The sequence below is a fragment of the Polypterus senegalus genome, chromosome 3 (genome assembly GCF_016835505.1).
Source record: "Polypterus senegalus isolate Bchr_013 chromosome 3, ASM1683550v1, whole genome shotgun sequence".
Lineage (NCBI taxonomy): Eukaryota > Metazoa > Chordata > Cladistia > Polypteriformes > Polypteridae > Polypterus > Polypterus senegalus.
In genome coordinates, this window is record NC_053156.1 from 268,907,297 (window position 1) to 269,195,654 (window position 288,358).

Below are 288,358 nucleotides of genomic sequence, written 5' to 3' on the forward strand. Positions count from 1 at the left end.
TGGCACCACGGCTTCCCACAGGGCATGTTGGGAAATGGAGTTTGGTGAAGCCCTGTTTGGTTCTTTGGGGGGCTGCCAGGGGGAGCTGCAGAGCCCTATAATGGAATTCTACCACACCTGGGAGTGATTCCAGGTAAGAGTGACAAGCTACCTGAAACACTCCTGGGACCGGAATAAGAGGAGCCGCCTCACTCCAATGGAGGAAGAAGACAAAGCCTGAGGAGGAGTGGAGGCGAGAAGGGACAGGATGTCGGTGTTTTGTGTACTGTAAATGAAGCCGGGTGTTGTGTTGAACCCGTGTCCTGCCTGTGTCGGTCCGGGTTAGGGTGGCGTTTTTTTATTGCTGTTGTGGTGGGTACGGGGTAGATGCAGTTCTTGAAGATCAGACCCTTGATGGACTTAATTGTAATTCATACTTTTATCAAGCTTAAGCATCACTTTTTATTTATTTATTTTTTTAAGTCTACCTTATGGGTGTAAAAGGATTAATTCTGGTTAATATTTTAATTAATGATGCCCCACAAACATACATTTACAAGGTAAATATTTTGCTACCAAGCACACATTTTTGCAGGCGTCACAAACTGTAAAAGCTGTATATTGCGCTTGGGCGACACCTAGTGGTGATGGGTTTTACAATTACGAGTTCTGCACGACACATTTTATAACTGCAGCGGGGTTTTTGAAATCAGTTTATTATAAGCCTTTTACTAATAGATAGATAGATAGATAGATAGATAGATACTTTATTAATCCCAAGGGGAAATTCACATACTCCAGCAGCAGTATACTGATACAAAGAAACAATATTAAATTAAATCTTTCCTATACCTGAGACCACTCAGATACTTTTCATTACCTGCTTTGATTAGTTTAACATCTCATGTCTTAAGTTATACAAGTACAGTAATTGTCTAGTTCTTGCTTGACATGCTTGTTTCTCCTTACTAGCTCTCTGTTTTTCAGTCATTTATAATTCTCAATACAATATCTGACTCTGTATAGTTAAGAAATACAGGAAAAGGAACAGTGCCAAGTCACACTAAGTTACTGCAGCCATTCACCCCTAAATTGTTCTCAGTTCAATCGCCAGCTTGCAAAACAATGCAAGTTTCCTCCATCCTCCATGATCTATTATTTAAAGTTTAAAAACCCAGTCTAGGAGGGCACACTTTTGAAGTCAGGCCAAATGACCGTGTAGTCTGTGCTTGTGTCTGGGATCACAGTTCAGGCAAATGTTTCATTGTTTTTTTTAATTCATGTTGCCTGCAACTTGAAATATTTTTCTAAGGCAATTCATCAGTAAGCCTAGTAGTCGAGGTCCCACTGCTTAGTTTTTCACCACAGGGTACCCTGGCACCACATTCCAGTCATCAGAAACCCCTCCTGTCCCAAGGCAGCCAGAAGAGGTTTGTTTACTCAGCGTATCAAGAGAGCATTTTAAAAAATAATTTTTTTTCCCCCAGCAGAAAAAGTCTTTCATACACCTTGCACTCTCAGAGTCTACATGTGTGCCTTCTACACTGTAAGAACAAATGGACGCGTAATCTTTCCAGAGCACTTCCTTTGTAAACAGATGTGTTATTTATGGTATTCCTGCTCTATTTTGCATATTTTTTTCCTTACTTGTCTTTAGTCTTTTCAAGATTCATTTTTATTCATCACATACACCAGGGGTGTCCAGCTCCAGTCCTGGTGGGCCGCAGTGGCTGCAGGTTGCCATTCTAACCCTAATCAGCGACCAGTTTTCACTGCTAATTAACTCTTTTTCCCTTCATTTTAGTAGCCCTGTTTGTAAGGATTCAGGCCTCTGGATTGATTCTTTTCTTCATCAAATGGCAGCCAAACAGAAATGAGACGTGAAACTAGCCAACAGATGACCAGCTAAACTCCAGCCATTTTCACTCCAACCAGTTTCTTAATGAGAAGCCAATTCTTGCTGTTAATTAAAGCCGTTTTTGAATATCATGACCTGTTGCTGCACTCATTCGGCCACATCATCCGTCAGGACGTTTTGGTGACCTGAGCAGACCAACATGACTGAGACCTTCACCTTTCTTTATTTTCAGTTAGCTGGTCACGTGGCAGCTTGTTTTGTGTCACTTTATTGTTTGGCTGCTCGTTAAGGAAAAAGAAACAACTAAAGGGTCTGAGTCACGTCAATAAAAACGAAGGCAAATCAAGTTAATCAGCAGCAAAAACGGCTCACTAATTAAGAATAAGGTTAGAATGAAGACCTGCAGCCACTGCGGCCCACCAGGACCAGAGCTGGACACCTGTGACATACACTAATATACATGGACAACGTGCAGCTGAAGTTATTGGGGCTGATCTGGCAAGTGTGTGTCAGAGGACAATGCTAAAGAAACTGGCATTACATGGAGAACTTAACTTCAATAAATCAGGAAGGAAACCCACAGAAACCGCTCCAGAAATTCCTTTCTTACTTGCCCATAACACTTTTTAATAAGGAATATTGGAGAAAATGATTGAAGTTTGATACGTATCTTGTACCCGTTTTTGTTTAAATATGAACTGCCTTACCGTAACCTGTCTTGTCTCTCATTGTTTTATTTCTTTGTCCGTTATTAAATGCAACTGAGAAGGCAAATTTCATATTTTTTTGTGTAAAAGTGACTAAATAAAGCAAACCTGTACCTTGTGAAACGCAAGTCTGATTAGCTGCATTAGAGAAATAACATAAGTAATAGATAATGTAGATACAGATGTAAACATAGAGAATATGATAGGGGTATTATGTCAATAAGTGAATAAAATAAATGACTTAGATAAATACGGGCTGAGCAGCACTGGCTTGCCCTAAATAAGTCATCTTATGGCCCGAGGGTAGAAGCTCATGTTAAGGCCATAAGACTACAGAATTGTCTTCCCGGATATCAGTCGGCTTGAACAGGCAGTTCACGGGGTGTGAAGGGTCTTTCATAATTTGGATTGCTCCCGTTCCACATCTCCCATTATAAATGTCCTGTATGGGGGCTCGGGGGGCAGAGAACACCTGGCGAGAAGCTTTGCTGTTTCAGTCACTCTCTGCAGTCTTGTGCTGAGCAGCTGCCATACCAGATATGATGCTCTCGGTTAGTATGCTTTTTATAGCGCCTTTATAGGAAGTATCACTGGGGATACCCTAAATGTCCTCAGCTGCCTCAAATGATGTCTGGCCTTTGTGACCAGTGTGTGTGTGTGTGTGTGTAAGGTCCTGCTCAAGTGCTCCGAGATATTAACTCCAAGGTATTTACCCTCGCCACTGGGATCCCCTTGATGGTCAGCGGGGTGTAGGACCACTGCTGCTTCCTGCTGAAGTCCACAGCCAGCTCCTTGGCTTTACTGACATTTAGCTGTAGGCTACTAGCTTGACACCATGAAGCCAGGCTTTCTCCTTTCTTCATGTCCGCTGCCTCATCAATAATTATCTGTTTTATGCAGAGAATGATATAGGTTTTATTCTTTTGGAAGAACAACAGAGGATACTACAAATGCTTTGGGGAAAGAAATATAAAAAACTTTAATAAATACAATATATGATAAATAAATAACACCAACTCACCTTGAGCCACAAAGTCATCTCAGAAAGGCCCCAACCTCGTCTACACATTTAAGGTAGCTTTCAGGAAGGCGGTCTGGTGGAGATCAGTGTAAGTGACTGACATTATCTTAAGCTACGGAGTCACAGTGATGTGCCAGAGGTAAGGATGTCACCATGGAGGGACTTGCTGAGAGAAATGTACTGTACATACTGCACTTGTCATTCTCTGATGATTATATCAGTCACAGCAAAAGTGGCAAGTTAAGAACGGTAACATGAAGCTGAGAAAAATAAATGAATCAAATAGGAAGGATGTGGCTTAATAGATTAGAAATGGGAGAAAAAAAAATTGTAAAAGCAAAGATAAGAATTCTGGGAGTGATGTTACCATCCATTTTAGGCCTGCCAAACTGAATTAATTTTTGTGTGGCCAAGTCCAACATGGCAGCATTCAGTGCCTGGCAGGGCCCAACCCTGCAAATGAGGTTCAGACCTAAGGATGTGCACTCTGACGTGTTTTGATGTTAGAATATCTGAAGGGTTAACAAAGGGGCATTTACAGTAGTTAAGTGCGGCCGAAAAAAATCATTTTGATTGTGGCTGATACTCGAGACAGCCACACTCGCCCATTCAAAATAACCATCCCAGAAAAGGTTTGTTTTTTTCCTGTCTATTGTGCTTTGGTTTCAGAATGCTCCTGTCTAATATTAGTGTCCACTGCAGTGGTAGAACTTACACTTTAATAAATTTAGAAATAACTGCTGCCTTTTATTTCAATTTTCTGTCTTGAAAGAGCAGAAAGATTTTCCTACTACAGTACATTAAGTTACAGTGTGGATCTGTAAATCAAATGCTTCTCTTAATCTTGTGCTGAAATTTAAGCTCTGGAAAGAAGAAAGAAGGGCTCATTTGTTTGAGTTGCTGGTTTTTGAATGATACAATCAAACTGGGCAGCCAGTTCATCCTATTGCTCTTCTACCTTCTTGTTTGTCTCAGGGGAGGACGTCATCCTCTGGCATAGCAAAGCTCATTTATTTTGTAAAGCCCATACTCTCTCTACATTTCTGTCTTCTTGCATTAATTCGGATTTTGTTTTTCTTTTTTAAACTGCATTAGAATTAGTGAATGGAGTTATCAAAGTTTAACAGGATGCTTCAATCTCTCAGCATTTAACCCTGAACTGGCTGAACTGTTGTGTGAATTTCTGATTTTGCACACAACAACAGTGTTACTTTCTGGCAGTAATTTTATGTTAGAGAACTGACTTTTCTTTTTTAAAACTCTATTTTTTTCCATGATTTCCCACATTACTATATGTACATGGAAGGACTGAGTGATTTCTGTATTTGAAAACTGGCCTTTGAGTTGTGTATTCCACTACATATTTAGGCTACACTCTTAAACACGCGTCCATTCAGACCCCTGAAGCCAATGTAAAGCTGTTACAGTCCCAAACAGCCGTTGTGCAGTTAAAACGTTAAAATAGTTTAACATCAGTTCACTAAAAACTTGGCTTTAAAGATAATTTTGCAAGAATTTGGAGTGTGGAACATTTAACAGGAGATGAACAAACATTTTAAAGGATATCGGAGTTAAAGATTTTAGAAGAGTAGGCAGAGGTGTTAAAGGAAGAGTTAAACATGAAGAAATGCTGTACGAAATAACTCGGGGGGGAAAACGGAAAGAGCTCTATAGCAAGCAATGTTTATTAAAAAAAAGTTTAACTACAAGAACTGCACATATATTTAGAAGACTATTGCTATTGCTAATGCTGTACAATAACTGTTGCCAAAAAAAAAAAAAAAATCTTGCCCCTGCAATATACACCATTGTATATACAAAGAACATGAACACAGGTTTATATATAGATGTCTGAATGAATAGCTATAAATATATTTGACTTTTTCCACCGGTTATACTAATTATAAAAAAAAAAAAAATCCACACTCAACCAGTTCACAAGCACACTTTCTTTTTTCAAGTGCATTATGGGAGCCCACCTCAAACACCATCTGGAGAGTCAAAAAGGCTTAAACTGAGAAGGAAGCCATAAAAAGTCACAGTGAAGTGTTTGCTTATTTCACATTTTAAAAACGGTCATCTCTAGTAAAGTCGGATTGCAGGGAATATCATAAACTAACTAAGTGAAAGCTAGACGAGGGACATGACCCAAGAAGAGTGTCTGGACACTAGTTGTTAATGAGAATATCAGAAAGAGATGGACAGTTCTTACCTTTGGTTGTGAAGGTGCAGACTGTGTGCTGAAGACAGGGACAGGACAGGACAGAAACTTTCTACTACCACAACTAGAAACAAAAATTATTGTTATAAACATTTTCCTGTTTTGGATAGTCGGATAGATTGTAATGGCAACACTCACTAACTTAATTATGTCAGGGATAACCAGAAGGACCTCAGTGTTGAGTTCCGGGTTTAAGGAGGTTGACACAGGAGGTCTCCAGGCACCTTCCAGTTACAGAGTTTACTATGCAAACTACCAGCACAGCATTGCAACTGGTAAAGCCAAGTGTTGTTTCTCAATAGGGGCACCAGCTGGCATCTCAGTTGGATGCTTCTTAAAAGCAGGAAGTGGTGTTTACTCAAAATCTGAAATCAACTGCAAATATTCTTGGCACTGCTTCAATCCACAGGAGCATCAGTTTGCAGACAGAGCTGCACGCACAAGCTTGGACTCAACTGCATCAGCCTCACTCACGCTAATGGAGTCTATGCTGCTGAAAACCCCCTTTTAGTGCAGAATAGCACAGGAGTATCTGGGGAGTGAAGAAAGAAACATTTTGCTGATCTACAAAACTCAATGGGAGTACTTAAAAAAAAAAATAAAAATAAAGAAGGTAAAAATGCTCCAATACAAAAGGGACTGAGCAAAAAGTGCACGCCAGGCTATGTGAGCAACCAATGCTTCAAGTCCTCTTATTTAAAAAGAAAAAAAAAATAGAAAAAAGAAAGATGTGTGTGTGTGAGGGTGTATACACACACACTTATATATACATACATATTCACGAGAGACTGATTAGTAAGAGTGCAGGTCAAAGGTCACACCTCTAAGTCTTAACCAATCAGGTGCTCGTGCTGCCAGTTTGTCACAAATGCATTTCACTCTCTCTTCCCTGCTTTGGTAACTCCTTATATTGTGCAGCGACCAGTGTGAATAATGGGGAGTGTTTGAAATGGATAAATTCTACGGTGGTGAGTGCCACATGCCTTTTTCCTCCCAGTCCCTCACGCACAAAAAAAGAAAATTAAAAAATCAAAAAAAAAATAACCACCAAATTTGGCTTTCAGCAGTACCCTGTGTATATGCGAGTTTGTTTCTCTGTCTGTTTAATCCATTAAACGCACTGCACATTCACTCTAAGAGCTGCCTACCTGCCTCACATGCACCCTGAAAGACGCACAGGCTGAACGCTGGCGCCCTGGCCACAGGGCACCTGCTCCTATGAACAGAGGCTGCCTTTCTATCACAGTAATATACGCTCACTTTTTTTCCAGTTATCAGCAGTAAAATTAGCAGTAATTGGGGAAAATATACAATTTATTATTATTACAGACTCTTCTTACGTAAAAATATAAAAAGTCATGTCGCCTTCAAGACACTCGGAATGAGACAACAGTGGCCCCCAGTTCCACAGCCTTTTTTTTTTTTTTCCAGTAAAATCAGTTCAGCAAAATTAAACAGAGGCTCTCATCCAAGTAACACATGTCCAGTGCAGTTCACTCGGAGATTTCCTCACAGAAGCACCCTGAAAGCTTTCTTGGAAGAACCTGGGTGCTCACTCATCATAAATGCTGTAGACATGGGGAAGTGGCTAGAATTTGGCACACGAAGGTGTGAGTGTGCACACTCACCTATTTTCACCCACCATACTACTCTTCATGTTTTAGGAAGAAAAAAAAAAAAAATCCACATACACACACACAACACCATCAAACAGTGATAGCCCCCCACCCACCCCCCGAGACCCTCACCACCAGAGAGATGGTAAATTTCCTGAGAGCAGGCAGCATTGCCTGATCCTGTCACATTTGTGTCAACTAGGCCGTAAGGTTACAGCTCTTCTCAGGTGACCTGTTTCTTCTGGGTCAGTTTTCCACAGTCAGTCGCTTTATGGATGCCAGTCTTTTTTTGCCCCCTCAATACAGTTTAGGTTCAAATGTGATCCATTTTGGTCCAGGCCTAGTGGAAAGATCTGACTGAGTAGATGGAGCGATGCTGTACGGAGAGTTTTGTGCAGCATATTGTGACAGTGAAGGACAACAATCAGAAAAAAAAACATGAATTATATTTGCTGTTTCCCCCACAAAAGATATTGCAGAATGACTATTGCTGTTGAACAAAAAAAATAAAAGGTAAATTCCCCTTCTGTCAACACATCTGCTCAGTAAGCTACAGTCGGTCACTCTGTCGTTAAATTTAATCCTCCAGTCGAGTTGTGCAGGCTTCAAAAGCTGCTAACAGGCCTGGGAAGTACTTTCTCCCCCTCCACTTCATGGGTACTTCAACATTTCCACATGCTGCCACCTCATACAGGGCACGATTTGTCAGAGGGTGGCGGAGGAGGTGGTGGGGTAGGAGGCATAGATGAGGTAGGAGAGCCCACAGCTGGGCTGCCCGAGTTAGTCTTGGGGAAGATCACAGGCTTGGGTCGTGTGGCAGGGGGCCTAACCTCTCGGCTAGGTGCCACAGCCTTAGCAGCAGTCTTGATAGGGCGGAACGTGCTAGGCATGTCACTGGCAGAGCTGGAGCTGCGCTGCAGCGGGTGCAAAGATTCCGTCTCCTTGATGAGGCAGGAGTGCAAAGGGCTGGAGGGTTCGGAGGTGGGTGCCAGTGCAGCGGCTGAGACCTTCATGGGCTCAAGTGTGTCCAGCACTACATCTGGGGCGTGCTTCACAGTGCTCTGCCTCTCCAGCTCCCGTAACTCATTCAGTGCAGAGTTCATGGTGGCCTCAATGTCCTGGAGAGGGAAGAAGAAGAAGCAGATGAGAGAGAAGAGTAAAAACTACGGTCAGAAATCAAAGACATTTGTGGATTCTGCTCTTAAGGAAATCAAGTTTGTGCAAATATTAAAGAGTAAGGATTATTTTCCACTTGTTGCTAAAAGATCATATGCAGTGGAAAAGAAACAGTGGCATGACATCTTATGTGATGAGGTGATAGGCTGTATGATAAGTGGTGGCTGGCTCAATTTATATCAATGATACATTTTTCATCTCTTAGAAAAATAAAAAAAATGCCAGAAGTCTAAAATCTGGAAAGCCTAGGAAGAATTTGGTCCAGCTGACAGTATATTTAACAAATAGAATATTCTGACAAACCATGCTGTATTTACTTGCAAAGAATTGCAAAGTGTAACTGTTTTGGACGTTAAAGAAAGCGAGTGAAATCAGAAAGAAAATACGCCTCAGTCTTTTGCATATCTCATGTGTTTCAACAGACAGAACACCAATGCACCCGTATAGTTTCACAGACGGCCGCTAATAATCCTGAAGTACTCGAGTTGTGGATATGAAAATATAATAATGGTAGTAGGATCTACAATTCAAATGCTTGTTTGCCTATAAGCTTTTTCCGAAAGTGACTTATTTAACAATATTTTAGTAAAAGTAATGGGTGGCGCACGAAAAACCGAACCGTCTCCGACCGGCTGGCTCGAGCTGTTATACAGGCAGGTGCCTGTACACACTTCTTGCGAGTCACTTTCTCGAATTCACAACATCTTGTCAGGGATGCCAGGGGCAATGACCCGGCCGGGACGCCTTGAGGGACCGGAAGAGGGTCAATGCCCACATTAGATCACATGGGGGCTGCCTTCCTGGTTGCTTTGGGGACCACCTTGGGGACCCTGGACCTCAGCACTTCCGCCACACTAGGAAGTGCTGGGGAGAAGAAAAGGGACACCCGGAGAGCTTCTGGGAGAACAGTCGGCATTTCCGCCACACTGGGGCGTGTCCAGGGAAGAATGCCGAGACACACCTTGAGCTCATCCGGGATAATATAAAAGGGGCCGTCTCCCGTCAGTCGAGGCTGGAGTCGGGTGGAGGCAGGAAAAGGCAAGAGAAGAGAGAGTGGAGGCGGCCCGAAGAAAGACATTGTGTGTCTAGGACTGTGTTGGGGTTCGTGTGTGCACTTTGACTTGTAAATATTTGTGTAAATAAACGTGTGGTGGTGGAAAACAACATGTCTGTCTGTCTGTGAGGAACGAACTGTCAGCAAAGGTTTGTGGCCACCAAGATCACTGGACATATCCACTTACACTTTTCCCTTCAGATTGCCCCACAGGTTAAAGTCACATGTTAATAATCCAAAGACATTAGAGGAACTGAAGGACAATATTCGGAGTGAAATTGGAATCATTGAATCGGCTGAGCTGTGTCACGTCTATGACAATATGGTGCAGCGGGCAGAAAAGTGTATTGATGCCCAAGGAAATTATTTCCAGCACCTCCTCTAACCAGTAAGTACAGATTTTTGTATTGCATATCTTTCGTTTCATGTACGAAAATCGACGTTGGAGTCTGAGATGGTTCGGTTTTTCATGCGCCACCCTGTACAAGTGTATGGGATGCTGTGAGGTCTTCACATGTGGATTATGCAATGCGAGTAATGGGAGATTTTTTTCATGGACATTTTGTTATTGTTTGCTGTTGTCCAACGCTGGTCACCATAAACCTCTTTTCTATCCAAAACTTTCTCTTTTTAGAATGAAAACACAATAAATTACATGGGGAAAGTAACATAAAAAGCCTATTTTTTGGGTGGAATATTTTACACTGTCTAAATACATCTATTATATGGAATTTGTATTTTATTCCCTCACTTTCTCCTAGTAGTTTCCTCCAACATTTAATAACATGCATATTAGGTTAAATGGTGTCTCTGAATTGGTTTGGTGTGAAAGAACAAAATGTCCTGTAATGGAATGAAATCTCATTTGGAATTGATTCACGTCCTGCATTCAGTGCTACCAGGAAAGGCTCTGCTGACACTATAATGGAAAACAACAGTTCGGTAATGGATGAAAGGATGCATTTTACATTTGTATATGTGTTCCTATACAAAGACAAAGAGAGAGCTCCTTAAGGCCCAGTTATTTTGGACAGGACATAACAGTTTGTAATGAAATAAGATGGTAGCATCCAATGAATTCTGTTCACTAAGGGGTATGATTAACTGAAAGAAAAGCAGTGGTTTATAATGAAGATAGGGGACTATAAATATTATAGTCAAAAAAATGTATTTTCTGTATGTCATGTATGCATCATGATGTATAGCAGTGAATGATACAAGAACCACACCAAATTTTAATTTATACGGAGGCTCCAAGCACCATATTCTAGACTCTGATAATAAAAACTTCAAGTGCCCCGTCCCAGAATGAGCCTGCTGCTGCAGTAAGCTCTGCATTCCCACAACCCTATGTAAGAAAAAAGAGCAAATTACACAATGGCTCATTTCAGAGTTCATACTCTGTTTGTAAAACACATGGACCGAAAGTCCCTACATTCAAAGTAATGGATGATTGATATTCAGTGTTTAGTTTTTATTCCTCTGTCCAGTGAGGTTTTTAATTATTTTGTGAATCATTTATCGCTAACTGGATAATAAGTAGGTTCAGAAATTAATAGATGGATAAGATATAAAAGGCTGACAATGAACAGACAGAAAGAATGAACCAATAAAAATAGGTTTCTAGATAATTAAAACAAACACTGGGATCAGGCTATTAAAAATGCGATATAAGTACGGATTCAGATCATCAGAAAAAAAAGGTAGACAACAATAACAGAAATAATTGGTGCAAATATGCATCCATTAATTTTGTAAGTTGCTTATCCAGTTCAAGGTTATAGGGAGTTGGTAGAGCATTGGGTGCAAAACTGGATGGGGTGCCAGTTCTTTGCATGGCACACTCGCTTAAAAAAAAAATCAGCTGAATCTTTTGTTAATTTCACTGGGATATAGGAAGAACATCATAATACCTAGGGCTCAAATATGCCAACTTTAACAAACATCACAATCATTTTCATAGACAGAGTTGTAGTTCACACGTATTACTCCAGACAGGGTTTAATTTAGTAAAGCAAAAGAATCTACAAGCAATTGTAGTAATGTCATACCTTCCAAAAATGCAAAACAGGCATGAAGGCAAAAAGATATACAGTGGAACCTCGGGTCACGAATATCTCAGAACACGTACAAACCGGGTTACACCCAAAACGTTCACCAAACTTTGTTTTTGATTGTTGTTTTGCTGATTTTAATAAAAGCACTTGGCACTTTCTGCACCATCCCCTTCCTCCATTGCAGTGCCTCACTGTCGTGCTCATCGGTAACATTACTGACGGTGACGGGTTTAAGGGCTCCCGGAAGCGAGATGGGAGCATGCTGCAAATTCGCATCGTCGCAGACTTTACCTCAAAACTGTAATCTCCTCTCCATGCAGTTCCTCCTCACTTCCTTCATGCCAGAACTCGACTCATGCAAGGTTAGATTTCTTGGTTGTTTATGGTTAGTTTTTGTATAAAGTACAGATTTTTCAAATGTTCATTTTTTTCCCTGTGCTTAAAACTCATTAAAAAAAGTTTTTACAGAGAGCGGTTTGTAAGGCTATAACGTGAACTCTTGCAATGTTAGTTTTCTCTGTTCAAGGTTTTCTCAGTGTTATTCAATGTTTTTACATTTAGTTTACTATTACGCTGTGCATTCTATCATTCTATGATGTAATTAACTATTTTTATGCTTAAAAATCTTTAAAAAAATATATATATATATATATATATATATATATATATATATATATATATTTACATACACCTCGTACGGTCTGGAACAGATTAATTGTATTTACATACACTCCGATGGGGAAATTACTTTGGGTCACGACCAAATCGGGTTGCAACCAGAGTTTTGGAACGAATTATGGTCGTGACCCGAGGTTCCACTGTATAAAAAAGCTAGATAGTTTTACTGGAGAAAAGCTTTGCAGATCAGCAAGTGGGAATTCCCTGCCAGGTCACTAGGATTTTATGGAAGCTGATTATTTATATTTGCTGGTACAGGAACTGTACGTCCTCACTGAAGCAGGAAAGAAAATTGCTTGCCACTCACACTCAGCAGGAAATGCGGGTAGAAGTGCATGCAGCAAAGACATTTCACCCCCTCATCTAGTGCACAGCAGAAGCCAGGAAGCAGCCTGGTATATTTAAAAAATTGTGAAATGCACACCTTTGAACTGTGCTCTACCTGCACAATGACTTCAGGATCCAGGGGTCTGTGATTACTGAAGCTCTTGGAACGCCCTGCAGTGGCTGATTTTCTGAACTGTGGGCTTTCTACTTTAGTTTTCAGAGAAGAGTGCCTGGTAATGGAATTGAGTCCTCCATGAGCACTCACTGGCCGCTTCTCCGACGACTCTTTTGGAAGGCTACATATCGGCATTGAGGTGGCCCTGGGACTAGCTGAGGCCCCTGGCAGACCATCACTCTCGCTGGTTCGAAATGTCCTACGAATGCTTCCTGATTCAGATTTCTTCCTTTGCCTGCAACAAAAAGATACCGATGAAGTAACTTGGACAAATGAACAACGGAAGACTGCAGTCTTTGCCAATGACCAAGGTAGATGTGGACTCATTCCTTCCCCACTTTGTGTTACAATACCCAGCAGCACTTCAACCTGTAAGTGTAGACTTTCTCCTTACTTGTTCAGATTGGCCAAGTAAATGTCCGCCACATGCCCCCCTGTTGGAGAGCTGATACTTCCCCTTGTGGAAACCTTCTCCTCAGGAGGTGTTGCATCAGAGGCAGCATCCATCTCAGCTTTTGGGCTTCCTCTCTCGGTGCTGCTCTCTTCCCTAATGATAAAGAAGATAAAAAATTACAGTAATCACTAATTCGGAGAGTGAATGGGTGCTTTGAACAAAACCACAAATACATTTTTGGGTGACTGAATATTGCAGCTGGAAAAAGACTTCTCTCCAAGCTTCGTAACAAGGCAAACACTGCCGTTTTTAGTCGTCTTAGAACCCCAGATACTCCAGGTATATATTTCCTCTCACAAGGCAGGAAGAAACCTTTCATTTTCTTTTTCAATAAGCATAACCTCTCTTCTGGGTTTTACTATAATAATGATTTTTATTTCTAATATGTGAAACTGCTTTGTATAGACAAAGGTTTCTTTCATGAAGTAAGTATTACAAATTCACAAAGCACACTGGTTATTCTCCACTTTATTTAGAATTCTCTACCATTCCTCAATACACATTATCCAAGATGTCTATAAATGGTTATAAATTTCAAAATGATCGAGGCATATCATGCCCCTTCAATAGAATTAGGGCTGTTCGATATAACGATATATATCGGATGAAAATATGAAAATGTCTATCGCTGCACATTACGCTATCGTTTGTTTCGTGGTGTCGCAAAATAAACTGTTTACGGCAATATTTTTTTCATTGTTTTGATGGCCACCACGTGGATGCAGACACACTAGCATGGCTGATGAAGACGAGGCAACACCAGGTAGCTCCACACAGAAGGACCTTGTTCCTAAACGAGGGGCTACCTCTGTAGTATGGAGATGGTTTGGATTTGAAGAGTCTGACACGGACCAGAAAACGGTACTGTGCAAATTATGCTGCAAACCGATCGCTACCACAGACTCCAACACGACAAACCTCTTCTACCACCTCCGCAAAAAGCACGTGAGCGAGCATGCAGAGAGTTTACAACTGAGAGGCAGGCCACGTAGGATATTACAGTTGTAAAGGTACTAATTAAACGAGCATGTTAAAAGCTTGGAAGATTAATTGCTACCAAAACAATTTGCTTAAGGCATAATTTTCCCTGCAGCGTTTGCTGTCAGCGTTAGTCTTGTTAAAATTACGTTTACGCCACAACTGCATTAACACGGCAAATCTCCGTTAACGAGTTACCGCAGATCGCCCCGTGCTTGGGGCTGGACGGCATCAACACGTTAGCGCCGTCCAGTCCCACGCACGGGCGATCTGCTGTAACTCGTTAACGGAGATTTGCCACACTACGATGTGCAAATTAACATTTTACTAGAATGTAGCCTAAAAAATATTATATTTAATATTATATATTTAATATATTTTTGTCGTAAGCCTTATTGCTGCTACAGTTTGAAGTACAATGTTTACATTTGGTTTTGACAGTTAATGTTAGACTTGTATTTATTTTGTTTAAAGGGTTTATTGGCCTTATATAGTTTAGTTGTTAGTGCTTTGATCCTTTTATATTTAATATATGTTGTGAGAGTTATTGCTGCTACAGTTCACATTTTGTTTATGTCAGGCATTTTATATAGCAGTATTTTATATTGGGCCTTTAGTAATTTGTTTTTGAAAAGTGTTTTATATTTGATACATTAACATTTTATGTTTACATTCTAAGTCAAACATTTGCTCAAATGTTCTAAATAAAAGAACAGAAATAATTACAAGTTGAGTACTTCTCATTTTTGATTTTTTTAATTTAAATGAAAAAAAAAGGAGTGGTGATTATATAAACTATTCACTGAATACAAAGAAAATGTACTATATCGTGATATCAGGATATGAAATGAAATATCGGGATATAAGATTTTGGTCATATCGCACAGCCCTAAATAGAATAGAGTCAGTTTCTTTAGGATGTGTAGTATTCCAAAACAAGAAGAGCACTGGTAAAATACGCTTCCTACCGGGACCGGGACAAGTAAGTTTTAAAACTTGCTCATTTTGCTGTCTCTTAAAACCCCTGAATAACACAAATTCTAAAAATAATATGTAGCTTAGGAAACTTGCACAGCCTCAGTTTGACAGAGGGGGCTGCCTGTACCTCATCTACACAGTAAATGTTGTGCAAAATGCATTCCGTTAGTAGATTCATGGGATAGAAACCTGACTTCTACTTATTTAGATGTTATCACACATGAGATTACAAAAAGCCAGCACGTGGTTTACAGCCTAACAGTTACACCTCTGATTCTTTAGAAGAGCAGCACTTGCTCATGGCCTTATCAAGCGAGTCCAAAATACTTACGTGTCTTGCACCACAATGTACTGGTGTGGCACCAAGCCATCTACACCATTGTGACGTCCTTCCCACCAATCATCAGATGCCCGATGGTACAGTAGCAATGAAGCTCCTTTCTTGAAGGAAAGCTCGCGGCCAGTGCGACCAGAATAGTCAAACTTTGCGATGGCTTCGATGGGATCCGACTCTGAAATGAGCAAGGACCCTGGATTAGCTGGAGAAAGAGGCAGATAGTTTAGTTTTTGTACCCCCCTCCCCGAGAAGAAAAATACACACACATGCTGTAGGGCCTGTTCCAGTTCTTTGAAAGAAGTGTGAAAAACATGTAAAACAAGATGTAAGAGAAAGTAGGGGAGCCCAAATGAGAATAAATAAAAACCACCAAGGCTGAGTGTCTCAAAGTCACTGGACAGACAACACGCAAGAAACACTAAGGGAAACTGTCAAAAACGTGACTTTAAATTTTTACTTTTTGTTCATACAGTATGTTACAGATTGTTTTTCAAAGTAACCATACTGTTATTAAAAATAATTATACACAAGTATGAGACTATTACATGATTTTATAGTAGGAGCACTCTGTGAGCTTTCAGTATTCAGCATTTATGCTTTTCAAATCACACTGCCAGTAAGATGTAATTGTATGCAAGACCATCATCACTGACACTACTGAAAACATTTACCTAAACATGGTAACCAAATTATTTTACAGCTGACATGGCACATACCATCTTCACTGTTGTGAGGCTCAATAACGACATCCTGCGAAGAATCTTCTACAAGCGAGGGTTCACCATGTGGGCTGTCACTGTATAGCAGGAGGGAAAAACAAAATCATAAAAACGCATTCAGAAACTACATTTTACTCCTCAAAATGTTCTTTAATGTCCTCAAAATTATGTCAATTACCACGATGTGCCACCTAATACAAAGGACATTCAAAAAGTTTCCATTATTTTTTTTTTTTAACTCTGTTTATTAGGAATTTCAAAAACAAATTATGTCCCCTTTCTACAAAGTCACCTTCGTTTGGGATGCAATTTTCCCAGCGTTGTACCAACGTTTTAATGCCCAATTACCACTCCTCCTGCTTTCACCATTTCTGACGAAAATATAAAAGTGTGGGAACATTTTGAACGTCCCTCGTAACAGTGGCTCTGAGCACTAAATTAGAGGTGTTAACATCTTTGTTACATTTTAGTTTTTAAAAATCGAAATTTTGTAGTTCAGCATGCCCTGGATCTCACTCTAGCTCCTCTCCCTGTGAATCATGCCTGGTCCACCACTCATTTAAGTCACATAAGTGACATCCTAACTACAAAACCAAACTACCTCAGCTGGTCTCATGTAAATCACAACCACATAATCCTAAGAAACATCAATTCACTAAAAAGGTGCACGCAGAAGTCAAAAAGGTGTTTTAATGGGTAATAGTTCAAAGAGAAGACCGGCAAATGAAAGACTCAGACAATGAATAATTAAAATCACACACACACAGTTAACTGTGCAAAGTGAAATAGTCTTTAGACAATTAAAGCAGCCTTGAATTAAGTTATCATTTAAAGTGCGACGTAATACCAAATCACAAGCAGCAGTTCTTTTCCTGGAATTGTTCAAGCCATTCAAATTCCTAGACACACTCTTAGTGGTGCACAATGAGATCTGAAATATGTTTCTGGCTCCAATGTGTTCCTATTTTTCCTCCGCACTTAGGTATTCATTTCAGTTCAGTTTACTCCTACAGTATATAGTGCTGTTACGCTGAAGATGGGCTCAGATGGCTACCGCAGATTTACAATTTTAAAACTGTAGCAGGAGCTATAAAACCAAAGGGGCTTCAGGTCAGGAGATGAACTTTAGCACATGCAGCATATTTCTGATTTAGGTAGTGATATCCGTTTCAGTTATTTTATATTTAATGGTTTATTTTATTTTCTGACTGTATTTTTTTTTTGTTATTTGCTGTCTGTTTGTGGTGTTGTAAACCCTTACATTTTTTTGTACTTTCTGCTGGTTTTAAATTTGTAAATGTATGCAAGAACTCTGAAGCTGTTTGTACCAATGAAATCTGTATAAGAATAAATAAAACTCATTCAGAGAGCCAGTGAGCAGAAGAAACAGGAACAAATAGGAGCCATAAAATGTAGTTCATAATCCATGAACAGTAGCTGGGGCCGCCGTTAGCAAGGAGACATTAGGCATAGCATCTACCCATCTAACATCCCTTGAATTACTTCATGTAGCAAAAAGAGAAAAAAAATACAAATGTCACTCATCAGAAAGGAAAAATTTAATTTAATGTAGAGCATGTAATGAAGTCTCCAGAGTAATATAATAAAATAAAAACTGAAAAGATCTCATGCCGTACTGCCATCGACCACCACCAGATGATGATGCTGAGTCAAAAAAGAGAAGATACAGAAACAGCAGAAACGTCTGACAAACAGAAAGTGTAAATAAAACAGAGCTCTGGAAGAATGGGGTAGAAGATGAATTCTCAGAAATTAAATATCTCTTCCCTATTTGTAGCTGATGTTGATGCCATTCATTCCCAAATAAATTTATTTCTCTAGTTAAACAACATCAATCTGCCGGCTTCACTATAAACAGAAGCCAATGGGGTCAAGTGATTAAGCCCATTGGGCTCTAAACCACAATAAAGTTGCTTCAGTCACCACCATTGAATCATGGTGTGATCCTGAGCAAGTCACTTAATCCGCCTGAGTGCCAGCTCTAAAGAGTGCACTACATGTAAAAGCCATCACACTACACAGTTATGTACTTCTCATGAGACAGCATCCACCAAAGAAAAACATCTTCTGAATGTATCTGCTGATAATTAGCATAGAGCAGGAGATGGCAAAAGTGGAATCGCTGTTGCAGTTGACACTGTTGTGTCATTGTGCCGAGTCCTGTAGGACAAAGTGAGCATTGCCTATTCTTCTAGTGACACACAAAGCCTGTTAAGACAGTAGATTTAACATGGATGCAGAAATCCAGCTTCACCCCCAACCTGCATTCCTGAAAAACGGCCTAATTGCAGCTTGTAACATTCTTGGTCAGCCCTGTACTTTTCTGATACCAAAAATGTAAATCAGAATTGAAATTATATTTCTTCATACTGCTTGAGTCATGTTGGCGGCAAATGGACTCCCAAGTTCGAGCAAAGAGCTCTAATTCAAGGAATGGTAACTCTGATGGAGAAACTTGTATCCCTATGACCAGGTACTCATCGGTAACTGGAAGAAAATGTAATCATCAGAGGTTACAACCTTCCTTTAAAACAACTGTAGTTGCATTCGTCCCTTTTTTCTCTGATAGCTCTCTCTGGAACCTAAAAGCTGATGAGCCGCTCTCTCTTTGAGGAGATGAAAGCTGACAATCTCTTCTCTTAGTGGACTTGAAATCCGAGATTAGCTCTGTGCCAATGACTGAGCCCAGTCTGAGAAGACGAGTGGCAGTCGTTACTTCAATCAGGGAATTTCAGCATCTAAACTCTTGCGACAGAAACATTCTTATAGACGTGGCATCATAAAACCGTTTATCTGTACCAAAACAGTCTGTCTCGTCTGTCTGCCATCCTGTCTTCATTGTTGAAATGTATTCAGTTTTATTTCCAGTATTATATTGTTTCTTAAAATGAATGTGCTTCAGTTACCTTGATACAAATCTAATGGTTGGAGACCACCTACTATTGAGAAAGCAAACGATAATAAAGGAGGAGCCTTACCAAATTATTTAATTAATTACCGGCCCATTATCCAAGAACAACATGGACAGGATTTTTCTTCTTTTTTCTATTATCACTAGAATTGGCTGTCAAATTATGAAGGGCCATATACAGATACCAAGAAAACTGCCATTAGAGTTCGCATAATAAAACGTGGCCTGCAATATCCTATTGTTCAAGTCACACATTTATGAAGGGAAAGTCAGGTGCTGAGCACATCAGATTTTTCCACTCATTTATAATGCCACCCAGCATACAGGTAATGAATCACAGCACAGCTTCACCACTGTGACACACTGGTTGCAGAGATACAGCAGAGACTATAATTAATTATTTCTCCAACTCAAAATCTTATCAATAACATGCCTTGAATTGTTCAAAGGCTTGGACATATTACTAGCTCAAAAATTGGTTGCATGTTGTGTGCAGATTATTTACTACTCCAGGCTGGACTATAACAAATCAACTGGAGAACCTGAGATCCATTTCATGTTGGTGACATAACCTAAGAGAATGTGAATACTCTTCTTACAAATTTCTGACTAGTAAATTATGAAGGGTCGGAGAATATAAAACGTACCTCTATACACCGAGCATATATGTTATGGGGTAAAAAAAGCAGGCTTTCAGAATCCTGCACATCAAAGAGGCACACTTTTCAAATGAAATGGATATTAAACTGCACAGTGACTGTGTTACGATTTGCAGTCATATGCCCAAAGGACAGATTTTACACTAAAGAGTCTGAAGGGAACATGAAGGAACTCTTATTTCAAGCTTCCTTAGCACCTGCTCTGAACATTAAACCACTGATTTACATTCAGTTCCCACCACTGACTTTCTGTGTGGTCCGAAAGAAGTCACTTCACCTGCAGTCATCCAATTATGGAACAACTATGCTGATCCAATTTGTAGGTTGGCGCGAACAAACGTGTCCGCTAAATAAATGTATTGACATATTCACTTTGCCCAAATCAGGTATTGTTCCTGGTTTCCCTTTTCCCCTCTGAACCATTCAGATATCTTACTGTGCTCATTTGTTCAGAATTGGCTGCTTAAATGCCACTCTGATCCCAGCACAATGCAACTTATGGCACTGTAGGCAGAATACCAAATTAAAACAGATAGGGATAAAATAAATTTCCTCCAGATTCAATTTGGATTGCTGTGCTATATACCCAAGGCCCCCATAACCTATGTTTCATTATGGAGCCTATTTTGAATGGATTAGACCTTTTCATCGTTTGGGAAATGATATTGCTTTCAAGCAGACAGTGCAATCTGATAAATGGATGCATTGTTTCCTTCTGAAACTCTATATACATTTTTTTATATTGTCAGCAAAATAATCTCAAAGGGCTGATTTAATAAACGGGTTTGTACCTAATGCTACAGACCTCAGATATGACAGACATGACTGCAGAAGTTGATGGATGGATTTAATAAAAAGGTGATTTTCGAGGGAAAGAAGTCGCGGTTTGTACTTGTATATACATTGCAAAAATGTGGTCATATTGGGGAGATGGCTGGGTACCCTTGATAGATTTTCATCAAAAGGGGGCTTAGCTTTCGGCATTTAGTGGCGTGCACAGCTTTACATAGGGAAATAAAGCAAGTCACTTGAAACACTTTTAAAATAAAACTGAGGGTACTATTCTTTCAAAAATTAGTCCCCTTACATGTAAGAAGTTCTTCTAGTAAATAAATAATCTTTCTGGGAATCCCTAGTTTAAGACCTGTTATGCTCAAATAATCTCCAACATAAAATACTAGTAATAGCTACAGAAATCTACAACATTCATCCATTCTTGGAGCCCACTTAATCTAGTGGTATTTTTGCTGGTAATATTGGTGGCCATAAAAAAGTCAACTCTAGGTCATCACAGGGAAGATCAACATGTAGGCCGTTATATGACAGTAATGAAACTCACTGCACTTCTATTATAAAATACCGTTAAATAAAAAGAATGACCACTCAAAACAAAATATTTTGTCTACTTATCGCTAGATTTCGCTCCTTTCATGAGATGTTCTGAGGAATCTCACTTCCTGCTCAAATTAAATAACTTGCATATAATAATAACATTTGCCATCATGACCAGTGTTCAACATAAAATGCACTATATTAAATAAAGACACAAGATAAGATTTATTGCTCAGCATGTTATTCTCAGTATTCCGATACTACCTGACTGGATCAGAGTTGCAGAAAACACTGGAAACAGAAGGACGCTATCGGTTTTACTGTGCAGTCCTGTGATCCTTACAATCACTCTCCATTGTAAGTTTTGGCTCATTATCATTTTTCAGTTTATTAAAGTTAATGGAACTACTGTACACTCTTACTGGTGAAAATCAAAATGAAATGTGAAGCAGACAATGTTCACATGTTCACTTCAAGACTTTGAATTAGAACATAAAGAGACCGTGGGAGGCAGGAACATGCGTGTACAGCATTTGTGCACCTACAACTAGTGTTGAATTTTTGAAAAACACACAATAAAATAAAATGGCACGTTATGGGGGGAGTAAATTAAACTAAATCTTGCTCTTATTACAAAACGATTTCTATCAGTGATTTGATGAAGTGCACCACTACAGAAGATTTACCCATTCAGTAGAATGTCTATCTGTCATAGGGTTCATCCTTCAAAACTTGAATCGATTCAGGTACAGTAGCTACTCCTTAAGAGGGCACATTCATGCATACACTCATTCATACCAGGCAACTGGTTGGCAAATCAACCTAAGATGCACTTCTTTGGGACACAGGAGGACAACCAGAGTACTCGTCCCACCTGTGCATCACTGATATCCATCACAGGGACTCTGAAATAAGCACCTGCCTCATTTCAGTGATACTTATTTTCACTTTGTTCATGTTTACTCTACTGAAACTCATTACATGAGTAGGGGATGGACTTAAGGGTCTCGCTGCTGTTTGGTCAAATGTCTTATGCACTTTTGTTCTAAAACTGACTGCACTGATCTGGATTAAATGGGTCTGAAAACAAAGGAGTGTAGGACAGCTTTATATGGTATAAGCCATGTAGAAACATGTTTTTGAACATCAGAGCTAACAGAAAGGCATACAAATTTGCATATTAATAGCTCAATTTTCCGGAGTTTTCAGTAGCTGTAAAGAAACTAAATGGCATTGAATCAGCTAAAGGATATAATTTCGACATTTGGCTCAAATTAGGAATGTTATACACTTCATACTGCTTGCAAATACTTCAGAAACACTTCTAAAATAAATTAATCAATTTACTACATTGGTATTAAGATATCAATGAAGAAAGATAAAAGTGAACTGTGGTGATGTTTTGTAAGATGTTGACTAGATGTGACAACACCAAGACTCACCAAAGAGAGCAATGAATTTACCTAAAATGTTCCAGCATTGGATTACTAATTATCATTAAAATCTTTTCATTCATATTAAGACTGCTGGTCTACAGTCCAGAACTAATGGCAGCGCAAGCTGTACACTGAGAGCAGAGTACAGTTCTAGAGAAGCCACTGTACGTGATTCAATGAGCTAACGTGTGCACATCTGCAGTACCATGCAGGCCTTTTTGTCTCTACATCAAAAGGAGACTGTATCTGAAGAAAATAAAAATCAACAAAAGAGCTACCAGACTTACTAATCCGTGAGTTAGGAGTCTGAGAACATTAAACACAGCCCGAGTGTTTTACTTTATTTATCTATATACTTTATACTTCATTCATCTAATCTTCCATTCTCCAATAAAAGGCTCTTCTCAACTTTTAACAAAGACCAATTTGCCCAAAAATCATCAGGTTTTCTTTCTTTTTTTTTATTTTTTTATTTAAAATCTTGCACCTAGTAATTTCCCATAGTATGTTACCACTGTACATGAAAGGACAGACTGTAGCATTGGCATGTGACTGCACACCTTCAGAGTTAAAGTAAGCAAACCTTAATGTTAGATAAAGATATTGTTAAATATAAGAAATGACTGAGAATTATTACTTTAGAGCAGAATGCAGGGCGTGCTGAAAGGTACTCTTTATATTTTTTTATACACCGAACGGTCATGCAATTGACAGACACTTTTATATGTATTTTTATTATTTTTTTAAGCAATAAATCTTATAAAACTAATATTTAATATAATGTACAATTACATTTTCTTCGGATTAAATAATAACATGCTTGTTTACCTGAATCAACAAGTAAGCAAATGAATATGTTTTAAAGATGTATTATTTTGGTTAGCAGGGAAGCTCAGCCATTTGTTGATTTGCCCAAAAGACCCAACACAAAAACTAACAGCAATCAGGTACCCTTACCAGTATTCCTCTGTGCTTCCTCCATGGTCATATATTGGTCCTTCCAACTCCTTTTGACCTGGGAAAATGGTCTCATGGTGAATGATTATTGTTTTAATTAATTCGTTGACGTGTGCCTGGCAGGTAACCTGGTCATGGCCTTCTGGGACTGACATCAGTGTAGGACCAAAGCAGATTGCCAAGTTGTAGGGGTCCATCATGTTTTCTTCACTGTACTGGGACAGGCTGTCAGGAAAGAATAGAACAAGTAAAACAAAGGATTAAATTATTATTATTTTTTTTTTTTTTTAAGTGAAACACTTTATAAAGCCTGCTTTATTTACAGTTAGCCTTCTGAAACTCTGGTAAGTGATGATCTGTAGTTTGTGTATTACAATTTTAGTATCAATGTATTTCATGAGCAATCAAAAACTTACTGGTTGAGAAAGGCAAACAGGTATCTCATGATGACCAAAGTGTATTTGGGTAAGGAGAGAAGGACCTTGCGGATGCTTGTTGCACGATCCTGGAGATTCTCCATTGCTGCAGACCACACAAAAAGACATGTCAGATAGATAGATAGATAGATATGAATGAACCTATATGATAGATAGATAGATAGATAGATAGATAGATAGATAGATCCCACACTATGTCGCGCTTCGACTTTCGCGGCTTCACTCTATCACGGATTTTACATGTAAGGACATCTAAATATATATCACAGATTTTTCGCTGGTTCACGGATTTCTGCGGACAATGGGTCTTTTAATTTAATGGTACATGCTTCCTCAGTTGGTTTGCCCAGTTGATTTCATACAAGGGACGCTATTGCTGGATGGCTGAGAAACTACCCAATCAGAGCATGTATTATGTATTAAATAAAACTCCTCAATGATATATGATATGCTTCCCGTGCGGTGCTTCGCATACTTAAAAGCTCTAACAGCACGTATTGATTTTTGATTGTTTGCTTTTCTCTGCCTCTCTCACTCTCTCTGACATTCTCTGCTCCTGATGGAGGGGGTGTGAGCAGAGGGGCTGTTTGCACAGAGGCTGTTTTCCTAGAGGATACGGACGCTCCTCTAAAAAAATGCTGAAAGACTACCTTCACATTGCTCCCTTCCTTCCAGCCGCTTTATCGCGGTGCTTCGCATACTTAAAAGCCCAACAGCACGTATTGATTTTTGATGGTTTGCTTTTCTCTCTCTCTGTCTCTCACTTTCTCTCTGACATTCTCTGCTCTTGATGCGCACTCCTTTGAAGAGGAAGATATGTTTGCATTCTTTTAATTGTGAGACGGAACTGTCATCTATCTTGTCATGAAGCACAGTTTAAACCTTTGACTAAAGGGTGTTATTTCATGTCTAGAGGGCTCTAATAATGTAAAAAAAACGTATTTAGAAGGTCGTAAACAGGTTTTCTAAGCTCTAACTGCGAAAATATTCGATTTATAAATAAAGAAACCTACTTCGCTGAAATTCATTTATCAAGAATCCTACTTCGCGGTAGAGTCTGGAACGGATTAAACGCAATAAAAGAGGGTTTACGGTAGGTAGATAGATCGATAGATAGATAAGAAAATCCTCCTTAATGTTATCACAAATAGCATGTCAAAGGGCACAACATACTTAAGATCTTGAGGCAAACTAACACAGGAACTACTGAACTTACACACACATGAGATGAGATCATGGAAGATTTCTTTTGGAAACAGTGTATTTTCTAGGCCTCTGAAGTACAGCTTAAGTACACTGGCAATGGAGTCCATGTCATGATCATTCTGATCACCAGCCAAAGGGTCTTCACCTGCAGTAGTCAAAACAGCTTGTTAATTTATTCTGTCTTCATAGCTAATAAAAAACATTTTGTGTAAATCTAGCTGTAACATTGCCAACCTCTCTCAAAAGCATTCTTGATGTCATTGACTTCCACCTGGGATCCAGACACCCTGAAGATACCCTCGTGCTGCAAGCCTAAAATTAAAATAGCAATAATTAACTAATAAATGATGAGAACTTGTTGCCAACATCTTGTTAAACACTCCACAGTCCACTAGCTTCAATTCTTCATCTCTGCACAAATGACAAGAACGGAGCTTTTCCATCTGCCCACACTAACTGAGCAAACCCAAAATGAGTGAATATGGTCGACTGTGATTAATGCTTGCATACTTAAAGGGGAAGAACCTGGGCAGCTCATTTGTTCTACAGTGCTTCCATGTTGCCAAAGGCCAGTCATCCCAGAAATCAGGCTAACTCCCCCTTCTTGCCAAAAGAGTTAAGACAACAATGGATTCTTTGTTAACCACTAAGATGACATATCATAAATCACATGACATTGTTAAAGAAAAAATTATCTATCTATAGGTAATGAAAACATAAAGTGACAGCCTACCATGCCGACTGATGAAACGAATGCAACTTTCCACCATCAATGGAATGACTTGGCTTGAATCCTGCAAAGAAAAGGCAAACTGATGGCTGTTGGTTTTTACTTTCATTTTCAGTGAGGGTGGCAGCTCTATCTGTCCTGCTGAACATCTGAGACATCATTTTTGTCTGAGCAGTGTGCGCATTTCGAGTCACTTTCAATACATTGATAGTGATATCAACCAAAGTAACACAGTTCTGGAGCAGATCCATTTATCTATTCATTGGCTGGACCTACTTGCTTCAATGTTAGGCCTAGAGCTAGCCAGACCATTGAATGCAATGGAGAAACCAACTCTGGATGGGATGCCAATACACACACAAGGCAGACTCACGCAACAATAAATGCCACACAGACTCAAGGGAAATGTTTAAACTCCACACAAATAAATCAGTACTTGAACACAGTCTCCTGGAATTGTAAGTCCACTAACTACTATGTTATCATATGTATTAAAAAATGTGTTTATATATAATATACTTTACATACGCACACACCTCTTCAACTGGCAATGCATTCATAATAAATGGAAAGCACGTATTGAAGGGACCAGCATTAGTGGCATTGAGAGGGTTAAAGTTGAAATATAGCAAACGAGGGCAGTGCAGCTTTTCTCCTCAGCACATCCTGCAGATCTGCTTTCAAGGTCCCAAGACAGGCCTGGAATTTGCACAAACTCATTGTACAAAAAGTACAGTAATTGTTGCAACTACAATGTATTATATCTTAATATACTGTATCTATAATACAATAAAGTTAGAACATTTAAAACCTAATTTTCGCTTAACTTGAAGTAGTCAACCAATTAAATAGCATGGGCCCGAATCTGTCAAGACAGGATTCAAACAGACATTTTAATAATCAATTGCAGTATCATATATACAACAAAAGCAACAGTTCCACAAACAAATGTACACAATGTCACCTAACTGACATTCCAATCACCACAGACAGCCTCCACACCAGCTTGTTGTCACTAAATCAACAGTCCATCCCATTACTATACTCATGAACCAGTCCATGAAACTCTTTTCCACTCACATGTTACCAGTCCACATACCCCATTATAACGAAGTACAATTAGTGGTCTATACACATGTACGTCGTACTACTACTACTACCACTACTGTCCAGATATTTGCCACTTCATATAACCCATTATTACAGGCAAACTTGTCAGGCAGTCCATATCATTGTTCATACAATAATCATATCTGTCACACTCTGTCACCAAGTATTAAGTTTCAAGATTTTGCTCACATAAGGTTTCAGACACGCAGAATCCAATTAATCAGGCAATCCCACAATGTTCACACTCAATCCTGCTGTCTCACAGTCTCAGTTATTCTGCATCACCAGTCAACACAATTTTCACTGCCACACGCTCCATCTCGCACACCTCAGCCCCAATTACACACCCCACCAATTAGCCAATCTCAGACTCTTACTGCATACATTCACTGCTGCCAGTCTGTCGGTGCCAGCAACACGCACCCACACACCCCGTCAACAATTAATGTTATGCAAAATCTGCAACTGAATGCAAAAATAATCACACCCAAAAGGTTTTCTGTCTAATCATAAAAACACTTGTTTCTAAAACACGAAAAGTCTTTTGTTTGTGGTGCTTATGCTGTAGGCTTGCTGCTCTCAGAGGGTTAAACGGGTTGTTCAGCTGATACGAGACAGCAGACATATCTGTTACTTAGCCATGGAGAAGCTGTCTAATAACCCAGAGACTGGTGCATCTGTTGCAAACTGAAATGGAAGCTTTAATACGAATTTATTTTTATTTTGAAAACTCAAAACCACAGACTATTCAAAGCACAGAGTTTGAAATTTGCTTAAAGTAATTATCTTTGCTGCAAGACTTTGCTCTGTGTCCTTGCCAAAGGATACAAATTCATTTTTTTGTCTGCTAAATCCTTTATAAAATACCAAATGCCTTCAGTCCTACCAGGGTTCACTTTAGCATTCCTGGGAGTCCCATACTGATGCAATAACCTCTAGTCAATAATGAGCAGAAGGCTTGGCTCAGGAGGTCTAGTTAACGTGCTGCAGACCCTTTTTGAATAAAAAGGGCTTTTTTTGTAAAATGTATGATTACTACAGCTCTGCTAAGGGGAACTTGGAGTAGCACACTGTATGACAATACAAAACATCTTTTTATACAGACATCAAATAATATAGAAGTTAAATGCAAACACATCAGTGGTCTTGGCACAACTTCATTTTTCTTGTCATTTTAAAAACAACAAAAATAAAAGGAGACCAGAAATGTTGTGTAAGGTTGCCCAATAATTACTCTAAAACTGAATGCTAAACATGACTGGTCTGGAAATGTAGAAACATTAAAGATTCTAAAAGCTACTACCAAGTATGCATACTGTAGTGTGAAAGCCATGTGCCTAGGTTGGTGTCAGCATGTCACACTGCAGCCAGCTTTGAGGCTCTTCATCCCAGTCCACCAGCACAGATCGTCTACATCAGATTCAGCAGTAAGAGAGTTTCCCTGCCATGTTCTATATATGCATTCCACTAATGTGGTGGTCTTGAATCTGCAATTTCAGTGCACGCATACAGTTTAACTTTAAACTTGAGGCAAATGCACACAGCAGTGTTTTTTGGAGTCTGTGACATAATGCTACAATGGCTCCCAAATATACAAGCAGACTCTTCTTTTCACACCCAAAGTGCTGAGAGAAATGCCTGTGCCAGAAACATGAATACTGTAAAGATATTGGCGCTGTTTCTGATTTCAGCTCAGATGAAATCTTGAAACCATGCTTAGTCTGGACAGCACACATTTTTGCTTATTAAGCAAAGAAAAATGATAAAATCAGTAAAGGGGACATACTGGTATAAATCAGTAAAAATTACCTGCTTGCGCACGGTCGAATCTCTTCTTCCACTGCTGCTATATTGTGATAGGGAGGAGAAAGAAAAAGGAAAATGACATTTTAAACAGTCTGTTACAGCACATATTCAAACAAAAAACAGATCAGTTAATTTAAGATAATATGCAATGCAGCAAACTCTAAATTCTGCTAGAGAGTCTCACTCTGGCTTTGTGCTGCCTTACAGATTTTCATATTACATTTTAAGATGGAAAAAAAAATAATAATAAAATCAGTGGCTCACCAGTTAGACCCTAGAGCTGTTCGGTAAGCTTCTATAATTTTACTTCAGTCAATCTCTCAAACAGAGCCACTGTTTATAAGCCACCTTTCCTTGTACTGGTTCCTTGCTCACCTTCTGGTTTTGTGGCTGATAGCGGAGATTACCTACTTTAGCTGTGCACCCTACTTTAACCAAATTCACATTTTGTACTTTCTACCACTCAGCAATGGCTCAGAATTTTACAAACTGAATGCACTTCCTAAAGGCAGCATATTTTGTAGTCTAAAACACAATGCAATACACTGCAAGAATGAAGAGGATGTACAATACTGATGGGGCAGCACGGTGGCGCAGTGGTAGCACTGCTGCCATGCAGTATGGAGACCTGGGTTTGCTTCCTGGATCTTCCCTGTGTGGAGTTTGTATTTTCTCCCCGTGTCTGCGTGGGTTTCCTCCCACAGTCCAAAGACATGCAGGTTAGGTGCATTAGCGATCCGAAATTGTCCCTAGTGTGTGCTTGGGGGGTGTGTGTGTGTTTGTGTGTGTGTGCCCTGCCCGAGGTTTGTTTCCTGCCTTGCTCCCTGTGTTGGTTGGGATTGGCTCCAGCAGACCCCTGTGAACCTGTAGTTAGGATATAGTGGGTTGGATAATGGATGGATACTGTTAAGATCTATGATGCAACAATATACAATCTTCAACAAGAAATATTGCAGTATTCACAAAAATGTGTGTATAATTTTTATAATTAGCCCCAGAAAGGACCTAAATATAAATAAATAAATGGAAAAAAAAAATGGCTAAGGCTAAATGGCAACAGAGACAAGAAAAATATAATTCAGGCTTATACTAGTTTCATCCCAACTCATCCATTATTCATCCTAAGAGTGGGCACTCAACAATGTGCCATACAGCATACAAAAATATTGATAATTCTGGCAGATGACATCCATCACAAGCATCCCTCTGTCCAAAATAACCTTGTCTCCATCATGAACTGGTTGCAGTGAGCTCCCATCTATCTTAACAGCACAGAAAGCAACACTAGGTACAGTGTCAGTCCACTGATTTGTGCACTTACAGTTGCAACAATTTAATTTTATTTTTGTGCATTTGATATTTGATCATGTATTTACCTTTTGTGATAATGTATTGAATTTCTATTAATGACATAATCAAAATGTAATTTTGAGCTTTTGGTGTGAATCCACATAACTGCGTTTTTAAGAAGAAAAGAATTCTAGTTGTAAGCAATGATTATAGTGACAGCCTTGCCTTGAGTAAGGTATGGAAGGCATAAGGTTTTAAAACCGTGCCTGGGCACATTCCTATGTAGTAAATATGTAAGAAAACAGCACTTAATTTAAGTGCTGTGCCGTATGCTTAAAGCATACAGAAGAAGAAGCTAAGAATCTTTAAGTATATAAGAATTTAAGAATCTTTAAGTAGAGAAGAAGAAGTAAAGAACTTTTAAGTACAGAAATAACTAAATGTAAGCAATGGTTTTGATCTTATACCACATCTTTTAGGCACTAAGAGTACAGGTTTATTATAAAATTGCATATACAGTACAATATATATAATGCAATTTATACAGGATATTAAGATTTGGCACTTTGTTACATATGAGTGGCCTTTTTCTGTTTATAGTAATTCAAATTCATGATCTAATTTTATTAATATAATTTTCTTAACTTCATATTTTTAAAAAAAAAGTCTTGCACAAAAGTGCACAGAAATATAGTCTGCTTCATTTATCTATGTCTATACTCTAAAACTACACTTTCACTCCATACTCGGATGTTTTTGCATTAATTTAACTTTTGACTTTAATGGGTTAAATTTGTGTGTGTGCTACTGTACGTGTGCAACAGTTTTCCATTTCGATGCCACACCTACCTGGAAATGGAGCAGTCAGTTCTTTGGCCTAAAGGCAAAGATAAAAATGCAAAAAAAGTTAGGCAGGGCTCCAAGGGGAGGAAACGAAAACAGCTGCACTGCAGGCTTTGTCTGAATCCCGCCCTTGACGACCCCACCCACCCCCCACCAAAAACAATCCTCTTTCAGGCTAAACCCCTGGTTGCCTGGTATCCTTCCTGCTTGCTTGCCAGACAAGAGCATGGGCGGCCCAAAAGTGTATGCTACAAAACAATAGGATTCTGCTATCCATGATCAGCATTCCCGTCTCAAAGTAGTGGGGCAGCGGATGTCCCAACATGAGAGATTGCTATAGTTAAAGATTATTATTTTAAAACTAAACAATAAGTCTGAGGAGAAAAAGCACAATACCAACTCAAGTACTGACACAAATGCCACTTTTATGGAAAGCTGCAGTTACTGTGCCTGCTCAAGCGTATGTGACCTGCATGCTTATTCTACCTAATGAGTAGAAGACAGGAAACAGCAATTGAATACAGGAACCCAGGACATACACAACAGGCATTTACTCAATGGGTTGTGTGTCCATAGACAATTCCAATAAGTAAAAGCAAGCCCTACATCAAGGCCAAAAAAAAAAATCAGAAAAGTGACCAACAGGAACAGAGATTTAAATGGTTATCGGACTAGACAGCAGAGTAGTTTGGCTGACACTGCCCAAGGGTACTCTCTAGTAACACTGTAACTGCAGCACCATCTAGCAGTCAACCATGAAGATCATTTCTGGGTCAGAAGTCCAATAGTGCTAATACAGGGTGACACCTTGGTAAAGACACTCCAGAAGTGACCAGTCTTTGCCCTATTTCACCACACTGTCCACAGCAATATCAGTCCTGGGATACAGCAAACCTTATTCTCTACTCTCTTCATTGAGATATATCATAGGATTGCCAAGGAGGACTGTGAAATTTCCAAAGAGTTGGGGCATAACTTAAATCAGTGAAAGAATAAAAATCTTAAAACGGTTTTGCTGAATTAGGCATTTCAAGTGAGACATGGAGAGGTTTAGGAATAGACTGAAAGTATGAGGACTGTAATGGCATCACACACAAAGCTAGGCCTGTTCCAAAAAAAAAAAAAAAAAAATAGAAAAGAAAATTCTTACTTTCCCCAAGGGTCTTCTGGATCAGGTCATGCTTGGCCTGAAGCTTGGTGATTAGGTTTCTGCCTTCGAGATACTCCTTCAGCTTCTGTACAATTAGAAGAGGGAGTAAAAAGAGTTATAAAAATGAGGCTGCTTAAAAATAAGGTTAATGTACCAATCAGCTTTTACTTCACCTTCAAATACACAGCACACAATCACTGTTACACAGTCTGTTTAAGTGATAATAATGCAATGTCAAAGTAATTTTAAAAATATAAACTGACAAATTTTACATTACACCACACATTTTACAGCAACTGGCACTATTATGTGAGAAGTATACCGCAACTTACCTAGAGAAAAACAGAAAAGTAAAGTGACTTAATAAAAAAGAGCGAGGTGGCAAGGTGGCAGTGTAATATGAATCGGAGATCCTCTCACTTCCACAACAACAACAATGTACTGGCTACTAGACAATTTAAAAACTTCACACACATAAATTAGAAGATGGAGATGAAAAGGTGTTAGATTCAAAGGGGTTTTGTGTGAAAGTGAACTGAAAAACACAACCACATTTTCACACTTCAAATACAGAAAATTAACACTTCAGAGAAACTGCTCACCACTGCACAAAACCTGTATTCTGATCTACTGGCAACAAGGTACCAAGGTGTCATAGAAGATCTGTGAAGCATTCATTAAGCGTTACGAGGACTGAATATGGATGGGGTAAGCATGTGTAGACATATTAACTAGTGATTTTATGATTTCTTCCATTAGTCAAAAATTATAAGCCAGAGCATGAAATGGCACAGCCAGGTTCTTGTTTCATATAAACTGGAATACAGTAAGTGTTTACAGCTGTCACAACTAAAATACATTAAATATTGAAATGATAACTTCACAGTTGATCATTGGTATTATTTAGGGGATGTTTTTATCCAAACTGACCTACAGAAATTTGCAGTTTTGAGATCCATGGAGATTATAAACACTGGAATCAAGGCAGGGACCAGCCCTGCACAGAGGGGTAGCTCAGTAAAGCTCTCGCTAAAACACTCGCTCATGAGAGATCAATTCTAAAATAGAGCACAACAAGGTTAGGACTGTAGACATGACAGTCAAGATGAAAAAAACCCTCAGCTCAATAATGGCTAAACGATTCAGTGGAGTTTTACAGCCTGAACGGAAGCAGATGAGTTATGGCACAGCACATTAGTGCAGTAGAAGGGTAGAAAGATAAGCAGACCCAAACAAGAGTGTATTTATCTGAAGTGTTTACAGGATTTATAGAAACTACACACAAGGTCTTAATATGAGAGTAAGCAAACTAACCTCAAAACTTTGTGACAACCTTACAACACACTAGCCATTTTCGTACAAGAAATTCTTAGATTCAATGAGGTTATCAGAAATAAACTTGATGCATTAGGATTTAAAGTTAAGACGGAAGTAAAAAACTTAGGGGTAACTGTTGACTGTAATCTGAATTTTAAATCGCATATTAATCAGACCACTAGGACAGCATTTTTTCACTTAAGAAACATAGCAAAAGTTAGACCTCTTATATCATTGAAAGATGCTGAGAAATTAGTTCACGCGTTTGTTTTCAGTCGACTAGATTACTGTAACGCACTCCTCTCAGGACTACCCAAAAAAGACATAAATCACTTGCAACTAGTGCAGAATGCAGCTGCTAGAATCCTAACTAGGAAAAGAAAATCCGAGCACATTTCTCCAGTTTTAATGTCACTACACTGGTTGCCTGTGTCATTCAGGATTGACTTTAAAATACTGCTTATGGTTTATAAGGCCTTGAATAATCTCGCTCCATCTTATATATCGGAATGTCTGACACCTTATATTCCAAATCGTAACCTCAGATCTTCAAATGAGTGTCTCCTTATAATTCCAAAAGCTAAACTTAAAAGAAGTGGTGAGGCGGTCTTCTGCTGCTATGCACCTAAAATCTGGAATAGCCTGCCAATAGGAATTCGCCAGGCTAATACAGTAGAGCACTTTAAAACACTGCTGAAAACACATTACTTTAACATGGCTTTCTCATAACTTCACTTTAACTTAATCCTGATACTCTGTATGTTCAATTCATCATAATAACTATTCACAGTGGCTCTAAAATCCATACTGACCCCAACTCTCTTCTGTTTCTTTTCCGGTTTCTTTGTGGTGGCGGCCTGCGCCACCACCACCTACTCAAAGCATCATGATGCACCAACATTGATGGACTGAAAGCCAGAAGTCTACGTGACCATCATCATCAGGTCCTTCCATGAAAACCCTAAATACAAAGAGGACTGTTTGACTTATGTTAAGTAGATTGCCCAGAGGGGACCGGACGGTCTCGTGGTCTGGAATCCCTGCAGATTTTTTTTTTCTCCAGCTTTTGGAGTTTTTTTTTGTTTTTTTCTGTCCACCCTGGCCATCGGACCTTACTTATTCTATGTTAATTAATGTTGACTTATTTTTATTTTTTATTGTGTCTTCTATTTTTCTATTCTTCATTTTGTAAAGCACTTTCAGCTACATTTTTTCTTGTATGAAAATGTGCTATATAAATAAATGTTGTTGTTAGAATATACAGGTAGTGGAAAGTCACAATTTTTCAGCAATATGCCAATACATACCCGTTCAAAGTGAACAAGTAATACTGGTACTGACTTGGTCACTTCACAACAAATGCCACATGTATAACCACACCATTTTAAAGCAAAGATTTCAATACAAAACTACACTCTTAAATTAAAGCATTAAAAGCAACAGAACCACCAGTGTTAAAGGCAGTAATATCTGTTATAGCAAACGTTTAAAATAACTGAACAAATACCACAAAGGCTCCATTAATTTGAATCATACAGAAGGTTTGTTCAATGGTAACAAGAAAGGCAAGAAAAAAAGTGAAATATTAAAAATGATATGAAGAACAACTTTGAAATACAAGCCCACTAAAGTAAAAACAGTGGGAGAAAACAGTTGGGTAATGAGACCAGTCCCCAATCAGATGCACCATTTGTTTCTTCATTGCACAAGAGCGTTCAAAGTCAGCAGTGTTTCAAGACTATGGCTCAGCTGTTTGTGTACATTCTATAGAGATTTGACAGTGTAGTTCAATGGGCTATGCAACAACTCAAGTGGCTGAAAGTACATTTGTGTAAAAAGCATATTCTTCATTAAATGCCTTAATTCTTTCTATTATGATCCAACCCTTCATTGAAAACTCGCACTTGACTTATCTGTGTCAGCAAAAAATGAGGATGCTGCTGTCTTAGCCTAAAGTTCAGATAAGATACAAGTAGTAGAAGGGTGTTTTACCAGGTTAGCTTCACTTCTCATTGCATTCATAATGGCTAAGTGACACCTTTTATTGGCTAATTGAGCAGATTACAATATGCAAGCTTTTGAGGTAGCACAGGCCCCTTCTTCAGGCTAGCTGCCTCGAAAGCTTGCATAGTGTAATCTGCTCAATTAGTCAATAAAAGGTGTCACTTAGCTTCACTTCTCATTGCAGATCAGCTGTAAAGACTTCTACAAACTGAATCAAACCGAACAGGAGACCAAGCTAGCTTGAGTTACGCTATCATGATTAAATGCTTCTTAATTTAAAGGTGTCATGGCATTAATTTAGAGGCGAGATCTAATGCAACAGGTAGTACAAAAGACATGAATGAAAAACACAAAGTTGCGAGTAAATGAGCAACAGAAACCTTGGGAGAATGGAAACCTACAGCCTTGGATATTAAACTCATTCAACTTCCTGTATGTGTTGCTTTGGTGGTCAGAGTCATAAGGCCTGTACCTTGCTCTTTTTTTCTTGTTTATATTTATATCAGAAGTGGGCAGGAAGAGGAGTATAGGAACCTAATCAAGAACTTTGTTAAATGGTGTGATTAACACTTACACCTGAACACCAGCAAAACCAAGGAGCTGGTGGTGGATTTTGGGAGGCCCAGGCCCCTCATGGACCCCGTGATCATCAGAGGTGACTGTGTGCAGAGGGTACAGACCTATAAATACCTGGGAGTGCAGCTAGATGATAAACTGGACTGGACTGCCAATACTGATGCTCTGCGCAAGAGAGGACAGAGTCGACTATACTTCCTTAGAAGGCTGGCATCTTTCAACATCTGCAATAAGATGCCGCAGATGTTCTATCAGACGTTTGTGTCAAGCGCCCTCTTCTATGCGGTGGTGTGCTGGGGATGCAGCATAAAGAAGAGAGACGCCTCACACCTGGACAAACTGGAAAGGAAGGCAGGCTTTATTGTAGGCACGGAGCTGGGCAGTTTGACATCCGTGGCAGAGCGATGGGCGCTGAGCAGGCTTCAGTCCATCATGGAGAATCCACTGAACAGTGTCATCTCCAGACAGAGGAGCAGCTTTAGCGACAGACTGCTGTCACCATCCTGCTCCACTGACAGACTAAGGAGATCGTTCCTCCCTCACACTATGTGACTCTTCAATTCCACCCTTTAAACGTTAACATTATTCAAAGTTATTGTCTGTTAAAGCTGCATTTTTATTACTCTTTAATTTAATATTGTTTTTTATCAGTATACTGCTGCTGGATTATGTGAATTTCCCCTTGGGGATTAAAAAAGTATCTATTTATCTATCTACTGTATATAAAAAGTAATAATAAGGCAATAGAAGAAATGCAGCTACAACAAAACCAAATATTTTAATTTATTGTTATTGTATGCATTTTGTAATAATTGAACCAGCAAAACTGAAAGCACTGGTCAAGTTTCTTAGAAAGACTAGCCAGATTGGCCTAATGGCTAAAGCACTGGGCTGGAAACACAACCTTGCCTGTTCAGTGTCTGCCTCTGACTCACGGTGTGTCCTAGTAAGAGTCCCTGCACCAAGACTCCATGAAAGACATTCACATACATAAACAACTGGACTGCTGGAAACATTACCTTGGACAAAAATATTACCTAAAAAAATTAATGCAAATATATGGACACCTTTGCGTTTCTCAATTTCTGTGGAGGCCACATCTGTGTTTGTGAACAGATATTAACCTGAACACTTACAATAACTCCATTTTTTTAGTATAGAGCACACTTGCCAGACATGGCCATAAAGTAAAAATATCAGGAAGGACGTCCTGAACACAATGCTCAAACCTGAACAGAAGGTAGTAGATGCTGGAAAGGTTAGCTCACCCAATGACACTTTGTAGTACTACTATGTGAATAAGTAAATAACTATACAAATCATAATTATTCCCTCCTCTGAAGAAGCTTCATAATTGTGACTTTGCACAACTGAAACACCTGTTTGAACCACCATGACAATATAAAAACACCACTAACTATATGTACCATCACAAGGCAATATGAAACTAAAATTGACAGATAAAATGAACAGTAACACTAATGTAGCAAGAAAGAGCAATGTAATGGTCACAACTAGAAGGATCTTGTAAAAAGCCAGAGTTCAAAACAGAGAAAAATGCACCATGGGAAACTAGAGATGCTACAGTACAGTATAGCATGATCCAGTCAATGTCGTGGCATTGTAACATGTACAGTGAGGTGAGGGTCTGCAGCTGTCTGAAGGAGGCTACATAACAAATTACCAACAAATGACACATTATGAACATAACTGCAATTGCCCAGTTCTGTCATTGGAGTATTTCTCCAGTCCTCCATTATCACATGGAGAAGATGCAACATCCCAGCACATTAATAGCTTTGAGTGTGTCATGTAAAAGGAAATTAATATTTAAAAGGTACTGAAAATGTCAAAGAAAGCATAAATGTTTTTTTGCTCTGTACTACATAAAAATGTATGAATAAGTAGAAGAGGAACAGTACCACAGAAATGCTGCTCAGGGCATCCTAGCATCGTATCCGTCTTTCATGAAGTGTCAGGAAACTAGAGAGTGGCAAACAATAAAATGCTCAGCTATGACAAAGAGCAAGGTGGAAAGCGATCTTCATCTTGACGTTAACTGGCATTAATGCTGAGCTGTCTAGTCTAATCTGTGTGTGGGTGGCAGCGGTGAAGGGCAGGTGCAGTTTTGGGTGGTAGTGAGACAAAGATCCTAAAATGAATGGAACAAAATACACAGAATCCATGGAATAATGACTATTAAAGTTGTTGTGCATTTAATTTTGTATTTTTATGAAAGAACATCATGTTATTCAGTGGTCCCATACAAAAGTAACTAACAAAAAACACTGATGAAGGACCCTCACAAAAACTGGAGCTCATTCTGCTGTATTAAGAGGGTTGTTGACAAAATTTAGGCTTATAAATTCTTATTCAAATGCAGATTTATTAGCATAAGAATGGATTTTGCATTTGCAAAGCATTAATATAATAAGCATACTGTGAAAGAAGAACTCTAAGCAGCTGGAATAATGCTGAATAGATCTGAAAATCAGGCGTAGTGCATCTATTACAAGTAAAAAAATATTGAATAAAAAAAAAAAATAGAAATAATAGAAAGGGTCATACATAAAAGAACACAAACCAAATACTGATGCCCTGTTGTACAATGGAAGGATCTTCTCAAGTAGATAACCTCTCTGTCGAGGGGACTTACCTGCCAACTTGTCCACCTTCTATATAACTCTAGACTTATCATGCTTCAGGCTTGATGTGGCTGTTAAGGTCAGAGTTGGCCCTCACTTGCTACTGACCCCACTGTGCCTCCAGCCCTAAACCCAGAGATGATTTCAAAAGCACTAGGCCTTGTCTTGCTTTCTTTCTCTTCTTTTCTTTTCTATTCCTTTCTCTCTCCCACCCTTCCTCCTGCCCCCAGGCCAGGACATTTCTGCTGATGAGGTATCTGCTGGCATTCAGAGGTCAGTCTTCCTCCATGGCCTTTCACACTCACCAAGTAAAGAGTTTAATGCACCCCCTGTGTAGTAACCTAGAGGAATCTCCACAGGTTCCTCCCAGGTTTTTATTTCTCTCTTTCATTCTGAACTTTTCTCTTATCTAGTCAAGGGAACAAGGAGCCAATGCTTATGATGGCAGCAACTAGTGCAAGGCAGTTACCCACGCAGGACAGGGTGTTAGTGAATTGCAAGGCACAATAAACCTAATGCGGCAGTCTTTATGATTTAGGTTGCAAGATACTTACCATACAGATTAATACCATACAGAGGGAATGTCACCTAGAAAGTTGGGTGAATTTATACAAAAATCCATAGTAATGTTTAAAATAAATATACATAAACCCAGAAATGATAACAATCATCATTTCAGGGGAAAGCTGTTCAGCAAATAACCGAGATTCAGCAGTACATTTCAACAAGTCTATTAATAATTCATTATTCTGTAAGGATGCCTTCTATCTATCCACTTTCAGTACAACATTACTGGTAACCACAATCTCCCTTGGCAGAATCCTAGACATAATACCAGTTTAGTGAAGGGCACACTCATTCACCCCACCATTTAAATGGGTAATTTAACCCAGCATTTTAGGGAAGTGGAAATAATCTGGAGTGTCTGCACGAAAAATTCCATTCTGACTATGACTTAGTGTTTTCTTCTCCAGGGTTCCCCATGCGACCAATGACACCTCCACTAATCAAACTCACATTAACTGTGCAGTCCAATGCACGGTTTTGTAATCCAGCTAATCCTGACAGAAGAGGGTACAAAAAAACGAACCTCTCTTTAACAGGACGCCAGTCCACTGCACGGCATTTGCATACACATCCACACAAACTCCAGGCCAAATCAGAGTGAACAATTCATCTATAATGCACATCAATAAAACATGATGGAGAGCAGAGTAACTGAAAAAAACAAATGCATTCAGAGTGCCATCTAAAAACAATCTGTGGCACAAAATTACCCAGAGGCTTTTATCCTGTGGGTTCTAATGCCCCTGTGCAGTGACAGGGACACTGAGCTGCCAAAACTGGCACCATCCTTCAGATGAGACATTAATACAAGGTCCTGACTCTCCTTGGTCATCAAAGATTCCTACACATTCTTTCAAAAGGTGTAGGGTGTTTCCCGATGTCTTGGCTAAATTGCCCAACACAGGCTGGTCATTCTGGTCCCCTAATTATCCCCGTCCCTTATGAGACCTATGTTTCTGACCCCTTCACCACCTAATAGGTAATGTGTGGCGAGCGTACTGGCATAAAAATGACTGCTGTCATATCATCTACATGGATAGTGCCCATTGGTAGTGATTGACGGGGGTACCCACTGTCTAAGTAAAGCACTTTGAGTAGGTTAGGTTAGTGGTATATAAAAGTGATTATTTCTTAATCATTATTACAATTTATATAAATGTAGACTTAGGAATTTGCACCATACACAGTCAACTTGCTAAAGGGCACAGAGCAAATCAAAGGAAACACTGCATCAGATTACCTATAACACATGCAAGATGTTTTTACCTGCAAGTTCCCCGACTCTGTGAATCCCTCCTACACCCCCTGCCCCATCCTCCCTTAAAGTGTGCTTATTCTTGAATGCTTTGGTGCCTCTTGGGAACTGGCACTATGAGGTAGAAAGCAGCTAGGGGGTTGTGGGGACTATTCCCCCATATCCTGCCTGGCTCTTATTACACATTCACTGAGGCACATGCTATGCTCTCAATGCTCTCGGCACTGGAATAAATTACAAACAAGTGTGGAAGAGATGTACCGAGGTGACAGTTAACCCATTCAAGAGTAGCTACAAGCTCCTTTCATTGATAACTTCAGAGGTTATGAAGTGTGACTAATTTTCATGCCAATGGAGAAGGGCACAAAGCATTTCTAGCTCTAAGGTAGCAAGTAATAAAAGGAACACTGCTTTACTTAAACTGTATCGAACAAATAGGCAAAGGTGTACAGTAACCATTCTGGTTTTTCCTTGAAATACTTTTCATGAATAAAATGACCTAACAAAAATTTCAGGGGAAAAAAAACATTAAAAAGTACCCATACATCACCAAGTGGCTAGAACTTCCATAGCAGTACATTATGAATAATGTGTGTGCATTTAACCACTGCAAACTGAATCTCATTCTCATTCTCATCCCATTCAATTCACCTCAGAGTGTTAGGGGCAAAGAGTCTGTTGCAGCAGCACTGGGTGCAATGCAAAAAAAATAACACAGGATAAGGTGCCAGTTTATCACATGCTCCTTTCATTCTCACCACCATACTCGCGCGGGGCCAATCTACAATCACCCATTAACATAAAATATGTCTTTGCGAACGTGAGAGGAAAACTGGATTACATGAAGATAAAACTAAAGAAGCCCCAGTGAGAATATGAAGACACCATAAGGAGAACAACTAGCATGTGGTGTTTGAACTCAGAACACTGGCTTCATGAAGCATCAACACTTACCAGTCTGCAAATTGTATCCTCCCATTTAGCTGAAATCTAGGCAACATCAGGACCAATTGAGGAAACTATCTTGGACACAATACCACTGCTGCGGAGGTCACATACATTCTTAGACTGGGCCAACTTAAGAGTCACAAGTCAATCTAGTGAAACAGTTGTACTCTGGGTGTGGGTGGAGGAAAACCTTGCACAGGGGAAATGCAGACTATACAATACCTGTTGTACACAGTAATTGGCACAGGTTGCAAAGAACAACCCTGGTCTACAGTCACTTTTCACCACTCACCCACTAAATTTGATTATATAACCAGATTATACTTTCAGTGAAAGGGTATTTTTCAAAGGGCACATATTAGTAAACAGAGCAGGATTAGTGTTACATACTGTGAAGTAGAACTGCTCGGTCTCCTGCTGGTTGGCTCGTCTCTTTGCAATGCTGGGTTTGCTCATAAAGGTCTCGGATACAGTTGACTTCACTGACTCCATGGAATTACTATACTGGAAGCAATCAGAAACATCAAAGTCTTCAATCGTCACAATGTCCTGGATAGTCTGTAAGGTCGCCTCCATGGTCTTCTTCACCTGAAAGTGCAGAGAGAGCAGTCAAACATCCTATCCAATTGAAGCTGGAGTTTATTGTATAAAAAGCAAGGCAATAATGAGACACTGCAAATGAAGAAAGATAAATATTGGTTATTGAATCTCTCTCTCTCTCTCCATGATTGAGAGCAGTGTTCACAATGAATTAACTGTTAAAGGAGCAAGAAATGTGACGTCTCATCTGGAACACATTTTGGCTACTGAGCCTTCATCATTTACAGTTCTCACCTACTTTGTCACTTCACAATTCCATGTAAGCACAGTCCTACGTCTGATTATATTCTTCTCCACCCACTTTTATTTTGGTGAGAATTAGAGCTACATGTGCATGTGGGGAGCTGAAGCCTTCACTGGTAGCAATAAACACAATATAAGAACTAGCCATGGATGAATGCCACTTTATCACATGTCAAAACCAGCTAAATTCAGATTGTCAGCGCATCTACAAGGCACATTAGTGAGGTCTGGAAGGAAAGGTCCCTAACAGACATGTGGGAGAACATGCAAAACCAATTCAGAAAGAGACTGGGATGGAAACTGAATGTACAACTGTGTGACTGCTCTAATTAAAACTGAAATGTGTTTGCATCATTATCATTATAATGATTATAAATGAAGTGGATTTCTTTTTTATTCCGTCAGGGAAATGAAGATAAATATTCTTAAAATTAGGGGGAGTTTGAAATGGCACATTGCAGGGTTCTACTCCTCTGCAGATCATTCTGGCATCCCAGAGTATTTAACCTACAAGATTAACTCATGTTGTTTCCCATCAGAGCTAAAGCACTACATAATATTACTACAATATTTCATAGTCTTGTGTAAGTAAATGTATTATTTCCATATTATGTTGCACATTTTTTAATAAAGTCTACTGCACCTGCTTATGCTTTTCTCTTGTGCATTGTCTATATAATCTATTAGGGTTTCATAAGCAAAATGCACAAATCTTTTTGGCTCAGCACCATAGGCAGTTAACCAAGTTTCTTGTATAAATATGATTCTAATTGTTATGTGCTCACTCTAGTTCATTAAAGATGGGGGTGTGAAGGGAGTGTGCAGCACAAGTGCAGTTGGCCCATAATGACAGCAACAGTGGTACACAGATGACTGACTGTTGGCACTGTGTCTCGAGAGTGCGGAAGAAGTAACGGTAAACACGCTGTCCTCCATACAGCGAAAGCTGGGATTGGGAACTGCAACCCCCACTGCGCACACAAAACGTTGCGATGTTGCTGAAAATACTGCAGAAGGCATTCACAGCAGGCACTGCTACACACCTGTCAGCAAGGCTGATGGCAGTGGCATACAGCTGAATTTCTGTTGGCAGTGTTTTCACAGTGCAGGAGGAGTGAGAAATGGGGTGGAGTGGTGTGGCTAGCCCCACACAATGCAGTTCAAATTTGCTAGGCTGCGTTTATTAAAGCTAGTGAAGTTTTTTGCAGGTGAAGGGGGTTGGAAAGGAGCAGTGGGGATTAGTATATTAAATTTATAACCCTCCATATGACACTAAGTGTTTACAGTATTTATTGTCAAATAAAGGTGGGATGTAGGATAACACTAGATTTCAGGTATTTTATTACCTTAATAGTCCTGTCCAAACCTGCTTCTAGGCAACTCCAGTCATAGGAAAATATAATAATGCTTTCACTACTATGCAGATGATACTCTTCTTCCATCTGCTTAATTAACTGTGTAGGTAAAAGATTGGATCGGCAATTACCTGTAGCAGTAGCAAGCCTAAACATTTGTTTTACTGAATCAGCACCTGATTTAAGCATTATCTCTGACAACATTTGATCTTTTACCAGATACAATACTATCTACAACCTGCTTTTTCAAACTAAACAACACAAGAAAATAAAGACAGTTAGGCTTGAAGAGAAGAAGTTGATTCACAAATTTGTTTCTAGCAGAATTTACTGCTACAACGTGTTATGCGCAGGCTATTAAAATCATATTTGTAGCTTTCAGTGAAATCATAATGCTGCTATAAGAATCGTTACTACATTTTCTTCTTAATTCTTTATACTGGCTTTTGGTTAGGTTTAGGGCCGATTTGATACTCCTCTCCTTACATATAAAACTTTAAATAGATCAATCTACTGTAAACATATCAAAGTGTACACTACTATCTCATGGTGCTTGTCTTTAAAAGATTCCAGAGATTAATATAACATTAGTGGGAGGCCACAGTTTTAGCAACAGGACCACACAATTGTGCATCTGCCTGCTTGTGTTAAGTATGTCCCATTGGCCTCAGCATTTAAATCCCGGGTGAAATCACACTACTTTAATCTGGCATACTGTACACGGATTAGAGTTGCTCATTAACAAACAGAATTGTGATATGAACACCTAATCATTTGCACTGATTTTTATCCTGATGAACCCCCCTGGAGTGTTTAAGATGCATATTATGCTTGGCTGTCCAAGTAAAGCAAAAGTTAGTTGTGAATTCAAACCTCCTTGTCCTTTAGTCTGAGAAAACAAAATGATTTTCCATAAATGTAAAAAAGGCAATTTCTTTAATGGAGTATACCTCTTCATTTTCAATCTTGAGTGTAGACAGCCGGGATTGTAACTGCTGGCACCTCTGTAGAAGCTCCCCCTGAACTGGTGGCTGGGCACATATGTGAGCCACCTGTGATGAAAACCAACAGGAGACACAATTAAGCAGGTTTCATAACCTAGTAGATAGAAGGTTAGACAATGGCAAATACATTTTGCAAAGTCAGTCCCCTCCCTTGGCTTGCCATGTAACCCTGAGCAAATCACATTACCTCAGATTATAGAGGAACATTGAAATGAATTTCAATATGGGAGGGTATCCCCTCAAAAATAAGATGCTTATCTGCAGCAGACCAACAAAATTGTGCAACAGCTCCATCTTGGTGGAAGTACATCTGTTGAAATCTTAACCCAATGGTAGGCCAACATACACTCACCTAAAGGTTTATTAGGAACACCATACTAATACGGTGTTTGACCCCCTTTCGCCTTCAGAACTGCCTTAATTCTACGTGGCATTGATTCAACAAGGTGCTGAAAGCATTCTTTGGAAATGTTGGCCCATATTGATAGGATAGCATCTTGCAGTTGATGGAGATTTGTGGGATGCACATCCAGGGCACGAAGCTCCCGTTCCACCACATCCCAAAGATGCTCTATTGGGTTGAGATCTGGTGACTGTGGGGGCCATTTTAGTACAATGAACTCATTGTCATGTTCAAGAAACCAATTTGAAATGATTCGAGCTTTGTGACATGGTGCATTATCCTGCTGGAAGTAGCCATCAGAGGATGGGTACATGGTGGTCATGAAGGGATGGACATGGTCAGAAACAATGCTCAGGTAGCCCGTGGCATTTAAACGATGCCCAATTGGCACTAAGGGGCCTGAAGTGTGCCAAGAAAACATCCCCCACACCATTACACCACCACCACCAGCCTGCACAGTGGTAACAAGTCATGATAGATCCATGTTCTCATTCTGTTTACGCCAAATTCTGACTCAACAGAAATCGAGACTCATCAGACCAGGCAACATTTTTCCAGTCTTCAACTGTCCAATTTTGGTGAGCTTGTGCAAATTGTAGCCTCTTTTTCCTATTTGTAGTGGAGATGAGTGGTACCCGGTGGGGTCTTCTGCTGTTGTAGCCCATCCGCCTCAAGGTTGTGCGTGTTGTGACTTCACAAATGCTTTGCTGTATACCTCGGTTGTAACGAGTGCTTATTTCAGTCAAAGTTGCTCTTCTATCAGCTTGAATCAGTCGGCCCATTCTCCTCTGACCTCTAGAACCCATAGAAATGGTTGTGCGTGAAAATCCCAGTAACTGAGCAGATTGTGAAATACTCAGACCAGCCCGTCTGGCACCAACAACCATGCCACGCTCAAAATTGCTTAAATCACCTTTCTTTCCCATTCTGACATTCAGTTTGGAGTTCAGGAGATTTGTCTTGACCAGGACCACACCCCTAAATGCATTGAAGCAACTGCCATGTGATTGGTTGATTAGATAATTGCATTAATGAGAAATTGAACAGGTGTTCCTAATAATCCTTTAGGTGAGTGTACAATCTAGAGACAGGCTAGCCACCATGGCAACTTTGCATTCTTAAAACTTGGAGTTAGGAGAACATTTTTGCTTTCATACCTTGGTATTTGTAAGTTTAAATAAAAATCTTTCAATAATTGTGCATCTAATGAAAAAGCAAATGCCATAAAAGATTTCCAGTTTCTTCATCCTGCTTGGCAAAATGAGACTCCCGTCACCTTTTTAGATATCTCTGCTTATCAAATCTGGCCTGGAGGTTCACCATAAATGAAGCTGACTTTGACTGTAGAAAGTCATTCAGTGCTACTTGTGGAATGAACACTGTCACAAGGCAATACAATAAATACAATACCGTTTCACAAAATGATTTTTAGCGGCATATGGTACAATGCCAAGTAGGCAGCCTGATAGCCCCTGTGTAATTGTTGTTAGACTGATAATGAAGAGTTTATGGATATTCTCCATGTGGTCAAGTAGGTTTACTTGACTTTCATCTAAAGACACACTCATAGGTTTACTGGGAATGTTAAGCAGATTTTCTGGAAAGAAGCAACAACTTGTTCAAAAACTGTTTGGAGAGGCTCTTTTTCCCAAAATCTAATGAACTGGGCTAAGAAATGGATAACTGGATTGATATAATGTTGCTTCTAAAGAATACAATGAAGACAACTTCCAGGCCACGGAGTATAACTACTGTATATGGCTACTATTCATAATTTAAAACAAGGTAAAATGCATCACGTCTTTCGTGTTACCATATGCCAGGATCGTCAGCGGAGTGCTAATAATGTGATACAACCATATGAAGCCAAATCTCCTTACTAACCCAACAAGGAGGAGTTTACTGAAAAAGTAAAGACACAACCCCCACGTGTCTGATGAACAGTTAGTTATTTTATTAAAGTAAATAACGGGCCTCCTAATAGATTCCAGCTGTGCTTGTGAGCCTTTCAAAGAATCATTAGGAGATAACATTTCAGGAAATGGCCAACAATATCCAGCAGTCAGTCCAAGCAGTAGGGATCAGGGGGTAGGGGGGCCAGAATCATGTCAGTCAATAAATTTGCATTATTTTAACTTGAAGCTAAGAGCTCTTTTCACCAGGTAGCAAGAGCTTCATTGTACAGTTGTACCATGCTGCAAAAAAGTGACACAACCCTCAAGTGAGAGGAGGAGGAAAAAAAAAAAAAGGAAAAATAAAAACATACACACAAAATTCTTGGAATCCAGACAATTCGTGAGATCCCTGAAAAAACAGACTGTAATAACCTGCCAGATGAGAGCGTTAGACACGCTCAGTGCTGTAGGCATCTGTTAATTGTAGGTATCACGTCAAGTCTAGCAGGCAGGAAGTGGCACTCTGTTTATTCTCATTTCAAAAGAGTCCGCCTTTCAATTATCAGTGGTATTTAAGAGTAATGATTATAAAAAGACAGTTTCAAACTTAATATTGTGAGCAAAGAAAGAGGAACACATTAAGAGATGTAAGAAAACGTGAAATGAAGTACAAAAGGTGAAGTCTACAGGAGTGTAGTGGGGAAATGATCAGCCTAGGAGCTTGCACATGTTAAACAAAATTTGACTGGTAACCTTCAAACAACTAATAAGGCTGCAGCAGCCAACTTGTCATTTAAAAATAAAATAAAAAGGGACTAATAAAATCATAAGCCACAAGTTACAGAATTTCTATCTGGTGTGACATCTATCAGAGCAGTGCCACCAAGCTAAATGCATACTGACAGGGTTTCCAGCCCATTGCAGGGCTATACATGCATAAATTAGATTTTTAGATGGTTTTGTTTCATATTTGAACTGGCACTCTATAACCCATCTTTCTTTAGATGATGTGTGTGTGCTTTTTAAACATTACTAAATAAATCCCAACTTGACTAAGAAAGTGTTTGAAGCAAAACACAAGAAAGCCATAACTGGGGGAAAAATAACTTCAAAAACATAAAATTGAGAAAGTGACAAATGGAATTAACAGAGTAGGCTGCTGTTTAATGAAAGGAGACTGTAAGAGTCAATCTGTTGTCTTTATAGCCATATTTGAGTTAATGGACAGAACACAAACAGAGATATGTCTGGCTGTGATCAAAACAAGAAAAATATTCCACAAAAGACTTAAGGAGTTTTTGATCATAAAATGTCCGATGTGCTCCTTGAAATAATTTCCAGTCTATCTCCCAGCTTTGACTGTATACTACTTTACAAGCAATTGTGAATAAATTAAACCACATAAAAACTTTGTGAATGATCCTCATCAATAACTTCGAATAATAGCCTATGTACAGATTTTATATTGTTTTAAGTAACCAACATCACCAATCATACATGTGCCACTAGGGCAGCAGAAGCAGAGAGGAACATGAAGCAGTCCAAACTTTTTGTGCTGATGCAGAAATACTATATACATAACAAAACTTCATATTTTCCATAGTTTTTTAGGCAAACAATGGCATGGGAGGGGTTCCCAGCAGTTTACTCGTTTAGTGTGCCATTTCTTCTGTAAGAGGACTTCCACAAGAACATACCACTTGGAAAGACAGGCTGACTACATCACTTAGTCTTATCAGAGAGGTACCATTGGCGTCTATTGGTTTTAATCAACCTAGAATGAAATTATTAAAAATAACACAAAACAAAAAACAGCATACTATGCTCTCAGGCCCAACAGTAACCAGGATTCCTTTCACAGGTGTCTTAATAAGGAATGCATTTCTATACAAATTAGTAGATTCACTTTCTTGTCCTTCTATTAACAAACTGTTAAAAGCTTATTAAATTATTATTATTATTAAATATTCAAATCCCAAAGTAGAACCCACAAAATACTATAAAGTAGTTATCATTCATGGCTTAGAAAAAAAAGATATTTTATCGCAATTTTTAATTAAATAAAAAAACATATTTTAAAACATTTTAGACAAACATCACCATATAATTTGGTGACCTAGTAATTTTTACTTAAGTTTATGGTTGAACTGAACAAAAAGAATGATTCAGATACGTCATTATTGACAAAGTGAGTAGAAAACATCTTGGCTATTATCAAGGTGGTTCACCAATGCCTTAAGTAGAGTTTGCACTAAGTGACTGCATAACAATCAGGAATGACTCCTACTCAGCCCAGGGATGCAGGGCACTACAGAGGATTATGTAGCTGGTATAAAAATAGTTCTTGCACACAGCTCTGACCTGTTCAGGACATATTTAAAACATGGTAAATAGTATTATTAGAGGCCTTGGGTATCCTGCACAGTCACGTTTCTACCTCCTTCCGTCTAGGAAATGACACAGGATCATTAGTATTCGCACAACTATAGTCGGGGTCAGTTTTTATTCAAAGTTTACAAGGCTACACCCACTCATGCTGACATGACTGTTTCTTGTGTGTAGTACAGGTATGTTAAATTCAATATATGATGCTCTATTCACTTGTTGGTACTATACTGCTCTCACTAGTCTGGGATGGACATGTAAATAAGAATTTCATTATACTACATACACATGATAATAAATCAGCACTTGTATTGGTTCCCTCACATTTATCTTAAGAAACACAGTGTGTGAGGAGATATATTAAGGCCAATTTATACTTTATACAAATGCTGATCTGCAGTCATACTTTCAAAAAGAAAGGTGTAATTTTGATATTCTTAAACAATGACAGAACTTAACTTGATACAAACTTCAGAATGTGTGGACTTTTCAACATTAGACTACTCGTGTACTGCAAATGGCATACTATATATAAATATAAAATGTTATATAGACAGACAGAAGTGTGCAGACTATATAGTAACTGCAGAATCAAAAACGTGGCATCAAAATATAACCGTCTACTTTTAAAAACTTTTAAGCATACACACTTCACGTCCACTGAAAGCATGGCAAAACCTTTAAATATCAGCAAACTCAGAGCAGTTACCTGGTGGAGTATCTGTGTGGAGGTAGGATTATATTTTAATACCAGGTAGCTCAAACCTAGTTGCCAATATAAAATTTTTGTTTTAGATGTCAGTTCTCTTTCAGAAGATTCTTAGTAGCATAGATCACCAACATGTACAGTAGATAAAATTCAAAAGGTGGCAGAATGCTCACATGTTGCATTAAGAAATATAATGCATTCTCAGAACCTACTCATTCCTATACAAATACACACGTTGGTTTCTCCGTTTACAAACACTGTACCTATTTAGTTGTTATTATAATGCCCAGGTTGCAGGTTAAAAAAAAGCTATAACACCTGAATATGTTCAAGGAGGCTTTTTAAACAGTGTAAATATACTGTACCTCATAAACATTCATACAGTACTCAGTGAATTGCAAATTGAAAGACAGGGGAGACAAGCAAATATAATCACTTGCTACTTTTAAGTTTTGTCTTCTACAAATGAAATCCAGGTTTTGCAGCTTTGAAATTACACACAAAAGACAAAAGCATTACATTAACAAAATAGAAAAAAATCCAAATTGTATTAAACTATTTTGATATGGCATTATCAGCGTTCCACCATTATGCAGTCTTAGAAATTATGAAGGTTATCCGTTTCACTTGAAGTGGGATTGGTTGCCTACGGCCAGTCATCTAATGCATCATCTACAGTTTGATAGCCAAAACACACTGATGCTTACCGTGTCTCCCATGTGGGACTGAAAGTCAAATCTGGCAGGTGGACAGAATACGGTGTTATAGGTCACCATCAGGCACTGCTTGTCACTGTTGGCATTGAGGTTCTCTGCAGCATTCTCAATCATTTCCAAACCCTCATGCTTGGATTGTGCCAAGTTGAACTCAGCAGATAGATAGGTACGGAGGGCACGGTTCAGGCTTGCATGGTAGCCAAGATCACAGCACTGAAAGAAACGTATAGTTTAATGAATGCTGAGCAAAATACATCATCACTGACTTGTGTTTGAGGTGAAGAATGAAGGCTGCTTGGAATCAGTGTCGTCAGATGCTGGAAAAGTATGAGGGGCAGAAAGATAAAAGAAAGTATTTTAGGAATAGCAAAGATGTACAGTAGGGCTATCAGATTGAATTGCTGTATTTGATTACATATTTAATATAGCAAAACAGGGAAAATTACTTGAATCCAAATACTGAGATGTGATTGTAAAACCGTGGCTGTTTAATTAAACTGCACTAATCTCTACCTCTATAAAGCTAAACCTTTGTTTGTTCATTCTTTATTCACAACTTTGTTTTTTCCTCCACAGACTTGATATTTATCACACAGGTACTTCTCAACATACTGTACTGTACATCAGGTTTCTGACATATAACTTCTAAAGGGTTCCCCTGTACTTATAGGCAGGGTGGACTCATACAACAGTATGATTTGTCAACAGAGAAACCGCACCACATGTATTTTATTGGTGGAGTGATGGTTAGAAAACTTGTCCAACCATCTATTGGATTTAAGTTTTTCTTTGACCAAACATTTCTTTCTTTACTTTTTATCATGGTCCAAAACAGCTCCAAGGTGGGAGCATACCCCTAAGTTATTTGTTGCAATTTGAGGTTCCTTGCACCAGAAAGAAAAATCAATATTATTGCATACAAAGAAGCTCAATAATACTAACAATAGCTATGCACTAAATGCTGCAAGTTTACGTATAATAATAATTGGTAAATATATTCATCACAAGTACTTTTTAACTTTTCTTCTTTCTCAGCTCAATTACTTTTTATTCGGCATTACAATAAAAACACTAAACAATGAAATGGTATTTTACTCACAATCCCACCACATCATTTTGTATTTTCAAATAGATAGCTTGCTTGTCATTAATGAAATGTACAGCCTTCTGCTTTTTGAAAATACACATTTCAAGAATCATTTTAGGGACAGATTTTTTTTTCTACCTTGCTGCTCTCTTCTTAGACTTTCAAATACCATTCCTGCAGCCTAACAGTATTTTTATGCTCTTATTCCTGCTCCCATTTGCTCTCCAGCCAGAGGTGTCTGGCATATAGCTATTTTATTTTAACATTTGTAATATCTTTTCATGTCAAGGAAAAATGTAATGCTGGTTTGCTTTCTCACTTAATACAATTGAAAATAATAATACAGTTTATTTTCAACTGCTATATTTCTCATTCTAAAGAGTCTTTATGCAGGGTTAGCAACCTTCAAGCAATTTTTCTTATGGAGGCTTAACATTATAACAAATTTAACATTAAAAAAAAAACTTGTGAGTAGGCACATAGCGGCATAGGAGGCTGCCAACGTTCAAAGCAATTCTGTAGATGATTTTCTGAAAGACTGTTGAGGATGTCTGTCATATTTGCTTTCACATCTTCTACCAACAAAAAAATGGGTTCCTTTAAGCACCACCTTGCGCAATCCAGATATGTGTGCATCTTCACTGTAAGCCTTAGTCAATAACTGAAAAGTATATGTTTGTTCAGTTTCACAAGAAACCAGATGCAAACTTGCTCTTCACTCTTGTGCAGCTAAACTTAAAAGAAGTGGTGAGGCGGCCTTCTGCTGTTATGCACCTAAAATCTGGAATAGCCTGCCAATAGGAATTCGCCAGGCAAATACAGTAGAGCACTTTAAAACACCACTGAAAACACATTACTTTAACATGGCCTTTTTATAACTTCACTTTAACTTAATACTGATACTCTGTATGTTCAATTCTTCATAATAATTATTCACAGTGGCTCTAAAATCCGTAGTGACCCCTACTCTCTCTTCTGTTTCTTTTTCCGGTTTCTTTGTGGTGGCGGCCTGCGCCATCACCACCTACTCAAAGCATCATGATGCCCCAACATTGATGGACTGAAAGCCAGAAGTCTACGTGACCATCATCATCAGGTCCTTCCATGAGAACCCTAAATACAAAGAGGACTGTTTGATTTATGTTAGGTAGATTGCCCAGAGGGGACTGGGCGGTCTCTTGGTCTGGAACCCCTACAGATTTTAGTTTTTTCTCCAGCCTTTGGAGTTTGTTTTTTGTTTTTTCTGTCCACCCTGGCCATCGGACCTTACTCTTATTCTGTGTTAATTAATGTTGACTTATGTTTATCTTTTATTGTGTCTTCTATTTCTCTATTCATTTTGTAAAGCACTTTGAGCTACATTTTTTTTTGTATGAATATGTGCTATATAAATAAATGTTGATTAATTGATTGATTGATTCTGTTTCAGACATTTTCCGAACGAGGGTAAGAAAACATCACACGTCCACTGTCGTACTGAGTGAAGCGACTACATTGAGTCTTTTCTCATTGTGACAAGGTAGAACATGTTCTATATCCCACTCTTGGTTCTCAAGCTATAGGGTTAGTCTCGTTTTTATGTCGGACCTTGTAATATTGCCCTAAAGAGTGAGGCACAACTTAAAAAAAAAAACAGCTCACCTGAATTACATTTGCATAAACTGTAAAGGGGTAAGCAATTTTTAAACACTCGTTTTGCTTTAGTTTATGTGAATTACAGACTCAGTACTCTCACCAGCAGCCCTATAAAGTGTCCTGCAGACCTTGCCTACCATCCAATATTCTTCCGTCTAGCCATGGCGCTGACATTAGCCAACATTTCTGTTGTAGGCTGACATGCATTTTATATGTTTCAGCTTATAGTAAAGGCACCTGCTACATACAGTAAATAATGATGAACACAACATTCAGTTGTTTCATTTGTAAAGTGCCCTAAGAACCATTTATAAATGATCAACAACTTTATATGTTCTGGCCTCTGGGAAGTATACCAACTAGCAGAAGACCTAGTCAATGGCTGATTTAATATGTGTGAGCAATCACAAGTGATTTATCTTGGGTTTCTTAAGAGCATTAGAGGTAGGAGTTGGCAGAGTGTAGCATGTCCAGTTCAATTTTCTCTTCAGTTATGTCACTTTGTTTGGAAAGAAAATTCTGCTTTTGTAAAAGGCTAGATTTTAAAGTGTCATATTCATGTGAAAGCTGTGGCTTCCACGTGTGTCTTTTCAAGTATAGCAGACAAGTCCTAACCAATTCATGATTTATGGGTGCAAAAGTAAAGGTAAACATAATAATAATAACAATAAATATTTCAGAAACAAGTTAATGACATTCTTATTATAATATAGCACGTATGGCAACACAGACATATCACCCAGAATTTTTAATCTACATTACATAGTCAAATGCATACATATTTTTAATATGGATACAAAGACTAATTTGACAGCCCCAGCATACGGAATGATAGGCTCCAATCCTTCTGATCCTTATTAAACTACACTGATGCCTCTTAAAATAAAATAAAAAAACACACACTTTATTTTAAAAACACCTAAAACACACTTTTCCTGACATGTTGAAGTTCAATAGGCAGAAACTCAACTATGCTGTGATCTTTCCTAGTGCCTGGAACAGAAGTAATAAAAACAGTCAGAAAAAAAAAAAAGCAAGGATTTATTTTTTCCTTACGTCAATAAGATCAGAGAGGTCATGGATGTAGTATTTGAAGACACAGCAATTTGTGGCCTCTAGGGCTAGAAGGTATTCATTCCTGGCCTTGATTGCTTTTAGCTTGTTTTCAGTGTATTTGGCTTGACGCTGTTAGGGAAGAAATGAATATCAATAAGCCAACAGGTCATAATCACCATAATCACTTCAGTTCTTTAAAGAAAATTTTAAAAAATTTGTTAGTGACTCAAGGTGTGTGACCTTTTCTTTCATTTTTTCAATCTTCTTGACAGAGCTGCGTCGAATGTGCTTCTCCTCAATCTTGATGTTGGTGAGGGCATCAGGGGACCGAGGCGTCTGTTTCTCCTCCTGTCGTACGGAGCGACTGATCTGTTTCTCTTCCTGCTTCTCAGCTTCCTTCAGCTTGGACTCTGCATTAATACTGTCCATATTATATATATGGTAGGTCTTCATGACCTGCAAAGAAGAAAGTACTCAGCTTATTTACTCAGATCCTTAAGGCAGATATCTATCTATAGCATCTAGGCAGCTAACATTTTCTTAGTGAAATTAATTTTTAGTGTCCGTCATATCTGTGGGCGGCACAGTGGCGCTGTGGTAGTGCTGCTGCCTCGCATTTAGGAGACCCGGGTTCACTTCCCAGGTCCTCCCTGCATGGAGTTTGCATGTTCTCCCCGTGTCTACATGGGTTTTCTCCCAAAGACATGATATTTACACTGTTTAACATGCAGGTTAGGTGGATTGGCGATTCTAAATTGTCCCTAGTGTGTGCTTGGTGTGTGGGTGTAGGTGTGTGTGTGTATCCTGCTGTAGGTTGGCGCCCTGCCCAGGATTGGTTCCTGCCTTGCGCCCTGTATTTGCTGGGATTGGCTCCAGAAGACCCCCGTGACCCTGTGTTCGGATTCAACGGGTTGGAAAATGGATGGATGGATGGATGTCATATCTGTTACAAGTTCTTCAGAGGTCATTCCAGTAAGCAAGAATATATTTAGTTTATAATCATATAATTATAATGTAATAATATTATATATAAATATCATTGTAACCATAGAGAACATTCAAGGTGGCCTTGTACCAAGAACTATTGACATGCAACAAATCTAAGAAATGTTCAGATAATTTAGTGACAACACTTGATCATTAGCTTTACACCTTACTAAATTTTTTAAAAGAAATGTCTCCAATCAAATCCAAATATTCCCCTTAAACAGACACATTAAAAAAATCAATTCCAATCCATTGTCTCTAAATCCTTCCTGATACCTTCTCGGAGGAAACCTGACGGGCCAAATACTGGTTACGGATGGGAAAAGAAAAAAAAAAAAAAACATTCATTCAGATGATACACAGAAATTGACATCATTAGCCCAATGATCCTGCCAGAGATTACTTTCCATTAAGAATAATTATGAAATATAAAGTAAATATATTATTAATCATCCAAGGTGTTTTTAAGGGGATTCATGGAAGTTGACACCATTACACAAAAAACATCAGACATTGGCTGTTCATTACAGATCCTGGTGTATAATGAAACCCTGACCAAAGAGCCCAATTTTAGCTTTCACTGGGGATGCCAGTTAACCAAGGCAATGTCATGTAGTGGTTAAGGCTGTGGACTTCAAACTCTGAGGTTGTGGGTTCAAATCCCGCTACTGACACTGTGTAACCTTGAGCAAGTCACTTGATCTGCCTGTGCTCCAACTGGAGAACCAAAAGAAATGTAACCAGTCGCCTGGGATAAATGTATTAGCCAAATAGGTAAATGTAAATTCAAATCATGTGTCTCATTGAAAGTGGACTGTCCATTGATGAATTTCATGGTATTGGACATTTTTGGCCATTAAGTCACCTAAACCAAACAGACTAGCAAGTGTTAATATGTCTAAATGGCCAATACAAGCATCATTACCAACCTAAGGACCTGGGTACAGTCTTCCAGTAATGTATATAGGCCTGACTGTACCTTCATGTCCTATGTTAAAACATTTTATAGTGAGCCATTCAAAGCTGACTAATGCAGTTCTTCTAGTAAGCTACATTGGTTAACTTTTCTGTCATATCCTATATGAAAATATTTTCCAGTGAGCCATTCAAAGCGGTCTTTTTTTAATAAAATCATTAATTCATACATAATATAGATAACCAACTACCATTACAATTCACAAAGCAAGTCATTATCGCTACTGTAACCAATTAAAATGACTATTTATTAAGGGTCTTTATGAAATAACATAGGTTTGATGAACACAAGGGAGACTGTTTAGATCATCAAGCTCATTTGGTTAGGCACGTTGTTACGATATCACACCTAGTTACTTGTTTCAAAGCTATTAAGGTTTCCTCTTCAACTACTGTACGTGCCTCAGTAATGTCTTCCAGATTACTATGACTATGTGTGAAAAAAATGGCTTCCTGGATGCAATCATAAATGCACCTTCCCGTAATTTCTATCTGTTTCAAGTATGTGATTTATTATTTAATTCTGCTCAATCAACTCAATCAGTACCTCTAAATATTTTGAAGTCCTTAGTAATGCCTGGCTGCAGCCTTCTGTGCTTAAGACTAAAGAGTTTTAATTTACTGACATGTCCTTTATTCCTAAAACGCAATTAGTTGCTCTCCTCTGTTTGTTTGTTTTTTTTGTATGTGGACAGAACTGCACACATTATTCCAGATGTGATCTCCTTATTGCATTATATAGACAGAGCAAAGCATAATTTGATTTAAACCGTTCTTACAAAGCCTAATATTTAATTTACATTTGAAATTTTTGCACATTGCCTAGATAATAAGAATGTTTTCTTAAGCCGACTTAATTAGTGATTTTCAGTTTTAGGCTTCACTTATATAATCTTGATGTGCTGGAGGCAGTTGCGCCACACTCGCATGGCCACTGACAAACAATGTGTACTCACCAAGAAGTTAAATTCACAAAATGCAGTCCAGAGGAAAGAAGAAACGTGTGTTTTCGACCATGCAATCAGAAAAGGAGCTTGTATGTCTGATGTCTCGGGTTTAACATTCAATAAAATGATAGCAAAAAGGGTAGATATTTATGGCTGAATTTGCCATACCTATAAAGTCATCATACAGACACCAGCACTTTCAGACAGCATTTCATTGGCTGTAAGAATGCAGCATGCTTGCAAAACTTTGGAAATGTGGAACAGCTTTAAAATGTACACAGTCATATAATTTGTCATTACCTGAAATTCCTAGTCATGTAATCTGACATTCTTCAGGTGACGTGATCCAGGAACTGCAGTCATTCATTCTGACATCCACTTCTAGTAGAAGTCAAGCAACGATCATTTGGATTTGATGTAAACCCATAAATCATTTTCAGAGATTGCTTTTCCTCAATCATCATCACCCAGCCTGTATCATTAACATTCCATTTTTCGATGTGCAGCACTTAGCTTCTTTATGAACATAAAGCCACCAAAAGCTGCCCCAACATTTAAAGTGTTCAGAAATCTGCATATGAATAAATATGCTTTGACCAAAAACTGGCTTTCTAATAACAGGCTCCATACAATTGGATCATTATAAGCTCCCAATCTACCTAAAGATTGCTTCCCGGGGAGAAACAAAGAAATATGTATATATATTAATTGCTCAAATCTAACAAACACAAACTGATAAAAAGCCATTTTTTCCAAAGTGTGCTTTTGCATGGCTATACTTAATGTGCCCAGGACAGGCTTGGGTTTCCTTCGCCCCTGTACCGATTAAACCTTTACGCCATATAGCAAGCCAACCACACAAAACTGAATGGTAATTAAAGCTTTACAAAAACAGAAATCATTTCTTTGGCCTCCATGTCATCTAAAATTAACTGCCTACTTAGGACCCTTTCGCCAAGGACCCAGGTTAAAAAAATAAACAGGTTGAAAATAGACACCACTGCCCCAAGGAGCCGCCCAAACCTCACTTAGAAGATTCATGAAAAAGGTCACCATGTCCCAAAAAAATCCACAAAAAACTGATTGTTCATTGTGAATTTTCCTATATGTTGACCAGAATTAAGTGAAAACCTTCACAAATTTGGATTAGAGTTTAAATTCAGTTTCCTGGGTTCTTCCTCGGCCATGTCTGCTTTTTGATGTTCTGATTCAAACAATGAGGTTGCACAAAAGTACAGGTTTTTTTTATTCCAGTGGTCTTTCCAGAATTTTTGTGGTAAGAGTATATCAAAAGTCACATCTATTTTAATACTCTCTGCAGAATTTGCTTTCACTCTTTTAAAAAAAAAAAACTGGAAATAAGGCGCAGTTGTTTACAAAGGCTACGGAAAATGAGCAAGCAGACGGTGCTCTTGTGAACATCCCACTCAAGCAGTTATTAACAAAAGAAAAAAAAAACACAGCAAAACTCCTCTCTGCAGCAGGAGGGCGCTACATAATTGGTTCCCAAAATAACTCCTAGATGACTAATTAAAATGTCTTGTTGCATTTGGGCAGACATCCACTTAATTAGATATGCACTAGGTCTTGCAGGAGCAAGCTGATCGGCTGCCGCATCTGCTGTGGTGAAGTGATCCCAGAGACAAGATAATAACATGGTTGGGCTCACTTTCAAAAACTGCTGAATAAAGCAGAACCACCAAATGTGCCACGTCTGTCTGCAAAATCTCCCTCACAGCGCCATACTGAAGAATGGGACAGACAGAGAAGGGAGGGAGAAGCTGCCATGTCTTCTGCTTCTAAGAGGCATACTGACAAGAGTGAAGTAACAGCGTTGCCTTCCAACTTCACCTTCTACTAGACTGTTTAAGCAAGCAGCAAAGCAGAGACAGTTGATTTAACAAGTATAAGAAAGTAAAAACCAAGAAGTAAAGATCCTAACTTTAGAATTAATGAACATTATACAGCAGACATATCTGTATAAGAAACTGATCTCTGATCCACCTCTAAAAAAAAAACCATGTGCTTCTTAAAGAAAGAAAACTCATCATGGTAACGTATTCACACTAGAGCGACCTTTTTTGTTGCAAGATACTATTTTTTCCCAAAGCAGTGCTCACAACTAAAGGCACTATATAAATCTGAAAACTGAGCACTGAAATGTTCAATACAAACAGAATGCTTTAAGCATGTATTCAGGAAACATACACTTTAATCTTTTTGCTTCCTTATAAAGTTTTACTGCTCTGTAAAGCACTCTGTGTCACTGTGAAAGCCTTTAATCAGTGCCAATGACAAAACGAAACAGTTCATGATACTGTATATAAACTCAATATTAGCATTCTCATTTTATTATAAAACTACCCACAATTCTACTTACCAAGCATAGATTTTAAAATACATAAAAAAAAAAAAAAAATTCAGTTGAGTATAAATATTAGTGGTTGGTTGGTCAATCTGACCTTCAGCTGGACATGTTTCTTGCCCTTTGCAGGATGGAGAGCTAATTCATGATTCCTTTTATCGTTAAATCTATCAGCCTTGGGGAAATGAACCAAGTTTAAGAAAGAAAGATTTGCTATTAATCAGCAGCTCTGCACATGCAGACAAGTGAATGAAACATTCATCAAAGTGTTCAAAAGGGGGATGTAGGATAATGGGGGTGGGGGCCTTAATTAGGGCATTTCAAACAATATTTACAAATCTTGGCTGCTATAGTAGCACACTGATCAGCACCATTGTCTCACAAATACTGCACTTTAGGTTTGAACCATACGTCTAAACACTGTCTGTGTGGTCTGAGGGCCGGCTGGCATCCTTACCGGGCCAGGAGGCCCATGAAGTAGAAGGACGAGGAAAGGTATGCTCCTCTAGGGCACTGCCTCCCCTGAACTGCTAGGTGTTAGCCTCCCCGGGTTGCAGCAGTGCCCTGGATTCCCAGCGTGCATCATGGGACTTGGAGGTTACCGACTCTGCCCTGTTGGGTTCTGTGGGTGCCAACAGAACTGAGGAACACTACTTTGTCAGGCACCCGCTTCACCCGTATGTGCTCCCAGGACAGTCTTTTGGGACAATGGAAGTAATCCTGGGTGCTGCATAAAAGAAGCCAGCTGCCCCAGCTCCAGGAGATAGAGTCAAGAGGAAGAAGGATGAAGCCTGCTGGGAGGAACAGTGGAGGCAGTGAGAGGGAGAAGAAGAGGCAAAGAATGGCTTGTGCTTTCTGTACATGTGCTGATGAAGAAGAGTTTTCTATGAATAAAACCCCTCTTGTTTTACAGAGAGTTGTGTCCAGAGCGTGTCTGTGTCAGGTTTGGGGAGCAGGAATGCTCCTTGGTGGCTACGGTGGATTATTTTCCCAGTGCTATAATTTTCTTTCTACATTCTCAAAGATAAAATATGTATTTGAGGTAAGCTGGCAATTGTAAATTGGCTCAGTGTGGCTGTATTTATGATTGGGACCTATGATGGACTGCAATGCTGCCTAATCATAGTTTCTTCTTTATATCCAAGGCTGCTGAGACTGACTCCAGCCTCCCCATGACTCTAAACCAGGGATGTTGAACTCTGGGCCTGGGGGGTCACAGTAGCTGCAGGTTTTCAGTCTAACCCTTTTCATAGTCAGTGACCAGGTTTCACTGCTAATTAACTCCTGTTACCTTCATTTGAATAGCCCTGTTTTTAAGGATTCAGTCCTTTGAATTTATTTCTTTCTTCATTAAATGACAGCCAAACAGAAATGAGATGTGAAACAAGCCAACAGATGAACAGCTAAACTGGGATTTCAAACTCCAAACAATTTTACTCCAACCAATCTCTTAATGAGAAACTGATTCTTGCTGTTAATTAAACCCGTTATTTAATTCCATCGCTTGTTGCTGCTCTCATTCTGACACAGTAGACATTTCCAAAACAGTTGATTTTTCTGTTTTTTCCTAAGAACGCCATCAAAATGGTTTTGGTGACCTGAGAGATCAACCTAACCGAGAACACCACCTTTCTTTATTTTCAGATATTGTGTGATGGGTACAGTTGAGCTGGTCATGTGGAGGTTTGTTTTGTGTCTCATTATTGTTTGGCTCCTAATTAACAAAAAAAGAGACAACTAAGAGGCCAGAGTCAGGTTAATTAAAACGAAGGCAAAAGAAGTTAATTAGCAGCAAAAACTGGTCACTAATGAAGAAGACAGTTAGAATGAAAACCTGCAGCCACTGCAGGACTGGAGTTCGACAACCATGCTCTAAACTAAATTAAGCAGGAATGGTGAATCAATTACAAATCAATTATTTAAAAATGCTCAGCAGTTTGACTGGAATGTTTTAAATATGGGTGATACAGCTAAACAGAGCTTGAAGATGAACAACTCAGTCCTATAAATAGCAAGTCAACTGTATGTTGGCACTCTTGGTGTGGAATCGGCACATTCTCCACATGTTTCTCTAGGACGTCTGTAAAGTTAATTTGTGTACTCTAGTTTCTCCCTGTATGAGTGAGTGTTGATATGTGTGAGGAAATTTGCCTACAAGGGACTGATGCCTTTTCCAAAGTTAGCTATTTTAAACTGCCTTCCAATATGACTGCTTGTTTGTTTGAGTATTTATAATTGTTAATATATCTGCTGCTCTGCTCAGAATTGTATTCTGCTTTAATATTTAGTATTAAGCTCATGTACTCTCTTTTACATTATTTTAAAGTTATTTCAGTAATGGACAGATGGAGTTACTAACCTGTATCTGTAAATTACCTCTACTTCATTACCACTAAAGAAAAGTGCTATAAAAAAATAAAAGCTTTTAGCTTGCTTTCAGTTATGGAAATGTTGCTGTACAAAATACAGGGGTTTTCTATCCCGCTTACAAAGCCTTGGGAGTATTACAGTAAGTGGTTCAGGTTTCACCTCCTAACAAAACAGAGGAAACTGAGAAGGTGCAATGGAGGCCTGCCAATTAAAAACATGAAGTATTATTTCATTTAGACAAAGTCCCCTGACTTGTACCGTTGCTGTCACATTAAATACTTTGCCCTATAATGTCATTAGGCTTGTGAATCATCCATCATGTAATCATTGTTAAAAGACACTATACAAATTAAAGAGTAACTAAGAAATAAAAATCAAGCTATTCACCCCCCATTGTATTCCTCCAAAAGAGGCATATGCTTTGACTTACCGTGTAGAGTTCATTGAGCACTTTCATCAAGTCCTCCTGGAGCTGCAGGCCAACCTCCTTGCTCTACAAAGACAAGAGAAGAAAAATATGTTAACATGGCTAAACTCCTTTTCCAATTACAATCATCTTTCTTCAAACTGATTCCAGGCCTCTAGTCCCAAAATGTCAAACAATAGTCTAGCTGGTCTACCCCTGCTTTTGCAGGAACCAGAAGTTGTTTGACTGTACCTCTAACACTCTAAGGCTGGATGAAATTTGAGTCCAGACCAGACTTAACCAACAATGAAACAGCTTAGCTAAAACTGAACAATATCAGTAAACAGGCACCTTACCATCTTTATACTCAACAGTAATAATGAAAAAGGCACACAGCTACCATCAAATCAAACACACAGGTGACAGCTGAAGTGCAGGCTTCAAGTGACAGGAATAAGACACACATAACGATATGGACTGACAATAATGTAACAGGGAGGACAGATGAGATGAGTCAAGAGACAGAACTGACTCACAAAGGCCTTGAAAGCTTGCATATTGTAATATGTTTAGCTAGCCAATAAAAGGTGTCATTTTGCTTTACTTCTCACTACATTCACAATGGCTAACACGGTGCAACATCCTAGTACCACTAGTACTCGAACATGTAACAGCACTTAGTGTGAAGGTGGCTAGCAAATCTGACTAAAATTAACTAACTTAGCACGTGTAAGTAAACTGAGGTATACAACATGAGGATCATTTTTTGAAATCCCAGTTCCTGTAATAAAACTACATAAACTTGCCACATAAAAAAGTAAAGATGTGTACACATTGTGTGCTTTACTTCATTATACTTGTAAGGAACTTTAAATGAGAGGGCCTAAATCACAGCAGTTCAATCTACAGAGGACTACATGTCATTCACTGTCAAAATCAGAAGTTCACTCCTGTTGTATATGATCTCCTTGTTTAAGATGACGTATTGTTCTTCTGTGTATGGTAATTCAGAATGGGGTTGTGATGTGAAACTTGGCACGGCAATGTATTGATCTTCTAACACATTGATCCACTCATTCAGCATTTACTTTCTAGTATTTTTGCTGCATTTTAATGTCTAACCTGCTGGTCTGTACAGAACAGCCTTTGGACGGTATGCCAATGGGGTTCATTTTTGTCTATTTATTGGAGGTCAAAACCCCAAGTTTTAAAAATATGACTTGTCCAACAAATGACCTTTCCTATTTATGGGTGTGTTTTTTGCAGTAAATAACTGAAGGCTGATGGGAATAAAAAAGCAGTATTACAAAGAAAGGAGAAAAAAGACTTTAGGATGCAAGCAGAGTTAAACTTTGAAAATGGCTATTAATTTAATGATGACAAAGAATAACTGTCTAAGGGTTTCATTCGGATTCAGTAATTGAGTGCCTACAGAGTCAAATATTGATACATAGACAGAAACCATTAAAAATAGTTTAATTATATTCAGGTGTACTTGAACATTTGGCCCTGCTGTCATACTTTACATATAAATTACAGCATAAGACAGAATACTGTTCTCTGATAAAGAAAACAAAAAACTTGTACCCAACTATAACCAACGTGCATGGAGAACAGCAATTACAGTTTAAGTAAAAAGAGGCGACTCCAGCCCGGTGTTGGACCTTTTCTTTTTATATTCATTTTAAATTTAATGAAATGGAGAACAAACTGCCATAAAGGTAACTCAGTTCTCTCCACACCATATAACCCTGAGCCATTGTACAGATATTACAGGTTAACCAGCCCAGTACTGTACTTGAAGACAGCTTCATTATTGTGGTCTGAGACTGGAAATTTCTAATAGGCAAGGACAGGAGATATGTGCCTTTATACTTTTAGAGTGCAGATAACTTTGCTGTACATCGTTTACCAATCCACTCCAATTGCATGGATAAATGATAGTCTCAATATTTTTGTGTGTGTATTTTAACCATCAGGACACTGAATTTAAATCTAGACAAACTGGTTTAGATAACTTGCACTGTGAAATTGCCCACTACTGCTCATCATCTCACCAAACTGACACCATACTGTGGTATCTCTGCAGACAAGAGGTCGGTTTATGACCGTGCAACTGAATGAGCACTACAGAGACCAATAACACACAGCTGTTTTGTCACTGCACCAACTGCAATCGTGTTGCCTTATACATTAGGCAATTATGTATTCCTCCCCTAAAGCATTCATCTTTACTTTTTTATTTTCATTTTGTTATCAAGCTATGCATGAATATTGCCAGCTTAAGTAGAAAATTAATTCACTCAGCAACAAGGCAGAAGGGAGATGTACTAGACTACATGACGCAGGTAATAGCTTCATAATGGAAAAATCAGCACATCTAAAAATAGTGTAATACAAACTACAGCGTTATTTAGAAAACAGAATCTGAAGTCTGAGCTCAAAATATGATACATATGCCTGAAATTATGGGTTTAATAAAAGAAGCATGCAAACCTCTGATTAAGAAGATGTGTATTCACTTCTTAGACTATAAAATGTAAGTTGCCACCTTTAGCCTTTTATTGTGCGCTATAGGCCTGCTTTCTTTGCACACGTTTATCTGTAAATGCTGACTCAATTCATTGACATGGCCGTGGTGTAGATGAATGTGCTTGGTGGCCCAGTGGATCAGTGATTAGTGTAGGTGCCTGTCAACTCTAGAGTTCCAGATTCAAATCAGAAAACATATTCTGGCTGTAGCTGCATGGGTATTCCTTCTATGTACTCTATTTTTAATGCCAAACTACTATGTGCTAGGCTAATTGATAATACTAAATTCAGGTTGAGGAGCGTGCTAATGAATATTACTTGTGATGGACTGATATCTTATCCATGGTTGGTTCCATCTTTGCACCCAGAAATATCAGGATAGATGGTTGACTCCTTGCAAACCTGAACTGGATAAACGTGTTAGAAAAGACAGGTATGCAGCATGTAAAAATAAAAAAAATAAGACAGGCTTGTAAACATCTTATTTTTTTCAGACCATATAACTTTAAAAAGTGCTATAAAGATTGATTTGCAAGACTTCTGTAAAATACCATATTTCCCTCCTTGGGACAAATAAAGTGCTATCCATCTATTATATAGTGCTGTTTACATCTATCCATTTATCCAGCTATTTCAGTCTTTCCATACAAATTAAATAACCCACAATATATGACACTATATTAAAGTGAATTTATATGTAGGTAAGTGACAACTTTAATGCAGGCCAATTGTAATACTAAAGCAATAAGAACACAGTAAACTGACTTCAAAAGGGATCAAGGCAAGGTGAACTCGTTTATTATTAAGAAGTACAGATGCTAAGGTGGGCGTTCACTAACTTATTTTTGATAAGTCTCAGCTACTAGAAGCAAATATAGTTATTACTAACTCTTTGAAAGTGAAGCCTTGCAACAATCTTTTCTGCAGAAGTGAAGCAACTTTTGCACCTTGTGTAATATGACATTACCATTCTCAACTACACACACTGCTTTATATGTCATATACTCAACTTAATGCCCATCAGAAAAATATATGACCTTTCACCAACCCAGCCAGTACTTCCTCACTATACATGGTTACTACTTAGGTTGGAGCCCTAAAGTGAGAAATGCTTAAGAGGCATCTCTTTACATAAAGTACCAATCTATGAAATTCAGCTACTGATTTTCTGTGGCCATCACAAAAATCAAAACTCAAGGACAACAAACATCTTAAAGTATATTTGCATCTGGAAAAAAAGTTAGTATTTTGTTGTAGTCTATGCAGGGTGTCATTAGTGATACACTACTGGAGTTAACGGAAGCTATTAAGACATGGGCTCTGAGTAGGAGTGACAGCAGTGGGGTCAAAACAAGAAACAAACATGCAAACATGGTAGGCTCTCCTGCATTATACAATATGTACCACAGGAATCACTACCAAACATGGAAGACTCTATACTGTAGTTAAACAAGATGCAGTTCTCAGCACGAAACTCTTCTATAAATACAAAGATGAGAGAGAAGGGTCACCTCAACATAAAGAACACATCTGACATTTCTGGGACTGACAAACATCCTACAGCCTGAGGGAAAAAAAAAAGAAATCAGATGGTTCCCATCAAGCTAGTAAATGAGGTCCCCTGATTAAGAAGGAAAGGAAGTGGTGGGGGCGGCACGGTGGCACAGCAGGTAGCGCTGCTGCCTCGCAGTTAGAAGACGTGGGTTCACTTCCTGGGTCCTCCCTGCGTGGAGTATGCATGTTCTTCCCGTGTCCGAGTGGGTTTCCTCCGGGTCCTCCGGTTTCCGTCCAAAGACATGCAGGTTAGGTGCATTGGCAAGCCTAAATTGTCCCTAGTGTGAGTGTGTGTGTGTGTGCGCGTGTGCATGCCCTGCAGTGGGCTGGCGCCCTGCCCAGTGTTTGTTCCTGTCTTGCACGCGGTGTAGGCTGGGATTGAGTCCAGCAGACCCCTGTGTGTTAGGATATAACGGGCTGGATAATGGATGGATGAGGAAGTGGTGGACAGAGAGGCTGAAATGCATTACCTTTACTACTGGTGCTGGGAGTTGAGAAATGTTAAACTTGGAGGGCACATTTTAAGACGAGAGTGTCAAACTGTGACTGTACCATCATGCAGGATGTAAGGAGTGTTTATGCAGGGTTGTTCCATGCTGGATACTGTGTTACGGTGCTTTGCAGGTAAAACACTAAAGCCAATATAGGGAGGACTGAACATAAAAACCTCTTTGTTTTAAGCTTGACTACAAATTGTATGTCTGACTGCTAAATACCCAGTCAGAAATAAAGGGGGAGATGGGACTTTTTGGGGTAAGTACTTGTATTTGTTAATATTACTGTGGACAAAAAAAATATATCTCATAATTCTGTTCACTTTTGGAGTAAAAAGCTGATGCCGCCCTACCGTGCGCAAAATGCTTCCATCACAACCAAACAGCTCCTCAGAAGCAAGGTTATTATAGTTTTGCCTTTTTATAATTTTAATTTCTATATTTTTTTTCTGACTTTACTTAGAAATTCAGTTTAGTTTAGTTTTCCTTCGTTTATTTTCAGTTTTGATTTAGTTTTTATTTCACACAGACATTTCTATTTTATTTTTATATCAATTATTTTCAGTTTTAGTAATTATTATTGCATGGAGCTACTATGCAGTTTAGTTTAGTGTCACAATCAGACAGAACCGTACATTTAACGGATTTGGATACGAGTTTAATGTCAGTGGAAGCTTACTACACCTACATGGTTTACTATCTGGTTTTGTTTTTGTCTGATAAAAACAAGCATAATCAAAACTAGATACTGAATATGAACAATTTTATAGAATTTTACATTTTTTAAATATTTTCTATATAATTTGTGCTAAACAAATGTGCAGTGACAGTTGGCACTTTTTATTGATTGGTCCGTAACAATGTGCTGTATCTTGTATGATAACCTAGTCAGTCTCTCGATCATTTTATTTTCAAAAAGGATTTCTCCTTTGTCGATGTGGCAGGTGAATTATTGTCAACAATAAGCAAGCTCCTGAGAAATAAACTGAAACTTTAATCACTCGTGATTTTACAGTCCATACAGTAAAGGTTTTGTTGATAAGCACATTCCAACTTCAGGCATTTGAATTACATCTTGATATACAACAAGCGCAATGAAAGGTGGCACAGTGAATCTCGCTTTCTACTCCACACGTGGTACATGCCCGTATTCAGCCTGCTCTGTCACCGCAAATGCTGTGTAAACACCTGCCCTTCTTCACCAGCCGCCGTTCACTGGATGAATATATGCGGGTGGCTCATGGCAGATTACTTTTTGTTTTAGAGTTAAAAGTTACAAGAGTTAAAAGTCTAACGGCAAGAATATTCATTCAAAAACGAAAACTAAAAATATTTTTAGTAAATTATTATTTTATTTCAGTTAGTCTTTCCAGCTACTTTAATAGTTTCGTTTAGTTTTTCATTTCAATTTTGTTAATTATTTTATTTCAGTTTATGAAAATGTTTTTTTTAATATTTGTTTAAGTTTTGATCTTAGTTTTCATTTACTATAATAACCTTTCTCAGATGTACTCTGCCTGAGAAGCCTGATGTGGTCTACTGATGTTGTTGGCAGGAATTTTAGAAGATACTATGACAGCTTTGTAAGAGTTTGGGTGACTGGAGCTCAGAATTATGATGCTGGTCTGCAACAAAGTAATTCACTGAGGCTCACAAACATGACAATTATATCTGACTTCAATAAGGAAATCCAAAAAACACTGAACAGTTCAAGCTGCACAAGTTACTGCTTGTTAATCTGTTGTTCTACCAACAGTCCTGAAAAAAAAAACAGTAGTCAATCTGTGCTGTCACCAGCTGAGATGAATAGGACTCCCTTTGTGAGGACACCAAATTGGATAGAACAAATTAAACAAGAGTGGATGACCCATCAAGAAGAAAGATATCAAGAAGGGGCCAGTGCCTGCAGCTTTTCTACCTCAGAGCATCCCAACCTTAACAAGAGCCAGAAGTGTTTGCACTCAGATAAAGCCACTGATACCACTGACTGACCCTGAGTAAGTCTCTGTGTTCCTGACTCAAGAAAGGTTTGGAGTGTCTATGTGGCTAGTTATAAATAATTGTATGTATACAGACTTGCAACTGTTATTATTATAAAATTGTAACAGCTCAGCTTTATTGTGAGTACTGCAGCTACCCAGAGACATAAAAGAGCTCAGAGAAGGTGTTCCTATAGTTTCTCCTTTGTGTCGGCCAACATCAGGTCAGCAGATGAGCCTCATCCAGCAGAATCACAAAATACCAGTGTCTCTCAGAAAAACCAACGCTCATAACATCAGGACACCATCTGGAAGGAAGACCATTAATCCTAATAGCACACTGCATTTTAGAGGCAATCCTATCCCTCAGCACCCCCCACTCCCAACCCAAATAAAAGCACAATCCCTTTCAGCTTTGTATCCTCCTCAGAGTGCTCGGATTCTGATGCACTTTTCTTAACTTGTGAGTTCTTTCCCCCAAACCTCCATATTTAAATAGATTACAGTATATCACAACTATCGCCCATATCTACCATTCTAAAGTTGTAACTAGGAGCCTACTCCAGTGATCAACCAGTATCTTGCACCTTAACGGGCAAGCATATTAGTACACTGGTAAGTCAGATGTAGTCAGATTCCATTTTTGTATTTATTTTCTAAAATTTTTTATGCTTGCCCTATGATCCTGTTTGTTTTATAAACGCATTATGGCAGTAATTCCCGCAAAAGGTGCTATACATTGATATATACAATAAAAACATAAGCCATTACCCTGGTACCTTTAAGTCTCCTGCAACATTCTTCTTAGAAATCTAATCCAGTTGATTTTTTGCTCTAATCTGCTGCTAGATACTCTCTGTTGACTTTCACTGTCTGGCCATATTGCCTCTTAAATTTTGATCCCTCTGCCTTTCACTAAAGGGATCCTAACTCTACCACTTCTTCTTTGTATTTGGCATTTCTGTTCTAGTGAGGCTGACTCCTTCACCTTCTTGCAGTTCCCATGTTGTCTTTCAACAAAACTGAAGCATGTCTATCACATTAGCTTCATTTTGCTCTTATATCATGTAATCCCCACTCTTCCTTTGGAGCCTGATTTACTGTTTACCCAATTTATTAATTACTGTGTATCATTTAGCTTTAGATTCTGAGCATGCTGCCTCAGTATCCTGTAGATTTGCCTATGGTGTTTTAAGCTGTTATCAGTTGGTATTTTACAGCTTTTCCCTTGTGAGACAAAACTTTTGCCTCTCTGTATCCTGTAGTTTTCTGTATTCATACGTTACTTGATTATCCTACAGTTTTCTTCATACAACTCTGATCCTTGCAACCTCATAGATCTAATATGCTCTGGGTGGAGGCAGCATGCTCTACCTATGGGCTTGCTCCCATATCTTAAACAGGTATGAAGTAGGTATGGGTGATCCTAAACTAGCCTATGTTGTATGTGTGTTTGAAAGACTGGCACCCTGACAAGGGCTGGTTTCTATCTTGTACCTGATGATGACGGGATATGCTCTGGCTCACTGCAACCCCAAACTGGATACAGCAGGTCCGAGAATTTTATGTTAGGGTCAGGCTACTGGGTAATGGGTAGATGATACCATGGGAAAACTTATTTTTCTTATGATCATTCAGTTTCATCATCAGGTTCCTCATTCTGTCACTTTTCCATACCTTTAGGCTCTCTCTGATTATATAGCTTCTTAATATCTTAAACTTACACATTTTGTTTCTTTTACATTCAAAGAGAATTTGCTGGAAAAAAAGAAATCTGACAATTAATCTTCCAGTGTTCCTTTAAAAGGAAAACGTCCGGACTTGCTAACCAAACTGACCCGGTCAAGTCTTCAGTGTCCCACCCCTGATAACTGTGGACATCTGAAGGAACCAGATGTTTCCTGCCAAAAGGTCCATCCAACAATAACTGTGTCTGAAGCAAGCAGACTGATCAGAGAGTACCCATTAACAAACAACCCTGTTCAGCGACTTGGATAAAGTTTATTTGGTCGGTCCATCTGTGCTGGTCCACTCTACCATTCAGAATGATTAAGTAAAAATTACTTCTAATTAAGGCCAGACTGGGTGACAATTGTTCACTGCATCTTATCGTACTTCAGCTGATTAGAGATAAACAGCTTTAACATGCAAACAAAAAAAAACATTCCAAATTAAAAAAAAAAATAAAAAAAACTGATTTATTGCACCCAATGTTGCTGATATAGCATCACAGAGGACTAGAGGCTAAATTACACAATGCAATTCCGTTACATTTTTTTTAATCTAAGAAATATGTCACAAGTGGCAATTACTACATAGCAGCCAGCAAACAAAGCACACCCATCCTGGGGGTACCTGTATGCTGTTTGCCTTTTCAATAAAAATGAATGCTAACTTTACAATACTGCTGTTTTCCACTGTACAGAACAAAAATATCTGATACCAGCAGCAACATCATTGTTTGCATTTTATCTAAAATGGCCATAACATTTACACCTGGTCCTTTGCAGAATTACATGATGGGGTGACAGGTTAAAAAGAAAGACACCAATTTGGGCTCAGGCAACATTTGCTATTAGACCAAGAGCCAGTCACAAATGTACCACATTCCTCATTAAATTCTACTGTACCATATATATATATATATATATATATATATATATATATATATATATATATATATATATATATATATATATATATATATATATATATATATATATATATATATATATATATATATATATATCACATCTGGATCAGTTTATTACAAAATGCCCTTCACTTCAGGCCATGAACTCAGACAGGCGGAGCATGCAACTGTAAAATGCTAAACTGGATCAAAGCCCAATTGCGTTCCAATCCCTGGCTTATGGGTTGGGAGTGTGTATGGTGGGGGTGGAGTACAGCAAAGCCCACTTACAGCAGTGGGATGAGAGATGAAAGGTTGAAAACAGTAAGAAATAATGACAGAGGTAGGTGCAGTTTAATTAAGCAGGCCATTCAATCTAGCAAGTGTATAGTGTTTGGTTATTACTGTACGTGTCAAGGCCGAACAAAGAACCTGGCCAAAAAGGAACCTAGCACAAGGTATAGTGCAGAGATTCACAGGAGAAAGGTGCAAGCCAAACCAACAGAAGAATGCAATAGTATACATCACCCACTTTACCAAAACAAGGCCAATACTTATTATAGCTTGGTAACAGGGAGGACAATCCTAAATTACAGAAATGATTCCAACCTAGAATCAGAAGGTAGAGAATGAAGGGCCCAGATCACTTACCTTTTTAAATAGTCGTCCAGAATCTTCGCTGACCTGAACAAAGCGTGGGATGATATTGTTGAGGTAGAGGTCACTAAGTGTAGCATGGTCCCTGCTTTCTCTCTTTACTTGGCTCAGCAGGAGATTCCAGCAGTTCACCGGCGACAGGACATTCTGATCCTTCCTAAGGCCAAAAAACAAAGGGTGGAATTAACTTTCCAAGTACTTACAAGGAATGACATCTAACGGTGACAGTAGCTTTTGTTTCGTAATGATGACTGCTTTAATGATAATGCCCATTACAACATACTATGTAATTAACTTGCTGGCTAAAGAGCAAAACCTGGAAACAACAAGATGGTGGGCTATTTAACTTAATGACCTCTTCAGAACTTCAGATTCTTCTACTGGTTTATTTGCATACTTTTAAAAATCTAAATATTCAGTAAAACTAACTGTTCATTTCTACATTTTGCCACAGTAGTACAAAAGGAATGCCATAACTGACTGTCTTCCTACACTGATGGTTTAAGAATGGCATCTCTGCCAGGTATCCCATTGAGTACAACACCTATAGATATGCCAGTACGGCCTAACTTCTTGAATGTTGTAGTGGTCCTCAGGACCTTCCTGCACCAATCAGAAATGTCACCTATGACCCTCTTTGATATGATTAATAGGAGTCACAGTGTCATACAAGTATCATTACGTTTTTAGTTGACAGTATAATGCAATTTTCCTACACCATGAACTGTTAACTATAGCTGCAGATAGAAAATATACTTGTTATAGTTAGCACCAATTACACTGTATGACTTGATGCTTTGATCGAGATATTAAGCAAACAAAGAGAAGCTCTGGGTTATTCATTTCAGCAAATCAAAACTTAGTTTTAAAGGCAAGTACAGTGTGGACGTTGGTCAAAAAGGTTGGTGAAATGACTTGACAGGATTACATTTTCCATAGTTGCTGTACTTAAGATCCAAAAGAAAGAGGTTCTCCTTTTTTACAATTGAACTGGTGCAAATTTCTGTTTCCCTACATGACAGAATCCTTGAGTAGAGCTCAATTACCAAGCAGGGCTGGGTGGCATAAGGGCAGATCTTTAACATTATCTGAAGAAACACTACAATCACTGTTCTAGTCATGAAGCTCGTGTGAATCGTGTAAGCTAGAGTAGTAACATGACATGTGTATGTCAACTGTTCTTCATGGGTAGGCTCACTAATATTATGACTGCTACTACTCCAAGTATCTCTGACATAACATGATTCTAAATATGGGGTGCACCACATTTTTTGCCACAGAATATACTCAGCCAGAAATGACATATTCAGTTTTGATCAAATAAATAAACTGATACTTATTACTTTTTTTGGTAGAACAGGCGATATGATTTCCATTGCTCTCCTGATATGGTTATGCACGATGCCTTCAAACCGAGCCAATAGCAAATGAGTGCCAATGTTACACTGTATTCCACTGTAGGTATGGACACCATCTTTAGAGGGTTCTAGTTCTTTTTTTTACAAAAGCAAATTCCAATAGACAAAGGAAAAGTGATTAGGAAGGGAAAATTCTGGATCAAAATGAACTGGGATGCAAAACAATGCTATTTAAACAAGTTCAGTTTAACAAACAGTGCAGAGCCATACAACTTGACACCCAAGGAATGGACAAAGCAACCCAACAAGCAAAATCTTCTCTTACCCTTTTGTTACTATGATATTTATTTATTCATTTTTAACAACATTTCTTCTTTGAAACGAATCAATAACAATTAAGTTTCATTGAAGAGCATAAATCAAAAGTGAAAACAATTTAATTTACACCATATCCAACGGCACAGCAAATAAATGTGAAAAAAATAATTGAAAAAAGACATTCAATATATGGCCCAGTTTTTTCTGAAATTTGTCTTCGGCCAGAATTATCATTCTGGAGGATCAGTAGTATGAATGATGTTCCTCAAAGCCTCCCTCATCAAACAGCATTATGCTCCACTAAAAGGCCCTAATGTCTGGATTTTCTTCTGCAGAGCAAGTAATTCAATTAATTACAATATTAAAAGGATAACCCTATCTATACACATAAGGTAGACATAACCCAGAGAGAAAAGCAACACCTTACATAATACAACACAAAGGAATCTTCTGTGTGAATTCAAATAACATTACAAAGGGCACTGAAATTCATAAATAGCTTCACATCTGACAAGGTGAAATTGGAAATGGACTCTCATCCTTAGAAAGAGCATTAGCAGATGTGGCCACTCTACAGGTTTTAAGAAGACTCCTTTGTGAAAGACAATTTCAAATTCAAATTGTGTTCAGGCAGATACTGTGGGCTCACTAGACATTGAGAGCATTTAGATAATCAGTGACAACCTTTAAGAGTGGGGGGCTTCTGAGGCTTGCTTTCTCAGCAGGTGGCCAAACTAACAGAAGCAAACTTGTCATCATCCACCCAGGCCGTCTTCAGCAAAGGTGCATTAGTACACCGAATCCACTGTAGATAACTGTCTCCCTCAATCCCAACCCCCATATCCCCTACTTCTGTCATAATCAAGTTGCATAAAGGCGGGTTGGCTTTGTTATGCTTTCAGTCCTGTCTCTCTCACCACAGGTTATCATGAGGCTATCCCCATGCCCCCCTTGGTTCTAGGGGCATGCCTGGCTAAGATCTGAAATGCCTGACAGTGCGCTCACCAGGGGAAGTAAAAAACTAAATGAAGCAAGGCTGCAAACAGACAGAATCCATGTAGCGCAGCATGTTTCACTCCAGATTTGAGGCCCAGGCCAGGACATTGATAACAGATGGGGAATGCACAGCACAGTAGAGCAGGTACATCCAGGAGAAGCAGAGGGGCACAGTAGCTACTGCCATTTATGCATATACCTTGACATTTTGGTAGCAGCTGGACCTCAACACATTGCACACTGTCCAGATTCTGTAATGGTAGTGGTTATAAAGGTGTTCAGCACCAAAGTGTTGTTATTATAACACCCCCTTTATATAAGCCACACAGTTCTCCAAGCTGTATTCTTAAGGCCACGTCACATTAGACAACTTTTCCAGTGATTTTCAGTTTTAGTCTTTATTTACATAATCTTAGCGAGTCAGAGGCAGTCAGCAGCTTGGTACTATGAAGAGGAGAGGCGTAATGTGACATGCCTAGCAACTCACTCTGACTAGTCCATGAATTGCTCCAACTAAATTTGATTTTGTCTTTAGTCGTAGGGTCAAGCTGTGTGAGCATGAAACCTGACAGCCAGTGAATTCTCATCTGGAAGTACAAGTAAAAGATCCCTGTTTTTATTCCTACTGATATAAGGGCCGTTTAAACATATTTCATCAACATCATCTGAGGTAAATAAAGATCCAAGTTTTATGCTCAGTGGACATCAGAGCATTTGAAATTTATAAGAGCAGTCTTACTTTTGCTGCAAATAGATATTCCAGGCTACTTCCTTAGTCAGATCACTGCTGCTGTTTGCAGTCAGCATCCTTACACAGCATAGTTGTGGCATCAGGGCTGTTTGAGATTTTTGATTCTATCACTCGTGACATTTCAGGAATGCAGATCTTTAATGTCATTAAAGCTACCAGAGTTCCTAGACATTATGCTCCATGACGCCACAGATGCAGTAACTCCATGTGGAATTCTTAGTGACATCAGGTCTGCAGTACTCCAGACAGCACTCATACAGATTATAAGTAATGAGATTTCAGGCTGTAATTTCAGTGACATCAGAACTGTCTGGTGTAAAGGCTATATCTTTAGTAAAAAAAAAAATATATATATATATATATATTTTCTGGGACTCCTTATGAACACTATTGGTAGGAAGAAACAAGGAGTAATTAATAAGAGCTTGAATCCAAAAAGGCTATTGTACATTGCTGAGTATGAATCCAATCCAAGTTAAAATGGATATCAGAACACCACAAAATCAAGTATTGTTACATTTCAATGCTAGCGAACAAGTGCCTGGCAATAGAAGTCTGTCGGACTTGACATATCCCAAAGATGATCCAAGGTCTGGTCAAAGCTTTGATGTCAACAAGAGAATATAATGTTGCCATCATGGAACAAACTGAAATGGAAAGCCAAAGAATGACAAGACATGAAAGAGAGTAGCCTGATCAGTATTAGTTAAGGGTGTTGGATCCATTCATCACACATTTTTAAGTATAAGCAAGACCTGCGCATGAATGTTACCAAAAATGCTGACTCCTAAAATGAAGCATTCCTGCAGGCAATGTTCCGAGTTAATGAATTCAGACTGGGATAAATTTAACATAACTGTGGATTAAACTTAGATATTGTCACACACGAGCGTTTAGGGAGCACAAGCAGCGCGAAATCGCACGTGAGGGGACGATGGCAGTGTACTAACCACTCTCTCTTTGTTCCGACAGGAAAGACAAGAAAACGCAGCTTTGAGTTCACCCGAAAACCCTTCCAGGTTCCTTCCTTCCCTCTGGTCCACCACATCCCGTCTACCTCAGCGGTTTCTTTCCCAGCATTCCCTTTCCGTCCCCACAGCATAAAATGTCTGCCTATCATCATTCATGTACATGGTCTGTTGTTGTATTTCATGACTGACCAGAAACCAAAGCAAAACCGGTTCTTGCAGTATACAGGGATGGATTCCCCATTACTTAAAGATTATGCTTTGTGCTTTTTTTTAACAATATATATTAAGTGTGCTCCAAGGTCCACAAAAACTCAACAAGGGAAGCATGGTGATTCTATAGTATCAAAGAAAATCCAGGTCAAGCTAGTGCTGACAAGATAGGGTATAGTCCATATTAATTATATGCCTGAAAAATCCTACATAACTGGTCTCTAACTTCACTGATTTGCTTTACAACTGCAGCAGTCAAGTGACAATGAAAGCCGACAACCATCCTGTATTTTTAGTATACCAATAAAATGGTTTTCTTAAAATCCATTCCAGAATGAGAACTTCATCTGGTATACTGGATCAACCGGTATATTGCCCACTCCTACCGCAGCTGATGAGATTTCAGGCTGTTTCTTTAGGGAAAGTAGATGGAGCCAATATTCCGAACTAAATAAGGTAAAAAGTGATCTCATAGATGTGATGGATCCAAGCTAAAACATTTTAATACAGCAAGAACAGCAGCTCTTGGTCAATAAGGGAAGTGAAGGCAAACTCCTTAGTACAGCTTTAAAAACAGTGCTTTGATTCAAGTGATTTTTCTTTTCGGCAAAATCATTTTGTTTAAAACAAAAAAAAGAAAATGGACCCGTCTTTACAACTAAGCTTCTCAGTAAAAATTTATAGCAATGTACGTTGGTCTATAGGGGCTTCTGACACACAGAGAGACATGGGGGGATTACATGAAGCAGAAGCACGCCACAAAGCGTACACGTGTGAAGACGATTCTTGGAATCTGCAATTGGCCTACAGAGGTCTCTAGCACAGCTGCTGCTAAAGCAGATAGCCAGCTGTCCTTTGACAATGAACTTTCACAGCGGCAATATACACCTGAAAAGAAGTCAGTTCAAGCATTTTGATCCCATAAACTCTTTTGCTATGGAGTCAGTAACAAGCTATGAAGAGGCTGCACTCTGCTTATGAAGAAAGTTGTACCATGTCATTATTATAACTTATTGAGCAGATGACATTATTCATAATAACCTGCAACTATGATTCACTTTAAATGCTAAGGATTTACTTCACCTTGTTGTTCTTGGATATCAGCTATGCACAAAATTAGAAAAGAAATGGCATACAAAAATTAAAAATGCATTCACCCACAGCCATAGTAAAATGACCAGGCCAGAAAAATCTGCAAAACTGTGGGATGTTCCTGTCCAACAACTACATTCTGGTAAAACCCTTCAAAAGGCAAACTATCTAGCAGACAGGCCATCAAATCCATGGTCCCACCATATGGAGGTCGGTGGCACAACTGCTCCAGTCTTACTTTCTTTTTCTTGATCAGACAATTTTGCGCAATTGTGTATAAGCGGATAGTCAGCTGGCTTCCAACACATCAACTATTTATATCTCTAAAAAAGCAGAAGTAAAATGTCATTAAGAGAGTAGCACATCAGACCAAGTCGAACATGAAGCCTAGAGAAAAGAAGCTGGCGTCATCTGGTTTGTCAGTAAGCCAGCAATGACTTCAGACCACTAGTTCTCCACAGAGGCAAGATGTTTCACCAGGGAGCTGCAACTGTCTGGCCGGCCATCTCACTTATTATTTAAGCGTTCCTGAGTGAAACAAACAGATTTTAAAAGGTCCAAGAAATATAAGCTGCTTATGACACACATTAATTCTGAAACAAATGCACTTGTCTCTGAGCAGTTTCTTGAACCCATGTGGAAATAACCCAACATCATGATGGCCAGATGAGGGTTCAGGGTTGGCATTGAATTGGATTTTAAGGGTGTGGGTAGATGACCAAGTCATTAATAGCATCGGTAGCAAGACTGGCCCAACCTTGAGAGAGACACCAGTTCATTGTTGGACATCCATCTCTAGCACATGGCCAAGTAAGCAAACCTGTACATCTATTGAGCCTTGGTGTAGCCAGAGCGCTTGGAGGAAACCCACATAGAAAAAAGTGAAGGTGGCTGGGTCATGAAGCTTTTAAAATTGAAGCAAAACAAGTGCAAGCAAAACAAGTGTATTGGGAACCTGTTTTAATTAATGAAATGTGAAGCTTAAATATTCAATCCAATGCACTGGCAGTACAAAGATAATTACAATTATAAACACTGCTTAAACAAATCACAGAATGAGCTGATTGATCTCCAAGGCCGCTAAAATGTATTGTGAGAATTTCTAGATACAGTATTAAATTAGATTCAAGTACACTGTCATTGAATGCAGTACAACTACCTTGACTAAGAAAACCAGTTTTGCATCTAACCAGAAGTGAAAACAGAAGTCAATTGCAAGTAATCAGAGAAGCAGAAATAAATATAGCAGTTAGGGATTGTACAGACAACTATTAGTCAAAAGCATATACAGAATAAAAAGTGATAGTTAAAATGCAGTATGTGCAGTGTATACAGTACATACAGCATGAATAGAATACAGTAAAGTTTAAAAAAATAAGCTTAAATAAGAACATTAACATACATGCAATTGTACAGGTAGAAGTAAAACTGAGCCGCAGTAGTGCTGAAGAATTAATAATCCAAAACTATAGAGCAAACATGAGACCTGAAGTGGTTAGGGTCCAAGGGTGTACGTGTATGATTTTAAGGTAAGGGGGAATGGTGGAGGTGGCCTAGCACTATGGTTTTGAGTTTAGCAGGGTGACGGCTACAAGATAAAGTCTGTTCCTGAGCCTGCTGGTGCTACCACATATGCTCCTGTACCACCTCCCAGAATGTAAAAGTGTAAACAGTCCATGGCCGGGGTGAGAGGAGTCCCTGACAATGCTATATGCTCTCTGTGTGTGCCAACTGCATTGGTGGTCCTCAACAGGAGGTAAAAAATACTCTTGGTGGTGCAGTGGTAGAAGTTCACTAGAACCTGTCAAGAAAGTTGAACTTTCCTCAGTCTCTTTAGAAGGTAAAGGTGCTCCTGTATGTTCTTGACCAGAGCCGAGGTTTTGAAGGACCATAAAAGATACTTGGAACTATCATGGTCCCTCAATACCCAAGAACGTAAAGCTGGAGACATGCTTAAGCTAAGATCAGGGTGTACCCACAGCCTTTGGACTTCCAGTAGTCCACAATGGGCTCATTCAAGACCAAGGTATTGCTGGAACATAATAAGATTATTTGATGTCGCACCTTTTTTCTGTAGGATGGCTCATCACTGTTACTGATAAGGCCTACTATCATGGTGTCATCAGAGAACTTAATGATTGTATCTGATCCATGTAGGAGTACACAGGCATAAGTAAAGAGGGAGTAGAGTAGGGGGCTCAGCTTTGTAGGAAACTGGAGTTCAGGAAGTAGTGAGGTTGTCTAACCTAAAAGACTGTGGTCCTTTTGGCAAGAAACCCAGAATCTAGTAACAGAGGAAAGTGCTAAAGCCAAGCTCACCTAGCTTCGTTCCCATCTTAAAGGGAACGATAATACTAAGTGCTAAACTAAAATCAATGAACAGTATCCTCACATTGGTGCTCATTGTTGCCCAGGTGAGTCAGGGCTGTGGGAAGCGCAGTAGAGATAGCATCTTTGGCTGACATGTTTGGACGATATGCATACTGAAGGGAATCCAGTGTGTAAGTTGAGTGTGAGGTGAGTGAAACTGGACAGAAGTCTTTAAAATGCACTCCAGTGGATTGTTTAGGCACTGACACATTAGTGGTCATCTTGAGGTCTGTTAGAACAACAGCCTGGGCCAGGGACAGGTTGTCAGTGAAGACACCTGACAGCTGCTCTGCACATGCTTGGAGCACTCGGCCAGGGACAACACCAGGGCCAAAAGCCTTATTATGCACATTCAACTTGCTCAGTGCAGCACACACATTGGTGGGGGAGAGTGTTAGAGGATGTTTATTGGTTGGTTTGGGGGCTCCATTTTAATTGGTATTTCCGTATTGTCCTCATCAAAATGAGAACATATGTTTCTCAGCTTGTCATTAATAGACACATAGCTGCTAGGGAGGCCTTTGTTATTGGTTTTATAGTCCATAATAGTCTGGATTCCCTGCTGCATGCGACAAGGGTGTAAGTTGTTATGAAAGTGCACCTCAGTTCACGATTTGTGGTTTTGTTTAGTTTTCCTCATGCACCCTCCTTATGTTAGCTCTGGATGATTGGTAGACCTTTGCACTGCCAGATCAAAAAGCGGCATCACATCTCTTTAATAGAAGGCAGACCCCACTATTCAACTATGGTGACTAGCGTAGACTGTTGTATGTTTCAGAGTCATTACTCTGTTGACAGAAGGTATGATGTAGTCCAGAATTGAAGAGTGGTGGGTTTAGGATCAATATTTGGTTAGGCCAAAAATCTACAGCACTGAATTAACACTGGCTGCAAATACATTCAGAATATTGGGTTGTTTTGATTTAGTTTAGTTATTAGTTATTTTACACAAAAAAATATTTAAAACAACTTCACTTTTATCGTAACTATGTACCATAATCCAACAACTAAATAAAGCATTCTAATATTGGTTGAAATTAAAAACATACAATAAATGTTGTTAGCACTCCTAATATTCCACAAAATATGAGAGGAAAAAATGCACTCCTTTAATATTTAATTGCAAGAGGTGAACCATAATGTGCAATATAAAAACTCCATCTTTGATTTCTGTCTCTCACCACAAGAGACAAAAAAAACCCTCGGCAAAGTAGTACACTGGGGCTCCAGTTTTGATAGCAAAACGGAAACCTACATAGGGATCATAAACATCATGGGCCCTGTGCTGCTAAGGCCCCCCGCCAGTGCCCATACACTTAGAGCATGCATGCTTATGTACACATCCACATTCACTCATATTGGGTCAAACTGAACTCGTCAATTAACTTAACAAGCATATCTTTAAGATGAAACCTGGAGTATGCAGCAGGAAAAAAACAAAACAATCAAACATGGGGAGAATAAGCAAAATCCACACATACAGCAAACACAGCATTCTGTGCATAGCACACTGGATTTTTTTGCACAGACTTATTGCACAGGAGACCCCTAAAAATATCCTACTTACTTATTTTTATTCAGGGGTTCAAAAGTAATTGGACAATTGACTCAAAGGCTATTTCTGGGGCTGGTGTGGGCAAGTCCGTCGTTATGTCATTATCAATTAAGCAGATAAAAGGCCTGGAGTTGATTTGAGGTGTGGTGCTTGCATGTGGAAGATTTTGCTGTGAACAGACATCATGCGGTCAAAGGAGCTCTCCATGCAGGTGAGAGAAGCCATCCTTAAGCTGCGAAAACAGCAAAAAACCATCCAAGAAATTGCTACAATATTACGAGTGGCAAAATCTACAGTTTGGTACATCCTGAGAAAGAAAGCAAGCACTGGTGAACTCAGCAACGCAAAAAAACCTGGACGTCCACGGAAGACAACAGTGGTGGATGATCGCAGAATCATTTCCATGGTGAAGAGAAACCCCTTCACAACAGCCAACCAAGTGATCAACACTCTCCAGGGGGTTGGCGTATCAATATCCAAGTCTACCATAAAGAGAAGACTGCATGAAAGTAAATACAGAGGGTGCACTGCAAGTGCAAGCCACTCATAAGCCTCAAGAATAGAAAGGCTAGATTGGACTTTGCTAAAGAACATCTAAAAAAGCCAGCACAGTTCTGGAAAAACATTCTTTGGACAGATGAAACCAAGATCAACCTCTACCAGAATGATGGCAAGAAAAAAGTATGGAGAAGGTGTGGAACAGCTCATTATCCAAAGCATAGCACATCATCTGTAAAACACGGTGGAGGCAGGCAGTGTGATGGCTTGGGCGTGCATGGCTGCCAGTGGCACTGGGACACTAGTGTTTATTGATGATGTGACACAGGACAGAAGCAGCTGAATGAATTCTGAGGTGTTCAGAGACATACTGTCTGCTCAAATCCAGCTAAATGCAGTCAAATTGATTGGGCGGCGTTTCATGATACAGATGGACAATGACCCAAAACATACAGCCAAAGCAACCCAGGAGTTTATTAAAGCAAAGAAGTGGAAAATTCTTGAATGGCCAAGTCAGTCACCTGATCTTAACCCAACTGAGCATGCATTTCACTTGTTGAAGACTAAACTTCGGACAGAAAGGCCCACAAACAAACAGCAAATGAAAGTCGCTGCAGTAAAGGCCTGGCAGAGCATTAAAAAGGAGGAAACCCAGCATCTGGTGATGTCCATGAGTTCAGGACTTCAGGCTGTCATTGCCAGCAAAGGGTTTTCAACCAAGTATTAGAAATGAACATTTTATTTCCAGTTATTTCATTTGTTCAATTACTTTTGAGCCCCTGAAATGAAGGGATTGTGTTAAAAATGCTTTAGGTGACGCACATTTTTATACAATCGTTTTGTTCAACCCACTGAATTAAAGCTGAAAGTCTGCACTTCAACTGCATCTGAGTTGTTTCATTTAAAATTCATTGTGGTAATGTACAGAACCAAAACTAAAAAAAAAATGTCTCTGTCCAAATATTTATGAACCTAACTGTATGTGTAGGCAAAACACTGCAGACGACCAGAGTGCCGTGGTGGAGCTGCCTCTGAAGAATTTGACAGTCCTTTTTAAGGTTGCTTATCATCAGTCTGGTGTAAAGTGCTGATTCTTTTCCTCCATCTTCTGCCATCCTGGGGTTACTACAATATGTAGTTTTTACTAGTATATTACTATGCCTTCTGAAGTAGTTCTACTACTTGCAATCACACAAGAGTGCTGTACTGACATTCATTCAGTCGGTACTGTACACAAACTAGTATCTTTACATTTTCATAATTTTGGTACTGACTTTGGTGTGATGTATCAGTTTTTGTGATGTCCCTCATTTGAACCCATGTGCGTTCACAATCTGTGTGAAGTTTGGGTTTTCTTTAGTTGCTCCCTTATCCCTAAATTGCCCATATTAGGTTGACTGGCACTTTGCAATAAACTGCTGCCTCATCCATCCTGGTTTGGTTCCTACTTTATCTCTGATACTGAGTGGAATTGTTCTTGATGAACAGATCAAGTACAAAAAAAAAAGATGGATGAGTAATACTCTAAAGTACAGATGCATTCATATCCAAACTGTGAATAACGTATATGATAGTGTCATATTCTCATTTTCAAAGAGATGCAACACCTCCAGACAACACTAAACAGATGCCAGCTATGGAATGGCAGTCATTTTCTCACAGGACATACTCACACTCTTAATACCATACACTGGACTAATTTACACTTGCCAAACCAAATAATCTTAAGTCTTTAGACTATCAGAGGACACCAGAGTTCACAGACCTAACACAGATTTAACACGCAAGATCCACAAAAATGAGAGTTAAGTTGTGAACTGAAACAAGGTTCAAACACTGTGAAGCAAAAACACAAGCTGTGTTGCCACTGTGGTTTGAATATATTTTCATGCTTTTGTTTTAAATATACTGTAAATATGTGATATCTACCTGCATTACCTGTTAATGGTTCCTTGGGTTTATCAAATACAGGAAACAGCTGTTGGTCAGAAGCAAAGGACTCCTAAGTGACAGGGTAGGTAGGATAGAGTAGGTATCCTGTCGTATTAAGACTTCTGCAATGGATACACATGTACGACATGACACTTGCCAAAGCTACACTGCAGACTGAGAAGATAACACATCTGGGCACCTGCCCAAATCTACTAAGAAATGTACAAATGGGCAGAAACCCCAAAGACAGGGATACATCACAATGGGGTATAGGGTCTGAACATGTGCAAACAAGCTGATGCAAAACTACACCATCCAACCTCTACTAAAAGACAAAAGTAAGGGGAAAAAAATAAATAAATGACACAACACCTTTGACAAAGGGATGTGAACCAAAATACCAAATACCATCTGACATGTTCGCTCACTCACTTAAACTGATGGTCTTTTGTGCTGCGGGTCTTTGCCAGGAACCTTTCAGCAAGCTTCTCCAAATTCCGTGAATAATCCATTTCAATCTCAGCTTTTTTGCGGAAGAAGTCCTGTAGGTCTTGGAGGAGCTGGACACGGAGCTCACATTGCTGGTCAAGACATTTGAGCTGCTCCAGCAGTTGGGCACGAATTTCTGTAAGAGGAAAGGAGAAAACATGAGTAAAATGAGGTGGAAGAGTAAGGGATGAGGAAAAACAAACAAAACATATAAAGGAAGTGCAAAGTTGAATGAAACCCACTAAAACACGGGAAACAGCTGTCCGGATAAAGCTGCAATCAATGGCAAAGCACTGAAAAAGAAATGCAGTTATTAATTAAAAGGCTAAACCAAATATCCATGTTCTTTAGCTTCTCTCCTTGTGATATAATTAGCAGCATGTCGGACACCAGAAGCAATCACCCAGTTACCCTTGTCTACATAAAGCTCTCGGTTTCACATTCACACCTTTAGACCAACCCGATGAAAGTCTAAAGAAGCAGACGCTACCTTTAGTTTTCTTGTTATATACCAATTTGATGGCCATAGCTTGTATGCCTCTTTGCTGTCTGCTATAAAAATACTATAACATAGACGCCGGCCTGCTCAGTCAGTGCTGGCCAAAGAACCACTCCCTCTGTCAGCGTTCTGAGCTTTAATTTCTTTTCATTTCCAGTTAGTGTAAAAATACCAGTCTCGGTTTCACACTGACATCACTCACATCATCACTTCCTCATGGCAGCCTGCTCAGTCTGGACGATAAAAATTCCCAAACTTTCCCCTACTACCCTCCCTCCAGCCTATCCCTTGGTTTTCCCTTAGTGAGCAACTTTTGCGCCAGCAGCTAGCTTCTCTGTGATGTGGAGGCTGATGAGGAGGCCAGAAGTTAATTTTATTTCTCATCTTTGAGAACAACCCTGAAATTGTAGAGCAAGTGGCTTCCTCTGGCACAATTTTGCTTTGGGTATTTAACAAATAATATATTGTTCCAAACCCACCGAAAACTCACCAAGACAGTCTTTTTCTGCTTATTGCATTCTTCTCAGCAAAATGAAAAGACGTGCAACAAATTCAGGTTGCCCTGTATATTCAGAAGCATCTAAACAGGCACTTAGGTGCTACAAATGTCTGTTGCAAGACAAAGCCAGAAAGAGTGGCAATTACAAATATTGATGAATGGATTCAGACAAACAGCAAGCAAGCAGCAGTGAGTTTATTTGTAATAATGGGCCAAAAGCAGTAATGATTGAATGATGTGCCACCCATCCTGCCTTGCATCAAGCTTCATGTACACTACTCAGGAACAACTCTAAGTGTGTGCAGTTCTTCATAGAAATATCAGGTTCAGAAAGTGGATAGCTAAAATCTGATGCACACATATATGAACATCCCCATTCTTGGTTAAGACGCTAGACTTTAAAACAACAAGGTCAATGGTTCAGTCCCCAGCCCAAGCTTACAGTGTGAATCTAAAAAAGCCTCTTGAAGATCGTGAGCTCCACTTAAAAGAAAAAAAAAATCCATTCATGCATTCCTTGTCTTGACCATCTTATCCTTCTCTGGATTGTGAAAGATCAGAGTCTAGCCTGGCATCAACAGGTATTTAATAATACTAGAGAGCTCTGTATACTGTATGTAAAGTGCTTTGGTGTGATGTTAACCACTGAAAGACAAGATTTCCTTTAAAATTCATTTTTGTTAGCACAGCAGATTTATACTTTTGATTAATCGCTCCCTGGTCTTTTCCATTATAAAATAATCACAATTGTTTAATGTCTCATCGTGTTTTCTTGGCATATACACACACACACACACACCACAGAAAATTATCCACCTATCCTTCTCTCCTCTAACTAGGTATATAGCTCAGGGATGCAGGGAGCTGGTTCCTACCTCATAACATTGGGCACCAAGTGGTAAATAGTCCTGGATGGGGTACCAACCCATCATCTCACTTCACACATACCCAACCACAGTCAGTCACACAAAGCCACTGTAAAGCTGACAACTAACACACACACACACACTCAAAGAAAATGTAATATTCTCCAATCTGTTTATCTATTTCAGTGTCACAGGAAGCCATAGCCTATACTGAAATCACTGGGCACAAGGCAGAAAACCAAAAGGATTCTAGCTGCGGACGACTGCAGCACTACGATCCAGAAGCTCAGATGAACAGCAAATCGTTGTTAACTGCACATTTATGTCACATAGTTTACATGACCAAGTCATACTACTACCTTTGTAATGCAGAGGACACAAAACGTCATTGCCTTGCAATAGAACTAAAACGGAGTGGAGCTCTGGAGGTCGCCAGCTAGACTCTGTTGGTTTCCTGTTTCCTTGACCCTTCTCCAGGAAACAGCCCTGGATAAGGCAACAGTTCATCACACTTGTCCAATCTGGAATCGCCAAATAACCTTTCACACAGTTCTTTATGGGTGTTGGAGAAAAACCCATGCTCACATGGAAAGAATGTACAGACCGCAAATGGGCAACAACTGGGCTTGAGATTCAAACATAGCATGCTGGGTTCGTAAGGCAGCAATGTTACCTACTGCACTACTGTGGTGCCTTCAACCATATTATATCATGCATTTACTGTACATATTCACACACTCACTTAAATCCTTGAGGGAGAGATAAAGAGCCTCGAGACTAGAGTGTACAGTATATGGCAGGTCCAGTCCCTGACCACCACATGTAGCAGTCTTCCAAATTGCCTAAATTAAACAAATCATCAACATTGATCGGCCTGTCCCTCGCCTTCTAACTGTGCCTTTTTGTACTTCCTTTACCAGTTAGCCTACACTCCAGTGTATGTCAAAAAGTTTACAGTACACTCCACCGCTAATGACAGGAGATGACTGCCTGTTGTTAACTTTCAGTGTAATCATAGACTAATGATTGTGCATTTGTGTACACGGGCAGTTCAGCACAATCTAGTACCTATATTGCAAGACACAATGGAACTGCAAGTGGACTGCCTGACCAGTTGTTTTTAAAACTGTATGTCATTTATGGGATTTCCAAGTGGCTTTTAAAATACTGTATTGATGGTACCATGCCCCTTTTCGACAGCATTGCTCTTGATCTGGGGCTTTTACCTACATACTGAAGAGTCTCAGCTTTTTGGTGCCTCTTGACTCACTAAACAGGCTTCTGGAAGAATCTTTCTTTATGAAGGGCCATGTCCTATATACTTTGGACCAACTGTACCCACAACACATTTTCACCAGCTAGGAAACTAGTTGCAGTAAAGGCTTTTGTATGGGGTATACAATCTATTCTCTTAAAAGAGATGTGGGTTTGTGCCAAATGTAGCCCAGTTCTACTTAACTGTCATGGTAGCACAATGTGTAGCATTGCTGCCTCTCAGATCCATTGTCCTGGGTTCACCTCCTATGTCTGATTATTGCCTATGTTAAATACACGTGGTAATCTATTTCTGTGTGGGGATCTCACTCCAGGTATTTAACTTTTACCCCTAAATCCTGTTAGATGAAATGACACCTCTGCATTGGCATCATGTGAATATGAGTGGGAGTGGGCCAAACAAGGTACTGGCACCCTATTCAGGGATGGTTCTTCCCTTGCACCCTGTGCTGTCGGAATATGCCATAGCAGCCCACAAAACCCTGAATTTGAATGAGCAACTTTGAGGATGTCATGTTAGTCTCCATTTCATGTACTCAAACTCAGATATATTTACCCATAGGCACATTTTTACACACAAACATCTGTGTGGAGTGGCACTTAAACTGCAAATTAAGAAAATACATGTAAATTCTAAAAATGGAAAATTACTATTACCATTAGGCTGGTAAGGCCTTTAATTTCTTACCCAACGAATTCTGAAGCTCCTAAATTTATTTCAGTTTCTCAGAAGACTGATGTTTGTGCATGGCCCAGCACTCAAAGAAATTCTTGCTTAGATGAAAAACAGATGGTTTCAGTTTACATTAGTCCTGTTGCTTTTTTTGTTTTGTTACTGTTCAGGTATGTCAGGGTGTGGCTTTTCAGTGTGTGTGTGTGTGTGTGTGTGTGTGTGTGTGTGTGTGTGTGTGTGTGTGTGTGTATCCTGGTATGACAAATATTCAATTACCCTTTCCATTCCTCTGCCAGATGCTTTTCATGTGGATTAAACACCAGCGTAAAAAGATGGGACAGCTCGCCAATAAAACAGGTAGAAGCATTGCTCCCGAGGGCCGCACCAAACAGACCACTTTGATAAATTCAATATTCATTTCATCATTTTAATTAATACCCCACTGAGTGCACTTCACTTAGCTTTTATAATCACATAGTGGAAAACAGCTGAAATAATAATAAGGCTTAAAAAATAAATAAATAAATGGAGGAAAGGATTATACACTGGGCCTCTGGCTTCAGTAAAGGTTTTGTCAGTGGGATTGTCGAAATATCAGTAAATATAGAATTGCATATAGGAAACTAAAAGAATGACCAGACACAAAACAAAGTATCTGTCTCTCAGTGTTTTCCGATATTATTAGAGCAATGGATGCAAAGGAAATTCTAAAGAGATCACATAAAACTGAAAATGTGAATCAAGGATACCAAATACAGAGGCATAAGAACAAATGGATGCCTATGTCTTGTTTACCTAAGGCTGGCAGATAGATTCGGGTCAGCAGTCACATTCCATGCACACTCAAGAAAATTTGCCACTTTATGTTCTACCAGAACATGCAGATGACTTTATTCAGTCACAAACATCTATTGTAGCTCCATGCAAGACAGGGTAGTGATACCTTACATTTTAAGGACACCACTGGAGGAGGAGTCTCCATTCTGTCATCTCCTTAAAATACTCTACCACCAGGATATGTTATCTCATTGTTTACAGGAACACTGCATCACCAAGCGGTTCCTTTACCCGGGTCAGTCGTAAACTGCATGTGACCAGTCACACTAGGAACATCACCCTGTCATCAGGATGTTTATATTTGAACCTCCCCTCCAACACCCCACCCCACCCACCAAATGAACTAAATGGAGTATAGTCTTTCAGCAACAATGAAAGGCTAGAAATTTCATTTCCCGGCTCTACCACACAGACTTATCATCTTACTTGATCTTCAGATTTTGCTGCCTCGTATGGAGGGGCAGACACAGGAGTAGCCCTGGCCCTCTGTCGTATTCCTGTCGTCTGGAGACCTCATTAGGGTTAATGCTCCCCTGCTGAGACAGACCCGCTTTTACTTGAAAGCCTGTTACAGGCCAAGTTTTTTTTTTTTTCTTGTTCAATCAAATTGTCCTTCTCCCTCTGCCGATAAAGCAAAGTCTCTGTCTCGCTTTCTAATTAATTTTAAATTAGAGGGTTAGAAGAAATCTTCATCTTGTAATCTCACTGTCATGAACTAGAAGATCTCCCCGTAAAAAAGCAAAGAAAGACAGCTAGTAGCTAGTAGTGTCCAGCAGATGGCTAACTTCCGGGCAGCTTGCCTATGAAAGGAGTGGCAAATCCAAACTGGAATGCATCCGGAAGGCCTCACACCACATATGCGAACAGTGAAATAATCAGGGAGACGTTCAAGAGAAAGCAGTAAGAGGATCCATCTTGCTATCATGTTACTGCACCAGGGCATTAGAAGAACACATTTCCTTTTTCACAGGTTGCTATGATCAATTCACTGTGCTATCTTGTATTTACTCTTCCAAGTAACTACATATGCAGAATCTCCTACTTTAAATCCAGGCTCATCTGTTCATCAAGTTCAAATTTATCAAGTCGCAATCACTGCCAGGAAGGAATTCCAGCGCCTAACAGGCTGTGAGTTTCCAAGCACAGGCAAGCCATGTCTCCAGGGGCAGCTGCACATTTCCTCCACACAGACAGCTGTCCGACCAGGGGACTGACCGCCTGCACACTTAGGGTTTCCTCCAATGAACAACACAGGCGGATGCAAACAGCAATGATCATTACAAGAGAGTGTGAAAGACTGGTCAAGTGTAGAAGCTTAAGCTCCATTCTGTCCTGCTGGCAGAGAGGCAGTGGAAGTGGCACCAGCATCAGGCTCCATCCACCCACTAAATACACTAAAGAGTGAATCTTTTCTTTAGCACGCCTGTCAGAAACAGAAGCAGCTGCAAATGAACATATCTGCCTTGGGAGCCGTTGACACGCAGCCACTTTATTGGAAATTGGCTACTTTACAGTCAACAACCAGGCAAAATTAGTCAAGAGGTGCACTCCCAGACAAAAGGACTATAAACAGAGTATTCTGATTTTAAAAAATTCTTTATTACAGTTCCCAAATCTACAATGCAAGGTAGGAGTGAATGCAGGGCTGGTAACCTTCTCAGTATTTGTTGGGTGTGAGGTCGGAAATAAAAGATTATCATTTATACATGACCAATCAAGCTAAGCTCAACAGCCTTTTAGGGTTTGGAGCAACTGGAATGCCCTCAGAAAAATAAAAAAAGACATATAATGTACACAGGCATTAAAAAAATGGCAGGTACATACTCCAGCTTCAAACCACTGCACCACCTGACTTTAAAGAAGTTTAAAATTACATTCTGACTGATGACAGATTAATTGGGTTAAATACAAAAAAGGCTGTTTCAATACCTGTATCTTTTAGACACCTGCCATCCCCAATCATTCTTAATATGCCAATTTGTTAAACAACACTATCATGGGGCACTTGCCCATTTCACCTTTAAAGAGGTTTATTATTGGTCTGGTACAAGGCCTCCTACTTAGCCTTGGCATAGAAATCACAATCAGCACTCCCAATCCTGAGGCCATTGTTCTCATTTAATTGGGCTATGAGGTGAGCAGCTGTCAAGAGTGGAGGAGTTCAAGTACTTTTAAATCTTGTTCATAAGCGAGGGTGGAGGTGATTATGAAGCTGACCAGTGAATTTAAGCACTGCACCAGTTGTATGAACATTACACTAGGCCATGGTTGGGCATTCAGGTGCCAAGTCCTCAGACACTTCAAGCATTTCATATACCAGTCAATCTACATGCTCATCCTCAGCTATGGCCACAAGGTCTAGGGTAGTGATTGAAAGGAGGAAATCGTAAAAACATGAGGCCAAAATGAGATTCCTGTGAAGGACTGCTGGACTTATTGCCTATGACAGAATGAGGACCTCTTCAATAAAGGAGAACCACCTCAATAGGCCCATGTGAATCTAGGAAATCCTTTGAAGCCACTGGAAGAATTATCTGGATAGATGAACTTAATGTGGACCAAAATTGATTTTTGGTATGCACAAAAAAGAGTTTTGATTCTAATCTTTCAGTGTTGTGACTACTGTACAGTGTGTTGTACCTCTTTATTCAAAGAACAATAACTAACCCCACCCCTTAGCTCCAAGTTTTACAAAAATGTTGTAAGATGTTTCATTATAAGAAAATGCTGAACAAATTTATATTTACTTATTTGGATGATTCCTTTCTCCAAGGCAACTTACAACATTTTTCTTGTGGTTTTTCTAAATGGACCACAGGCTTGCTGAGGGTTACACAGTGTCAGTAGTGGGATGTGAACCCACAATCTTAGGGTATGAACTCCAAAGCTTTAACAACTACACCACACCGCCTACGAATAAAACCTGAAATGACTAAATTTGAGCCAGCTGCAAATTTAAATGTGATATATATTAATATAAAATGAAGAAGAGCTTCTTGCCAACATACCACTTTAAAAATTGCACTTAAAGGTTAAAGTATCAAAGGTGGAATGGCAGAAAGTGCAGAATTAGCTAAACTGTTACAGAGGGACTTGGACAGCATATAGGCTTGAGCAGATGTGGCAGATGAAAGTTAATGTAAATAAATGTAAAGCATTTGATGAAGGAAGAAAAAATGTTAGATTTGAATTTACAATGGGAGGTGTGAAACATGAAAGAACACTTTATAAAAGGACTGTGGAGTCATAGTGGACTCGTTAATATCTACATCAAAATAGTGTACAGAAACGATCAAGTAAGCTAGTAGGATGTTAGGTTATATATCACAATAGGTGGAGAACATGAGATCTCACGTTGAGTACTATGTTCAGTTATTGTCTCCATATTAGAAAAAAAAGAAATAATTCAGCTATAAGAAAGTCCAGAGGAAAGAGTCTAGGCTGATTCAAGGACTTGGATATGAGCTATGAGGTGAGATAAGGAGTCGAACCTTTGCTTAAACAAGAAGAGACTAAGATGGGCAACGATTAACAGGTTTAAAATTATGAAAGGAATTAGTACAGTGTGTCTCCTCCCAGCTGTTACTTTAAAATAAATTCTGGAAAAAAACAGGGACACTGTTGGAAACGTCTTAAGGACAGATTTCAAATAAAAGTTAGAACATTTTTCTTCATGCAAGGAACCAATGACAAATTGAATAAATTACCAAGTACTATGATAGGAGAGCAGAACTTTAAGGACATCTCAGTTTGATCTTATTTTGGACAATCTAGGTTTATAGGACTGATGAGCTTTTTGGGCTGAATGGCCTGTTCTCATCACAGTTTAATAATATATATATATATATATATATATATATATATATATATATATATATATATATATATATATATATATATATATATATATATATATATAAATAAATATACATACACACACTAGCAGAATACCCACGCTTGACAGCAGAGAAGTAGTGTATTAAAGAAGTTATGAAAAAGAAAAGAAAAAAATTTAAAAATAACGTAACATAATTGTTAATGTAATTGGTTTGTCATTGATAGGAGTGTTGTTCTCATATATATATATATATATATCTCTATCTATATATATATATATATCTCTATCTATCTATCTATATCTATATCTCTATCTATCTATCTATATCTATATATATATATCTCTATCTATATATATATATCTATATATATATATCTCTATCTATCTATCTATCTATATCTATATACAGTGGAGGAAATAATTATTTGACCCCTCACTGATTTTGTAAGTTTGTCCAATGACAAAGAAATGAAAAGTCTCAGAACAGTATCATTTCAATGGTAGGTTTATTTCAACAGTGGCAGATTGTACATCAAAAGGAAAATCGAAAAAATAACTTTAAATAAAAGATAGAAATCGATTTGCATTTCATTGAGGGAAATAAGTTTTTGAACCCTCTAACAAAAAAAGACTTAATACTTAGTGGAAAAACCCTTGTTTGCAAGCACAGAGGTCAAACGTTTCTTGTAATTGATGACCAAGTTTGCGCACATTTTAGGAGGAATGTTGGTCCACTCCTCTTTGCAGATCATCTCTAAATCCCTAAGGTTTCGAGGCTGTCTCTGTGCTACTCTGAGCTTGAGCTCCCTCCATCGGTTTTCTATTGGATTAAGGTCCGGAGACTGACTAGGCCACTCCATGACCTTAATGTGCTTCTTCTTGAGCCACTCCTTTGTTGCCTTTGCTGTATGTTTTGGGTCATTGTCGTGCTGGAACACCCATCCACGACCCATTTTCAGTTTCCTGGCAGAGGGAAGGAGATTGTCGCTCAGGATTTCACGATACATGGCTCCGTCCATTTTCCCGTTAATGCGATTAAGTTGTCCTGTGCCCTTAGCAGAAAAACACCCCCAAAGGCCAGCACACCAGCAGAAGGAAACCTCCTAAGAAAGACAGTCGCTTAACTGCTAATGCACAAACGATGCAAGAACGTCGGCAACCCGAATCCTTACAGCAGAGAGATGCCCAGAGTAGTTCTGACGAATCCAATACTTTCTAGGATCCTGTGCAGCTTACAGTGTTAGTATATAGCAGGCGACTGCCAGCAATCTTTAACTTTAAACAGCACCACGCCCCTGTTGCTTTTCAAATTAAAGAGAGTTGGCCGGTTTCGAGCATCAACTGGATGATAATATACATACAAGACCACAAGACAAGGACTTTAGTGAGTCTTCATTGTTTGTTCATTTATTTTTAAAGTTGTAGGTTTTTGAAATTATATTTTTCTCAAACAATAAAAAAAAAAACACTTTTTTTTTCCTCCCGGGCAACGCTGGGTATTTCAGCTAGTGTTCTAATATTCTACAACAGACTTTGACCTTCTGTTATCCCAAAGATCCATCATAGACCATGTGGCATATTCTGATCCACCAGCACTGCAGTGATCCCTAGGTATGCCCACCCTGGCTTTAAAATGTAAACATTTTTTTGATTTGTCATTAACTGTGACAGTTATACTTTTACCTAACACAACTTATAATCAAAATGGCACTTGCAAGTTAAGTGACTCACTGTGGGCTAAAGAGTCAGCAAACATGGAAACTGAACTGGAGGTCTTATTTTTTTTCATTCAAACTACTTGGCAATTAAGCCACACTGTCTCTTCATGATTCTTCTGAAAAAGACTGTTCATGCCTTCCTTTCTTCTGTCACTGAAATGTGCTATCCAATAAACATAATTTGATAAAAAAAAAGCATGTGCAATATGTGTTTGTTGTGCATTATGAAGTGCTCAATTAACAGGTTTTGACAGAGCAAATTGTTCATGGTGTTATATTAAAGAACAGATCAATAAAAGTTACACTACATTACGTTTTCAAAAAGCCACACAAAACACAAAAGCCCAGAAATAGACAAGGACTGTAATTCACGCATTTTGTGGAAAGCACTGCATTAAGTAAGCATAAACTGAAATGAAACTGAATTTGGATTCTCCTCTGTGTGCTTTCAGAATTAAAAGCATTTTAATTTTATCTTGCATTCGCTCCTTCCTCAAACTGAAATCTAAAATCCACAATACACAAACCTCACGGATAATTCTGAGCGGCAATGGGATGGAAGCCTTGCCAGTTCACGGCATTGAATTTGGCACCCCAATCCCTTCTATTCTATTCGACTAAATACAAGTGCCTGTAAGTTGTGTTTTTCTGAAGGAAGTCTGGCCGTCTTTGTAGAACCATCTGTGTGAATAGGAAGTAAGACGCACATCAGGAGAGGCTGGCATGTGTGTTGGAGGGGGGAGGTATTAAAGCAGGGGGAAAAGTACAAAAAAACAACACAGCTGGCAATTCCAGACCAGGAAATCCACAAAAACTAAAACGGGGAGGGTGTTAATAATCAAGACAGCTGGCCAGCCGCTAACACTGCCTGTCTCTTTCTCAACAGCAATGGAGGCAGATAAAATCCTGCTGAGCAGTGTCCTGATTCCACTGCAGATGATAATCTGTTAAAACGGTCAGCAGTACTGGACAACTGTCTGTAGGGCTTGATGATAAGGGGGTGGGGATGGACCTGGGTTAACTGTACATTGTATATATATATAAAAAATAAAAAAAAAAATAAAAAAAAGGCAGATGGGAACACTTTTGTTCCAACAAGGGTTTCAGGAGGTAAGAAAAGGAGGGGAAAAACTGACAAACATTCCATCCCTTAAAAGAGAAATTGAATGAACTGAGCTGCTGAGTAACTAGCTTTTACAAGAAAAAGACAAAAATCAGGAATGAAACAATAAAGAAACAAACGTAATTAACCAGTTAAATACTGTAGTGTCATGGTAGCAGCTCCAAGTTATAGGGGCTTCAATCAGTTTTGGACTAAACAAGCAGTCTCCCTGCCAATAGGAGAAATGGCACTTCTAACTGTAATTCTTCATTGGCTGATACCCATGAATGCATTTATGACAGAAATACCTATTTAAATTGGGAAATGTACACCGCTGTCCAGATCCACTCCTGGAAATGATCAAATACAAGTGTGTCAGCTGAAACGTGCATGATGTGGATTCTTCGAGCATCATACTGACCAAAATCAGCAACAATGGGAATTTGTTCTCCACATCACCTTTGATGACCCTTTGATACTTGTCTAAATATGCCTTTCTAACTAGTTTGTTTGTTTAATCTTGTTCTGTATATTTTTTATGTAATTCCTTTCCTATAAGAGAAGGTCTACAGGGCAAATAAATACAAAATGTTACACAACAGTATAATAAATTTTATAGATTTTCATTAACACAAATTAACAAACGGAAACTACTCTAAAACAAGTTATTGCCAGCACAGCATAGTGGTAATAGTGGCATTAAGGTGAGGGTGTTCGGTGCCTGCCAGGCTTGTGTAATGAGCATAAGGCCACACTGCTACATTTTAATTTAAAAATGGCATTATTAAACACAAATGATCTCCTCCTTTTAGAAAAATATCTACAACCAGACTCAAACAACCGAAAACGCATATAGTGTAGACGTTTACCTTCACTGGGCACACAAGCATTGATGGACAAATCTTTGAAGGGATGGTAATGCTGCTAGTCACATAACTTATCACAAAACTGTAAAGAATAGTAAATCATTTGCCTTTTGGGCATGTATTCAGCATTCAAACGGTACAAAATGCAATTTAAATGCATACAGGTAAGGAAAGTAACTCTTCTATGTCCAATATATTGGAATATGCTTTTCTGCTGTGAAAGGTGACCAATCAGGGAGTGAAATATCGTAACAAGCAAATTCTAACCAAGGAAGGCCTGCATAGAATGCACTAGCAAATCACAGCATGATTTTAGTCCGTGTTTTATGTTTTCTCCCAACTACACTCCAATGCTGAGCCAGTACTTTTAGAGTTATATGGTTCTAAAGAGTTTTCTCAAATGTCTCTTTTTTCTGTGGTTAAAAATGCCAGAATAGTGTGGATGAAAAGCAAAAATAGAGGCTAATGTCTGCGTTATTAAAGGAAAACATAAGTAGTATAGCCTAAAGCTGATGTCACATGACTTCTAGTCATGGAGTTTGTCAGATTTGACGACTGCAGTTGCTAATCTCATCAGTGGTCCATGTCAATTTATGTGAGTGAAAATCTGTAGGCATGTCATATTTTCAACTGAGTGATGACCACCCAGTATAGTCGTGCTCACAACTTTTTGTGATTGCCAATAATGTGGTGCCTGGTGGAGCAGGCGCTGCATGAAGGGTTAACAGGTCTTTTTGTCTTTTTTCCGTTCTGTTGTAATACATAAAATATGAGACATCAGGTTCCAATCACACATGTTCCTTATTTCTCTTTGATACATAATACGCATTGTACTTCAAATTGTGTATTTATTGGTTTTCAGACAGAGCTTCCTCTTCGACTGAAGACTAAAATCAAAAAAGCTCGATTTTATTGGAGCAAGTTGTCGGCTGTTGGTATGTCAGATAAGCTAATTGGCTTCACAGGAACGTGCAACCAACTGCCTTCAATATCCATTTTTTATCACCTCAGATCTTGGAATGAAAGTTGCTGCAGAACGTGTTGCAATCTGTCTAGAACAGTCGACAGATTTACTTACAACTACACTAGGAGCTAGAGCATAGGCAATGTTTTATTAATTATTACTAACCATACTGAAATGATCATATCCATTGTATTGACTTGTTTATAATTAATAACTGCTCATTGAGTAATAAGAACTCCTCTTATAACAGAATATACTGTATGTTGATGGTAAAGCAAAACAAAACAAAAAACCCTTGTCTCTACTTTAATGAATAATCATGCATTTCTTGCATCCTGCTTAGACTTTCAAATTTTTAAGTTATTTAAAATTCAAAATGCACTTCTTGTAAGCTAGTGTTATTTTTGGCATTTTTTCAGCATTCAATAAAAAGGTTAAATGAGTAAATCTCACACAGAGGCAATTCTGATTGTCTTTTCAGCAAGAATGTCTACTTCTGAGATGTTTTTCAATTTCCACAAATTCTCGATAAGCAAAACTAAACAGATAAGCTAATGAGTGAAAATACTTCATAGTTGCTTTGAATTTATAAAATAACATTTGCAGGGGTCTTTACATTTGGATCATAACACACGACAGACAGGAAGTGATACTTCCAGCAGAGGGGCACCCCAACAGAAGCTCTGGAGCAATGCCCATTAAGACGTGACATTTCAAAGAGGAGTAAAATGCTTGAAATACGGCAACCACCGCAGGTTAAAAACACGAAGGAGCATTTCCATTATGATTCAAAACAGTAATTTTCTGAATCCTGGAGGGTCTGGGACTGATGAAGATGGAGAAGAAACAATTTCTGGGAAGTGGAGGTACGCTTCATAGGGCTAATAAGAGGCAAATTAACTGGTGTATGATGGCTTAAAGTGCAGGCCCATTCAAGTGATTTCCAGGGTGCTATATTTAGTACATTTAATCAAATCAAGTGCCATTTTTCTCTTTTCTAACAAAATAAAAGAAGAGATATTAAAACATTACATTCTTTTCAAAATTCCATAGTGTCTAACGGCCAAGTGTTGATGCTCAGGAAAGTGAAGAAATAACTAAATTGGATGGCCTGTAGTTCCTGGAACAAAACCACAAGGTGACATGTGCACACACATCTTTAGACCTGCATGAAAATAAGCACAAATTGCTTCAAAATCTGGAAAAATGTATTAAACACATAATGGATAAGGCATCTCCCTTGACAGTGCCATGTGAAGGAGCATCACTTAATTGCTACATTTCTTTTTTTCAAGACATTTTCATCCTCATACTAAAATATGTGAGAGGTACACTTTAAATGAACCCACTGCAGTGACTTCACTGTGCCCCCCACACAACTGGGACCATAGTTTTGTGAAGGTTTCAGCCAATAGACCACTAGGATTAGGACCAGTGGTTTACTCCAAGTACTATACAGTATATTACTCCTCCTTCCATTTAGCAGGGAGCCTTTTGTGAATTTGGGCTTTACTTCTTGTTCTTTCTATTAAGAACATTAAAGTAATAAAAAGAGTAATATGAGGGAGATGGCCTTTGTGGATTTCAAAATAAGCCAACACCGTCAGAGAGCCGATATTTGAAGGATGTCTAGCTGGATGTTATTTAAATAGATGCTCATGGAAAACTTTGGACTGGCTGTCAGAAACTGTGATATAATCTCAAGTGATAGGGCCAGCATCGCTGCGTCATACATGTGACTCAAAATCTTTAATTTGGGTTATAACAGAGTAAAACCAGTGCGGATAGTGAGTGTTATCTACTGTAAATGTGTAGGCAGTGTAGTGTAGTGGTTTAGGCTTTGGACTTCAAAGCCTGAGGTTGTGGGTTCAAATCCTATTACTGACACTGACCATAAGCAAGTGACTTGACCTGCCTGTGGTCCATCTGGAAAACCAGAAAGAAATGTAACCAATTCTATCATAAATGTTGTAAGCCGCCTTGGATAAATGCATCAGCAAAATAAGTAAATGTAAATATGTAAATGTCTATTTAGATACACTTAGGAAAACAGGCAACAAGTAACCACATATTTATCTCAATAATCACCTAATGCTTAATTCTGTTTTTTTTTGGGAAAGAAACATCAGCAGAACATAATTGAGATTAAAAAAAAAAAACGCCATCTGACCATGGCCTTGTCTCCACCAGCCCACCCACTGATGGAGACCCTCTCCAATCTCTCCGACAAGGGACAAGCTTTCACAGTTGACCCAAAATGAACCTAACCCAACAGCATGGCAGGCGTGATGTACAGGATCAGACACTAGACGCCCGAGAGCATATCACAAAGGCAAGGGGACTTATCAGAAGGTGGAGATTACTCAGCACAACAGAGGTCACAAGAGACCCTGCTAAGCTAAGCAAGCTGATGAATTGCACAGGACACAAAACCGCATGCACAGCCCCTCAATTTGTAGCGGCTGCTGCTTTCACATTTCTAAGATGCCCTCAGCGCTTCTGAAAGCCGCCAGCTGCTTCTAAGTCCATTTCATTCCTGTCACAAAAATACAAACCTGTCACCTCTCATTACTGATGGAGCCTGGCTTGAGGGCATGTCAGGCCCCACCCCCCACCCCCTCATTCAGAGGTGAGAAATAGGAGAAATTCCCAGGTTGTAAAGACACCACAAGTCAGGATAGCTTTGCATTTAAAGTAGACACATACTGTATGTAGAGCCTCAGAGACAGAAAGGGTGGGATGTTCTACAAAGCATGCTGGTCAATGCTATAGATCCAGTTAAAAAGACCCCAATTAAAAAAATCCTGACAGTTAAGGTTCCCTATAAATGCCACAGGAACAAATACTTTTCTCTTAGTCTAAATAGGAGGAAGCAGTGCTTAGTTAAAAAAAAAAAAAATTAACAAAAACATTTTATGAAATCAGTATTGTCATGAAAGAGCCTACATCAGAAGAATACCGTAGATCAGAATAATCACTAAGAGAAAGTCTGATGTGTGTTGAAGTGCAACTTGTAGTGGGTAAGACTGATGACACAGATGGCTTTAAACGTGCCAAAGTAGTGACTTCAGTCTGAGTGTTTGACAAGTGGAAAGCCGGCTAATGTCTTTCATTTATGTGTCACTAGGAGTGGTGCCTGTGCCAACCCACTTTTCTCACTAACCCGCCCTGGGTTGTAGCTTAGCTTTAATCCCCCCACCCCTATCCCTAAATGATAAGTAGTCAATAATGCATATCAAATTTTAATACACATCTCTATTATTTAAAAATACCTATTAATTGTAAATGTAGACAGCAAAATCACCAGTGTTGATTTCATCACTATGAGAGTTAATTTAACTCATGATATTTGGAAAGAATAATTTACTAGTTGGGGTTAGACTTTTTGTAGGAGGGAAACATGGGCAGGGTAAGATATACATTAATGACGTCTCAACAAAAAACCTTTTTAGGTTTTATTAGTGAAAGGAAAAGTAACAAACTGCAAAACATGCCAGAGTCTAATGTTGGCAAAGACAATTTCAGCGATGCCCCAATGTCCGATGCAAAACCAGCCACTAGCTAAGCTAACTTAAGCAATGGGTTTACTAACAATGCTACTACCAAGTATGCCAGAAAATTTTGAAGGATCATCCTATGTCATGAATTTGCTTGAAACCCAAAATCCACCAATTCAATTCCAACACAAGCTTACAACTTCTGTTAGAACCAGTAAGGCGCACAGTTTTGCATTTTATTAACACAACAGATACAGTACAGTACATGTCTGTAATACAGTATATTAAATGATATGATTTGGGCATTTTGGTACTGACCTATTTAAGGACAGATTACTCATAGACTCAGAGTGAAAACACGTACATCAACTATGCATTCACAAATTACAAGGAATGGATAAACGGTAATCAGTCAGTAGGCTGTTATACAATGCTACTGGTCAAAATTATAAATGATGATGGAAAACACACAGACCTCCTGTTCTCCCAAGATCAAGGTTCGGGCCCCAGTAGTTTTACGAACACCAGCAGGCTGTCTCATCATATATCCCTTACCAGCAGTCCTATCACATTACTGGTTTCAGTAATTTGCTTCACGCCCTGAAGTCGTGTCATCTTCTTGATTGGTTTGTTTAAGCAGTTTGCCCTAAAAAGACGGCGAATCCATGAAGCCCATGAAGGCCAGGGCTGTCATTTTTCCTTATGCCTATTGCATAATCAGCTTCTGCTATTTGCCTCATGTTCAGCAGATACTGCTGCTTCTCTTTTTCTTTCTTCTCTATCAGTTTCCTTATGCATTTAGGTGTAGGAAAGACATAAACCCAGATAACTTTACAGAGGTTTTTGCTTCACCAGCACGTATCACGTCATAAGCTTTCGTTTAAGACCAAGACCAAGATTGTAGCCCAATTTTCTGCACAAAATGAAATGAAAATGAAAATTATAAAATGAAAACGCAATTACTCTTTTGGAATTTCATTTTCAAACTCTACACGCAAGAATGCTGCAAAAATTAAAAATAAAATCAAATAACATTTGCAATTTTTTTTTCAGCCTGAACAGCAATGAAGCTGCAAAAAATGAAATGTAAACCATAAATAAGCACTGGCACCCCCGCTGCTCGATGAATTTCATTTCAAATTCATTTTCCACTTTGCATTTTCATTTTCAAGTTCTCAACATGCAAATATGGTGGATCAATGGGTGAGACTTTGCACCTTGGTTTCCCACAATTCTTTGTACTTCACAGCTCTGTAGCCAGTTCGATTGATAGAATACTTCTCACTTCGACTGTGTTTAAGTCATGTGATTATGATCATTTCACCTCCTTTCTGAGAGCTACACAATGAAACCATCTCACAAAATCTGAATACCACACATAATTGTAGTTCTGAAGTAATTAATGAACTATTTAATTACAATATTTAACATGACAAAAATTAGCCTTTATTTCTTTAATTACTCATAATTTACATTTATTTACACTGAAGTGAAAATAGAATGCTTTGTATTTTTGTCGAATTGAGGTATTTTATTGATCGAAGTGTACAAAATTTTATCATGTCTTTGGACAAGCTACAGTATTGTGCTTTTAAACTCTGCAAGAAAGAGTTGTTGTCCATTACTTTTAAGCTTACTACATTCTTGCTAATAATCACATGGATTGCATGTACATTGATTATTAAAGTCGGATTGGGTAAAGTGTTGGCTGGGATTGGCTCCAGCAGACCCCCGTGACCCTGTAGTTAGGATATAGCGGGTTGGATAATGGATGGATGGATGGATGGATGAGTAAAGTGGTGCTAAATTAACAGCAATAATACAAAAAAATAAATACATTTATTTATATAATTAAAAAAAAATGAAAAACCACTAAAAATAACCTACAAAAATGTGTACCGTAATGGATAGCAATAATCCATTAACACACCTTGCCTCAAAGCTGACACTTAAAAAGGCATACAAAAGCCCAACTACTAATCACATTTTGCAACATACAGGGATGGATGGATAGATAGATGGATAGATGGATAGGATACTTTATTAATCCCAAGGGGGTTAGGCAGCCAACAACCCAAAGAATTTCCACTGTTTGTAATGAAAAGCAAGAAGATGGCAAAAGTAAGTTAAGGAACACAAAGACTTAAAAAAACACTGGCTGATTATGCTATTTGGCTGTCCATAATAGGATTAATAGCTCATAACTAGACGGCTCTATCTAGTTTATTGTGATAAACGCAGTCTGTTTTCAACAGTGTAATGGTGTGGGGGGTGCTTCTGTGATACAATCTGAACCCTTTGATAAAAATACACCAATTTTTTTGAATGGCAAAGGACATCCAAACATTACCAATAATCAAATACACTTCCTTGATAGCAGTAATGTATTCATCACCAGATCGGCTTTTGAGCAGGATAATGATCTTTTTCAGAATACAGTAAAAGCAACCTAAAACAGTAGCTCCAGATCTGAAGCTACCTGAGCATTTGTTGGATGAGATATAAAAATCTGTCCGGGGTTGGGATTCTCCACCAGCAGTTATGAGACACATCATCTGACATGAGTTGACATCCCTGTGCTACCTCTTTGATGCTTTGCTGAGCCCATATAGGCTATGCAGAAGATTAGTGCAGTAGAAACTGACTAGTAGAGAGCAGTAACTAAAAAGTGGCCACTCAGTAAGCAAGTTTAGCATTAGTTAGCGCTGTACAGACAGATACACTGGGATATATTACATAATTAAAAATGACATAGAAGTGAAGTGTTTGCACCTTGCAGAATTCAGCCATCATTTAATATTTAAATTTCAGGTAGTATGAAAGACACTACTAAAAATTTTCATTACTGACAGTGGATATCATGAAAGCAACTACATAAATTTAGGATTGTGTCCCTCATACTGCTCAGCTTGACAGAATTACTGCCAGATTATCAGTCTCTAATTGGTATCAAATGCAGGAGGTTATTAAAAAAAAAAAAAAGGAATCGGTGCTGAAAAAGGCAGCAGTAACAGTTGAGAGGCTGATCCTGCCGGAGGCCCTAGTGCTACTGCTTAATGAGATTCCAGAGCTGGGAAGAATCCATTAGTTCCACAGATTCCACAGCTAATCCCAGAAGCGGAGAAACATTCTTGAAGGAGAAGGAAAGAAAATAAATTCACAACATGCAACAGGGCTAACTGCAGGGGGTGTCAGACACATTGGGACCAGACTCAACATCAGAATCCTTGAGGTTGAATTTCTTTTATTTTTTTATTTTTATTTTATCCCTGTTCCAAAAAGGCATACAAGGGAAACAGAAAGAAATGAGACAAGACACAGAGATAAGCATATAAAGAGTGACAGACAAATACACACAGCTAGACAAAAACACAGTCAGATTTTCTGGAATATTTTATACCAGTTAAACGGCACACTGTACGATAACATGCAGTGAATACACTTGACTTGAGCATTCCTAGTTTTCATACTCCTTCTCTGTACGTTTAGCATTCGTTTGCTCAGAAGTTGATGTGCTTCTTTTCTCCACCCAAGCAGTCCGCTTCTTCTCTTCTTTCGTTGTCATCTTTTCACGTTAAAACTGATTATGTCAGTGTTTGTGTTGCAATTATTTAGTATGTTTTCCTTAATTTTTCACTTGAACTGGTACTTAAGTCTTTAATCTGCATTAAGAATGATTTAAGACATGAAGAGGTAGGAGAAGTGACGGCGAAGGTGGTAGGGATGAGAACGGCGCCTGTACGCATGTGCTGAACGGCCGCCCTGCTGGCCGCTGTCGAGAGTTGATTCTACAATAAAATAAAAATAAAAAGAGGAATAACCTTGGAGGTCAATCATCACCCCGAAAGCGGATAGCAGATGTCACGTAGTATATGGCTCCAAAATTTCAGGTAAATAGTTCAAACGTTTTGCGGGCTACAGGTGATTTCTAATCCTGGACAGACAAACGGACAGCCATGGTAGTGTATTATAAAAGAAGATATATTAGTGTGATGACAAAGTAGTTCCCTTTTCTCATTTCCTTCATTAACTGCACATTTTTGACACTGAATATTTTTAGGTCATAAACCAAAATGTAATACCAGATAACAGTGAACAAATAAACACAGGCTTTAACCTACCGTACTTAATTCATCAATGTTATCCAACACTGCTGTACAATGTGTAAAACAGTAACTGCTCCCTATTTAAATCAATCCAACTAAAGGGACAACTGGAATAAGCTATTTACAACTGAATTATTACAGGCGGCCTGGTTCAATATAAACTCAGCTTTACTTTGACTTTTACCAGCAGAAGGACTCGACAAGTTCATAAGGCCACAGTCAAAGGAAATCCCAGAAAGACCAGACATCAGGAAAAAAAGGTTGTTATCTATCAGTGTGAAAATGGTTACAAAGTCATTTCAGAGACTCTCGAGCTCCAATGAACCATAAAGAGAGCTGCAGTCTCCAAAAGGAAAATGCCTGCAACAGTAGAGAAACTGTTAAAAGGGCACAGCATAAAACCATTCAGAAGTCACAAAAAAAAAAAAAAAAAAAAAAAAAAGGACAACTGCAGGCTTCTCTTGCTTGCACAATCATTAAGAAAACATGGGTGCCATTACAAGACAGTGCAGAAGAAGGCATTGCCAAGTAAGCACATAAATATTTTGCTCACTTGCGAGGATGGATCTGGATGATAACCCAGCCATTTTGTGAGAATGTTTCTATAGACGGATGAGACACATGTGGTGAGAAGGTGTGAGGATGCTTTGTGTCCTCAGGACCTGCATGACTTGCTTTATGGTTTTCTGCTCAGAAAACTTTTAGGAAATGTCTGGTCATTAATATGTGAACTGAATCTGAAGCACAGCCATGCCATGCTGCAACACAATGATCCAAAATGCTAAAGGAAGACATTAGGTTACCAAAAAATGAAAAACAATGATAATTTTCAGAGCTGTACCAAGCAGTGGGTTAACAACTTTTACCTCTTCTGTAGCATTGGATGTTGATGAAGTTTTGAAAGTTGGAAAAATGGAGGCGTTCAAAAACTTTTGGCTGATAATGTATACATCTTTCTATCCATATAAAAAATAAATGCACTGGGGGGCAGCATGCTAAATGATTTTTTTGTTTCCTCTGGTTATTAGAAGCCCATCTCCTTAAATTCTGTGTTGAGCTCGGCTGAGCCCATTTGCCAGCTCCTACAGTGTACTTTGGCTATATGATGTTCAGAAGAATGGATGGAATAAGGTAGTTATTAAAGACTCAAGTATTTATGAAAGGATTTTGCACAAAGAAACACCAGCACTCACCAACTGAATTAACCAGGAAACTGTCTACTTTGATCTGAAGAAGCACAGCAGATGAAAAGTCCCGTCTGCTCGGCGCCTACACAACAAACATTTGCCAGGAGGACTGGACAGTCAGATGGTTTGCAAATAATGACAGGCACAAGAGCAAAGCCCTGCCCCAAAAAATCAATCATAAGAAAGGGGAGCTGCTCAAAGGCTGATTTACGGCTTTTCTTCTAAAAGGCCTCTTTCAAACTTTAAAACTGACAAGTTACACTACTGTACTTATAACTTACTGAGCACACTTTGCTTTTCCCTGTTCTTTGTCCTGTTGGATAATGACAAGATAAGCCCATCCTTAATAACTTCCGGGAGTTCCCTAGTTAAAAGATATTTGCATACCAGTTAAGAGATTATTTAAATAAATTAAATTGGGAAGAGCCAAATAATCTTGTGAAAGTGCAAATACAACATCACAGACAGAAAGAAACAAAGATCTGCAATAGTTGTACTAAATATTAAACTGACCAGTTAATGAGACTTGCACGTCAATTGGATTCATTTTAAAAATGTAAAACACTGATTAACTTTATTAAACATGTAGCTCAATTTCACAGAACTGTTTTAGGAGAGCATGAGAGTACTTCCCCACCACCCCCTTCTCTATTTAATATGTCAGTTGAACCCGACCGTCAGGTTTGTTCAAGTGTAAGGAAGACGGATGCACTGATGCATAATGTTCAATTACTACAATACAGAAGCACATGAATGTTAGATTAAACAAAGACTCTAAACTGAATGCATGTGCACATCAGGATGTCTTGTAATAGCCTGGAGTCTGTAGGAATTTTGATGATTAGTAATCAGCAAGACGGCCACCCAGGAGGATGCCATATTAAAGTGGGATAAATCCAATAATTTGGCAAGGCTTCTACTTTATTTGCCCTCTGTTGTAGGAGGTGGGTCTCCAGCCATTAGACCTATAACAAGTTAACGCATATATATCAAGTTATCATTTTATATATATATATATATATATATATATATATATATATATATATATATATATATATATATATATAAAATATATAAAATATATATATATAAAATATATAAAATATATATATATATATATATATTTTATATATATATATTTTATATATATATATATATATATTTTATATATATATATATATATATATATTTTATATATATATATATATATATATTTATATATATATATATATATATTTTATATATATATATATAACACACTAATCCTGAATCGCAGTATGAATTGTTATCATGGAATGAGTGTTTTACATGTGAAAAAGGGAAGTAAAACGCCTAATTAAATCAGTCAACCAAAGGCATGGTACAGCCTTCTTAAAAAGAGTATGAGTAGGACAGAATGGAATGCAGGAGATAACGAGCTCCTGTAGGAGTTGGATATAATTTTAAAGTGACTAAAATGACAAACATATAGCATAAATAGGGATCGGGGTTGGCGGGGTGAGCTCAGCCAGAACAAAAGATGGCCAAACCCATGATTCTCCTGAAGCAGAATGGAAGACCCATTGTTTTATTACTTGGGGCAACTACTATCAGTCTGGACGAGATTTTCGACCAGCAAATTCTGAGCACCTGTAAAAGCCAGCATGTTCTAAGGCGGAGTACAGTACTACCAATCCAAGTTACAACAGATTTATAGGCCAATGAGAGAAATGAAGAGAAGTGTTCTCTTCCTAATAGTCCTCCTCACTTTGCTGTGAGCCATTTGCAGCTGGCATGCTCCCTGGCACTGAGAGATTATGAGAGGCACATGCAGCTGAAGGCAGATTAGTTGATTCACTGGCAGGACAAAGTAAAACAGCTGCAGAGTCACACAAATGACAGAAAATAAACAACACTCCCAGCAAAAGCGTAGAGATACCTGCCATCAACATGTTTCCCAATTTAATCCCTACAGTTGTCATAGCAACAAGTCTGAAGGCAAGGAAAGCCAAGTTGTTTCTCGGCGTAATTGCTCCAATTATTAAAATGAAGAAAGATTAGCAATGGGGAAGGCTCTAGGTGACTTAAGAGGGTGCAGACAATGTTGATGGCTGATCAAGGAAGATGCATCATAGTCCAAAAAAATGCAAAATGTAAATCCATTACTGGCAACATTTCTGACTAACTCTCCCAACTATGCAAGCAATTCACAGAGAGCAGAGCAACAGTCACTTGCCTTAAAAGACTGGATGGTGGGGTGAATTTTAGGCGCTGCATACAAAACCAACAGAGCTGTGCTTTAGCCTCTCTGAACGTACAAAAATCAGATGGTGAAGTGTTTGTGGTTATAAGCAATGAGAAGTCAAGCAAAATGACACCTTTTATTGGCTAACTAAAAAGATTACAATATGTAAGCTTTCAAGCAAACTCAGACCCCATCTTCAGGCAAGATGTAATGAGATGTAATTTGATTACATCTTGATTGAAGAAGAGGCCTGAGTTGGCTTAAAAGCTTGCATATTGTAATCTTTTTAGTTAGCCAATAAAAGGTGTCATTTTGTTTAACTTCTCACTGCATTCATAATGGCTAAGATGGTACAACACCCTAGTACTATGGCTATAAGCAATAAAATGTTGACAACTTAATCAGACTAACAATGAGGCCATCATCCCCCATCACTAACACAATACAAAAATGAGATTGATGCTTTTGCCCACTGGGTAATAGGGGACCCTAATACGCAAGTCTTTGCATGATAAATTACATCAGTCAGTTTAATCTCCACAAAGGACACCACTGGGTTGCTTCTCCGCTTTTTCTGTCACAGTTTCAGATAAAGTTACAGTTTTATGCTTGTGATGCCTGAAGTCCTCTGATGGACAAAACTGGCCACACTATTCACTCATCAAATAAATAAAACCGTGAACACTTAGCCACTTATAAATGGGCTCTGCTTCGTGAACATCGCATTTCTAAACAAGAATCGGCCCTCACTGAAACCTGTCCCTGGGTAGTACACATCACTGCCATGGCTGCAGACAAGTGGTCAAGGGTGTTTCGTGCTCGAAGCCACAAGTGCAAAGGTCAATATGCTTCATAATTACATTTCAGTTATAGTTCCAAGTCAGCTGAAAAATTTGCTTAAGGTCACATGCAATAAACAAGCAGTGAGATGTATACACCTAACTATGCAAGCAGATCCTCTGTTTAGATCATTTATCACTTTAAAGAATTGTGTTCACTGCTAAAGAAAATCCTGTTGAGTTTTCTTAATAACCGCTAAAGGAATGAAGCAGGAATTAAACAGAGAGATGGCTGACTGATTTGGTAGTTAATAAAAAGCAGCCTCTTTGTGTTTCTTCTTTGTGTGACTATGCTGTTTCTCTCTGTGTACCACTTAAATAGTACCAGAGAAAGAAACTGGTGTCTGAAAGGCATTACAGAAAAAGATTGCAAGGCAGAATGTGTAAAAGCGTACACTTGGATTTCTCTGTAAGAATTCTCTCACCTACAGTATGTACTCACGCTGATCCCTACTTCTTAAAATGTCCCTTCTCCTCAGCCGACCTCATGATACAACACCATGACCTCTCCACACTAAAGAGTATCACCTAATATAAAAGATCTCTCTCTGTTTGACACCTTTTTCACATTATTACTTCATTTTCTTCACCCACGTCCTCATTAACACCTTCTATTATGCAGAAAGATGTCCACCCGTTTAACAAGTAAAGATGAGCCATATGTCCCTACAAAACTAACAAACTATAAGAGCTCATTTGATCCTTATGTTCATAATGAAACATGGTCTCGCCCTACAGATAAACACGTGCCTCAGCTGAAACAAAATGCTTCCCTCAGCAGCTCAGTGAAGGGAATGAGGAGCAGAATAATCCTAGTGTCTTCAGACAGCCCCACACTACTTGGGGGTTGGTGGGCAGGAAAGGCGACAGGGGTTGACGGGGGGGTGTAGAGGGGGGTTTCTGAGGTAGTTTCTTTGACTTTTTTCCATGACTTTACATCTTCCATTTCAAGAGAGACTAATCTTGCTTCCTCCTCTCTTTGTGCTACCTTACCCCTTATTAATCTTGTGCTATCTTATCCCTGCCACCCTTTCATTTGCTCCTACTTTCACTTTCTCCATTTGATGTCTCTGCTCTTATCCTTGCTGCAAACCAATCCACCTGGCCTGAATAACTGTGTGAGAAAGAAGTTGTACTTTCTTTGTTTCAAGATGGGTAAACACCTACTACTGAACATTTGAGTAACAAAACATTAACACTCACTTTGATGAATAACAGACCCACCTATGTGCACAATTATTCAGTAATACATTTGTTATTAGTTAAAAAAAAAAACAAAAACACACATTTCAGTCTGAAATGTATATATACAATAGATACTTGATACTGGTATCCACTGAAACCACCATAATGTTTAATTATACTTTGATATGGATTTTTGACCATACTCTGACTCTAACTACAACTAGTTGATTTTGTGGTTTTTGGCATTTATATTGACCTGGTTCTCAAACAATAAAAGCCATAAACGACAAACCACAATGGCTGGAAACTTAATTCTTATAGTTCGGCACACAGTATCTAATCTTTGGCCACTTACATAATTCACACAATAGAGTAGCCTTCTGGATTCTGGCTCAAAAATCTTATTTTAACTCCACACGTAACAAACAGTCATTTATTTTAATTATTTTGGCTCATCCAGAGCACTGAGACAGCTATTGTACGCATTGTGAATAACTTCCTCCTCATTGTTGAGGCTAATTCAGCCTCTAGGCTGCTACTTCTCAGTCTCATTGCTACCTTCAACACATTTGTTCATAACTAAACATCATTACAGGGCTTACTGGAACACATTACTCCTGAATTTGTTCCTACATCCCTTGGGTATGAGAGCTCATTGCAACCTTTTTTGGTGTGCATCATATATAGGTGCTTGGTCAAGTCGTGCTTAAAAACTACACAAGGCTATTGAGATACTCGACTCTCCAGCATGACCTTAATTTTGCCCACACTCCTTGGATATAATGAATATTTTGTGTCTGCCTCTGTGACCTTAGGGCAATTTGATGATCTGCTGACATATTACGGCTGAACATGAACAAAACAGAACTGGCTTTTGTCGATCTCCAGCTCTGGTCAAAGGTTTGCTTCTTCAGATATTTTTCCCAACCCACTGTTAGCAGTTTGGGAGTCATAATCAATAATACTCAAATTTTAGAAAAAAGGAAAAGCAAAAAAGAAAATGTATGTATTCTCAAGAGCCACTAACTGCCTATAGAAAATTACTTGACTGGACTCCAGTAATTCACTTTTCAATGGTCGTTCTGCTTGAAGCAGATCTGTGGTATGTGTTAAGTGTAATGAATAAATCAGCCCCCAACAGGCTACCTGTACTCTTCTGCATCTTCTTTAAAACTTTGCCTCTTAATTCCAGTACTTCAGTTTATTGGTGTTCATTGTTCTCCTTATGTAAACCTGCAAGGCACTCACGATCCTCTAATGATTCCAAAACCTTGTTATGCATCTGTGGATGAGCACTCGCTTACTGTAGCTTTGGGTTTCTTCTTCTCCTGCTTGCTCCCTATAGTGGTAACATTCAAATTAGATTTAAGAACATTAAAATAAAAAAAAATATATACCCTTTACTATATTCTCTAATTTGAAGCTACTTCTTTGCCATGTTTAACTGTGTAGGCTAGTGGTTTATCACGTATTGAATGCCCCTGCTTTTATCATGGTACTTTAAGCTGTACTCTTAAGTGGTTTGTATAAAGTGTCATGTTATGGAGTGCTCTTGTAAGGGTACAATATTTAAAAAAAGCTGAAGTAAAGTAGGGGCATTGAAATGGGCACACCCTACACAATACAGAATGATAGCCATGGTGAGGTACATTTGACGCAGAAGCACTGAGGGTAGGTCATCCCAGATAACTCTGTCAGTGACCAGTAAATTAGCTGGTCTCAAAACATGATTTTAGCAAAAGCTTTACGGTAAATTAGTTGTGGAAAAGTTGTTGTCATTTTGAGAGTGGACGGTCAGACTAAAGGATAGAGTGAAGACAGGAATATTTGCTTTAACATTGAAGAAATTTGAGTAATGAACCTGAAAAGTCAGGCTGTGCATGGAGAAGAATGGCAGACTTAAAGGTTGTCCATCTGGAGCGTAAGAGAGGAGAGTTGTGTCTTTGGCAAAAATTAAGAAAAACTCCTTTAATGAATTCAGACCTTTTCATTTTGTCCTGTAATTAAACTAGATTAGATTAGATAAATTTATTAATCCTATCGAGAAATTCAGATGCATACAGCATTAGAAAAATAAACAAGAATACAGACTCACAAGACAAATACAGCCAATCGATAAATTTAATGTACATTGTGCAAAAATTTCAAAATAAGTAACGGACACTCCTTGTCCGAGTGTGGATGGTGGATACGCTTGTGTTTTGTTTAGCGGTTCACATTTTAATCAGAAAAATGAAAAGAAAGAATTTGCCCTCACTGCTTAGTTCACAGTAGGCTTGTTAAGAGCCAAATATGTTAATTTTATGTGTAAACCTGTTAAGCATGTTAGTCTTGCAACTTCTTGATAAACATGAACAATTTTATTAGAATTTTGGCTTATAATTATGGCAACCATTTTATTTTTTATGGCATGTGTGTTATGAATAAATATTTTGTGTGAATGTTTCATTAGCTTAAGATACTATGCTTTAAGGGGTTTTAGTTATTTTAGCTTTTTTTGTTTATGTTCACTGCCTAATGACTAATTTTGTTAATAATAAAGAGGTAACACCTGTGATCTGCAGTAGAATCATAAAAAGTACCAATTTAATATATAATAGCCTTTACACAGCTGATTATGCAGGTGCTTAATCTTAAAAAAAAAAAAATAAATAAATCAGTTCTAGTAACAGGACATTATTGATCGGTATTGGGCCTAGAAAAGCCTCATCAGAGCATCCCTAATGCAGGAATTACCGTAGATACTCATGTATAAGTTGAAAAATGTATGCCTTAAAATTCATTCGAAAACACAAAGTCGACTTATCCACGGGGCAACACTAATTTCATTAAATAATTCTTTAAACTGTGAAATACCGCACTTGAATTTGAGCATTAGCTTTTGCAGGTTTTGGATAACAAACATACCATTAGCTGCCAGTAGATGGCGGTAACCAGAAACATACAGTATTTCGGACCATAAGGTGCACTGGATTTTAAAGCGCAATATCAATGAATGGGTCTACTTTCATACATAAGGCGCATCGGATTATAAAGCGCATTCAGCAAAACAAAACAGATAAGTCAAACTTTATTCAACTAATTCACAATAACTCTCAACATTGCTCAGTTGTAACATAAAATACAAAACAATACACTCACTTTTTCAGTTCAATCCTCTTCCACAAATCTATCAAATTCTTCATCCTTGGTGTCTGAGGTAAACAGTTGGACGATTTCAGCATCAAGCATGCCCGGATCTCTCTTCTTTATAGCGACCAAGTCCGCATGTTCTCGGAGTTCGGTCCACGCTGTCTGTATGAAAGGTTTACAATGGCGCTCACGTTCGCGTCCGACAATCCCATCCTCGACACTTTTCTCCCAGTTTTCTAGTGGAAAATGGTGGGACATAGTTTCCTCTTGGGTGGGCGCAAAGGGTCCTAAAGGGGTTGGTGCTAATTGTGGTGGCTTTGGAAAACTCTGCTTCCAGGTCAGCGTCTACCCCTAGTTTTGTCGCCATTCACAGTTTCCTAGTTACCCACTCCACCGAGAGAATGCACCAATTTTCTTTCAGTTTTACAAGCTTCGTGTCACTCACTAGTGCTGGCAGGAATAATCCCGGACGACCCCCCAGTGTTACCTTTCCTGCCTGTCTCCGGACCGTGGTCGGGGTGATGCAGGGGAACTTCTTCTTCGTGTCCAGTGGTGTGAAGCTCCAGGGCCAGAGCAACGTGCTCTGGGGTAAAACCTTGTCCCTGAGTTCCCTTCTACTAATTTACAGCAAGGAGTGACACACAAGGCTTGACTGCTCAATGGTTGACTTTATTATCTCCTTCTTGTTAAGGTGCCTGTTTTAGCTTAACAGAGACCAAAAACACAAGAGCCCCACCACGCCGTCAACAAACACTCAATCCCAAAACTCCACCCCCCAAAACCCCGACAACTCCACCCACATCCCACATTCAGTATAATTGGGATGTCAGGCTGCTATTTTAAGCTCTGATCCCAACAAGAGTCAGACTTTGAAGGATTTGAAGAAGACACTTAGTGCCACTTTATTATATGCAAGGGATTTGAATATGAATTTAATTGAAATATTCTAACTGTAAGTAAATGAATAAAAATGTTTTTGGAGTTTTAATTTTGGCTTACTAAAATTCTTCAAAGATTAAAATGTTGAAAGTCTGGGCCCAGGTACACTGGGTATAATTATGAAATTCAAAGAATTTGATAGGCTGTCAAGCTTTACCCTCGACTTATATGCGGGTCATAACAAATTTCATAATTTTCGGCTTAAACAATACACTCGACTTATCTGTGAGGTCGACTAATAGGCGAGTATCTACGGTAGTATAAATGGTAACTAACAACCTATGCTGTTCTCAGTAAGCTGTGTGTTGCAGTTAGCCTGGGACCCATATGTAGAATGCAGAGCATGAGCAGTAAGGGTGTACTCGCATTAGCAATTTGTTCCGTTCTCGGGCACGTTTCTCCACATGTAGCCCTGCAAAGACAAGTTGGTTTGGCTAGGGTCAACTGTACAGTGCCGTGGCCCACTTGAAAGTGGTGGTTCAGTAGGATTTGGGAACAGTGTGAGCACAGAACACAGACATGACGTCAATGATGCAACAACTTTTATTACTATGAGAATTGTAGTGCAATTCTCATTTTATTCAATACAATTTGAATTAAAAACAGGTTTTTATTTTCACCTTACAAATGAATAACAATTGTAGTTAGCAAGAAAAGTTGCAAATTCCTTCCTTAACATCATTTGTCACTATAAAAATCTCACATGTACTGCACAATTAACAGCAAAACGCTTCACTGCAGACTCAGTCTGTAATAGGGTAGAGCATTATCCTGCACTACACAACTCCAAAAAAAGAAAAACAAACACACACACAAAATAAGGAAAATCAATTTGACATACATGTTGTCACTCTGTGTTTGGATCTTGTCTTGGCTTTACACAAAGTTGCATGGTGATGACGAAAGCGTGCCCAGGCCTAGACATTTAAAGTGCATTGTGAGTGGAGGCCAGCGGGGGAAAAAAGGAGACAATCATGCTTGGGCACACTATAGAACAAACGTGCCTAGTAGGAGTACACCCTAAATTGAAATTTACTCGTATTCTTTTACCAAGAACATGGGCGTTCGCATACAAAAGTGACCTGTGATTGACTTGCACCCCCATCCACAGTTAGTCTCCATCTTCTGGGATAGGCTTTAAAACCAAAACTCCAAATCCAAAATTCAATTAAATAAATTTGAGAACAGAGTGTAACATAGATGAAAATAAAAATATAATTGAAGGCCATTCTTGGAAAAAGCAGATCATTTTTCAATTTTTCTACCAGACACATGAGGAAAAAAATAACAAAACATAGCTCCCACAATACAATAAACAGACAAGCATCAATCAGAAATGTACAAAGAGATGTGATTGACAGGGAAAATTCAGGAGACTTGCCAAGTCCACATTTGCACAGATGTCACTTTCTTTAACTCTCTGCCCGACCGTGTCAATTACTTCTAACTACGTCTCATGTAGACATTATCTGATTGTGTCTGCCTGTTTCATGACAATAGCCATCAACTGAGGGTAGCAACGAGTCCAAAAAAGTAACATTCAAGTGTCAGGCTTTAACTTACTAATAAATTAATAGAGCATTTTACAATATTGACACCAATGTGCAGAGCAAGTACTGTATACAGTTTAAGCTAAGGTGTACAAAAATAAATCTATTATAATGTTTTTATGGCAGACATCTATCTAAAACATTCATTCATACTTGTGCCAACAATCAAACTGACCAATTGAAGGTTTAAATGTTGGTGCGTTTCACAGTAAGTCCTGTAACAAAGCAGCCTTTATTGAAATGTATATTCCAGCCACAGAAACGTCACACTTGCATACTTAAAACTTGCAGTTTCCAACATACTATACATCCTGGCACTTTACCACATTTGGCAGCACTTACTAGGGTCATAGATGGACTGGCATCCCGGCTGGGATGGGCCTTATTTTCTTACCTGTTCAGAAAATCATTATAAGGAAAGGCTAGATGGGATGGAAGTGGCATCATGTTCCCTCTTCTTGCCAGAAGGCTATTGCGAATGGGCAGTGTGGGCAGTAAGGACATCCTGACTAGGATACTTAGCGTTCCCTTTCCCAGACTGGAAGCCGACATAAGTGGAGGAATAGGAGGAGACTGCTTCACATGGTCCCCCAGTACACTGGATGAGTGCATTCCTCTTGGACAGCCCCTGTCTGGACACCAGAAAGCAACATTGGAACTGTGGTTCCTTGTGTGCTACCAGGCAGAAGTGTTAGAGGAGTATTCCTATCCCTCATCCTATCGTGGTTCCACCTGAACTGAAGTGCCTTCTAGAGACAGTATTTTAACAATGGAAGAACTCCACATAATTTCAGGAAGTCATAGGAGGTGAACAAAATACACCAGGAAGGAGTGGAGGAGAAAAAAGGAATTTTGTTTACTGTAGAAAAAAGCCTGTCTGAAGATACAGTATGTCTTAAAATAAAATGTTTTTTGAACCGAAGACCTGTGTGGATTGCAGTTGCAAGTGGGATTTGGGAAGCAAGATACCCACTATTGGTCATAGCAGAAAAGGTCCACCCATCAATTTTTTTAACCATCTTATAAAGTTATGGGATCCATGACGTAGGTGCCCTTTTATGTTAATATTGCCAGAGTGGAGTGTGAGCACTAGACAATGTATCACAGAGTAATACTCATTCAAAAGACACTATATGAAACATAGAGGCCTACCTAGTGTTCCACACATACTCTTAAGTTCTTGCTTCATGCCTGTAATGCAAAGGCTTACAGTTTCAGTCCCCAATAATGGCTCAGCTGTTGATGCTAAGCAAACCAGCTCATCTTAATCTGCCATCGTAACTAATCAGACACAAAAGAGATGATTTGCTATAAAGGTCATCTTAAAATGCTGCCTTGTGTCTGACTCCAGCAGCCATTCATTAGTTGGTTTCCTCAAGTCTAAAGTCATTTCAAGACACATACAGTTAAAATAAAATTACGGCCATCTCTTCAGTGCTGCACTGAACAAAGACTGTCTGTAGCGGTGTTTATGTCCCACAAAGAGCTCAACAGAGGATACTAAGAAAATGAAAACGACAGAGCCCTTGCAGCAATACATGGCTCTAGCCACCTGCTAATACTGTATTGTAGGCTACTCACTGCTATGAGACAACAGGAAGAGGAAATCAGAAGGTCTGCAAGGGCCGCTGTCAAGTCATATTAAAGGTCAGACTAGTCAGGGTGGGGCAACAACAAAATTAGCACATTTGTTTAAAAGGGTGGCTTAAATGTGTGCATTTTTACATTTTTATGCATTTACGACTTCCTTACATAACAGTACAAAGAATCATTAATTTGCACAGTGCCTTTCACAGAGAGCACCAGCAAAGATTACAACAGAGGTACTCCCAAGGAAAATATCTAAAACACAGAAAAAAAAGCAGAAAATACCCTGGCATTAAAAAGTAAAATCAATGAACTGAATCCACAGGGTGCAGACTGGCAGTAAGTAGGTTTTCTGGCATATGCATTCAGTAGCAGCAGGTCACTGCTGCCATAAATGTAGGAGATTATGGCTGTAATCTGCAGAATGTTGATAACATCAATTACAATATTCTGCGCTATTCATAAATTCCGCCCACAATTTCTGCTTTCCTCAATAGCTTTAACATAAAAAAGGAAGCTTTTGGTTAATTAGCAATATCAAGGAGAAGGCAGGATAGGTTTAAATTTTGCAAGAGTTTTAACAATGTAGATTGCTAATATCTTTATACAGGCACTCACAGTTTACATAACAAAATATCAACAAAAATGTAATACAATGGATTCAAAAAGTATTCAGACTGCTGTGTCTTTTTTGACATCCCATTTTACTGGTCTTCATTGAGATGTTTAACCACCTTATTTGGAGTCCATTTGTGGTCAACTCAATTGAATGGACATGATCTGGAAAAACACACAATTGTCTATAGAAGGTTAACAATGTGTATCAGAGTAAAAACCAAGTCATGAGGTTGAATGAATTGCCTGCAGAGCTTACAGACAGGACTGAGTTGAGGCACAGATCTAGGAAGGCTACAAAACAAATCCTGCAGTTTTAAAGGTTCCCAAGAGCACAGTGGCCTCCATAACTCTTAAATGAAATAAATTTGAAACAACCACAACTCTTCCTGGACCTGCCACCTGACCAAATGTGTGATAAAGGCCATGGTAAGAGAGGTGATCGAGAACCTGATGGTCCACTCTGGCTGAGCTGCAGAGAACCTGTGTGAAGATGGGAGAAATTTCCAGGATGACAACCATCACATTAATACACTACCAATCTGAGCATTATGGCAGAAGCCTTCCCTAAGTGAAAGAACTACTTAGAGTTGAATGGAGCAGAAAACAGAGACATGGTTAATAAAAACCTGCTCTAGAGTGCTCAGGTTCTCTGATGGGACCAAATATTCAAATTCCAACAGGACAAAGACCCTGAGCACAAAGCAAGACAACACAGGTGTGGCTTAGGGACAACTCTAAAAATGCCCTTAAGTGCCCCAGCCAGAGCCTCGACTTGAAATCAATCGAACAGCTCTGATGAGACCTGAACATAGATGACCACCAACAGTCTCCATGCTACCTGTCATGCATCAGGAGGATCTGCAGAGAAGAATGGCAGAAAGTCTCTGAACCCAGGTTTGCAAAGGTTGTTGTTTCACACCCAAGTCGACACTAGGCTAGAGTCACTGCCAAAGGGGCTTCAAGCTAAGTACTGCCTAAAGGGTCTGAATACTTGTGCCAATATAATATTTCAATTTTTAAAATTTTATTTATATTTGCAAAAATTTGTAAACACTTTTTTTTGCTTTGTTATTCTAGGGATGCTTGTTATTAAGTGTCGCTTGATGTGGGGGAAAAAAACAAGCAATTTTAGCACAAGGCTGAAATATAAATTATGAAGAAAATGAAGGGGTCTGAATACTACTGAATCCACTGTATGTGTAGTGAAAAGCAATTTTCCACTTCTAAAATCTTATACGCTGAGGAAAAAGCTGTAAGCAAAACGAAAAAGTCACAAATCTACATCATACCCACATGAGAAATTATGTTTAATTGAGTTTAACGGTCACATGAGGTGAATGTGCTCTTCATTAGTTCTGATGTCATCTAACCGATGTGGGACTTTGGTGTGCCACAGAAAAACATTGAGGAATAGAGGACAGATTTGACAGCCAAGTCAGCATCAGTAAGGTATTTACAGTAAAGTATATGTACCAAAGAATGGTTGAGATAAAATTCAGTAGAAAAAAAAAAAAAGATACTAACATGGACTGCTTTTCTTGATAAACTGTTCTTTTGTTCATGGACTTGCATATCTCAAGCATACACAGAGACAAACACAGCACCAGTCGTATCTACTTTTTGGTGCTTTGTTTCTAAATTTTCTGATTCCCAGTGTTCCGCACATGGCTGATAACTGAAAGCCAGCAAGCAGCACTAACCGATTGTCAGCTACAGTGCTTGAGCTACACTGACAGGACAGGAAATGTGGACAACTCTCTAAATTACTTTAGTTATTTCTACTACATCCTGCAGGTGACCAGAGACTACATCAACACGCAGAGCACAAGGTAGGAAGCAAACCTGGATTGGATGCTAGTTCATTCTTCGACTGGTTAGGCTAACTTAGCCATTCCAAACTAACCCGGTCTGGGTGTGGGTGGGTGTGTGTGTGTGTGTGTGTGTGTGTGTGTGTGTGTGTGTGTGTGTAAAACCCTGAACTCGATTAAGCTGGTTTCAGGATATTATTATATGCAGTATTTTAAAATACTGCACCTCTCTCACTCTCCTTTCCTCAGGACTGCTTAGACTTTCAACCCATCTGCTCTCCTTAATACTTACAATGATCTACCAACCCAATATTAACTGTCAACCAACTATGTTTCTAAATGACCACTACTTGTTACCATAGCACGGTTTAACTGTAGGACAAAGCTTTTTCTTCTGTGCTGTAATACAACAGGTCACAGGTTCAATCAATATAATTGGTTCTGCTTTTGATCCTAAGCAAGCCACCTTACTTTCATTTACCAGCGTAACTTGTAAATGCATGGGGATGGTGTTCATTATGGAGGGTACTACATAACACAAAAGATATATTTGTTTTCAAAAAAATCTTCACTTTACAAGGCTGCCTTGCCTGACTTCAGTAGCCATCCATTAGTTGGCTTTCTCAAGTATAGGAATGTTTCAAGACATGCACAGTTAGAACAAAATTATGTGTTAGCATAAAACACACACACACACACACACACACAATATTAAAGACCTCAGCCGTCCTGCACTGTCACCCCCCAAAACCCTTCTCCCAAAAGGTCCACGATCATTTTCACCAATACATTCAGACTCCGTTTTTATTGTCGGTCATAGAGACAACATAAGCAGACCTGATATACATTTCTTGGCCATATCCATCGGATATTGTATTTGTTGTCTGTTGTTCATATTATATTTTTGTCACTAGCGCATGGGAGATAAGCAAAAAAATCTTGTCTTACTAGTTACAGTACCTGGCATTGCCAGAGTATAAATAAATGGGGGAAAACATGGCTTTTTGAAAATTTATCATGGCTTAAAAACACCCCAAAATGACAGAACTGAATATTACCTGATTTTAAGGAAGGCTACGTCTTAGTTGTTAAGCCTTATTCTTCTCTATTCTTTCCAACGCAGGCATAAGACTCCCAATATATTATATGGCATTCTTGAGTTAAAGAAAGTGTGACTGAACAGAAAGTGGACAGAACGCCGCACAGACTGAATCATTTATGGCATTATCAAAGTCTGTTAAAATAAAGGCCCAAAATTGCAAGTTGTAACTTTGTGCAAGCATTTCAAATGGTAGTTCAATGACATTTGTGCACTGGAAAATAAATAATTTGAAACACTGGTGAGCACTGTTGCCTTGTAGCTCCACAGTTTCAGGCTTGATTTAATCACCCAGTAAGGGCCTGCATATGTTTTTTTTCCATTTGCTCCAATGTTACAAATACATAGACATGTATTTTAGGTTAACTGGTGACTCTAAATTTACCCAGTATGACACTGGTCATGCAATAAACTGGTGCAATGTCAAGTACTAGCTCTACCTTTTAGGCAGTGCTGCCAGGATAGGTACATCTGTGGCATAGATAAGTAGGTCTGAAAATTAATGGATTACTGGTGGAATGCCTTCCAAAATAGGGAATAAAAGTGTAGGTGACAGCCATAGTCTGTGTGTTTAACCATGTGCTGCATGCTAATGCCACAGTATTTCTAGGCTAGCTGCCTATTATGACATTTAAAGCAACTATCCACCGCTGTGGTGTGTCTGTTCTAAATCAAGTTTCATAATATTTTTGACAGTAGCTCTGACACATTGAGGTCCACAGCAATGACTTCAAAAGCAATGCGGATGAAAATATAACAATGGTGAATTTCATCTGGGTGCTGGCAGGCAAATCACCCAGAATGATGTGCCAAGTGAACACCAGGATCTGAAGCCTGCATACTACACCAGCACCCAAATTGCACTGCCAGTAAGAAGTGCTGACATGTCATAAGGAAGTGTGGCACAATGCCCGTCAGCTAGCTTTACAGCTCTTAAAAAGCTCTTTTAGACTTGAAGCAAACAAAGCATAAAATTACAATAGCAAACTACATTTTATATAAAACTTTTGACACTGATGCCATTAGATTAAAGGGGACTCACCTCACTCTACATTAATGATGAGCAAACCATGCAGAAATCACTTTGTCACGAGTTTGGTAAAGGGATGGAAATGTTCGTGAACTTCACAAAATGCGTTGAAGTCAATGTGAATGGACAAGCTGACAAGTGTCTTGTAATGGTGCAATTGTGTTTTAAGGGTCCCTGACTGATATTGAATTCATTATTGTGAGATATATAGATATATATATATACACACACCTAAAGAATTATTAGGAACACCTGTTCAATTTCTCATTAATGCAATTATCTAATCAACCAATCACATGGCAGTTGCTTCAATGCATTTAGGGGTGTGGTCCTGGTCAAGACAATCTCCTGAACTCAAACTGAATGTCAGAATGGGAAACAAAGGTGATTTAAGCAATTTTGAGCGTGGCATGGTTGTTGGTGTCAGACGGGCCCTCTGAGTATTTCACAATCTGCTCAGTTACTGGGATTTTCATGCACAACCATTTCTAGGGTTTACAAAGAATGGTGTGAAAAGGGAAAAACATCCAGTATGTGGCAGTCCTGTGGGCAAAAATGCCTTGTTGATGCTAGAGGTCAGAGGAGAATGGGCCGACTGATTCAAGCTGATAGAAGAGCATCTTTGACTGAAATAACCACTCGTTACAACCGAGGTATGCAGCAAAGCATTTGTGAAGCCACAACACGCACAACCTTGAGGCGGATGGGCTACAACAGCAGAAGACCCGGTACCACTCATCTCCACTACAAATAGGAAAAAGAGGCTACAATTTGCACGAGCTCACCAAAATTGGACAGTTGAAGACTGGAAAAATGTTGCCTGGTCTGATGAGTCTCGATTTCTGTTGAGACATTCAAATGGTATAGTCAGAATTTGGCGTAAACAGAATGAGAACATGGATCCATCATGCCTTGTTACCACTGTGCAGGCTGGTGGTGGTGGTATAATGGTGTGGGGGATGTTTTCTTGGCACACTTTAGGCCCCTTAGTGTCAATTGGGCATCATTTAAATGCCACGGGCTACCTGAGCATTGTTTCTGACCATGTCCATCCCTTCATGACCACCATGTACCCATTCTCTGATGGCTACTTCCAGCAGGATAATGCACCATGTCACAAAGCTCGAATCATTTCAAATTGGTTTCTTGAACATGACAATGAGTTCACTGTACTAAAATGGCCCCCACAGTCGCCAGATCTCAACCAAATAGAGCATCTTTGGGATGTGGTGGAACGGGAGCTTCGTGCCCTAGATGTGCATCCCACAAATCTCCATCAACTGCAAGATGCTATCCTATCAATATGGGCCAACATTTCTAAAGAATGCTTTCAGCACCTTGTTGAATCAATGCCACGTAGAATTAAGGCAGTTCGAAGGCAAAGGGGGTCAAACACCGTATTAGTATGGTGTTCCTAATAAACCTTTAGGTGAAAGTATTATATATATATATATATATATATATATATATATATATATATATATAGTCAGGGATGTCAGGGGCCATGACCCGACCGGGACGCCATGAGGGACCGGATGTGGGTCTGCGCCCACCCTGGATCACGTGGGGGTCGCCTTCCTGGTTGCTCTGGGGGCCACGGGTACAAGGCATGGAAGCTCCACCCTGTAGGGGCCCGTGGTCACCACCAGGAGGCGCCCCAATGCCTTGGGGACCTGTTACCCCAGCACTTCCGCCACACCAGGAACGCTGGGGCGTGGCTAGAGGAGGAATGCCGGGAACACCTGGGGCTCATCCGGGTCTTGTATAAAAGGGGCCGTCTCCCTTCATTCAAGGCTAGAGTTGGGTGAAAGCGGACGAGGCACGAGGAGAGTGTGGAGGCGGCCTGAAGAGCAGGCATTTGGGGCCAGGACTAAGTATTGGGGTTTTGTGCACTAGTGGACTGGGTCTGTGACCATACTTGTATATATTTGTGTAAATAAACGTGTGGTGGTTTGATGAACAACATGTCCGCCTGTTTGTGTCCGGGCCGGGTTCACAATAGATACAGATATATTTATAGAGAGATAGAGATATAGATAGAGATATATATAGATAGATATAGATATAGGTACTTAAGCCAGCCATACGGCAAATTTCCAGGAAAATATTTCACAAATAAGGTTACTATCCAATACAACATATTCGCTGTGAAAAATATTTTGATGAATTTTGCCAATGAAAACAAGGAGAAATGCAGCAGCAGATTTTCAGGGAGATACAAACTACTGGTGTGTATTCTGCCTACCTGAGATCAGCTACTAGTTTCACTGACAGAAGCAGGACAGTAATAAGCTACAGGCGACAAGATAGTACTGGAATATAAAAAAAGCATACCAGGACAGACTGCAATCATCCACCTATTGAAGATATAAGAAAACAGCTATATTTTTCTAGCTTAAATTCTACTCAGAAGACTGCTCAAACTTGCTGAGCCTATGCTGCTGTCCATCTGTTGACCTTACAATAATTTCCAGTATGTCGGGTTACATTCAATTATACTAAAAGAATTCATTTTTATAAATACTATTCAAAATAAATTAGGCTACAGAAATAGGAGGTAGACATTTGGGAACCCTATAGAGAAACATCACCAAGGGAGCGAGCACAATTAACTGATATTATTCTATTTTCACTTTTTCCATTTTTTTTTTTTTTTTAATTAATTGCTTTCTATAGCTCATCCAAAAACTCTGGGGTATGGCTTTGCTAAAAATAATGCAACTTAACAGCAGTTTGTTTTAGTTCCAAAGAAACCAAGGAACAGCCTTTACAAGGTCAGCATTATATAAAAAGGGTAGTCGCAGGAGCACCAAAGCTTTTCAACTAAAAGGTGTTTAGCAATGGGAATAAGAAGGAGGTAAAGGCCCCACATCCATGTAGTGCTGAGCCAGGAAGATCTCAGATCATAAAACTAAAAAAACACAATGGCTGACTGATTCCTATCTGAGGGAGATGAAAAAAGGAAATACATGCAATTCATATTAAAAATAAAGAGTGCAAAACAGATGCAGCAGCATTCCATTTTTCAATTCACACCTTAAGATGTGCCATCTGCTCTTCCTCGGAAGCAGGAAGGGAGCCGACACCGTGACTAGAGCTTGAAGGAGGAGGCGGAAGGCTAGCCCAGAGCTTTGAGACTGCCAACATGCTGCCATCTGTTTAATTGTGGGCTGCTTCCTGGATTACTAGGAGCCCTATGGGGGTGGGAGAGGCTGAGGCCACTCCTGGTCATAGTGACATGGGTCCCCTACAAGAAATGTATTAACATTAATATATTATATATTATTAATATATATTTTGTGTTAATATGAAGCATGCTACTAAAAGCCCCACACCAAGTGGCCCTGCTGGTCTCTAGCATAATAGCAAAGTGAGGAAAATCTAATCTTTAAAATGGACTTCAGGACAGGTCAGCAGTATTAGAGAAAGACATAAGCCGGCTTCACCTTAGGTACTTTTGGAATGGGTTAAGCCAAAGAGAGACAGGTTTCATTATCTAACCACATTCGATGATAGACTGTAACATCTGTGCTAGTCTGCTTTTCAGTAACCGGTTTTTCACTAACTGCTTAACCTGAAGCTCAATTTCTAAGCTCAATTTCCTAGGAGGACCAAAGCCACAGAGTACCACACCATGCCATGCAATGTCCTAAATGCCATCCTATCTGATGTATAATGAGTTCAATGGAAAGTTCCATGGAGTTCTACATTTTCTGTGCCACATAGGGATTCCCAGACATTTGTCATTCCTGGGAATGAAACTGCTGTAATTCCCGGGAAACCGGGAATTGTCAAGTTTGCATATATAGCGTGTAAAAGTGTAAAAATCGATCAAGAAATAACAGAGTTATAGTTGAAAACTGAAGACTTCATTGACGTCTGTCAGACAACAGCTTTGAACAGCAACTTGAAATTGCAATGCGTCAGTCTGTTGCATCCGTATTATCTGTGCCAAGAAACTTGCCATCACAGAATGATGACAAGAAACTGGATGCATCAGTAAAAGCTGAAATGGTGGTGTTTCACAGCAACGGCAAGCGCGGGCGTTGTTTAGAACAAGTGTATCTGTATCTGATGACTGTGCTGTCTACTTCAGTGGAGGCAAAGCGTGCTTTCTCAGCAGCTGGTGTACTCTGCACAAAGTACTCTCTCGCCTGGACGACCGCACGCTGGACAAGTTATGCTTTCTACGCTCTTATTACCGCAACTAACTAACTAGATCAGGGTACCCACAGTTTTTCAGCTTGCGAGGTACTTTTAAAATAACCAGGTCGAAATGATCTACCTACATATAAAAAAAAAAAAAATTGTGTGTATATATATATAAAATATACATATATATATATATATATACATATATATATATATATATATACATATATATATATATATATATATATATATATATATATATATATATATATATATATATACATATATATATATATATATATATATATATACATATATATATATATACATATATATATATATACATATATATATATATATATATATATATATATATATATATATATATATATATATATATAATATACATATATATATATATACATATATACACACACTTGCATAACTGAATAACCTTTATGGGACAATAACAATTCAATACATTTATGGTCACTACAGTATTTGGATCTAATAATCTTCATGTGGGAAAAGGCTGACTCGCATAAATAAGTAGAGCCGAATAATGCAGTCAAGGAGCTTTTGAATTCAGCTGAGTGAAAAATGACAGCTGTCCGATTAACTGCGATTTTAGTTCCCTCTCTTTTCTCTGTCAGATCGCTTTTCGGAAGGAAGTCATTTTCGTAATTTTTATGAACAGTTCAAAAGTGCCTTTCCACATTTTCCTTCTTTGGAATAGCAATGATACATTGACAGATCAGACATACGCACTTCGATTGTGACATTGTGAGAGAAAAAAATCCTCTTCTAATTACACATAAAGCCTATACTCTCCCCAAACAATTTTTTAAAAATCCCTTCTTTAGTCGATATAAATTGGAAGGCTAACTAGATCACAGCCGGAGTTTTGCAGCAGATCATGCGTGCGGGATGACCAGTGTGTTAGAAGAAAGGAGATCTCAGACTGGCTGCCCTGTATGTCAATCAAGTGGCAAATGCCATAGGGAGGATATAGGATAGACTAACCTTTAAAAAAAATTTTTTTTTAATGCAATGCGATCTACCTGCACTACCTTTGCGATCTACCAGTCGATCACGATCGACGCATTGGGCACCCCTGAACTAGATACATGTACTTGTATGACAGCATGAACTGCTTGTAGATAAGGTTATTCTTTTATTGGTGTCAACATACTGCCAGTAGTTTTATTAAAAATAAATGTTGGTCGTTCTAAAACTGTTCACATGTGAGATGCCCGTGCACTGTGTCATCCCGGGAAGCCCGGGATTCCTGGGAATGACATGCAGGGTTCCCGAATTCCCGGGAATGGATAAACCCATCCAGGAATGGATTCCCTAGTGCCACACCATGGTAGAGAATTAACTTTTAATATCAAATCTACTTACTGTTATTCTAGTTGAACACTGCACTGGTAAGAACAAGACACAAGAAGTATCCTTCCAGAAGTGAAACACGCTTTTTATAGACATCACCAATGTGTTAATATTCAGTATTTGTCCTCTTGAAATATTAAAAACAAAATCAACTTATTAATCTAGTTTTGCCTTTGAAACTTATTCTAAATACAATGGAAACTAGAAATATTTAAGAAAAAAAAAATCAGGTTCTTTAAGGGGTTTATTCTCAGGGCACTTCAATTTCTCTCCTGCATCCCAAAGATGAGCGTTACATTAACTAGGGACTTCAACATAGCCAATACAAGAAGGGGTTTGTTGGTGTAAATAAACTGATACCACATCCAGGGATGTTTCGCACCTTGCAGCCATTGGTCCTACGATAGACAAGAACCTGGCCTGCAAAGTGGGTTAGAAAATGGATGCTACAACAAACCAACACACTTGCTATTACTATGTCTTTAATAAAGCACATAACTTGTTAATTGGAGCACTTGTGCGCGGTACGTTTGGGAAAATGTTACCTGCTCTATAACCAAATGGATAATCCCATTGTTGGTTAGCACAACTCATACTTCAAGACAAAACAAAAAAGAAAATGCACAACACTCAATCAAGAATAATATTTTGGATAGCACCAATTAGAGGAAGAGTAAAAGTGCTTAAAACATTCCTTCAAAGTCCATCCTAAAGAAACTTAAAAAAAGAAGACCTAAAAAGTGAATGTGGATATATTTATGAATCCTCAAAAATGCAATATCCCAGTAAGAATGACAGCAGTTTAAAAAAACCTCTATGAACGAATCAGCCAGCCACTATTTGGAAGTGAAAATCTGATTGACCGCCTACACATGTCATTCTGATTGGGCTTTCTTTTCAAAATGTATAATTAAGCATTTTGAATTAGGCCCAAGCACAGTTTAGGATTGAGGGAGTCAGTGTGCCACCAATAGCTACAGACCAATGGACTAAAGTTCAGTTCATGTTGATTTATTTGGATGTCAATGCTGTAATTTTGTACCAAGGTTAACAAATCTTCTGAGAATGTACATTGTAGGCAGCATAACACACACTATGACACATGTGCAAACTCAAGTACAGGCAGGGCATTCCTAATCCAAAATGCTTGAGAGCAGAAATATTCAGCATATTTTCAGATTTTGGAATGCATATAAGTAAAGAAATATCTTCAGGGAAAAGACCCAAGTTAAACATGAAATTTATTTATGGTATTTCACCTACATCTTACATCCATGGCAATTTTTTTAAAATAATTTTAATAAGTTTGTGCACAGTAACATCAGCAGAATACCTGCATCAGCTCTTAAACAATAACAAAAACAAACAATAGCAGGCTTCTAGTCTCCAGCTATGATGCGGTGTTTTGATTAAAAGGTTATAGTGACTAATGCACATAGGTCTGATGGGAATGATGATTGATAAACTGGCACCAACAGATCATCAGAGCCTACATTCACTCTAAACAGCAGCATGCAACACTTTTCACACTGCACACCATTCACTCCTGTGCAGCAGTTAAGAAGTGTTGTACAGCTGTTACTGTGCCTTTCACCTACAGCTCCCAAAACTCCACCAGGGACCCCAGGCCTCCAGGTTATTCATGTGTTGGTGTGCTGCTAAAAATTCAAAGGGGGACTGAAGAAATTTGTAGTTAATGGTACATACTAGAACTATGTGAATGTATTAATCACATCCACTCATTAGTTAAAAAAATAAATAAATAAATATTAAGCACTACATGGGCAAGTGAGGCCAGGTGTGAAATTTTCCACTTGCAGCATCATGTTGACGCTCAAAACCTTTTTGCATTTTAGAGCAACTCTGAATTTTGGGTTTGGGATTCTTGACCTGTATTAGTCTGCTAGAGTGCTGACACTGTGTAACTTCCTTACACAGAACAGTTGTCATTTGTTGTTGATACTGTGTGTACCATAGAACACAAAGTTATTTCATGTACATTTTACTTATACTAATATTTTGTATACAGGAATAGATTAGCCCAGTATGTCACAAAAACATAAAGCAATATCTTTAGAAACTAAAATACTGACAATAACAAGTATAAAAAGCTGGAGAAAAGACATGCCATGGAAGAGGATTATTAGGATCTGCAGCCAGCCATGAAAGGAGCCAGTGCAGAGTATGAATAGAGCGGCCATGGATAGAAAGTACTTAACTACAAGTACTTTGGAGATGCTTCTGCGCTACTAAAAAGTCTCCTTAAGGATTCTGGCTTGGATCACCTCACCGAGCTGAGGATAGTTAGGCAGATAGTGTTGCCTCTGAGCCACTTTAAGATACGAGGTAGAGATGAAGGTGTTAAAGTCTAGGCAGTGAATGGAGCAGAAGAGAGTGTCTGTAACCCCATGGAAGTTGCCACTGGTTAACACGTATACCAGCAACATTGCTGAATAGTCAAATAAAGAGACAGCAGACTATGTGACCTCCATGGAACATGCCCAACTCGAGGTCATCACAATATCAATGTTATTCCTATATTAAAATCTACCTCTGATCATTACATTTTTTATCTCTAAAATACTGGAATGCACCTACTTTGTGAAATGAGTTATTACTTTATTACAGGCACACATCAAGCTTCTCATGACTGTGCTTCCTTTTAAAGATTAATTATTTACTGGAAAAACAAAATCAAACTGCACAACATTACAACCTTCAGATAAAAGAATTCTGATAAATGATGATATAATATCTTAAAAACCTCACCAGTAAATAACACTAAAGAATAAGAAGGGCGCTGGACAGGGCTGTCAGCTACTAGATAAAATAAGGAGAGGCTGTAAAAACTTATCCAGGCCTTAACCAAACCTACTTATGGAACTCAGGATTGCAGGAAACAGGGGGCTGTGAGATCATCATCAAAAACAATGCAGAAACTAATCCTGAACATGATGGCAGTACATCAGAGGGCACAATCATGCCAACCAACCTGAAGTTAGTGATTTTGGGATATGAAGAGAATATTGGCCTGATCGGAGAAAACCCCACATGAACACAAACATTTATAAACTCCACAGCACAGGCAGTGATCACACCAAGATATGAACCCAACGCTCTGTAGTTGTGAGGCAGCCCAGCAAACCACCAGAGTCAGAATGAATGGAGAGGAGGCTTGTTCTTATTAGGTGTAATAGAATTTCAGCTTCAGCTAAATGAAAAAAGAAAAAGCAATATACCATAATATACTACAGAATTACATTGCAAAGCTTAAATTTTTAAATTTAAAATAAATAAACCCTCAGTATTAGCACATCATGACCCAGATACTGGGGAAATATTATACTGTGGGTCCAAAAGCAATTCAAACCCCCAATATGCAGTTATCTTTGAATTAAAAAGGAGACAAAAAGAAAAATCAACCTACAAAACAAACAATAACCCAACCACCAAAATGAATATTCTGTATAAATCTGAATAAAATGCTTTATACCTTCCAAAGTCAAGTGTAGTGTGCAGAATTACAACAAAATACACAGCCCTGTTAAGCTCACTATATTACATTTCCAGCTTTAAAGTGTTCACTTGTATTGATAAGCAATTTAATTCTTGCAGTTTTCCTGGTAACTTAGGTACATAGGTTGTCAGGTGTTACAGATGAGAATTCACTGAAACAAGTTTACTTTCTTAGATTATGTTTTTGGATTTTGTCTTTCAAATGATGATAAGCTCATTAAGAAGCTTGTCCAAGATTGCAGCCCAACTATGCTTTGCACAGCCAGCCATGCTTTAAAAGAAGGGCACACTGCAGTTTGGGTTTTTCAGCAGAGAGCTACATTGTGTGTGCTCCTGCATCTGTGGTCACACATTTCATAACTAACTCTCTAACTCAAAGCTCCAAGAAACTGGATTTGATAACCAGCTCTGGTCACGGGTTGTGTGTAGTTGGCATGTTTTCCACCTGTCCGGGATTTTCTTCGGTCGTCTAGTTTACTGCCTTATTTGCAAAACATGATGTTAAGTTAAATGGTAGCTCTAAATTGACTTTGTGTGAATGGGTGTGTGTGAGTGTACTCTTCAGAGGGCTGGTTCCGGTTCAAGGTTGGCTAAATAAATATACATAGAAGCATTGCATTAGGTTCTCTACTAGCCTGCAACAAGGACTTAAGCATCATGTCATCACCGTATCAACATAACAAAAAAAACAAAAACCTAGATACTGAGTCTATTCTCAGAATGTGGCTTTTAAAAGTTTAATGTGAAAGAAATTTTACACTGGAGTTGCATGCTTCAAAGAATACCTTTTGTTACTTGCAACTCACCACTTAAGTGATCAGAGTCGTGGTCTCTTTTTTATGCAAGATACAGACTTTAACCAACATATCACTATAGATAGTAACTTTTAAAGTGAGCATTCTCAAAAAAAGGTGTATAATATATTGGCTCAGGGGTGCAAAGTGAATCAGACTGTGCACTGAATATACACTGTAGCAATGCTAACAAGTCAGTCAACAGGACGAAAAACTAGTAAAGAACAGGATGCTCAGAAAATGTAAACTTATTAGTGACAGAACACCAGAATAAAAAAAAAAAATCAGGAGTGGTCTCCCCTCGACTTTCTCGTATACTCAGATATGGGGATGGATATTTGAGGAGTAAGCTGCAAGACAATGATTTTTATATTATGTATGTATTATTATGTACATTAATGATCCATCAGCAACAAATCCAACCAAATTAATATATTGAACAAATATTGCATGAATAAAAGGTAAAGTACCACTTCTGGTTAATGGAAATAGCTCAAAAGTTGATAGAAATCCATGTTTTGTACCTAAAACTTGTATGCAAAATTTGGTTGACCAAAGTGAAAGCGTACTCAGGTTATCGTGTTTACATACACACACACACAGACAGACACACAAACATAATCCCAAAAATGGTATTTTCGGACTCAGGGAGGTCTAAAACGTTGAGATTCATCAAAATCTCAAAATGGAATATTTGGAGGATTCCAATAATTTCCCTATACTTCGTATACAAGAAAGTTAGAGAGGCCTAAAACGTCGAGATTCATCAAAACCTCGACATCGAATCTTTAGATGACTGTAATACTTTCCCTGTACAAACAAAGTCAAGCCTTTAGAATGCCATTAGAGCTGGAAAGAAGGTGATTCATGAGCAGACAGGTGACACCAAAGACCAAAGTACAAGAACCTTAAGTGGCGCACAGCCAGGCAAACATTACACGGAACAAGGTAAACATTTTGAGGTTTTTGCTAAATATGTAAAATCCCAAAATGGTTTGGATAACCATAACTGTGTGTTTATTTTTGTATTTTGTTTAAATTTACATTCATTTGCCACTTAAAACCACAAACAGCCAGCTCTTCAAAAAATCTAATCAGGTGGCTGCAACTCAGTATGTATAAGCATGTAGACATGATCAACATGAGAATGTTTAACATGCATTGTCTATGGTATTATAATTGGTAAAATTACCATGCTGTAGTGAGATTTTCTTTAATCTTTTTTTTTTTTTTAATATATAAAGGAGTAGTTGGGAGACACTGAACAGTCCTGGGGCCTCATGTATAAACGGTGCGTACGCACAAAAATGTTGCGTAAGAACTTTTCCATGTTTAAATCGCGATGTATAAAACCTACACTTGGCATAAAGCCACACACTTTTCCACGGTACCTCATACCCTGTCGTATGCAAGTTCTCTGCTCGGTTTTGCAGACTGGTGGCACCCAGCGTCAAAAGCAGTGCTACTGTTACTGCGTGGTTACACCTTATTTTCCTGACACAGCTTTATAAATACACTGAAACTAACCGCATATTCTTTATTAGTGTAACGCATCTGATTGTAATTAACTTGTAACAATATAATGGTCCAGGGAATAGCCATAGTATTCCAAATACCATAACTGCTTTAGCGTTGTTACTCTCATTGCACCTTCTTCTTCTTCTTCTTTCAGCTCCTCCCGTTAGGAGTTGCCACAGCGGATCATCTTTTTCCATATTACTCTCACTGCACCACTCAGAGTATTTATATCACTGTATCTGAGTGTGAATCACAGCAGCAGCTGATCAGAAAGAGACTTATCGGTATACAGCTTCAAGTACACGCTGCCTCACCCATGGCAAAACGTTTCCAAGCTTTTCCTGTACGGACCTTGCGGTTCAGAAACAGTTTCATCCCAAGAACTATAAACGCACTCAATCAATTGCTCCTTGTAGAATTGTTTGTACTTATAAGTACAATCACCTCACTGTAAACTTGCACTACAGTTATAATATCGCACAACCTGAGCCACTTTATAAAGTGCGTATTTACATATGATGAAGATATCATTTTTAAGGTGAAATGCAGCAAAATATGTTTATTATATTATACAGTAAAAACTCAAACTTCATTTAAATAATCTATATTCTTCACTGGGAGTGTCGTGAAGGATAGAATAATTTAACATGTACTACGAAGATATTTCAATGTTCCTTAAACGTTTTGAAGAATCGGGGCTCTAAGCTTACAGATGGCTTAACTTCTATTACAGAGCTGATTGTTTGGTGATTGGGTATTTGGGGAAAGAAAAGCAAAGACTGCAGTGGCGGCTGCGCCAATATATATTGAATATAAAACAGAGAAAATAACAAAACAGCTAAAAACGCAGCGTCAAATTTCGGCAAAAGTTAAATGCTTGTGTCATGAGCACGAGGCGGCTATGCAGTGTCTGCAACGGACATGGCCATCCACCGTGCATAAGCTACCTTACTAACATTGGCGGACGAAGGAGCCACCGATTCTTCCTCTGCCCAGTGCCACCACAACCCTAGAGGTGCCACTGAGTACTGCTGCAATAAATTATTTCATCGAAGGTCGGACACAATCACTGCGCTGAGAAACTCATGTTTAATAACGTGCTTTAACTCCTATCATCATAAAAATGATATCACGTATACATCTCAGTATTTTAGTTATTCAGAGAGCTGCAATATCATGAATATAATGGATTCTGTGTCCAGTTGGAGGAAGTGAGTCGGTTTAAGAAGCAAGTAGTGATTCACACACATAGAGCACACAGAAGATCAAATACAAAACAAAGCATTTAACGTGCTATTTTAATTACGATGCGATTTGAGAAACTGGTTAATTAAACGATTTTAAGATGAAGTTTATGATGTTCTACTTTAATGACAAAATAAACTACGTGATTAAAGTGGAAATGTCGAGATTGAAGTTGACATTTTGTGCTTTTTCCCCACTGTGTGCCTTTTTTCTCTGTACCCTAATAAGCTTTCATATGACACTCAGACAGTGGGCTACAACTCGCCTTTTCACGGCGACTTTGATATGTGACTTCTTTTTCATTTCTGGCACTGTGAGATTTTGTGAATGTGAGCTTTCAAGTTTCTCCAACACGCTATGTCACTCAATCAACTTCCTTTTGTTGATTATACCACGGTTTATTTGAACAAATAGTATGTTTTTCCTTTGCCTCCACATGGTATTCGCTAAAATTCTTATATTTTCCCCCGTGCTTTTCCCATTGTCTTTTCACAAAAGGCTGAGCTTATGGGCGATTTATATTCATTTGCATATTCAAAGAGGCGTAATTCTGGGAGGAGTTGGGGCATTACATAAAGCGCGTGCACGAGCGTTACTTTTCACGCTGATCGGGATTTATGTAGCAGAAGAACGTGGAAGTTCGAGTACGCACAGATTCCTTCATCTGGATTTTTCTGTGCGTAAGCACATTTCTGCTTTTGTGCTTACGCCATGGAGTTCTATGCACGGCGTTATACATGAGGCCCCTGGTCATAGCTGGGGGTAACGTGTCACTGTGCTTTATGGAGTTACTTTTTAAAATAATAATTAACCTAAAGCAATACCTATTTTACTGAAGTAAAAATACACGTGTTACTTATTCCTGCTGCCCCGAACAAAAAAAAAAAAAAAAGAAAACAAAGTGTAATTTCGCAGAAGTATTACCTTATTTCACACAAACTTTGCCTGCTGTTGTCTGTTTAACATGGTGCACGCGTGTGGTGATAGTTAGTGAGGAAGAGATTAAGCACATTCATAGTATGCAACCGAGTGAAAAGAACTGAACAAAAGTTATAAGTATACATTTAATACTGCAGGTACTGAAAACTAAATTTAATTGGCCCACTTTAGGGTAACAGGGAGCCAGTGATTATTGCAACGCCATTGGGTATAATGCAAGAAGCAAACATGGCAGACGGTACGCTGGTCTTTTGCAGGGCTCAATTGCACAGCCAAGCGGAAAAGAGTGTGCTGCATACAGTCCAGTAACAGACGCCAATATATAAAGCTTCAGTGTAACTTTCATCCAATTCCATGCTATTGATATATTGAAACAGTGTAATCAAGTGGCGCAACGGCCAGTGTTCATATGGCAAATCTTCAGGGAGTTTACTTTGGGGACGAAAATAGGGAATAATATTATTTACTTCATTGTACACGAAGGACTAAACATATTTACAAAACACAAGAAAATTATGACATTTGGCAGTGCTTTTCCTCAGTTTCATTATGAACTTAGGATTTCATAACCAAACTTGGCCAAGGAAAACTGCAGTTTATCATGAAAAAGAAAACACATAATGCATTACATTTTATAATAAGTAGCTATACTGTATAACATATTTAGTAATAAGTAATGCAACTCAAAAGTATGATTCCTCAGCACTGGTCTTGATACATTAAAATCATTAATAATCGGTAAAAATATCATAGGATAACCGCTGAAAACAATGCTCAAGTATAAACATGGATGAGCCTGGAAAGCAGTAGAGATATACAAAAACAATACAGAAATGTGACCTGTTTAGGAATGGATTATCACTCACTATGGCAAGAGAGGACATACAATAAAATGTTCCTAAACTTACAAGGAAGATTGAAGTGACATGATGACATGAAGAAAAAATAAAAATTAAACAAGTATGCAAATGTGAAAGTCATACTAACAGAACATAATCAAATTTGGGGTGGACAAAGGTAGGAGACAGCATTGCACACAAAACAGGAACAAGCCCAAAGAACCAAGTTGACTGCAAGTCCCTTTCATACACACTACCAGGGTCACACAGGGGTAATGAAGAATTATCACTCTTTGATGTGGGATATGGGGAAAAAAATGAAAGGACCCAAAAAGAAAAAAAACAATGCAGACACAGGGCAACTGTGCAAACTCTACATAGACCATATCTGGGAATGACATTCATACCCAGAACGTTGGATCTGTAAGGCCGCAGTGGTAACTAGCAATGTGTGACAATACCTTGGAGAGACAGAAAACAAAGATATATCACCTATTATCAAAGGAGATGACGGCAATAGAGGCAATTAAAATAATGTTCCAAAAGCAGGAATAAAAGAGAAAAACAGGCCAAAAGAGTGGGTCATGTTAAAACTATAGATAAGAGACAGCACAAGAAACACACCTGTGTAGAGAAGAGCAAAGAAAAAAGAAAGAAAAACAAAAACAAACAGGTACACAAAGCAGCATTATGGCAGAGCAAGCAGAGAGCAGGTGCCAGGTAGGTGTGGGATGGAAGATCTCATCAAAATGGAGAATTTAAATTGTGATCAGCAGCAGACATCTGTGTGCTTTTTATGCACTCATTTACAGACTGGCACATGTGGGGTCACAGGTTTACTCAGCAGGCTCCCTCCTCTCCCTTTAGCACTCTTCCACATTCACACCACAAAAAAATGTGGGATTTTTGTGGCATGTGCCTCTTACTTGGTGCTAGTGCCATTCTCCCTGGGAGGCCAGAGCCACCCTGTAGACGTGGGTTTGTCACCTTCTGCCAGGACAGCCTGAACCATAACAAATACATCTTACAGCCTATCGACTGATCACACCAGCAGATACACAGTAAACAACATTAATTCTTGTCTGATGGCTTACTGATCTTTTCTCACTAAGCTGCCAAGGCTGATGGAGAAATTGATTTTACCAGTTAATTGATGTGTTCCTCTGCTGATGTGCATATCAGGCTTTATTTAAAGACCAAAAAAAAAAAAAATTGAAAGAAACAGTAACCCATCAACTAGTAACCAGGAAACACCTGAGAATGACAACAATAAGGCCAAAAGAGCCAGGATGTCAAAATCCCCCACTTCCCCCAGTTACTGCACATTTGTGAGCGTCCCTCAAGGGTGGTTCTCTTCCTCCCACTTAAGCCTCTGCCATTATAGTAACCAGCACTTCAGACATACTCAGGATAGGTAACCACCAACCAATAAGTCAGGCATAGCATGGGATGGCAAGATTAGCTCACATAGAAAAAAACCCAAAGTGGCAGGCCTTGAGGATACAAATATGCAGCCATACATCACAGTTTTACTGTGACAGTCCCAGTTTCAAGCAATGCATGGAGTCTCTGAACAGACTAATTTAAAAAATTTCCCAAATTACAATCTACTTGTTGAACAGTGGTTTCCAATCCCAGACCCACAAAGCTCAATGTACTGGAAGGATTTTGTTCCATCAAGTTTTACAATCACAAAATCATTTTACTTCCAATTTCTATTCAATTTGCTAGTCAATTTTCACTCATCTAATTAAAAATGCAGAAAAAAATTGGTTTTAAGATTTACAGTCATAATAAATTTACAAATATTTGTATTTTTCATGTTGTCTGAAATTCTTTTTCCCCCTACCACTTTTTTGTGTGGAATTTGCTTCCTTAATTCTGTCCTAATAATGACAATTAACTATAAATGGAGTAGACACCCAGGTAAATAATGAATCAATTAACTACAATACCCAAAAAAGCAAAGTGAAAAATCATAATGATGTGGGCAACCAAAAAAAATGAAATCAACTTCATGTAACACACATAAAATTAAACATTACAGCAAAATTTAGCAAACCAAGATTTCTGCTATTAATTTTTTGATCATTTTGTGTTGTTTGCTCCCATCTACTTTATCAAAGGCATGTCTCTGTGCCTCTTACAAAATGGCAAACCACACCCTGGTGTAGCATCTTCCATCTTCACTTCTCTTCTCGTCCATATCTATCTCCTTTCTTCCAAACATCATGGTATTTCAGTTTCTAAAAAATGTCTGCCAATTAAGCTCTGATAACAGTTCAGACCTTAAAATGTCTGTTTTTTATATGTTCAGGTAAAAGTATCCCCTAAGGTGACACTTGCCCTTGAATTATAAAGTCTGTCAGCTTGGTCTCCACTGTGTGACTCTGAGCAAGTTAGTTAACCAAGAAGAGCTCCATCTGGAAATAAATGAGCTGTACTTGCTAAGTGCCTTAGGACAAATTCATGAATTCACATAATCTCTGCTCTAAGAGACTTCTGTTCTTAGCTTTATGTACGGTGCCTTCAAAAAGTGCTCAAAAGACCTTCACTTGTTACACATTTTGTTGTTGTGTTGTAGACTTATTCTCAAATTGTATTTTGCCTCATTAAACAACACTCCATAACCCAGAATGACAACTTAAAAAAAGGTTTATTAAATATTAAAAACTGAAACATTCCATTGACACAAGTATTTAAACCTTTTACTCAGTGGTTAGTTGAAGCCTCCATCAGTGATTAAAGCATGGATTCTACTCGAATCTGACACAACAAGCTTAGCACACCTGGATTTGTTAATCTTATGTCATTCTTCTTTGCAGATGCTCTCTGTAATTCTGTCAGGTTGCGTGGAGACCATCTGTGGGAAGCTATTTTCTGGTCTCTCCAGAGATATTTTTCTTGGTCTAAGGATGGGCCACTCAATGACATTGCCAGATTTGTCCGCAGCCTCCTTAACATTACATTTTTTCTCCAAAAAAACGTAAAAAGCGTTGCATTTTTTGGCTTGATAAAAATGACATTTTTATTAAATCTACTCTTTCTCCTGTAAAATGTACAAAACACTAAAAATACAAAGTCAGAAGTGTAGAAAGTATAATAATGACACAAATAGTAATGATGAATAATAATAATAATATGAACAGCACACTGTACATATGTGAGTGATTTAAATGTCAATTTTAGATTCCCAGAATCACCTTGTTTCACTGCCCGAAGACAGATTCACTTCATCATCGCTGCTGATGAGAGACATTCCTTACGAGATGCCATTAAGAGGCTAGGAGCAGACGCATCTACATCTTTGCTTTGGTAACACTCGAACCTGACACGTCTATTCCATGGCCCGAGTAACGCTCAACACCAACACTGTTAGCACTTTTACAGCCCAAGTAATGCTCGGTTCTTACGCAAGGCAAATCTATAGAACTGCCCGAGATACACTCGGAACTAACACTTTTACGACTGTTTTTACAGCCTGAGTGATGCTTGGATCTAATGCTGAGGAGGATAAGACACTCTTGTGTTGTCCTTGCTTTGTGCTTAAGGTCACTGTCCTGCTGGAAACTGGAGCTTCAATCCAGACCAGAGCAGGTTTTCATTAAGGATATCTCTGTTCATTGTTGTGTCTCCCAGTCCCTGCTGCTGCAAAACAACCCCACATCATGATGCTGCTAGCACAGTGCTTCATTGTTGTGATGGTATCCCGCAGGTGATGAGCAGTTCTGGTTTTCCCACAGATATGATGGCAAAAACTGAGGCCAAACAGTTTAATCTCGGTTTCATCAGACCAGAAAAATCCTGTTTTTCATAATCTTAGAGTCTTTTAGGTTCCTTTTTGTGAACTCTAACTGTCATCAGATCATTCTGCCATAAAACCCAGATAAGTGGAGTGTCGTAGTGGTGGTTATTCTTCTGAAAGTTTCTCCCATCTCCAGACAGGTTTTCAGAGCTCAGTCAAAGTAGCTATCATGTTTTTGTTCACTTTTGTTATCAAGAACTTTTTCCATAAATTGTTCAATTTGGCCAGGCAACCAGATCCAGAAAGAGTTGTTGTCCCAAAATGATTCCACTTAAGAACTGTGAGGGCAACCATGCTCTTGGGAACCTTCAATGCTTCAGAATTTTTAATAGCTTGTCTCTAAGCACTGCAAGATTTTTTTTTTGTCTCTATTACACATCATCTGTGGAATGGAACCTTATACATTAATCATGTCCAACCAACTGAAGTTACCACAGGTGAACTGCAAACAAGATATAGAAACATCTCAACAATGAACATCAGAATGGCATGTACTTAAGCCAATTTCCACTGTCATAGTAAAAGGGTCTGAATACTTGTTACAATTAGATATTTCAATGTATTTTTAAGAAATTTGCAGAAAATCATAAAATCCTATTTTTGCTTTGTCATTCTAGGGCAGTGATGGCGAACCATTTAGAAAACAAGTGCCCAAACTGCAATCCAAAACCCACTTATTTATCGCAAAGTGCCAACATGGCAATTTAACCTGAATACCACCTAAAACTGAACACCAGCATAACCAAGGAGCTGGTGGTGGATTTTAGGAGGCCCAAGCCCCTCATGGACCCTGTGATCATCAGAGGTGAGTGTGTGCAGAGGGTACAGACCTACAAATACCTGTGAGTGCAGCTGGATGGTAAATTGGACTGGACTGCCAATACTGATGCTCTGTCTGTCTATCTATCTACTGAGCTTTTAGTTTAGAAAAGCAACTCATACATTAATATCTTTTGTTTTTCAAAAGAAAAACATAATAACAGAGCTTTCAATGATACAAACAACTTTTTGTTGAAAGGTAAAAGTTTGCATTCGGTATGCTTTTGAACAATGAATGTGCTTTTTGCTGTTGTATGCATGCTGATAATTTGTCTAACCTTGGCTCATACTTTGTAAGTCTGAGAGCAACACATGCAGCACTCAGGTCATCTGTTGGTCTGTTTCTGGTGTCAGATTTGATTTAATTCAAAGCTGAAAACAGCTGCGCACAAGCATAAGATGTTCCAAACAAAGTAAGGAAAGCAATCTCAAGTGCCTTCATTGACTTAAGATTATTTGGCAGAGAATTCCACACTTTAAGGATTTCATTTTCATAACTAACTGTGCTGTCCTTTGTCATCCCTTCGATCCTCTCAAGTGTTTCACGCAGGTCTTCCCTATTAAGCTCCGCCCCCAAAGCTTCCATTATATATTACGGGTCGTGGATCAGGTGTGGCGATTAGCAACTCCCGGCAATAATTACAGATGCGGACGACTCCTCACCTGTGCGCTTAAGCGAGGACTGCCCGCATCACAAAGCTCCCGGAAACCGCTCCGGCCACTCTACCATAACCCTTTAAGCGAGTGCGGCAATTATCTGTTAAAACTGGCCTTTTCAATTTTGAGCTGTGGACCCGCTATACCACATCCCCTCCAACCCCACCACGGGAATCACAGGCTCAAAAGGCTGCAGTCCGTGCCTCACCCTCAAGCAGCATGTGTGCCGCCCGCCTTACCCCAGACAGGAGAGGAAGGAAGCGCTCCCATTGGGCTGCTGGGCAGAGGGGCTGGTGATGTGAGAAAAGTCCTCCGGCGCACGTGAATAGGGGGAGCGGTGAGGGGAGCAGCCCGGCCCCGCATTCCTCTGGCTTTATAGTAACGAACTCTGTGCTCGGGCGACGGCGCGCGTGCCCACTGAGAGGACTCTGCGTGCCCCCTTTGGCACGCGTGCCATAGGTTCGCCACCACTGTTCTAGGGTATTGAATGTTTTTTGTCGAGGGAAAATTCTAAAATGGAAAAAAAAGAAAGAAGGGGGTCTAAATACTTTCTGAAGGCATTGTATATTGGCAGTGTAGTATGATGGCTACACTGGTAATAAAACTAAAAAATGCAGGAATGTCAGTCCAATTCCCCAAGCCCAACTTGCTTGTGCTAACCTTGAGCCAGTCGGTTAATTGCCCTGGACACTGGCTGATCAAAATGGAAAAAAATGTACTATCCATAAACGATTTTTTTTAAGTTACTCCAAATTAGAATGTGTCAGCCACATAAATAAATGCAAGTGTCTGCAATTTTCAGAAAACAGGATTGGCTCACTTGGGTTGCTGCTGCGGAAATACTCTGGAATTTTTCGCATCTGACTTGCTCAAAACATATAGAACACAGTCATTCTGCTAATGCGGTTATGCTGGTATTTTGAGGAGGAGTGGGCAAGGGGAGGATTTGGTCGGGGCCTCAGGCTTGAGCTGCACTTTGCAACCATAAGCTGCCATAATTATCAGCCTGAAAGGGCTAACACACACACACACACACACACACTTCCTATTTAGTTTTCTTCTCCTTAAGCAATTCCTGATGTTTAGAAGGTGTCGACTCAAATGAATCAGTGAGTCAAAGGCCCCCAAACATCCATCTCTAGGGACTGTGTTCTCCGAGAGGCTGTCAGATTGAGTGGCAAAACGCAATGCTAAGAATGTGCCTGCTGAATCATAGTCACAAATGACTGTAAAAATCTTAAACTGCCAGACACCCATATACATGCTGCGCACATTAAGAATAAAGTGGACTTGTGTGACAGGAAATGGTTGGGTAGTGGTGAGAAGCATTACAACTTCATTTCTTAATTTAAAATTCTAACTCATACTCTGATTTTGAAGATAACTTTAATCAACCTGAGATGTCTCTAGAGCTACTTTCTACCTTATGTGTCCCAAAATTTGATTACAACAGGTTATGTTATCCATCTGTTAAACTCTTAACTAGGTGTGTAACTGTAATACACTATGGTGATCATCACAGAAAGGCAGAGATAAAAGTATGTTGCATTTACAGGCCGCCCCATGCCATATTTATAAACACAAACGATCTTCTCCTGCAATTGGCACAAGACGGAAGGATGAGGTTGCCCTCCTACTGCAGAGAACGCTGATACTTACACTGATGCCAGTTTACATTTGCCAACTAACCTACCTTGGCATGTTTTTGGAATCTGGAAGAAAAACCAAAGTGAAAGCAGATGACGACACTTACAAATCTGTTTAATGGCATAATAACCACACATGTTCCACTTACTTCAAGGTCCTCAGTGCAATGCTTGTCACGCCCCCACACATCATTAATCACAAGTGACTAACACATAGAGCCTAGAAGCAGTGAAACAGTGCCAAGTCAGAGATTTGCAGGCCTATCCTAGACCTAAATAATTACATGCAGATGGAGCGAGGCCAAGGTGAGAACTCCAAAACACGTTTAATGTCTACGTGATGAGGTGTGACTTGAGATTACCACGCACCCAGCTGAAACACATATTGGTTCATCACAACAGACATACTTTTTATATACCATTGGCAATGGGGTGGAGGACACTATTGTTCAATGCCATTTCCATCCATCCATCCATTCTCTTCCGCTTATCCGAGGTCGGGTCGCGGGGGCAGCAGCTTAAGCAGAGAGGCCCAGACTTCCCTCTCCCCGCCACTTCTTCCAGCTCTTCCGGGAGAATCCCAAGGCGTTCCCAGGCCAGCCGGGAGACATAGTCCCTCCAGCGTGTCCTGGGTCTTCCCCGGGGCCTCCTCCCGGTTGGACGTGCCCGGAACACCTCACCAGGGAGGCATCCAGGAGGCATCCTGATCAGATGCCCGAGCCACCTCATCTGACTCCTCTCGATGCCATTTATTCACTAAAATAGCAAGATGCAGATCTCCTCAGAGAGGCAGCCAGCAACCTTATGGCTTAAAGGCCACCTCTGCAGTAGTAGCTACAAAGTGCCTGGCACACACTTAAAGCAGAGGAGAGAGAAGATGGATTACACTATTACCGTTTTTTATAAAGTGGCTTCAAAGGGGAGGAAATTACAGAATTCTTAATAACAATGCAGCAAATAATACCCAAAGATATCCAAAAATAATCTAAATTTATTACTGAAAATGTAAATTGTAAACAGTGTCTTTCACAATAATTATCATGATAAAAAATATACGTTGGACATATCACAAAAACAAGGAATTTGCATAGGATATCAACTAATTAAGTTACTCACTTGAAATCCTGGCTCCCTCTCTGTAAATGTCTGGAAATGTTTCTTCTTTAAGCTAGTCTGACTTGAACATTCAGTGAAGCGGATTGACGGATCATCGGCCTCCAACAAGCAGCATTCCACTGTGCGTTTGGTTGTGAGCTGGCTGGCCGGGTGTTTGATGAAGCAGCCTCAGTCTTAATTTCTACTTTGTCCTTTTTGCTTTACCTCTTGGCTGCTTTCTTGCTAGCTGCATCAGTCATTGTTTTTTCCCTGGATTGAACAGGCATCAATGACTTTTAATCCTCAAGGGCCCTCCTTTACAATGTGGTTTGGTTTGGAACGGACTTTGTATTCCTTTCACACTTTATCTAGTACATTAACTATTTTTACTCGTTTTAATTTGTCAGACTTCTGTTATCTTGCTTAACATTAATATAAAATACCACCAAAAATAGTTACTTTTTCAATAGTGCTGACAAGAAAGGCTAACCTGCCATCACTAAATTAGAAAAAGCAGGTTAAGAAATGGATGGATAGAATTTATGTTAGTAAGTGATTAAGAATAATGTGGTTCAAAAAAAGGATTCCAAGGCAACTAAAGGCCATGTCACATTAGATGACCTTACCAGAGATTTTCAATCTTAGCAAGTCAGCGGCAGCCAGCGGTGCATTCTCATCTCTATCAATCATTTAATGTAACATACCCAGCAACTCACTCCAACTGGTCTACAATTCACCCAGACAAAATCAAACAGATCTGATATTGTATTTAGTCTTAGGGTGTGTGCATGTGAGAACTGACAACCAATGAATGTTCGTCAGGAAGAACCATTCATTAAATGCAGTGATGCCAATTATGGAACATAAGTGTTTCAGACCTCACAAACAGAAGAGAACCTTGTATATCTGCTATCGTGTGCTTTAGGCACCACAACAGATTTTGAATGAAAAAGAAAGGAAAAAAATGGGGGACAGAAATTATAGCTGAACTTGCCAAACTTGCTAACCCTTGTTACAGCACTTGCTCTATCAAGCAGCATGCTACAGGTTGTCAGAAAAAAAAAGGACGAGCATATCTGTGCTGGAAAGACGTCACATACTCGCTCAATGTGACAAGGCCAGCGTCTTCAGTCTTCAGTCATTTAACCTGACATGGTCCAGTGATGAGATCAGCAACTGCACAAGTCTGACACAGCTTACAAATAGGAGTCTTGTAACGCAACATCAATTTAACATTCATAGTGAGCAACATGCACGTATAAATGCATTTGCATATGGCATTATTTATTGAGTGTACAATCACAAAACTTCTTTTAGGGCTCGTTAGAAATTAATACAAAATCATGTAGATAAACATGATTTTATTAATAAAGTACTGCAGTCACCTCTGTTAAGTCAGTGGGTAACTGATGTTAAATACTATTAGAAATTGGGGAAAAAACAAAGTCTCTCTTAGAGGATCTGTTCAAAACTTTGTTAAAACCTGGCAGGATCTAATCAATAATATTTTAGAATAAGCACTTATATTGGGGAGAAAGACTCCTTTCCCTCTATACTACTCTCAAAAGTTTTACTCTGGATGTTGGCCTTTCTCTTTTTCTCATGGGTAGGGGTTGAATCAAATTTAGTTTTAAGTTTGACTTGATTGTATGCAAGGTTACAAGCTTTAAATAAATTCAATAAATGATAAAAAAAAATAAAAGTACTATAGTCCAATATTGTACAACTATGTTGCATTCTGGGTACAAATGCTGAAAAAAACATACTCCCCTTTGCACAAAACTAATAGTCTTTAAGCATTTTACAAGGCATATTATGGTGTTGAACTTTTGGATCTCCAGTGTCAAATCCTGATGCACTTAGCTAGGTCGTAATAAAGACATCACTCTGTGACTAGTCAAAATAGCCAATGACAGTATTACAAATTATGTATACATATATTGTACAAGCATAAAATTATAACCCCCCACCCATATATGCAAAGAAAAGAAGAAAACAGTCAGAAAATAGAGGGTAATAATTACCAAATGTAGTCAGTATCGTCAGTTCAGCAAAAAAAAAAAGTCTTAATTAAAGATAAATCTATGGCTCATTGCAGTAAATCTCACAATGAAAAGACCCAGCACATAATATTCATCTATAGTGCCTTAAATGGAGCTTAACTCCAACAGCCTTACACAGCCTGCAATGACCACATAAGATAAAGTAAATGCACAGCAGGAATGTAATAAATATACAAAACAGGTATGTACAAGTAGGCTGACAGCAACTGGGAGCTGGATATATACATAAAAAAAAGTGTCACAGCATACTGTTAAATGTCAAAATTATTTATGATATGCTAGATCGGTATGATGACACATTAATTATAAGCCACAGAAGAATGACTGCTGATTGAATGCTGTGCAGTTTGCTGGGTGTAATGTAGACTGTGTGGCAATCTTCCACTGCAAATGCCAGCAACAATAAAGTAGAAACTTGCAAAACTTGGCCTGCAAATGCAGCAGGAGTAGGGTAAGAAAAAAATGATTATATATGAATTTAATTAGTTATGCGCAAGGAGCTCTACCTAGGGCAACTAGGCTGCCCAACTCAAAACTCAAGTGGAAAACCTGCATTGTGTTCACCACAGCCTGCTGCTTCTTTGACATTCTAAAGGCAAAACCCATTACTCAGAGTTGATGTTACTTTGATTTATCTCTAAAAATAAGCTAACTGGAAAAAGGCCAAAAATGTCCAAGGTAAAAAAAAAAGGTTACTTTATATTAGTACTATGTGCTCATTAAAGTCATCAGTTTACAGAGAAAGACCTGATTGAGTTGGCACTGTAAAACAATGCATAAAAAAATAAGAAGCAATAATAAACAGATATTGGTATTGGAACTGGCAAGTATGACCCAAAGTTAGGTCAATTCATCTGTAACGAACCAGATTTTTGGATAAGTGTTCATGTTCATCATTAGAATCAATTATTGTAAACTCAAGACTGCATGGCGGTGCAGAGGTTAGAACTGCTGCCTCACAGATTCAGCATACTGGTCATTGTTCTGTGGACCCTGCACATTCTCCCCATATGTTTAGGAGTTTTCTCTCAGGTTTCTCCTAACACATCTCAAAGATAAGCATTTTTGTTGAATTGTTGATTCTAAATTGTCCTAGTGTAAGTGTGTGAAGGTGGATGAGAACAAAAGGGTCTTGTGAATCCCTCAAGTAAAGGTACCTTAATACAAACACCCTATACAACATGAGCAGATAGGTATGCTGTAGTGGATCTGGTAGCATGGGCATAGCAGGCCAAGTATATAGGGGTCACAGCATGTTAATTTGGATCGATAAGCCTGGCACCTTCAAGTAGTACAAACCACACCACAAACGTCTTCTGAAATGGATTACGCCATGTTCAAGGCTGCTTTGTGCCCAATGCTACTAAAGTTAGTTTCAGGCCTTTAAAACTGCTACTGTTTTTGTAGTGATGGCCAAGAAAAATTTTTGACCTCATGTTTGCATACAGAATAGATAGAAAAAAAGTAATGACATAACCAGAAGTCAAAATGACCAATGCTTAATGGCAAACTATGTGAAAAAGAAAAAAAAATCTCATATTGAAGTTCTGCCCCAATTCAAAAGCACAGTATTATGGGAATGCAAGTTCCTATTAATGATGTGCATTGATAATTCTTCCAGAAGTATCTATTTAACAATTGATACTTCTGGAATTACCAGTGCACATCATAACAATATTTTAGAAAAAAAATGCACGCGTTTTGCAAATGTTGAACATACAACTGGATAACCAACATGTGGCTAATCTGACAAGAGTAACATGAATTTTTTTTCCCCTGTTAAATTTTCACATTGTTTGCTATTGTACTGCATTGGTGGCCATCTATCAAACGTTTTTCCCTCCTTTCTACATGAAAATGAGAAATACATTTTTTTCTCAGCCATCTTTACATGGTGTATGCAACATACAAAAAATATCTGGGTGAATTATTCCTTTAATCAGAAAGTTATTACATGCTTAATTTCTGTATACCTGTGGTATGTGGTCCTCTCTAGGTGACTTGACAAATATGCTTAGAAAAAGCAATGCGGTAATGTTGCGATTATCTATATGCAAAAGTCTGTAGTAATCAGTAAAAGTTTGATTGCATATTGTGCTTTGCATAGTAAGTAATATCAAAAGGTATCTGAAAAAAACAATAATGTGACAAAAATTAAAAACTGGAATACACAAAGTTTGTTAATAACATCAGTGTCTATTTTCACATACTGCCTTGCATAAGCAACTCCATCAAACATGGCTTTAATCAGTCTGAGAGGAATATCACACTTAAAAAGAAAGAAAGCAGCCATTTCAATAAATTGCAGAGTAAATGACTTAAGTGATTACTGCAATCTGTATCCTTCAGGACTTCTCTGAGACAGCATTAGGAAGAAGAAAACCCTAGAGAGCCATCAAGAACATGAAAAAGAACAAACTGTACACTCCACTAAATAAAAAAAGTGTAGTAGCTACAGCAATCTGTAGTATGTATGGTGCCTTTCACAGTGAGAATTGCTTCAAAAGAATTTATTAGCATTAAGCAACTATGCAGTAAAACTGAAAGAGTGCAATGATGTACAGAAACAGAGATTGGGAGTATTTCATGGTACTTTTCATCCTATATAGAGCCTCTTTCTTTTGGTTCACAAATAAATGGACTAAAACTTTGTCATTTGTTGTTACGTTATCTCATCTTTTAATCTTAAACACAGGAATGTGTTGATAATCCATTGGTAATCATAAATGTAACAGGTGGTACCATAAGCAGGAGAACAAAACAAAGACAGAATTCACTTTAAAATAGATAAATTAAAAAAAGAGAAGTAAAGGTTAAGTGACCCAAACAGGTCAGTAGTTCAGTCAATCTGTTGTTCACCAATTAACAATTGAACCCCCCACATCAAGATGGACATTTGAGTACAAAACAGCCTAGCAGAGGTCCCCCAACGTCAGTCATGACTCCACTTACAACACTTTAGAATGAACTAAAGGAGGAGGGCAGTCAGTTGACCTAAGTTATTAAAACTATGATATCATTAGAAATGACCATGGACTCGCGCAGGTGTATTTTCCGCAGTAATGCTGTTAACTTGGGTTTTTGTTGACCTATCCTCTACTATTAACACATCTAAAATTATAATATAAACAGAGTTTGTACTGTGAGCATTGTGGCACTGCAGTGATCAGCATTGCCTCACAGATCCAGCAATCTGGGCTCAAACTCTATCTGGGATTCACATTATCCCCCATGTCTGTAAGCGCTTTCTTCTGGGATTCTCAGTTTTCCTCGCATATTCTGAAAGATCTGTTGGTTAGGTTAGAGACTGAAAATTGTATATGCAGGACTGGATCTTGCAATAGACCTGCACCTTGTCCAGAGTTGGCTGCTACCTTGCAACACGTGCTGCAAGGACTGGCCCCAGCTCCCTATAACCCTGAACTGGATTAAACAGGTTTTTATTATATTGGCCCAATTTATTTTAGTAAACTGCCTCCATTTTACTGTGTGTTTATCATAATTTGTTGGATTATGTATATAAATGTCTTATGGTTTTCAATTTACTTTAAATGTATTATTGTGTACTTGTAAATACAAGCACTTCAAAACAATGCTAAATGAGTTTTTTAACTGAATCCTGGAAAGTACTAAAATAAATAAAAATGCTGTGCAAACTGGAGTGATCAATTAGCTTGCAGCTTTGACTGCCTGTATGCTTGTCATAAGACGCTGCATCTTTTCGTAGTGTCATAATGCAGCTGGAGTACTACGGAGTCGACTCCATCCAGTCCTTGTCATGAGCATCAAGCTTGCTCAACTAATGGGTCAGTCCTATTCGTGTCAGTTTTTACACTTTTAATCTGCAATGGAACAAACAGTCCGCAATATCACAGCTTTCATCCTCTCTGAGCCTAAACCTACTTGAGCACAATCACTATGATATAACGATTGACTGAAAAAATGTAACAAAAGTAGTCACGTTTATTTTTTTTTCTTCAGTAGACATGCATGCTCAGCAAATCTGCCAGGACTGATGGTGTTACAGCTTCAACGTATTTAATGTGTGTGTTTACCAGCTAATTTTTTGGAAACCGTGCATTTATACAAGAAAAAGCTGAAATTTAATTTCTTGTTTGGCATATTTAACAACACGATGATGGTCTCATGTTCAGCCCAGTTTTGGATCCTGCCTTCAATCCAATGTGCCAGGATAGATTCTAGTTTCCCATGAAGAAGATTTTTTTTCTTTATTAAGTAAATTTGAAAATGGATGTATTAATGAATGAAAAGGAGAGATTATCTCAAACAGCTAAATAAATACAAAAACTAATTTACCATAATGTGACAAAACCATCAACTAATAAATATTTGCATCCAAATGTTTTGGTGATAGCTAAACCCAAATTTGATGCTGGTTGTGAAAAACTAAAAGGCTAGAAACTTCTTTTCACATAGTAGAAACTTCAGGTTTGGTCTAGAACATATTAGGTGTGGACACTAGGGGGTGTAACTGAGCTCCAAAGAGCGGACACAACTACTGAGTGGTCCAGATCTAATTACGCAGATCCAGATTGTCTGGATGACTTTGATTTATGCAGGGACGATTCCAGTTCAACGCGAACACGATTCTTCATGTCGTCAGTTCGCAAGCTTCTTGATGGTCCGGGATTTTTCGGGTGATTTTCTATGTAATAAACTTAAGTTATAGCGTAATGAAAATTGCACAATTAGATCTGGACCACCCCATACATAGAAAACAGGGTCACGTTCAAATCAGCCCTTTTTATAAAACAGAAAATACCTCTGTCAGAGGTTTCACAAGCCCCAAAAGGGCTTCCTTTATCTTCACTCCTCCCCGATGAGCTTTGTTTCTTCTCTGCACCTGAATCTAACCTGACCTGGGAGTACTTCAGTTCCCAAACCATTGCTTTCAGGAAGCACTTTCAGGTCAAGGAGAACCAACCTGGAACTGGAAATTCATCTCCTGACAGCTCACCACAAGGCAAGATACCACACAGTGTACAAGGGGGAATAACCCGAGCCTGGGAGACAGTCTACCAATGTCCCACATTACTTCTTGCCTCCCGAAAAGGAAGGAGACTGCCAGCATTCCTTTTTGAGATGCTTCTTCATCCAGGTCATCTATTCACTAAGCTAGCCTCCCAGTCAGGTAAGGGATTACCATCCATTGCTGTTGGGAAGCTGCACCAGCTGCCACAGTGTATCTTTCATGCCTGCCTCCTAGCTGGAACAGGGAATGTCACACGTCCCTTCCTGACTATCGGTTATACAGGCTTCTCGAAAATATGGGGTTTTACAGGTGTTCGTCAAAAGGTCAGATTCTAGGAGTTAAAAGGCTACTGATAGAGGAAGCCTAGTATTATATCCAGCTAGTCGCTGGCTTCCCATGAAAATGGCTGAATGTAATGCTGGATGTCATTGCACTTTTAATTAGGGTACCAGAGTTCAAAGTGTTTGGGTAAGAAAGAAGAGGACTAAAGCATTTTTAAATTTTATATTTTTTTCTAAATTCTTAAATAATGAATTAATAAATCTTATGACATCCATTCTATTCACTGGGTGTGTTCCAGGTTAAATGGGATGTGTATGAAAGTCTCTAATGCTTTCCAAATTGTTTTGATTAGCACCAAAGTCACCTATAACTGGACTAACAATTTGTCAGACACAAAGGACATGCAACAAGAGATAGTGGCTGCAACATAGTTGGGTTACATGCAACACATATCTATCCATCCTTTCAAGCCACATGCCCATCAAATCAATTCAGAGTTAAAGACACAGTTCACCCTTTTGACATTAAATGAAAGGCAGAAAACAGCCCTGGACAGGAGGCTAGTCCGTCACAGAGTGCATTCATTCATATAGGGACAATTTAAACTCACCCACGTATTTGAGACACGTCAGCAAAATGGAGTACTCATGGAAATGTCCACATAGACATGAGGTAGGGGGGGAATCCACACAGTGACCACATCTAGATTTAAATTAAATCTCCAGTACTACAGTACCACTTGCATGCAACATAGGAAAATCAGCTAATGCTGTGTCCAGCATTATAGGTATAGAGAAGCTGGTGAGAAGCTTTAGCTCTTTGTTCAAGACTTGTTTACATGCCCACATGGGTCTCTAACTCCAATTCCAAATGTTGCCTTATTAGTTTTAATGAGGGAATTAAGGAATACATGCTAAAGGGCATCATTCTCATTCAAAACAATGTATTTTGACTTTTATGTTTTAGGAATTCACATGTTGGCCATGTCTGCCAAACTGACAGCTTTAAAGATGAGGATAAGGGAGATACAGGGAACTGGATAGAAGACAAGCCTGAAAGAAAGAGCACCTTTTGGGAGGTCTTTTCACTGTAAATAAAGTTAACACCTCAGAAACAATTTCTGACACTCTACGTGGAACAATAAAAAAAAAATTCCTTGGTGTTAATCAGTATATAATAGTGTGGGAAACGGAGACAATCCACATGGGACAGCTTGTTAAATCTGCTTCTCCCAACACACAGCCTTGCACACATACCATTGGGAAACAAACATGTCGCCATTCCCACCCCCCACTGGCCCCTAATATTCACAACAGGCACATGGGAGATCAAAACACATGTATCAGAGAGGCCAAATGGGAGGTCACAGGGATTAATGACCCATGGAAGCAAGGAGGACACTGCTGCCCCTGCTCCCAACTGCAGGAGCAAAAATGCGTAAAGGCAGTAAATCAATGCCACCTTAAACAGAACCCACTGCCCTCTGGGTTACATGTGCCTGAGCATCATTGTGTACAAAAATATGGAGAAAGCTTCTGACTTACTACAATTAAGCTCTTCTGAATTTTATTCTGAAAGAAAATTTCTCTAATTTTTTTATGATAATCATTGAATAGGGAGGATTACACTACAAGTGGGCAGGTAAAACCCACAGAATGTGAACAAAACAAACAAGCCTTATAACCCAAGAAGATCTCTGTGGCTCTTTAAGTAAAGACGCCCTTTAATACAGCTGACTGGGACAACATCACAGCCTCTTTGGGAATCAGAGAGTCACGCCACTGCCTCCTCAGAAAGTCTCCAGGCTCAAAGAAAGCATCATGCTGCTAAGAAGCTGCTGCAGTGCCCCTGTTGACATAAACAGTAGCATCTTGAAGGCAGCGCGGGAGCAATATGAAACCACCCCCAAGTTCTCAGGAAGCACTACACATCTTCCAGCAATGCCAAAATGGCTCAGATCTTATCAGTCTGCTTCATTTATCCCTCATGTGGGTAACATAAATGTGCAATAATTAAGCAGGCGACCAGCAAGTCCACTTAGCATGCAAAATCATTTACTTTGAGTTGTATGGGCAGTGGACAGCAGTGGGATAAATGGATCAGATAAATCGTTACTGACCAAGGTCAGGCGCAACCTGAAATTTTTAAATAATGCAGGCCTTTATTCTCTGGTATCTCTCACAGAAACAAAACTTCAGGATTCAGAGAGAAAGAGATTAGGGCAGAGGCTGGTACCTTTCACTCTGAGTGTTAACAACGTTCTATGGCACCTTTAACAAGGGGCTCTGTCAATTACTTTCCAGTTCAGTTACTTTCTTTCAGAGCATTACCAAATGAAGCTGCACAAATTAAAGGGAAATGTTAAAAACTCAAGTATATTTCCTTACACTCACAACACAGTCCACCTAAGTTTATACAACTCCAACCAATCTCTTACCATCTTTAGTTACTTTCCTTCATAGCCTTACTAATCAGTTCTATATGGTGCCTTTAAAAGGGGTCACTACTGCTGTCTATCATGTTTAGTAATTAATCTGTCACAGCATTGTCAATTGTTTCTATATATACAGCTCTTAGTCCTATATCCTATATACAGAGGTGGGAAGTAACGAGTTACATTTACTCCGTTACATTTACTTGAGTAACTTTTTGTTCTTCTAAGAGTAGTTTTACTGCACCATACTTATTACTTTTACTTGAGTACATTTGTGAAGAAGAAATGCTACTCTAACTCTGCTACATTGGGCAACACGTGAATCATTACTTTTTTTCCCCATTAGATACAGTACGCTATATTTTTGCCAGAAGGAATCCGCCAGTGGATCTACTACATGACTGTTTCACCAATGACGTAGCAACAATAATCACAAAACTCCATTTCACCAATCTTATGTAGCAACAATAATCACATGGCTCTGTTTCACAAATCAGATGTAGCCATGCAGTCACAGGACCACACACAAACTGTCACATCCTAGCAGCACAAAATCTTCACAGACAGCGGACAGGGAAAAAAAAAATACTGTACTTGAAAAATGAGCGCCAATTCCTGCTGAAGCTTAACCATCACTTCACTGAGTGAAGAACAAGCAGGTTTTAACCAAACATGCACAGACACAGACAGTCAAGGTATTCACCAAGTACTTTTTTACACTTACTTGAGTAATTTTTCAGATGACTACTTTTTACTTCTACTTGAGTAATATTATTTTGAAGTAACACTACTCTTACTTGAGTACAATTTTTGGCTACTCTTCCCACCTCTGCCTATAGATCATTGCTTTAATTCACAGCATGTTCAGTCTATAAAAGACATAACATTTAAGGTAAATTTTGTAAAGATTTTTTTAGTGTTCCATCCATCTTGGATATACTGTACCCTACTATACCTTTTAAATTAGATAATGTTCACACTTGCAACAATGCATTTTACAGCAGACAACAATTAAAGAACAAACCAAGGTAACAGAGTAAAATCAAGCACTAAGAATCAGAAATTATAATAAAATAAGTTCTTTACATGCAAAAAAATATAAGTGGGTGTTTGATGCCATTATAGCAGTAACAGAGGTGACTGCCACTGATACCAGACCATGCTATGAAGAATTAGATTTAGTGCAGGATAATACAAGCGCTGCCATTGTATACAGAGAATTGCCCGTCAACAGCACTAATTCTCTTGGTTCTTATCTTGATTTAGAGCTGTGGACATGTTGAATGTGCATATTTCTCCACATAGTAATCTGCATTCTGTTAATCCTTGAGTCACACAGGTATTTGTAAATAAGACATCTAGATAAGAATTGGAGATTTCTGGTACAGGGAATGGTGTCTATCTTCAACAAGCCATCAAAAAGTGAATTAGTGGAATATGGATTTGGAAACACTCAGTATTGCAGTGTTCTGAAGCTACAAGTTAAGTTTGGCACGCTTTCAGAGAAAGAAAGGGAAGTTATGAAAACAGAAAATTTCACCACTTCCAAAAGAACAAATGAATAAAGGACAATCACCGAGCATGTCGTGTGATATAGTGGCAGGCAGTGTGGCATAGATGTCAAGGCTTTGCACTTCAAATCCTAGGGTTGTGAGTTCATATCCATTTCAGCAAGTCACATCACCAGCCTTTACCCCCAACTGGAAAACCAAAAGAAATGTAACAAATTGTATCTCTCAAATGTTAAGTCACCTTGAATAAAAGCGTCAGATAAATGATAAACAATAATAATTCAAAATTCAGGCAGGGAGCGTGGCTTAGTGGTTAGGTTGTGGGCTCAAATCCCACTACTGACACTGAGCAAGTCACTTGCATCAACTGAAAAAGCCTTGGGTCAACCTAGTCTTTAATGTGGTCTAAAGTTGACACAAACAAAGTAGTTTGCCTCCTTTGGCATATGGATTAAGGTTTGTGTTATGTTTCATCCATAATGCGAATATAATATTTTCCATTTTATTACCTAACGTTATCCTTTTAAAATCTATTCATGCTTTTCTGTACCCATTTAGTCCAGTTCAGTACTGTGACAACTGGAATAACTCCCCCATCGGTATATGAGGAAACAACCCTGAACAGATCACCAGTCTATCACAGGATAAGGGTGGGATGGTGTGGGTTGTGGACATCGGCTCTCACAGGGACAGCTTAAAGTCAACAACTAACATAACCATCCTGTCTCAGGGAAATGGGAGACATAGGATATATTGTAAAACACCACACTGACAGAAGTAAGTCTGGGATTGAAAACTTTCCAAAGAAAATGTTTTGTTTATCATCCACGGTTTTCAAAGGGCAGTGCAGTAACACAATGGTTAGTGTTACTGACAGACTTATCCAAGAAAATATATTTGTGTGCATCTCGAATGATCTTGTCGAGTTTGTGTGGGTTTCTCTATGGATAGTTCAGTCTTCCTCCTACATCCTAGAAACACTGACGTTTACGATAAGTGACATAACTTAGCATTATAATACATTTCATCATTATGGGAGTCAATCATATTCCTTCAAATTCATGTCTAACAGCAGGAACCCACCACAGACAGGGCAGCAGTCTATCAAAGGGCTCATGAATGTCAACATCCACACTAATTCAAAAACCTCATTTAGAGTTGCCAATTAAACTACCTGGCATATTAAGATCTGGTAGACAGAAAATTTAAGAAGATTGTGGTAGCTATGAATATGATAAACACAATGCTAGCTACATAAGTTACCATTACTTCAAGGACTTCATTTCAAATTAAGCAACAGTATGTACCTTACCAACACATCCAAACTTACTAGTGAATCAAACAAGAGCAATTTAGAGGCTCCTTTTAACTTATTTTGTGGATGCAAGGAGAAAACCTGGAGTACCTACAGGAAAAGATATGCAGATAACTAGAGAACATTTAAACTCCACACACACAGCAAATCATTGCAGAATTTAAACCCAGGACATGCAATCCATTAAGCAGTCACATACATCTCTGCATCACAATGCTGCCCAGGCAGGGCCAAGTACCATTAGCATCATTGGGAGCACTCTGTTATACAATAGAGTGGTGCCCCAATCTGCCACATACCCAGTTTTGCTAGCACGATCCTACAATGTAAGGATATAGTGAAAATATAAAATTGGATGACTGAACAAAAATAAATAAATAAAATGACCAAATAAAACACATATAGTCACCACAGGCACGTTTTTATGCATGCCTGTCATATCTATTGTTCTCTTTCATACTGAAAGGAGGCGAGATGAAGCAGAAGCAGAATCTTAAGGTTTGCAAAACATTTAACAAAAATCTGAGTAAAAGGAAACCCAAAACGTTTGTCACTTTCATTTAAGGACGTTCTTTGTCTATTATCATTTGTAAAATGAAAACAGAGAAGTTTTACTTTCACCTGGTACAATAATTTACTAGGAAAAAATTTTACTAGCACTCTATTTCTATAAAGGATACCACCAATAATAATGGGTGAGACTGGACTTATAACCACTAGACTTAAAAAAATAATATTTTTAAAAATGAATTAGTCCACAATTAAATATTATATCTATTACTTGTTTATTATTTAAGTGAATATTAAATTACTTGTATTTATTATTTTTGGTACTGTATTTTTTCTCTTTAATATCTTGTAAAACACCTGAGCTGCATGTTTTGTATGCTAAAGTAACACATTTTGTTGTTAGATGATGTCGGACATTAAATGATTCTCTACACTGTGGATAGCAGCAGGGATGACAAACCAGGCTGAGAAGGTCAAAGATTCATTTTTGAGCCCACTTATTTCATTGTAGAGATACGCTGAAGCCCATCATGGCTGCACTTGGTACAAGGAAGTGACCTGGAAGGCATACACCCATACCATGCTAGTTTACATTTATCAGTTAACTAACCACACGGGATTTGGGATTTTAGGAAAAAATCCACATAAACATGGAGAGGACATATAAACTCCTAACAGAGAGTAACCAGGCTAGGATGTTAACTGATAAGTGTCTGGAGCTACGGCTCAGCAGTACTGACCACTCCATGTCTGTTCTGATATAGCACTGTACACTAGCTAATCTGGCCATCTCATGAACATGGACCAGATATTAGGTAAAAATTCACCTGACCTACTTCATTGTACCCTGCTTTGCAGTTTTTGATGTTGCTGTGCTTGATTTGGCCAACTCCTTCTGCTTTTACATAACGTAATTTAATAATAATTTAGCATAATTTAAACTTGCTCTTTTATATACAGTATAACATGTAGACAGACAGAAAACAGGCCTGTAATATCATAACTGTAGGGACAGTATATGCAAACCCATAAATCATCAAGACAAATTAACATCCCCACAGCTACACTTTTTTTCCTTTTTTCTAGATTATTGCACAGCTTCCTTTCCATTGAATTAAACAAATTTCCTGATGCCGTGTTATCTTAAGACCTATAAAATACTGGCAGTTTTTTTTTTTCTCCCCATGAAGTGCGTATATTTTTTGATCACTGTACTGGACTGTGACTCTTGAGTTACCTGAAATGAAATGCCTGCACAGGTTAATACCGGGGTTGATAAGAGGTCAATATTTTGTGAAAGTACCAACAGCTTTGCGAATACTGTGGCAGAGAGGAGGATGAAATGATGCCCAAAGGAATCTCCACTTATGACACTACCCCTGAGCCTTGAGAAAAAATGAACCTCCACATTTCTCTGGGAATGGCCTCTTAGACTGACTCAATGCTTTCATTGACATTTATGTTCATTTGGGAAATAGAAATGCCTAAAAATCTGAGCCAACAGGAGCCAAGTATCAATTACAAAGAGAAATGAGGCCCATAATTCAAATTGCCCAAGCATCAGGACGCAAGTCACAGATTCACTAGGAGGACAGCAGACGCCTGAAGCAGTTGGAGAATCACAAAGCTCACCTGTCTGTCTGTGAATCAGTAACCTATGAGATTAGGCTGAATTTCTGCCAAGTTTAAAAAGTGACAGTGGGTTGGCAGGAATCCATGGCAACATTGGTCTCTTCCACTTCAGCTTTTACCTGGAAACTGCTAATAGTAAAACTAGAAAAATGAAAATTAACCTAAGAGAAAGATGTGGTCCCGATGTGGCTCTAAAGTGAGCACCACAATCCCAAAAGCTGTTTAGGCAATGCCTGAGGAAGCTTAAGAGTGGGCAAGGAAGAATATTGGGCGACTGAGTAATAAAGCACTGCTCAGGAATCAACCTTCCATGCCAGAAAAGTAAGGACTCATTGGTCTCCCCAAATAATTTGGTCTATTCTCCGTTAATGGTATATACAACTCTCATTAATTGGCATCTGAGATGCCAGAACAGGACTACTACCCATACCATTTAAAGTTTCTTTTAATACCAAAAATAAATAAATAGCAGAATGTTAGCTCAAAGAGGCACACTACTTTATACAGTGTTCTACTACAAATACTCCCATGAAAGCATTTATGAAGTTCACAGGGTGGGAATATCTGACACAGGATGCCAGAGCTAACTAAGATTTTATGGTGTGAACTTAATTTCTGGCAGAGGGAGTCCATTCTCACCAATCCAAATGGGGCCTGGGCAGAATTATATGAAGGAGACAAGCCAAACATATTTGTTCATTTAGAAAAGAAAAAAAAAATCAACAATGCATAAATAATGAAGAGGATGACTGGGATTAGAGCAGTTCACCAACATATGGATGCTGGGATTGCATCATACAACCAAAAACCAGACAACTCTTTACACTTAATGTCAACTTGACTTTTTTTTTTAAATGATGGCTTTGCATAACAATAATACTATTGGAAGCTACCTGATAAAATGCCTCTTTATAAAGGTTGAAGGCCATGCTGTATAGCTAGAGTAAGGAAATTGAGATTATCTTATAGTCTGCTGATAGGTTTTAAAAATGAGCATATAACGTCATCATACTCAAAGAAACATTTAAAAAATATATATCAACTGACACACTGTACCAACACAATTACCCCCTTATTATCCTGAGGTGAAACCAGTGCATTTGGTTCCTCTATAAATATATCAGCACAAATTTGAAACAGCTTTGGGCTTGTATCGGATGCTGCCTGGGAGAGGCCCTAAAGACCAATGACCATGAACTGGATTAGGCAGGTTCAAAAACAGATGGACAGATCTACCAAAAAGACTACGGATTCATCCCAATCACTTGGTCATTTACTCCAATTACGGAAATATACATTTTACAAAGATATGATACTCAAGTGAACTGTGATCAACAAGTCAAAAGTTTGCATATTTTGTGTGGCCTGAATGAAAACTTTCAGCTTTAAAAGACCACATTTTTCTCATCCCAGCACAGAACCACATAGAAAAAGAATTCCTGATTAAGAAGTGAATGAAGTGTCAAAAGTAAAAGCTATCCTACTAATCTGAATGCAAAGAAGTCCCTCTGGTGTAATCTGCACTTGATATTTTGAGTGTGCCCAAAACCATCTTTTTGACTAAGTATTAGAAGCAAGAAAACAAACCAAAAGATGACTCTACATATTACTGCGTACAGAAATTCAGACCAAAAGATGTCATGCACAAATGTTAGCCCTTTCTTGGTCCAGCACCAATACGTGCAAAGCAGGACCACCATCTAGATAAGACTCAACACTCTCCCTATATCATTTTTTTTAAATAATGTTTTTATGAATTGCACTGCAATTAATGCATGAAATATAGCAAAGCAATCACAAATATGAGTCCACATCCTATTTAAATTACATCCCCTACTCAGAAGCAGGAAATCAGAAAATTAAGTATGATTAAAAAAAAGCCACATTGGAGCATTCCAAAGGTTAGCAGATTTCCAGCATGTAAAACTCATTAACTATGATATTATTATATTTCTGTTCTGCTTAGTAAGGTAACATAAGGTGAAAGACTAAAGAGAGTGTAAGTTATCAGAATGAACTGTGCAGTGAACAATGAAACCCCTTCAACTATTTCTGTGAATAGTGCTGTTCAGGGTGTTAGGATGCATTATGATATAGATAAACAAATAAATAGTATTGCAGGTGGGTCTTACTAAGGCACATTCTAAAAATATACAAAACTACATATTTACAATTTGAGTAAAGATACTGGTTAATTCTGGACAATGGAATGAATGGTTGGGTACATGCGCTAAGAGAGCCACCACTCTGCATGGGCTGAGGCTAGGGATTTGTGAGGTTACACCACCTAATCTGGCCATGGCCACATTCAGAGAGGATAAAACAAAGACAACCAACTCACCTGACCTCCTGCTTTGTACCTTGGTCTGTAGTTTTATATTATAGCTGTGCTGGATCTGATCAATTCTTTCCGTTATTTCTACATAACACTACGACTTTTGCGTCATAGCTCTCCTGAATTCATACAGCTTCTTTTCAGCGCAATCATTTAAAATATGTCCACATCTAAATTCCTGCGCATTTATGGTAATGGCGCAATTCTTCTTTTTCTGCATTTAGTATTAACTGAATGTAATATTTGGTACAATACAATAATCTTGTAAAACACTTTACAATTGCAGGGCCATGTAGAACACTTTATGATTGTTCAGGCTGTTAATGGCAAATTTTAAAATAAACATTAAGTGATTACATGAAGGGACTGGCACCCTATTCTGGGTTGTTTACTGACTTGAGTGGGTTGCTAACTGGGACAGACTACAGCACCCTGCAAGTCTGAAATGGACTAAACAGGTTTGAAGATGACAGGATAAAAATAAGATCTGCAGACACTAGGAGAAGCCAGGCAGAGAAGTGAACCAAGAGCCCTAGAGTTGTGAGGCAGTAGTATTTGTAAAACAATCAACTCATATCATTATACACACACCATATCAGAACACCCACATTTACAGAAAGGTTCAGCACTAGCAAATGGATTTGTTGACTTGGCCTGGAGGCAGAATTTTTCTAAATCAAATGCAACTTTTTCCTCTGAAATGTTACTGTGGCAGATGTTAAAGTAGCACAGCAGCTGCAAGTGGTTAAGTGGGTATGAAATCGGATGGATCACTGCAGAAATCTGGAACAATTATTGATTTCTTTCAACCTTCCAAATACTGTAACGAAAGTGCAGGTAAAAAGTTTCACTGCTAATACATCATACATCTCAAAAAAGGGATCATAGACATGACCTCTGACAGCCTTTTGCAATTGCATACCCCTTCAATAGGGCTTTGTTCTTTTTCTCCAGTTGGAGAGGCAGGGGGCAGCTGTGTTGTGTACACCCTGAAATAAAAAAAAAAAAAAAAGGACCCCACCAGAAACACAAGTTCAAAATGCAAAACTCAGAGATCCACTTTGCGCCATGGTTCACTCAAAAGGTCACTGTATTTTTAAAACTAATCTGATCTAAGCTGCCTAAAGCCTGGAGGATTTTTTGTGGACCACCCTCAAGTCATCAGAATGTGGTGGGTAGAAATCATGCATACATTGGAGTGGCCTACAAAATTAAAAGCAACAGAGCAGCCTGCCACCTGTCCAGAGGAGCTCAAAGCTTTAAGGGTGCTCAGTAAAACCTCTTATTCAATATGACACAAACAATTTCGTACTGGTGCATAAGTGGGGATTTCATTTTGAGATTGTCTTTATTTTTATTTGTTCCTCATTTCCATGTAATTTTTAAGGGATACATTTTTAAAACAAAACAATATCAATATTTTTAGAGGCATATAAAGGTACCATGATGTTAACATAGCTACTTTATTACAAAATGAATGAATGACTGACTGCAAACAAAAAGGTTCAGAACACCCACAGCTTTTCCATTACCCAGGAGCAATACATTTTAGTGCGAACGATCGGACATAACAAGCAAACCATACTCTGTATACAATGTATATAATAAATCTGTCATCCATAATCAGACTGGGAGGAGTGCATGTGTAGTATACGAGTATCGCTTCCTCTGTTTATCATCTACAACAAAAAGTCTCCCCTCCTGTATTCTAATCCAGGCACTGATCAGAATTGCTTTAGACTGGAAAAATTAGAATCTTAAAACATCAAAAGATTTTGTGCCAAAGGAATTTTCTTGAACATGTTGGTCAGATCTTGAAATCTTCTACGGTATTAAATTAACCTGCAGCTGCATATGACTCAAATTAAATTCTAACAGCAGTCATTATGAATCCTGAGGGAAGGAGAGATAGAACCTCTACCGGCTAGTGTGTATATCATGCCCAGTTCCACTCTGCTACAAAACATGACTGACCAAGCACTTGGAGTAAACTCCTATTTTTAAATTATATAAACTATTTTGAAGCTTTCATAGCTTAGTGCAACCTGCCAAAGGTTTACCTTGGTGATCCTTTGCGAATGTTGGTGTAGAAGTATAAACATTAAATGACGGCATATTAAATATACAAAGATAATCTCCACAGTGTTACACGGGCTATTCTGTGTCTTTTCGGTGATGTAATGACTGACATTCTCTTGTGTAAAATGTTGCACATTAATGACAGCCAAGATTATGATGGTTTTCAGTCTTCTGTGCAATGTAACTGATCAGAATTTAAAAAGAGTGTGTCATGTTGTATCAAAAGAAAATATCACCCGCAACCTACCAGCAAGCCCAGTTCAGGTTAAAAAACAGCTGAGCTTCTTGGTAGGTGCCATAGATATGTAAGACAATTTACACATTTTCCATAATTTTTTCTCTTTGAAATTCCAGTTATAAATGGATTTGTCAGTCTTCCAATGCTACACATACCCCGGCTGATCAATCAATGTTTTTACAGCATAGCTACTAAAATCCTTCTCAGCATTTTCTTTTGCTCATCAGTTTAGCCTCTCCTACAAAAGACAAATAATGTTCTTTACTTCAATATGGTGGTTGTATACTGCAGGTGGCGGCATTAGAATAAAAAAAAAATAGTTTATTCATCATCAGCTGAAAAAAAACATATGTTACATTGATAATATAAAATAAAACAGAAAATAAACTCTCAAAACTACTTAATCTAATTCTAGGGATGGAGTTGTAGGGAATGGAGACTGTCAGCAGCACTGGACCCTGGAAAGGGCACCGAACCACTGGAAGGACCACACAGACACACACACTTTCACACTCACCCTGGGGTTACCTTTGTGTCGGAGTAAGCACAGGAAAATCCACACACATAGGTAGAATATGTGGAAAACTCCACACAGAAAGTGGAGTGGCGTTAAACGTAGGATTCTGTGTCCGTATCACTGTATCATAGTGCCACCCTGTAATCACAATTATTAAGAACAACGTGTTTCTGTGTCTGCAGGTGTTTGTGCAGTGTCATTATGCTACAATATGTACTTTAATCCACTTTTAAAAACCACATAAAAAACATCATGTCTGTGAACTATAGTCCAGGTTGGAGAGCTAGCTGGAGTTAATATTAAAACAGACAGAGTGAAGTTACTTTTAGATTACTGTTCAGTTTATTCGGCTGCTTAGAAAACTCTCAGCTTTTACTCAATAAAAGTAAAATTACTTGGACCATTAGAAATGCCAGGTTTTACATCCAGTAAACTCATTCCTCGTTTTGTTTTTAAATGTATCTTCTTATATGTGGCCTCAAAACTGAGAAGCTTTATAATTTAGTCCTGCACTTAGCATTGTTACTGAGCCAAATAACCTTAGTGAGCTATTTAATAAAGTTAACTTTAAATGCCGTATGTAAAATGTCACTAACACTTTACCATCGCTAGGAACTGTATTTACAGACAACCGCAATAATAGCTAATGTTTTTTTTTTTAACACAAATGTACAGTATGGTGGAGAACACACTTCTATTAAAAAATGAACAGTTGAGTATTCTTGGTGCCTTAGCCAGTACCAATACTGCACATAGCACAGATGTACATGTGTGTGCAATTCAGTATTTGCTTATACAGATTACAAGTGTTTATTTTGTCAAACAGTGGCAGATGAAGCATGTTGGTCAGGGTCTCACTGTCAGTAATGGGAACTGAACACACCACTTGGTGTAGTCAAGAGTCCACAGGTATGTACTGTAAAGTAAAGATAACAAGAAAAAAATTTCACATTCATCTGCAAAGTACATAAATCTTCTATAAGATACAGTTCACCTGAAGACTTCCAGAAACTCATGGAATGAGCTGCTCATACACGACAGTGTGCTAAGAAACAAAAAATTCAATGTGTTCGATACTTTACTTTCATTACCTAACCCTGTGATTTTAGCAGTTTGATGCAGGGAAGTTTATTTTATTTTGAGACAAAATAACATTTCCCTTTCCCAGGCCATACTACACTTGGGGCAAAAACATGCAAAAAAAGCATAACATTATCTCTGTAGATAAAAAAAAATAAATACTGGACAGAAATTTTGCTCATGATCAGTAGGCTCCTTAAATTTCACATTGCTAATAGTTCTGTTAAATTTTCATTCAGAGTAAGTGATTCATTTTGTCCAAAGACTTACATTGTCACATTTGACACATACAGAATGAGAGATATTATTTCAAAAGAGATTAAATTGGGGTAGGGCATATCTAAAGCATTTACGCACTTTTAAAATATAAAATTGAAATTCTGTCCCCATCATAATGCTTTCCCAGAAATATTGTATAACATACAGTACAACAAAAGTACATTTAGGGAAAGGAAAAACATATGGTAATATCAAGCCACCATCAAGGTGAACTCTATATCACACTGCCCCAAGGCCTTTCATATCCAAATGACAATACATGTATTCCCATATTTATACGAGGTGAGCACTGGCAGGTTAGGTTACTCGCTAAGGGCCACACCATGAATCAGAGTTGAGGACTAAAACGCCAACTTTATGCTTTGCAAAGCACTGCCATAGTCAATAACGATGATTTATTAAAAGCCCGAAAAACAGACAATGTAATTAGACAGTGTCACTAAAGGCTAAAATTGAGAGGGAAGGCTAGCTAGATCAATTCCAGATAATCTTCATGGTATGCATATATTAAAACAAAAGAAATCCAACTCTGGACCAGACTAAGCAATACTACTACTAAGAAGTCACAGATCAGAATTAAACATCCCTTTAATTCAAACACCTGCCAGTCGATAAAAAGAATGGAAGGAAAACACAATGTTTAACAAATTCCACATTGGCGAAGAGGTTTAACTGTTTTTCACATATGGTATGGAGTGTGTTTAGTCTGAAAAGATGTGAGCTTAACGAAAACTCTTTAAAAAGACAGAGGTAATGATAATTACACAATCTCCCGATTGACCTTTAAGACTTTTTCACCAAACACATTATTTCATAATGAAAAAAACATTCACAGACCTATTAGACTTCCTTCATCTTAGTTACAATAATTTGGGTTCATTACCACATCATAAAATGAGGTCAGCAGTTATATGTGACACAAAGAGGTAAAAAAAAAAAAACAAATAGTTAATTGCTGAAAGTCAACTTCACATTTAGACAAATGGACTGTTATATTGTACATCACCAAACAGAACTACTGAAAGATGATACATTCCTGCCTTATAGTCCTGGAGATCAGAATTCAATTTGAAGCCCTGGTTGCTGTGTGTACATTCTCTCTACGAGTTCTTCAGGTTTGTTCTGGATGGCAAAGATTTGCGATATTAGGGTTGGGAAGATACAAGTGATTAAGTGATTGTGTGCCAGCATGCCCTGTGACAGACTAGCTGTCCATTGTAAACTTACTCTTGGTTTGTGCTCACTGCTGATATGACAGGCTCTGGTACCAAAACACTTAGCAAAAAAAAAAAAAAAGTATATCTGGAAAATGCATGGATAAAGGGATATTTACATGCTGTACAAAATCCCAATCTTAAGGTGTTCCTTGACTAAATGGAGTACTGGCACCACAGTAAAGCAGTTTGTCATGCTTGGTGATTGAACTGATAGTGTTATGGTTTATCCAACAGCTAGCAAAGTGTTCCAGTGTATAAATATAACTGAGAAAATGCTGGATGAATTTACTGGTGTGCCACAGATGTGTTTGGCATACTGAAGGAAGGATAAACATCCAAATGGCATTTCACTCCCAAGATTCTCAGTCCTTCAGTCATCTGGCAGCACCAAGAGTTTATGGTAATATAGACAATTGGGAATGGTGGCAAAAAAGATGATTATGGGAAGGAAAACTTGGCATCAGTGAAAAGCAAGCCCACAGACACCACCACAGAACCTTTTTAGTATGCAATTACCTGCCAGTGAGACGGCGCCAAAGTAGCGTGCCAAGGTAAGGCTCACCGCTTTAATCAGATTGCAAAATTAGGCAGCCAGCCGGGTGCCTGGTCCACAATCTCTATATTTTATCTCCACCTAGTGCCCTAGGGTTTTAAGGAAAAGCCAGCCTTAAACATCTCTGACAGAGACCCATTTACCCAGACAGCATCCCATGGTGGTTTTCCAAGAGTCTGGCTGGCTGGCTGGCAGGTAGAGACATTCACTTAATTCTGCTTTACATGAAGACTACAGTGGTGGAGTGTTTTTCAGGCCAGCCTTTAGAATGTCAAAATAGGCCAAGAGAAGCACAAGCTTTCAATGTATTTGAATTTGCTTCTTTTGCAATCATTTTCATGGAGCCACCAAATCTGCGTCCAGTTGACTGAAATCTAAATCCACCATCCACCAACTAATGAAGGAACACTGCACCTTCCTCACTAGTAGTCAATATTTATGTAATTCTTCTATGTCTGGCTCAACAGTGATCAGAATTGTTTACTTGGTTCTTTTAGTCATACCCGTTCTTTAATTTTTCCGGGTGGTTGTGTAATTGAGTCTCACAAGCAGCTATTTCAGTTTGTAAGATTGCAGCTGTGGACCATGTCATTAGTGCCCATTGCCATGCACAGCCACATGCTCCCTGGATGCTCCCATGCTCTGCTGGTGTGTCTGGTAGCAGGTGGTGTTTTCATAAACAAGATCTTGTCTTAATGTAAGCTACCAAAATTATTGCAGTTGTGGGATGAAAGTCTACACTGTTGTTTAAAACTCTACCACACCACTGATTTAGTGTGCCACTGTGGCTTGGGCTCATATCTTAATTTGTGTGTTTGTCCGTTTCCTTTGTAATGTCATTATTTTTGCTCAAAAGAGCTAGGCAGCATAAGCAAGCTCCCAGGTACAGCTTCTGTACGACTGGTTAGGTAAAACAAGCTTTTGTAAGTTCATCTTAGTCTACACACTGGGTTTCTCTTTCTTCTAAGATGAAAGATGGCGCAGCTAGGGTCCAGATTCACTGGTTTTCTTAAGTACCTCTTAACCGAGTGCTTTTTTCACTTGCCTAATAACAAGCACATCACCCCTTGAATGGGGAGATCTTCATTAGGATGTTAGTATGTGAAACTCTTTTGGAATGTTAACAAGTCTATCCTGTGAGGCATCTTTTATAATTGTTATCATACCAAAGAAATATGCAATGCTAGGGACTTACATATCATTTACATACAAAGACATGCTTAAATCACTTTTCAATAATTCACTTTAAGTAGACAAACACAAACACAGGAAGTGGAAATGGAGCCAAAATGAAACTGCAAGATATTTAAAGCTCCAAAATACAATATAAAAAGTCCCAGAGCAGGACAAACTATTACAAATGCAGTTCTATTTAAAAAATAAAAAAAAGCAGTGAACAGTATAATCCAAAATACAGTAGTTGACTTGAAATATTACCATCAACACATAAAGGTGACCATGGAAGTGCCCCTTTATCCTGGTAATTAAACCACACCTCAATCCCCACCTGCTCTCTAATATTTTTAGTTACCTCTGTATTCAGTTTTTCCAAAACAGACCATTGCAATTACCTGAATGAGGTCTACTCCGACATCCTAGACATGAACTATTTGACATTTTTTGTTCCCATTTACTGTACATTCATCGGACTGTTTCAAAATCTTGCTTGATGTCAGGAGATTTATGGGCTGAGAAAATGAGTTAATGTCCAACCATTCCCCTATAAATGTACCTTAGATGAGAGATATAGCATTCCAGTATTCTGCCTTGTCATACTATGCTCCTTTATACTGTAATCTTTAAATTGTACATAAAAAATAAATATTTTCTATACTTGAACAGATTATAGATCATTGTACTTCACAAAATGTCAGCAAGTGAAATGCCATACGTAGGGGCTCCTTTGAAAGAAGAACATGGCACCTTTCTCTGGACATGGCTTACTGGAGAACACTCCTGACTTCCACTAGAAAGTTTAACAAGCATGCAGGTAAAGCAATTTAAAAACTACAACCTGCAGTAAGCAAGGGATACAATTCAAGAATAGTGGATACTCTGCACTGAAGCATTTTCTATAGAACTACTAGCTATATTACCTGTCGAACATAGGTAGTAGAATAAATGTACAATTATTTGATATCTTTTGCCTTATATGTGCCATAATTGTTCATCCTAAGCCTTTCTTCTGTATCCTCATGTGTATTAACTTCTCTTGTTTGGTACTTCCTATCTCAATTGCATTTGACCAAGCAACAAAAGTGAAACTGACCAATCAGATTGCTTAAAGGTACTTGACATACACACACACACACACACACACACACAGAGCAGTATTTTATTATATACTGTAGTAAATATATCAGACACATCGCCAAGGTGGCCTCAAACAGTGTGAGGTGAAGTGTATGTGACATCAAGTAAATGAATATTGGGCTCTCATAGGCTGCAGAAGGTAAGCCCCATGCCAGAATGAAGGCTGGCAGGTAGAAGGATAGATGTTCATATTTTGGAGGTTCGGATATGCAGTCATTGGCTGGTACTTTGCTTACCTGCCCTGGGGAAGTGGAAAGAAATGTGTAAATATTCACACTGGAAGTCACCATTCAGCTTACCATTCCCTAGGGAGACTCTTTTTATTTAAGGCAAACAGTATTATTGAGTGGAAGGATAGGTGATTAATTAAGTGGGGGGATGCAGAAGTCAATGTTGTCTCTCTCATTTCCGTAATAATTGAGTAGGGGCCGAGAAGCCGAGCTAGTGATGGATCACACCTGGGGCAGTACAGTCACATAAGCATCCCTCATCCTCAGCAGACAGTGGAAGTGGGGGATATTGAAGAAAAGGAGAGCTGGACAGGAGTTTTACTGTCCCTGGAAGACTAGTCAGTGCATTACTCTGTGCCAGTCTCTCATCTCTCCATGCAATTCATATCCTAGGGAGATCCAAGGCACACACCATATTGCAAAGGCATGGGGTCAGATGCCAAGTAGCTATTTAAAAAGTCATGCTTCCTTTCCCTGAAGGCTCTAGTACTAATCCATCTTCCACAAATCTCTTTGATTCAACTGATGCCGCTGCCTCAAGCAGCAGTGAAACTCTGAATACTCAAAAGGGGGATAATACAACATGAGATATGGGTGCTTAATGCATGAGAAAAAGTGCTATATAAAGTAAAGTAATGCCTTATTCACATACCTCAAGTTTTTATATCAATACTTTGAAAATAGAGCTACAAAAACATTGTTTTCCAAAATATAAACTTGTGCTTCATAGACACCACAGTAAACATCACCCCAGAGAGCTATATACATGTATTCGTCGACTTACGACATATGCATCTTTCGACCATTCGACTTACAACCGCTACAAGTCACTGCCAGCTCCTTTTGCCATGACTCAATCATCTCAATCTTAGTTTATTACCTATAGTAGTTTTGACTATGTTCAGTTACATATGTCTTACAATTACAGGAAAAAAGGCAAATGATCTTGACACAAAAATAAAGGTCATCAAGCAGTACAAAGGAGGAAAGAAAGCAAATGCGATGGTATGAGACTTAGTTATCTCATTGTAACTGGTGTTCATCAAATGCACTGTACTACAGAACTCTGGCTTTGAATCCGGTTAACCTCCGAAGCTTCTGCATTGTGACTCATGATGTGCTGCCTCATGCGAACTGCCACAAAGGGGTACTGAAACCACACTGAACTTCTTTCAGCTGTTAGTGTTTATTATTAACAGTCTAAAATGTTAAAACAAAAAAACATACAAGTGCTGAAACTCTGCTGGTACAACTCTCACAGTTAACACAATGAACACTGGGAGAGGCTCCCACTGATGACATAACAAAACAGAAAGAAAGGATTCGTGAAGCTTCTAAAAGGTTCGCCACCCACGCGAGCAACAGTATTAATGAAACAATATAATAAAATGAAAAAATAATTTGCAAAAAAAAATGGGAGAAATAATACACAATGTGCTAAGAATTATGATAAAAAGGATATAAAAATCAATCAATATATTACTTAAGGGACTTACTAAACAGTACTATAATTACGGTCAGGTTTGAATACATATACCAGCCCACCTTATGTCCAGATCAACTTACGACTGGTCTGTCAGAATCAAACATGGCTGTAAGTTGATGACTACCTGTAGTGCCAAGTGTTGCACAGGCAGCTTAGATCAAACACTTAGAGGCACACATTGAGGAGAGTAAATTGCAGTTCATTTGCTTGGCACTAAAATGCTTCATTAACTAGGCCACACTGTCTATGAACAAACTATTTTAAAGGGTGCTTTCTCTAATGAACAACACATAAAGGCACCTATAGGTCTAAGATAATGGTTTCCATATAACTCGTATCACACTTCAAGCAAGTAAAATGTCTTTACTTAGAATCATATAGCAATTTGAGATTGGACTGAATGACAACGTCATGCTGTTTACCCCAACACATTAACAACTAGGCCACAGTCCTTACCAAAGAAATCAAACTCGGCGCACTGACCTTTCCACTAATATGCAATTCATCTTTTTTAACATTATGACACATATGCCCAAGTGCTATGAGGTCTGCTGTAACATTAATGAGAGGAATATTAAAGATACTTTTAACATAAAAATGATTACCTTTGATTACAAGTTGGCTTTTCACCCCTAGAAGTATCTACTATGTTCAGTGAGGTGTTTCAGTACATCAGTGGTGAATATTTGGATATTTTCAATGAGTCTTAATTTCAAGACAGAACTTGTATGTTTAATGAGGTATGTATATTCAGTGTTTTGTGTTATTGCTTGGTGACAGTGATTAGTGCTACTCTCTCACAGCACCAGTTACTAAGGTCTCAACACTGGCCCAGCTGCACGTTGCCTGCAGGTTTGTAAGAGGTTTCTCAGGGTATTCCATTTTCACTCCACAAGCCAAAGACATATATGACAGTGTGCCCCGTAATGGACTGGCATCCCAGCCAGGGTTGGTTTATGCCAAGTCCAAAAGCTGTACAATATGTGTATATAATATATGTATTGAACTGTGACACTATGAAAATGATGCCTTTTTTATTGTCTAGAACAAAGAAAGCTGTCATTTGAATGGTTTTTACAGAAATATGTACGGTTGGGTTGATTCATCCGTTGTTTTGACAAAGAAAAAACACACCATTTATTAGAAAGGGAAAAAAAGTGTGTGCCTCAATTTCCATAGGAATACAAGGTGGAAAACTATAAGGCATGATGAGGAGCTTATCTCTTCCTACCTACGTACCTACCATAATGTAAAAGCATTACATTAAAAAAAAACTGAAAATAGTCAACATCCTTTTTTAAAGGAAATAGAAATAATTAAAATTAATTAGCTACTTCAGTGATTTGTGAAATTGATTCACTGATTGTACTGAAAAAAATCAGAGGCAGCATCTTAAGTTGAATCATATATAAAATTAAGGGCAGAAAATGGAAGATACTTTTCACAGTGAGAGCAGACATAAAGGCTGCTCTCTCTCAGAAAAAAGAAAAAAAAAGTCTTTAACAGCCATTCATCCCAAGAGAGAGAAACCTCACGCTACATCAGTGCCCAAATATTCACACTTTTTTCAAATCCTAGAGGGAGAAGTAGGTGAAAATAAAATTAAAAACACAACATTCACCTAGTTTCACACTCACGAAGGTAAATATGCAGACTCTTTCCCTTTGATGAGGCAATAATTGCCAGGACATATGCCAAATCCCACTTTGTCCCATTCATGCGAGGTTTGTTTTTGGGCCTTCTTAATGTTTGAATAACCTCATCAGATAAGAGTCTGTCAGCAGTAGCTTATCAGAGGAAGGACAAAGAGACAGATTTTTGCTGATCTACTTGTAAACTAACTCAAGGTCATACAGTTTCAATGGTTTCTGGTTTTGCTCATTTAGATCTCAGGAGTTTAGTGTGCTAATTAATACGCCTGGCTGCTAAATTAGTTTTTGGCATTTGCAACATAAATTGGAAATCACAGATCTTAACAGTTTTTAAACAATTTAATGAATACTTCAAACTACTGAAAGTCTCTAACCTTCAAAAGTATCTATGGGCAAGTACTAATGGAGTTTTCAGTTCAGGTTAGGCTAATACTAATGGGATTTAATAGTCAAGTTCAGGACACTATATAAACAGTCCCAAAATCTCCATACAGTACCATCCAAGCTAACATAACAGGTTGTCTATGAAGCAAACAGACAAGTTATGGGATATGGTGTCTCTACCTTAATGATATACAGTACTTCTAGCATATAGAATCACCAAGCATGTTTGCCTAGATCCCCTAAATTGGCTAAACCTCTACTTTTAACACAATTATCCATCTTAAGCTTTTTGATAAATTGATAGACGTGGGTTTCAATTAGTCCTTCTATTAACGGCTAAAGGATTTCCTTTCTGAGAACAAAGCTTAAGGATACCATCTCTAAGCCCCACACTCTGAATACAAATACCTTAAACTTATTTACCTTATAGCACTCGCTCACTTGAGTTTCAAATGTGGGTTCTGCAAGAATGATCAGATTTGCTGATGCAACCAAACTAGTAAAATGGTTTAGCCTAAATAACCTGGAATTAAAAGAACTTGGCATTATATTCTTATGCCTGCTTACTCCAAAATTAGTTTCACACAGGCAGAGCCTATACTGGCAGCTTCAGACACAAGTTAGGAAACAATAATGTACATGACATTAGTTCATTGCACTAAACTTAATTAAAAAAAATGGTGTTAGACTAATCACGATAATAAAAATAAATAATGCAGTCATCTTGACTTACATTGGACTATTCAGACTCCTTCACTCTCTGCACACCATATTGTTTGGTATATTTAACTTCAAATTGATATATTGTCCATTTTTGCCCATCAATATATGCTCAATATGCCAATAATGACGAAGTGAACACTGCATGTCAGGACAGAAACCAAGCCATGAACTTCAAGGAACTATATGTAGACATCCATGATCAAATTGCAGTGAGGCATAGATCAGGTAAAGGCAATAAAATCATTTCTAAAGCTTTGCACGTTTCCAAGAGCACATTAGCCTCAATAAGTGTGAAACAGAATTTTAGAACTACCAGTACTCCTTCTAGAGTTGTTCATCTGGCCAAAATAAGTAACCAGGCAAGAAGGGCCTTGGTCATAGAGGTGACCAAGAACCAAATGGTCACTCTAACAGAGTTTCAGATGTCCTATGCCAAGATGGAAGCACCTATTACAAAGATGATCATCTTAGCAACACTCCATTAATCAGGTGTTTATTGTAGAGTTGTTCAATGGAACTCGTTCATGAGTAAAAGGCATAAAACAGCCCACATGGACTCGGAGAGTATAAGGAAAAAGATTCTCTGGTCTGATGAGACAAAACTTGAACTCTTTCGGCAGAACTCCAGGAACTGCTGATCACCTACCTAATAGTATCTCTACAGTAAGGCCTTGAGGTAGCAGCATCATTCGAAGGAGAGCTTCTAAGCGGCAGGAGCAGGGAGACTGGTCAGAATTCAAGGAAGGATGAATGCAACTACAATTTCATTTTGTCATTATGGGCTATTGAGCGTTGATTCATGAGCAAAAGTTGGCAACCATATCTATTTAAAATTAAATCTACAACACAATATACTGGGATGGAAGTGAAGGGGTCTGAATTCACTGTATTAAGGACCAGGATGTAAAATGGTAGAGAATTTCAAGCTTCTGATCAGCATCACTTCTAATAATTTAACATTAGCAGTAAACACACACATGATAGGTACTGGTCTGACCATATATGAAGTATTCTGACCTTAGCAAGCACTCGCGCTAAAACGTTATATTTGTTGCACTCGTGCATTTTACAGTTTGATACTTTAGTGTAATCTTACACAGTAGAACTCCTGTGATACTTTCCAAGACCTACCACAGAAGCCTGAAACCAATAGTAACGAACCCTATGTACAAGTCATTTTTTGTTTACATTCATACCCATGATCAAGTTTAAATGATAAAATCCACACAATATGACATTACCAAAATTAAATAATGATAAAATACATTGTGCATTGTTATACTTCTTGTGCACTCTTTCTCTTTCTCAAATGAACGGGATTCTGACATTTTACCTTAATCCTCAAGGAATGATAGAGCAATTAAAAAAATCTTGTACAAACACACAGTTTAAACACATTTTTTTATATTACAATTTAACATTTATTTCATAAAAAAAAAATAGCTTAGCCTATTGTGGGTACTCACTGATTTCTTCGTTCTTTTCACTGATGAGAAGGACTTCACGGTGACTCTTTGGCCTTGAAGATGTGCTAGCATCACTACTTGTACTCTGGTGCTTTGTGACCATTAATAAGCAAAGTTAAGGGTTATTTTCACAGCAATACTGCCGTAACACGGTAGCGAATCAGAACTGAGGAACACTAGAGACTAAAGGTTCCTTTATACTCTCTTTATGCATCAGCACAGCGAAAATGACGTCAGACACAGAGGCGTGCAATCGTGCACTGCTGCCATATGCTAGGTTTATGATGTGCACTGTATGGAATGCATCGATTGCTTATTTCTGGAATTTTCCATTCAATATTTTCTGGCCACGGTAAACTGTGGATAACTAGAGCCAAACTCACGGATACAGGATTCTACTGTATTCTCTTTGTGATGAAACAGGTGATGTATAAAATAAACACATTGTTTCAAATGGCAACACCACAACATTTCCATTTAAACTCCACCTACAGCTAACTGCATCTTAACTATTTATTAAACACTCATTAAAAAGACGTTGATCAACCAATTTCACACATTGCTCATTATGACATCCTTGTATTTGGATTTTTTTTAGGTCCCAAGACTCCATACATTTGGATTTTGTGACCTCAATACATCACACCTCATTCATGTCACCAATTTTCAATGTTACTTTAGTGATCTCAAATAAGAAAATACACTCAGGGAAACCCTGGACTCTTCTCCTTACTATTCCCCCCAACCACAGAAGGGAGACAGAATTACAAGTGAAGAAATTAATCCACACTTTGTACAAAGTAGGCTGAAATGTTCATAAAGTCACCCCATAAACATCACAATAACTTTTCACTCCAAAAATGGTAAAGGAATTTCTTTAACCAAATTAAGTGGTTAAGCCATGGCTTGAATGTGCCTGTCTGATCCCCACTATTAAAAAAACAACAGGGAAAGGTGATAACTGGCATGAATTAACACTGGAAGAACAACTGTGTTCTACTCAAAAAGTTAATCATCAGACAGTCTAACATTGTGAAAATATATTTTAGATTAAAAAATGTGATGGTGAGCTCTGTGACACTGATGGATTATTAATTTGAGTAGATTTAAAGCTGTGTGGAAGTAAAAATGCATAAAATCAAAATATAAAGCTGTCTTCTACTGGATGCACTGTAGAAAACAAAATACTGTATTGCACTCATTGCCCCTTCAGTTGTAAAGTCTAAAATGAAGCCATAACTGATAAATCCAGATTCAAACTAGGACCAAAAGGGCAAACACTCAGCATGGTTCACCCATATAAGGTAGAGGCCATGTTACATTACATGACTTTTCCAGTGATTTGCTGTCTCAGGTTGTTGCATAATCATGGTTTGCTCCTTATCATGAATCACGTAGTCGGACATGCCCGGTAGTTCAGTCCAATTAGTCTGTGAGTAATCCCAACAAACTGTGTCTTGGGTTGTAGGAATGGGCTTTTCTGCATGTCTGAATGAACAACCAATGATTGTTCACCCAGAATAATACATATAATACAGGTAAGAGTAATAAGGAACATAAGTATTTTGGGCCTTGCAAACAGAAAAGACATATCATAAAAGAATGGGAAAAAAAGGAAAAACTGAAAAAGTCTTGATTGCTGCTAATCATGCCATTCCTGGAAAGCATTCATCTGTCAGAAAAAAATGCGACTTCATGAAATTTTGGAAATGTGATAGTGTGGTGGAAAGTTGTCACAAAGTCATCTAATTGTGATTTTAAGTTATGTATTCTGAAATCCCAGAAACTCCAATCATCAAGTTTAACACTGCCTTGGACTAAAAGTCGTGTAATGTTACACCAGCCAGACACCTAAATATGTCTAATAAGAAAAACCTCTGCTAACGCAGTCCTGTAGCTCCTGTCTGAATTCTTTAAGTACCACCACATAAATGCAAAATGTATATGGTAGATGTTCAAAACCAAGAGACTGAATTCAAAGCCTATCCTGATAAAACAAGGAGCAGGGCTGAAGCAAACCTAGATTTTGTGCCAATTCATCACAGGGAACAGGCCCATACTTACTCATATTGGGGAAAATTAAACGTCAAATCACACAATTTTAGGAATGAGTGGGGGAAACTAAAGTACCTGTTGGAAAATCCACACTGAAATGTGGAGAACTTGCAACCTCCACCCAGAAAATGTTCAGGCAAGGGAGTCAACCCCAGAATTCTACTATGCCACCATATTTCATAATAGAAACATGTTAATCTTCATTTAAAAACAAAAAAAAAACAACACCACACATGAAGAGACTGACTGGAAAAGGACAGAAAAAAAACGAGTGCTTTAAAACTAAAAGAAACAAAAATATACAATTTATACAGTTTTCTCTCTCCAAGATATGTACTCATCCTGATTACTTTGGACAACTATCTTATAAAGGACTACTAGCATACAAAAGAAAGGTAAAGGAACAGTAGAAGCCATACTTTCACATACATCACATTTCTGCCCTCTTCCAATACCTATGCAAAGCCTCCAGAGCACTCTCAAAAGCAACGCTAGAGCTGACTACAGGGCTGTCTCATGAATATACAATGAAAAGGACTTGGGGAACGTGTCAAGGCCCCCAGGATTCTGCTGTACTTCCTTAAAGAAAAAGCAAGTAGCACGGGTTTGGTAAACATTGATGCAGACCACATGCAACTCACATGACCATTTTTTGACCCCTGCTTGAAAGTGAGCTGGCTGGCAGGATAAATGTCGAAAGGGGAGATGGAATAAAGGCTCATTGGCAAAGTGGGAGCAGAGCCAGTTCACTGCAGGACAGAAAACTTCTGGAGCCAAGATCTGAAGGGGAATGGACCACTAGCACTGCAGCTTGAATACTGAAATTGAAAGGAGGTCATCCAATTAATGCTCTCTACCAATGCACTCCATTATCTATGTCACACAGAACAATGAAAATGTAACAGTAATAAAGTACTCTCAAGTACCATCCAAGGAACAATTAAAAAAAGGGGTGGGTACACTGGAGCTACCCTATCAGAGACAGGAAATGAAACCATATTGGCAGGCAATGTGAATGAGCCTGTGCAACAACTCTGCAAGTGCCAGCATTGGTCAAATGCCAACCTGCTGTCCAAATCTGTGGTGCTGGTGATCTTCTGGCATAAGACTATCCATATTTATAAATAGTATCTTTCCAATTGTGCTTTTTTGAACAGTTGTGCTACAAAATATAAACGTATAAATAAATGGTTATCAAATGTACAGAAAATATATTTAAAAACATCCAATTTCATTTTTTACTATAAAAAAGATGCACTGAAAGTTGTGGTTTTAAGAAGTCAAAGTGACAGGCTTGTAATATTTGCTCATGGGCTTTCACAGGTCTTAAAATATGCTACACATTATGCCAATGATTATACTTTTCTCTGCTGTATTATCAAGTTCAACAGTAAAATCATTTGCCATAAAAAAAAAAAATTGTGTGCAGATCCCTCTTTATACGTAAATAAATGCATTGAAGTATTTAATAAAAACACATTGGTTGGACTAGATATTGCATAAACATGAAAAAGAATTTACAGTACTTTAGAAAATGCACTGCTAGTAATAATAGAACACATGGATCCAAATCAGGCTGACTCACCTAACATTATAAAAGAGATAAACCTGCATCTTTCATAAAGTTTGTTAAAAATGATGCACCAATAAGTTTTTGCATCTTTAAAAAGACTTTTGGAGTATTTCCGAAAAGTACAAAGTAGGAAGGTATTATCAAGCAACTCAAGTCTATACTTGCATTGCAAAGATTTGCATATGCCTGTGAAAAACAATTCAGTTTTATAATTGTATAAGGAAAAAAAACATTTTTAAATATGAGACATTCACTCCGGGCAGTACAGTGATGACTGCTGCTGTCTCAAAACTTCAGAATACTTGACAAAAATGTATGCAGGGTAACTGTCAATGTGGAGTTGAAAGTTCTTTGCATGGTCATGCAGACGTTTACTAAATGCTCTTTACTGTCCTTCCACTTATCAGATATGAGCATTTTGGCTTGAGCAAGGCCCTTAACCTGCAATTGCTGAGCACTTTGAATAGTGAAAAAAGCACTATATAAATGCAAAGAACTAAAGAATTCTCTACATTTTCCCTTTATAAGAAAATTATTGCATATGAGCTTCTCTAAGCCTTAATTAACAATTCTCCAAACAGGATGCAGACACTCGACCATCTAAGTAAACTGGCACATACACAAAAAATGTTATCTGAAAAAATTGGAAACACTTTATATATTGAGTTGCTGAAGCATGCACATAATGCCAACTAGATGTGCATCCTATGCACCTCAATTTTCTCCGTCAATTTCAACAGCAAGAAACAAGTATGTGGTTGTACACCCTTAAGCCAGTAGAAATGTTGCACTTGCAGCAACTTCTTCACTTCTTTAATGGCCTCATCAGCACACTCAAACCTATTCTCACACATGGTGCCCTTGAAGACTCCAAACTAGTGGAAATACTGTACATTTTTAACCATCTGGAAATGTCCATTAGGGATTCCATCTCCAATAAGGACTCCTTGTTTAAAACACACAGCACTACATGATATTTTGAGGGCCTACTGCACAAGCATCAGGAAATGGATTTTTCAACGGTAGCAAGGAGATTTCAGATTAGCCATTTCCTGTTAATTTTAATTACGAAACGTTTTACAAATTGTATTTAGAACAATACCTCTACTTATTCTGCATTTTGATTTCAAATTTTAAAATACGGCTGTATATTTTAAAATTCCACTGTTTAATGATTACTTCCCTAGCTTTGGGCTATATTTTCACAGGATCTATTGTGAACAGTTGAGACCTGAAAATATACTCCCATGATAAGACATACTTATCCAAATGTATTAGGACACATTATGACGAGCTCATTTTCTCCCACCCATAAAAAAAAAAAAATCACATAATAAATTTAAATTGTCAGGTTTCAATATTGCCTGGATAGACAAAATGATTTTTTTTAACTTGTGCACAGAAAAAAAGAAATCACAATAATATATCTATAGGTAAGACTAGAGACTGCATGTATGGGTTTCTATAGACGTTTGTATTAAAAAGACCTCTCAATTAATATATCAGAAAAGGAGTGGAAAGTAGCAATGCAGAGAATTCACTCGAGCTCCATATGCGCAAAGCATACAATTATACAACTCAAAATTATATATCGAGCACATCTGTCTCGACTAAAACTCTCCAAAATGTTTCCAGGGCATGATCCAACCTGCGAACGTTGCAACCAAGTCCCAGCCTCACTGGGTCACATGTTCTGTGCCTGCACCAAATTAACATCATTCTGGACCAAAATTTTTAATTACCTTTCAGACAGCCTTGGACTCACAATCCCTCCTAACCCATTAACAGCTGTGTTTGGGGTTCTTCCAGAGGGGCTTAAAGTGGAGAAGGACAAACAAATTGTGATTGCATTCACTACACTGTTGGCCCGCAGACTTATTCTGATAAACTGGAAGAACCCAAACTCTCCTCTTTTAAGTCAGTGGGTAATAATACTGTTTGAAATTGGACAAAATCAAATACTCAGTTAGAGGATCCGTACAGACTTTTTTCAAAACATGGCAGGACCTAATCAGTAATATTTTAAAATAAGTTTACAAAGCACAGAGAATTTATTAATGTAGGTATTTTTACAAGCCTTAAATTGTACACCGTTTGGCTTGCTCTCTCTCTCAGGGGTGGGGATCGATCTGTTCTTAACATAATTCTTTTTTTGTAAAAACTTGATTGCTATGTATGGATTGTAATAAAATTAATAAAAAAAAAACAAAAAAAAAAAGTTTGTATTAAAAGATCCCCATATTTGGTGTGTGCGTGTGTTTAAACATAATGCCCTTCAGCAGTGGTTCACATGAAACTAAATTCTACCGTTTCAGCACTGGGTACAAGGTTAAAACAGACACTAAGCATGAGAGCAGAACATCATGAGAAGCACCTGCATACTCCTCCACAATTATTCACACATACAGTTTCCAAACCACCTTAATTAAATTTAGGATTACATTGAGGTCTTAATATATCCCAGGAGTACAGGCACATTAATGAGCATACTCATGCAGCCAACTTAGAGCTTCCAGTTACGATGGACTGGGAGGAAACTACAGAAACTAGAGTAAATCCCAAATAGATTTGTGGAGAATACACAGATTTCAAATATGTGGACAACAACGCAAATTTCCATACCGGATCGGTCAAGCCCCGGGTTAACAATGACCGCCACCAGTACTGTTAGCCAACAGGTTGCTGGTGGAAATTGGGCTACTGTTGGCCGAAGAGGGAGTGTTTGCTGATGACATTGTGATCTGTAGCGATAGAAGGGAGCAGGTTGAGGAGACTCTGGAGAGGTGGAGATATGCTCTAGAGAGGAGAGGAATGAAGGTCAGTAGGAACAAAACAGAATATATGTGTGTAAATGAGAGGGAGGTCAGTGGAATGGTGAGGATGCAGGGAGCAGAGTTGGCAAAGGTGGAGGAGTTTAAATATTTGGGATCAACAGTACAGAGTAATGGGGATCGTGGAAGATGTGAAAAAGAGAGTGCAGGCAGGGTGGAATGGGTGGAGAAGAGTGTCAGGAGTGATTTGTGACAGACGGGTATCAGCAAGAGTGAAAAGGAAAAGTCTATAGGACGGTAGTGAGATCAGCTATGGTATATGGGTTGGAGACAGTGGCATGGACCAGAAAGCAAGAGACAGAGCTGGAGGTGGCAGAGGTAAAGATGCTAAGATTTGCACTGGGTGTGACGAGGATGGATAGAGTTAGAAATGAGTAAGTACATTAGAGGGTCAGCTCAAGTTGGACAGTTGGGCGATAAAGACAGAGAGGCAAGATTGTGTTGGTTTGGACATGTGCAGAGGAGAGATGCTGGTTATATTGGGAGAAGGATGCTAAGGATAGAGCTGCCAGGGAAGGCGTAAGCGAAGGTTTATGGATGTGGTGAGAGAGGACATGCAGGTGATGGGTATAACAGAATAAGATGCAGAGGACAGAAAGATATGGAAGAAGTTGATCTGCTGTAGCAACCCGTAACGGGAGCAGCCGAAAGAAGATGACGACACAGATTTCACATGGACAAAGGGCAATTGGAGGATATGAACCAAGGACAACGGATGTGTGAGGTAGAAGTACTAACCACTACACCAACATACAGACAATGTTATTCACACCTGGATAATTATGTTAGAACTTAGTCTTGTATGCACATTTTGGGATGCAAGGTAAACATAAACACATGTACTGGGTGGTCCACATCTAATTATGCAATTTTCATTATGCTATAACTTATTACATACAAAATCACCCGAAAAATCCCAGACCATCAAGAAGTGTGCGAAATGATGACATGAAGAATCGTCTTTGCGCCAAACTGGAATCGTCCCCGCATAAATTAAAGTCATCCAGGCGATCTTGATCTGCATACTTACTGTAGATCTGGACCACCCTGTACAGTGCTCATTGAAATTAAGTATTGGATATGAAAAACTTTAAATATTACATCTTTAGTATCAAGTCATTACTTGTTGATTGTATATACCCAGAAATTGAAGATATCTGGTTGTATAAACAATTCATATAATAGAAAAGCTTAGTAAGAACTAATTGTGTGCAAAAGTAAGAAAAAAAAAAAAAGTTGGGTAGTAACAGTTCTCAAAATTCACAATTTGAAGTGATACAACACATTGCTTTCATGATTCAACACATTTTCTATACAACAAAAACAGGGCATGCCTCAAGAATCTGAATTATATTTTCACTTTAGATGTACGAAAAGAGTCAAAGTTATGAAAGTATACAAGTCAAGGTCCAGAAATGAAACAATCGAGTTTTGCCTGACCCATTGAGACATTGGTACTCAGCAGAATACGCAGCACAAAACAAAAGAGGCGCATAACAACTTAACAAAAAACAATAGAAAGTGGAACCAAAATGGGGATGGCATTAACTGTTAGGTCTCTGGCCAAGTTCCCAATGATATGAGTTTTAAAGCGACGAGCCTGAAGCACAGGGTTTCTCATTTTCCATTCTAACATAATATGCCATTATTGTCCCACAGTTCTACATAAGCTAGATGTTCATCCTTCTGTAGACAAGAGTTACAGCTAGTGCTCCTGATAATTCATTTTCAAGCTGTGCTTTTGTCTTGTTGTCATTGTCTAATTTACTTATTTGCCCAAAGTGAATTAAAACATTTGAGATACAACTGGTTACATTACTTCTGGTTTTCAAACTCGCACACAGGTGGGTTAAGTGACTAGTCACACAGTGTCAGTAGTGACGTTTGAAGTATAAAGCTATAATCACTATGTCACAGTGCCTGCCTGAACTGCCATCATACTAAAACCTTGGCAAGGGGGTGATCAGACTTAGACACGTGCAATATGTTGTAACATTAAAAGCCTGCCAGTCCTATCCACTTATTTCTTCCAAAAAAAACATCAAGTCAAGTTTTGAAAGTCCCTAAAGTCTTGAATCTCATATTGTACAGGGTACAGACGCATATCTGCCTCTATAAACATCTCAAATGCTTCAGTGATTTCTTTAGCCCGCGGATTATATCAGCTGGCAAAAGCTGCTTAAATGTGGTGGAGAGATGTTGAAGTGCTGGTTTGTGTTTTCTTCTGGTTCAATCAATTGACAGAGTTGAGTGATCTCTGAGGATATGAGAGAACAGACTTTAAAACTGTCACTGCTGTATGTTATTCTAATTTCACATATCTGTTTCACTGTAACTTTTTTATCCACTAGTTTATGGCAATCACGGTCATAACTTACATGAAGGCCATTGTACTTCTAACACCACATCTAATAGATACTGGGAGGATCCTAAAATATTTGTATGGTGTCTTCCAAGAAGTTGTGAAGCAGTTCAGAACATGCATTTTTAGCTCCTTTGTCTGGTTCTCTAGTAAAAGGTGGAAAAAAAAAAAAAATCAGGCGGGAGGCACCGCTCTCACAGAGAGGTTGCATTTTAAAAGCCAATTTAAAACACTTTATGTATGATGACAAACACATTTTAAACAATAACTTATTTTCTCAATTCTGTACAATCTACAGTTCATCTCCCCGCATTTCAAAATCTCATATTAAACAATGCAAAAAAAAAAAAAAATACAGCTTATCGTTATATCCTAATGAAAGCCAGTTATTATCACCTTGCAAAAAACAATTAAAATTTGCTGTGCTACTGCAATTTAGCTTAGAGGCCCAATAGGAAATCTAAGCAGAAAAGTTAATATACAGCTGCAATAATAGGCAGTAAATCACTTGGCTATAGTTACCAAACCAACCCTGTTTCTCAATCGCATTAATAACTAAACATTACAACAAGTGAAAATAGCAGAAGAGTGCTGGCAATAACTCTTCTTATTACACCTTAGGAAATGTTTTATCATTAAGTGTATTCTTTCAAAAACCATTTAACTTGATAGATGAAATAGACAGATTAAATAATACTTTATTTGTCCCAAGGCCTACTAGAACACTCAAAGATTACTCTCCCTGTAAAACTAAAATATGTTCACCATTAACATAGATAATTTTCCATTTTACAGGTTAAGACAAAAGTGAATTTTTTTTAGACAAAGGCCTGGTTTCCAACATACTTTTACAAAATGCATGGATACCATTGGGGATACAAGCAGTTTGTTCACAGTTCTGGTCATATGTGTTAGGAAGAGCATTTGTATTACTTTCCAATAAGGTTGTTCTCCATGAGAAAATTGGCAATAACTATCTATATACCTATATATGTATCATAATATACATACATTTGGATTTTTTCTACAGCAAAATAAACAAATAACTGAAAATTTGCATTTATTTGTTTTTCTTCTTTAAGAAGAGCTAAAATGAAGCAATTAGAAAAAGAAAAAAAGGAAATAAACTGAACTTGGTTCTGAAAGGGAATCCAAGACCATTTTGCCATTTTGTGTCACTTGCCCTTAGTTTTGTTAATGTGTGTAAAAGCGCAAAAGGAATGGCATCAAGAGCACTCATGCATCATCTGGCATCACTAGTTTCGGGTCATGTTCATATTCAGTGCAGCCTTCTTCACATTTGGCAGAACACAAAAAGACAATAACAACATTTTAGAGCCTTTCAAAATTTTGGTTAAGGGATTGTAGACCTATAATGAACTCTCGACAACATCACAAGACAGACTGTTCTACAGTTCACAAAACTGGTAAATTGCTATACGAATTAAACACAAACTTTTAAATATTTTGATGACTCATGTAAAGGATACTCCATTGGTCTTGACTCACAATCTATTATTTAACTTCCTGAGTAATTCTGTCCTTACTATCTTTTTTATTCTTTGATATGAGCAAACCTGTGCATGTGCTCTGGATTGTTTACTGCGAGGAGAACCATATACACCATGACTAAACTGAAACAAACTTTAAATACAGAAAGTGTGTTCATGTGTATGTGTGTAGTATTATATATACAATGAATATCCCTGCATATTAGCTAAGAAAGGACACCCCCATCCTGTGTTTTCCCAAAGTCCTATTCCTCTTGTTCCCAGAATGAACAGTTTCTATGAATACTGTATGAATACAGTATTATACTGCTACACATCCAAGATGTAAGAGTGAATTTCTTTTCAGGGAAAAAGTACATATATACACTGTGTGTACGTGCGACCATGGGGGGTTGTGGTTATGATTGTATATACTAAATGCAAATAAATATGCACAGTTCTAAAAGCTTTGCACTCATTTAAAAAATTTAGCCTATTAACATGAACAGCAAAACACATGCTCCTGACAAAACAAAGGCCAAGCAGACATAAAAGGGCAAAGTGCACAAACACTGCATGCATTAGACACCCTTTGTGACAGCAAGGAAAAAATTAACAGAAGAGCAGTCATCTAATTATTTTGTTTATAAAAGAAGCAAAAAAAAACTTGCTCTAAGTGCTTCTTTAGAACAGGATTAACAGTAGTGAGCACCATTGTTAAATTAATTACATTTTGTAATTGAAAAGAAAAACACCCATAAAAATATGGATCACATTATGGATCACGGTACAGAAATATGGCAAGACGGCTCATCTAGCAGAAACAGCAGTGCAGTCCATTTTTTCTCATTTTGAATTTGACTTCACAGGAGTGATCGTATTGTGTTTAGCAGGCCCATTTCACTAATAAATTATGGCTTAAAAAAGCCTCCAGTTCATAAAGCCTTTATCCTCAAAGGCTTACATCTATAATCCCCAAATCTACCAAGCATTAAAGACTACAGGTTTAAATTTGTCAACTTTTCTGTCAAACTGCAAACACACACATCACTGGATGACTTCGTTACTCCACTGCTGCAGAACATGTTGCCATCCCTTGACATTCCCATACAGGTCATCAATTAGATTCTAATCAATCGTACTGATACAGGATTGTGGAGGCATGGTAACAAAAGTTACCTTTGTTTTGACATTTAATTTGGACAGCTGAACCCCACAGCCACATCAGTTCTAACAAACTTTAAGGCAGTGTACAGTACTCCAAATCATGTAAGCAAAGAATGGCTTTCTAGTTATAACATCAGATAAAATTGGATTTAAAATGTTATAATTGGAGAGGAGGAAAAAGTAATATAGTAAATAAAATTGTGCTTTATATAGAACTTATAAATACCAGTAGTGCAGATTTTAACAACCAGAAATCACTTGTTCATTGACTACTGCACCCCCCAAGTGAATGAAAGTTTAGGTAAACATTTAAAAATAAAAAAACACCAGTAATTTAAGTTGTATACAGATCTTTTCTTTTTAAAATGTACACACAAACCAGCATAAATTAAGGTAGTTAATTTAACCCGTATCTCCAGGAGAAACAGCTTCCATTTCCCATTGAACTCTCTGCTTTATCCAAAAAGTCACATTACAAAGGACCCTCTGTGACTCAATAGTTGCAAATTACCGCTGCCACAGCTTCTCAAGAGACTTGCAACAAGGCCTGCAGAGAAACTAAATCTGCACCCTCTAGCAAAAGACCATAATGAAAATGATTTTTATTGGATATGGAACAAACACAGCCAATGAAGAAATGTAATAACTGAAGACTCAATTGTAACAGAGCATGCATTTTAGCACATGGGTTGCAGGAGTCATGCCTATTATTTGTTTTAACTTAAAGCAGAAAAAAAAAACTCTTTCAAAGCCAAAAAAAGGAGGGGGCTTTCATTAATGCCACATTTCTCTCATTATGGAGCTAGTTCAGAAATAGAAATATACAATTTATCCATACTTTGCATGCATACATTATTTCTTGTTTGGCTAATACCTTTATCCAAGGTGACTTACAACATTTGAGATAGAGTTGGTTACATTTCTTTTGTTTTGAAATTGGAGCACAGGTACGTGAAAGGAGTTGTTCATGGTCACACATTGGCAGTAGCAGGATTTGACCCCACAAGCTCGGGGTTTGAGTTCCAAAGCTCAACCACTGTGCCACACTGCCTGATCAGTCATAATGATGTGGCATATCAGTATTGACTTGTACTCATTTTAACCTGTACTGCCACACATGTGCAGGAATTAAAACGATGGCGAGATGAATCTTGTTAATGTAGCATCACACATAGCTCTGATAAAGGAAAAGAGGCTTCACATTCATATTATGATTTTGATGAACATGGCTACAAGTATTTATCAAATCATCCTTTCATTTTCTAACTGGCTGTTCCTGTTCAAGGTTGATGAGAGTGGGTACTAATTACAGCTTCGCTGGGCAAAATGTAAGACATGAAGCAGGTCCCAAACTTCGATGGGACACCACTTTTGAGCAAATACTCATTCACTCATACAGGGCTAAGTGAAGAGTGTTCAGATAATCTAACCTGCATATTGTTGGGATGGAGAAGGGAAACTGTGCCAGCTGCACTAAGTAAATATCATGGCATATATGGCTAATCTACAACAGTGGTGAAAATAAGCTGCTCAACATGTGCATAGTGGAATAATTTTTTTTTCTATTTATTGTTTCCTACATTGGCCAAACACTTATGTGGCTAGACTCATAAAATTTTTAAAGCACAAGGTAAATCTATGTAACAATATAATAGGTAAATAGAAGCACTTACTCGCAAGGATGTGCAGTTAGCAGAACTCTACAAGAATAAACTTCACTGCTAAAATTGAATCATGAAACATCAAATTTGTGTCATTCATTGAGTTTTGATGAGAAGTGAATGTTTATTGCTATAATAATTAAAATCTAATGAAGTAGTGAATACCACACATATTTTAATGTTGCAGCGCCAAATGGAAGCAGTCTCCAGCTAGGGGTAATTACTGCAGTTACAGTCAGTCCTCTTAATGACTAATTCTGGATTAGTACACACTGCATAAGCCTCAAAGTCTAAAACATATGTGAGGCACCTTGAAATTAACAGAACTGTTTCACAGGCATTATGAAACAATAGGCTTATCTTCAACTGACAAATCTTGATTTCACAAAGGTAGCCAAGAAATGTAAAAGAGATGCGATTTGGAGAAATTAAACATCAGTAGTTTGTAATACTTGAAATTTGAATTAATTTAACTAATGACTCGTCATTAAGTGTTATAAACCAAATAACGATCCAACTTAAATCTTACAACAGCAAATGTCAAACAGGACAAAGTAACTTTCTGACAAATCTGATTTGAAATATGTTAGTGAAAACGTTTTAAAGAGCACTCACATTTTTATTTTTTAGTACTGACTTGGGATTTTAGTTTTTCAATTACTAACAGTATGATTTTTGTTCATGCACATGGTTAGATAAATCAGATGCTTCAGAATGATTAGAACTTTTTTTTTTTCTTCAATAAACCTTACACTGAAATACCCCAAACAATGAAAACCCCTAATCTGCTATTACATTAGGGGGAACCTTCCCACCACAAATGAAATTTAGGCCCCGTTTAAGTGAAATAATTTGCCACTTAAAAACTAAGTAGAATTTTAAAAGATTAAAAAAATAAATCTGTAATTTCCATTATACAGGCTAACACCTCTTTCTTAATTTCAATTTTTTCAACTTACTGCACTTTTCATTTTTCAACCTTCAACAAACAAACTCTTTTATTCACCTTAGCCAACAGTAACCATTAAGAAACATGCAAAACCCTGCAAAGTGTCTTATTATAAAACTGGTCAAAAAATTAAAAGATGCATTCCGTACCAAAAAAAACAATTTAATTAAAAAGTAATTAAAGGTGGAAGATGAGCAAAGGATAAACCTGAAGACCTTCATACAAGAAAAACAAAATGCATTGTAAGGCATGCTTTAGAATATAATGAAGTAACACTTCCTGAATTTCACTAAAAACTGTGCAGAAAAGTCAAGCAAAATGACACCTTTTATTGGCTAACTAAAAAGATTACAATATGCAAGCTTTTGAGGCAACTCAGGCCCCTTCTTCAGGCGCCTGACCACCGTCCGCCCCGTCCCTCAATCTGGGAGGTGGGGGTGGTGGTGGTGGTGGTCCTCCCCAGGGCGCGGCCCGGACACGCGTGGCCTTGGAGAGGCCTGGGTGGTAGGTGCTACCCTCCCGGACGCCCACTCGGACTTCTTGTCCAATGCTGGCCGGGGCACAGTTACCCAGTTGCCTTCCACCCCCCCTTCAGCCGGCGGGGGGGAGAAAACCCGGGCACCTACCTGTCTGCTTGACCCAAGTGCCTGAAGAAGGGGCCAGAGTTGCCTCGAAAGCTTGCATATTGTAATCATTTTAGTTAGCCAATAAAAGGTGTCATTTTGCTTGACTTTTCTCTACATTCATAATCGGTAACAGGGTACAACACCCTAGTACTACTGAAAACTGTGTAAAAACAAAGTAACTAATGACTGAGGACTAAATGATTTATACAGTCACAGATGTAAAGACAGCTACAGTACTACATACTGTGCTTATACTGTATATATCCATATCTATATTCTATATCTGTATAAAGGTAAACACACACACACACACACAGAGCGTATGCAACAATGCATTTATATCAGGATTTACTGGATGCAAATTCAACCTTTATTGGAAATGAATGTGTAAAAAGGATGACCAATTCTGATATAATAAATGTAAACGTAACAAGTTAAGGTCTTAAGTGAATTTTTATTATTTTATTTATTTTTTTTTTTACTTAAAGTAGTAAGATTCGGGACTTAAGTAACACATTAAACGTGGATGCAGAAAGTGGCTCAGAGGTAGAAGTAAAGGGAAGCAGTGCATAGAAAACACGGCTCCAAATTCTGACTTATAAAACATTCTATCTGATGCTGAAGGGAAATGTTAAGCCAGTTGTGCAAAAAAATTTGGATGGTGTATGACAGCAAGATGGCGAATAAGTGCTGAACATAAAGCAAGGTTAGAAGATTAAGTATAAATAAGAATAAGATGCATGACATTTGGTGACTCACTGCAAGAAAGGTAATACAGGGATGCAAGGGAAGCAGAAATACAAGTGCAAAACAGAGATCAACCTTGAATATGCTGTCATTCATGCATATATGTGCGTTCACACACACACAAACACACACACACACACACATTATCTCATACTGGGCCAATATACAGTACAGTCAGAAATCAATTTAACACACACACACTCTTGGATGTAGCTAGAACAGAGAAGCACGTGAAGAAAATTCATCCATACATTGGCAGGATGTGGAAACTGCACACAGATAGCGACTTGGTCTGGCTTTGAAATGAAACCAATCTCCTACAGCTGAGGCCACAGTGCTAATCACTGCACCACCATGTCACCAATTACAAAACTGATCTTGGGGAAAAAAAATACTGATTAAATACAATTGCCTTAAAAAAATAAATGAATCACTTCATGCAGCTTCAAAAATGCGCCATAACAAATAATCCATAAAGCCAGCAAGCATTCAGTAATGAATAAAATAAATAGAACAAATTTTAGTTAATAACATACACAAGGAACTGGCTGTTAAGAAAAAAAAAGAAAAGTAATGATGTGTTATAGCACAACAGCGCCAAACATGTATTCTCACAGTGAGAAAATCAGATATAATCAATCTGCTCTGGAAAGGAGAGAGCTAAGGACAAAAAGGCACTCAATACATTCTCTGAATTCTGTTTGAAGCAGCGATCTATAACTAACACACATTTTGACAGCTGGGGGCAGGTGGGGGGTAAGGTGCACTCCAGGTTAGGAAAAAGTGACCAGGGAATTCAGCTACAGAGCACATCAACTCATAATCCTGGTATCTAGTTCAACCCAAATCACATTTGGCTTAGAGGTGGGTGTGGCAATCCATGCCATGAAGGGGACAAAGAGATCCCTTGCAAAAGCATCACCATCCGGACAGAGTCGGCACTCTTGCACGCATGACTGCATGGCAACTTTTTTTAAAAAGTGGATCAGTGTCCTGCACACAGATAACACAGGTGAATAGAGATCTAGCCTCAGGGCATCAATATAAACCCAGCAATGCACCAAATCTTGAAAGGGTTTTTTTTTAGCAATATTAAGGCAGTACAGCAACTCTGTGCCAACATCTAAAAGAAAAAAAATGATGTCTAGCTGCCAGGGCTACATCACTGTTGGATGCCAATTAACCTGGGACTGCTAGTGCGGTAAACTTGTGCTACTGAGGGAGCTGCACATTCACATATGCAATATTCAGTAGAAAACTGAATTGGAGCAACAGAAAAGGCTCTAGGAAATTGGAACACAAGAATCCCAAGCTGCCTTCTTGGCGGTCTAATTCACAAAACAGACAGATAAACCGTAAATGCAACAGAGACATGGCAAGATGCATACAAAATACACATGAGAGAAAAAATAACAATAAAAATAAAAAAGCTGCCTACCTTTGACTTGAGTTTCATATTCAGCAATGATCTCCTTGTCTTTTCGGAATTTTGCCGGGGAGGTCATGATTGCATTTGGGTTTTGAAGCACAGCAAATAAGACTATGAGAGGGATGGCAAGGTGTCACTGACGAAGTAGGAAACACAGAAAAAAGGCAGGAGAAGAAGGAAGCAGGGAAATCCGCAGCGGGAGAGCGGGCTGTCACCGCGGTGATGCCATCAGCCGATCCGGCCGCCGAGGAGGACGCGTACCGCTGGATGAATAGCGTGCAGACAGGCGTGTGTGAGGCCAGCGACGGATCTGGGCGGGGAAGAGAGAGAGAGAGAGAGAGCGCGAGCGAGGGCGCGCGAGAGATAGGGGAGGGAAAGAGCCAGGCAAGGAGGGGGCTGGAAAGGAAGGATGAGAAAAAGAGAGAGACAGAGAGAGGTGCTATGATTTGCCGGCACCCGAACTCCCCTAGGCATCCACAGGTCTTGCGATCTTCTCCTTAGACGACTAGACTGGACAGCAACGAGCAGGGATACGACTTCCTCCTACAAATGACACAAGGAAAAGGCTTTTTATTACGTCCACTCCGCACAGCTTTAGGAAATTACAAACAACCATAAATAATCTTTGACACGGGAAAGGGAACTACAAAAATGCTCGAGGCCGTCGTACCGCGTAACGCAATACATGTCCCTGAAGCCAGGAAGGCAATTCGATTACATCCAGCATGTAAGGGATCCGCACCCGTCACTGCGAAAATAATGATGCAAAAAAAAAAAAATTAACCGATAACAAAAAGGCAGCATCTTTAATACAATCGAGGCATCTGCGCCATCACTGCTGGAATCTGGCCTGTCATCGTTAATGATACTCATTTAACAGGCGTCAGCAACAATAAGGACTCATAGAACAGGCAAAGCAAACCCTCCTAAAATACTGGCAACCTCATCCTGCAACATCTAGGACACCAGCTATCAAAACCACATACACCATCACTTGATACAATGTACAAAATAAAACAAGTGTCTGTGCCAATGCCTGAATCAGCATTGCAGTTATCATTATTAGCTTAAAATATTGTCTTAGTTGCATTAAGATGGGGGTGTGCCCTGTAATGGATGTTCATCTGAGGTGGGCCCTTGCCTTGTACCTTGAGTCACTGACACAGGCACTGGCCCTCCATGGCTTTATCATTAGATGTGGTAGGTTCTGGGGAAAAAAATTAAATAAATAAATCAATGAGTAGAAGGACATCACCTATAGTACAACACATACAAATGGGCAATCATACCACCATCTAAATAAAACCATTGCCATCATAACAATAGGAACTCCTCCACAGTCAAATGGAAGAGACACACTTTAGAAAATTAGGAACTAATAATGAAAGCAACACTTCCCGAATTTCAATAAAAGCTGTGCAAAAACAGTAGTTAATAAATGAGGACTATACAGTACAATAATTACCAACGCCAATAACACCAGTCAGCCACAACATTAAAACCACCTGCCTAACATTGCGTAGAGCACCGTTCATGCCACCAAAAATAACTTTAATCCATCAAGGCATGTACTCCACAAAATCTCTGTAACCATCCTGTGCTATCTGGCACGAAGACGTTAGTAGCAGATCCTTTAAACCCTGTATGTTGTGCTGTGTTGCCTCCATGGATCAGAGCTTTTTTTCCAGCACATCCCACATATGCTCAACTGGATTGAGATCTGGGGAATCTGGTGGTCAAGTCAACACTTCTGTATTTGTCATGTTCCTCAACCCGTTCCATAACAATTTTTGCAGTATGTCAGGGTACATTACTCTGCCAGAAGAGACCACTGCCATCAGAAAATACTGTTGCCATGAAGGTGTGTACATGGTCTACAAGAATGTTTAGGTAGGTGGTACATGTCAAAGTAACAGCTACATGAATGTTAGAACAACACTGACCAGAGCATCACGCTGCCTCTGCAGCTTTGCCTTCTTCCCATAGTCCAGTGTGCAGACATCTCTTTGCTAGGTAAGCAACGCACACGCACCCTGCCATCCACGTGATCTAAAAGAAATCGTGATTCATCAGGCCCGGACACCATCTTCAAAAGCTCCATGGACCAGTTCTGATGCTCACGTGCCCCTTGTAGTTGCTTTTGGTGGTGGGCAGGACCTAGCATTAACATTTTGACATGTGCATGGCTATGAAGCCCCAAATACAGAAACATGTGATACAATGTGTGTTCTGAAATCTCTCTCTCATGGCCACCATTAAGTTTTTCAGCAATTTGAGTTAAAAGAGATTTTGAGCCTTTAGGATCAAAGCAAATGAGCTAGCTTTCACTCCCCATGTGCATCAATGAGCCAGGTTCATCAGCAGTTCTTCCTTGGACTATTCTGGTAGGTACCAGCCACTGTATACTGGGAACACCCCCACCAGACCCACCATTTTTGGAAATGCTCTGACCTTGCTGTCTAGCCATCACAATTTGGCTATTGTCAAAAGTCACTCAGATCCTTTAAATGAGATAATCAATGTGATTCACTTCACCCGTCAGTGGTTTTAATGTTATGGCTGTTTGGTGTGCTTGTGCCCTGTAATAGACTGGCATTCCATCGTCAGTTACGCTATTTGTTGCTTGGTTAAACACAAGCTCCCCATGGAGCTTATGTTAAATTAAGGAGGTTCAAGTAATGGATGTAAGAAACTACCTCAAACCTCCTCCAAACTTCAAATGGGCAAAAATAGCACCATCTAAATATATTTCCATCACACCATTACCATTATAACAACATCAAAACCACTGCCAAAAACTGGTGTAATATACTGACAATTTAATACACATCATTATAAGAAATGCATCAATAGGTACATTCATATTATTTTGGGGTCTGAATTAAATGCTAAGTTCATTACGAGAACTGTTCACACACATCTCTGAGCAAGTCAAGTGTCTCCATATGCATCCTGCTACATATTTACTTCCATACTTTTGAACAGAGGATAAACCTCATCAGACTTAAAAACAGAAACCTCTTTACACTTAAGTCTATCCCATTCAATATCTTATTTTCTGCTGGTTCAGCCTAGCCTAATGTGAAAGAGAGATCAAACCCCAAAGAAGTCCAATTGTACACTAATTATACCAGCTACTGCTGCGTCTAGCATATGTACATTAAACTGGGTTCGTCTCACACTGTCGCCAACCATGCTGGGGGTCTCTTTGCGCAAACGTAAGTTACATTCATGATAGAACCCAAACTTAGACCCACTCTCCTCAAGAGACAACACCCATGGATGACCCAACTCTACAACCTCTGCCATCTGTTTTAACAGCAGTATTATACTCAATATTGCTCTTTCTAGGAAAAAGACAAAAAACTACTAAGGTCAAATGTATTCATTTCATGAACCAGGAGTAAGAAAAACTGATGTTCTCGCTCAAAGAAAATGTATGTTTAATTTACATAGATGCAACATAGCTTCAATCTTTGAAGGCAGTGTAGCGCAGTGGTTAAGGCTATGGACTCAAATCGGCAGTTCAAATCCCCCTAGTGTCACCCTGTGACCAGGAACAAGTCACTTCACCTACCTATGCTTCATTTGGAAAAAAGAAAAAGAAAAGGAACTACTTGTATCAAAAATGTTTTAAGTCACATTAATGACTAGGATTCACTGTCGGGCACTGACCTAACATTCTGGGTTCAAAATATACCCGCTTATTCTCCGTTTGGAGTTTGCACCTTCTTATGTCTGTGTGGGTTTTCCAAAAACCCCAAATATATGCCCGTTAGGACGAGGTGTGTACTTAGTGCCACTGGGATGTGCTCTGGTACCCCATGGCCCTGAAATGGACTAAGCAGGTTTGACAATATTATGTACTATTTCATGAGGAAGAAGATGAGTTGAACAGAAGTTCCATACCAGTAAAATAAACCAATTTCTGCCCCCCCTTTCATTTATCCCTTTTGTAGATACTTCCATACAAACAGTAACCCGAGTGGTAAGCTGACGTCACCCACGTATAAGAATGACTGTATTCCCAGGACACAGAAACTTTCCTTTAACTCAGCAAGCTAAAATAACTTGTTTGTTGCTAGCTGGGATAATCAGCACTTAGTTCTGGGTTGGACTCCAGGATGCGGTGCAAAACTCCTCACATATTAAATATATAAATACACCTATGTATACACATACATACTGTATATCACGCAAATCTATTTTATGAAACTATAAATTAAGCTTATATATATATATATATATATATATATATATAAAAACTCTGCCTCTCCTTCCCTCGCTCCCCAGTTAAGGTCAACGGAAACTTTTTTTTTTTTTTACTGCTTAATTGTTACAAACAGGCCAAAATAACTCAGTCTACCCTGTGAAACAAGATTTGTGGTTTTTCGTTTGTCATAATGTTAAATTTAGCTTTATATATATATTCTTTTTTAAACCTTGTTTCTAAGACACATATGTCAACCTGCTTTTGATGGCACTAACAGTTGTCTGAATGAAGGATGTCCATACCATAGTGACATTGGTCTTTATTACCATATAATCCAAAGGTGTGTGCCTTGTCACACTGGTCAGGTCAATGTCCAGTTGAGCTTTACACTAACAAATCCACCTTTTCACTACTTAAATCATCATTTTTTCTGTATAACCCTAGTAGCAACTCAGCCACAGAAAGCATCAAATTCCGCCTCTAAACACGGGCACGCATATAACTAGAAAAAGTACTGATCCAAATGCCTACAGTGATCAAGTCCTTAATATTACATCCCTTCACCAAACACAGCAGTTTAATTCATATAAATAATTTCCTCATATTATCCATCCATTATCCAACCACAGGGTTATGGGGGTCTGCTGGAGCCAATCCCAGCCAACACAGGGCACAAGGCAGGAACTAATCCTGGGCAGGGTGCCAACCCACCGCAGGACACACACAAACACACCCACTAGGGCCAATTTAGAGTCGCCAATCCACCTAACCTGCATGTCTTTGGACCGTGGGAGGAAACCGGAGTACCCGGAGGAAACCCACGCAGATACGGGGAGAACATGCAAACTCCACGCAGGGAGGACCCGGGAAGCGAACCTGGGTCTCCTAACTGCGAGGCAGCAGCGCTACCACTGCGCCACCGTGCTGCCCGTCCTCATATTATCCACCTTATAAATCGTATTTATATAGAACTTTTAAAACAACTAAAAGTTCATTAAAGTTAGAGCTAGACAGTTAATGCAACCTAAAAGCAAGTGCATAAAAGTATGTTTTTAACTGTGATTTTATAGTATCAGTTATGGAAGCTTATTAAAAAGAGCTGACTGGTGTACAGCCGAGGACACACTACACTCTTAAAAATAATAGTTCCCTAATTGCACTTTATTGGTTTGTGTGGGTCCCCCAGGTAACCGCTGCTTGACAAAGAACCATTTTGTTGTAGAAAGAGTTCATGGTTTGTGAAATTTGTTCTGTATGGAAAAAAAAAATCTTATGTATAGTAGACTACCTAGCAGGATACTAACAAATCAAAAAGAATGGAACATAGCCCGTGTTATTGTATGCAGGCAAGGGTCCTATTAAAATCAAGAACCCACTGGCATTTAACAAATCAGTTATCATTTATCCATGACTATCTATGGAGCCTGCTATTGATTGAAATAAATTACGATTCTTTGTTTAACGCTCACCTGGATGGTTCTTTTGGAGGCCAAAAATGGTTCCCTTGTGGCACTACTCTGAAGAACCACTTTGGCACATTTATTTCTAAGATTGTACACTAAAGGCACGTGCTTGATTATAAGACCTAAGAGACCTGGTGGATGAGTGGAGTCAGGCTGGAGCAGACCCATGGAAGGCTTTGAACACAAACGATCAAATCATAAAATCCAACCTGTATTTCATAGGAAAAACATTAAAGAGAAAAGTGATTTTTTTTCTGCTGGTCAAGTCTTTGGTAGCTGTATTTTGAATTAGTTGTTGTCGGAACTGAGATATGTGGCAAACACCAGCAAAAAGGGAATTACATTAGCCCAAATGGGATGAAACAAAGGCAAGAACAAGCGTTCGCAGATCATTAAAAGCTAGAAGTGGTTTAACCTTAGTGATGACCCCAAGCTAAGAAAGGCGAGTTATGACCACAGCATTTATCTGTTTGACTCAAACATAAAAATTTGATAAAAAAAAAGATGACGTGTGGAGTTTGTGGAGAAAGATTGCCGCTGATAATAATAATGGAGGATAAAAATTTCAAAAAGAATAATCTCTAATCCTATAACAACACCGAAAGCAGGTTTCTCCTGATTTTGTTCGGTTCTAAAGACACAATCTGAACCACAAATCTCACAAATGTTCCTGGTGAGACGCACCGATTCCTTTAATCTAGCGCCTTTAATGACAAAACCTTGGTCAGTTGTTTACACTAGTGAAACAGATCACTAGGTGCACGGGCAGTGCCGGCGGATTGTATTACAGACTCCCTAATCCGCGGCTTTTCCAGCGGCAGGAACAGAACGCCAAATCGAGGTGCTCCAGTTAGCAGCGTGTCCACACCATTTGAGAGGAGAGCGCCTCAAAGTTTCAGCAGGGGTACTTCAAAAAATTCATCTCCAAAAATGTACCTTGGCCGTATTTGTTATAGCCTCCAGCCTACACCCAGTCGCTATTTCCTCTCTTGAATGAGCGAAGCGTGATTCGCAGCCCCAAAGCGTATCTGTCCCGCGATGCAGTGGTTCTCTGCGGGAGGGGAGTCGTGAGCGCTCCGGTAACATCAAAAGCGCTGCTGCCTACAGGACACAGCAGTAGGAAACGGACAAGGCGCTACTCTCTCAGAAAAAAGAGAAAAGAATATACAAAAGGTATTGCCAACAAAGAAGAGGCAAGAATTAAAAAAAAAAAAAAGGTCGCGGTATCATTTTACAATCCTGGAAACTAGCAGTATTTAGTTTCTTGAAAAATACACAAAGGCATGCCCCGATAGTGAATGCGTTTTCCTTATTAACGAAAAGACATTTTTGAACGTGAATTAAAGCACATTCTTGCTGGGGGAAGTAAGATTACCCGAGAATACGAAAAGAAATCTAATCAAAATCTCTACTGCAAAACTAAAAAACAGCATCACTTTAACATTTGAAGCCAACCTACAAGTATCCCGCGGATCCAGCTTTTTATGTTGCGTCTTCTAACAGACCTTACAGAGTTGGCCGTTTGTGCCAGTGTCCGGTCACACTGGAAGCGCATGTTGCACAACTCTTCTACAAAAAAAGCAGAATAAAAACTAAAGTCCTTCCACGAGGAATTAAAAGTGCTTCACCACTTTGTTTCATGACGTTTCTTTTCAACATATGGTACAAAGTGACAAAATAAAGATGCGTCCAACTTCCATTAATGCTTTTATAAAGCGTAAACTGGTCACAAGCTGTAGTTAAAAAACCATTTTATGATCCGCTTTAAAGGAATCTGTGGAATGCCGACGCTTGCGAATCACACGCTAGGTCCAGTTTCTCCCATTGTATCCGACTGCAGATCGGCAGCTTCTCTCACACCTCACGAAACATGAAGCGCACTCAGTGAATCAACTTCCACAGCGTGAAGAAATAAAGTCAGCAGGCAGCGCGGGTTGCTTTCTTTTCATTTTAACTCCAATTCATAATGTTGGTACATGTTGAAAATGTATATTTACCTTGAATACCCGTTTCCATTTGCCATACTAGAATACTGTATAATCCGCAGAAACGTCAAGCCATCGTCCCTAATTCTCCACTTTCACGGTAAAACTTTTCTTCGCATTTCTCCAAATGCTTTAGGGGGTGGATAGGGGCGTTAACTACCGCCCTTTCCCTGGGACTACCAAACTAAATTCCCATATTCATTGGTCATTTGACGCACTATTGATGGCGACCATATCTAATCAGAATTCGAAGAAGACGGAAAAGGGCAGTCTATAAAGTATCTATTCGGCTGTCAACAAAATATTATTACTGGGATGTGATTTTTGCCAACAAGATGTAAAAAAATGCAATGACGATAAGAAAGACTGTGCTTATCTAGCAATAAACAGGACTTCAGTAAAAACGACCAATCAGTAAAGATTCTGTAGGGGCAAATAACGGTCCTTATTTGCATGCAAAAATATGATTGGACGGTAACGCTATTGGTGAAGATCTAACCAGTTGCATTGGCTGCTGGAATTTGATTAAAAGTGTTTTTGCCCCAATTGCGCCAAAGGAGTTGGTTTTCTAACCGCCAATCAGTTGTAGGCGTCCTCAACAAGCATCCAATGGAGGATGGAGACGCCTCGATTTGAATTTGTTTAAGGAAGTTTCTATCGAAGGAAATAAACTGAAGTATACTCTCTGGCAACCAAAAAGAGAAAGTGGAGAGTGTCAGAGCGCCGAAGGTGAGACTGGACATCGTAGCCAAAGATAATCTTGGGTCTGCCTACAAATATAAGTACAGATTCTACAGTGCTCTCTTAGCGTATGGTAGGTAATTTACATGGCTATTCTTGGTTTTCAGATAACGCCAATAGTAATTATAATAGATTGGCGATCGGCTCGGACATATTAGAATTACTATAAACTGACGTTATGACTATTAACAAAGGAGTATTGTGTATTTCAGTACATTATTTACCGATAATATATTGTAGGTGATATGTTTCGGGTATCTGCACACCTTACAAATAATCAGTGTTTTTGAATCGCTTTGTGTAGGTACCTTTCAATTCTAATACACTTTGAAGTGACTGTAAATGAAGATCGGTGCTGCTTCCCTCTATTTGAGCTTCGGGTTCTTTTAAGACAGTGTGACCATCATGTTGTATATGAAAGGTCTGCAAGTTTAAATTACAGCCCAGCTACCTTTGCTGATCGTGCTTGTTTCCCGCTTGAAATCATTATCTTTATACGATTTTATTATAGTTCTGTACTTGTAGCCTAGGGTTTTGCTAGTTAGAGTGAATTGCGTATATCAAATTCCTTTTAATTTTACTTGTGAGTTTTGTGGTGGTACAAGGCTGAGCAGTAATCTCAGAATACTAGCGAAATTCTAGATGTTCCAAGCCCTCCTGAGAGATTTTTACAGCCTGACTTGGGTTTGGCCCAGTTTCTTCTACTAGTCTGTTCGTGGTACACCTGTGGAATGCACCAACAAGTTATCCTGGCTTGATGCCCAGACCCTTTTGCCTGGTTCCTCTAAATCCTAAGGAATTAGTGACATTTTGTGATTAATAAAGTATTGGGATTAATAAAGTATCTATCTATCTATCTATCTATCTATCTATCTATCTATCTATCTATCTATCTATCTTAGCCCACAGTGGGATAATCATCAGTTGCTGAACTAAACCTCTCTTCAGACTGAGACAAAGTAAGACAGAGACTCACACATACAATGGATAAGCCTTGGTTTGCTGGCTTGTACCGTCAGCCTGGTTCCAGCAGTCATAAGCTGAAGGCCACAACCATAAAAGAGCTGAAGAGTAGATTGGCATGGAATTCAAGAGGTTCATCTAATGGGTTTACATTCATTTTAACACCACTCTCTGGTAAAGAGTCCCGAGTATGAGTGTTACTGCTACACCAATATGTTTGTTAAGCAAATATTCTCCCTTATCCTTGGTTGTAAACAAGACCTGGAGTTACTTAAACCTCTCCACTTGGAGAGCCATGAACTCGCATTTGGATATAACAGTTCTTATATTGACCGCATCACTTTCTGTTGTATGAAGGGCCAACAACATCTTTAACAAAGGAAAACTTGTTGAGTGCTACGCAGTCCTCTTTATTAAGTAATCCAGAACACTCTGGAGTCTCTTCATGCTAACTCCATGTTAACAATCAAAAATTACAGTCCTTAACAAAACTGCACTGCATAACAACTTTACCCTGCACTAGGTAACAGGTAGGTCAAAAGAAAATTTAACTAGCAAAAGGCCTGGTTTAGGGTGGTGCTTGGACATTAGTCACTATTGGGCTGGCCGTGGTGTACCTCTTTGTTTCTTCTTTCTAACCATTTTCTTAATTGATTTAGGCCAGTGTAGTGTCACAGAGATTGGAGTCAATACCAGCAGCATTGATTGGTAAGCAGCAACACATATATCCCTGTATGGGATATATAGATATTAAATTGATTATTTTTAGCCTCAAGGATGTAATTAGCCACTTGTGCAAAGTTGGTGTAAGCTTTAATGACCATGAAAGATGTGGCAGCATCCCTCTAATGGCACTCCTATCTGGATACCTGCAAGACAGCATGGTAACTGTAGTTCGGACAGACAGTACTGCTGGGGTCCTGGTGTGCCACTTGAGGGAGGCTCCTCTGTTCTCATGACATTCTTTCTGATCCGGAAGTGCTCCGTGGATGCAACATCATTGCACTCTGGGGTCCAAGCTAAAAGAAGCTCCTCTGTCCTAGCCAGATGAGTCAGAGGCGGGAGTGAAATGCATATGAAATTTGACCAATGAGAGGAGAGCATTTAGTCTGTCAAGCTTGTTTGTTTAGCTAATAGCAAAGCTGTGTCAGTATCTCATCCAGATACTTCTTAAAGGTTGTTAGGGTTATAGCTTCATCTACATGTCTCAATAGTTTGTCCCAGATACCTACAACTCTTTGCATAAAGAAGTACTTTCTGGCTTTAGTCCTAAATGCACTTCACTTTAATTTAATCTCATTGAGCATGTGATTCACTGTTTAGTTGGAAGAATTCTGTTGGATCTAATTTATCAATGAGAATTTCTGAAGACCTGGATTAGGTCCCAACACAGTCCCCTGATCTTTTTTATTCTATGTGTCTGTTGGAGTAAGACATATCAGTAAGTCCTGGCGTATATCTGGTTGCTCTCTTCTGCACAGCTTCAAGTGTTGCTTTATGTTTCTTGTAGTGTGGCAACTAGAAAATTTCACAATACTCCAAACAAAGCTCACCTGGAGAGGAAGAGAGGAGAAGGAGGAAAGAAAACAATTGTGCTTGTTGGACAAAAACAACTGTTAAAAACATATCTCTTCAAAAAAAAGCTGTTTGTGAGCATGTACAGTATTTTACTATTGGATCACAAGCAGATTTAGTGACTTGCTCAGGGTCACACAGTGAGTTGGAGACGAGCATTTAACCATCGGCTGTGTGGTTTATATAATAGCACTTGCTTTTTTTGCTTCTCATAAAATGCTAGTATATCAGCGAAACACAATATTCCTTACTGTATATAGACTCCTGTTGACTGTTTGCTAATGATATGTGTTTCTCTAACATGTCTGGTAATAATTGCATCCATGATACTTGTAAAATCAGAGCTCTCCCCTTTTTATTCATATAGTATATATAACAGGTAGTTGTAAATTAGTTCCCACTCTTTGGGAATTTTCTTGGTTTGGAATGGCCTCCAAAAAATAAAGTTTATAGGCCTCTAATCCTTAGTATCATTGAACACTTTTTGCATAAATGTAAACTTGTCCCAGAGATCTGTTTGATTTTGTTGCTTTATCTTAGTAGTACTTCTCTCTCTCTCTCTGTACTTTTCAGGTTTCAGTTTCTTCATAAGCATATCAGCCCAATGTAGTGTGCAGTAATATAACATGAAAGATGAATTACAGTCAGTATAAATTTAACAGAATAAACAGAAAAATGGCGCATATATATATATATGTATATGTATATGTATATGTATATATATATATGTATATATATATGTATATATAATATATTAATATATGTATATATACTGCTCAAAAGAGTTAAAGGAACACTTTTTAATCAGAGTATAGCATAAAGTCAATGAAACTTATGGGATATTAATCTGGTCAGTTAAGTAGCAGAGGGGGTTGTGAATCAGTTTCAGCATGCTGTAGTGTTAATGAAATTAACAACAGATGCACTAGAGGGGCAACAATGAGATGACCCCAAAACAGGAATGGTTTAACAGGTGGAGGCCACTGACATTTTTCCCTCCTCATCTTTTCTGACTGTTTCTTCTCTAGTTTTGCATTTGGCTACAGTCAGTGTCACTACTGGTAGCATGAGGTGATACCTGGACCCTACAGAGGTTGCACAGGTAGTCCAACTTCTCCAGGATGGCACATCAATACGTGTCATTGCCAGAAGGTTTGCTGTGTCTCCCTGCACAGTCTCAAGGGCATGGAGGAGATTCTAGGAGACAAGCAGTTACTCTAGGAGAGCTGGAGAGGGCCATAGAAGGTCCATAACCCATCAGCAGGACCAGTATCTGCTCCTTTGGGCAAGGAGGAACAGGATGAGCACTGCCAGAGCCCTACAAAATGACCTCCAGCAGGCCACTGGTGTGAATGTCTCTGACCAAACAACCAGAAAGACTTCATGAGGGTGACCCAAGGGCCCCATGTCCTCTAATGGGCCCTGAGCTCACTGCCCAGCAGCATGCAACTCGATTGGCATTCGCCATAGAATACCAGAATTGGCAGATGCACCACTGGTGCCCTGTGCTTTTTACAGATGAGAGCAGGTTCACCCTGAGCACGTGACAGAAGTGAAAGGGTCTGGAGAAGCCATGGAGAACATTATGCTGCCTGTAACATCATTCAGCATGAGCAGTTTGGTGGTGGGTTAATGATTGTCTGGGGAGGCATATCCATGGAGGGTCACACAGACCGCTTTAGGCTTGACAAAGGCACCTTGGCTGCCATTAGGTATCAGGATGAAATCCTTGGACCCATTGTCAGACCCTATGCTGGTACAGTGGCTCCTGGTGCACGACAATTCCTGGCCTCATGTGGTGAGAGTATGCAGGCAGTTCCTGGAGGATGAAGGAATTGATACCATTGACTGGCCACCACACTTTCCTGACCTAAATCCAATAGAACACCTCTGGGACATTATGTTTTGGTCCATCCAATGCCACTAGGTTGCACCTCAGACTGTCCAGGAGCTCAGTGATGCCCTGGTCCAGATCTGTGAGGAGATCCCCCACAACACCATCTGTCATCTCATTAGAAGCATGCACCGATGTTGTCAGGAATGTATACAAGAACACAGGGGCCATACAAAGTGCTGCGTACAATTTTGAGTTGCTGCAATTAAATTTTGGCAAAATGGACTAGCCTGCCACATAATTTTTTCACTCTGATTTTTGGGGCGTCTTTGAATTCAGGGCTCTGTAGGTTGATCATTTTCATTTCCATCAAACGATGTGGCATCCTTTCATTCCTAACACATTACCCAGTCTATATCAGTATAGATATCCAGGAGGATTTCTTTTTCCCATTGAGATCTGATGTGTTTTCAAAGTGTTCCTTTAATTTTTTTGAGCAGTTTATATATGATATATATAAGATGTGCATATAACCAGGGTGGTTTTATCTGTCTCATGTCAATTAAGAAAAACTAACAATATGAGAGAGAGTAATATGAAGAAACCTCAGTTTATTTAAAAATATAGACATATTTATTTAGATATATAGACATATATTCCCTTGTTTTGTATTTTAATATTTCCTGTAGGTGCTGAGAGCTTTCCAAATTTCTTTTCTGATGAAAACTTAAAAAATTCAATTCAATGCATTTCATATTTTCATCCACATATCTTCAAACCTGCTTAACCTGAGCAGGGTTGTAGGGAAACTGAAGCCTATCCCAGCAAGTACTGGGTGCTAAGCTGGAAGAATCCCTGGACAGGACACCAGTCCATTGCAAGGTGAACACACTCACATAAACAAGCAACCGGGCCCATTTACTAATTTCAGTTCGCCTAATCTGCATGTCTCTGGACTTTTGGAGGAAGCCCAAATGGAATCAGGAAGAATAAGCAAACTCCACACAGGCAGCATCCAGGTTGTGAATCCAAGACTGCTTGTCACAAAGCAGCAGAGCTACCAATGTGCCACCCTTTGCTGTTTCCTATTGAATATATTTTATTTTTCATTTACTGTTCTTTGTACATTTTACCTCATCCTTCAAAGTTCAGTTGTTAAAATCCTGAAATGTTTGACTTGCTCATTTCCTGGGATCTTCATCTGTAAAAGCATTTCACTCTTTCTAGCATTGTGATCAACTGTCATTTTCCTATGCTTGCAAGTTGATGCTGGAGTATTTTTTATTATGTTGGTATTGTATAACCTCCTACACATCCATTGGGGAGTACTTTTATATTTTGTTTTGCTTCTTCATTTAGGGATGAACACATTCTCTGTTGTATAAAGTACACCTTTAAAAGTCAATAACCATTTTCTCCTTCCTTCACTTAAAACCAACCACTATTATTTGTTACCTTTCATTCCCATTATATTTCACTATTCTTCAGTATAAGGCTCATATACATGTTCATTATTCCCCACACAGGTCTGCTGTTATTTCTGATGGCTCATTCACTGTTGTGCACTGCTAAAATTCTCTTTTTGCTGGTAATTCATATTAGTACACTTTTTCATTTTTTAATGTAGTAATGTTTCAGTTTTGAGGCATACCAGTTTATTTCTTGCCCATCTTAAGTCACCTCTTTTCAGCACATTTGCAACCTTTACTATTACAATTTATTTTTTATGTTTATTATGGCTAAACCATGCAACCCTGTGTTGGAATAGGCTGGTTTGAAATAGAATGCATGAATGAAAAGAAAGTGTGTTTTTGTGAAAATTTGTCATTTTGTTCCAGCCCTGTGATATGGCTTCTTTTCAATTCCAGATGAAATGGCACTATAATATGCAAAGACCACAGGCAAGACAATAACCTCTGGCATTTCCGCAGATCTACTGTGTTAGAGACGAGTAAGGATTTAGTGGCAAACAGTTCAACTTTTACACCTACAGTACATTCGCTATATATCATACTCTTATTATTTATTTTCCCAAATTTCGCAAAATAAGTCCTTCACTGAAATTGTAGTCTTTGTGCCATTTTTATTTCCAAGCACTGACACTTAAAATAATTTTTTAATGTGACATTATTTTATGTTGTCAAAAAGTGAAATATGCTGTGTTTGGAAGTTTTACCACCTGTGTTGTGAAATATCTTGGTGTACATATGAAATATGTTTGCCTAAAGAGGATAGAATTGCCTTACATTTGACCTCCACTAGTGAATCAGTAAAATTAGAGATCTGGTCACAAATCTTGGTAAGGCAGTAATATTCCTTTTATCTATTTATATATAACTAGCCATTCCCGCGTAGTAGTAAAACAGGACAAACTTTAAAAATCAATAAACAAAAAGGTATCGCTAGCTAAGCGGAGGCAAGTTACGCTCCAAAACAGAGGTAGACCGACTCCCCACTTCTGACATCCCGCTTCCTCCTCCCCTTGGCCTGCAACCTCTGTCTCGAATATGCGTAAATATATCACTCCTGCAAGCGAACTATGACTCTTAGCGCAATGAGAGAAGTTGCAAAAAGCAAGCAGAATGTTCAAGCAAATTAATAGACAAAAACCCCGATCTAAATCCTTAAAGTAGTTCTGTCATTTGCTAGCTAAATTGATGTAAGATACGCCGCAGGGCTGGCGCATGAGTGAGTAGGGCCCGCCCCACCACACTTCGCCCCTCTGCATCTCTCTCGGATTCACACAAATCGGTATTGCAAGCAAACTATGATACACAACATAGTGAAAGAGATCACAAAATCAACTGAAATGTTCAAGCAAATTATGGAAAAAAAACCTGATCCAAATCTGTTAAGTAGTTCTCTTGTTAAAAGCAGATAGATGTTGGAACATATACAGTCCAAAACAGAACTGCCTCAGTATTATCAAGATGGCGGCTTTAATGACCATTAAAGGAAATGATGTCATCAGAACCGGAAGTGACGTCGTTGGCTGCCCCAGAGCCGGGCGGGATTTCCCTAGAATGGTCTGTAAGAGATCGAGAGAGAGAATTAATGCACTTCGCCACCCCCTGGTCCGGCATGGAATTACATGTATTCGAGCGCTTTAGTTGACTCCTAAACACGCGTGTGTGACAAGATATAGAGAGAGCGATATCTCAATATGACAGGGACAGATGTTATTTTTCTGTACATCTTACAGATTACCTGCCATTTCTTTTTATTGTCTATCTTATTATTTTCAGATTGTGTATGAACACCTGGATAGTTTAGAAACTATGCCTTCACCAGATTTTAAAAACAAATGTGTTTCACTCATTTTTTGCAAATTTTGTGAAAATATCCTATGCACAAGAGGAATGAAAGCCGTGCTTCTGGCTGACAATGAAGTGGAATTGTATTCAACTGACATCCCCCCTAACAGGTAAGGTAATACTATCTTAGCCAACAGGGCTGACACTCTCTTATTTTTGTAAGAATGGTTTTATCAGTAGTTCTGTACTTGCATTCAAAAATGATGGCCATGATCCCAGTTTTGAAAAGGGGTACCTGATGATGTACTTCAATTACAGATAGATAACATTCCTTCAGTGGTGGGAATACCTGCTTTGGAATAAATACTCTGGCTAGTGGTCCATCCTGTGAACCAGAAGGAACGGTGTGCATTCTGTCTTGTTTGTGACGTGGTGTCCACCTGTTTTCCATGCATGGTTATTTAAGCTATCACGGGAATTTTAATGTTGTCTACAGGTTTTTTTTTTTTTTTGGACTGGCAGAATGATTCCTGGTGCTTGGGCTTTCTATGGAATGCAGTGCTTTAGGGCAGAGTTATACAGTTATTTACTAAGTAAAGTAGTATCCATATTTTGTATTTTAAGCTGAACTACTTTGATGTCGGTGTAGGACTCCATCCTGGCTATGTTTTGTCTCTGCTTCTGCTTGAACTGGACATGCTACCAGAGCACAGCTCTACTTTGGAGAATATTCAGATTGGGAACTTAAGGGTTGAGTGACTGACTTTTATCTTTGGCACACTGAATTGAAAGTTGTGTCCTAACATCATGATCTCATTTTATATTTATTTGGAATTGCAGTAAATACATGTAATTAATCCCATTGTTACCTATAAGACTGTAACTTCTTCTTGGCTTAATTCTTTCATCAGTAACATTTTGCGCTTCCTTCAGTTTGCATTTGATATGGTGGTGGTGTAGTGGTTAGTGCTGTTGGCTCAAATCTTCAAAACACTGGAGCTGAATGTTGCCAGGGTATCGTCTTATCTGCTTTTTGCATTTTCTCCCATTCTTGATATCACATTTACGCAAGTTCTGTGTATTGGGTTAATAGGTACGAGTCAACTAGCTCTGTGTGAGTACCCTATGATGAATTTGTGTCTGATACTGTTGGATAGGCTCCAGCTATTGTGGACTTGTATTGGATTAAGCTGGTTCAATAGTGGATGGATCACTGCTGAAACAGTAGGTTAAGGAGTCCTTATCAATGATGTTTAACTGCGTGTGTTAGTTTTGATGCTTTTAGCACTGTTCAGAACTATGGTTTGGACATATTCTTGTATATGCTGGATTTATTTTAGGTTGCTCACTTGCCTTCCCTAATGTACAAAGGTATTCATGTTTGCCACCATGGCAATGCTGTTTGTAAACTCACCTAAGCTTAAATACAAAATTAAAATGTGAAAGAGTTTTCAGCTTCTGTTTTGACCTTGTACAGAAGTATTATCATAGCATCATCATATATTTCATTAGGCATTATTACAGCTTTAGCCAAAAATGAAAAAAATGCCTTTATCAGTCCCAAATTGTTTTGACAGGTATTGCACAATTAATACTTAGGGATTCATTAAGGCGTTTTGCATTTTTGTGAAAAATACACTTGCAGAAAAAATACTCTCGCTATTTTCATTTAATGTGTTAGATTTTCTAATATTGTTTCACACAATGTCTTGGTTTGGACTGTGTAACTGTTGTATTGTTACTTTGTAGTATATAAAGTGTTTCTCCTTTTCTTCTTTTAAGCACCATAGACTTTGTGTCCAGCTGTTACTGTACAGAATCCTGCAGATGCAAACTAAAGGACATTGCATGCCTGAAATGGTAAATTTTTTTTTATGTCTTTCTAAATATTAACATAGTGGACGCAGTATGAAAATGGATCCTAAAGATGTACGTGTTAGATTTACAGGTAACTGTGCATGTGATTGTCCTGAAATGGACTGGCATGCCATTGTACTCGGTGCTTCAGAGAAATGCATACCTCCCTAAATTTCTAACTTTAAATATATGAGTTAAGAAAATTAATGGGTGAATAGTTCCTGGTTTTTAACATATTGCCTCAAAATCATAAATGTACTTATTTAATGAAGACCTAGTCATTGAATAAATGTGATGTTTTATTAAAGCTGTTTTTTTTCCATATACTGTACATGTTGCATGGAATGTTTTCTTTTTTTAACATTGCATTATTATAAGGATGATCTGTTTATTAAATTTTACACAATGTCAACATCCTGGTTTCTGTCTTGTTTCAGTGGCAATATTGTTGGCTATCATGTCGTAGTACCCTGCAAACCATGCCTTATGTCCTGCAACAATGGACATTTCTGGATGTTTCACACGAGGGCTGTGTTTGCCATCAACAGACTTGATTCATCAGGTAAGCATTTTTGGTCTTTGTTTATCTGAATTATCAGGCAGTTTGATGCCAATTGAGCAAATGACTCTGCATCAGCATTTACTTTGTTTTGGCCTGTCTGAAGTTTATACATGGATATAAAAGTGATATTCATGTTTCAGGGGGAAAAAAAACCTGGGCTGTAAGGTATCAAATTGTATATGTGTGTATTTATTATATGTATGTATATTACTTAATAGATATTGTAGTCATCTGACAAAACACTAGAGTCTACACATAACAGTTGGGGCACCAATGTGGTGATGCTCTTTTAATCAATAAATACAAAACGAAAAATGCATGCACAGTGGCACAACTAAAATGTTGGCAGCAATAGCCCAAAAACAGATTTCCAACACTGGAAAAGGTTTGACTGAAGCATCACACAGGAACTGCAACTGAAAGGGGCGTGGGATAAGTGCCCTCACTGGCCATCTTCTTGAACAGCGATAGGTGAGAAGAAACGGTTAGCACTAGGCTCTCCCCCCTTGTCCTGTAATGGTATTGCTTACCTCAGGTGAGCCAGTGAGGTGGTCCCCAGGTGCATGTATGTGACAATATAAAATATTTAATGAAAATTTTCTTTACAGAGTGCTTTACACTCGGAAAAGAGCCAATAAGTGACTTGGTGGCTACTGCTCGAAACAGTGAACCATAACCTTCTTGCTAACTTAGTTTGACCTAAAACAAGTAACTTTCCCAGGTCTAGAAATATTTGAATAATTGTACTGTCCACCTGTGAGTTCAAAATCTTTTTGGATTAATTCTTTAGCTAAAATACTAATTTTTTTGTATTCATTTGGACTGCTTTTGTTTCATTATTAATGTGCAACTGTGTAAAAGTCCATTTGAAGTAATGGACCTTATTGCACCTACAGTAACTGCATTAAAAAAGAAATAGTGGCTTGCTTAGGTGAAATCATACCTTTATTAAATAAAGTAAAGCAAATTTATTGAAAGCCATTCTGTGTGTGTGTGTGTGTGTTTTTTTTTTTTATTGTTGCCAAGGTACTTCCACAGAAATCAAAAATGCATTGTTTTACCCAATTACACCATTTACCACCATTTGCTGGAGCAGACGATTGTTTTTTATTTAATGTCATATAGCAGTGTTTTATTTGGCTTATTTGTTTCGGCGATATATGAGTTTGCTGATTGAATAGACTTTTTTTAATTGTTGTAATTTTAGTTTTACTGAAACTTATGCTAAAATATCATATTGTTGTATTTTATTATTTTATGTTGAGTACGACTGCCAAACTTGTTTTCAAAGAACCTGTATAAGTTTATAGTGTCACTTCAGCTGTGTGTCTTTTTTTTTTTTTTTTTTTTTTTAAGGGGTTTCCAGATAGTTTAAAAGTAAACTACCAGAAAGGCTTTCAGTAGCTAGTATGATTTGTGTACAAAAAAAAAAAAACTCCACAGTCCAAGTGTCTTTGTTTTGAATGTTTTAGTGAAATTCAAAGCAAACTATTCACACAAAAAATAAAGGGTGATATTACACACACACACACACACACACACACGCAAAAAAAAACCTTTTTGTCCATTATGTTTTGTCAAGGCTAAGTGTCCAGGTTACATTTCTTAAAGTTTCTATGTATTCTCGCATACACTAAGACCTACACTTGATATTTGTATATTCGGTCAGAAAACTATATGCTGTTAATGCCTTTCTGGCCGTCTTAACTGCAGTCTGAGAGCATTCTGTTGTCACACAGGGATATAGCTGAACATTAAAAACATTCTGTTAACTTGTTAGCTTATGGTGGGGTAGCAGAATCTTAAATTATCTATGTGAAAACAAGATTCTATTCACATGAAACAAAAACCTAAGGTAAATTTACCATTAAGATTTGGCTCTTACAGTCACTATCGTCGCTTAAAGTACAGTGAAATGTTCACATACTGTATGTAGCATGTGCATGGCATGATGCCACTCTCTAGTGCCATGGATAGTGAGTATATCTACCTAACCTTGAAACTTCTGTCTTCTTACCTTGGAACAAATAGACATTTAAAGAAAATGCAGGGAAATGGCCTGATACAGGCCACACTGGGAGCCCTTGGTCGCTTTTTAGTTTAAAACCAATTCTTTCACTACTCAAGTAGGCTCATTTCTACCTGACATGCCATCTTTTCAAACTAATTTGGTCAATTAATTATTGCCAGTCTCATGTGGCATAAACTCACTGTTATGATCCTGTCTTTTTAGAATTCAAGCTGACCAAATATTTCTTTATCTTTTAACAATGTATATCACTTTGAGTCAAATCAAATCTTTCATGTTTGTACTTAGTACATGAAAATTGACGTAGTCAAATGTTTCACTACTCGCTGATTAAAGAAAAATTGAAGTTTAAATATATATAAATATATAAATGGATGGCTTATGAATATTTTATACCTGAGTGAGAGTATTAAAGTATCAAATCAATTTCAATTTCCCTCATGTTGTAAGAAGAAAAACGAAGAATAAGCTTCACTGAAAATATATTTGGTAAGTAAAAGCCATGCATGTAAATTTAACTTTGAAAAAATGGACACCAAGTAAAATGATTTTCTAAAATATTAATTAAGTCATTCAGTAACTGACTATAATGCATATATTTTGTTCTTCTTTATACTTAAATAATCTTATTGTGTGTTCAAGAAAATGTGTCCTCAATTACTAACGGTTCTTGTTTTAGGTCTAAAACTGCTGCTTTGGCGTGACCTGCCTGAAATTGAGGAGACAGGCAATGAAGAGTTAGACTGGCTCTCTGAAGAGGAGTGCATCAGATAAGACTGTTTTTTTAATGTTTAGTGAACATGGAGAACTGTCGCACACATTTTCATTAAATTATCACAAAGTGTGTGCTGTGGAATTGTATTTGTGTTTTGGAAGCCCGTTCAAGGAACCTGGGAATGCAATCGTCTTCCACATGTCCATGTAAAGTCTTTTCAGCAGCTTTTTTGGACCATTCATCACCAAACTGAATATCTTTTTCTTTTCTACATCCTGAAGATACTGTACTTTCTTCTCTTTACAAAGATTCTGCTTAATGAGAAAAAGCAGGATTCCATTAGATATCACTGTGGGCCTACCCATCACTGCAGTATCGTTCAGCAATGGTAAATTCACAAAGAAGTCATTGTGGAGCTGTGTAATTCCTACTTAATGATTACTGTAATTACCAATGTTTAGAAAGTTGGAGCCTGCGGGCAAGATATTGAGTTATAAAAGGCGTGAATGAACAGGTTTTTTAGCATTCCAGCTACCCTGTAAAATGAGACCTGACAAGAGCCAAACTAAATCTGCTTTCACACCAAAAATGTTTTCAGTTCTAGCAGTGAAATGACTTTGTGATACTCTTTAATGTAGTTGACGGTTCACATTAGACAAGCAATGCTGTTAATCAAAAAGAAAACATTTTTAACATAAAGCCCATTAATGTAGCACTTTTGTTTTAAGAATCCATTTAATGTGCCGGCAAAGCTGCAGCACCAGTTCTCATTACAAATAAAAATTGCTCATTTTAATGATAAAGCCAAAAATGTAAAAGAAGAAAGAGCGAAAGTCTTTGATAGTAGCATTAGAACTATATTACCTGCCGTATGTCAAGCCAGTCCCGCTTGTTTCGTGTGTATATACTGTAAGAATGTCAAAATTGGCATCATGTTTATTAAAATAATTGCTGTTTCAATTGTTCTTTGGATAGCTGAAACGGTTCTCATTTTACACCTCAGGATTACGTGCTTTCTTGCGCATATAAGACACGGATTAGACAAGAAATTCCTAAATGAATGACAGAAACCCAAAACACAACTTCCCTCTGTAAAGCACATGGAATTTGTAGTCTCTTTTATTAATATAAATACTGTAAGTAGTTTATGTAGTACAGTTATTTTTTGGCAGGACAACAACTTTTCTGAAAAGATGAATGAAGCACAGTGAGTGGCTAATCATCTGATAGTATTGAGTTTCATAATGTGTGTGTGTGTGTGTTTGTGTGTGTTCATTGTGCCTTCCTGACTTGTTTTCTAGCTTCCAGCGTCACTTGACTAAAGCTGGCCATAAAGAAGCATTTTCAATATAGGAGGTCATATTGCCCATTTTAGACCCTAATTAATACTGGTGATATTGTAGCGTTAAATATAGCATAAAATGTTATTATGCTTTTTTTTTTGTTCTTTGTTTCCAAAAACAGCCTAAACACACTGAGGTTTACTTTATAATGTTATTGCAAGCAGCTGCCACGGTGTCTTGAAATGAGAGCATCAACAATATCGGGTATGTTTATGTAAACAAGTGTGTTTGCCTCTTGTAATTTGAAAGTTACGTTGGTCAAAAGAGTTGTGTGGGTAGAAGAAATTGAATGCTGTTATTCCACTCCATTATACACCATATATTTTCATCTGTCCCTTGAGCTGTGCAAATGTAAGCACTGCTTTTCACCAGGCTGGCTGCTTATCTCGCATTATGGAGATCGCTTGTCATCTCCCTACCTGCCCAGATCTGCTTGATGCTCCGCAGGCTCTTTAAGCGTGTCATTCAAAGGCAGTACTGCTTTGACAGCATAGGGGCAGCAGAGCCAGGCATCATTAAGAGCTGTCACCTGACAGTGATAATGAGCCTCCTAACACAACAGCTCAGGTGAGAAACACTCAGGCAGAATCTAGCTAGAGAACTGTATGTGTAATAAATATGTTTATATCTTCTTGGTAGAATTGTAGTAGGAGAATGTGCATGAAAATCTAATGAAGAAGTACATCCTCAACAAGTTCTGTCAGGTTTTGTCTCAAGCCTTTTTAAATTTTACATCATGAAGCAGTTTATATTCTATTTAAAATAATAATGGATTCCTTCACACAATTCATTGTAGTCGGTCATGCAATTTAATTTTTTTTTATTTTATTCTCTGCTTTTCAAGCATTGTCACATTTAGGCCAGGAGTAAACATTAATAGGATGTGAAATTGTATCCAAACGTGGCCTCGTGGAGTGAGTTTTACCATTATCAGTAATATATTCTATGTTACTCCCCATATAGGTCACATTAGGCAGCTCTCTCCACAAGTGTACTTTTGAATCCTGGTCTGGTTACTCTTTTTGTGTCCATATTATCTTTTCTCCAGGTTACTCCATTTTTTTCCTCTCACATCTGAAAGACATGTTTGCCAGGTTAATTGGTAACTCTGTATTGGCACAATGTGAGATAGTGTGCCCCACAATTGATTACCACCTTTTCCGAGGTTGGTCCCTAACTTTACACCCAATGCTGCCAGGAACCTTGCGGCTTTGAATTGAACTGTGCAGGTTCAGGAAGTGAGTGGGTGAATGTTGATGTAATTGTAATTGTAATGTGATGTTTTGTTCATTCAGATATTGTTGAAATATTATGTACTGTATCTGGTTAGGGCGGCACAGTGGTGCAGTGGTATCGCTGCTGCCTCGCGGTTAGGAGACCCGAGTTCGCTTCCCGGGTCCTCCCTGCGTGGAGTTTGCATGTTCTCCCCGTGTCTTTTCCCCGTGGGTTCCCTCCGGGCGCTCCGGTTTCCTCCCACAATCCAAAGACATGCAGGTTAGGTGGATTGGCGATTCTAAATTGGCCCTAGTGTGCGCTTGGTGTGTGGGTGTGTTTGTGTGTGTCCTGCGGTGAGTTGGCACCCTGCCCAGGATTGGTTCCTGCCTTGTGCCCTGTGTTGGCTGGGATTGGCTCCAGCAGACCCCCGTGACCCTGAAGTTGGGATATAGCGGGTTGGATAATGGATGGATGTATCTGCTTAAGATTGATTGATTTTCAAGATAAAATGTCATCTGAACATTTATACTGTTATACAAGTATATTTGTGAAATGGAACAGAAAAGAGGTTTGAACTGCATTTTTGGTTCAAACTGCTTTCTACTGGAACCTAACTGAATTAGAGGTAGAACAATCCAAAAAAAATAAAAAAAACAAGTTAGGAAATGTATAGCTAATGTAACTTTCACTCCTCTTAAGAAGACTTAAGCAGATGTCCCCTTACACAACATCTAGTTGGAGGCTTTGCAGTGTGATATACACAAGGGATTGCACTTGGAGATCTCGGATCCTGAGTATGTCTTTTTATGTGACTAGAAGTCGCTGGGGGTGTCAAATTACACTCCAGCACAGTTTCACACTTCTAAAGAATCACATGCTTGCTAATAACGGCCAGTTAGGTACTGCCAAGCAGTGCTGGTGCTATTCCAAGGTTTTACAATTATGATGAGTTCAACCACAATCTCAGGCAATTTTTCATTTTTCCATTCTGTCATGGTATGTAAAATATGAGACATCAGACAGAGAAGCCTCTCTTCTGTTTGCAAGGTCCAAAACACCTGCGTTCCTGATTCCTTGTTGCTGCATTATATGCATTGTACTTCCATGTGGACACTTGTGCACACAGCGCCCATCCCTACAACATAAGATGAAATCAATCCTGTTTGATCTTGACTTGGGTGAGCTGCAGATTGTTTGGACTGAATCGTTGGCTATGTCATACTACACAACTGACTGTCATGGGAACACACCGCGGGAACACACTCCCCTCACTAAGACTGCGTGTCTGAAAATGCCTGGAAAAGTTGTGTAATGTGACATGGCCTTTAGTTAAATACACATAATGGCTTTCAAGCTTGGAGATTTTAATTTATTCATTTTCTTGATCTAAGAGACAGGTATAAACATATATCATTAAATCGCCTCTCATAAGGTAAATTTGAAACAGTTCATTTTTCTGTAATTGAGGTCTCACAGAATAGTTCACTGTTTTAAGACAATTTCGAAAATTTGCCAATCCTTTTTGAATAGCGTTTTTTTTTTTTAATTATAAAAATGTGTACAGCACACTCTGTGATATATCTCAGCAGAATTTGAACATTTATGGGAAATACTCTTTAAAGAATAAATGTACTGAGATGTTCCATGGGAACAAACAGACATGACAACAACAGCTGCTTTTGCATTTAACGTGAACCTAATGAGAGCATATAAAAAATTCAGGTCAAGAGAGCCAAAGCTACTGAGCAGTGTAATGTTGACTGACATCTTTACTGAAGTTAAGATAGGTGAGATTGTCAAAATTAACATTTTAGTTCATGAATAAAGTATATTGCTTTTTTCCACTTGTCCAAAGACATTTGTGTTGTGAATTTTATAAAAATTGCTGTACTTGAATTTGAGCTATGTCTTAATGCAGTGATTCATATGAAGTGCTTTTCCAACAAATTCCATCCATCCATTATCCAACCCGCTATATCCTAACACAGGGTCGCGAGGGTCTGCTGGAGCCAATACAGGGGGCACGGCAGGAAACAAACCCTGGGCAGCAGTTCTCCAGCCCACCGCAGTTTTCCAACAAATTTCTAAAGAAAAAGTGTAATTAAAAGTTGTAAACATATTAATTCTATATACAGAACTTGAAGGAATAGTTCTAAATAATTCAGCTTATTCTCTTTGTGAGCTTTTTATCTTGCTTTTTCATTTCAGATGACGTGTACTATTTATTAAATATTATTTTATTTGTTTACCTTTTGAACTGACGATTTTTAGGTTTATTCCTAAATGATTTTGTTTTTTTAGAAAATGTAAGATTTTTTTTCCTCAAATATTTTTGTCTTGAAAGCTTTTAGAGTGCACTAACTGGCAGGCATTTTTTATGAAAATGTATTTTTTTATGTATACAGTATTAGAGCTTTATTTTTTTATATTTATTGGAAAAGAATTAGGTACTTTTTTTATTGCAATCCCTGTAAAAGGCAAATGGTGTGGAGTTCTGTCTTGATATTCTGTAAATAGCATTTTAAAAGAATGGCACTTTTGTAACATATGGGTATCAAAGGATAATTTATTGACCATTTTCAAATCTCTAACTAAAAAGTATTTGTAAAAATAATACAAATCGCCCACTATATCATTGTTTTATGAAAATACAGCATTTTGTTTAATGATTTCACAAATACTTTATGAAAAAACATTGTTAAAAAACTGATATCCAGGTGGCAATTGTTTTATGTTTAAATAAAAACGTCAAGCTGCGTGGAGTACATAATAAACATGCTGCAGCTGCTTTATCGCCTGTCTCTTTTTCCATTTGTAGCACAAAGTGAGATTATTAAGAATAAAATTTGCTATGTTTTGATCACAAATTTGTAATGTCATTATGTCTTTCTGTCCCTCTTTTTTTTTTTTCTCTCCAATCTTGTGTTTTTTTTGTCTTCTATTCATTTTAGGTGTACAGTGTCTGAAAAGGCACAGCACTAGTCCGGTGCCACAGGTAATAAGTCTAATGGTCTCGGTTTGTTTTAATTTCTTTCCATCTTCATCGTGATGATACCATGTTTGATCTCTTCCGTGTGAGTGCTTTTTAAGTTGCAAGTAGATTTGTTTAAATGACATTCATTTGTAGGTTTAAATGAGATATTTACTTCATTTTTGTTGTTTTCTACAAAGTAAAACCATTTTCTTGACTCTAAACAGTTTTAAATGTTTTTAATGCTGAATGTTGCTTTTCTGAGTAAACTGTATCATTATTTTCTCTCATTTTATGTTCTTGGTACACCAACTCTCCTACTGAGTGTGATTCATTTCTTTTAGACCTGAATGTTTTTGGCTACTTAATGAAGCAAATGGTTCCACCTGAATCACTTACTATGTTTTGGATTACTGTATATAGTTATTAACCTTGTGGTACTTTAATACATTTGAGTTTAACTAATGAAATGCATATAACAGTTCAAATAGTTACAGCCATGTATAGTGTGCACCTCCTTAACCTAAGGCAGTGCCATCGGAGAACCGAACCTGTCTGGGCAGCAATTACCGCAAAGCAGGAATTTGACCAGTATGGTGTGCCAGTCTGTTGCAGGGCACACACACCCAAGTCTACACTTAAGCAGTTTAACATTGCCAAGCAACCGAGATAACAATAGTCATAAGAGGAAACTACTTCAAACATAGGAGGCATATACTAATGGCATACAGAAGGTGTCAAAGTTCAGCCTGAATTTAATATCTTAGCCCAGATACAGTACAGGCCACCGAATAAAATGATCAAATGACCATATATGAGCATTCTGCATAACCCCAGCATTTTTTACTTTAAAGTTTAGATTTAAGAAGAATAATTTGACTCATCTTGCCTATTATTACCCCATGATTATATGTAGACAAGAGGGTTTAACGTTTTATGAATACTGGTTTTCTGTAGAATAATTAAAAAAATAAAAATAAAAGTGCTCCTTTTGTGCTTCAGCTACAACAACAACAACAACATTTATTTATATAGCACATTTTCATACAAACAGTAGCTCAAAGTGCTTTCCATATTAAAGATAGAAAAATGAAAGACACAATTATAAAACAAAATAAATCAACATTAATTAACATCGAATAAGAGTAAGGTTCAATGGCCAGGGGGGACAGAAAAAACAAAAAAACTCCAGATGGCTGGAGAAAAAAATAAAATCTGTAGGGATTCCAGACCATGAGACCACCCAGTCCCCTCTGGGCAATCTACCTAACATAAATGATGCTTGCCATTTTGTTACACTGACTTGTATGTTCAAAGTTTTATAGTGAGTGTACGTTCAAGGCAAGACTATTTTTGTGCCATTGAGAGATGCTATTTCCAAGAAATTCAAGTGGTTTTTTTCTTTTTGATAATTATTTGAAGGATGCTCCATGTAAAAAGCAACATACCTTGTAATTATTACCATTAAAAACATTCAGCCCTATTTTATGTCCAAGATTTTGCACAGTAGTGTATTTAAACCAATTTTAAGTGAGCTCATATTGTTGTTACATGAAGAGAGAAATGTCTCCTAAAGTAGAATCAATTTATTATTTTAAATTACAGTTTCAAATAGAAGCTTTGAGTTCTGTTTAAATTTAACTAGAGGCTATATGTCTCAACAAAATGCACAAATCCAAAAGTACCATGCATTAATTTCAATTTAATTCTCATATACTATAGAGAGAGTGTGATTGTGTTAATATGGTGGCACAACTGAAGTGAGTCGAAGGGGCTGCATAATGACAATCGAGGGCTGAAAAAAATGAACGCAGTGCCAAATTGTAACAATTTGTTAAAGCACAGTAAGCTCCACATACAGAGACCATTATTTAAGCTGGTTAAGGTCAGCAATTTTCAGTCCCGGACATAATTTGCGTATTCTTAGCAAGTCAGAGGCTGTCATGGTGTGCTGCCGTGATTTCCAGTTGTCGTCTGGCATACCAAGTGACTTGGACAGACTGGTATGTGACTACTCACAACAAAAATCAGAGGTTTGATTTTTATCTTAAGTTTTAGAGGCGGACTCTGTGTGCGTGACAGTTGACAACCAATGAGTACTCGTACAGAAGTATGATGCATATAAAGAGCTAACAAACAGAAGAGACGCTCATCTGATGCCTCATGTATTATGTACCACTACAGAATATGAATAATAGAAGAAAAAAATAATGCCTTCATACACACACCCCCTTTGTCAGGCAGCATGTTATTGACTGTGCTAAAAAGGGACAAACTCAAAAAACATTAGAAATTTGAAACTTGTAAAAAGAACATTAGAACACTCTAGACGAGAATAGGCCATTCAGCCCAACATAGTTCACCACTCCTTCCTCCAAGAAAACATCAAGTCGAGTTTTGAAAGTCCCTAACGTCTTACTGTCTACCGTGAAACTGTGCTAGAAAGTCATCACTGTGCAATTTATAGTCACAATCTGGCATCCTCCAGCAATGAGATCAGCACCTCAGCCATTACTTTTGGCATTCCGACTAGAATTTCTGTAATATGATGTCAGCTTTATTTAATGCTCCTAACATTAACAATAAAAGGATAAAAAAACAAATGTATTTAGTAAAGCAAAAGGAAAGTCTTTGTTTCTATTGAGTCATGAATATATAATCCTATTTAATCCATGCAGTTCAGAATTCCTGTGTTCTTGAGCATCTTTTAGTCCAGCCAATTGCTGGATGTTCTAAAAACTACATTGTGCAGGTAAACATTTCACTTTGGTGGAATAAGTGTAGGTTCTCCTACTTTTACCTTCTGCTCTCCCAGCATCACTTATCTATGAGAGAGGAGCGAAAGGTTTAGATTGGTCAAAAATTTCGATCTCCGGTTTTCAGCGGATCTCGGTGTTTTAGGGTCCCCTGATACTGAAAACATTGATATCTCGATGACGGGTGTGTCTGTGTGTCACAGTTGAGGACAGTCTATAGCTAAAATGGCTGGACGGAAAAATACCAAACTCAAACTTTAAGCCTGTTATGAGATGACGATTAATTTTTGAGCCAAGTTGTGCAAGAGAAAGAGGCACTCTAGAGGAACCCTCAAATACCAAAATTCTGCAATTAATTCTCAATTCTTCTCATCAGTTGCTATTGTAATGATCTATTTTATGATCAGAAAGATCAGCATCAATTCAGTAAATAATTACTGAAATGTTATAGAATAGTTCAGGTAACTTGTTTACTAGGGTGCAAAGCCTAGTGACGCTCACGTCTGAATTTTTTTTATTTATTTATTTAAAACCTGCTGGCTTGCTTATGACTAGGTTTAAAATGAAAGCCTTTCTGTCACACTTAATCAGTCCATTCTGAACATGCGCTCTTTCTCTCTCTCTCTCTCTCTCTATATATATATATATATATATATATATATATATATATATATATATATATATATATATATATATATATATATATATATATATATATATATATATATATATATATATATATATATATATATATATATAAATATATATATATATATATATATATATAAATATATATAATATCTCTCTCTCTCTCTCTCTCTCTCTCTCTATATATAGATATAGATATAGATATATAAACCACCATTGGTTTGTGTTATGTTCATGGGCTATGGAGAATATCACGTGAATGTCTTTACAAGTGGTAGCTATCAGTGGGAGAATTCAGCAATATCCATCCATCCATTATCCAACCCGCTATATCCTAACTATAGGGTCATGGGGGTCTGCTGGAGCCAATCCCGGCCAACACCGGGTGCTAGGTAGGAAACAAACCCCGGGCAGGGCACCAGCCCACCGCAGTCAGCAATATTTCTTTTTCCCATATTCACTAGGGCTGTGATGTAACAGTGACTTCTCACCCCATTTCATTAAATAATAACCATACAAATCAGCAAAGACATTCTGTGGTATTATTCAGAGAAAATACCTGCCTGATGCCCTCCCTTTACTGTTTATTCTCATGAAAAATGTAATCAAATCTTGAATTGCTTTTTGTGCAGATCAGGGGAAGTTTTGAAAGATTTGTTACTTGAAGAACATGTGAGCAAAGCAAACTGGGTAGGCTTGACATTGCAAAAGTTAACTCCAAAAAGTCCCAATCCAACTGGGGAATGCACCATCCTTTTCGATAGATGCTACCTGAGACGCTTACTGACAGAATGCTATTTAATAATGAGGTAGTGCAGCCTTTGATCATTTACAGTGTTTTCAGAAAGCATCAACCCCCTTCATTTTCTGTACACTTTATTGTGTTGTAGTTTTAAAAAAGTCAAATTTACTATTTGTGACACATCCATCTACACTCTGAAGACTTCTGAAGCTCTGTTAGAGTGACCATTGGGATTTTGGTCACCTCCCTGACCAAGGCCCTTCTTGCCTTGTAACTAAGTTTATCACGGATGGAAGAGTCCTGGAGGTTCCAGTCTTCTTCCGTTTCACAATAATTGAGGCCACTGTGCTTCTGGGAACACTCAAAGCTTTATAAATGGCTTTATCCCCTTGCCCTGATCTATGTCTCACCACAGTTGGATTGTGGACGACTACAGTGAGTTCCTTGGACTTCAAGGTTTGGTTTTTGTCCTGACCTGTGGTGTGAATTGTGGAAACCTCTATACACAGATGTCTAGTCAATTAAGTTCAGACACATCCCGAGGCAAACCTGATGCATCATTTTTGTTGGGTAGAATGCCTAGTGCAGGCTGGGTGGTCTCATGGCCTTGGAACCCCTGCAAATTTTGTTTGTTTTTTTTTTCTCTAGCGATCTGGAGTTTTGTTTGTTTTGTTTGTTTGTTTGTTTGTTTGTTTTTTCTGTCTTCCCTGGTCAGAGGACCTTCTTTTTTTCTTTGTTAATTAGCATTGCCAAATTTGTATTGTTTTTCTTTCTTCATCGTGTAAAGCACTTTGAGCTACATCATTTGTGTGAAAACGTGCTATATAAATAAATGTTGTTGTTGTTGTTGTTATCTGACCACAGTTTGGAGTCTGAATACCAATATGAATGAGGCATTTCAGTTTTTGATTTTAAATTAATTCTGTTTTCACTTTGATTGAAGGGCACAAATAGCAAATTTATCCTTTTAAAATTAAACTTATATCTCATTACATTGTGCAGAACGTGAAAAGTGAAGGGTTCTGAATGTTATCTGAATCCACGGTAGCCAGTACAGAGTGTGGACCAGGATTCTCACAGTCCTTCACTGAAATTCAAGCTCAGCATCAACAGGCAGGAGCCCTGGAGCAGAAGGCCGCCTCTCTTATGGTAGTTTTACTTATCAACAATATTTGAAAACCTGCCTCTAATGGTTACAATGTGCACTCGGTAGTATGAACCTGAATGGGCTCAGTAAACTGCAGGCTAACAGTTTTATCATCTTAAGGCAAAAGGAGGATTTCCGAATCTGATGTCATCTTAAATGGAAACCAGAGGTTTAAGCACTTGGGGTTTCCTTCTATATAAAATCATTAGGGATTGTCCTTCCGTCCCGTGAGTGCTATGCAAGCGCGGAGTTTCACACACGCCCCGTCTATTTTGCAATGCACGATGGGATTTGTAGTTTAGTTTTTCCAGGTAACAGATGATTTTCTACTCCAGACTGTGCGATATCGTCTTCTTCTTTCTTACTATATAAAAGCGGTCGGGATTTTCCTTCCGTCCCGTGAGTGGAAAGCGTAGCGGTATTCGCTTATCACAGACTTACTACTTGCAGCTTGTGGTACGAAGCGACATGATGTGAGCAGAGTTCAGGTGCTCCCATCATTCTCTTGCTTTTGTGCGCGATGCGCTGGAAAAACAGACAAAATTATGTCTCTGTGGAAATAATTAATGTTGATGGAGTACAAATGCTTCACCGCGTAGTAAATATCAGGAGGGTTCAAAAGGGCGACCTCAATATAGAAAAAAAGTTTAAATTTCATCACAAAAATAACAGAAACTACGAGTGTTAAAGTAATACCGCTCAAATGCAATATAACCAAATGAATGAGTTTGTATAAAATATCAAATTGATCTACATATTGAATTGCCTTAAGAAGTAGTCAACTTAAAAGTCGGTCGCCTTAAAAGGCGGGTCAGCCTAGTAATAGTTAATTCTCCCTGATACACCTGCATAATCAAGCATCTCTACCTCCCATGTATTCAGAAAGCACCTTACTGTTACCATCTTTCTAGGCTAAAGAAATCCGTTGACTTTATACTTGCATATAAGTCAGGTATTGAAACCCAAAAAATCGATCATAAAATCAGACCCCAACTTATACACCCGTTTAAAAATACGACCCTTAATTTTCTTTTTTATATCTTCTTGCCTCCTCCAATCTCGCACCAGTTTTTTCAGACACATTGAATTTTGTTGCAGCAGCGCAGATTACCAATTTGATTCTTTAATTTAAAACCAGCTTCATATTTTCTTCTGATTGAATGCTCCATCGTAGATAAGGGATGCTCTTACAATAAAGGTGTATGAGGGTGTGAGACACAAAAAACACAAAACGGAGCAACCATCACTTTGGAATAGTTCAGTATTACCGTGTGGTCACGTAGGCACAATACATAGAAAAAAAAGGCAGTGTGCTCAGTGGTTACTCTCTCAAGTGGGTGTTAGCATATCATAATCTCTTGGACCAATAGCGTGAGTTTTCCGCCTACGACTTATACGACCAACATTATAAAACACTGGAAGTTATACGGTAAAATCAAGTCTCGACTTATCCACGGGAGAACTTAAATGCGAGTATCTACGGTAATAATTACTCTGTAGTAGGGGTTCTCAAATTCAGTCCAGGGGACCCTCTGTGGCTGCAGGCTTTTGTTCCAAACAGATTCACAATCACTGGTAATAATTAATCTCATGTAATTAGCTGGTCTTTTTTCTTTTCCCTTATTCTACATTCAGAAAAGGAATATAGTATGATTTTTACATTTATAAAATATTTCTATTTTTTCAATATCTTTAGTGATAAGTCAAGCAAAATGACACCTTTTAATGGCTAACTAAAAAGATTACAATATGCAAGCTTTTAAGGCAACTCAGGCCCCTTCTTCAGGTAAGATGTAATTAAATTAAAAATAATTTTGCATATTATAATCTTTTTAGTTAGCCAATAAAAGGTGTCATTTTGCTTGACTTCTCACTACATTCATAATGGCTAACACGGTACAACACCCTAGTACTTCAATATCTTTAAATGCTTAACTTATTTGTTTTCAGTTGTTTTGACCTTTTTCTTTGTAGTTTGTATCTTTTCGTTGTATCGTAGTAATGACAATTAAAAAGAAGCACAGCAGACACCTGAGACAGCAACGTTGAATGATGAAAGGCTGCAGTCACTTTAGCATCAGACCCCACTAATTAGTAAATAATGGATTAAATAACAGAAAACCAGGAAAAGAACAATGAAAATATTAAAAGGTAAAAACTAGATGTCCCATACAACTGCTTAGTACATTTTAATAAAAAATTACCCAAACTTAGTTTTGTAATTTTTACATTGACTATTAAAACACAGAAAATGGGTAATAACAGATCACTTCGTTAAACTAGCAGTCCAATTAAAAACAGAAGTTGGTTGGAATGAAAACCTTCAGACAGCGTGGGGCCCCAGGACCGAGACTGAAAAGCCTGCTGACAACTCCAGTCCTGGAGGACCACTGTGGCTGCAGGTTTTCATTCTAACCCTTTTCCTACTGAGTGACCTGTTTTTGCTGCTAATTAACTTCTTTTTAACTAATTTTAATTGACTTGCTCGGCAAGAATCGGACCCCTTAATTCTTTCTTTTTCCTTAATTAGCAGCCAAACAATAATGAGATACAAAATGTGCCAAAACAACTGGTGTCCGTCATACAATATCTGAAAATAAAGAACGATGAAGGTCTCAGATCTGCTCAGGTCCCCAAAACATTTTACCAGGGATCTTAGAAAAGAGAAAATCAACAATTTCGTAAATGTGTGCTAATGCACCACGAGAGCAGCAACAAGCCATGAAATTAAAGAATGGGTATAATTAACGACAAAAATTGGCACCTCATTAAGCAGCTGGTTGGAGTGAAATTGGTTGGAGTTTGAGGCCCTGACTTAGCTGGTCTTCTGTTGGCTCACTCACTTCACGTTTCATTTCTGTTTGGGTGCCGTTTAAGAAAAGAAATGCAGCAATTCAGAAGAACAATGAAGAAATTCAGGAGAACAAACCTTAAAAAAGCAATTCAATTAAAATGAATTCACAAGAAGTTAATTAGCAGCACAAACAAGGCACTCATTAAAAAAAAAAAGATTAGAATGAAAACCTGCAGCCACGGTGGTCCTCCAGGACCGGACTTTGCAACCCCTGCTCTCTAGTATTGTCAAAAGTATGAAATAACATATAAATTCATCCACATTAGCCTGCAAGCCCTTCAGGTTAAGGGTGGCCATATTGTCTTGTGATCTGCCAAGTAGTAGAATTTATTTCTTTCTGAATTTAAGAACAGATCATTCTCAGTCACACACTGTTTCACATCACAAAACACTTAATGAAGGACACACTGTAAATAATAAAGTACTTGCTTTTATTGATATAAGCAGTCAGGCATCATCAGCATCCATATAAACATTTATGCATCTCAGTCACTTTTCTTAATGTTTCCAGTACAACAAACATAAAGTGGAATGAAATTCAGTAATACTCTCCCTCTCTGCATCCATTAGGTCTGCTGTGAGCAGAATAAGTGAACTGCACTCTGGAAACGGTGAAGCCTTTAGGGCAGTCGGCAGCGCTCATTTACTTCAGCAAATTGACTAACTGCTCCCATAAGATAAGACCGCATGTTTCATCAAAATGTAAAACTGCTTTATTTCCCATTTTGGGGATGTCATTTATTTTATAAGTGGGAATGTAGGTGACATCAGTTTATCTCTTTTTATTCCAGCAATTTATTATAATGCTTACTTTGTTTGTTTAAGATGTGCTTTAAAGCAGAAATGTCACACAAAAAATGATGAAGCTAATCCTGAGCACACAGTAATGCCTCGGCTTCATTCTGTGCTTACATTGAGCTTAGAAACGGGCAGAGATAACAATGACTACCCAGGTTTACAATCATCCATCCATTATCCAACCCGCTATATCCCAACTACAGGGTCACGGGGGTCTGCTGGAGCCAATCCTAGCCAACACAGGGCGCAAGGCAGGAAGCAAACCCTGGGCAGGGTGCCAGCCCACCGCAGGGTTTACAATCAGAGTTCGCCATTAGGAGTGCCGAGTATGGAAGAGCCTTCTTCAGCTCTCCCCCTCTGCTGGAGTCATCTTCAACAATCAAGGACTGCAGACTACACTTGGCTCTCCTTGGGGCCAAGTTCACATTAGCGAAGAGCCATGGAGGTTAGTGCTCCTGCTTCCCAGCTGAAATGACCTGACATCCTGTCCAGGGTTAGTTGCTGCAATTGTTAATCCAATGAACTTTGGTTTCTCATAGCCCTAAACTAGAGAAAAAAAAAAAAATGAACGAATGGCTGCCCAGGCCTCCAGCTGTCCTTCAAATCTCATCAATGACTCAGTGACTGGGGTGCAAAAGTTTGGACACCCCTGGCCAGATTACATATTTTTTGGACATTTAAAGTAAAGCAAAATTTTATGAAAAATGTTAATGTACAATTACAATTTATTGGACTTGCTAAAAAATAAATAAATGTGGCCTTTGCAAAAAGTTTGTACACCCTACTAAGTCAGTATTTCTTAGCACAATCCTTGGTAAAAATCACAGTTTGCAAACATTTTTGCAGACATCTGCAAGCCTTTGAATTCTTACTGTAGAGATGTGTCCCCATATTTCCCTGCAGATCATTTCCAGCTGTGAGATATTCAAGGGCTGTCTTGTGTGCGCAGATTTTTCATGATAATTCAAGTCTGGGGACTGTTAGGACCATTCCAGAACCTTCACCTTGTGTTTCTTGAGGTATTTCCATTACATGACCTCATGATTGGAAACTTCTTTCTTAAATGTATCCAACACAATGTGTCCCAGATAGAAATTCACCTGATTGATAACCTGCCCTGCCATCTGTTTTTCTTGCTGCTTCCTGGGAGCGACTCACTCTGCATGGAGAGTGTGTACAACGAGAGCCCAAGTCCAGTAAACTGTGCAGAATGTTGGTATTTAAAGATCTGTCTGCTAATGTGGTGGCTGTTTGGGAAATTGGAGCCTCTTCTGGTAGCACTGGGGATTGGAAGACAGAAAGCAGCTTTGAAAAGGACCCCAGTCCATCATAGGATCGATACACTTGCATGTACTCATTCACAATTTAGGTACACCTGAAAAGTCCCCATTTTAATTCCATGGAGATAGTCCACAATTTTTGGTTTTAATATGCACATTCCACACACCAAGTGACCAGACCATATTCTAAAGCCAGGACTGAGGCACTCTTCTATTTAAAGATTTTTAATATAAGCCAAAATAAACTCTGGTTCTGGCCGTAACTCTAAGGCTGCGTCTACACTATTACATTTTTGTTTAAAAATGCAGACTTGAGTCTCCATTTTTGTCCTTCCTCCACACTACCACAGTGATTGGTTCATGCTTATTATGTGGCCTTTCCCTGATTGGATCCTGCTCATTAAAATGAGATTTCAATGAGAATGAGATTACAACATCTCATTCCCTGACTGGTCACCCTTCACTGGAGAAAACCATACTCCAACATCTCTCTCTCTCTCTCTCTCTCTCTCTCACTCTATTTATATATATATATATAACATCTATCTGTCTGTCTGCTTTTCACAAGAGAAGTGCACGGATTTAGATCTGTTTTTTTTTCTCTAAATTGCTCGAACATTCAGATTAATATAGCGACTTCTCTCATTGTACTATGTATCATAGTTTGTTTGCGGTACAAATTTATTTGCATGAATCTGATATCCACGCAATAGGGCAGGGCCCTACTCACTCATGTGCCAGCCTCGCAGCGTATCTTACATTCGCTTAGCTAGCGAATGATAGAACTACTTCACGGATTTTCTACAATTTGCTTGAACATTCGGGTTGATTTTGTGACTTCTCTCATCGCACTAAGAATCATATTTCGCTTGCAGGAGCGATTATATATCCGCGCTTATCCGAGACAGAGGCTGCGGGTCGAGGCGGAGGGGGAAGCGTGACGTCAGAAGTAGGGAGCCAGGCAGGGCCCTCCTCGCTGTCCTGTTTCACTTCTACATGGGCGAAGCCGCGAGGGACGGCTAGTAGTGGATATAGAGCAGTTGCTTTCCATGGCATTTGTTGTGTTGTTTACCTGTATGCATCTAAATTGTGTTTGCTGTTGGAATGCTGTACATGTGAGCAAAAGGCAAATAAATTATCAGTCACTACAATTTTGAGATAAAGCCTCAGGCCATTGGTGTTAACCAACCTTTCACGGATTTTTCCCCGGATGCACATGTGGCCAGTGCAGGTAAACATCTACATCGGGGTATTCAGTTATGGTCCTGGAGGTCCGCAGTCACTGCAGGTTTTTGTTTCAACTAGTTTTGTATTTAGAAGCCAGGCCTACCAGATAATGGAACTTGGTGTTTATATACACTCACCTAAAGGATTATTAGGAACACCTGTTCAATTTCTCATTAATGCAATTATCTAATCAACCAATCACATGGCAGTTGCTTCAATGCATTTAGGGGTGTGGTCCTGGTCAAGACAATCTCCTGAACTCCAAACTGAATGTCAGAATGGGAAAGAAAGGTGATTTAAGCAATTTTGAGCGTGGCATGGTTGTTGGTGCCAGACGGGCCGGTCTGAGTATTTCACAATCTGCTCAGTTACTGGGAATTTCACGCACAACCATTTCTAGGGTTTACAAAGAATGGTGTGAAAAGGGAAAAACATCCAGTATGCGGCAGTCCTGTGGGCGAAAATGCCTCGTTGATGCTAGAGGTCAGAGGAGAATGGGCCGACGGATTCAAACTGATAGAAGAGCAACTTTGACTGAAATAACTACTCGTTACAACCGAGGTATGCAGCAAAGCATTTGTGAAGCCACAACACGCACAACCTTGAGGCAGATGGGCTACAACCGCAGAAGACCCCGCCGGGTACCACTCATCTCCACTACAAATAGGAAAAAGAGGCTACAATTTGCACAAGCTCACCAAAATTGGACAATTGAAGACTGGAAAAATATTGCCTGGTCTGATGAGTCTCAATTTCTGTTGAGACATTCAAATGGTAGAGTCAGAATTTGGCGTTAACAGAATGAGAACATGGATCCATCATGCCTTGTTACCACTGTGCAGGCTGGTGGTGGTGGTGGTGGTGGTGTAATGGTGTGGGGGATGTTTTCTTGGCACACTTTAGGCCCCTTACTGCCAATTGGGCATTGTTTAAATGCCACGGGCTACCTGAGCATTGTTTCTGACCGTGGCCATCCCTTCATGACCACCATGTACCCATCCTCTGATGGCTACTTCCAGCAGGATAATGCACCATGTCACAAAGCTCGAATCATTTCAAATTGGTTTCTTGAACATGACAATGAGTTCACTGTACTAAAATGGCCCCCACAGTCACCAGATCTCAACCCAATAGAGCATCTTTGGGATGTGGTGGAGCGGAGCTTCGTGCCCTGGATGTGCATCCCACAAATCTCCATCAACTGCAAGATGCTATCCTATCAATATGGGCCAACATTTCTAAAGAATGCTTTCAGCACCTTGTTGAATCAATGCCACGTAGAATTAAGGCAGTTCTGAAGGCGAAAGGGGGTCAAACATATTAGTATGGTGTTCCTAATAATCCTTTAGGTGAGTGTATATGGTTTGTTAGTGTTTTCTATCTTCCAAGACAAAAATTGTATATATTTTTGTTGTTGTTAGAGAATAGTATCCATATGTTGTGTGTTCCTCTGCTTCTCTCTTTTTTATTTCAGAACATCGTATTAACACAGATACTTTATGGTGCATGTACCCAGCTTTAAATGCAAGCACGTTAGCCTCACACCTGAGGAAAGCAGGCTCTATTGTAGGCACGGACCTGAACAGTTTGACATCCATGGCAGAGTGATGGGTGCTGAGCAGGCTCCTGTCAATCATGGAGAATCCACTGAACAGGATCATCTCCAGACAGAGGAGCAGCTTCAGCGACAGACTGTTGTCACTGTCCTGCTCCACTGACAGATTGAGGAGATCGTTCCTCTCCCACAGTATGCGACTCTTCAATTCCACCCGGGGGGGGTAAACGTTAACATTTTACAAAGTTATTGTCGGTATACCCGCACTTTTATCACTCTTTAATTTAATATTGTTTTTTATCAGTATGTTGCTGCTGGATTATGTGAATTTCCCCTTGGGATTAATAAAGTATATATCTATCTATCTGGAGAGCTGGTGGTTCCTTTGTCATTTGCACCTCATTATTAACTGATGGCTTGTCAAGAAAATGAGCAACAATTAAAATCTAAATGGAGCAATTTAAAACTAAAATAGGCAATTAGGGGCTCTGGAGTGTAACAAACAAATTAACTTAAACTAAGCCCCCAAGGTTTTAAGAAACTAGTTAAAGCGAAAACCTACAGCTACTGTGGACCTCTAGGAGTACCCCTGGTCTACATCATATGTGTTTTTGGTTGTGTAAGTGTCGATGGAGATTCTTTCACAAACAATGTGAAAATTGTTTTTGATCATTTTTGCATTTAAAACAATGTTTTTAAGTAAAAGCGTAGTAGTATGGACGTAGCATAAATTGGATTAAGTAGGTGGGCTTGACAATAACATTATGCTCTGAGACTTACTCACGTTTAGGCCTATTATGGGCAGCATTGGACAGAAGCAGGACTGGATTAAGACCCTTAGAGGCCCTAAGCACATACTGTATATATATATATATATATATATATATATATATATGAGCTGCACTCACTCTCAGTGGACAACTGATCGGGACAGCTGACATGACCAAGACGAGAATGATCACATATAGCCTTGGTGTGGCAGATTCTAATTTTGTTGTATTCCCAAGATTAATATATATTATTAACCTTTCTCATTACTATTATTGTTTATATATATATATATATATATATATATATATACTAAAAAATACCAGCTGTGAGAAGTAGTGTGTTAAAGAAGCAATGAAAAGAAAAGGAAACATTTTGAAAATAACGTAACATGATTGTCAATGTTATTGTTTTGTCACTGTTGTGAGTGATGAGTGTTGTTGTCATATATATACATACATATATATATATATATATATTTACACACACACACATAAAAATATATATATATATACATATCTATACATATATACATACATATATATATATATACATACATACACACACACATATATAAACATATTTATACATATAAATACATATCTACATATATACACACACAGCTATTTCGTATCAGTGCAATACGCTGTTTGTTAAAACGGATGACTCCCGCTCTTAGGTGCAAGTCTGCGTGGATATTATGAACTATCGTATTTGTTCAAGTTCTATTTAAATTTTAAATAGAAGGAATTTTTATTTAGTCGACAGAAATATCTTTGGTAGGAATGGTAAAAACAGACAGGAATATTATTCGTGAATAAATCAACTCAAACCTTAAACAACTTATAATATTTTGCTCTCCATAAAAATATATCCTGTCTAAATTATACAAGTTAGAAATAAAGTAAACGTTAAAAGAACAAACATTCAAATTTCTTTACTTTTTATATAAAAAATAAACTTAGATTTTAAATATCCCAAAAGATTTTGCTCTCCATAAAAATATATCCTGTCAAAATTATACAAATTCAAATATGAACATGCTGCATAACAAAACCTGGAAATATAAATAAAATGTGTTCCTTTCAGCAATAACAAATCAAATCATTCAGTTGTCTTTGCTCATATGTCATTTTAGAGCTGGACGCCTGGCATCTTTTTTTGGCCACAGGTTCGTTTCTGTTTGCTGTGAGGTTCTGTGTTGTGGAGATTCTCAGGATGGATTGCAGGTGCTCATCAGTGAGGTGACTCCTGTGTGCTGTTTTGTTAGTCTTTATCACTGAGAAGAGCTTCACACACAGATATGTGCTACCAAACATGCACAAGGTTCGAGCCGCATGTAGACGGACTTTTTTTGTTCTTCAAAGTCACCAAAGCGCCGTGCAAACTCAGTGCGCAGTGCGCTCAGTTTATCAGCAAAGTGCGTATTTGGGAACACCATAGTGACGACTTGGTTTAACATTACTTGGCAACAGGGAAAGTGGGGCAAGGTGAACTGGTGCATTTGTGTCTCCCATAAAAGCAGCTTCACTTGAAATCACTTTGTGATTGTGCACGGGTTAAAACGTCCCTGAAGTGTCAGATTCTTATTTAATTATGCTGTTTTCTGTATCTTCTGCATTGCATTCAGGTTACCCTGATGTTTTGTCTCATAGTGCCGTCTTAGATTAAATTCTGTAATTACAGCCACATTAGCTCCACAAATGAGACACACGGGTTCAGTAAACATATACTCAGCCTCCCATCGGTTTTTAAAGGCTCTATTTTCAGAATCAACTTTTCTCTTCAGCATCGTGTGAGCTAGCTTCGCAATAACTTGTTCGGCGCGCTGAAGCGCTGCATTATGGGATCTGTAGTTTATTGTGTTACCAGCGCTTCATATACCCGGGCTTTAATAACAATAATACAGTATATAAAATGATCTCGGGCCGGATATAATTACACGCCGGGCGGATGTGGCCCTGCCCTTGAGTTTGACACATATGGACTAAATAGAACTTGAAAAGATATATTTTTCAAATGTGATCGCGCAATTCAGATAGAGTTGACGCACTACAGCCTGCATGCCTCAATAAGTCATCCTCCCTCGTTCTTACTTTTTACCGCTCATCTAATGAATACACTGAGTATGGCTTTACCAAAACAATCATTGATGGCTAATAAAGTATCCATTATTCGAGTATGTAGATCGGGATATATATATACATATATATATATACCAGCGTATCAGCGAGAAGTAGTGTGTTAAAAAGCTAGAAAAGAAAAGGGAACATTTTAAAAATAACGTAACATGACTGTCAATATACAGTATTTGTTTTGTGAGTGTTACTGAGTGTTGCTGTCATCAAGGATTTGATTATCATTATTTCTTTCAATCAGGTTCGTATTTGTAGGATGTGTTGTGTTCAAGTTACATTCCGTGTTTGTCAATCGTTGTAAAGATGACAGGTTTCATTCATCGATTCGTTTCTTACTGCATCAATAAACAGCTCGTCTTCTTCTTTATCTGAGACCTGACACACTGCATGCACGGGTTTTTTACACTGTCTTCCTTTAGCGGACATTGACTTTTTCCACGTGTGCTTTGTTTCCGCAGTAGTTGGATTTATGAATATGCTTGTATGTATCAGACGCTTCATATTTTTGCTGCCTTTTCAATTGTGTAATTCGGTTTTGTTCAGCGCTTTGGAACTGTTGCTTTTATCTATGCACTGCGCCAGTTCACGTGAGCCACTCGGTGTACATGCATCGAAGGTTCCCAGCTGTGCTGGTGCCATCTCGTGCTATGTCCATGGCTGTATTTAATGTTACCTTAGTCCTGGCACTTAAAACTTTCTCTCGCAGTTTCTCTGAGTTTGTGTCAAACACCACCCTGACCATCTCATCTTCCTCTCCATAAGCACAGTCCTTCACCCGTGAATATTTACCCGTGGCAGTTTGCTATTGGATTGCCGCTGACGGACGGCCTTATATGGGCAGGCACTAAATTACAAACGCCAGCGCAGCCTGTCTATGAACTTAATTTAAAGTGTAGGTTTACATCGTGCTTTGTTTCCGAAGTAGCAGAACTCATGAATATGGTTGTATATGTCACTCGCTCGCTTCTTATTGTTTCGCTGCCTTCTCAATTATATAATGCATGTTTTCTTCAGCGCTTTTTTGAGGTCTTCCTGGTTTTCTATGTACTGCGTGATTACGTGGGAGGCGTGATGATGTCACACGAAACTCCGCCCCCACGGCGTTGAAGCTCATCTCCATTACAGTAAATGGAGAAAACTGCTTCCAGTTATAACCATTACGCGTAGAATTTCGATATAAAACCTGCCCAACTTTTGTAAGGAAGCTGTAAGGAATGAACCTGCCAAATTTCAGCCTTCCACCCACACGGGAAGTTGGAGAATTAGTGATGAGTGAGTGAGTGAGTGAGTGAGTGAGTGAGTGAGTGAGTGAGTGAGTGAGGGCTTTGCCTTTTATTAGTATAGATATATATAAAAATGTAATGTGAGAGCTCCTTTTTGTGGAACCTGGTTCAGCCACACCATTTGCAGTTTTGCATCATATGGTCCATGGTTTCTGTGGTGTTTCCTTTCTCTTGATGCCCTAAGCACGTGCTTATTTTGCTTAATGGTTAATCCAGCCCTGGAAGCTCCACTCAAGTGTGGTCACATACTCACAATCATGGAGAATCAGTTGGGAAACGCCAACTCACCAAACCTACACGTCTTTTGGGTATGTGGGTGGAGACCCCAGATATGAGGCAGGGAAAACATTTAGACTCCACACAGAAAACGACCAGGTGTGCGTAGTGCTGAGCGGATTCATGGATTTATCCTAAGGTGCTTTATTGTTAATTTAAAATAGTTTCTGTCATGTACTGTGTGAACTGTTGTCAGCTAATGATTTACTTGAGGTCACCCAAGTGGGACTTTGGCCAGTACTGAACCAGCAGTGGACAGAGGATCCATAAGTCAACATGAAGGTACTGTTGGTTATACATCAAGCTAAAGGAAGTATTTTCATCTCCTTCAATAACCATTGAAATGTGTCTTTTACACCCAGCACATGCCAGAGATGTCTGTGGCATTAAACAAAATCCACTGAAATTAGAGAAACCACATTGTTGTTGTCTGTATTACTTTATAAGATAATTCAGCCTGTGGCTGTTATATTAAGCATTTTAAAGTAGCTAGTCAGAGATGCTGTGGTGGGCTGGCGCCCTGCCCGGGGTTTGTTTCCTGCCTTGTGCCCTGTATTGGCTAGGGTTTGGCTCCAGCAGACCCCCGTGACCCTGAAGTTGGGATATAGCGGGTTGGATAATGGATGGATGGATGGATAGTCAGAGATGGTGAAACAAATCATATGCAAAAGCAAAGAGTGATCAAAGCTTTTTTGTGCCATGTGATAAAAAAACAGCCATTACTGCTCTGGAGGTCCAGCCAGTGGGCTCCTTATACCCACAATCTTTTCTCCAATTTTGTTTCCATATTGGAGATGGCAGCACTTGTAAAAACCCACCCTGTTACACAGATGCAGGGCACTCAGCTCTGACTCTTCTTGACATGAGACACTTGGCTGTTTAAGGGAATTCACAAATGCCAAGCGTTTTTTCACTCCACTGGGACACGTCACGGTTGCTTAGGAGGTGAAGCCTCACTGAGGACTTTCATTCATTCTCTAGCTAAAGAACCTGCAGTGCAACACACTGGTTTTAGGCGTTTCACATGGATGGGAAGGAAGCTGCAGTTGATCTGTATTATCTGACGTACTGAGGCATACGGGGCAAAACCTCTAGTAAGAGCAATTTGTGTTAGGATATGTTTATTGTACTTGTGATTGTTAGTATTATGAACTGAACTGTACAGCCAATATTTCAGAGAAATATCCAGAATACTAGGCAAGAAAGATCTTACTTTCTGAACAATTGGGTATACCTTATGAATTTTTGGCCGCCAGGGACAGATCCCAAGTCTGAAGGCCCTGCATCTGGCTGGACAAAAGGCCGCCAAAAACCCCAAGCTGCTAGTCAGAACTAGCCTGAAAAAATATTGACTCAAATTGCGCTATTCATCCAAATGCTAATGCGAATTGTATTTAGATAACATCAAACACAATCTAATAACTTAATTCTAATGGCCGAGCAGACCGCACATATTACACAATTTGCACCAAAATAATTTGCAATGTTTTTATTATACTAAGCAACATACAATCCATATTGTACTGTATGTGTAATCGTACGTGATAAATAAAATATGATTTGATTTGCTTCACGTGAATAATAGGCAACTGTAGGAAACTGCAATAGTCTGCGCATGCAATTCAATAATAAATCACGTACAGTAAAACCCTGCTATAACACATCAAACCATGAATGCAATGTGGGCTCACAAAAGCTGAGAAGCCAGTGTGGCGCTGGATTTGGCCAACACACAATGTGCTTCATTCACAAGGTGTGCCGTCCATGAGGCGTACCTGAGTGACTCCGTAGTGCCAGAATAATAATGATATTATAGTAACACATAATAATGACAGTGTGCAAGTCAAGGATATTCTTCTTCTTCTTCTTCTTCTTTCAGCTGCTCCCGTTAGGGGTTGCCACAGCGGATCATCTCTTCCATTTCTCCCTGTCCTCTGAATCTTGCTCTGTTACACTCATCACTTGCATGTCCTCTCTCATCACATCCATTTGGGATAACAAATGTAAATATGTGTAGGGAGTATTTGTAAACCCCATTTCAACCCGCTTTGAATTTCTTTTTGGAATGTAATGTTTGATAATATGAATTGGACATTAGTTTGGGTACTCTATTGCAAATAAGGTTAACAGGATATCATTTTAAACTGACCATAAGTTATATCCCATTAAATTGGACATTTCTAAGTTTTAACATTAGCAGGACTTTTTGTTTCACAGCTGGAAGGTAGTCTGCGGTGCATCGGCTGTTTTAAAAATGATTTTGAACTATGCAACCAGTAGGAGGAATCACTAAGCCCCCAAACCCCAGTAATGTCTAATCCATCCATCCATCCATTTTCTAACCCGCTGAATCCAAATACAGGGTCACAGGGGTCTGCTGGAGCCAATCCCAGCCAACACAGGGCACAAGGCAGAAACCAATCCTGGGCAGGGTGCCAACCCACCGCAGGACACACACAAACACACCCACACACCAAGCACACACTAGGGCCAATTTAGAATCGCCAATCCACCTAACCTGCATGTCTTTGGATTGTGGGAGGAAACCGGAGCGCCCGGAGGAAACCCACGCAGACACGGGGTAATGTCTAATTTTGAGTTCAAATAAGGGATCTTTATTGATCATCAATACTTTTCCGATGTGAACACAGCCCCATACACACAATTGCAAGTTGATTCTTTTTCTTTCCTTCTATCCTCCTGGTGAGTGCCACCCGCTGCCTCCTGACTCTGATTAATTAAGATGTGGCGGTGGGCCCCTTTAAAGCCAGACCTGGGCATGCTTCAAGTACCATTTTGCGTCCAATTGGAAGCACTTCCAGGTCATGTGGGAAACCAGGGAGGTCTTCCCCTGATAACGCCCAGGGACCCTGACACGTCTGCACTTCTGCACTCCAACACCCATGTATCCCGGTGGGTGTCCGAACTGGGGTGCCTCGAGAAGACCATGGCCACCTATCATATGCTCCTGGCCTCCACCTTCTGCTGGTCCATCCCTTATGTCCTGCCAGCCGGGCGGGAAGTTATTCTCTCAACCAGGTAACATGATTGTGTTACAGTGAGGTAACTTGTCATCCCCATCGATTTCTAGTCATATGAATTGATAAGATCAGCAATTGCATTCATCAAGTTTGACATTTCTTCTGACTAAAATTTGTGACGAGTGAAATCATCTCAATTCTCTTTAACATGACCGAAAGTTATGCTGCATTGTCAAGCAGTCGTCTTATTAGACATACCCTGCCATTTCATTTCTAGCACATAATCTAAAATCCTCTGGTTGTGGTGTAGTGAGTAAGGGGTCTGTGGCAGTGTGTATGTGTTTTAAAATGGAAATAGTCCAGCTTGGTTCCATGGGTGTAGGTATGTGCAGCTATGAAGCTGCCCAACCCCAGAATTGTTCATGAGGAAATTGGCTGACCGCATTCACAGGTGAGTGTGTGATCAGCACGGCCGGTTTTCTCATTGGCATTCCACGGGTTGCAATTAAGGCTGAATATAAAGGAGCCTAAGAAAGGAAGAGAGAGTTAAAAAGAGACAGAGAAGGAGCTGATGAATGAGGTTGAGTTGCAGAAGGCAGGTTCTGTAGGTGACTGCTCCTTTGAGAGACTGCCGGAGTGGAGAAGTTAACAAGTAGAGGTAGTCAAAGTGTGCTAGACACTGAAAGAGTCTTACACTGTTGTCCAGGAACCTGAAAGGCTTTAGATCACTAGAACACCAAGGGAGGCAGATATGGGGATGCTGGTTCGCAGATGGAGGCAAGTGTCTGTGGCCAAGGATGGGAGTATCTCCGACCCTTGATTGTGTTTTTAAGGAGAAGTATGCAAGCTGTGGGTGACCTGGGCATCACACTGGTGATAAGATCAGCAGCTTCTTCTTCTTCTTCCTTTTCCTTTTTTCCCACTTCTATGTGGTGATGGTGTGCTTGATCAACCATCTTGATTCAGCTTGGTCCTACATATCCTCGGAAGTCAAGCCCTTTTCCTTCAGATCTTCTTTTACTTCATCCATCTCACTTTCTCTTCCCCTGGACATCCATTCCCATCACTCGTTTGCTCACATATCCCATTGTCTGTCATTATCATATGTCCATACCACTTCATATATTCATGATATTCTCTGGTGATGAGATCAGCAACTGCTGTTGTCCAATTTGACATCCCCTCAAATTAGAAGTTGTGGGTTATGTTTCTGCCAGGGTTCCTCCACAGGCTGGGGTTCAAAGTCTTGTTTCATGTTCAATTTTGTGCCCTTTCTTTATGTTGCTTCTGTTGATGATGTGCATAATTCTTTGTTTTCGATCTTGTATTTAAGCTGCTTTTGTTACGTTCCATGTGTGTTGTAGGCAGTCCCCCAAGAATCTCTGTCAAGAACTACCCTCCACCCCATAAATTCAGAGGGTCTTCCATAGTTCCTAGTGGTTCATTTCGAATGTGCCCAGGAGTGCTGAGTTTGCGCTTCATTGCACTTTTTATGATTTACAGATTATTTGACCTTCTGCTCAGTTCCTTTTGATTAGGTCTTTGGACACCGCATTGCGACTTTGTTTGCTCGGATTGCCTTGTGTTTTAGGCAGGCCTGTTTTGCCTTTGTGTTCATAGTCATTGAAACACTTTTTGTGAAGAATAAATCCTTTATTTCATAAGGAGCTCATCGTGGACTTCAGGAAGAAGGCAGACAACATCCAGCCACTCATCTTCAAAGGGGACGCTTCTTGGGAGTCACCATTAGGGAGGACATGACCTGGGGAAGACACACTGCTGAGGTAGTGAAGAAGGCCCAAAAGAGAATCTACTTCTTGAGGGTTCTCAGGAAGAACAACATCCCTGAGAAACTGCTGGTGTCCTTTTTTCCGCTGCATAGTAGAGAGCATCCTTGTCTACTGTTTCTGTGCGTGGTTCTCCAGCTGCACAGTAACACAGAGGAAAGAGCTCCACAGGGTCATTAAGGTCGCCCCGTTGGATAGTCGGCTGTCCTCTCCCCTCACTAGAAGAACTACATAGTTCCTGTTGTCTCAGGAATGTCAAGAAAATTCTTCAGGACCCATCACACCCAGGACATGCATTGTTTGAATGCCTGCCTTCAGACAGATGTTTCAGATCCATAAAGACTAAGACAAAAAGACTGAGAAACAGTTTCTATCCTTAGTCGTGTAGTGGTCAATCTGACCAGGTGCACCTTCAAGTGTACAATACAATACACTCTCATGTTTACAGTACAGCAACATTGGCTAAGGGACAAGTGTAATATGACATATGTATGAATGGAAAACAGTGTTCTGCTGTTATGGACTATTTTCTGTATATGTTTATTTATGGCGGCACGATGGTGCAGTGGGTAGCGCTGCTGCCTCGCACTTAGGAGACCCAGATTTGCTTCCCAGGTCCTCCCTGCATGGAGTTTGCATGTTCTCCCCGTGTCTGTGTGGGTTTCCTCCTTTCCTTGGGTGCATTGGCGATTCTAAATTGTACCTAGTGTGTGCTTGGCGTGTGTGTGCCCTGCAGTGGGTTGGCGCCCTGCCCAGAGTTTGTTTCCTGCTTTGCGTCCTGTGTTGGCTGGGATTGGCTCCAGCAGACCTCCGTGACCCTGTGGTTAGGATGTAGCGGGTTGGATAATGGATGGATGGATATTTATTTTAGATTGTGATTGTGTTTTTTTTATTTTTGCATTGGAAAATTGCACCTGAGTTTCATTGCACAATGTCACATTGTTACAACGACAATAAAGATTTTGATTGATTGATTCGATTGATTGATACTATAGATTTGGTGCTTGTGCGTATTACTAGCTGGAGTTTGATGCTGATATCCCCCTCTAGAGGACACTTTTGGAAGTGCTTTATGGAACTTCTTGAGATTTGTGTGTATTTAGACTCAAAGTCCACGACATCATGCAATGTGGCATCAACATAAGACAGCCAATGTCTGCAGTGTAACTGTGGCAAGTGCACCAAGACAACCAACCAGGTGAGGACCTCCAGGAATTGCATGACCTTCAAGATGGCACATGGTGGTCACACCTAATATTGGCTTCACTTCTTTATTTTCTGTTATTGTACCTTCTAAAGAGTTTATTGATTAATAAAACTGTATGTGGTAGTATTTTTCAAAGTATTCCCACTTTATCTCATATTTTTCCACAAGTGCCTTCGACACTTCGACAAGGGTGGCTTGACAATTTTGTGCCTTTCTCTGTGTCAGTGAGCCAGTGAACTGTCATCTTTGTGAGTCACATTTCTAACCTCTACGGCATATTCCGTAATTCTTTTGTAAATCATTTATGTAAATTTGAAACTTCCTGCACGTAACACAGTGTTAGCCATGAGGCCTGACTGCCTTGCTGCTTTGATTTTGAAACACAGAACACTGGGCCTTTTTATGCTGAGCTGTTTCCTTTTCATAAATTGTTAGTTTGTCAGCAGGTCTCAGGATTTAAAGGATTAAATGATTGCAATGTCATCCTCCTGTTTAACAAGTAAACAGATTCACACACACAAAAAACAATATCAATATTAAAAAATAAAAATGTGTTTTTGAGATAATTCATCAGGTCAGCAGGGAATCTTCACACAGCGTGGCTCACACACAACTTCTGGGAAATATGAAATGGGAGTGGGAGGAGAAGGAACTCTAATTCAGTGTAGTATTCATGTAACACAAAAAAGTCCCCGCAGTGTTGGACCAGTCAGCAGATCGGAGTGGGCGCTGACAAATTAGAGGCCTGTGTTTGCCACGCTGTCCCAAACATGTGTTTAAATGCCAAAGTGATGACACGCAGCAGATTCTTTGCTCTGTATTGTAGCGATGCAGAAAAAAAAACACAAAAACTGCTTACCAGCACACGGCGCCGAGTCAGGCCACTTCAGCGCTGGGAGGTGGACAGGCCGAGCGTCACTGAAAGGGCAGACAGGCCATTCAAGCCACTCCTGCAGTGACACTTCATGAGATATAGTGGCCTGGCATACCGAGCAGAGACAAAGAGAGAAAGTGAAATGGGTACCATTCTTAAATCTGGCTCGTTGTTTGACATTTCAGTACATTTATTTATTTTGAATCCTCCTTTATCCAAAGCAGTTTACAGTTCAGTGTGTTAGAGCTGTCTGTTTCTTCTGTTCGAGCACTCGCATGTGTCCTTAGGCTCAGTAGAGGTGGGCTTTTGTGGCTTACAGAACAACACCTGAGCCATTCCTGTTTAATAGCATGAAAACTTTGAGCACATTTGAATTGTTTTTTGAGCAGATCTGGTGGGAATTTTGAGAGATTTGTCATTTGAAGAGCCAGCTGGGTCAGATTGAGGTAAATAAGGGTACCTCTAAAACTGGGGGATATCGGGAGATACACAATGACAGAGACAGTTACTGACAAAGTGCTATCTATCATTTCTTACCTCGGCAGTGACATTCATGTCTCTGGTGACTCTTCCTATGAAGTCAGTAGACGGATTGGGAGAGCATGGTGGATAATGAGGTTGCTGGAAAGGGGTGTGTGGCGCTCCCGATATCTATGCAAAAGGATGAAGGTCCAAGTCTTTACACTCGTGGTGCTTCCTGTCTTACTATATGGTTGTGAGACATGGACGCTATCCAGTGACCTGAGACGAAGATTGGACTCCTTTGGTACTGTGTCTCTCCGGAAAATTCTTGGGTACCATTGGTTTGACTTTGTGTCGAATGAGGCACATTGCCGGCATTGTGAGGGAGCATCAGTTACGGCACTACGGCCATGTGGCGCGTTTCTCCGAGGGTGATCCGGCTCCTAAGATCCTGATTATTGAAGACCTGAGTGGCTGGATCAGGCCAAGGGGTCGCCCACGTAACACCTGGCAGCGGCAGATAGATGGACATTTCCAGAGGGTGGGACTGGACAACTTGTCTGCCTGGGGGGTTCCCAACTGGGATCCAAGCTGTGTAGTGGGTGTGGCAACGTACTGTACTGGTGCATGCTCCCCAACTTGACTTGACTTGACTTGCAGACTTTGATCATTTACAGCAGATTCAGAAAGTATTCAGACCCCTCCATTTTCTGCACACTTTAATTGAGGTGTAACTTGATTACTGTTATAATGAATGGTACAACCGTTTGAGTGTTCAGCCAGTTACCTTAACAACTAGCCAGCCAGCCATCATGAGCAGCAGTATTACGTCTGCCAAAGCTACTTTGCTACAAAATACATAATTTATGGGTTGACATAGTCAACCAAGCCGCAACTTTTGTCAGTCTCATCTTGACATCACAACTCACTTGTACGTTAATGGAATGTCACTGCTTACAGTTAATAAAAGCAGCATCATTCTTACTAAGTGGTCTTATTGCAATTGAAGTGCAGACGTTTATGGCTTCCAGCACAACAGGCATGACGGAGCCAAAGCTTGGCTGAGATATTCCTGACCTGGAAGCCAGTTCCCTCTGGTAGGTGCCTGTTGCCAGGAGGACAACCATTGTTAGAACCTGCATATGAACAGGTGTAGCCTGATTTTGAACAATCTGTCATTCTAATGCAAGAGGCAACTCGTCAAATAGTTCCTAAATGGATTTCCCCTTGGGATTAATAAAGTATCTATCTATCTATCTATCTATCTATCTATCTATCTATCTATCTATCTATCTATCTATCTATCTATCTATCTATCTATCTAAAGAATGGCTCTTCGCAGTGTAAGTCATCTCATATGCCAACCATCATTGGCAAAAAAAGTCCAGCTCATTCCCTTCATGTACGACCATTTGCATAGTTTCCAAGCAGCGCCAAACAAGCCTTTTTCTCTCAAACTATTAGGCTTTAAATAGGTTGTAGGGCATGAGATTTAGAGTTTTCTGTATGCAGGGAGTGAATCACATCTGCATTTTTACTGCACATTGGTTTCTAATCCTGAGGAATGACAATTGGTAGTCAATATAAAGTGATGAAAAGTAAAAAATGCTATGCAAATACGTAGCATGGGCCCTCTTAAAAGGCAACTAAAATTGGATCTGTATATTAAATTCATCACTTTGGAGGTGTAATATGTTTTTTGTGTCAGCGGACATTCTAATTGTGGGTCGGTGAGGTGATGTGAATTATTGTACGCGACTCATCATTTAGCTAGCTTGGCTGCATTTCCCTACTTGATCGTGGGTTGGCACCATTTCCTATTTTCTCCAAAATGCTGAATACGGACGGATTAGGGTTGCCCTAAATATGCACAAGCTTTCCCATCAAGTTGTCTTTTATAAATCCTGACTGCTGTGTATGCACATTTCAAGCTTCTTTCTGTGGGTATGCAAGTTTTTAAAATTCTGATTCTGAACCCAAAATAGGCTTCACCTCAGGCGTCCTGACCAATGTTCCCTCTAAGGAGTAGCATATAGTGAGCAAAAAACATTGTTTATGAGCGACATTTTGTTTAAGCCAAAAATTTATGAGCACCAATTTTCGTGATAAGTACAAGTGACGCCGTCAGAATGAGTACTTGTGCTTGATTCCTTCCAACTCCAAGACCGCCGTATGTTGAATGCTGGGGCTTTTTAAGCCAGGGTATGTTAACCCTTCTGGGTAAGCCTTTATAAGTACTTGTGGGTTACATGGCCGGCACTTAAACGTCTGCAGGTACCTCCGAGGAGCTCCCCCTCTAAGTGACCATGCATGCTCCCTTTAAACTGGCGAGGTCTAGAGCAGTGGTTCTCAAACTCAGTCCTGGGGACCCCCTGTGGCTGCAGGTTTTTGTTCCAACCAACTTCTGTTTTTCATTGGACTCTTAGCCTAATTAATTGAGTCAATATTTCTCAGTTTCTTTAATTTGCAGTCAATGTAGAAATTACAAAACTACGTTGAGTAGATTTTTATTAAAATGTAATAAGCAGTTATTTAGGGAATATATAGTTTTTTTAAGTCATAAAATGTATTTTCAACCTGATTTTCATTCTGCTTTTTGAAGAGTGCTGGTTATTTAATGAATTATTTACTAATTAGTGGATCTGACACTGAAGTCATTGCTGCTTTCATCATCCCGGGTGACTGCTATGCTGGATGTTAATTGTCACTGTTAGGGTTAAATGAAGGGAGCAAACTACACAGGAAAAGGGTAAAAGAATAGGAAAAGAACAAAAGAGAGTTAAGCATTTATAGCTTTAGAAAAAAAAAAAGATATTTTTCAATATCTTATGAATGTAAAAACCATACTGTGGTGTTTTTCTGAATGCAGAATAAGAGAAGAGTAAAAAAGACCATCTAATGAGATCAGTTGTTATTAATTATTATCACCAATTGTGAATCTGGTTGTAACAAAAACCTGCAGCCACAGTGGGTCCCCAGGACCAAGTTTGTAAACCACTGCTCTAAACCAGGGGTCCTCAATCACAGTCCTGGAGGGCCGCAGTGGCTGCAGGTTTTTGTTTTAACCCGGTTGTTTAATTAGAAAACAATTATTGTCAATATTTAATTCCGTGGCTTGTCAGTGCTTTAACTCTGCTATGTCAGGTCATTCTCATATGCTAGATTTTCTTCCCCAAATGATTTGAAGGCTGAATTGCAGGAGTAATTCTCAGTCCTTCACTTTTTTCTTTTCACTTTCCTTCCAAATATTTAATTAAAGCCAATAGTGCATGATAAATACACACAGAGGTGTAAACGGTAACAAACTAAATGGAGAAATGCTGGTCTCTTTTGTCATTTGTATGTTATTGTTAATTAGAAGCAATTAAAAGCCGAGAATACAGCTGATTAAGACTAAAATAAGCAATAAAGGATCAAAATCTTAACGAGTGAGACAACTAAAATGAAGCAGAAGTCTTACAGCAATAAGTGCTTCTTATTAAGCAACTGGGTTGGAGCAAAAACCCGCAGCCACTGCGGCCCTCCAGGACCGTGATTGAGGACCCCCGCTCAAGAGTGTCAGTCCTCTCTAATACTCCTGCAAATCTGACCCCCAGTGCACTGTAGTGGCCCGGGGACATTGACAAGGGTAACAAATGTATTGTAACCTGTCCCACTTTCACAAGATGAATGAATTGACTTGTATAAACATGATGGTAAACATAAACTGAGTGTGGTTTTTCCACATTTCTATAACTTAAGCGTTAGGGTTAAGTGGCCGGCTGTGGCTCACTGAGCGAGTCCATCATGGACATTGAATCAGCAGTCTTATGATTTATCTTCTAGGCCACACTGCCTTACTCTGCTTTAAGCATTTAAGGTAAATTAGGAACATTTTAGGCCCCTAAAAATAAACCCCAAGGAATACCATTGCAGACGTCTCCATAAGACAACAAACCCAGTCATGCTCCCATTCTGATATGCAGATGCTGAGTATCCAGAATGAGCTCCTGGGGCAGATTCTGCATTTTCAAAGGCCTCAGCTGGCTTCCAGTGATATGCTGTCATTATATGTTATACTGGCAATGTATATAGCGAGCTATTATTTTATTAGGCCTTTTTTAAACTTGCAAATAAAAATTAACTACAAAATAAACATGAAGCTTGAAAAAGCCTGTGGTGAAGCAAACAGTCGTGTGCCACTCCCAGCTATGTCAACAGAGAGGCACCCTGTGGCAGATGGCACGAGTACTGACAGTGCCTTTGTGATGCTGCCGTGGTGTTTTTCATTATTAAGGAAAAAGATAAGTACAATCATTTTATATATTAAAGTGTTCAGAACAGTGACCTCCATAAAGATAAATACTTAAATTCTGAGTTATTTCTTGCGATAAAATGCAAATAGTGTTGGCAGGTGAACACGTTTTCACACAATGGTGGAGAGCCAATTCAAATAAGGAATTTCAGATTAGTACCTGATCTGGGACTCGTCTTCAAGCAGAGCAGATCCATGAATAAAGCATGGAGTGTGTGGAGCTAAATTAAAATGGAGCAAACTGTGTGAAGACAACCCGTCTGCCTGCCATGTGCTCCTCTGTTGTCAACAGCGGCATGATCACCTTTGGGTTTGCATTCAGAAGTGAGAGACATGCAGCGTTAGATCACTGAGTCCTGCAGTCTCGCTCTCATCCTGGGCAAGCAATGACACGTAGACATTCCTGACTTTCAGTCAAGATGGAGGGTAGTGAGGCTCCGGGGCAGATGTCTGGATGCAGACACATGTTTCACGTCTTTGGGTGTGTGGGCCATTATAGGAATCCACTCTGGGAAAATGTAAGTTTGCCTCAGTATTAATGGAATGAGCATGTAGTACAAGATGAGGCGATGGCATTAAAAGTATCGATACTTCAGAAAGAGTTATATCACTCACTAAAAATAAAGGGTCCTCAGCATCTCATGAGTGAAATTCTCTTTATCCTAAACACCCCTAACTCCATGACAAATCAGTGCTCATGTTAAGGGTACAGGTATGAAGGCTGGGATGACTCTAAACTGGCATATTACGCCCGAGAGTACCCAATAATGAACTGGTGCCTCATCTGAGATAGCTTTGTGTTTCCACCAAATGTTGTCTTGTCGCGAAACCCTCGTCACAAACTGTTGTTTTTTTTTGAAGATACAAGAAGTGTACCTACTGTGACTACATGGAGGCGCCAGAGAGTCCCAAACCATAGACACAGTAACTCATCAGATGTAGAATGAATAAAATAAAGGGTTATTCCACAAAAGCATGTTTGACAATCAGCAATAAGCCACAAATAAACAGTAAATTATGATTATTGTTCCCTATCTCTCCTCTGCTGAGTGTCGCCCGCTACCTTCGACTCGTCCATGTGTGGCAGCCAACCTCGGAATGCTGTCTCCTCTAAGAAGCATTTCTGGGCCATAGACAAAGTAGGGTGGTCCTTCCCCGACACTTCGCCCTCTATTGATCCCAAAGGGACCCCTACATGGCTGCACTTCCAGAGTCTATTTCCCTAGCACCCCTGCAGGTCTCCGAACTGGGTACTCATACAAGGACCAATGCCACCTAGCACATGGGGGATGGAACCACACCCAAGTTCTGTCTTCTGCTGGTTCATCCATTGTTTTGTACCTGCTGGGCACAGAGTTATCTTTCCGTCCAGCCAGCCAATCCATTCATCGTTCCTCTCGGGCCTCCTGTCCCAGTAATAACCCATGCTCCTCCCTGACTGGGATGCCCATTCTCTTCCTACACTACAAAATCTGCTGCTGCATTTTTCTGCAAATATGACAATGGTGCTTTGTGCAGATGTTGTTCCTTCCTTGGGCCCAATGCCTGCTGAGATAGACTCCAGCTTCCTTACTACCCTGCTCAGGATAACTGGGTTTGAAAATGGATGGACAGATGGATAATAGAAAAAAAAAAATTTGTGAGTGTAGTGTGTTTAGTGAATTGTTGGAAAACTCCTGACTGGTAAAATCTTGATTGGCTAACAAGCCAGTTAGATGGCCATTAAACCCCAGCTCACTTTTCCAGCCGTTTTCCAATAAATTGTACATCGTTTACATCAAATGTAACTAATGTATATCTGTGTTCTGAACTAACAATTATGGAGGAAATTACTGTGTTGTATAGGAATTCTGGCACATATAAAAAGTGGAATTTCCTTCTCTTCTGCATTGTGCGGTACTGTTAATTTCAACCCTTTTACAAGCTGTAGTATTTGTTTTCATGTTTACACAGATTTTCCATTCGCAATTGAGGTTTTTACACTTAGGGAATTCATTTCCATCGTTAACTTTTACTTTGATCTTCTTTTCATTTATGGTTACCGTCTTTATTATTAGCTTGCCATGCGTAATCACATTATCATGGGAACCGCAATTGTGGCGTCACTGGAGTTCCCCAATAAAACGCTATGTTTTCATCTAAATGTGTTGACGTTAGACTCCATTTTTAAACTCCAACTATGGAGACTTTCAAAAACTTTCTCCAGAGCCTTTTGAAAATACCAATTCGGCATTGCAATGTGGGAGGGTGAGAATGTAAACTTTCGAAAATACAAACTCATATCGTGCTCTGATTTGCTTGTGCTTGTTATGTAGCCCTTCTACGATTGTATCCTGCTCATTACCACACGTCTTTCTGTGATTGGTCGTCCTTCATATTCCAACATAGTGGGTTGTGTTTCTTATTTGTATGTGTTCTCGCAAAAGGCAAATAATTTAACACTCACTACATGGCGGGTTGGATAATCAATGGATGGATACATTTTTGTGGTTAATTCCGTGCAAATGGTGTTACCATCCCGACGACCATGCTGACCAACAGTAGGCAAAAGTCTATGTCATATGTGTTTTCAGTTATTTTAGTGTTGATGGAGATGGAGATATTTTTGCAAACAATGTGAAAATGTTACCGTGGATGAAGATTTTTTTAATGTTTTAAAACACCATTTTTCAAAGCAAACACAGTTGTGTTCACATACTGTAGCTTACGTTTGACAGCACTTGATGGGCTCGCCATCCCTCAATGGATTTTCGACAGCAGACTTTAGTGGTAGTGGTAGCTTTCTTTTCTAAGTAGCCCTAGTGACAGTGTACTGACTCGAAGAGAGAGTAAGGAATTTTAGTAAGAGGACCAGTGGAGGAGACCTAAACAGAAGATCATTAACCGAAAATCAAGATTATCTTTCGTCAAGCCAGAGTATTAATCAAAAAATCAGAGTCAAAAATCAGAAGATAAAGTCCTCAAACCAGAAACACACAAAAGAAATGATCACCACACGATTTCTGTCCTATCTCAGACAATATGGTAACAGTAAGTATTCGTGACGACCTTCATACGGTTGCACCAATGATGTAATTTGCAATGCAGCCCCAGGAAATGGTGAGAAACATTATTATGGAACCCACAAATACAAATGTCAGAAAATGAAGGTGCTGCCGAGACAAACAAAATGGCGTTGTGGCATAATGCTAAAAATTCAGAACTGTGTCAGGCTGTCTTTAATTGCAAAATGAATGCCACAATTCAAACCCTAGCATTTTAAAACCCTAGAATAAGCTGTGAAGAAAGACAAACACAGCATAAAGGTTTGGGGTTTTTAGCCCTGTATACTGTAACAAAAGGCTCAGGTCAATTCGTTTTTACAAACTCAAGAAGACATAGAAGGACGGGAGGATGGACAATTTATGTGGATGGACCGGAAATTAAACAGTGGGATGCTGGGAAAATTGCGGTGCTGGATGGCTGGTTGACGTCATCATACGGGGACCAGAGGGAAGAAAGGAACCCGGAAGTGTTGCAGCTTTTTGGATCGTCCGGGCGGTTTTACAGCGGTGGCTCCTTGTTCTTGCTGAGAAAATAAGAAGAGAAAGGTTAGTACGCTGCTGTTGTCCCCTGGCACGACTTGTCGCGGTACGTCTTTGGTCCTTAAACTGCTCGCCATGCGCTCGTGCATGACAAAGCATTTAGATAGTCACAAATACACCATGGAAGCCAATATAAAATCAAAGACTGACACCAGTCATAGCAGCTAGGAATTTTCTCTTGATTGCAACTTTGCCTTCTGTCCTTGGTTCATGATTCATCTTGCCTTCTAGTTTTCTTTGCCTCATTTGATTATCTCTTCGTTTCTGACCCTTGGCCCATCCCTGGCTACATTTATTAGCAGTCCCTCGATCATCTCCTGGGTGCTTCTTCCTCATATTTAATACAAGCGTCAAAGTTTAAATGAAGAACATCCCACTGACAGAATGACGAGTTAGGAGTCAGAGTTGTTTAAGCCTATTTCCTTTTTGCTGTAAAGAAATGTGCTATTTTTACTATATGTTGGATTATTTCTCAAAATAAAATTGTTTTTTGGATATTTCTTGCCCTACCTGGCAGAACGCAAATGCATGTTTCAACAAGAGATACAATATTCTACAGTTTTTATTGTTTTCCTGGTAGATTTGTATTAATACAGATGATTCTATTTTTTGTTTTCAGCGCCACTTTGTGCTGCGCAGGACACCTGCTTCTTTTTTAACATTTGCTTAAAGGCAGCGCTTCTCAAAGTCTGCTTATGCATCAAAGAATAAGCGATTACAAAGCAAAGGAGCACGCACAATAAAATGTCAAAACATAAACTTTAAGAATGGCGCATGAAGAAACCTGGCTTCTTTGGTGTGCATGATGTCACAGGCTGTCACTAATCAATGATCACGATGTTACAATGGGCTGTTAAAATCACTCATTGGTCACTGCAGACAAATGTTACGTCAACAACAACATTTATTTATAGAGGACATTTTCATACAAATAATGTAGCTCAAAGTGTTTTTACATGTTGAAGAAAGTAAAAAAAAAGACAAAGAATTAAAATAAGAGAACACTAATTAACATAGAATAAAAGTAAGGTCTGATGGCCTGGGAGGACAGAAAAAAACAAAAAAAAAAACTCCAGACGACTGGAGAAAAAAATAAAATCTGCAGGGGGTCTCAAGGCCACGAGACCACCCAGCCCCCTCTAGGCATTCTACCTAACATCACTGACCTCAATCAGCCCTCGTTGTATTCAGGGTTCTCATGGAAGAACTTGATGATGACGGTCATGTGGACTTCTGGCCTTCAATCCATCAATGTAGGGACACCACAGTGCTTTGATTAGGTAATGGCGGCGCAGATCACCACCACAGCAAACCAGAAAAAGAACAGAAGAGAGAGTAGGGGTTATTACGGAATTTGGAGCCACCGTGAATAATAATGGTAATTAATTGAATATACAGAGCATCAGGATTAAACTAAAATGAAGCTATGAGAGAGCCATGTTAAAATAATGTGTTTTCAGCAGTGTTTTAAAGTGCTCCACTGTATTAATCTGGTGAATTCCTATTGGTAAGCTAATAGAAACAACAAGAAAATAGAAAGGGTTTCCTGGTAATTTACGGAGAAGCATCACAGAAAAACATTATGGGACTGACGTCACACATCTGCGGGTAGCTGTCACTCTATCCAAACCATGCAAATACCAGTGTATGCATTAGAATAAGATGGAAATGGATAGATAAAGCTGGTCAAAGGCAAATCTGTTAGAATATGGGAGCTTCCTCCAAAGGAAAATAGAGTGAGGTCTCAAAAAACACCACAAAGGCATTCAGAGGCCTCCTTTACCTGCTTGGAAAAGGCTTCACCTTAATGGGCTTAATCCCAGATCCAGTTGCCTTAAAAAGGTAGACTTAAATGTCCCAGTAATATAATTAAAGTTCCACAAGAGGAGGGTGACCATAAACCCTCAGATAGTATTGAAAAAGACAAACAGAGGTCTTTATAAATGAAAGATTTATTTAACAAAAATAGAAATGTACAAAAGGGCAAAAAAAGTGGCTGGTCAAAAAAGGAAAACCACAACAAGTAAAGCCCAAATCACAGTCCACAAATCAAAGCCCTTGAGACAAAGCAAAAATACACAAAAAACCAGAAAACACCACACAGCAAAACTCAAAGTAACTCCTTAAAATGAATGATTCCCACTCCTGGGTCTTCTCAGGGAGGACTCAGAAATGGTGCCATCAGGGTAGTCCCACGGTCCCACCTCTTGTTCTAACCAGCCAGAGTTCTTTCCCAGCTGGAGTTCATTCATTATTTTATATCTTTTGTTTGTTTTTGATTCTTTTATTTACCGTATAATCTCGTGTTTAAGTTCTCCCGTAGATATGTTGGGACTTGATTTTACCGTATAATTTCCGGTATTTTATAATGTTAGTCGTGTAAATTGAATTCGGAAAACAGACACTATTGGTCCAAGAGATTACGATATGCTAACTCCCACCTGAGAGAGTAATCATGGAGCACACTGCCTTTTTTTCTTTGTATTGTGCCTACGTGACCACACGGTAATACCCAAACTATTACGAAGCAATGTTTGTCCTGTTTTGTGTTTTTTTGTGTCTCACTCCCTTATACATCTTTATCGTAAAAGCATCCCTTATCTACGATGGAGCATTTGATCAGAAGAAAATATGTAGTTGGTTTTAAGTTAAAAATCGTTGAAGTGGCGAAAGAAATTGGTAACTGCGCTGCTGCAACTAAATTCGATGTGTCTGAGAAACTGATGCGAGTTTGGAGGAAGCAAGAAGTTTAAAAAAAAAAGAAAATAAAGTGTTGTATTTTTGGACGGGGTCGTGGTCTGATTTTCTGATCAATTTTTCGGGTTTCAAGACCCGACTTATACATGAGTATATACGGTATGTTCATTTGACTTGTTTTTATTATTTTCTTTATTCTTTGCTGTCTGTGATTCTAAGCCTTTGTTATGCGCCTCCTCAAGAGGTGGGAACGACTGCCCTCATCCCTATAACGGTGAGAGTTTCCCACAATTCCTGCCGGTTCATCAGAATGCAATTCGGAGTGGTGAATTTCATGTCCCTTGTGATTAACTTGTGTTTTGTGCTTATTGGATTTTTTGACTTCATGCTCTGATTTTGATTTTGTTTCTGGATTCTGTATTGGGACTTTGTTTGTTTGGATTGCCTTGTGTTTCAGGCAAGTCCTCTTTGCCTTTTTGCACTCCACGGAGCTTGCTTTTTGTTCAGAGCATTTTTATGTTAATAAATCTTTTTATCTACACAGATTCTACATGGTCTTCCGTGACTAGCCGGGGCTTTTGACTGGGTTTCCCTCTCTAGAGAGCATTTTGGAAGTTTTTGGGATTTCTGTGGTTTGGGACTCCTAGCCATAACACCCCTATGGGCTCCATCGACAAAGAATATGGAACATAACTTCATTTATAGAGATACTACACTACCATCACATCACATAGAAATCCAACAAAGATATCATAAATAAACACTAATTAACAAAGAACAAGAACTACAATAACACATAAAATACACACAACTTCAAACAGATACATGAGAGTATGGCTCAGTGTGGCTGTGGAAACCCTTTATTAGAAAGGCCCACCAATACCCCTTAGTGTCTTACTACCCTTTGAGGAAACCTCCAAAACCTCACTCTGGTTAGCTCCATACTCCTTTACCTTAGGGTTTTATTTTGAGCCCCTTTCTGGGATGTATCCGCTGCTGACGCTTTGAGGCAGACGTGTTGCCAGTTCACTAGAGAGATAAAAGCTTTAGAAGATCCTCACATCTGCAGGAGGCGAGCAAACCCGCTTGCAGAGGCAAGCCGAATAATGCAATTAGACTCGGGCCACTGAGCTATATCGATCTCTTTTTCAGATGTAGACAAACATAAGGAAAACTGTCTTGTTTTTCATGCACATCATGTTTGCAGTGACTTAGGAAATAAATGTAATCTGTTTTTTAAGTTTAAACTTCAGCACGTTAGGTGGAGGAGACTTTTAAAGGTGTTTAGAGATCACGCTGTTATTTAATAATTGCATATATAATGCAATGCTGTTTAAGATGAATGCAGCCATGCATGTCACCATCACTTCTCAGTTTAGGGTATTGCTACAGTTTATTAAATGGGAAGAAATGGTAATGTCCAACTAATTCAAAGTTTTGCTGCAATGAGGTGTGGATTACAAATATTATCATCTTGCTCCACGAAAGATCACCTCAAATTTAAAAAAAAAATTGAACCACCGCATCTCAGATTTTCATTGAATTTGCTGTAATGGAGTATCTCACATATGCAAGTAACTGGTGTGAAAAAAAAATCCTACGCCTTAAAGTTTTTGAGTTATGGCAGAGAAAAATTGCAGTTGCTTCTGGGGCTCCTCTAGGATTAGGGACCCTGTACAGTTTCACAGTAGATCTGCCACTTGACTGGACGCCAATCCATCACCGTGCACGTTCAGGCACACCAAACAGGCCACTTTGCAGCTGCCAGTTCACCTCAGTGTCCCCAGAGTGGATGTCCATTTTAAACAATGCTGGGTCTTTAATGGCACTTTACTGGGTTGTGGTGTTCCAGGTAGAACCATTACTTGACAAATAACCATTTCATTCTGTTTAGGAGTCTTTGCATATGAATGTGGTTGTTTAAGCTTTGAAAATGTTCCTAATATGTGGACAAAACAGAATTTCTATAATGTATAGCAGGCTACTGATAGATCACGAAAACCTGAATATTGCCTGCGTGATTGTAGGCAGCGAGAGTGCTTTTAAAATCATTATCTATTTTATTGTTATTTACGGATCTGAATAAAAGGTGAATTCTGGAGTTTTCATGTGAATGGTTCCTCTGTGGCCTCGCTCTGAAGAACCACTTCGGCACGTTCATTTTTTAAGAGCACTCGCGTGGGTCGATTGTTCTCATTCATGCTCTTCTATCCGTCCGTTTCACTGAACCCCTCTGATCCACTCACTGCCGACGTGCGCGCGCCTCTTCTTGAAAAGCGCAATATAAAATAAACGCGTCACTGGCGTCCAAAGACACGGAGGCCTGCGAGGAGGCTGCCGCTGCTCACACGTGGTCAAATCAAGCGTAAACTTCCTCAGCTGTTTGAACTTCTAAGGAATTTTTTTTTTCCTGCCAGTTGGAATTTCAAAGGATGGTGTCACCCGCGGCTCAGATCAGCTGGAAGTACCTTTACTATGTAAAGTCAGAGGAGGAGGAGGTGCGGTGGAGACACTCGGGACCATCAAAGCATCCCTCAGGATAAAAGCGGAAAGATCTGAGAGTCTTGTAAGCCCCTCTCTGCAGTGAGTAGGCGTCTCTCCTCAGAAGAGCTCTCGGTCGTCAGCCCTTTCCGGCTGATCTGGCATCACAGCTTTCTTGGACTTTTCAGGCTTCTTAAACGGTAATTTGGGCATCATTTCTGAAGCGATGTTATTGGTGGCAAAGTGGCATGCAAATGCCGGTTTATTACTTTCGCGTGGAGTTTATGCAGCAAACGGTGCGGCCGCGCGGCACGGGGATACGTGTGGAATAACGGGGCGTCCATCATGCGTGAGGATAACTGGGAGCAGTTTCTAGGTGTCTGCGAATTGCTCTACTTGCGACGTCAAGTCAGTACGAACGAAATAACGTTTTTAAATATGTCCCAATCACTCCTTCAAAGTACTGTACTGTACAGCGTTGAAATGGATCAGACCCTGTTCTTTCTATTTGACTTGGCATACTGGGCTCTGATGGCTATGGAGCATAATTTTAAGTTATACAAGGCTGGCACTGCCATGAAAGCCTGCTTTTATAATTAAGCACAGGAAGCAGCCTCCCTCACCATAGGTGTCATAATGGTGGTGATTCGGGGGTTATAATAATTAAGCAGGGCCCACTGAGGGATGGGGGGGCCTTGAAGCCTGGAATGAAAAGTTTGTTTTGGAGAGGAAGTGGCCCACAGAGACTGGTTATGTATAGGGGCCTCACTCACACACTTACACTCACGGGGGCTTCATTTGGAATCAGCAGTGAACCTAACAAACATGTCTTTACGAGACCCCGAGTAAACCTTGGGCAGAATCCACATAAATCACCACTGGGTCAGAATTAAAAATATCAGTGCAGCAGCAGCGCTGCCTAATCACTGCACCACCATGCTGCCTGCCATAAATAATTAAATAAGTGAATGCAAATCCAGTCATTTTCATAACCTGCAAAATGCATCTCGGATTATAAAATTCGGAGGACGATTCCCGAATGGGATGCCATTCTAACCCAAGTAGCATATCTACGCTGGGAAATGTTGCTATTCACATCAAACTGGCAGCAGATGTTTTGAAAAGGTAAAGAAACTACAGCTCAGCTAGTAAAAGAACCTGTAGGTCCATCCCTGTGAGGCGATCATTAAACCAGCAAATCCGTTTTTGCTGTCGTGAGGACCACCACGTAAAGCCCTACTGCTTGAAAGTCAGGCACGCTTGGCGCCATCTGCTGCTCCAACGCGAAGCTCACACTTTTACTCTTCTCACAGCTTCCACTCGGAGTGGAGCGCAGGCCTCTCTCCTGAATGAATCCTTTCTTTGTGAAGATTCCCAGACTACAAAGTGTGGTTAGGATAATATGGAAGGTGGGGGGAGGGTTTGCTCAGGGGGCTTTCCAGCGATGAGTGCCTGCAGTGTGCTCCATAGCTGTTCAAATGAATCTGAACCCACGAGGCTCTGGCCGGCCACTTGAAATTCCAGCCCTGTTGGAGAAGCAGAACTGTCATAGTAAGCAGCTTGCATCCTGATCGTGAAATTCTTTAAGCCATAAACATACTGGAGAAGATGTGGTAACCTACTGCTTTTGTTTGCTTGCTATTCTAGTTGGGAAGATGAGAACACACAAGCACTTCTGGCGTTGACGGATTAGCATTTCAATGTGTCGCGTTTCTAGGGAAGTCCTTCAGCGTAACCCTAATTTGAAAAAGTTGAGATGTGGGAGAAAATGTCTGAGTGCAGAGAAAGGCAGCCATTGACTGAGGATCGACTGGCCCGACACCGACCCTCCCTCAGAACTGGGCTTCCCCCACGTTACCAGCTGCTGTTGTGTTCAAGGGTGGGCAGCCACCTTCTTCTGAGGTGACCTGCTGACAACTCATTGTGTGCAAAGTGAAAACCAACCCTGGGCAGGGCACACAAACACCCAGACCTCACTCAGATGGTGACGACAGTTAACTTGACACGCACCTCTTTGAAATGTGGACGGAAAAAATGGAAGGTTTATGGAAACAAAGGGAGAACATGCAAACCCCAGGACAAGCAGTGATTATCACTGCATATTTAGCGGTGGCCTAATTCATAAGATATGCTAATGACGACAGATTGCTTATTTTGTATTGTTAGAGTGCTGACTCGTGGTCACACTATGAGTCAGATGTGAGGCTTAAACATAGTATTTGGATGCCATCACTTTTTCACATTTTGCTGTGTTGCAGCTTTGTGCTGAAATTTGATAGACAGACAGACAGGGCTTAATTTGGCTGTTTAAATAAATAAATACATCACTAGGTAGATAAGTAAGTAAATAAATACATTTACACACACTTTGGTTTGAACACACACCAGAATGACTATAAAGCAAAAACATTCAAAAGAAAGAAAACCCCTGACTTGACAGTCCGAGTCCCAGTGAGGAATGCTGTATAGAATTTTAGTCAAATATTTTTAATCAGTACATGGTGTGGTGGACGGCAGGGCTCCTTGCTACTAGAAGGACCAGGGTAGAGAGAGCTTATCCAGGGCATTATCTCCCTTGGAACACTAGAGGGCAGCCCCCCTAGCTTGCCCATGGCCACCACCAGGGGGTGCCTGGAGAGTTGCTGAGCTCTTTGTTGCAGCACCACTTCCACCACACCCGGAAGTGCTGCCAGAAGAAGGTCATCTAGCACCTGGAGCACTTCTGGGAGCCTTATAAAGGAAGCCAGCTGCCGCTACTCTGGGAGCCAGAGTCGGGAGGTGGAGGACGAAGCTTGGCAGGAGGAGTGGAGGTGGACAGAGGAGAAGACAAACAACTGTGGTCAGGACCGTCTTAACGCGTGGGCACACTGGGCAGTTGCCCGGGGCTCCACGGATATAGGGGCCCCTTTGCTAATCTATGTATGTTGCAACTTGCTGAGTGGTTGTGAGGGTAGGCTGCTCTGCCCGGGGGTCTATATTGCTGAGATGGCCCCGTGTTGGGACATGTTGCGTGTTGATTAGCACATGTATGTAAGAATGTCACAGTAGTCTGTACACGTGAAAGGAATGACGCTATGAACCTGTGACTGTCGCTCTGTGGTCCATATGTGGATTCAAGTGAGCTCTGCAATGGACTGGCACCTTGTCCAGGGGTGGATCCTGACTTGGTGCAAAAATGGACTGTGGCCGTCTGCAACCCTGAATTTGATTAGGCAGGTTTGACTTTAAATGATGAATCCATTAAGACCACATAAGCTGCACTTGAAATTCGTCATTTTACAGAATCTACAGGACAGCAGCACCATCTAGTGGTCACAGTCAACACAGTGGTGGAATTAGTCATTTGGGATTAAATTGGAAACAATTCTTTCTTTTTATTGTATTGTTTTTTCTTACTATGAAATTCATATATATATATATATATATATATATATTATTTAGAATAGACACAGGCCCAAAATTAATGATGTGGTATCCTACTGCTTTTGTTTGCTTGCTATTCTGTATATGTAGATCAGAACACACAAGCACTTACAGTTTCAATGGATTAGCATTTGAATGTGCTGTGCAGAATTCTTTGGAAGTTGAAAAAGTTGAGAGCCAAGAGAAAATGTCTCGGAGCGTAGAGAAAGGCAGCCATCGACCAAAGATTCATTGGTCTTAGACTCAATCCCTCACAGAGATGGGCCTCCTCCGTGTTACCAGGTGCTATCGTGTTCAAGGGTAAGCAGCCACCTTCTTCTGAGGTGACTGTTTTAAGCTTAGTTCACTCCGGTAATCAATTATCCCTCCTAAACAAGGAGTCTCAGAAACGCAGGTTTTCTTGTGCTTATTTCTTTACTTCACTCGCGCATCTCGATGATGTCACACACTCAAGTTACAATTCACCCATATATGGTCTGTCACATCCTGCTGACCATGTATAACATATTGTAACATACAATACAATACAATACAGTTTATTTTTGTATAACCCAAAATCATACAGGAAGTGCCGCAATGGGCTTTAACAGGCCCTGCCTTTTGAAAGCCCCCCAGCCTTGACTCTCTGAGAAGACAAGGAAAAACTCCCAAAAAAACCTCGTAGGGAAAAATGGAAGAAACCTCGGGAAGGGCAGTTCAAAGATAGACCCCTTTCCAGGTAGGTTGGGCGTGCAGTGGGTGTCAAAAGTAGGGGGTCAATACAATACAATACACAGAACAGAACAATTCCTTAATACAGCATAATAATAAAAATTTTATTAGTACGGTTTAACAGTAGATGATATGACATAAATGTCTCCCCATTTGGCTAGGCTACGGCTGAAACGTTGCTCCGATGAAAGGACCTTTCTTTCCTATGATTCCTGTGATCCTCCATCAGGGATGACTTTACCATAGGCAGGCAAACAACTTGGCAGGTGGGCCGTGGCACCAATTGCCACATTTGGGTACCGAGAAAAGAAACAGAATAGGTGAGGGTTAGTATTCAAATATAATTATTCATGTTACTTATGTTATAGTGCTAATGACTAACAACAGAGATGCAGTCTGTACAGTTAATCAGCAGCTCTAGTCAGGATATGCTAAACTGAAGTAGTGAGTCTTCAGCCAGGATTTAAAGGCTGAGACTGAAGGGGCATCTCTTATAGAAGCAGGAAGACCATTCCACAGTTTAGGGGCCTTTTTTTTATATATACTGTATACAAGAAGCAACATAACATTACAACTTGTGCACCACAACGTAACAGTGTATACTCAAAATTATACTGTCTTAAGATCCGTCAAACATATTTAAACAAAATCTCTCAAGTGTATTGGTCTCTTAACTATTCTGCCACTTCTAGTTATCACAACACTGTTGCTGGTGTCTGAATGGTGTGCGCGTGTTATGCATGACTCTGGTACTGCCTTTGAATGTCCGTCATCTGGATGAATAGTCTGCTCCTGCTTGACAGTTGTGTTCTGTGTGTCTGCTCTCTGCGGTCCTCCCGGCACAGTCCTGAGATGTGTCCGATTTCTCTGTGCAACAGTTCCATTTTCCAATTTAACATTATATGATCGGTTATTGGTCATTCTTTCCACCTTTGCCGGTGTCCAGTGTGCTTTACGCTTCGTGTTCAACTGAACTCTTACTTGTTCTCCCTCCTTCAGAGGTCTAAGATCTTTCGCTCCTCTGTCGTAGTAGTAGGCTTGTTTGCGTTGGTTGACTTCTACCGCATGCTCTGTGTTCACAACACCTGACTGCAGGAGGCTGTCCCGTGTCGGCAGTAATGTCTTAGTTCTTCTGCTCATGAGTCTTTGGGCAGGACTGGCATTGAATCCCTGAGATGGAGTGTTCCTGTGCTCTAGTATAGCCCGGTATGGATCCGCTTTCGCTCTTTTAGCTTTTCCCATGAGCTGTTTGGCCGTCTTAACCGCAGACTCTGCTTTGCCATTGCTTTGCGGATATGCAGGAGACGATGTCACATGCCTGAATTCCCAAGCTATGCGAAACTGTTTGAATTCCTGAGAGCTGTATTGTGGCCCGTTATCAGAGATCACTGTATCTGGGATCCCGTGTCGTGCAAAATGGGCCTTCAGCTTGTGTATCACTGTGCTTGAGCTGGTATCAGGGAGATAATCAATTTCCCAAAAGTTGGAGAAATAGTCAACTGTGATGATATATGCACTGTTGTTGAATGAAAATAAATCTGTCCCGAATTTTGCCCATGGCCTTATCGGAATGTCATGTGCGCACATTGTCTCTTTCTGCTGTCGCACACCCACAGTTCTGCAAACAGCACACTTCCCTATGTATTCTCTAATAGCAGCACTCATCCCAGGCCAGTATACACAGTCTCTTGCTTTTCGTAAGCAGCTTTCCATGCCTAGATGTGACGCATGAATTCTCTCCATGATCTCTGTTCTCAGCTTCGCTGGTATTAGAGCTCTCTCTCCTCTAAAAATCACTCCATCTTGTTCACTAAGCTCTTCTCTTATGGAAACGAGTTGTCTTACCTCTTCTTTCAGCTGAGTTTTCTCCTCTGGCCTTCCCTGAGCTATCACTTGCTGCAACATCTGAAATGTCTCATCCTTAGCAGTTTCTCTCTTTTGTAGAATCCCCTCTGATATGGGTAAGTACTGCAACATGTTAATTGTCTCTATTTCTGTCTCTACTGATCCTTCTGCAGCACACTCTGGTAGGTACGCTCTGCTGAGAGTATCTGCTAGGTGCATCAGTCGACCTGGCACATAGACAACATTAATGTCATATCGTTGCAGTCTCAAAAGCATTCTCTGTAATCTCTTGGGTGCATTAAGCAATGGCTTTCTTATGATGGTTTCCAAGGGTTTGTGGTCTGAATGTACTTCTACTTTCCTGCTATAGGTGTACTGGTGAAATTTCTCCATTCCAAAAAGAATTGCCAGGCATTCTTTTTCAATTTGTGCATATCCTTTTTCTGTGGCTGTAAGGGCTCTGCTGCTATAAGCGACTGGTTGTCCTGCCTGCGAAAGTGCTGCACCCAGGCCTGTCTCAGAGGAGTCACATTGAAGAACCAGGTCATCTTCTGGATTATAGTGCTTCAAAACAGGTGCTGAGACAATCATCTGTTTCAATTTGTTGAATGCGTCCTCCTGTACATCAGTCCACTCCCAAATCACGTCTTTGTGTGTCAGTTGCCTCAGCGTGTCACAGCTGTCTGATAAGTGTGTGCAAAATTTGGACAAATAGTTCACCATACCTAATAATCTCTGGAGTCCCTTCACATCTGATGGCCTGGGCATCTCCAATATGGCTCTCACCTTCTCTGGGTCAATCTTTACTCCTTCGGAAGTCAGTCTGTGTCCAATGTATGGCACCTCTTTCTGTCTTAGCTTGAGTTTGTTAAAGTTTAGTTTGATGTTTCTGTCTCTACAACGGTGCAGAAGTAGTCTTAGTTTTGTGTCATGGTCTATCTCACCTGCCTCATCGTTGTCGCCTTCCCCACAGACAAGGATGTCATCTGCTATTATCCGAATTCCTGGAAGCCCCTCCAATGCCTGAGTCAACCTGTGCTGGAACAGTTCTGGAGCCGGGCTGATTCCCATGGGCATTCTAATCCATCTTTACCTGCCACATGGCGTTGCGAAGGTAGTGAAGTAGCTTGACTCTTCTGAAAGCCTTATGTGCCAGAACCCGTCCTTCACGTCACACACTGTAAAAACTCTTGCTTTGGTCAGATCGGGGAGATCATCATCATCATCTATGGTGGGCAAGGGAAAATGTTGACGTCTCAGAGCTTTGTTTAGTGGTCTTGGGTCAATACAAATTCTGAGTTTTCCAGATGATTTCTTCACCACCACCATGCTGCTAATCCAATCCGTGCTCTTTTCCACCTGAGCTATAATGCCTCTCTCTACAAGACTTCCCAGCTCATCTTTTAGATGTTTCATGAGTGCCACAGGAACTCTTCGCTTTGGAAGCCTCACCGATTTCACTGCAGGATCCACCTCTAGGTTATATTCTCCTTCCAAGCATCCATCCCCTTCAAATACATCAGCATACTCCCTATGCATGTCGCTCTTGTCCCATGGTTCCTTTTCTCTGCGTCTTTCTGTGGTAACAATATCATCAATTGCCATGATATTTTCATGCTGTATTCTTACCAGATCCATTGCTTGCACGGCCTTGTTTCCCAGCAGGGGCACTGACGAGGTTTCCTCCACTACAATAAACTCTGCCCGGTACAGTTTTCTGTTTCTCGGGTTTCTTCTTTTTATTCTGCATTTTTCGACTGGTTTCAGGGTGCTCTTATTATACATGACCAGAATCTGTTCAGTCTTTTCCATCACTGTGTCAGGGTTTAGCAGCTGAATGGGGATTACGTTACAACTGGCTCCGCAATCTAGTTGAAATTTTACTAGTCTTTGTCCTATCAACATGGTTGCAAACAGTTTGTTTTTCCTGTTTGTCCTCCCTCATTTGCGAACTAAGGCTTAGGATTTCCTGAAACAGTTCCTCTTCTGTTTCTGCTACACTGTGTATTCCTTTTCTCTTAATCTCTTTTGTTTTGCATGTGGCAGCAAAATAGTTCAGTTTGCCACATTTTCTGCATTGCTTTCTATAAGCTGGGCAACTCCGTTTTTTCCACTCATGCTGTTTTCTACAGAATTTACACTTAGATGTTGGTGTTTGTTTGGCACCCTGACCTTGTTGGAGTCTCTGTACTGTGTGCACTTCTACAACTTTCTGTCCCTCGATGGTCATCACATTCTCTTTTGACAGTTCTGATGCTCTACAAATCCTTATGCATTTCTCAAGCGTCAGGTCTGAGTCTCTTAATAGACGTTCTCTCACTTGTGAGTTTAGTATGCCACACACAATTCGGTCTCTAATCAGTGAATCTTTAGCCGAACCAAAATTGCACGTGTCTGCCAGCACTTTCAAATCAGTAATATACTTGTCAATCATTTCGCCTGAGTTCTGATTTCTGGAGAAAAATTTATACCTTTCTACTGTTTCGTTCGGTGCCGGATTGCAGTGGTTTCTGAACGCGGTTAACAGCCATTCCAATATCAGTTCACTGGCAGCCGGGTGGGCAGCATCTAGCTTCTTACTCAGTTCCCTCCCAGTTTCTCCGATTAGATATTGGAAAACTTTTACCTTCGTCTTGTCATCCGCACCTGTAAGCGATAAATCAATGTACAGGGAAAACTCCTCTTCCCATGCTTTCCAAGCTTTTGGTATGTTCGTTGCATTCCAGTCAAAATTCGCTGGAGGCTTCAATCCGAAAGCACCCTCCATGATCGGCACGCGTTTCTCTTAATCGTTTTTTTTTTTTTTTCCCGTAGCAATTTACCTCAGTCTTTCACTTTTCTTATTGGTAATTTACCACTGCCACCATGTTTTAAACTTAGTTCACTCCGGTAATCAATTATCCCTCCTAAACAAGGAGTCTCAGAAACGCAGGTTTTCTTATGCTTATTTCTTTACTTCACTCTCGCATCTCGATGATGTCACACACTCAAATTACAATTCAACCATATATGGTCTGTCACATCCTGCTGACCATGTATAACATATTGTAACAGTGACCTTCTGACAACTCTGCACATTGTGTTCAAAGTGGAAACCAACCCTGGACAGGACACCCTAACCCCCAGAACTCACTCAGATAGTGTCGACAGTTAAGATGACCCGAAAATGGAGAACATGTGAAGGTTTATAGAGACAAAGGGAGAACATACAAACTCCGGACAGGCAGTAATTATTACTACATATTTAGCAGCGACCTAATTAATAAGATATGTTAACAACGACAGATTGCTTTTTTGTATTGTCAGAGCACAGGCTCTTGGTCACTTTATTAATCAAATGTGAGAATTAAATGTTCAGTGGATTCAAAAAGTATTCAGGCGCCTTCACTTTTTTGCATTTTGTGATGCTGCAGTTCTTGCCAATGAATCGTATTCCATGCGTTGCACAAATTAAGCGTAGTATTCCTTACCTTAGACAGGTTTACCATGTTGTTGTTGTATGACTGCATAAAAGGAATGCTGAAAATTTGCTTTGAAATGACCTTTTAATGACGTCATGCTTTTCCTGGACTTTCATGCAGATGATCCTTGATGTTTCTAACAGCACCAAACAACCAACGCTGAAACTGCATTCATTCAGCAGGTACTCGGCTGCCATATCTACAGCAAGTGTCACCATCTAATGGCTTCATGTGGATTCTTCAATCACGTCCAGCCCTATGCTGAAAGAGCACTCACAGAGATCTGACTTGGGTAACTGTCGACTTTACTCTGGCCCCGTTGGCTTGTCTATGCTGTTTGTTGGTTGACTTGTTGTCCCATTTAGGTTTGGCTCAGGCCTGTTTCTCCATGAGCTGGATAAGCAACTAACAGGAGAGAAGTTTTAAGCTCTGCTCACCACAAGATGCTCAGCTGGTTATTTTATCCACTGAAAAATTAGGATAAACTGTTATATGAGCATGAGACATTAGAACATTAGAACACTCTAGACGAGAACAGGCCATTCAGCCCAACAAAGCTCTCCAGTCCTATCCACTTATTTCTTCCAAGAAAACATCAAGTCGAGTTTTGAAAGTCTCTAAAGTCTTACTGTCTACAACACTACTTAGCTTATTCCAAGTGTCTATCGTTCTTTGTGTAAAGAAAAACTTCCTAATGTTTGTGCAAAATTTACTCTTAACAAGTTTCCAACTGTGTCCCCGTGTTCTTGATGAACTCATTTTAAAATACAAGTCTCGATCCACTGTACTAATTCCCTTCATAATTTTAAACACTTCAATCATGTCACCTCTTAATCTTCTTTTGCTTAAACTGTAAAGGCTCAGCTCTTTTAATCTTTCCTCATAATTCAACCCCTGTAGCCCTGGAATCAGCCTAGTCGCTCTTCTCTGGACCTTTTCTAGTGCTGCTATGTCCTTTTTGTAGCCTGGAGACCAAAACTGCACACAGAACTCCAGATGAGGCCTCACCAGTGCATTATGAAGGTTGAGCAGAACTTCCTTGGACTTGTACTCCACAGATCGTGCTATATAACCTAACATTCTGTTAGCCTTCTCAATGGCTTCTGAACACTGTTAGGAAGTCGATAGCTTAGAGTCACTATGACTCCTGAATCCTTCTCATAAGGTGTACTGTACTCTCGATATTCTGACCGCCCATTGTGTATTTAAGCCTCACATTTTTACTTCCTATGTGTAATACTTTACATTTACTGACTTTAAATTTCATCTGACACAAATCTGCCCAAGCCTGTATGCTATCCAAGTCCTTCCGTAATGATATAACGGATTCCAAATTATCTTGGTATCATCTTCAAACTTAACCAGCTTTTTACTTATATTCCTATCTAAATCATTTATATATATTAAAAATAGCAGCGGCCCTAACACTGACCCCTGTGGAACACCACTCTTAACATCGGCCAGTTCTGAAGCGGTTCCTCGCATCATCACCCTCTGCTTCCTGTGTCTGAGTCAATTCTGCACCCATCTAAAAACATCATCCTGAACTCCCACTTCTTCTAATTTGATGCCCAACCTCTCATGTGGCACCTTATCAAATGCTTTCTGAAAGTCCAGATACATAATATCATAAGCTCTACTTTGATTGTATGCTTTTGTTGCCTCCTCATAGAATTCCAGCATGTTAGTAAAACAAGACCTCCCTCTTCTGAACCCATGCTGACTGTTCAGAATAACTCCTGTCCTTGTCATGTGTTGCTCAATCTTATCCTTAATAATTCCTTCCATTAATTTTCCTGTGATGCTTGTTAAGCTTACTGGCCTATAGTTGCTTGGATCTGCCCTGTCACTCTTTTTATATAAGAGATGGTGATGTCAATATCCAGGAGTCACTCAAAGTAAAGTCAGGCCTGTCATCTTTATCACCTGGATGCACAGTAGGACTGTGGTTAGAACTGTGGCATCAAACTCCACTCTCCTAGGTTCAAATTCCACTCCCAGTTTTCGTCTATGTGGAGTCTGCCTGTTCTCCTGATGTCCACATGGGTTTCCTACTTGGTACTCCAATATTCCTGCGATATTTTCAAAGACATGCTGATTAGTTGAATTGGTGACTCTAAATTGACCCTAGTGTGAGTCAGTGGGGTCTGTGTGTGCCCTGTGATGGACTGGCACCCAATTCAATACTGCCAGGGTAGGCTCTGGCACCCTGCCACCCTGAGCTGGATTAAGTGGGACGTATATCATCCCACTTACAGTGTGCATACTGACCACCATACATACACCGTGTGCTCAGTTCAACTGCTAACTCAGGTGTCTCCGACTCGTAGACATTAGACGTTTTAATGTCATCCAAGGTCTCACTGTTAATGAAATATTTCATTCTTTAGCTTGCTAGTGTTCTCATTTCCCAGTCTGTTGGTTTTTCTTTGTCTGAGTGCACTATGTGGACCACAGCTGGTCAGTATTTCTCAGATCTTTACTTTGTTCTCCTCAAATACAACATTTCACTGTATGATGTGATGGACACAAATGAGATTAATTTAACCCAGGGGTCGGCAACCTACGGCACGATTTTCAATGGCACTCTGATTGAATTGAAATACTGTACAGTGAAAAAATGATATTTTAATTACAGTGCACAGATTTGCACCCTCAACTACGTTTTGCGTATGTAACTCACATGTAAATGGAAACCATGTGTTCAGTGTGGGCCGTGGTACGTTAAAACGAACCTCCTTATTATTAAGTAGTATACTGCTCTAAAATGACTCATAAAGGACAAAAACTTGATGTTCGCTTTTTTCAAGAGACTCTTTGACGAATGAATATGGATTTGTACAACAAAAGGATCGTGCTATATGTACATTATGCTGTGAAAGTGTTGTGTGTCGTACGTCAAGTGTACAAAGATCTTATCAAACTAAACATCAGTCCACGTTTAAACTATAAAAAGGGCTGTTTCTGGCTTTAAAAAACAAACTACTTATTTTAGCCAAATAATTGGAACTAAAAACAAAGCCACCATTCTTTTCACATATGATCCTAAGTATTTTAAAATTTTGAATGATCAATAATATAAGATCAGTTTACAATGGGCTTCAAAGATGTATACTTTTGAAGCATATTATAACTGGACCCATTTAGATACTATATATAACAAAACTGGTAGTATTATGTTGGCATGCAGAATAAAATTGTAACATAGGTTTGGCATGACACCACGGAAAGGTTGCCAACCGCTGATTTAACCTGCCGCTCGTTGGCTCACTTTGTATCTCTGCGCTGTTTGACTGCTGGTCAAAGAAAATAGAAACCATTAACAAGGATTCGAAATCCAGTGACAGAAAAGAATTATGTTTGTTATGTGCACAGACATTTCAAGGATGGTGGCACAACTCAAAGGTATAAGAAGAACCAGCATATAATATAATAGACTTTTATTTTATTTAAATCATTTGGGTGTAAACCAATGAACCAATCAGAGTTAAATATATGCATTGATTGACACTGTATGTAAATTCATCCATCCATTCATCCCGCTATATCCTAACTACAGGATCACGGGGGTCTGCTGGAGCCAATCACAGCCAACACAGGGCACAAGGCAGGAAACAAACCCCGGGCAGGGCGCCAGCCCACCGCAGGTATGTAAAATCAGTAGTTTATAATATGAACGTCTATTCTTTGTTTCTCTGATTATTCTGACCAGACTGTAACAGACTGATTTTGATGAATGCTCCCTCCAAGGCATTTTGCTGAGGAGTAATTAAAAGATACCATGAAAAGCTTTTCTCCTGCCCGATTACTGAATTGTCCTGTTAGAGGATGTTTCCTTCTTTAATAAGATGTTACATTTTGACCACATCTTTCATTAGCATTAGAAAGAGGTTATACATTTAGAAAGACTGGAAAGAAACCTTGCAGCCTCTTCAGCCCTCCAGGATTTGAGTTTGACACTCGTGGTGTAAGGTGAACCCGCCACTTACAGGGGTCACCTCAAGCACTCAAAGCAAAGGGCAGCTATTGGGTGGTCCTGACTGCCGGAGATGAAGGGCTCAGTGCATTTGGGGGTCAACAGGAGGTATCACAACAGCAGGAGTAAGTCAAGTGCGCAGACTGCACTGACATTCTGACCTGCATATCCTCCTAACATGCGACATGATAAACAGGAGTGTAATAGAAAACCAGCAAACCTGGTGAACTCATTACTCCTGCTGTTTCTATCATGCTTTTATAATAAATATGATATATATAATATATACACACGGCATTCAGAGACTATTGAGAACCCTTCACTTTTTGTTATGTTGCAGCCTTCTGCTAAAATCATTTAAATTCTTTGTTTTTCCCATCATCAAGCAACAGTCAATACCCCAAAATGACAAAGCAAAATCAGCATTTTAGAAAGTTGTGCAAATGTATCAAAAACAAACAAATTAAATACTGTGCCAAAGGAAGCTGTTTGTTAACAGTGTTCAGAAGCAGCGTTGACGTCACTGGGCTCCGAGGCACCTGGGATGGATCATCACCACACAGAGGAAATGTGCATTTTGATCGTATGAATTAATATTTCAGGTCTATTTAGGAATAAATGCACATTGTGTCCTCCAGATCAAAATATAAAAGGCTCGCTCACCCACACTGTTACCAGCTCCAAGTCCAGAAGCCGGTGTCTATGATGGTATCGGGTGGTGTCAATGTTCTATTTAAGAGTAACGATGACTTCTGTGAAGGCACCATTAATGCTGTAAAGTACATCCAGATTTTGGAGCAACGTGTGCTGCCTTCAAGATGATATCTCTTCCATGGACACCCATGCATAGCTTAGCAAGACAACGCAAAACCACCTTCTGGGGGCATTACAAGGGCCTGGCTGCGTACGAAGAGATGGCGGGTGCTCGACTGGCCTGCCTGCAGTTGACAATGTGTGGGCCATTTTGAAATGAAGACCCCCATATGGGTTGCACACCTTAAAAAGAATGGGACAAAATTACACCTGAAACCCTAAACGTTATATTGTGAGAAGGAGAGGCATCGTTACAATCCAGACTTTTTTGGTATATGCTGCAAAATTAAAATAAATGTTTATTTTTGGAATAAGTTTTATTGTTTTCAGGTCAAAGATCATTTACTACTATTTACTAATCACTGATTTCAGTTTTTATTTTCTTTTTCTATGCCATCCCAACTTTTTTCGAGGTATAAAATATATTCAGTACTGTTTAATCAAGCAAGTAACCAACTATTGTTTTCTAGAGCGCCTTTCTACTGTGCCACTGAGCTTTATAAGTGCAGGGAAACAGTGCAACGGCTTACATCGTTCTTTTTTGTTATTATACACAGTCAAGCATCAAAGTAACAGAATTCATATATATTGTCTTCATTTTTTGCTACGCAGAACAGCAACAGTGAAACAGGCTTTCCCTAATCTAATAACATATACAATACAGTTTATTTTTGTATAGCCCAAAATCACACAGGAAGTGCCGCAATGGGCTTTAACAGGCCCTGCCTTTTGACAGCCCCCCAGCCTTGACTCTCTGAGAAGACAAGGAAAAACTCCCAATAAAAACCTTGTAGGGAAAAATGGAAGAAACCTCGGGAAAGGCAGTTTAAAGAGAGACCCCTTTCCAGGTAGGTTGGGCGTGCAGTGGGTGTCAAAGGTAGTGTCAATACAATACAATACACAGAACAGAACAATTCCTTAAGACAGCATAATAATAAAAATTTTAGAAGTACGGTTTAACAGTAGATGATATGACATAATTAGGTTTGGATATTTTTAGAGTCCTGGAGACCTCATCCATCTAGCTGCCTCCCCATTTGGCCAAGCCACGGCTGAAACGTTGCTCCGATGAAAGGACCCCTCTTTCCCATGATTCCTGTGATCCTCCATCAGGGATGACTTTACCATAGGCAGGCAAACAACTTGGCAGGTGGGCCGTGGCACCAATTGCCACATTTGGGTACCGAGAAAAGAAACAGAATAGGTGAGGGTTAGTATTCAAATATAATTATCATGTTACTTATGTTATAGTGCTAATGACTAACAACAGAGATGCAGTATTTACAGTTAATCAGCAGCTCTAGTCAGGGTATGCTAAACTGAAGTAGTGAGTCTTCAGCCGGGATTTAAAGGCTGAGACCGAGGGGGCATCTCTTATGGAAGCAGGAAGACCATTCCACAATTTAGGGGCCCTGTAACTAAAAGCTCGACCTCCCACTGTTATTTTATTAATCCTTGGAATCCTAAGCAGACCGGCATCTTGAGATCTTAATGTGCTCAGGTTTGTAAGTCATGATAAGTTCAGACAAGTAAGCCGGACCTTGGCCATTTAATGCTTTATATGTTAAAAGGAGGATTTTGAAATCTGCCCTAAATTTAACTGGGAGCCAGTGTAAAGATTTAAGAACTGGGGTTATGTGTTCATAGTTTCTTGTTCTTATAATAAGTCTTGCAGCCGCATTTTGGATTAACTGGAGGCTGCATAGAGAACAGTTTGAACAGCCAGTGAACACCGCATTGCAGTAGTCAATCCTACTAGAGATAAATGCATGAATTAATTTCTCACAATCCTGTTTATTTAGAAAGCACCTTAATTTCCTAACATTTTTAAGATGGAAAAAACATGTTTTGGACGACTTTATAATATGTGCTGTAAATGACATGCTAGAATCAAAGATAACTCCTAGATTGCAGGCTGATTCAGTAAAATTAATTGGGATTCCAACTGAGTTAAATGACGACAAAATATTGCTGTGATCAGCGTCACACGGCAATATATATGGCAGTCACTGGTCTGGCCCACCTTGTCTGATAATCAGGGTGACCATTGTCAGGGATGCCAGGGGTGACGACACGGCCGGGACGCCTTGGAGGACTGAAAGAGGGCGTGTGCCCGCCTTGGACCACGTGGGGGCTGCCACCCTGGTTGCTTTGGGGGCCATGGGTAGAGGACTTGGAAGCCCAACCCTGCAGGGGCCCGTGGTCACCGCCAGGGGGCGCCCCGATGCCTTGGGAACCCTGGACCTCAGCACTTCCACCACACCAGGAAGTGCTGGGGGGAAGAGGAGCATGGACACCCGGAGTGCTTCCGGGGATATAGCCTGCACTTCCGCCACACGGGGGCGTGTCGTTGGGAGATTGCCGGGAAGTACCTGGAGCACATCCTTGTGTGCGGCCCGATGAAAGGCAGTGTGTGAGAGAGACCTGGACTTTGGGGGACTTGTGGGGTTTGTGGTGCACTTTCATAACTTTGTATAATGTGTAAATAAACGTGTGCTGGGTGAAAAACAACATGTCTGCCTGTCTGTGCCCGGGTTCCATTCACACCACATTCTCTTGGCCTAAATGGGGGGCTTTGTTGGCTCTGTTGACAAGGACAGAAGCAATCATGGGTGTTAGTGCTTGGTTGGGTGGCTAGAACTTTATTTGTTCCCAGGTAGAATTTAGTTTTTTACAGAAGCTCTTTATCCATCTGTTTCTGTATTTATTTATTTAAACAAATATATATGTACACAGGCTGTGGTCTGAACACACACCAGAAAGACTAAAAAGAAAAGAAACTTTCCCAGTCCAAGTGAGGCATTATGCATAATACAGAATTACTCATAATGGCACTCGGCTCTGGTTAAATTCTCTCCTTCGCTACAACATCCAGGAGGTCCAGAGTGCATCTCTTGAACTAAACCTTTTAATTAGCTTTAATTGGATTTGGTGGGCTTCTCTTGAAGTGATGTTCCCAGACCAGCACCACCCAGAGCTGTAGAAGATGTGAAAGATATTTCACATGATTGATTAAAACTTTACACATACTGTATTTTCAAACTAAGATTCCCTACAATAATATTAATATCACCAGTGCAATGGCTGCCTAGTTAAACACTGTTAGCGTGAGAGAAACACACAGTACATTGCAACGGTGTTCAGCTCCTTCACCAATCATTTAATCTTACTGAATAATAAATCCTATGCAGATAATATATTTGCTTATGTAAATAGAAAGCATTTCCACTCTATTAATGTGCTGCTCTATAGTCCACAGAAAGTGCGTCACATTATGCAAGCGTGAGCGTCCTGAAAAGATGCAGTATGATGAACTTGACTCTGACCCACCAAATGATCAGCCAAATCAGTCAGCGTTACAACTTCATTTGAATGTAATTAGCAGAATGTAAAAACAGGTAATCAGATGCAACTTTTATTTTTAACTAATTCAATTAATTTGTGATCAATATCACATAGTATAGTCCTTATATTCCTTGGTTCATTGGCCACATCTCTTACAGTATTCACAATTGGATTTTGTGACTCCAGAACAGCGTCCATCAGCACACAGCCAGATGGTCACCCAGCAGTTTCAGAGGCAGAGGTGTGTGAGCAGCCAGTGTCTGAAGATGTGCCAGGCGGCACCATCACCACATGGATTTCGTGTCCTTGGCATGGGGGTAAGATTTTGTGATATTGTCTGAAAGAGAAAAAAACAGATGGTGGGCTGTGACTTGCCTTTCCACGCCGACTTTGAAATCTGACCACTTCTTTTTGATTTCAGGCAATGTGCGACTTTCTGAACTTGAACTTTTGAGTGTCTCCACCAAGCTGTATCACTTTATCACTAACTTTTGTTGTTTATGTCCCTACTTAAGCCAACAAATAGTATGTTTTCTTTGCCTCCATTTCACATTCACTGAAATTATTCTTTATTCCATGTGCTGTTGCCATTGTCTTTTAACAAAGCACTGGATGGAAAGGGCGATTTATATTGATTTGCATATTCAAATATGAGGAGTAGGGGTGGGGCTGTAGGCACGTGCCAGTGCGTCAAATTTCATGTATGTTGGGATTTATAAAGGGGAAGTGCATGGAAATTGACATACACACAGTTTTATGCATCTGGATCTTTTTATGCATACGCACATTTCCAGTTTTGTCAGTACACCATGTTTTAGTGAGAATTCTACACACGGCATTATACAATACATAAGGCCCCTTGTCATGATCTGCCATTCCTTGGGTTCAAAGAATATCTGAGACATTGTTTTAAAGGGGGCAGGTAAAGATCAGAGAATTTTGTGATCTTTTGAGTGGTTAATTTAAAGTAAATTCTTCAAATACACAATTTAAACCTATACAGTGGAACCTCAGTTCATGAACGTCTCGGTTCACGTACAAATCGGTTTACGAACAAAAAGTTTGCCAAACTTTTGCCTCTGTTCACGACCACACACTTGGTATATGAACAAGCCAGTTTCCCTTTCGGTTTGTAAATGTTCAGTCTCTCCCTGTGCATTTCCTGTGCAGTGAGCGAGCGAGAGAGCTAGAGAGAGCGCGACACACACACACAGGCGCGTGAGAGAGACACACACACACACACACACACGAGAGAGACACACACACACACAGGCACACGAGAGAGAGACACACAAACACAGGCATGCGAGAGAGAGACACACAAACAGGCGCGAAAAAGAGAGAGAGAGACACACACACACAGGCGCGCGCGAGAGACACACACACACACACACACACACAGGCGCGCGCGCGAGCGAGAGACACACACGCACACACACACACACACACGCACACACACACACACGCACACACACACACGAGAGACACACACACAAACACAGGCATGCGAGAGAGAGACACACAAACACAGGCGCGAAAAAGAGAGAGAGACACACACACACAGGCGCACGAGAGAGACACACACACACACACACACAGGCGTGCGAGAGAGAGACACATGCACACACGAGAGAGAGAGCTGGACGCATAAGGTAGAGAATGCAGTTAATGCGCTGGGCTTGTTGTTTTCATTTCTGTTTACAGCGATCGGTTCGTAGCGTGCATTGTTGCAATGTTACTTTTCTTGGTGGTTTATTAAATTACGGATTTTTCAAATGTTCATTTTTTTCCTGTGCTTAAAACTCATTAAAAATAGTGTTTTTAGCGAGCGGTTCTTAGCGCTATAGTGCAAATTTTTGCAGTGTTAGTTTTCTCTGTTGTTCAAGGTTTTCTCAGTGTTATTCAATATTTTTACATTTAGTTTACTATTACGCTGTGCATTCAATGGTATAATTAACTATATTTGTGCTTAAAAACTAAAAAAAAATATATTTACATACAGTTCGTACGGTCTGGAACGGATTAATTGTATTTACATACAATCCTATGTGGGAAATTGCTTCGGTTCACAACCAAATCGGTTTACGACCAGAGTTTTGGAACGAATTATGGTCGTGAACCGAGGTTCCACTGTAAAGTGTAACTGTTATAGTAGAGGGACAAAACGTTTTGGGTAGTCACCCCGTATAACTGGCAAAAAATAGACCGTCAATAAAGCAGAGTAATCATAGGGACTGAGTTCAATCAGAACCGACTATACATAGAGAACAGGTAGGCTTTGATGGAGGAAGAGAATAGACAGGAAGGGGTGTGCTTGACATAATCTGATGTCGAACAAACTTTTTAGGTTTAATTTGTTATTAGAATTTACTTTAATCACATTACACCGTAATACTGTATACTGAGAAGGTAAACGTTAACATTACTATCACTAAAATTAATGAAATAACTGATGTTATCTTTATAAATGCTACTGTATGTTGTAAAAAGGGAACAGAACAAAGTGAAAGAGTGGGGGCACCACCTCGGTGACACTGTATAAGTTAAAAGAATGCTCAGTACTTCAACACGAAATAGTATATGAAGACATCTTTTCAAACACAGGTTCAAAACAAAACTGAGAACAACATGGCCAGTTCCTGGGTTAAATAATCACTCTGCAGAATGTGGTGGACAGTGGTGGAGGTGATGTCAGCAGTGGAGTGGTGGTCAGTCTTCCATTCTGCAGAGTGAGGAAGAGAGAAGACATTAGACTGCAGCTCCATCCCCTTCTTTGGTAGGCTATTAACTCCAGAAGGAGCAAGTCAGTGACGCTATGAGGAAATTTTGACCCAAGTGAAATCTGCTCAGGAGGGGTTTGAGGCAGATGTGAACAAATGTATTGAAAGGGTATGAGCTGCTGTTTGCACACACAAAACATAAGGGTTTTGTTGTTTTATGAAAAATGTTTTATAAAATGTTATTTGTTTTAAAAGCCTAATGTAAAGTCAAATGTAATAAGTTATGTCAATATGACATCTCCATGTTGGTTTGTTTTTTTTGTTAAATGCAGAATGATATTCTCTGTCTTACTTTGATTATGTTGAAATTTACTGAAGAAATTTTGAGACAAGTCAAGTCAAGTTGGGGAGCATGCACTGGTACAGTGCGTTGCCGCACGCACTACATGACAAAACAACTCGGGATGCTGGTTTGCAACCCCCCAGGCAGACGCATGGTCCAGTCCCACCCTCCGGAAATGACCCTCTATCTGCCACAGCCAGGCATTACATGGGTGACCCCTTGGCCTGGTCCAGTCATTCGGGTCCCCAACAATGAGGATCTTATGAGCTGGATCACCCTCGGGGAAACGCAGTCCACATGACTTTAGTGCCATAACTGACGCTCCCTCACAATGCAGGCAATTTGCCTCATTCGGGACTCCATGAGCAACCTCTCGTTCGACACAAAGTCAAACCAACGGTACCCAAGGATTTTCCGGAGAGACACAATACCAAAGGAGTCCAGTCTTTGTCTCAGGTTGCTGGATAGCATCCATATCTCACAACCAGATAGCAAGACAGGAAGCACCAGGACTCTAAAGATTTGGACCTTCATCCTTTTGCATAGATATTGGGAGCGCCACACACCCCTTTCCAGCAACCTCATGACCCCCATGCTCTCCCAATCCGTCTACTGACTTCACAGGAAGAGTCACCAGAGACATGAATGTCACTGCTAAGGTAAGTAAACCTCTTGACGAAGTTGACACTCTCTCCGCAAACAGACACTGCTGATGGCTGTGCCCAAGAGGTCATTAAAGGCCTGGATCTTGGTTTTTATCCAGGACACTCGCAAGCCCAGACACTCAGAATCCTCACTCAGTCTCACGAGCACCACAACCAGAGCCTCCATTGACTCCGCGAATATCACAGCATCGTCAGCAAAGTCAAGATCCATGAATCTTTCTTCACCAACAGATGTCCCACAGCCGCTGGACCCCATGACCTTGCCCAACACCCAATCCATACAAGCATTGAACAGAGTAGGAGCAAGAACACACCCCTGATGAACCTAGAATCAACTGAGAAAAACACAGAGGTTCTGCCTCCACTCTGCACAGCACTCACATACCAGTGTACAGGCCGGCCATGATATCCAGCAACTCGAGGGGATCCCGCGAACCCTCAGGATGTCCCACAGGGCAGCTCGATCAACTGAGTCAATGGCTTTGCAAAAATCGACAAAGGCTGCAAAGAATCTCTGCCAATATTTGCATTTGCGCTCCATGAGAACCCTCAGTGCCAGGATGCGGTCGATGGTAGACTTCTTAGGCGTAAAACCAGACTGTTCCAGTCATTGGTAGGAGAGCAAGAAGATCACGGATCCTATTGAGGATGACCCTAGCAAGGACCTTACCCGGCACTGAGAGCAGTGTTATCCCCCTATTGCTGCAATCCAGGCGATCACCCTTCCCTTTCCAGATAGGGACGACAAGTCCCATTTTCCAGTCAGTTGGGATGATGCCAGTCTCCCAAATGGAAGCAAAGATTGCTTGCAATGCCAGAAGGACAGTCTTACCACCAGCCTGGAGAAGTTCACCACGGATACCACAGATCCATGCAGCCCCCCCACCCCCCAGCTGGTTCACCACCAGTGCAATCTCAGTGAGATTGGGTGGTTCACAGCTAATCGGAGGATCAGCCTCAAGAACCGTGGACCCAGAGATATCCAACGTCCTAGCCGGAGGATCAACTTTGAACAGCTGCTCAAAGTAGCCAGCCCAGCAGGTCACAACTGCAGTGTCATCCGTAAGGACCGTTTCATCAGCCGCCTTGACTACGACTCACCGAGGAACAGATTCAGATGTGCATAATGCTTCGATTCCTCTGTAAGCAGGATGTGGGTCGCTAGACCACAGATGGTGTGTCACTTGCTCACAGATTCCTCTAACAAACGCCTCCTTATCTGCCCTCAGAGCCCTCACAGCCATCCTTCTCAGTTCCCGGTACAGACCAGAGTTGTCATTGAGCCGTGCGCTGCGACTCCTCTCGATGCTATCCATGGTGTCCTGCGACATGAAACACCTCCTTCTGGGAACATCAGTAACACCAACACACAAGTGCAAAATGAAAATCTTGAAGAAAAATCTCAAAATGTGAGTTTACAGTTTGCGCAGTTTTTCTTTTTTTCTAAAAGTTGAAAATTTGCACTATTGTGCCAGCATCTTTCTGTTTTCATACCCAGTCGTATATACAAGTGCAAATGGGAGAGAACTTCAGGGCTTGTCAACTTGTAATTCCTCCCCAAGACAAAGGTCTTGCAGTGCTTCTTTCCCTCTGCAGATCCAGATACTGCATCAATATTTCGCCAGCACATGACATCACTTCCTGTTTAAAGGCTCCTGGGTCCACCCCTTCCACGTCTGTGACTTCATAACCCGCACCACCACCATCTTTCTCCAATCTTATGACAGACAGATGTCTGGAATGACTTTTCTCTCAATACTCATTAAACTCATGTTTATTATTTTGTTATTTAATATACTGTATGAGGTCTGCCCGAGGGTGCGCTAAACCTTTATCTTTGTTCTTGATTTCATTTACAACCCCAAAAAAGTATTTTTACACACCCTGTATATGTTTCTACACTAATTTGTGTACATTTTGTACAGTTTGCAAAGCATTATGCATTATGGTTTAAATTGTGTAACTTTAAAGAAATAAGCATTTTTTATTTTTTTAGTGCTTTATTACTCAGAATGACCCCTGCTGGGGGTTCTCGAGGAAACTGACTCCAACATAATATGCTCAGAAAGGTTTAAAGCATTAATGAACACAATACATGATATTTGTAATTTATAAAATTTTTCTTAGAAAAAACAAAGTAATAAAAATAGGGAGATCATACTCATGGAAGAGGCATGCATATATCTATTATAAACATTATTATGCCTTGGGGGTACAACCATGGTGTGCTCCTCACACAAATCTCTGCTCATACTGCGTGGCCATAATAATCACCACCGCATAGTCCATGAAGGTCTCTGAGACACCTCCATTTGTGCTTCATTCTCGCAAATGTTTGCTCAATGATGACCCTCCCACAGCTGATTCTTAAGTTTCAGCTTTGGTAAGCACACCATTTACATGCTTTGGAGTGATGATAAGTGGGTATACTTGCCTAATGTAGGCACTGTCTCGCAGCAAGCTGTACTCTCCTCGCTTTTCCTGCCAGCTAACAAAGAACTTGTAGCCTCTTAACATTCTGGCATCATGAACTCTTCTAGGTGGGCCTACTATGACAATGTCAATGAACCTCCCTCTTCTTCTTCGTCTTCTTCATCTTTCGGCCGCTCCTATTAATGGTTGCCATAGCAGATCATCTTTTTCCATATCTTCATGTCTTCTACATCTTGCTCTGTTACACCCACCACCTGTATGTCCTCACTCACCACATCCATAAACCTTCTCTTAGACCTTCCTCTTTTTCTCTTCCCTGGCCGCACTATCCTAAGCATCCTTTTCCCAATATACTTAGCATCTCTCCTCTGCCCATGTCCAAACCAACACCATCTTATCTCTCTGAACCTCCCTCTCTCGTGAACAATTCCCTGAAGCAGAACAAATTGAAATGTCTTTCTATCCATGTAGCCTCCAGTCCCCTATCCCTAAATTTCTGGTTGCTGCACTTTGTGGTATCTATCAATTGATCTAGGAGTCCTTTAAGGTCACAGACCTTGTTAAAAACAGCTGAAGATGCTCTATCAACGATAGCCCAGCTTACAAAAAAGGTGAGACACTTCCATCACAGAATTATGTGCAGCAGACTGTAGCACGCCACATTTATCAGACACTTCTCGAAAACTGTTTTAGTTTGCCATACACCACAAGAACATCCAAACATTATGTCTTAAAGATGATGTCACATTTCACCTGGGGTTCCTCCTCTGGCTGTGGTTTAGATCTTTGTTTTTATGTTCATTTTTGATACTTTCTTGACTTTCATCGTACTTGTTTTTATTTGTTTGTCATTTTGTCTATATATCAGTGCTTTGGTTATGTCCCTTGTCTCCCCCAAGAGGCAGGGCCACTGGCCAGTCACATCAGAAACTACCCCCTCCCTATAAATCTGGTGTGGAGCACCAGCTCCCCAAACTCGGCACAGACAGACAGATGCAGACGCGAACTCCATAAGCACAACTCAGGATTTATTCAGTGGGAAACTCTTCTCTCAAGGTTTTCCCACCCACTAGCACGGTACACAGGCACAGGAATAAACACTGTATGAAGAAACAGAACACTTCTTCTCAGTCTCTGTTGCCTCCACTCGTCCTCCAGCAAGGTTTGTCACATTCCCCTCAACTCTGGCTCCTGGAGCAGTGGCAGTGGACTTCTTTTTTCCTGCACACAGGATTACTTCTGGTGCCCTTAGCCTGGTCTGAAAATACATACGGGTGAGGTGGAAGCCCAACAAAGTAGGGCTCCGCAGTCGATGCATCACCCCATTGCGGCACCCATGGAATCCAACAATGCTGTGCCTGAAGCCCCGTGGGGATTTAAAGCACTCTGCTGCAACCCCAGGGGCTTCCATCTAGTGTTCTGGTGGAGATAATGCACTGTGCATGTTCTCTTCCCCGGTCCTTCCATTAAGAAGATGTCCTGGCCGTCCGTCACACTGGATAGTCTCCCATAGTTCTTGGCGGTTCATTTTTAATGTGGAATGTTTTCTTGCGTTTTGCTGTGCTTTGTAGATCTTATGATTTCTGGATTTTTGAACCTGATTTTGTATTGGGATTGTGTTGGCCTTGGATTGTCTTGCCTTTAGGCAATTTCCCTTTGTGTTTCAAGGAGATTCTTGTGCTACTGAGCGTTTTTTGTTAAAAATAAGTAATTCATTTTCTTAGGATTCTTTAAGGCCCTTTTTGTTTCTAGTCAGGGTTCTGTGGGCAACTTCTGGAAGTATTTATGGGACTTATGTGCTATTGGGCTTCCTGGTTCATGACAGGTGCTGGTGGTTGACTTCAGGCAAGTTGATCTTTAAGTCCTCCCTGCTGCTACTCACTTTAAAGTACTCTCAGATGACGGAAAAAAGTGTAGAAGTCCATGCTGAACATCACATTCTGGTCTTAGTGATCAGCCTGCATGCTGAGCCTTGTGTTATCCAAGAAAAAAAAAACAATTAGGAGTTTAGGACAATTAAAACTTAATGTACTTGAACTCAAAACAATTTTCTTTGTATCAGGTTAAAATATTGCAATTTTTAAAATTGTAGCTTCCCAGCGCAAATAGTACTATTTATGATTGCCAAGAGCATAAAAATCTTTTTTAGACAAGTCAGCATTTAATTTGTACCTTTCTTGCTCTTTGGTTTCTTCTATGGAAGCATTTATTGCTCGACCATTAACTTTCATGGGGGCATCAAGTTTATTTCCCACTTGGGTGGCGTGAGATGCCATAAATAATGCATTTGTGGCTTTTATCTATTTTAAAAAAAAATTTCTTGAGACGAAACAAGACTATTGCCAAGTCATTTTTTTGAAGTTGGTAGAGGGGGTCACACCCTCCTCCCAACCATCCAGTTAACGGCCCACGCCCACGGTCCTCTCACCTCTTAGTTGTGTGAATGCTTTTGTCAGACACAGTTCCTGCGCTCTCAGTTCTTATAACTTTTTATGTTTTCCTCACTTTAAGTTCCCAATATAAGAAAACTTCTTATATCCAAATCCATCCATCCATTATCTAACCCGTTATATCCTAACTACACGGTCATGGAGGTCTGCTGGAGCCAATCCCAGCCAAAACAGGGTGCAAAGCAGGAAACAAACCCCAGGCTGGGCGCCAGCCCACCGCAGTATATCCAAATCTTACTGAAGAATTTCATCCCAAATGATTATCAACAGAAGAAATGAGTACACGGGCAATCCTAGCACTGAGAAATGATGAAGTCAAACAAATTAACGTGAAAATTGTCGATTGGTTACACAGCAAATTGGTTAAATGTGCATCAATAGACTATGCTGAAACAGTTGGTGGTGATGTTGTGGAAGTTGAAAACATCAACTTACAATATCACGAAGAATATCTACAATTGTTAACACCGTCTGGTCTCCCACCGGCCGAATTACTGTTGAACAAAGGATGTATTGTAATGTTGTTGCATAATTAATGTATGAGTAATCGCTATGCGTTAGGACAAAATTAGTTGTATTCATAAATGGTTGAACAATTCTGACAGGTAAAATTTTAACAGGCGACAAGAAAGGTAATGTAGTACATCTTCCGTGGATAACATTAGACACCAAAGGAGATCTTGATATGCCATTCATATTAAAATGTTTACAGTTTCCCGTTAGAATATCTTTTGCTATGACAATTAACAAATCACAGGGACAAACATTCGAAAAAGTCGGTTTATTTATTTGAGAGAAAGAAACGATTTTCACTCACAGGCAGTTATATGTTGCGTTATCACGATGCAAGTCCAAACGTGTAATCAAAATTCAATGCAATATTGACGAAAAGTTCATTCCAAATATTGTTTTTGCTGAAGTTTTACAGTAAAAGTGTAAGTTTAAAAAGTATTTGCGTGTTAATTTCAAAGCCAAACAGAATGAAAGCATATAATCCAACAAATACCTCTAACGCAACATGAAACATAATTTTCTTTCAATTTATTACGTTTTACTCTTTTTTAATTTGGTTAATTACTCGCTGTAATATAAAATAGTTGTATTATCCATATGTAACAATTCCCATGAAAATAACAATCTGTTTGTTTAAATTGTATATCCGCAGTCCCATATGCGAGCAGCAGAGCCCCCTAGTTTTCCATATGAAGAATACAACTTTAAATACGGACCTTGTCGAGGTGCTGGAGTCTGCCTGCACACAATGCTGCCAGAATAGACTTGGACTCGGACAAATGGAGAAAAGATGCATTTCAGAATCAGAATCACATTTATTGGCCAGTCTGTTCACACACAAGGAATTTGAATCTGTTTTTTGATGACTCTCCAAGACAGACATTTTAACAATTAATAAGTATGCCCCAAAGATAAATACAAGACAAAGAATGTACACATATGCATACAAAGTGCAAGGCAATGCAAGAAATACTGAAATAAATACTAAATTAAGCATTAGTTCTTTGTTAACAATACTGCAACGTATGTGTAGGGAAGACTGAGCAAGGACAGCCAAAATTAATTGTTTGTGAGCCTGATGGTCTGTAGAAAGAAACTTATATTTTGCCTGTTTTAGCGTTGTTTAGTCCATAATGTCTGGTAGATGGGAGAAGTTCAAAGTGGTTGTGGCCTGCATTAAGGGGTTGCTTCCTGACTCTGGAATAGTACAGGTCCTATAAGGTGGGAAGACTGGTGCAAATGATCTTTTCAGTAGACCGGACTATTCATTGTAGACTGTTCTTGTCTCATTTAATTGCTGATCCAAACCTCATTGTGATGGATGAGCTAAGAACAGACTCAGTCATTGCTGTGTTGAACTGAATCAGCAGCTCCTGTAGTAGATCAAACTCCATCAGCTGTTGCAGGAACTACATCCGCTGCTGTGCCTTTTTTATTATGGAGTCTATGTTGTTCTTCCATGACAAGTCCCAGGTGATTGAACAGCCCAGAAAGGTTTCCACAAATGAAACCTTATTAATAAGTATGGAGAGGGGAAGTAATATTGGAGTCCTGAAGTCCACTATCATCTCCACAGTTTTGAGCATGTTTAGCTCTGGACTGTTCTCAGCAGATGAAAGGGCCAGCTGCTCAACCTCCCTTCTATATGTAGATTTTACACCATTCCTGATAAGTCTAATAATAGCTCTGTTATTTGCACATTATGGAGCTTGACAGAGGGGTCCTTAGAGGTACAATCAGTTGTACAGAGTAAGAAGAGCTATGGGGGGCATACAAACCAGCATTGATTGTATGGGAGCTGGAGGTGTGTTTCACCAGTTTCGCCTGCTGTTTTCTACTTGTCAGGAAATTGGTAATCCAATGACAGGTGGTTAAGGTAGACAAAATCCTTGCATAGGTCCCTGGGTTGTCATGATGTTGCAGGGTGTAGTGCAGACCCCTATTGATGGCATGAACATGTATGATGTGGAATTTGAATGTTCTCTCTGTGTTAACATGCTTTTCCTTCCATGGGATGTTCAAGTTAAATTACTGGTGTCTCCAGATTGGTAAATGTATGCTAGTTAGGGTTAGTTCCCGTCTCACTTCTAAGGTTTCTGAGATAGGCTTCATGGCTCAAAACACTGAACTGGAAGAGCTGTCTTTTTTTAGCGGATGGATTAATGACGCAGTCATTGGTTAATTTAATATTTGACCCATGTACTGTACAATAAATGTAGCCTTTCTTTCTGAATACGTTTGATGGCATAGTGGTGCAGCAGATGGCACTCATCTTGCCTGTGTGGAGTCTGCACTGCTTTCCTTTCCTCTCCTTTTTCCACCTGGATGTGGCCGGCATTGTGCCATAGTGGCTAAAAGGTTCGATACTGATACACTTGGGCACACGATCAGGTATCTCCTCCGACTCATTGTGTGACCTTGTGCAAGTCACTTAACATTTGTTTTAAAAACATAACATGCTTAGATGAAACAGGCCATTCAGAACAACTTCTGCTTCCTTAGAGGAAGTCATTCAGTCAAGACTCGAATGTCCGTAAGGTCCCACTTTCTTCTCCACTGCTTTATACTTTGTATCTGTTCTTGTAAAGTACCTTAGAATGGTATCATTATTGAAAAGCACTATATAAAAATGTCTTTTAAATAAAATGGTATAGTGATATAGGATGTGATCAGATAGACCAAATGAAGTAAGGCTATGTAGAGTGTCTACCCTTCTCTGTCAGCCTACACACTCACACAAGACAACTTTACAAACATTTAGTCCTCATTGCATATACAGTATACATGACGGCAGTATGTGTCCTAAAGACAGTGTTCTAGGAGAAGAAAAAACCGTGACATAATTTGCACTTTAATGTTCGAGCCACAGCAAATTGAAGCTGTATGCAAATTGGATTTAGAATTGCAGATTTGAATTAAGAGAGGTTTTCAAATTCTGCTAATAACAGCTTCTTGCCCCCACCTGCTCTGAAGTAGAGCAGCATGCAGTGACAAGAGTGTAAAGTGAATTATGAGGATTTTGCTTCATTGAATTAAAAAAAAAATCATTAGTTAGAAGTCGGAACAGCGGAATGAATTAAACAACCAGTCCAGTGAAAGCCAGGCAGCTCAGCTCAACAGAAAATGCAATTTTTCGAGCAATTAAAGCCTAACGGCCAGACTGGATTTGCTGTTTGATTGGTAAATTGTGTATGGGCTTTCATTTATGTACCGCCTCTACATAGCCACAGGCACTATGCCACATTAATGCCCTGCGTGCACACATACTATTGTGACAGACAGACCCCATGTTACTTGGCTAGGCTGCTTTGTTTGTATTGTAGTTCTTGGGTTTATCTTGCTGGTGTGTCCCTTCTGTGTTGGAGCTTCATCCCTGGCTCCACCATTTTTCCTTTTTTGGTATGTTCCTGTTCCATGTTTCCTTTTGCCCATTTTGGTTAACTCTTTTCATTTTAGTGTGGAGCCCGACAAAGCGAGGTGGGCAGACGATATTCTCCTGCCTC

At 39.2% G+C, this 288,358-nt stretch overlaps 2 protein-coding genes across 9 annotated transcripts; one reads left to right on the forward strand and one right to left on the reverse strand.

Moving 5' to 3' along the window:
- Positions 1-5,232: 5,232 nt before the first annotated feature.
- Positions 5,233-201,568, reverse strand: srgap2 (SLIT-ROBO Rho GTPase activating protein 2). 8 transcript variants are annotated; one of them, XM_039749161.1, is made up of 23 exons: positions 201,272-201,568; positions 193,608-194,141; positions 85,005-85,197; positions 72,516-72,678; positions 62,698-62,760; positions 54,864-55,079; positions 54,624-54,752; positions 50,837-51,058; positions 44,684-44,785; positions 41,926-42,123; positions 32,224-32,308; positions 31,080-31,107; positions 28,944-28,980; positions 26,028-26,088; positions 25,529-25,606; positions 25,305-25,439; positions 24,068-24,173; positions 23,652-23,876; positions 16,333-16,412; positions 15,611-15,791; positions 13,264-13,416; positions 12,810-13,104; positions 5,233-8,520 (listed from the first exon to the last, which is right to left on the reverse strand). In XM_039749161.1, the coding sequence occupies exons 2-23, from the start codon at positions 193,672-193,674 to the stop codon at positions 8,089-8,091; spliced, it is 3,249 nt and encodes a 1,082-aa protein (XP_039605095.1). In that variant the 5' UTR covers positions 193,675-194,141; positions 201,272-201,568; the 3' UTR covers positions 5,233-8,088. The 8 variants fall into 8 exon arrangements, with proteins under 8 accessions (XP_039605095.1, XP_039605092.1, XP_039605090.1 ...); XM_039749158.1 differs by having other exon boundaries at positions 15,611-15,818; XM_039749156.1 differs by having other exon boundaries at positions 12,792-13,104; positions 15,611-15,818; positions 28,944-28,977; positions 201,272-201,566.
- A 314-nt stretch (positions 201,569-201,882) lies between these two features.
- fam72a (family with sequence similarity 72 member A) lies at positions 201,883-217,506 on the forward strand. The gene is made up of 5 exons (XM_039749163.1): positions 201,883-202,073; positions 209,618-209,796; positions 211,409-211,486; positions 211,921-212,045; positions 214,754-217,506. The coding sequence occupies exons 1-5, from the start codon at positions 202,071-202,073 to the stop codon at positions 214,846-214,848; spliced, it is 480 nt and encodes a 159-aa protein (XP_039605097.1). The 5' UTR covers positions 201,883-202,070; the 3' UTR covers positions 214,849-217,506.
- Positions 217,507-288,358: the final 70,852 nt, after the last annotated feature.

Coding starts and splice junctions, on each gene's coding strand:
- srgap2 (XM_039749154.1), bottom strand. CDS start 193,674: ATGACCTCCCCGGCAAAATTCCGAAAAGACAAGGAGATCATTGCTGAA. Junction 55,080..62,697: donor TGCTCAATGAACTCTACACG/GTAAGTCAAAGC, acceptor TCTTCTTTGCAG/GTCATGAAGACCTACCATAT. Junction 13,105..13,263: donor TACTTGGCCAATCTGAACAA/GTAAGGAGAAAG, acceptor TTTTTGTTGCAG/GCAAAGGAAGAAATCTGAAT.
- fam72a (XM_039749163.1), top strand. Junction 209,797..211,408: donor ACTGACATCCCCCCTAACAG/GTAAGGTAATAC, acceptor TCTTCTTTTAAG/CACCATAGACTTTGTGTCCA. Junction 212,046..214,753: donor CAACAGACTTGATTCATCAG/GTAAGCATTTTT, acceptor TTCTTGTTTTAG/GTCTAAAACTGCTGCTTTGG.